At 34.4% G+C, this 266820-nt stretch overlaps 13 protein-coding genes and 3 long non-coding RNA genes across 36 annotated transcripts; 9 read left to right on the top strand and 7 right to left on the bottom strand.

Moving 5' to 3' along the window:
* Positions 1–7307: 7307 nt before the first annotated feature.
* LOC119067573 (ubiquitin conjugation factor E4 A) lies at positions 7308–10983 on the bottom strand. 2 transcript variants are annotated; one of them, XM_037170658.1, is made up of 5 exons: positions 10724–10983; positions 8250–10663; positions 8021–8183; positions 7717–7956; positions 7308–7652 (listed from the first exon to the last, which is right to left on the bottom strand). In XM_037170658.1, exons 1-5 carry the CDS (start codon positions 10770–10772, stop codon positions 7534–7536), a joined length of 2985 nt encoding a protein of 994 aa, XP_037026553.1. In that variant the 5' UTR covers positions 10773–10983; the 3' UTR covers positions 7308–7533. The 2 variants fall into 2 exon arrangements, with proteins under 2 accessions (XP_037026553.1, XP_037026552.1); XM_037170657.1 differs by having other exon boundaries at positions 8250–10983.
* Positions 10984–13062: 2079 nt separating this feature from the next.
* Positions 13063–14467, top strand: LOC119067572 (TIP41-like protein). Its single transcript, XM_037170656.1, has 5 exons — positions 13063–13227; positions 13291–13442; positions 13519–13918; positions 13991–14152; positions 14226–14467. The coding sequence occupies exons 1-5, from the start codon at positions 13216–13218 to the stop codon at positions 14316–14318; spliced, it is 819 nt and encodes a 272-aa protein (XP_037026551.1). The 5' UTR covers positions 13063–13215; the 3' UTR covers positions 14319–14467.
* Positions 14468–17126: 2659 nt separating this feature from the next.
* Positions 17127–19560, bottom strand: LOC119067571 (centromere/kinetochore protein zw10). Its single transcript, XM_037170655.1, has 4 exons — positions 18180–19560; positions 17781–18114; positions 17451–17710; positions 17127–17384 (listed from the first exon to the last, which is right to left on the bottom strand). Exons 1-4 carry the CDS (start codon positions 19461–19463, stop codon positions 17169–17171), a joined length of 2094 nt encoding a protein of 697 aa, XP_037026550.1. The 5' UTR covers positions 19464–19560; the 3' UTR covers positions 17127–17168.
* Positions 19561–19857: 297 nt separating this feature from the next.
* LOC119067570 (delta(3,5)-Delta(2,4)-dienoyl-CoA isomerase, mitochondrial) lies at positions 19858–22082 on the top strand. Its single transcript, XM_037170654.1, has 7 exons — positions 19858–20242; positions 20303–20438; positions 20501–20693; positions 21146–21430; positions 21502–21569; positions 21674–21752; positions 21808–22082. Exons 1-7 carry the CDS (start codon positions 20188–20190, stop codon positions 21904–21906), a joined length of 915 nt encoding a protein of 304 aa, XP_037026549.1. The 5' UTR covers positions 19858–20187; the 3' UTR covers positions 21907–22082.
* A 5300-nt stretch (positions 22083–27382) lies between these two features.
* On the top strand, positions 27383–32808 carry LOC119067569 (PDZ domain-containing protein 8). 2 transcript variants are annotated; one of them, XM_037170651.1, is made up of 9 exons: positions 27383–27773; positions 27875–28072; positions 28146–28338; positions 28410–29652; positions 29719–29847; positions 31391–31694; positions 31767–31927; positions 32158–32365; positions 32432–32808. In XM_037170651.1, exons 1-9 carry the CDS (start codon positions 27615–27617, stop codon positions 32747–32749), a joined length of 2913 nt encoding a protein of 970 aa, XP_037026546.1. In that variant the 5' UTR covers positions 27383–27614; the 3' UTR covers positions 32750–32808. The 2 variants fall into 2 exon arrangements, with proteins under 2 accessions (XP_037026546.1, XP_037026545.1); XM_037170650.1 differs by having other exon boundaries at positions 32134–32365.
* A 1354-nt stretch (positions 32809–34162) lies between these two features.
* LOC119067566 (actin-related protein 10) lies at positions 34163–39814 on the top strand. The gene is made up of 6 exons (XM_037170647.1): positions 34163–34318; positions 34374–34526; positions 34588–34696; positions 34752–35004; positions 39152–39565; positions 39630–39814. Exons 1-6 carry the CDS (start codon positions 34263–34265, stop codon positions 39749–39751), a joined length of 1107 nt encoding a protein of 368 aa, XP_037026542.1. The 5' UTR covers positions 34163–34262; the 3' UTR covers positions 39752–39814.
* A 46-nt stretch (positions 39815–39860) lies between these two features.
* On the bottom strand, positions 39861–40865 carry LOC119067567 (40S ribosomal protein S19a). 2 transcript variants are annotated; one of them, XM_037170648.1, is made up of 3 exons: positions 40755–40865; positions 40416–40486; positions 39861–40349 (listed from the first exon to the last, which is right to left on the bottom strand). In XM_037170648.1, exons 2-3 carry the CDS (start codon positions 40484–40486, stop codon positions 39947–39949), a joined length of 474 nt encoding a protein of 157 aa, XP_037026543.1. In that variant the 5' UTR covers positions 40755–40865; the 3' UTR covers positions 39861–39946. The 2 variants fall into 2 exon arrangements, with proteins under 2 accessions (XP_037026543.1, XP_037026544.1); XM_037170649.1 differs by having other exon boundaries at positions 40692–40797.
* A 1751-nt stretch (positions 40866–42616) lies between these two features.
* On the bottom strand, positions 42617–47006 carry LOC119067565 (tektin-3-like). Its single transcript, XM_037170646.1, has 9 exons — positions 46841–47006; positions 46195–46281; positions 46042–46132; positions 45783–45869; positions 44876–44981; positions 43901–44276; positions 43492–43703; positions 43125–43433; positions 42617–43021 (listed from the first exon to the last, which is right to left on the bottom strand). Exons 1-9 carry the CDS (start codon positions 46910–46912, stop codon positions 42793–42795), a joined length of 1569 nt encoding a protein of 522 aa, XP_037026541.1. The 5' UTR covers positions 46913–47006; the 3' UTR covers positions 42617–42792.
* Positions 47007–55107: 8101 nt separating this feature from the next.
* Positions 55108–68760, top strand: LOC119067564. Its single transcript, XR_005085960.1, has 3 exons — positions 55108–55160; positions 59945–59950; positions 68750–68760. It is a non-coding gene; the product is annotated as an uncharacterized LOC119067564 (long non-coding RNA).
* On the bottom strand, positions 60377–61802 carry LOC119067563. Its single transcript, XR_005085959.1, has 3 exons — positions 61433–61802; positions 60523–60613; positions 60377–60462 (listed from the first exon to the last, which is right to left on the bottom strand). It is a non-coding gene; the product is annotated as an uncharacterized LOC119067563 (long non-coding RNA).
* Positions 68761–84571: 15811 nt separating the features above from the next.
* LOC119067561 (tensin-2) lies at positions 84572–242711 on the top strand. Of its 17 annotated transcripts, none has more exons than XM_037170629.1 (22): positions 84572–85040; positions 125110–126072; positions 183847–183894; positions 193902–194108; positions 194205–194332; positions 202977–203377; positions 204315–204527; positions 204597–204749; positions 215183–215848; positions 215916–215975; positions 218259–219129; positions 234018–234146; positions 234521–234646; positions 235452–235560; positions 235710–235841; positions 237251–237763; positions 238033–238208; positions 239677–239742; positions 240122–240268; positions 240337–240927; positions 240995–241093; positions 241869–242711. In XM_037170629.1, exons 1-22 carry the CDS (start codon positions 84972–84974, stop codon positions 242029–242031), a joined length of 6030 nt encoding a protein of 2009 aa, XP_037026524.1. In that variant the 5' UTR covers positions 84572–84971; the 3' UTR covers positions 242032–242711. The 17 variants fall into 17 exon arrangements, with proteins under 17 accessions (XP_037026524.1, XP_037026527.1, XP_037026523.1 ...); XM_037170628.1 differs by having other exon boundaries at positions 84573–85040; positions 218256–219129; positions 234021–234146; XM_037170627.1 differs by having other exon boundaries at positions 84573–85040; positions 218256–219129.
* On the bottom strand, positions 128958–148127 carry LOC119067562. The gene is made up of 3 exons (XR_005085958.1): positions 148107–148127; positions 146304–146306; positions 128958–129129 (listed from the first exon to the last, which is right to left on the bottom strand). It is a non-coding gene; the product is annotated as an uncharacterized LOC119067562 (long non-coding RNA).
* A 5314-nt stretch (positions 242712–248025) lies between the features above and the next one.
* LOC119067560 (putative uncharacterized protein DDB_G0286901) lies at positions 248026–251288 on the top strand. The gene is made up of 6 exons (XM_037170626.1): positions 248026–248185; positions 249137–249455; positions 249918–250066; positions 250218–250766; positions 250845–251026; positions 251171–251288. The coding sequence occupies exons 2-6, from the start codon at positions 249183–249185 to the stop codon at positions 251269–251271; spliced, it is 1254 nt and encodes a 417-aa protein (XP_037026521.1). The 5' UTR covers positions 248026–248185; positions 249137–249182; the 3' UTR covers positions 251272–251288.
* Positions 251289–254525: 3237 nt separating this feature from the next.
* Positions 254526–255648, top strand: LOC119067559. The gene is made up of 3 exons (XM_037170625.1): positions 254526–254963; positions 255041–255174; positions 255242–255648. The coding sequence occupies exons 1-3, from the start codon at positions 254621–254623 to the stop codon at positions 255362–255364; spliced, it is 600 nt and encodes a 199-aa protein (XP_037026520.1). The 5' UTR covers positions 254526–254620; the 3' UTR covers positions 255365–255648.
* A 4955-nt stretch (positions 255649–260603) lies between these two features.
* On the top strand, positions 260604–262308 carry LOC119067558 (BTB/POZ domain-containing protein 3-like). 2 transcript variants are annotated; one of them, XM_037170624.1, is made up of 2 exons: positions 260604–260690; positions 260759–262308. In XM_037170624.1, exon 2 carries the CDS (start codon positions 260881–260883, stop codon positions 262285–262287), a length of 1407 nt encoding a protein of 468 aa, XP_037026519.1. In that variant the 5' UTR covers positions 260604–260690; positions 260759–260880; the 3' UTR covers positions 262288–262308. The 2 variants fall into 2 exon arrangements, with proteins under 2 accessions (XP_037026519.1, XP_037026518.1); XM_037170623.1 differs by lacking the exon at positions 260604–260690 and having other exon boundaries at positions 260698–262115; positions 262155–262308.
* Positions 262309–263661: 1353 nt separating this feature from the next.
* On the bottom strand, positions 263662–265078 carry LOC119067557. Its single transcript, XM_037170621.1, has 4 exons — positions 264915–265078; positions 264501–264850; positions 264224–264433; positions 263662–263815 (listed from the first exon to the last, which is right to left on the bottom strand). Exons 1-4 carry the CDS (start codon positions 264934–264936, stop codon positions 263714–263716), a joined length of 684 nt encoding a protein of 227 aa, XP_037026516.1. The 5' UTR covers positions 264937–265078; the 3' UTR covers positions 263662–263713.
* Between the last annotated feature and the right edge of the window lie 1742 nt (positions 265079–266820).

Here is a 266820-nt window from a genome sequence, read left to right as displayed (position 1 = left end):
CCCTGATATCTACTATTTCACATGTCCACCAAAAAAACTCTCGTTTTCGCCTCGAATAAACAATATTCACACATAATCGCGACATCTGAACTTTTTATTTGTAAAAACAATCGTACACAAACAAATACAAAAAACTTTCGAAAAAACTAAAAAGCTTTGGGAAAACCCTCGTTTTCGGCCCCGAAACATGGATTGGAAATAGTTATTTGTGTACCTGTTTTGGACTATTGATTTTAGGCAATTTCACGAATTGTAGGCGGAACGAAGTGAGGCTTACAAGCGAAAGTGCCTAAACTCAATCGTCCCAAACAGGTACACATGTAAGTTTTCATGCAGAGAGCCGAAAACCAGAGAAAAGTTGAAAAATTACCCTCATTTTCGGCCCGAAGCATGAAATAACTATTGTGTTTATGTAGGAAATTTCACAATTTCGAACGAAGTGAGTGCAACAAGCGAAAGTGACAAGCAACTAAAATCAATCTTCCAAGACTATTTCGTATGCAAAGGGACGAAATAAATCCAAAAAATTACCTCATTTTCGTCCCCGAAGCATTAACACATTGAAATTAATTACGGCTTGTCAACTTTCGGCACCCTGGACTTTACTTAAATAGTCGAGGAATGCCTCCAAATAAATTTCTAAAAATCCAAAACTGAATTCTAGATTTTTAGAAATTTATTTGGAGGTATTCCAGGACTATTTAAGTAAAGTCCAGGGTGCCGAAAGTTGACAAGCCGCAATTATTTTGAATGTGTTAACACTAGGCCCCACTTCTTGGGTGGGTCAGATCCCTTGACTGTTTTTTTTCTTCTATAATTCCAGTCTTAGTTTTCTAACCATTTTAAAATGAGGTGGTGTTTTTGAGATCACAAAATTAAAGTCACACGAAAAGGGGATGTCTCTTTTATTAAGAAAACATCAGTCATCGCATGCTTCATTTTACTTATATTTATTTAATTTCCTGAAGAAACAAAAAGAGCTATGAGTTGAAGGTCCAGCGAGCGATGTCTTACTCCTAATATGAGTCTTCTATATAGCCTACTAAAAGCGGTGAACAGGTGGCGCATTTCTTGCCTACCTCTTGAAAAAAAAAAAATAACTCATGTGAATTACGGCCCTCGCTTCGCTCTGGCAAAATTCACACTCGTGCAAACACTTTAGGAACGAAAAAATTTCTTTTAAGAACACGATTTCACGCAAAAATTGTCGTATATCGCAGATTACCAATCCAATAAAGTCCAATGTTCGAATTTAACCACATGAATTACGATACTGGTCGAAAACACTTAATATTTTCAAATCTGCGATTTTTGAAGCCTCTGAGAATTACTCGAGTTATCGTGTTATCAAGCAAGCAAGATTGTTCTAGACTTCTAGATTGTTCAACCAGAAATCCAGATTCACTTACTCGTCGAATAATTTTTTTTTTACAATTATAATCCAACATCACTACTCCAATATTATCCATCTACAAACTTAAAATCGGGTAGAAATTACTGAAGTTATCACGATAACAAGGAAAAGCGTCTGAGTATAATTTCTCCCATATCTTGTAACAACGATCACAAAATTATATTCACATGAAAAATCAATGTCTCTTTTATTTAGAAAACAGCAGCCATCACATGCTTCATTTTACTCAAATTTAATTTAATTTTCTGCAGAAAAAAAAGAGCTATGAGTTGCTGGCCCAGCGAGCGATGTTTTACTATTTTACTCTATTACGAGTCTTTTATATTGTCTCCTAAAAAGCGCTATGAGTGTCAAATAACAGAAAACATGCGCCATGAGTGGAAGGTCCAGCGAGGTACGTTTAACAGCTAATATGAGTCTCCTATATAGTCTACTAAAATTGGCGTATTTCCTGCCTACCTCTTGAAAAAATATAACTCGTGTGAATTACGGCCCTCGCTTCGCTCTGGCCGCAAAGTTCACACTCGTTCAAACATTTTAGGAACGAAAAAAATTCGGATTTCACGCACAAATTGTCGTATATCCCAGATTACTAGTCCAATTAAATTCCAATGTTCGAGTTTAACCACATGAATTATGCTACTGGTCGAAATTGATTTTTGAAGCCTCTGAGAATTACTCGAGCTATCGGTTTCTCAAGCAAGCAAGCAAAAACTCTTTTGGGAAGTACTTCTTAATTGTTAGACCAGAAATCCAGAATTTCACAACTCGTCAGATAAGAAATTTTTCTGGAAATCCGTTGCAAAAATGTCGTGGTATAACAAGTTATGTTTACAATTACTCCAAACTCACTACTTCAATATCATTCTCTCTCAATTAAAACAAAAAAATTGAAAATCGGGTAAAAATTACTCAAGTTATCGCGTGGTAACAAGAGAAAGCGTCTGTGTAGAATTTCTCTCATATCGTTGTTCGAACATTATCCATCTGCAAACTCAGCCTCAAGAGTTTCAATCTTCGTCGATTTAGACAAAATCTTTGAAAATCGGATAAGAATTATGGAAGCTATCGCGGTAACAAGTAAAAAATTCTCTTAAGAATTACTCCCATCTCATTACCCCAATATTGCCCATCTACGAACTTAACCTCATGATTTTCATTCTCCGTCGATTAAAACCAAAATTTTGCAAATCGGTAAAGAATTACTTGAGTTATCGAGTCCGCAAGTGTACGGACGTTTTCTGTATTTAACGTTTTTTGCCAATGTAGAACATTTTCAAAATATCAAAGTGAACTTAGCGTTACGGACATTTAAGGGTATTTTCTTTCATAAGACCCTGACTTTCAGTCAAGGGAATAATATCTGTGACCTGTGACGTATACTTATCAACATTACACCTACTAGAAGTGCTTGTGAAAATGTTTATGAATGAATTGTGTGAAAGTACCGGTACTTCCTGTATGCGCATATATATTTTTATTGGGTCTTTAAAATAATCTCTCTTTCAAAGTTTATGGTCTTAACGTAAGATTAACGAATTATAATGACTGTGCGTCCTCTCGTTTTTTTTTTTTTTAGTTTCTCTACATTTTTTTCCCTGCGTACATGCTGTCGAAGAATGTATGCATTTTATTGAAAGCAGTTGACAGAGAAGGTATTGGGTTTTTTAAGATCATAAATTGATAACAATAACAAAGTTATCAAGATTTGCTTGTGTTAATTCTTTTTCTAAAAAAAAATCATTTACAAAGAAGGGAGATAGTCTACCCACTTGAAATTTGTTTTACAATCCATTATAGTTTACCATTTCTTTATGACTCCTTTTTTTGTTGTTGTCGACCAGGCCCTACGAATGTTTTTTCTAGTTACGTATTGCACAATGAATCATGGAAATATAAACGTTTCTCGGAATTCTGCACCTTTTTAATGAACTTACCGTGAAATGGCTTATAGTGCACTTGTCGATCCAATAAGATAATTTATCCGCTAAATATTTGAATAAACTTTGAAATTAGCAGAAATTGCTCTTTGAATCTGTCACTCCATTTGTTAACAGTATCTAGTTATTGTTTGATACAATCGCACATGGCATATCTATGGCAAAAGGATGAAAGTTATCCTTCTCATATTAAATGTTTAAATCCAGCACCTAAGTGTTAGGCCAATATACATATAGAAAAAATCTACTTGCCTCTAAAGTAACACCTGTTCTGAAAGTAACGTTACAAATTAATCGTTATTGTAACGTTACGTCAATATATCAAAAAATGACGATAAAAATAGCGTTATGTCGGATATGTCGGATGCGCTCCGGATTGTATGATTTGGCCAAGGTTATATCAGGACCATACGTCAATCGTCATTTTTTAGTTGGCAAAAAATTTGGTACTTTTTAATGCATTTTATTATGAAATTTGAAATTGTACTAAAATTTTTGTTTGAAAATCACAGTAGAACGTACCAAATTTTTCGGGCCGTAAAAAGTTTATTTGACTTAAATGTTACAATGTGACATACTTACTTCATGAATTAGAATCTATTTTGAGTTGATTTGTGTCGTTTTTGCCGTTGGATACTGGGAATATTATTTTACCGAAAAACCGATTACTTGGTGTGTTTGGGACTAAACCTACATTGCCCGTTTCTCTTCTATATACTCATTGAAGTGAATCATAACTCGCCGATCTATGAAGCAATCGTCTCCTTCTCGTCTTTTCTACCTCTTAACACATTCATTCCTGAACCCAATACCACATTTGTCGTCTTAAGAACGAAAGACGCACAGGAGTTTAGAGGGTCTACGGATTATCTGTGCAAGAAAAGAAATTTCGTCCATTGATCCATTGATCCATCGTTCACTCAGAGTCTCAGCGTCAGTTTTTCACCACATTCAAGACTTCAACCGAGCTAAAACAGAACAATAAATACCACGAAAGAAGGGCCATATTCTAAGTCCAATTACAGGCAAATCCGCGTAAAAACGCAAGAGCAAATTAAACAAAAAACAAAAAATCGTCCGAGTCTCGTTTATCCCTAGAGTACCTAGAGACACCGTTTCGTTCCGTTAAATTCAAAAACTTCGGAGTTCATCTTTACAATTCCCGTGAAATGTAAAGTGAAGACAAACACATTGGGGAACTCATCAGGGACGACAATGTGTGGTAGTTTTTCAATTTACTGTCACTCAAAGGAAAACGCACGATTAGAAAAACACAAGATCAGTAAACGTAACAATAGTCACCAATCGTTTGAGAACCAATACCCAACATTTTATTGAAAAACTATAAAAATTTAAAATATTACAAAGAATAAGGATCTGACCTTGAACATACATTCACTCGTTCACACATCATCCGGCACCTCATCCATTTCACATCACTTTCACCTCAATTCTCACAACAAGAAAACAAAAAACATTCACACTAAGACAAAAGAAAAAGAAACAATGCCACTAGCAGCACAATTAAACAAAAGGTCACTAAAACGCGAAAAAAACAAAAAGCCACTAAATCTCGAAGACCCAAAGACTCCCAGTGCGGAACTTTCGCAATCATGTTCATTTTCTTTGTAAGTATCGTGACCTAAATGGTAAAATCTGAAAATATATCGTGTATAACCCATCTTTCACATGGAATAGGGTATGTGGTGATGCCCATCCTTCACTTAGAACAAAGCGTGTAGCAGTGTTACCCATTCTTTTAAAGGAACAGGTATGTTGTGTTACCCATCCTTCACTTAGAACAAGGTATGTCGTGATGCCAATTCTTAAACAGAACAAGCTGCGTAGTGTCACCCGTCTTTTTCGAAAGACTAAAGTATGTCGCGTTACCCATACTTCTCTTAGAACAAGGTATGTGTGATGCCCATACTTCATTTAGAACAAGGCATGTCGCGAGTGTACTGAGATGACCGAAAATCAACGAAAAGAAAATTCCGCTGGGCAATCGACAGCCTTCACAACGCCCGTCGCGACGACAGCTGATACCTCCAGCAAACGTCTTTAGGTTTAGTCCCAAACACACCTAAACCCCTGTGCGTCTTTCTTAAGACGACAGGTAAAAAAGCCCATTCTCATTGCGAGATGTATCAGATCAGAGCATTGTTTTAACTGTATTTCTATATACAGATGTGGTATTGGGTTCAGGAATGAATGTGTTAAGAGGTAGAAAAGACGATAAGAAGACAATTGCTTCATGGATCGGCAAATTATGATTCACTTCAGGTTATACTCTTTAATGAGTATATAGAAGAGAAACGGGCAAGGTAGGTTTAGTCCCACCGAGATGATTGACAAACAATATTATTTGTCAACATTATCCAAAAATTATGATGAAATGATGCCATATAATGTGTTAAGGAACCTTAAAGAGGACTTCGTCGCACTTTTACTCTGTCCAATATGAAAATACTATTCGTACCACGGACTAATAGTAGGTTACAGTGCAGGCTGCGAAAATGATTCATTACATGGGGGAACAATTTTGAGATACGATCAACTCACAAGTGTGTGCGGGTAGTTACATACCTCGCCTTCGGCTCGGATATGCAAACTCTACCCTTGTCAAAATAACAGTTTTCAAACCGAGGCGCTTAAACACACACGCGTGAGTTGCGAGTTTCAAAATTGTTCCACCATGTAATGAATCATTGCAGCAGGGTGCACTGTATTCTATTTTATTGCTTGCCCATGCGAAAATTGATTCTTACATATCAATTCCTTAACGCAGTAACAAAAACTTAATGCAAATATATCCGTAAACAAAACCAACAAATCAAAATTGTTGGTGTGATAAGTAAAACATTTGCAAACGAATCTAGTATACCGCCGAACCCTCCGAAATTGGCTCACACGTCTACGAAGAAAAAAATCCCGAAAACAACACTAATGTTATGTTGGTATTGTTACAGCATTAATCTCAATACACGTCACAACGGTCACAACAGTCGGCTTGTCACTGAATTGTTTTTCCGTTTCAGGATAATGCATTAATTTTGTTGTTTTCGTTATTTAGAATAAAAATTTTGCAGTGAAGTGAAGTGAATAATGTCTAACATAAGCAAAGTGTTTAGTGTTCTCGAATATAAGTGAAAAATACGCAACTAAAAGTGTTTGCCATGTGTTCATTACAAACATTGAATTTATTGCTGGAGCAAAAAATGGCTGACACTTTCAGTTTTGTGATTTTCTTTTCGAAATAATTCAAATGCTTTTGCGACATTCAACTCACGCCACTGGAAAATTTGTGTTCAAAAACACAAAACATCAATAATTATTTTCTTTTTTTCTGTTGGAAGGCATTAAATATTTCAGATGATGCGTTCTCCTTCATCTGGCTGCACCCCGCGAAAACTCGTTTTACGTGAATGACTGTGCTCCCCGCGAAAATAGAGATTCCTTGACGATAGTGTCACACAAATATCCCTCATGTAATCGACCATTTTCGCTGGGGCCAAATTGATATGTAAGAATCAATTTTCGCTTGGGGCAAGCAATAAAAGTCTTTACTATGCTGGTGCATGTAACAAGGCTATTACATGTATAGGCAATAACCTTTACATCACTCGCATAGTAAAACGTCGTACTACACACGGAAAATAAAGTGATATCTCGTATCACGATGAGTAAAAGTACCTCGGGCTGCCGCCCTCGGATACTTTTTCTCATCTGGATACGAGATATCACTTTACTTCCCTTGCATAGTAATGTACTATTTTAGCATGTGAGAGGAATCGAATAATCCTAGGTACGAAATGTACTATTTTCCATCTTTTTTAGCGAGAATTTCGCATGCATCCCTGCGACTGCAATATATGAAATGATTGATCCATCAGCTTTATCATCAACATCTTTTACTATCATCCAATAATCAAAAAAGTCGTTAAACTGATTGATACTCTTGTGTAATATAACATTTATTGAGACATTTACATTGACATTATTTGCATCTCGAATGATTATGTTGTGTACGTATTATACCATCAGAAAGGAATAGGTAAAGTTGACAGAATTTTTTCAACTAAGAATGTAAATGAATGCGGAAGGAATGTGGTAAATTTGTGATGATTTCAATGTAAAAAAATTAAAACTGAATTCAAATTGGTAACAGGTAAACGAACGTTAATTATTCTCTTTGCTGGTGTTCGCATTATATGCAGCTAGTTTCTCTTTGACCCATGCGTCGATTTGCGCCTTTAGTTCCGTGTTTGGCATCACTTGATCCATTGTCAATGGCGCACCTGTATTCGAAGATCGTTTGAATATATTTATTTGCCTAAACAACAACAACGAAATTCCACTCACGATTAAACATATCCGACTGATCTGAAAGCAAATGTCTTGCAATGGTGGCTCTATCGACAGTAACTTTCGAACTGGGCAAGATGACTGGATCTAGCATAAGGGTAGACATTATTGGATCCAGGAATTCATCTGGTGCGTCGGTTAAGGCTTCTTGATGAGCTTTTTCTTCTTGCTCCAATCGGTGGACATTCAACGCAAAGTCACTTATTTCACCTATCAGCTGCCCGCCACCAATTCGTACTGTTTGTTTGAAAAATTAAAAATTAAATTCGAACAAATGCGAACAGAGTCGGTTGGGTCTCACCTAACACCTGCTCGGCATATTCAAATAGTTTTTGACTGTACGATCGGCCGTCCTGCGAAACCGCTAAACAGAAGGCTCTGCTGTTTTGTAGATTTGTATAGATTCGACAAATTTCCAGGACCGTATTCGCCGGATCAAATTGAAATTCCTTTTTATCTCGAACCTGTGACAAAGGAAACAGAGCGGTGTGTGTGAAAAGGGACTGAATTCACATCCAATCTGATCTTACATTGAAATTTCTATTATTCGGTCCGGTCAAATTCAACAGGAAATAGTTCAACATTGCTGCCACACGATCAACCATTGATGGTGCACAGAAGGTACCGTTAATCTCCGACGTTAACAGTTTCAGGATGTTGATCGTGTCTTTGCCCATAATGTTATCAAATTTCGCAATCATTCCCAGATGCTCCAAGTTTCTCACATTTTGATTTCGCTCAGTCGCCGGCAGTGAATTCCATTCGCCACTGTCTCGGGCGTGCTGTAACGTACGGATTTGCTGTAAATTCGACAGCGATTCGTCGAGTAGATAGATTGCATCGTTTATTAGTAAATTAATGAATCGTAAAAATATTGGCGGATCCACGGCGTCCATATTCTGTTCGGCCTCCAATGCCAACGCCTTAAAGCACTCCTTTTGTTCGTCCATGCTCCACAGATATTCCATTATAATGTACATTGGTCGGCGGTAATTAAATTTTTGTTCGAATGCTACAGACTGCCCGGTAACTTCTATGCCAACGAACACGTTCAATAAATTTCGCACAATTTCCAGACGATGCGGATGACTGGTGAACAACGCCGATTTCCAACTGGTTCGAAACATGCTGACACCTGGTTTCGATTGGGGAATTAAACTTTCGAGAGCTTCGGCCAGTCTAGCTCGTAGGTGAGGATTTCGTACACGGTTTGAATCACCAATGAAAATCAAAATCAATGTGAAAAGCGCATTCTGAGCTTTGAGGTCAGTGTCGATGGCCTGTGATTCAAAGTGTCGAATAAACGTCAAGTAAACCACAATGTTCTCCAGTAGGAATTCGGGAATCGATTTCAGAAACACGGACGGTGGTTTCGTGAGAGGTAAATCAATAGGGTGAGCAGTTTGTGGAGCAAATCCTTTATCGGACGAGACAGAGTCCATGCCCGCGATTTGTGCCAACCAAATTGCAGTGGCTTCGTAAAAATGTAACAGCAACGAATCGTTGAAGGGTTCGATCAAGGTATTCTGCAGACTCAAAAATCGTTTCATTTCGCTCTTGAATTGGTCCACAACCAGCGAGTCCGGTGTGCTACCCGATGCCAGTGCCGCTTGGTATTCATTTTGTAGCCGTGCAACTTGTCGATTCATTTTGAAAAATTTCTCAATACAAATGCGATAACTCAGGTCAATGGCCTTGTGGGTCATGTAAAAACATTCGGTTATGAAATTGTACGTTTCAGATGTGATTCGCTCTTCGTTTTCGGTTGACGGCAGCAGGCATGTCTCCTTGTTTATGTCTATCATGTGTACTGCCTGATCACCAGTTTTGGCTGCACAGTACGTCGGGTCAACTAGTAGAACTTTAAGGTTCGGCCGGAACAGTGGCTGACACAATCTCAACAACACTCCGGTTAGGCCAATCATGAATGAATCGGGTGCGGTGTATGGTTGATTGACAATCGATAGGTTTCCAGCCATCATCGGATTCCAAATTTGACCCCTGGGCGCATTCACATGCAAGCAATTACCGAACCACTGCAACAATTTGTCTCGCACTGCGCTTCCAATCAAAAGAAAACCTTTAAACAGTCGATGCATCGAATCTAAGTGACTGGTCAAAGCCGAGTACAGTGATGAATTCAGGGACTGCGACTGAGCGTCCAGCGGATTGTCATAATATTCGTAACGGTCTAAGTCACCGTTTTTAGGCAAAATTGACAATCGTAGCAATTGCCCCACTAACGATGCCGAAAACAGACAGGACTTTTCCTGTGCTGCTGGCGTTATGTTGTCCAGCAAAAATTCGGCTAATTTCGGATTTGATTTGTCACTAACAAAGTGCATCAATGAAGGAATGATCCACCCTTCCAAAGTAATTAATGTTGCAGCTTGTACACGTCGCTTCATATCAGCAAAAACTGAGTCGAATACCGTTTTTAAGGCTTGATAGCTGTCAGGATCACCGTCGCTCAAGACTTCTTTAACAAGTCCCGATAAGAATTCCCCCACTACCTCGTCATCTTCCTTCGAAAAAATGTGAATGATTTGACTGCTGATGCACTGTCCTCTTATGTCCGGTTGTTTTATCAGTGTGCCCGTATTCAGCAAAATCATCTCTTTGATCTTCGAATATGCGTCCAGTTTGATTGAGTCATTGGGGGTATTGTTCTTGGCATTCCTCGCATAACATTGAAATAGATACACCAGCGCACGACTCTCCACAACGTAATTCGTATTGTCATCAAGCACATCATTCGGTATAACGAAATCCTGTGGCTGGTCCATCATTAAACGATCGAACAGGGCTGCGCTGAGAATGTCTAAACTCCAACAATTCGATCGTTCAGCAAAGTCTTCCATGAAAACCAATTGTACTTTTCGCATTGGATTCGCGTTGACACTGATTTTAAACACATCTTCAACCAAACTGTTTATTTTCTTATCTAAAGGGTTAATTTGCATTTGAGGTGATGATGATGATGATATTTCAGTTTTTTCTTTACTTTCCGTAATCAGAGCTCTGAATGGATTGTTTTCCTCTTCGGACGTCATTGTGCCACCAAAATATTGAAATTGTTAATGTCACTTAATGTTACTGGTAATAACAAACAAACGAGGTCTATTGAGCATTTATCACAAGTCTTTATCAAATATTTTCGATTTGAGTTTTGAAGTTTCTTTAGCAAAATTTTGCATTAAAAACGATAAAATCGCAAACACGTATGTAATGTAAAAAAACATCTGTGACTTATCAGCGCTATGATTAAAAGTACGCATCAAAACACAATAAACAGAGAATGTGACTTTTTTTGTAGGTGTTGCAATAATGCGTGAACGAACAGTGTTGACAGTAAACAATAAACGAATAAGTTCAGAATTGAAGACATTGCAGATACGAAATTATCTCAACCAGGCATGGGCTGTCCATACAAACCGGAGGAAATTTCATAGAAACAAACTCACCATTCAATTAATTTTTTTTTATGAAATCGCTATTTCCTCCTCTCCATACAAATTTTGACATTAGACCATATCTATAGATTATACTTCCATTGATTAGTGCAGTAAAATTCTAGCACTGCTTGAGCATGCAAGCATTTGTTGGTCGTTAGTTCTGTTGAGGAATTCATATGTTGTTTTTTAGTCGTTCTTGCGTCGTTTTCGTAATCTTTTTCGCTTTATTAATTTATCTTTCTTTCTTTTACTTTATTCTTTTATTTTCCTTTTTCGTTGATTGAGGCTCTTGTCGTTTATTAGTTTGTTTTGTTTATTTTTTTTTCCTTGTATTTTTTTATAAGTTGCTGATTTTGAATTATCTGTGAACATTTGTATAAGGAGTGATCCTTTTGTTCCGAATTAATAAACCAAAGTGAATCAAATTGAATTGATTACTCTCCCAGTTTTGCATAGCATAAAAAATTCTTAAAATGTTCTTTTTTTAGAGCAGAAAAAACGTTTTCACAGACCCTATGGTTCCATCTATTTATTCAAAAACGAAAGGTAAAGTTAACTTTACTGCACGGATCCAAAACTTTACCTCAAGTTTTTTAATAAAATGGGCAATGGGGTAAATGATGGAAATGGTCCTTATTGTGTGTTTACCGACCTCGGCGAATTTCACAAAAGAAGTACCATTTCCATCATTTGCCCCATTGGTAAGTAATGCACTATTATCCAATGTGCTAATTCTATTGATTTAACTCGTTTGCTTCATTAGTTTTACTATAAAACGTGAGGTAAATAGCTTAACTTTACGGGGCGAAACTTTATCTTTTTTAGTAAAATGCCTCACTCTTAATAATGGGACGAATGTTGGAACTGGCTTCTTGTATGTTTCACAACCTCGGTTTCGACTCGGATTGGTAACCGTCATATAAGGAGTGCCATTCGAAAGTAATATAATAATCCAGTAAAAGGTAATGAATGGTAGAATCTTAATCTACCATTGGTCGATTACGTAATAATTGGTTTGGAATTATTTTGACTGGTATGGCGTCACACAAACAAGGTAAAAAAACAATATTTAATGTAGCGTTTCGGAGATTTTCCCGAGTAAAATAATTCTACATTATGAATTATTTTACTCGAGAAAATCTCCGAAACGCTACTGCAGCGAGTAAGAGTCTCTTAAATTACAAGAGACGAGAATTTTTAAAAATCTTTTCGACTCGAGCTATTTATCGGATTTTATATACCTCTCAACCCTCTCAACTGTAAAGTGCACTTTACGGTAAAGTAAGCGAACTTTCGCTCGCAAGGTACTAGAACTTGCTACTAGAACTTGGTATCTTGGTTCTCGGAGTAGTTACTAGTAATAATCGACATACCTGGCTTGTACATTCATTGGTAATTAGCATGCGTTAGGAAAAAAAACTATTACACATGAAGCATTTTGTCGGTGCCCTCAGCATGTAATATATTACGTATACGTAATTCGAACGAAATATGAAAAGTCTCGACTTCGTCTCGGATTAACTTTACGCGAAAACTAGACTTTTCAACTTTTTCGTCCTTGTAGTATTAGTATTTTATATAACAAGAGATAAAAAGTAGACTTTTTAGGTACATTTTTTTGATCCGCGGCGAAGCCGTGGTCAATAAACACCCGCAAACGAGGCTTTTCATTTTTTACCGAGTTCTGTCATAAATTTTCCATGCTTTTGAGCTCTAAGTAAATTTTCTTGTTTCCCCTAGCGTTGAAGCTATTTTCGACACTAGTCTTACAACAAAAGATAAGAAGATTTAAAAAAAAAATCATCCGAAGCTAGAATTCGTTGTTGTTCAATGCAGTTCAATGTAAAAGATGCATCATGCGGATAAAGCAAAAAAAAAACTGTCAACATATAAAAGAACGTAACCAAAAATTTGACTGAAGTGACATGGGGGACAGGATTATTATTTAATGGAAATTTTTCGATGGTTGTTTCTATTCGAAATTCATTGAGCGAAATTTCTGTTAGGTTCGACTTATAACTGCTGTGATTGCTTACAAAAAATGGATATTTCTGTGAGTTTCCGAACGAACCCGCCATTGCCGAAGTGATATTTAACGTACTTTATTACCCATTAGAATTCCAAGACTCCGATTCTACCACGAGATTCCGAAACGTTTATGTTCAATGATTGGCACATTTACTACAACAAATCGCACATTCTGAAGAGTATTTGTCCACAGGACGGAAAATGTACACTGGACGACGTAAATTGTTGTGAGCGGTGCAAGTAAGTTGTATAGCTCAAAACCAAAATAGTATCAGACGAAAGTTTGGGCATTTATTGGAATGATTTGTTTTTGCAGATTCGAGTACTCTCTTCAACTTCCACACCTTCCCGACATGGTCTTTCCCAAAAACATTCTGACCGTCACATTCAAAACTGGTATTCGTCTCGAATTTAATGCACTGGATGCACTGAAGTGCGTTGAAAGTTGTAAGAAAGGACCACAAGTTGCATGCGCTGAAGAATGGCAGGAGTCTCGACCTCAAAATTTATTAAGTGAAAAGGTGAAACCATTCGATTGGACTTTTTCGTCGGATTATCAGGGTACCATCGGTGAAGGATTCGTGGTGGAAACTACTGATATGAAATTGGACATTTTCAAGTTGATGAAAAAGGAGGCAATTTTATTCTATCACGATCTCACACTGTTCGAGGACGAATTGCACGATCATGGAATTGCATCTTGTTCCGTTAAGATTGTAAGTGTGTGTTGAAGATGAAGCGGACCGTAAGTGGAATGCTGAGTTTGACGGTTCTGCTTTTCGTTTCAGAGGGTCATGCCATCGGGGTTTTTCATTTTGTTAAGATTCTTTTTGAGGGTGGATGATGTGCTCATACGAATCAATGACACCAGATTCCACTACGAAATCGAAAACAATTACATTTTAAAGGAGTTCACGAGCAAGGAAGCTCCAGTCCAGAAACTCCAGCATGTAAGTCGATGATTTATGGTTACCTTTGTGCATGATGTGGAATTATGTGATTTCTTTGTTCTTATCGATGTAGGTTCCACCAGCCCTATTTGTCACGCCCAGTGAAATCGAGAAACATCTGCCAGTCTTGACCAAAACTACGCAAAAAATAATATTTCCGAAGTGAAGACAAGCGATTAAAATAAACGGTCTCTAGAAGCCTCGTCTCTAGAAAGTCCTTTGTGGAATTTATTTGTTTAAGTTAGCGATAGGTTTTTTTTACGAAATCGTTTCATTATATATCTGTCATCAGCATACACAAATCAAAGAATCGTTTTTTCGACGCTCTAAGTAGAGCCTATGAATTACTTAAAGAATTCGCCAAGAACGGCTGCCAACGACAAGCGGTTTTACCAACGGAGGATAAGTATGGTCGAATGATGGAAGGATTCTTCTGAAAAACGAACTATCGAATACAAGCGGACATCATAAGTAAAATAAGACAAAAGAACCAGAAATGGCAAATAAACAAACAAAGTAAATAAACAAATAAAACAATAACAGTTTGAAGTTAAAGAAACATTCCGAAACTGAGCAAACAGATTAGGGATTTAAAATTCAGTTAAAGCTGGACGAACGTTCTAATCGCCGAGTCAGGTAGCGACACCAATGCCTTCCGAAACTGAACAAACGGTCGAGTGGGATCGAAAAATGTGGCAGCTGCGTTGAAGATCATGCAAGCATAGTTAAATGGAGAGAAGGTAGAATGATGTGTTCGTCCCGATTGCAAGCAAATCAATCCGTTATTCCTCAGAGTCCGTGCATTAAGCGTTATACGTGCGCGCAGATTCGGTGAATATTCCACCTTCGGAGAACTTCCACAAGCAACCAGTGCAGCTCGAGACTATCTGAGGCCTGTTTTGAGGTCTTTCAAGCCATGTGTACCACCCCAGACGAAATGGGTCCGATTTTGATACTTGGATTTTCAAAAGAAATTCTCAGATTGAAAAAAGTCCGGAGCTATAAAAAATTGCTAGTTTGTGTAATGTCAAGGATAGGGTCCCCATTCGTCCTCTTTTTAGAGGACATGTCCTCTTCTCGTTCTTCTTTTTTACAAATATTCTAAGAACATCACTTTTTTGAAGAAGACGTTGTCTTTGTCCTCTTTTTTCAGCTCTTCTTCTTATTTAAGTAAATTTGATGCAGCTCATACCTAAAGAACGAAAAATTTTCGCTGCGCGGATTTAACTAATAATCTTCTCTGTCAGAGAATCTCTGAACGGTAATACAACAAAATTTTCATCACAAACAAAAATTTCGCTCGCTCAATCAAAGTTATTAATTTTACAAGAACAGCGTAGCGTTGTGTGAGATACCAAAGATCACGCAAGGATAAGGTAAAACGAAGTCTGTATTCAGGTAATATGGAGTGGATGTTATCACTGAGAAGGAATCTAAAACAATATCAGGAAGATTTCAATGCATATTGTACGCAGAATTTTTTGTTTTTAGCATGAACTGGTGTAAATTACACAATAGTTGCACAAAGAGCATGTACAGTTGCTGTAATTCCGTGTCAGAAATTCATTTTTGTCCTCTTTTTTGAATGTCAAGGAGTTCTCTTTTTGTCCTCTTTTTTGATGCCGAAATGTCCTCTTTTTCAAAATTGAAAAATGGGAATCCTTGACTCAAGGAGGATGGAAAACTTTGATGTAATACAATGGAGAATGGAGAAATAGCAAATTGAAAAAGTTGTAAAGTCGTCAATCTATATACCGATTTCTCTTCGACATTGCGCTTCCTTCTCAGGCTTGCACTGGCCATACGTGGCTAATCAGAAGTGCTTTTTTGCAATTTTATTCAATTTGATATTTGACTTTTAGAAGTTCCTTTTAGCGCCTTTTTCCCATCAAGCGATTTTCCTATATTTCACAAGAGCGCTTTGCAGCCATAGAGAAACGAACTTTTCTGCTTCAATTCTGCTGTAAATTTGCTGTAAATAATTGTAGGATGAATCAGTTGGGCGTACCCCCATCTCCTACTCTTGATAAATGACGATGAAATTCATTTCATGCAGTTTATTCATACTAAAGTATTCTGTGATTCTAATGACCTATTTTTCCGGTAGAAATTCGCTCGTGGAATAACATTTTACTTTGCAGAAAAACGAGTAGGTACAAAGTTCGTAAAAAACTCACTTTTTTACCAACTTTTTCTTCCTAAAATCAAGTCTTATTAGCATTTGTTACATTTACTCACTTTTCCACTATTTTACTCTAAATTTTCCGTGGAATCCCTGAATATCAAATTCAGTGCTATAGTGCAACGAAGTATACCAGTATACCAGCGGTCATACCAGCGAAGAATTAAAAAAAAATCAAATTGCGAAAAATCAAAAATTTGATTTCTTCACAATGCCAAGAAAAATCGCCAAAGTGCGACAAAATGCCAGAGTGTAAACAAAAACAAAGAAAAATCGTCGAGTCAAAACTGGCGACAAAACGCCAGAGTGTAGAGAAACACCAAGAAAAATCGCGAAAGTGGGAAGAAATTACATGAAAAATCGCCAAAGAGTGAAAGCCAGAAAAATCGCAGAAGTTTAATAAACGCCAAAACGAAAAATGGTTAGTTGTTGGCTTACAGTCCCAGTGAAATAAAAACTCACCGACTCAACGTGCTCCCCATTCTATATCCACGTTACTATACGTACAAATGTACGTTTCGTGTATGCTTAATAACGTGGATAATGTGGACCAAGTGGAGTAATGAACGTTGAATGACTTCTTCAAGAAAAATCGCCAAGGTGTGAAGTATTCCATCCGGGCGATTTGACAGTGGTGATCCTTCAGTGAAGGATCCCTTCACTCAAAATTAATCGTTTTTCTTTCAATTGTTCAATGAAATTGAAATTCATAAATCGTCTTCCTAAATGATCAATGAATCAATGTGGCTCCTTTGTAGGCGCGGAGTCTAATATTTTCTAAAAATGAATCGATTCACTGAAAATATTTATTGCTCTAAATCCGCCAACAAAAGCTTATTTAATTAAAAATAGGGCATTGGCACGTCGGTCTGTATTTTGGAAGAGTGCTCTAATCAAGCTTTTCACCTCCTCCGCTTTGTAGTTCAATGTTAACGGTCCCTTCCCTTCTGACCATTGTTCGGTGATTTGTACCAGTGATGCATTCAATATCATCTTCAGTTGGGTTAATTTTACCCATTTCGGCACCGCAATCATAATGTGCTGATTGTCCTGAAATATTGATCCACACCCGTTACTACTCCCGCATCACAATAAACCTGATCGCAAAAAGCTCACCTGAAAAATTGTCGGCGCTCGATCAATGATTATGTCCAATATGTCGACCAAACCATTCGAAACGGATGATGGTATGTCTTCAATTGCACATATTCGCCGGATGATCTCGATACAAAATTCGTTCAGCAAGTTGGCCAGAGATGAGGTGTACACTTCGTCGGGTAAAATTGTTTGCCAAACGTTTTTCAGCAAATCAAATTGTCTAAGACACTGGCGGATAATCTTCTGCGGCATAACATCGTTCTCGATGGTTAACGGATCTGAAAAATATGTACAGCTATTACCAAGTCCAGGCAAATGGCATACGACGGTCACCCAAAATCGACTCACTGAATTCTCGGAGAAGTTCCATGATTTGTTCCTTCTGGTTGTTTATCTGTCGAACGAAATGATCGGTACCCAATTTCTGGAGCGATCGAACGATATTCCCGGACAATTCAATTTTGTTGGCGTTCTTCGTGGCCCAGTAGGCCAGGTAATTGCAGTTATTGTGAAAGAGAGCTGCTTGTTGCGGAATATTGACCAACAATTTGGCATGATGAGTCGGCACCTCCGTCAGATATCGATCTAAAATCGAAGGTATTGTCAGAAGCAGTCTTTCGACGATATCTTCACTAGCTGTTCGGGATTGATGCAAAACTTTATCCATTAAAGTAACCAGTTCCTGCGAACAGTTGACATTTTTATTAGTAAATACTACTGGCAGGAGCCATTGAAGCTCTAGCTTACCCATGTACTCTTAGAGATCATACAACGTGGGAAGACGCTGGATGTTGCTCCATCGGTCAATTGTGCTGCATTTTCATTATCCGAAATGATCATCATATCGTGAAGATCCTTCTGCATTATTTCGACCGCACTGTCAAGTATATTCCGGCAGAATCGATTCTGGAATAGAACGTCGACCTTCTGTGCGAAATCCGTTAATTCGGTGTCGGTGTCGCGCAGAAATTTGTTGGCAACCAGAAACTCGTTGAACTCTTTGATGTCGTCCACCATTGTGGATGCTTTCATTTCGTTGATGGTATTCGGTATGGAATAGCTGAGGCAACAGTTTCGCAGCAGATCGATGAATTGTTCCTTCACACTGTTTGCAATGATTGTGAATACGCACACTTTCTCGTCGAACGAATTGTTGATGAATCGCAGGCATTCGATGCTCAGCTTTAGATTTTCGAAGACATTCTTGTAATTCGGTCGCAGGTCGTCCGACAGGTCGTTACTGCTGTAGGACAGTTGTAGTTGAACAAAGGCCGTATCGGCGTCGTTGAATTCCATGGAAACTGGTTTGGTGATTATCGGCTTGAATACGTTGTTCAACAAGAAATCGCACATTGTTCGGCTGTTGAATTTGGTGTTGATCAATGCCATCGCAATTTCAGCAAATTTTACTTGATCTTTACTGATCTTTATCGTAACACATTTAGTCTTCTCGAATGACTTCTCTTTCAACTGCACCAATTGATCGAATTCCTGTTTCAGGCTGTACATCAACGACTGATGTTCGATCTGGAACTGAATGTTGATGTTCGCAAAGCAGTCCAATTGTCGCAGTATCTCATCCTTCGGATCGTTGATCAGTTCCCTGATGTCAAAAACGTATCCCATCACTTTCTGGTATTCGTTATGGGCCTTGGCTACGTTGATGCATTGGAAGAGATGGTCAATTTTGAGAATTTTATGCGACGTACTCAGTCCCGCTTTGGCTTCGTCCAAATTTTGGATGTAATCGCCCAATTCGGTTTTGTCCAATGCACCCAGCACGACGACTTTTGATTCATTGCTCAGATTTTGATATAAATGATCGATTTCCTTAATGATTCGTTCGGCCTCATCCAAATATTGACGGTTGCTCGCTACGTTTGGCAGGAAATTTTCGAAATTGTCTTCGATGTAGGTCTTTACCTTATTTTGTAGCGAAGTTATCTCTTCCACCAGATTTGTCGTGCTCTTTTTTAGGCTCAACGATTCATTTTCGTTGACAATATTCAGTACTTCACCGATAAAACTCATGTTTTCGATTTTCTAAAAATTTTCTGATGAGAATTCCGATGTGTGTTTTTTTGAATATTTTGTTCTGTCAAAGAAGTAAACACCAACAAAATATGCCACCACTTACACGCATACTAACATCATTTCTGTGACGACATCTAACATTGAGTTGTGCAACTATTTTTATATTAATGATGCTTCGAAAACCTTCAAAGATAATTGCTATTTTACGTTATAAAACTATGAGTAATTTGATCGGGAGTTGTGGCAAGGATTACTGACACATATCTCCTATCATCTCGAGATATCTATTCCACTTTATTTTCCCTTGTGGCTTAACCTAAAGAGATTGATACCAAACTGCCCCAATTATTTCAGTAATTTTCCAATAGATGGAGCCACTGACATTGTTTATTTATTTTCATCAAAATCATCTGTTGATTAGTGTATGAAGTGACTGATTTCTCTACCCAATTATATCAGTTTTTTGTGAAGTTATACCAATTTGCGTTAGCCATAACAATAATTTAGTCTGTCGATAACTTACTTTGATAAAATTTGATTCACAAATCAATATATTAATTGAGTTGCATAGCACCTTTGTAGATCGAGTCAATAGTCGGCATAGTCACTTGTCTTCTCTTGGTTTTTTGTAATCTTCCCCACCGCTAGACTTTGTACCTTCGAATTGTGCATTTCATCCTATCCAACTCACTTAGCATACAATCAATTTCGCCAGTGGACGATGTTGCTGAACGGTGGAAAATCTATTCTACGTACAATGGCAGCCACAAATGTTTGTAAGTTTACAGAGCTACCCAGTATTCAGCTCACTTAAATGCGAACCCATTTTCATGCAGCGAGAAACATGACGACAGCCGCAAAGAGAGAATACAAATTTGAAACTTTGTCTGTGACCGAAGCTAAGCCGTTTGTTTACCATGTTTCGTTCAATCGACCTGATCGTCTAAACGCATTCAACAGGACTATGTGGTTGTAAGTGGACAGTCGAGTGACTAACAGCGCCCTCAGATTTATACAACAAAATTATATTCAAGTGAACTTGGCAAATGCTTCAACGATTTGAGTTACGATTCCAATTGTCGAGCGATTGTTTTGTCCGCTAATGGTAAACACTTTACTGCCGGCTTAGACTTGATGGATGCCATGAAATTTGGCCAAGAATTAGCTGAATTCGAGGACGTTGCACGAAAGGCCAACTTTTTGGAGCAAAAAATCAAAGCTTATCAGGTAAAAGTATCTCGTTCTCGCTGTCTCCCACTTGTATAGTTCTTGTATTCAAAGCTCGGGAAGGGTCGACCGCGGTCAATGAAATTTCAGGTCAGGTCAGGTTTTTACATTAAGCAACCTGATCTGACCTGAACCTGAATTTTACCAAAACTTTCTGGTCAGGTTTCAGGTTGACCTGATATTTTAGGAGATTTTCATACAAATTTGTCAAAAATTTTAGGTCAGGTCAAAGTTCATTTAATCAGGTTTCAGGAGAATCCAGGTAAAATTCAAGTTGATCCGATCTATTCCGAGCCTTACTTACATTAGGATTGTAATTTTAAAGCTTTGTATCAACATCTGGAAAATACATTTAGACTAAAAGCAGTAAGAGATCCAGTTAGCACGGAAATCTAAAAGTTCTTCCAATAGAAACATGCCAAATGAACTATTCTTACCTATCTCGTTTACAGGACTCAATTTCGTCCTTGGAAAAATGTCAGAAGCCCGTAATAGTAGCGACTCATTCTGCGTGCGTGGGAGCTGGAGTAAACTTAATTGCAGCCGCTGATATTCGTTACTGTACGGACGATGCATGGTTTACGGTCAAAGAGGTGGACATTGGAATGGCGGCCGATGTTGGTGCATTACAACGGCTACCAAAAATCATCAAAAGTCAGAGTCTGTTGCGAGAGCTTTGTTTCACTGGAAGAAAATTTGATAGCAAAGAGGCGTATGAGAATGGCGTTGTTAGTAGGGTAAGATTAGTAGAAATTGATTTCGGTTTATAGTTGCGTTTGAAGACTTAAATGCCTAATTTCATCTTCAGATTTTCAAAACTAAAGACGAAATGATCAACGGAGCAATTCAATTAGGAGAAACAATTGCAAGCAAAAGGTACATTAGTTTCCATGGAAATTGATCTACTGAATTCAGTAGACCAATTTCCTATCAGTCTCACGTGTCACCTAAATTAACAAACATTTAAATTAATATTAAAGCCCGGTAGCTGTGCAAGCAACAAAGCGGAATTTAATCTATTCAATGGATCATACCACTCAGGAAGGATTGGACCATATTGTAAGTACTATTGGAGGACATAGCCAGCCTAAATTGTAATCATTTAAATTTTCAGTGTGAAATCAACAAAATGAATTTGCAAAGCGAGGACTTCGTCAATGCCACGATAGCTGGTGCTACGAAAGGCGATCCACCAATATTTGCAAAATTGTAGTGATAAAATCAGTAAACTGCACGAGGTTGTCCATATAATAATCGATGCAATACGGGGAAATTGTACAATATACAGAAGAGCGTGAGGAGTTATGTAAAACAACATTTGAATCTTTATTATTTAACGGACGGGCAGATCATATTACTGATATTTTCATTAAACAAATTTTATTACGAAAAATTGATATTTTTCTTAAAATAACGACAGTCTCGACATAAAGGAACATTTCCGACGAACGCGGAAGTAGTTCCTCAACTTTTTTTTGTGTATAAATCACACTTCTCGTGTACCTTTAATATGCAACAAAATTTATCAAAAATCACTCCCAGCCAAGAATTTATGATGACATCTAAGGAAGTAGCCTATTACCTTAACAATCCTAAAAGCACAGAAGGGATCAAAACAAAAAATTCGCAGAACTGTGAATCCCTCCAAATTTTAGAACTGGAAAGATGGTAGACCACGGAACCAACGCATTTCCACATCAACAAACCGAAACTTCCTAAAGGGAACCCACGAAAACCTAACGAATTCTTTAAATTCTTTGGATTCTACAAGTGGGAAGATGATGAATCATGTGGGCTGTGGAATTTTCGGAATCAACACACTGTCTCCTCAATACTCAGGTTCAATAACCTCAGAAAGACGTCAGATTACCTGAATTCTAAAACTGGGAAGCTTTTAGATCATGTGCTAAAAATTTGGGGACAAACATCCTCTTATCTCAATAATACCAAAAGTCAAAACGAAACCCAAAAAAACCTAAGAAAATCTCCAAAATCCCAAAGTTTTAGAGCTGGGAAGATGGTCGACCATGACGAATGGAGCAACTTTGGGAACAAAAATAAGACTTTAATAATTCCAGAAGCTGAAAAAAGGCGTGTAGATCGGTTTTTTCTTCAGTCAATACAAAACCTATCTCCTGTTATTCTACGGCCGAGTGGACCGTAACCCTAATTGGGCTCTAGCTCATGATCCAGTGTGCAGATTTTCAAACTGACAGGAAAATACTTCGCTTCGAATTCTAATTCTAATTCTAATTCTTCGAATAATATGTGGAAAATTGCGCACAGATCTGGGAATTACCAATAAATCACGGCCGTCGTTTGTGGATGGCCCTATGGAAATGTTCCACAGACCAAAAATACATGAATTATTTATGGAAGAAGTGATGGAAACGGATACAAGGGTGATTGTGTTACCTTCGAGCCAGGGACACATTCAGTGTGTAAATCCATTTTTCGTCATTTCTTCCGTAGGTACTTAGTCTACTACTACTCAACAAGATCAAAAGAAATTTTGGACAGCATGAAATAACGTCCTATTTAACTTCCCAGTGAAAATTCTTCTGCCACGAAAATTGGTTAATTGCCCTCGGGCTACTCGGGCACTCGGGCTACAAACCCCCCAAATAGTCAAGACAATAAATTTCCGAGCGAATACGTAATTGAGCACAACTTCTCGTTTATATACACATATTTGTCGTCGCTGTCGACACCAATCAGTATATTCGTCCATAAACATGCTTCGACAGGTCAACAACCCTTAAGGTAGTTTATAACAGTCGAAAACAAATTTTGGGGAGTGTCTTGAACCCTCTAATATGCACACATTATAATAAACCTTTTGATGTATCAATGAAAATGATAGAGAAGCAACCAGATAGGGAATATTGCTAAATACTAGGGGTAAGACACGGGTAAATGAGTGAAAAAGAACTATCGTGGAATACGAATCGAGCACTGATCCACATTATTTTGTCTAGAGATGTAAAACTTTATAATAGGCTCCTCTAGGAAAACTGAAATACAGAAGTAATTACCTGGGGTCTAAAAGCCGCTTTCGCGTAAATATCTCCGTCAGCTTGGCTGGCAATTACTTTGTTTCATGATATTGTTAGATATGCAGATTAAATAGAACTAACCTCTAATTCCATCTCCCTCACAGGTAGAAAGAGCGTGTGTGTAAGTAGCAAATTGAGGCTATTTACATGTAGAATGCACTCATTACATTGCGCGGTTGAACCACGGATAATGCTGATGATAACCACGAGTAAATCAGAAATCTGTTTCGACCAAAGCTTTGTTAACTATAACTAGTCTTTTTGTTCTTTCTTTAATTATGCGATAATCGAAGTTTGCTGCCATAATACGAAGAAGTTTGTATAAGCAGGACCGATAAAAAAATTTTGTGGTACACTGTCTTTGGACGATTGATTTAAGCGCAATTCGCGCATTGTAGCGAAGAGTGAGGTCACAAGCAAGTGCCTTAAATCAAGGCCGTCCAAACCACGTGAGCACCAGTGTGAGTTTTCATGCAGAGGGGTCCGAAACACCCTGCGAAATAACTGTCTGAAAAATTACCTCTCATCGTTTCGGTGGCAGAAGCATGAAAAATAACCAATAGACTCTCGTTCAGCCATGTGTTTTAACGATATTTGAGTGAAAGTGATTTAATTTCATTTCGTTTATGCGGATCACCCTTCCCGCCAATTTACCAGATATGTACGGGAAGTAGAATACTGTCAAAAGCAAACACTCAGACTGGTAGTGTCGTGTTGGCCTTCTGAATTGAACAAATACTCAATTAAGTTGAGCAGCCCATAGCCAATTAGTGGCCAATTTGTATCTGCAAGATTGATAGAAAACATGGAAAAGCGCAGCTTTGCAGTATTGTGTAATTTAATTCGTCGTATTAACTCGTAAGGGCTTTATTATTCAACGAAATCTACACCAACTCATCAAAATTACGAACCAAATAATTTAATTCTTCGCGGAGTAGACATATAGTTTTTTACTCCAAAATAAGAGAAGCAACATATCAGGATTTCATGGAGCTGTTTTATCGATTTATGTTAGATTCACACGCTTCAGTGTTTCCTCAATAATGTTTGTTAGAGACCACATTCTATCTGGCTGGGTGCTCCATACTGTATAAGTATTGGATTTATTTTCATATTTTTTTATATTTACCTTTTTCAAAAAAAAGATTTGGTTAAAAAGGAATTTTTTTCGTTATGTAGGTTCAAATGAAGGGTCATTTGCTCCTTAAGCAGCAATCTCACCATTGCAAATTTGTAGGCCCTTAACAATTTTGGACCAAAAATATTATTTTTAGACGACTGAGCATTTCGCACCCCTCTGTAGCGATCCTTTTTGGAAAAAGTAAAGAACCATCGCTTTGGATGTTGAATACTGTGTAGCTTTGATTTTTGAAGGGTAAAAAATAGAAAGCTGTTTGTGTGGTGAGGTTCGGGTGACCGTAGGTCCTGGAAAACTCGATCTTAATTAAGTCTGTAAAAATTTACATAAGGATTCAATTATTATTAAATCGTGATCGAAAATTATACTTTTAGGAACGTTTTCTGCAATATAGCAACTAAGGGTACAAACGTCATATCGAGAAACAAAAACTCATATTAATAAGTACCTATTATTTTAGTATAAATATTATTCAATTTGGCGCTGGCACACTTTCAGCACCTAAACGACTGTTATTGCCTACTTTTAAAAGGTCGAGTGCAATATTATCGTCAAAAATGTAACATTTTTTGTTCCCCAAATGTAGGCTTTAATTATACTACGATAATTTGCACAAAATGTTGAAAGATTGCTACGGGTTAAATTCACATTCTTTCTCATTCCTGTGACAAATATGTTCGGAGACATTTGGCCCCTGTTCTGGTCTCTCTCAAAACAGTGTGGCAACAGCTTCATTCTGTAAATTAAATTCAAACACTTTTGTTGTTATGTTCGTTAACCAAATATGCTGAGATTTATTACGATTTCAGAAATCCATCATAAAAAAATATAACAAAGTAAATTTTTGGTTTCTACTCCTCGTATTAATTTTAGTCAATGTGAACAGATTGTCGCTTCCGCTCCCTTTAATGGTTCGATGTTCACGGACATTAGCTGTATCACGTTATTTTGAAGCAATACTGTTTTACTCATGGAACCATCGCTATGTTTCGAGTGTTTGCAGGACGAGTTCTTTCGTACATACGGTTTCACCTTTCTTCTTTCCCTCCTATTCTCTTTTTTAACGGACCTCCTATTCTTTCTTTCCACGGCTATTAATGAATCTTAATTTTTCGTCTCACAACTACGGTGTATTTACCCGCATTGCGCGTAAGCAAATAATCAAATAAAATGTACATGTCAATAGCGAGGTGAGTGGTAGATTTTCTGTAGGTACACAAATAGCGCTACGTAGTCACTGAGGCCCATACACATAAAATTCGAGGGACTATTTTTTTTGGACAACTATTTTTAACATATTTCCTCAATTTTCCAAATTTCATTATCTGTTTCCACTGACAAATTAAGTAAAAGATGGTTTTACCAAAAATAGGTACAGTCAGAGCCAGTGAAATTTCTGAGCAAGTGTTCTTTTTAAATTGTTACATTAACTCCTACTTATCGTTGGTCTTGTCCCTAATTATCTTCCTTGTAAAAAAAAATAAACAAACAAAATTGGATTAACCGATTCAGGACTTGAATATTCTCTTCATAAATTCACGCGTACGCAATTCTCTCCTTTTCTCCTAAACTGGTTTGTACTACGCTTTAATACGTATGATGAGTATCAAACAGTTCTGATTTGTATTGAAACAGTGCCATTGACCGATTGGCATAATCAACTTTCATATCGTAACGATATGTTCCACAATAAGGTATTCGCTTGTTGTTCGTTGGCCTATGAATTATAATTATGAAGAGGAAAAAACGTGGGAAGTTATATTAGAAAACCCTCCCGTAAAATTCGAAAAGAGAAAAGAGCCATTTCTTATTTGTAATATCCATACGGATCTCCTATAACGGCGTGTCCGAACTCTGCAAGGATCTCCTTTCCAGTATGACACGTCTGGACACTGGCTAGTGATCAGCTGTAGATTAAATCTAGCCTGAATCAAAACATTCATGATATAACTTTTTATATACGCCTTTTTGCTATTGGTGTTCTCCTCTACTGTATAAGATAAAACGAAACAAGAAAAAAAACTTTTTTTAACTTGATGAGTTGAGTTAAGTAAAGTGATATTTTGATTGCCCTTTATGAAGAGAAAAGGTCGAACTATAGATACTTGGAAGAAGGTCAAATTAGCAAGTTTCTTGGTTAAGTAGAGCAGATGATCCGCTAATTGTTCAATAACTGGTGAACAGCCTGAGCATCACATACTGGGAGATCAGAAGCTTTTTTTTTTGCATTGACGAATGCAGTTAAAACCAGTCGAACAAATCTATAGTGCAGTCGTTTATCTATACATTGTGTTGCACATACTTTGCATTCTTTCCGCAACATGACTAAACCAAAAAACTAGACTACGTCGCATCTTCTCTTTCTTATAAATTAGCTTAGAAATAAACTTGTGCCCCATCTACATGACTCACCCCACCATGTAATCAAACTTACGCCTGTACTCCACGTTCCAAATTAATTTGTCCCGGTGACAATCCTCACCTCGTGNCTGTCACCATACCTTCATATACCGGGTTCTATAAACGTTATCTCTGGCTTTCCCTTAAAAAAAATCGAAATTAACATGTGACCAATTAAGTTTTAATAATTTCATTGCCCTTACAACTTATAAATACAATATTGAAATGTCCTTCGACTCACTATCCGAGACGACGATCGTTGGAAAATCTGTGTAAAACTAACATCTGTTCGTGGTTGATAAATACTTTAGTGGGAATACATCAAATATGGATTTTACAAGCATATTTTTGCTCTGCCTAATTTCTTGTGTTATTGGTGCTATTTTAATGTTACTTGTCCAATATTATGCGTTTGTTAAATATTTTGAGATGCCTGAAGCTACCAAAGAACAGAAATCAATTAATGAAAAGTATTTATTGCCTGATGTAAGTAACGAAAATGCTTTTTTCTTTTTTGGGTTCAGTTCAGTGCCTTCGATGTGAATTTTTCTTAATTCTTTTTTTTTTCTTTTACTTATTAATTGCAGGCCCTTATGGCCAATGTTCATTCAGCCGATCCAGATAGCAAAAAGCCAGTCATTGCATTCAATTTAGTGTTTCAATTTCTGTTCCACGAATTACGAAATTCGAGTAGAGTGAGAAAATGGTTTTATCGTAAACTAACTGTTGAGTTAGATGAATTAATTACGAAGACTACAACCGGAAAATTTTTCGACAAATTAACAGTAAGCCTGCCAGAAATTTTGTTTGTTTTTTTAGATGTTTTTTTTATTTTTATTCAATTGACATTCCTATTAGATCAGAGATTTGGATCTAGGCTCCCAATTCCCCGAAATAAAAAATATTCGAGTTCACAACGTGGATCTTCACGATACCGAAGGTCATATCGAAGGATTAGACCTACTACTCGACTTGAATTACAATGGAAATTTTAAGATATCCTTTGACGCTGATATGGTACTGGGCAAAAAGGGCTACCTATCTGTTAAAGGTTCGGTCACATAAAACACACCCGAAACAGAAAACTTTTTATCTCAATAATTGACGTAAAACGTATTTTAGTGAAATCAATGTCAGGTTTGGCAAGACTGCAGTTCACTCGTCAACCGTACACGCATTGGTCACTCTGCTTCCTGGGAGACCCAAAAGTGAATCTAGATATTGAAACCCAATTCCAAGGACGTCAAATGCAATCGAATGTTACTAGTTTGATATCGAATCAGATTCGAAAGGCTATACGACGCAAGCACGTTCTTCCCAACTACAAATTACGTTATAAACCATTTTTCCACTTCGGATTTGAGGATGAACTCGACACGAGTGATATAATCATTGATGGTAATGTTGAAGTAAACATTAGTGAATTATCGCGACTGATTGTACCACCTACGATAAACAGTGTATACTGTACCTTAACACTGGCCTCAATTCCCTGGGTACTAGCTAGACAACATGACGATCAGAATGTCATCGTTTCGTTAGACCTCAAAATACATAAAGCGAAAAACCAACAAATTGGCATAATGTTTAAGCAAACGGAGCATAATGTCCAAGTGGAAGCCATCATCCCAAATACACCAGCTACTAAAGCGAAATTCTGTAAAGGGGATGTACTGGTTTCAATTGAAGGTAAAAAGGTGTCTCACATCAATCACATTGCCAAAATTGTGAAAAGTCTGAACCGAAATGTTTTCACGCTAAGAATTGAGAGGCTAGTCGCGGGTGTGATTCGAAACGATGCAGTTTCGGAGGACTTTGAAGTCTATGAAGATTTTAACGACTTTAATATCAGCTTTTCGAAGACTAACGATTCGGTGCAAATCGGAACAAAAATGCTCCGAAAGAATTCGTTCGATAAGACGGCATCCAGTGCGGATTCTAGTCGGTCGAATACACCAACTAATTCGCCTCGAAAACAGGACGAAAGAAACTTTTTGAAAAAGGCCAGAAGTCTTAGCCGTGGCAACAGTGAGACGAAAGCGGCAAGCGACGACAATTCGAGTTGCAAATCAAGTGCGTCGACAAAGGGTCGCGAAGAAAATGATGGGATCGAATTTTTTCAACAGCATTCGACCATTGATTGCGATAAGAATGGTTTCATTCGAATGAATGATTTAGCGCAATTCAAATTGAATGACAATACAACGTTCTTCAATTTAAACGTTTTCGGACGGTCCAACGAGGAAACAGTATTACTTGGATACTTAAACATCCCTATTCTCAATCTACTAGCCGAATGTAATGACTCAAATCTGGGATATTTTGTTAAGCAATATTCCTTGATGCCTCCAGATGCACATAATCTGTAAGGGTTTCACAACTTAAGTAATGTCGAATATCACTCGTTCAATAATCATTTCATTTTCTGCAGTTCTAATCACTCGTTATCATCTCAATCTGGATTCGACCAAAATTTGTGTTTTGGGGATGTTCTTTTATCATTCACCTGGTCAGGATACAATCAGTCATCAGAGAGTGCCAAAAAAATTAAGTCACCACGGTAATGATGGAATTTTCCTTTTTTTTCAGTGTTAGAGTGTAGATCGCCAAAAAAATCGCCAAGATCTTTTTTGGCAATTCGTCACATTTTAACGTTGCTTCACACTCCGGCAATTTTGACAATTCATCATTTTTGTTCATTTATCACCAAGAAAAATCGCCAAAAAAAAATCGCCAAAAAAAATCGCAAAAAAAAATCGCCGAAAAGTGTAGAAACGCCATTATGACAAATTTTCAATTCTTAATGTTTCTTGGCGTTTCTTCACACTTTGGCGATTTTTCTTGGACAACCAAATCAACCAAAAATGATGAATTGCCAAGAAGAATCGCTAGAGTTTGAAGAAAAGATAACAAAAATCCCCATAGTGTGAAGAAACGCCAAAGTGAAAAATAGTTATTTGTATACCAAGGGTAGAAAATACAAAATTCCAGCAATTGAGTTGGAATTTCATATTTCACCCAGAGGTGAACACAACGTATTAATGCGTGCATGTTGTGTTTTGCTGTTTTTATCCACGAAACGAAAACATCGATTCGCCATACCATTTTTGATTTTCGAAAACATACTCAACAGTGACAGTTCGACTGATAAAAGTTCTATTTTCTCCGCATGGGGAAGTAAGTGCTGGACTTTTCTCACTAGAAATGTCATTTAACCAGTCGTCAAGAAAACGAAATTTTCTCAGGGCCTATTGAGGTGAGAAAATAAGTCAAAACACAACACGCGCATGAAAATATGTTTTTGATTGCTCGAAAAACACTGCAGAGTAAAATAAACCAGGCATCGGATAAAACAACTTACATTATGTCTATGAGTATTTTGTCTTTGAAATACATTTCGGTAAAGGATAGTTTGCTAAGGATCGAAATAAACTTTACACTCGCCAAACCATGAAAACACTCAAAAGTTATCGGAAACCACACTTTTTTAGTTCTCTCTCAGCAGACCTTGCAAACAGGTCTAGGGATTCAGACGATGTTTTGCTTAATGGTGGAGTTTGTTTATGTTATTCGTCAAAGAGAGAAATTTGATACGAAGGCGGAGCGTGGTTTCGTGGTTTCAATCCAAGTGATGTCAATAACTATTTCGTAAGAGGATAGTCCCCATAGGATCGAAAAAAACTGTCACTTTCTGTCACTTTTCTAGGATCGAACATACCTTTGATTTATGCTTGGTAAAAGGATAAATTCCGTAGGAGCGAACATATTGCCCTCGCGTTTACTTTCGTAAAAGGATAGATTCCCTAGATTCGAACAAGACATATTTTGCATTCTTCGTGTCTCTTCACACTCTGTGGATTTTTCTTGAGTTTTTTTTTACATTTTCGCGATTTTTCTGGGCGATTTAACAAATCAGCCAAAAATGATGAATTGCCATGAAAAATCGCCAAAGTGTAAAAAAACGCTTCACTTTTTGGCAAACAACGCTTCACACTTTGGCGATTTTTCTTGTTTTTTTTTGTGATTTGATTGCGGCGATTCTTTACGGGAATTAACTGGAATCGCAGTATACTCATTCTTCATCTGGTTTCTTATTGTTGCAGATCATCCACCGATAAATTAGACGAGGATAAAAATGACGGTGCAACCACATCTAAGCAGCATGATTTCATCCGAACACATTTTCAACGTTCAACGCAATGTGATTTCTGTGGCAAAAAGATTTGGCTTAAAGATGCGGTGCAGTGTCAGAACTGTTCCATGTGCTGCCACAAAAAATGCATAAACAAATGCCAAAATTCCACAATATGCGGTCCCGTTGAAGCGACAGCAAATCTGCAACCGCAGGTCGAATTTAAGGTTACCGATGCAGATGTGAACGACGACGAACTGGAGGAATCGGATGAAGTTAGTTCGAATCATTTTCGTCATTCGTCCATTGTTATTGTGGCGATATTAATTAAATGTAGTTTTTCTTAGCCTCGACCGATTTTAGAGCAACACCGACAGAGTTTCAGTGAAATGATCAGCCAGGGAATAAAACGGGTCAATTCGGCAAATAATCTAGCTATTCCAGGCATAGTGGCCGCTATGAATCAAGGAAGTAAGAGTCTACCACCGAGTCCACAACATACTCCCAGGTAAATAACGTGGTAGTCATGCGTAGTGCGTATGAGTAGCGAAGATGAGTTGCAGAGCCATCATCGTGTGCGGGTTGTAAAGTAAATTATTTTGTGATATTTCTGCCAGAGTTATTATTTGGAATGTCAACCAAAATAGTTTACATTTAATTGGCTTAATAGTTAACCGCTTCTACAAAATATTTTTCCTTCCTTCAAACTGCTAGAAAACAATCTCTTGTTAATCAAAGCACAAACCCATTTGGAGTAGTGGCACAGAAATTAGAACTCTTGCCAGATGACATGGCTGACATAACTAGAGAACATATCAACGGCGTCACCGAACCCTTGATTAGCTTTGGAGGTCCTGATGAATTGATGGGATTAGCTAAATCGTCTAGTAGAACTTTGTATGCTGATCTAGAGCCTACCGACCGACTTGCTAAAATCAATAGTTTGGTAATTCTACATTGTGTACTTATCCATCCAGTTTTCCATCTATTAAAAACCATAACATTTATACAGCTCTCGAAATTGCGTATTGCATTGGATAGCGAAACGACGTCTCATGCCAATCTGACTTCATCACTTCATGATCTTAATAAAATTCCAGAAAAAACTCAACACGTCGAAACCGTTCGGGCCCCGGCCGACTCGCATCTACTATTGCAGACAAAAGGACCATCGGTTGAATCTACGAAACGAACGCCGAAAGAGATACAAGACAGCACCAAGAAAGCTTTTCTTATCGGCCAGTCAGAGGAAAGAGTGCAAGCACTAAGTGTTATTATGTTGTATTTGTGCACCGGCTTGCAGTATGCCCAGGGTGTTGCTAATCAATGAACTATTTGATGATGATTTTTGAAATAAAAAAAAAAGATTTGTTGTTTATTTCCGATTTACTTTGCCCTGCTTCGTGAGCTCGAGCACACATCAAGTTAAATTTTCTTTTAACAAATAACAACATACACCGTCAACGGGCTTTTTGCCTGACTGACTGAATGACAATACAAACGATACAAGACCAACGCACTTCAAGCAAAAGTGCTTCGAGTGACAGCTACCATTTTGTAAGAAAAAAAAACTCCAAATTTTGCTAAAATGTGTTTGGTACACTGTCCCGATTCATTACTCTATTTATAACCCTTAGTACAAGAGGAAAACTAGAGATGTTGATCGTAGATACTGTCTTAGTCGAAAACTAATGAACTAATGAAAACTATTCAACCAGCGATGTTGTGTTTAGGCAACGCATTTCAACGCAAAAGTGCTTTTAATGACAGCTGCCAAATAGAGCACTATTTTCTATGAAATTTTATCCCCACTCTTTTTACAGTGTAAAATTTTGTATGAAGCACTGTCAAGTTTCAGTACCCTATTTAGAGTACCACTTTTGCTTGAAGTGCGTTGGTTTAGAGAATGTTTGACAAAATCATAGTGCTGCGGTTGAAATTTAAACCCACGAACTGGTAACTCAATAATTGAATGAGAAATACTCTGTCAACACACTGCGCTATTGAGTTGTTATCATTTTTATGACATAAACTATAAGTACGTTGAAGATAAATCGGTTGACCAGTTTTATACTTCCTGTGAAAATAGCATCATCGAGGAAATTTTAACTAAAACCAACGCACTTCAAGCAAAAGTGGTACTCAAAATAGGGTACTGAAACTTGACAGTGCTCCTGCTCCATACAAAATTTTACACTGTAAAAAGAGTGGGGATAAAATTTCATACAAAAAGTACTCTATTTGACAGCTGTCATTAATAGCACTTTTGCTTGAAGTGCGTTGCTAAAACGCATGCTGCATTTTGACAGTGTACAGTATCTCAGCGACTAGTCAAATGTTTTTGATCATTTTTTAACCCAAAATTCTGAGCCCTAAATTAAGGCAATCCAACAACCGATTCGAAAGATATACAGTTGGAGGCAGCGAAATTTCGGCATGAATTTTCTTCAGCTGTTTTCAGCTGATCCATACATGCGATCAAAACTGTTTATACGTCTATATACGGTTTTACTACTACACGTAAACAGTTTTGATTGCATGTGTTGATGAGCTGTAAAACAGCTAAAGCATGCTGAAAATTCACTGCCTCAGACTCTAGCCGATTTAATCAAGGCTGTATACTGCCATGGATTTAATAATGCCTTTTAGTTAAACTTCCCTCACTGCGTCTTCGAGAAAATTGCGCTTATTACAAAAGTGAACGTTTATTGCATAAAAAAGGTTTTCCCGTTGACAGATGACGTCAACTTTTTTTTGTTTTTTGTTGATCAAGACATCTCAATTTTGCCATTGATGGTGTATCGTACGAAAATTCAGTAATATTTTCGAGTAAATAGTTTAAAATGCCGGTTTATGAAACAGCCCCTGTAGTGTTGGAAATTGGAACAGCTTACACCAAGTACGCTTTACCGGATTATTTCAGTGTAAATTCAATTCAACTAAATTTCTATTAGGCTAGGCTTTGCTGCCGATTCCTATCCAAGATTCATAATACCAACCGAAACGTATGATGTCGACACTAAAACAACGAAAAAGCTGTTCGATTACACGTCCAAAACAGAACTGTACGAGCGTATGGTCGAGTTTATTCAAAAGTTATTCTTTAAGTATGGGATTTGCTTCGGGATGACGGTTTACAGTTTTCTTATATGACTCAACATTTTACAGATATGTGCTAGTCAGTCCGAAAGAACGAAAAGTGGTCATAGTGGAGAGTGTTTTGTGTCCAACGGATATACGTGAAACATTAGCTAAAGTCCTCTTTCGTCATTTCGAGGTCAGTAACTGTTTGATTTTGTTGATCATTTAAAAAAAAAAAATTCCCTTTGCAGGTATTGTCTGTATTGTTCATACCCACCCATTTGGTTGTTCTGTCAACGCTGGCGGTAGAAACAGCCTTAGTTATTGACATTGGTAACAAAGAGGCAACCGTAATACCAGTTTACTGTGGGGTCCAGGTATTGCACGCATGGCAAGCACAGGCAATTGCCGCAGAAGCAGTCCACGATGACATAAAGAGACAATTGATCGAGAGTGGAATCGACCAGGCACTGCTAACTCCAGAAATTATTGAAGATGTCAAAGGTAAAGATTTTACTGAAATACGGACGTTTGGTCGAAATTATCGTAAAATGTTTTCTCATTTTTCTTCTGCATCGATTCGACCGAAACGTCTTTTTTGAGTATTTCTTCATTAGCTTTGATACTAATAGTATGTTTTACTGTGCTATATTTTGCGTTCATCCCAGCCTATTTTAGCCCAGTGGGCTTTAAACGGAAAAGTTTCAATGTGACAGACGTTGCTCTCTGTATATTCTTTGATGGCTCATCCAGCACTTTCGCTATATCTAAACATTCAGCGTAAAATTGTCAGTAAAATTCGGCAATGGTTCCTTTCGTTCCATGTTTGTGCCTAAAGTATGGTTTCCACTTAACAAAAAGTGTGAGAGCTGTGATAGAGCGAGCTGTCAAGTAAACAACGCAAAAATTGAAAAAATTTAATTTTGTCTCTCACACGGAGTACTTTTTTTGTAAGCGGAAATCAAGCCTTAATGTGCTCAAATTCTTCCCTTGACTGAAACTTTTTTCAATAGATTTTAGAATTTAAAAAAATTGTATTTGATCATGAAGGGACTGAAACCGTGATTTTTGTTTGTTCCATTCGCTCTATTCGACGCACATATAGATGAGTAGTTCACATTGATTCCGATACATTTTCTGAATAAGGTCCTTGGGATTAAACATGGGGAAAGAGGTGTAAAAGTTCACTGAAACGATAGGGTATTTTCTTCAATTGTAGTTGATTGAATGTATCGTTTTATCGAGAAAAAGGACAGATTCTTTCGGGTAACACTTTCAGATCGGATCGTTCGACTTATTAAGTTGATAAGAGGATTTATATAACTTTGTCGCGGGCCTCGGTTACATTCTAGCTCGTGCTGGAAACTTCCATTTTTCCTATATTACCAACGATGTAACAAGGAAAAAATTCTTCATAAAATCCTTCCATCTGACCACTCCAATATTATCCATGTACGAATTCAACCCCAAGAATTCTATTCATCGTCGATAAAAACAAAACAAAATCTGTTAGGAATTGCTTAAGGTATCGTGGTAACAAGGAGCAATGTTTGTGTAGAATAGCTCCCATCTCGTTATTCCAATATTATCTATCTGAGAACTCAATCTCAAGATCTACGTCGATAAACCCTGGCTTTCATTCAAGGGAATAGTCGACTCAAAACAGGAACTGTTAGTTGCTAATTTTCGTAGAACCTTTCGAATATCATCTTTATTAAGATTTTATTTTAAAAAGATCAAGCGATTTAACCCGTCTTAAAACACCTACCTTTCACTAAATGTACTCAAAACTAATTCATAAAATTACTATTAAATCATTCTTTACTTAACAACTTCAAGAAAGAATTCTCCTATCAAGGAGTAATACATTCGCACATTGTTTACTTTGGTATTGTACGTTCCAAATTGTGTAAATGGTTACATGCCAGATGGAGACAGTAGACATTAACAATGAATTTCATATCCATTTTCTGACCTGACATTGCGTCATTGTGCAGTAGCAATGAAAACCTTATCTAACCGATATGTTGTCAAGTTCTTAAGCGAATGATTTAAATGACAAAACGCTGATCGAAAATGATATTTATGTGAATTGTTAGGATTTGGCACGTAAACAGTAAAGTAAATTTTTTACTTCCAATTTTTCTCTCGAGCCAATGACTAATACGAAAACGTAACTACGTCGTGAATCGATTGTTTCGATGTTTTTATGGTTCAATTAATTCTTCATTGGCAGTATCTGTAGTAATTCGTACAACTACTGTTTCCTTGGAACGCCAGATTGACTGGATGGGTCTCAGAAAAGTCTCAGAACACAGATCGATTTCTTTTTTCAAAATCGCTTCAACGAATTTCATTTAAATTAAAATGTTGAAAGTTGCTTCTTGTTTAAAATGCCTGCTTTAATGCTAGATTCAGAATAATGCTAACATGGAGACATTGTTATAAACCATTACACCCAGGATAACATTTATACGATATGAAAAATGCGAAGAGGATATTTATTTTTGGTGATTTGACTGTACAGACATCATTCTCTCTAAAAAGAAATAAGACCATTGGAGTAAGCAGTTTACATTTTTCACTCCCTAAAACTAATAATTTCGGGACCTTTCGGTCAGGGCTTTTGTTTCTCGAAGAGGTACAGCGATATATACCTCGGAATCACTTAATCAAAAGGGAAAAAAATCCGGTCTTCACAAAGTCAGGGCGGTAGTTCTAGTCATTCCCGAAAAAAATGATCGATGGCAATACCGGTGAGTCGATTGTTTGAGCTCGAAAACTTTATGAAGACCGACTTGCCGACAGTGTCAGTCAGTGACACTGCTGAGAAATATTATTCAAATCCACGCTCTAGAATATCCGGTTAACAAAAAATCAGGATGGTATTAAATACGGATGGCCTATAATGTCGATGATGACCTGGACAAAATCAAAGGCCAGAACAACGTTCAAAATTTGATTCTATCAAATCTATATTTTCGTAATCCATGAGAATGTGATAGGTTATTGTGTTGCAATGTACGAAAATCGCTTTTTATGTTTCGGACTGTAAACGAGGCCTTTTTCATGAAACATTTTCTGCGTATTTGTTTTGAACGGTTGATTTTTAACACTTATGATTTTTTCTGTTTTTGTCTATTTCAACTAAGTTTTAAAATGTTGAATTTTTCAGCACTAGCCCAAATTTTACAACCGAGCGGAGCTAGATATTATTTTCGACAAATTTTTCACAGATATTATTTTATGTGGACTACTCCAGACCGGATCCTTTATCCATCCTATACATCCTTAATAAACGTTAACTCCAATATAACGCCCACGCATAGATGAGTCCTACTTCTTTCACAAAATCCAGTGGTTTAAGAAATGCATTTTATTTCCGTCTAGATTTTACCATTACTATTTTCCGACCAGACTTTGTACCATCCGAGGTTTTTCGCTAGTCGGACTTGATTACGCCCGGAGTTTTTTTCACCTGATTTAGTGCACGTTTAAATCATGCTCGTTTTCACCACATAAATTTAAATTGGAATTCATTTTATCTGCTAGCCAGAATTAAGTCTTATTCTACTCACACTAATTCAGTTCAGGAGTTTCAGTTCGTCAGAATGAAAAAATCAGAATGTCAGGTACCGATGTTGTAGCGAAACCCATTCAAGAAAAACTATTACTCAAGTACCAACAAACAATGCGGAATGTTAATGACAAATCTAATTTCATGGGTTTACAGCGAGGGGGAAACAACACGAGCGAATGGTGGAACAGTGTTAGACGAATAACTTTATAATAAAGGCGAATAATGAGCGAATGAAGGCGAATAATGGGGAAATAATAGGCGAATAATTGGCGAATGGCCGAACGGTGAGACGGTGGGACAAGATTCTCCATTGTTGTTTCCCCCTCGGTTTACAGAGATTTTATGTTCTCTATTCGATTAGGATAATTGAGTAGCGGCCCAGCGCTGTTTACTTAGTTTTAGTAAACATGAGGTGTGAAAAGATGGAGTTAATAACAAAGTCAAAGCTCCAACGCTCACGCATCTCTGCGAGTTGTTGACATTAACCAGCTCAGTGGATCCAGACTCAAGTCAAGTCTATTCGATTAGGATCAGGATCATAGATAGATAGATTCATTAGGGTGTTGGGAGGCTTCTTACATTCAGAAGTAGGAACCCAGATCAAAGATCCTTCGTTCCCTACTCCATGACGTTACTACTTCTATTAGGGAAATTTCATATTGGAGTCCCGGATACCCGAAGATGCGAAACCTGAGATTGGTATATATCCGACAATTGTTAAGGAATTCCTCTTCGAAATCAGTATCATGCTAGTAGGTATCTGCAATTGTTCTTACTTTGATCGTTTACGGTAGGTAGATGGTTAAAATAGTTGAACAATGAGTTTGGTCGTCCTAAGCTGAAAGAAGCATTTTAAACTCATCTCCGTTTGTAAATTGCTCTATGTTCTGGTTTAGCCTAATCAATTCTATTTTGTGGTAGACATCTCACACTTTGTCGGCCTCCCATTGTATAAGAGACCGCATTTACTTTATTAGCACCACGGTGACCCTTCTTTGTGATTCAGTTTTCATCTAGAAACATGCCAAGTTCAATCCAACTAATTTGCTTCCATTTCTCTTAAACCTTTAGTTCGAACATGTTTTGTCACAACCTACGAACGAGCACAAAAGTATCGAAACGATGATCCACCCATGCCGTGCCCAGACGTACAATATTCGATAAATGGGAAAAAGGACATAAAAATCAGTGGTAAACTGCGCGAAACAGCATTCGAAGTTATGTTTCCCGAGGACAACGATCATCTCGGATTGCCGTACATCATCCTGGATACGATACTCAAATGTCCACTGGACATACGGCGAGAATTGGCGGAAAATTTGTTTCTTATCGGCGGATCGACAATGGTTATGGGATTGATGGCTCGATTGAAAGTCGAACTGTTGGAGCTGCTCAAATCGGACATGTATAAAAACAAATTGTTTCTCGATTCGGTCAAATTTCATACGGCTCCGGCGAAAGCGAATTTTACTGCTTGGTTAGGAGGTAAATTTTGGATCGTTTGATCGATTGATTTTGAACTTTTGTTGGTAATGGAAACCAATTCCAGGTTCAATTTATGGCGGAACAGATCTGGTCCAATCACGATCACTAACTCGCGAGGCCTACTCAAAAACCGGTCGGGTGCCCGATTGGTCGACGGTAGAGGAGAATCGATTCATCGGTCAATAAACATATGCAAATGTAATGTCAATCGTAAACGATTCCATAATAAAACGATTATTTATTTACCTTTACTCCGCGTGTACCACTTTTGATTGCAGTAAAGAAAACCCTTCGATTAAGACCAAAAATTGTTGGAAATTTTCATTTATTCCCTCGATTTTTGCATTTTTTTTCCACAATTCAAGTTTACACTTTGAATGATCAAGATATGGTGATCACAGCGGCTGCGGCAGCTTTAATGGCAGCTCTTTGATGGGTGACGATCTGATTCGCGATACGATCCAAGTCTCTCTGTCCTTGTGGTGTCAATTTGCGACCACCCTCTGGGCCCTTCTCAATCAATTTGACTGCTTCCAAAGCCTGTAGAGCTTTGCGTGCGGCCCCATCAGCGGATCTACAGAAATGTGACGGATGAACACCGTTACGTTTACGTCCACCGTAAATCTTGGTAATTGATCCAACACCAGCTGGACTGCGGTGATACAAATGGCGTAAAATTGAAGCGCATCGTACGTAGAACCAGTCTGGATCGTCTGGTGAAAGTTCCTTGAATTTGGCGGTTTTGATAATATCCATTTGTTCAGGCACTTTTAGTTTACCGGATCTGAATTGGAAACAGAATTTTAGAAAAATTTGAGGTTAGGTGTCGATGTTGATTACAAACACGTACTTCTTCAAGAAAACCGCTACGGCCTTCACAATTGCGGCTTGATCAACGTCTTTAACTGTAACACCAGGCATCTGAAATAGAGGAACACAAACTTAGCGTCGTTCACGAGACAGTCTCAGTCAAAGAAATAAATAAAACCAATCGCCACATGTAACATGGTAACATCAACAATGTTAAAAGTGACTTTTTTACTAAATTAAATCGACAATTTGCACAAATCAATTATTTCAACGTAAACCGTTTGCGAATGATTTCATTTTAAATTGGAAAACATACATTTTGCTATAACTAATCCAAAAAATTTAAAGAAAATTAAAGAGAATCAAAATTTCGTTCTACCTTGGTTGACAATGAGAACCGGAAAGAGAAATTTTATTTGTCGTGAAGTTGGTTGTGCGTTCGAAATGTCCAATATGGAGACGTGAATGACATAAATATAGTCAGGAGTTGGTTCGGTATAGTGCATATTGAAACAGTGTTGTTAGTGATTTTAATATTTCTTTGAGCGCGAATAGAAACTCAAAAATGTTCACTTAGATGTAAATGTTAGTATTGTGAGTGACAATTGAAGGGGAATCGACGTATTGTTCTCGATCAAAATACGAACAATCATTAAATACCAAATTTATTTGGGACAAACAATGGAAATGACTTTTTGAGTTCCCTGTCAGCCTTAATCAACGTACTTAACACTGTTACCTACATAAGGTTATGAAAGAAGAAAGAACAGGTAAAGACACTAAACTGTTATGATCAGAGCGAGAAAACCGAACTTGCCTTGGGGTACTAAATTAACCAATGGCTTGAATCAACTTTAAGTTTAATTTAAAGTAAAGTGGATTCAAGCCAGGGGTTAATTTGCTTTAAATTAAACACAAAGTTGATTCAAGCCAGTAGTTAGTTTCCTTTAAATAAAGTTGATTGAAACTATGTGTTAATTCATTTTAAATTAAGCTCAAAGTTGATTCAAACCAGGGGTTAATTTGCTTAAAAGTAATTTCAAATTTGATTGTAACCAGTGGTTAATTTGCTTTAAATTAAACTTGATTCAAACCAGTGGTTAATTTGCTTTAAATTAAACTTAAAATTGATTGAGGCCAGTGGTTTGAATGAACTTTGATATTAGTTTAAAGCAAATTAACCTCTGGTCACAATCAAAGAATTTAAGTTTAAGAAAATTAACTTCTGGAGAATCATAAAGCTTAGTGACATATTTCTGGCCAAGACATTCTTTAAATCGATTTTTTACCATGAATCCATGATGGCTTATTTTTGGTCAAATGGAGAAAAATGTAGAACAGAACCAGATCTACATTATTCTCCATTCGGCCAAAAATGAGCCATCATGGCTTCATGGTAAAAAATCGATTTAAAGAATGTCTTGGACAGAAATATGTCACTAAGCTTTATGATTCTTTGAGTTTAATTTAAAGCAAATTAACCTCTGGTTATAACCTCAAATTTGGTTTAAAGCAAATTAACACCTGTTTGAACCAAGGTTCTGAAAGAACTTCTTTCAGAACCTTGGTTTGAACCAACTTTAAGTTTAATTTAAAGGAAATTAACCTCTGGTTACAACCAAATTTGAATTTACTTGATCTACAGGCAATGTCATGGGCAATGTGGGAACTTTCGTGTATGTTCTGGTTTGAAAATAGATGAAAATATGAGATTTAATGTTTTTACTTTTGAGAAGACGGACACTTGATAATGGTCCCGATTCGACCGAACCTTTAGTAGTTGTAAATAAATTAATTCTGGGGAGGTGCGGGAAATGTGTTGAACTATCCATTTGTGTAGGAATATCCTACAACATCCTAAGCAACCTATTTCATTCTATTTCTTAGTTCTGATCGAGTTTGAATGAAATTTGGTGCAATTTGGCCCTTTAATTCCGGATATGGATATAGATATAGAGAAGGAAAGTGAAGTTAGGTGTAGGAAATTGGGAAGGGAAATTTCATAGCAAATTTATTATTTTGGAAAGGTCTTAACGAGTTCTGGGATATTCAGAAATTGGAAACAAGAAAGAAAAGCGCCTCACCGTGTATCAGCCGGTCAATTTTTTTTTTTTTTTACTATTTCTTGGTCTATGCTGATGCACATCTCTTTGTCAATTGGCCTCCAATATGGACAACCTTATTATTCCAACATTCACAAAAACACAAACAATCAAACTTTAAGGATGTTAAGATTTGATACTCGATCAAGATTCGTAAAATTTTATTTATTTCAATTTATGATGGCAAGTGGCAAGCATGTTATTGACTGTGTATACCGAGAATGCTTTATAAAACAACAAAACAAAGCCTAAGGTGAAGACTAAGTTGATCTAGGAACATGATGTTTGTGAGTGTAGTAAGCTGGATCACATTTTTTAATATTTGATCAAACTATCGACGGGAAAAGAACGACGAATTCCCATACATTTTTCCCGATCGATGAAGAGTGCGTTCACTTTCTTTTTAAGATTGGATTCAAGATTGGCCTTCGTTTGTAGCAAATGTTGATGTTGACCTTCAGCGTCCTTTAGTTTGCGATGCAGTACGTTAATGGACTCTTGAATTTCATGAACTTCTTGCACCAGTCGAACATGAGCAAAGTCCCTGCGAGTAAGATTTATAGAAATTTGAGTCAAGATTGAAGATAATGGTAGTAATGGTGATAGCAATGCAGAGTTCTTTTAATTTGAACATAGTAACTACTTACTTGCACTGTTCGAGACCAGCCCGGTGTCCTCTAGCTTCTAAACGTGTTTGGGCTACTTTTAACGGATTCGCTTTGTCTTGAATGGCTTTTCTCAACAAGTCGATATTCCTTTCAATGTCGAAAATCTCCTGCTGTGTCTTATGCAAGTGTAATTGCATATTGTTCTTTGCTTCACACATTTCCGATGACCGTTTGTTTAGTGCATTATTTGTACCGCTCCAACTATTCCAAGTCAATGATGCAACGCTATTGATTAAAGTGTCAGTGTTACTACGAAGTTGGGCCGATTTACCGCGCTCTTCTTGCGATCTGTAAGAAATCAATTTGGAGAATACAAAGTTGATTATTGTCACTATTTTCAATTTACTTGTTGATTCGGAGACTGGTGGCCCTAGACCACGTTTCAATGCTGCTAATTGTCGGATCATATTTTTCAATTCCATCGAAATAGTTAATTGCTCGACTGAAATTGCTCAACTTATGACAAACAGTGTCTATTTCCAATGTCGACTCTTTATAAATAATATCTTCTTGGAGTGCGTGTTGACATGCTCTCAAATCGGATAGTTGTTTATCAATCTAAAACAGTCGTGTTGATGTTTTCAACGATCGAGTGGTACACGTTAACGCAGAATATACAGAAGAGATCATGTAAATGGCCTGAATATGCTTAATGTATTCGGCCATTTACATGGCCTCTGCTGCAATCTACTATTTATCTGTAGCTAAAATAATAAATTTGCTGAAAAAAAAAATGGATGTCAAACATTATTTACCATGTCCAGGCACATTTTCAACTTTTCTTGAGAATTTCGTAAATTATCAACTTCAGTCAAAAGACTTTTCTCGACGTTATCATGAACTTTATTGATTCCTTGTCGACTTTCTCTGTGATACAGACATTCCTGAGCTATGTGCAGAGGCGGATCAAGATCCTGCAGAGCTTTATTCGTCTTTCGACGAGTGTCCGACAACAACGCATACTCGGACAATAGTTTTTCCAATTCGGTATTCAATTCGTTCCGCCAGAATGTTAAATCCGTTAACCGTTCGCCCAGCCTACGGCCGGCATCCCGTTGAGATTGCGAAGTTTTCTCATCTGTTTGCCGCATTAATCTAACGGCATCATTTCGCAAACGTTCGGATTGGTTCCTGTTGCAAATAGGGGGTTTTGTTAAAACGACATTATAAAGTCATGATACAGTCAGAGGCAGTGAATTTTCAGCATTAATTTGCTTCAGCTGTTTTTCAGCTTATCCACACATCCAATCAAAACTGCTTATATTCGTTTATACGGTTGAAGCTGCTACACATACGTGCGTGGTAGTCGTAAAACGCTATAAAGACGTATAAACAGTTTTGATGGGTTGTGTGGATCAGCTGAAAAACAGCTGAACGAAATTAATGCTGAAAATTCACTGCCTCTAACTGTACGAATAACTCTGCCCCACAACGCATACAAAACTGATATGAGTGCAAAAGAAATACAAGATTTTGTAAGACAATTTCGTGCGTTTATTCTCTAAAAATCTTGCATCCCTTCCACAATAAGTTTTTTATGCCTTTTTGAAACGCAAGCAAAAGTGCTATTAACGACAGCTGCCAAAGAGAGTACTGCTTTGTATGAAAAAAGTGTCCTAATTTTTTTACAATGCCAAAATTTGTTCGATACACTGTCCAGTTTCAGTACTCATGTTTGAAGTGCGTTTTCGGGTAGAACTGGCCATAGTTTTACAGTTAAGAATTTTTACCTGTTTATATCGGACTCGGTAAATGTAGCCATATTCGAATTAAACCATTCCGACGGAGTATATCGAGTGTACAGAGCAGCACGAGCAGCACTAGAGTTAGTATTTTCTGTCGAAAGGACAGAAATTTTATACGAAAAAATTTGACTATAACCATAGCACTCTAGCTCCAAGCATGAACACTTAAATATGAGATGTCAAATTTTACGCAAAATTATATGTGGTTCACACAAAGAAAACATGACTCAATACCCTCTCTAGACTGTTATGACGGGGAAATCTTCTTTTGTACGAACTTGCGGGAAGTGTCAATGAAGTAGAACTTCTTTTGTGTAAGCGTTTGAACGTTCTAGCAAGTTCTTTGTTTAAATCAAATTTCAAAGTTCCTTCAAAAAACATTTTCCCAGTGGTAATGTTCTCTAGCAATTATAAACTTCGTTTTGACGTAGTCACAATATAGCCTTATTTGGACAAGTATGACACTGGCACAAGCCATATCTACAACACAAAAAGAAACACAAATTTTAAACTTTATTTTATTTTGGCTCACCAAAATGATGACCCAACACAAAAAAGGTCATCACAAACACAAACTATATACTTTCTCACACCAAAACAGTGACAAAAGACATAATTTATTTTTAAAAGTGTGAAAGTTTCTATGACAGTGTACACTGTACGTTTTTTCCACACTATTTTTCCTAGTTTACCTAGTTTGCTAGAGAGGGTATTGCTTGCTTCTTTACAAAGAAAAGATGCATATGATAACTATGATTACAGCAGACTCCAAATTTTTTCCATGTTAATGGCTGGAGGTGCTATGATATGACACGCTTAAAATTTGTATTATTCTTTATTAAACATCTCCAGCTAATTAACAATGCGAAATGTACTGAAATGGCGAATGTACCTGAGTGATAGGATCGAGCTGCAGCAGTAGGATTTCGTTCGAATCCATTTACCAAGTTTGGAAATATAATTGGTTGATGGGACAGATCTGCAGAATCAAATTAAAGTGATAGCTTTCGTGATAGTGGAATGAGTAGATCGGTCAAAATACAGTATTACTGCTTCAGCAGCAGTGCTGTGGTATGACGAAATCTTTCTACATTTTTTGAGCCTGTGGCTAAGCCTAATTTTTGTATAAATAAAACAAGTTAAAAACTTACTATTTGAAGCTAAGCCAGGATCAAGTAATTCATTTGTAACGCATTGTTCAGGTAAAGGGTTATGAGTTGGCCATGGATGCGGATAGGGAATCTGCAGAATAAAAAGTGTTTTTGTTATTCCGTTTTCGTTGCGACATATATAAGACAACAAACTTCATAAAAACTGCTGGATCGAACTGCTTGAGGCTCGGTAACTTGCTTCCAGTCAAGAGTTGGTTGCGATGTGGTAACGCTTTTCGGCTAGTAAATGGAATTGAAGAAACGATTAATGAATTGCTCTAATCGTTTGACAACAGATGAAATGAAATTGTAGGCTAGGCAAGTGATGTTTAGGTAATTATGTTTCTGTTCTCGTTAGAATTGTGTATTTCTTAACCGCCACTGGTGGTCAGCTAGAGCTACGCGTTTATGAGTCTCGAAACATTTCTAGATGAGGTGCAGTGGAACAACCTATGACGTCATTCATACGGTTTCTTTCGAAGGAAATATAACTCTAAAATTTCATTTGCACCTGACCAATCAAATTAGTTACATAAGATTCCAAGAATTGACGGTATTCGGATTGTTTGCCATAGATATCACCATAAATGTTCCATTTATCTATCAAGCTGTCTTTTACTAAGCGACGATCAAATGCTCGATTTTCAATGAACGATGAGGCGTTCCACTTCATATTCAATTCAAATCTTCTTCTTCGTCTTTTACCAGGAAAAAAAAACTTTAAGCGTTAGGTGTGTATACTATGTATGTGCGGGAGAATTATTTGAAATGTTTTTGAACCTCAATGAGCAAATCTTACGAAAAGCGATACACTTGACTGTTGAAGCACTTTTTTTAAACTTTTTGCCGGAATAAATGGATATGGATACATTTTCAGTAATCCATTTGCTGTTAGAAATTCCCACTATTTTCAGAGGTAGACCACTTTGCCCCGTTAAAGTATGTTCGTCTAATGGAATTTTCATTCCCGTCGCACAAATAAATGGTATATATTGAACAAACATTCCCGTTGCATGGCAGTTCACATTTTTCCGTATATAGGTTAATGATTTGCGTGTTCTATAAAAGGAAGTACTTAAAATGGGAACATTCCGATGAAAGATTGTCTTGTTTTAATGTGGTTTTATGGATTTCAGTTTAACTTGTTGCGATAGGTGCAAAGCGAAACCCCTATTAACCGTAAGCATAATGTGGGAAAGGTTAAGTCAGTGTGATCTGAAGCAGAATTTAATTCATTGATTGGACATCACACTTTATATTACGATATGAACTTGGGTTGTTCAATTGATTCCAACTTCCAACAGTAAATGTATAGTTGAATTTTGGATATCCAGCCAAGCAGACTACATCGTCCGATAATTCTGGAAAAATTCAAACAGCAACGATCCGATCTTGTGCCCAACCAACGCACTTCATGCAAAAGTGGTACTCTAAATAGGGTACTGAAACTTGACAGTGCTCCATACAAAATTTTACACTGTAAAAAGAGTGAGGATAAAATTTCATACAAAAAGTACTCTATTTGACAGCTGTCATAAATAGCACTTTTGCTTGAAGTGCGTTGGCCCAACTTCTGATATGTTGCTTACTGGACACATCTCGATAAAAATCAAACATTTATAAATTAACCCAAATCGACGCACTTCAAGCATGATTGGTACCCTAACCCTAAAAAATGTTGGTACTGTAAAAAATATGAAAGTATACTCTATAGGTATGGTCTAATGTCAAAATTTGTATGAAGGGGAGGAAAGAGCGATTTCCTATAAACAAACTCACCTTTTAATGAAAAGAAAGGTGATTTTTTTAAAATATGAAATTGCTATTTCCCCCAGTTTGTATGGACATATCACACCTGGTTTGTACTTTCATTGACTACAATCACTCATACCTGCAGTGCATAGCGGTCTGTACCACCTTACTGACAAGCCGAAAACGAACGATAGCATCCACAAAGCTCAACGCTTTTGCGAACATTTCGTCAACAATATTTTTTTGGTTATGACTGACGTTTGGATGACGTTTTGACAGATCAAATAACCTTGGCACAGACTTATAGACTGTTATGATCAGAGCTGGAAAACAGAAGACTAGTTAATTATAACTTGCCTTGGGGTATTTCTTTCTCTTTCATCACAATACTCTACTGTCTTACGTTACGAAACTTGACAGCTGCAATGTAAACTTTTCTATATAGTGTTCAAGTAAGAGAGATGGCGAAACGACAACTTATTGTTCCATCTCGGGGTCTGCTGTCAGATTCTTTTGTTATATCGAAAACAGCAGACCCCGAGTTGATTTTCCATCTCGCTCTACTTAAACACCGTATAGATTATTGTCAATGTCGTTTTCGTTTGAGACGTCAAATTCACTGTCCACCTCAAAGCTCGAAAAATTTATTCGAAACTTTTATTTTGTGTAAGGTTAGCTGGATGAAATTATAGTGAAAGTATACAGCCTTGGATGAAATTGACACTTACCAAAGCACCAAGCAGGGTAATAGAAAAAAATAAAGTAGTACTTTAATCGAAGTATGCGAATATTTCCATGCCTTTTTTTCATAATGTCATTGCAAAATTACCATTAAGGCTGCTAATTGTATTATTGGTATCAAAATACTACTCTATTTGACGTGAAAAAACCTCTATTACCCTGCTAGGTGCTTTGCACTTACTTTACATATATTTGTGAAGAAATCATTATTTGAGAACACAGTGTTCTACGAGAGACAACTGACAAGTTTAAATTCGCTAACGCAGGGCCCCTGCAGGGGTATCTGTCGAAGTTGTTGTTTATTTGAGGAATTTGATACAGCAGCAGCAAATTGGTCAAAACTGGTCTATCTCTCAAATGATCTATGATCTATAAAGTGCTATCATTGAGGGAAATGTCAAATATTTTTGAATGGATAATAAATCGAAGTTTAAAGTTCATATTTTCGAAGTAAAATTTGTATATGTTTATCTCTCATTTTGACACTTCAATCAAGACCAGTTAAGTGTAACTGAGCCAAAATCTCAAATGAAGTTTTGAAAGCCGACACAATTAAAACAAGAAACAGAAAATGTGACTGACAGATACGCGTACAATAACACTAAAATGGGTAATTTTGTGTGTGCAGAATCGTAATGAACGATAGTATTTGTCACAACAATCGCCCATATACATTTCCCATCAATAAAGCAAAACAGCGACTGTGATGTGGGATTGGAATTGGGCTCATAACCAGATCTACATTTTTCTCCATTCGGCCAAAAATGAGCCATCATGGCTTCATGCTGAAAAATCGATTTAAAGAATGTCTTGGCCAGAAATATGTCAGTAAGTTTTATGATTCTTTAATTTTCTCGGTGTTCCCAGAGCGTTTCGAAAACACCCTCGAAATGAGATTTCCAATTTTTTTTTTCGCCTAGGTGAACAAATAACTATTGACACCACTGGTTTCACTTTTATCAATATCAAGTTGAACACAATCTACGCGAGCACATTTCAATCGTTAACTAGCAACGAAAACTCAAAGTGAAGTTAGGGGTTTTAATCTTTAACAAAATTTTAGGTCAATTATTAAGCAAGCCTTAGTGGAAAGCTTCCAGCTGCACTGTTTCTATACGAAAATAAAATTTCAGAATTTTCTTCCCCGACTAGGGCCTTACATTCGGTGGTTGATAGTCAACCATTGTAAACTTGCTTGTAGCGTAAACTTTTCAACTTACAACTATTGGTATTGGTACGCTTGATTTAAGATGCTCCTGCTTAAAACTAACACCACGTCCAAATGGAAATGGATCCAATTTCAGCAAATGTGCATCTTCCGATTGCCAGCACATCATTGTAAGTAAAGTAGAAAAGAAAAATTGGCACAACCGAATCTAATTAAACTAATCGCACATTCACTTCAGGCGTTCAAGTTTGCTGAACATAAATCATAAACCGAACTGATGCAATGGTAGAAGATATCTGAAAGAAATACCATGAATGATGAAAAGCATAAGTATTTCCACAAAATTTCAGTGTTTATGGCTTTGCTGAACATTTTGATAAAAATAGATTTCGCATGATATATATTTCGGGTTAAAATTATTTTATTTTTCTGAACAGTTCATATTGAACAAACTTTATGACAAGCATAAAAAGTGATGGTAAAAATGGTAATGTGGCCCAATTCGATTTGTGTTTTCGACAAAGCTTTCAATTGGAATTGTAGTGCAATTCTTGTTACACTGCTGGAATAAGAAAATTGCTTTCGTATAATTGAATCAGCCACAAAATCCTTAACATGAGTAAAAAGTGACGCAATTTTCATCCAAAAAAAGACCGGAATCTTTTTCAGTGACGCATTCTACGCAAAAATTTTAGCAGCAAAAATTTGACCTACGGAAAGAGAATTTTACCAAAGTAAAAAAGAAGTTTTTTGATCGAAATAATTTTTACTTTACTAGTGAGGTAATGTGGCTATTCCCTCACTAGTGAAAACATTTTCCCTCGCTCGTATCATAATATTCTATTATACGAAAATGATATTTGCACACCCCTCCGCAACAATATTTGAATTGCCAATAGTATATTATGCATTAGTACATAAATTCAAACCGTCAATAAAAACATTTTAGACAGAGGTGTACAGATATATCGAGATAAACAGATTTTCCCTAGAGAGATAATGCGAGGTTATCGTTCTAGGCAGATAAAGTATTTTATCGCATACGCGGTGTGATTCCCCGAAAAAATTATTCACCTAGGATATATAAACAAACATTATACTTCTGTAAATTGTCAAAGTGTCATTCGCATATCTTGTTGTCTCGTTTTCGCTTATGTGATAAAATAGTTATTTACGTATCTGTTGTGGACGGTATATTTTAGGCAATTTCGCGAGTTGTAGCCCGAACGAAGTGAGGGCGACAAGCGAAAGTGCCTAAAATAAACCGTCCACAACAGATGCGTATACAACTTTTCATGCCGAGGGCCCAAATTACGAGAAAAATTCCGTAATTTTTGCCCAAGGCATGAAAAAGAATTTTCATGCTTCGGGGCCGAAAATGAGGGCAATTTTTCGAATTTTATCGGGTTTCCGGCCCTCTGCATGAAAACTCACATGTGCACCTGTTTGGGACGGTTGATTTAAGGCACTTTCGCTTGTAAGCCTCACTTCGTTCGGCCTACAATCCGCGAAATTGCCTAAAATCAATCGTCCAAAACAGGTACACAAATGACTAATGCACGTATGACAAGCCGTCTCGGCAAGCCTCGACCGCATTGTCATACGTGCATAATATTTATTAAAACGACACTCACCAAGGTATTGCCAAGGTATTATAAAGAAGATATTCGCACACTGTATGAGAATTTGGTTGATTTGAAGTATCATTATGAGGATGGTTGAAGTTGAAAGCAAAAATATCACATTTAGACCTATAACCACGACAGAGTAAAATTAACCAGGCAGGAGCGCTACTTTGACCTGAATAATGTAGTAGCCCAACATTTTTGCGAATAAAATTTTTCAATTTTTGTCAGTGTTCATTTGAGTTCATTTTCATACAGTATCTAACAAGAAAATTTTCATACAGTGTATTAGGTCCCTTATTTACGTTTCCAAAATGCACTGCTCCTGCCTGGTTTATTTTACTCTGCCGTGCTATAACACTTCTTTGTAGTTTAGACTTCTTTAAGTTGAAGTCGCTGAATAATCAATATTGATCAATGTATAATTGGGCTTCGGCCTGTTCGTTGGAACTATAAATAAATAAATAAATAAATACTATCAATAGATCGAAAGGTTGACAATGAATTGATTTCCGGAGAAGAATATTTGATTTGATCGGAAAATTTTCGGTTATCAATCTGGTTTTGTTGTCCTACCTACTGTGGTTGGTAACAAAGACAATAAAGCAGTGCACATTTACCCATCGACTTTGATCGGATACCAATTTCTATTTCAGTTTCCATAATCGAATTACTACTCTAATGGAATAGAAAACGGTAAAATTGCACCAATTGGACGACAAGTTGAAGAAGTTCATAAGTTGATGGTTAAGACGTATCCGTTTGCAATTGGTGCAACGACAAAGTAGAAATATCTATGTAACTCAAACATCAGTCCAAGAGACTTCATCCTCATACAAACTTAAGAAGGTTTACAAATGTTGTAGGGAAGGATTTCGGTTGGATCCTAACACAAATTGTGTAAGGAAGGACTTTCGTTGGATTTTATTGAATTCATACTTTTATAAATCGTGATATTATATTCATAAAGCGCTTAGTTAAGTTTTCAAATGATTTGGGTAAGGTGTTCGATTCGATCTTACTAAATTCGTCCTTTGACAAAATGCCACAAGGGACTGTCCAAAAACGACGTCCCCTTTCCAGTGCTCCCTAAATGTACCGGCAATCAATCATCAATACATCGAAAAAATACGTTATATAGGTTTGTTCCAAGGTCATTTCGAAATGTCAAATTTCATCCACAGAAGGCAACTTAACCTCAACTTTCAGTTTGACGAAAATTCTAACGAAAAATCTACAAAGAAATTGGTTGACGTTTAGGTTGTGTACATCTCTGTGGATGAAATCATCGTCGTTCGTGTTGTCAAAGTTCGGGTTTACAGTTATTTGAAACAAACCTATTGAGTCCAATGAAAGTATAAAGCAGGCATGGTCTGCTCATACAAACCGGAGGACATAGCGATTTCATATAAACAAGCTCACCTTTCATGAGAGGTGAAACTTTTTATATGAAATCGCTATGTCCTCCGCTCCATACAAAGTCTGACATTCGACCATACCTTGTGTTGCCGTTCATTGATTTAGTCAACTGCATTGTTCTTATCAAAAGTATTGGCACCACTGAAAAGTGAGCATCGTTTAAGGACCTTGATGAAATACTATTTTCTCCATAATTTGCGAATAGCTAAGAAGAGACTATTCGCACATTGTGCGATTAGCCTGTTCATAAGACTTTGGCTATTCGCACGTTGTGTTGTGTATTCACGTTATAAAACGACTATTAGCACAATGGGCGAATAGTCCCTACCTTTTTTATTCTCATTCAAAGGTGAAATGCACCAGAATCAGCGAGTCTTACATTTAAAATTTAATCGTCTTCTCTATGAATATTGTCACGCGTTTGTCGATAATTTATCAATCACTTGTCCACTATAATGTTCTTTGTCTCCTGTCAACATATTTTATAATTTCACGCTATTTCTGGCGGTAATTTCATTCGATAAAGTTATATTACGTGCAAGTTGTGTTATTATTGTACGGTGTCAATCACTTTATTATTGTTTAAAATGTTCAGTTGGACAAGAATAAAAAAAAAACTAGATCGCATGTTGTAATTGTAAATGCTTACGATTCTTAAAAATGTACATCTTTTCTTTTAAATGTATAATTTCTAAATACGATGCGTAAGAGAATATTGTTTTAAAAAAAAGGAAAAGAAAATATTTAATGATCAAAATTATAATTACATATTAAAGCAGATGGTTATAGCTAGGGAATTTATAAATTTAGTCTAGAAAACAGATGGTTTTTAATGTTGTAGTATGCAACATCAATAGAAACATGCATAAGTACTTAATTAAAACTAATAAACTAATCTGTAAAGTACATCAATTTATTTTATTGAAGAATCGGATTCAACGATGAATATTCGAGTGAGTGAAACGTTTGCATAGCTAAATTTGTTCGTGATCATGTTATGTTGATTAACAAAAACGTTATTCCTGCAATTTTGATTTAAACGCATTCAATTAAATTGTTTACACTATTGAACGTTTTTCAGCACAGACACATCGTATACCGACAATTTCACAGCATATTCTCATGTTCCAACAATAACATCCACACACGAAAAAAAGCAATATAAAATTGGTTGTTACCTTGTTGTTTGTGTGTTTTTTTTCTTCTCTTCAGATTCGTCCACTTTGTCGATGAAGATATTTGATAATTTTCCCCTTTAATTTATGATGAATTCAAAGAAACCACGATATTGTTTGGTTTATAACCCAATCGATTAAATTAATGTACAACGCGTTATAATCATCATCAAGTCTTACGTTTTGTTACGTTATAGCATATAATTGAAACCAATTATATGCCCTTTTCAGATCGCTTAAACGTTCACAAAATAAAATAAAAAATGAATAATGAACTTAACTACACATCCACTAGCAATTTACATAAATAATCGGTTTATTTTGAAGATAATTATACCTATCGATTAATGATTGGTCTAATTTAAGACAACGCAACTTTAATTAAAATTTCACTCATTTGAGTAAATATTTTAGCAATTTGCAACACATGACTTGCTTTCGATCTTTCTTTTCTTTCGTTAATTTAACCACATTTTGATGAAAGGCTGACAATTATTTTTATTGCTTTCAAACATATGTTATGAAGTCTTTCACCAAAGTGAAACACCGAAGGTAATGTCAAGGTAGATAATGTGGAGGAAAAAAAGGTGTCATTAGCATCCAACTTATATGCCACTATATCTACCTTGGATAATTCAAACTATTAGCGGATCAGAGAAATTTCAGATCCCGATGTTGCCATAAATTAAGATTGGCTCACCTAGTTTGTGTATATTACGTAGGTGGAAGCACGGGGTTTCAGGGGGTTTCGAACATTTAGTTTTTTCATGTTGCAGATATTGCAGTGTCAAATTCTGTCCAACATGTGACATATTTGCAAGGTATTGGCCTTTTTCACAAAGTATAATCAGCGTAACCTTCGTAAAAGGAATCTTGAATCTGACAAGAGCACGTGTGCCAACGTGTAAAAAACAAATGTTCAAAACCCCCTGCTGAACCGTGGCGATCCTCTTGTCAAACGGACAGTACAAAAACAAATTCCATCATTTATCATTGTACTTCTTGTCACTAATGTTGTTACACCTGCTAAGTTTGTATGGTATCGAATTCACCTACCTTTGTCACTTTGTCACAGTGCACAACATAATGAAACTAAGTTCACCTAAAAGTAGGAATCATTCCTTTGCATTTACATTTGGGACAAAATGTCCGTATACGGTCGATTCAGTCAATATAGTCAGTCCCTTATAATAACCAAAAATAGAGAAACGGGTATGCCACGTTAAGGGCCTTACTTATGTTATTGCTTGTTAATTATTGTTTTGGCTTGCCATGCCTAAATTAATTTTTAATACTCTAAAGAAAGATATGGGTTCAATTTTCAAGCCTTCCGAACCAGAAAAACATCTCATTAGCCCAATATTCCACATTCCCCGGAGTCAGAGCAAGCCTACTACTTCACTCACCTTCGGCTCGAACAGCAACACTTGCTAAAAACAACATAAGCAGGTATACATAATATACCATAGCACTGCCTCTAGCATTAACATAGAAAATATTTGGAAGCTGATTGTATCACAAACGACATTTCACAACGCAGGCGAGAAAATAAAAAAAAGTCATATTTCCCCACCTCAGCTGAAACTTCGGGAGCCTTTGTAGTGAAAAACGTTGATCTCAGGAAAAAGTAGTAAATTTCATTTACTATGCTGGTGCATGTAATAAGGCTATTACATATATAGGCAATAACCTTTACATCACTCGCATAGTAAAACGTCGTACTACACACGGAAAATAAAGTGATATCTCGTATCACGATGAGTAAAAGTACCTCGGGCTGCCGCCCTCGGATACTTTTTCTCATCTGGATACGAGATATCACTTTACTTCCCTTGCATAGTAATGTACTATTTCTCTGTTGAAACAACACACTCGAAATGAAATTTCCTTCTTTTTTCCCCTTGGTGAACAAAAAACAATTATTTCCCTCGGACAGGATGAGTCATGCTTTCTTCGTCCGAATTGAATCACGAAACACATTCAAGCGCACAAATGTATCAAAATTTGGAAGTTTTTCGACGTCTGAAATCTGAGTGTTAATGCTAGAAGCAGTGTGGTGAATATACTATAAATTATGGATGATTTAATAAGACTACATTGTTCCATCGACACCGGGACGTTATATCATCATCATTTCTAATGAAAATCTAATCAATTTTACACCATAATCGTCTCCAGTTCCCATATTCTGGTCTCTTGAAGTAATGGAATCGTCAGTGACATAGATTACCTCCATTTCGAAACGGATAAGATGGTTCGAAGATGTGGATTAAGAGATTAAAATTAACATATTGGTTTAGAATTACATATGCATATGCAGTGTAAGTTGGAAACACTTTATATCTGTGAACAATATCGATGATATTTTTATCCGTGCAATGTGTCTTCTTTCCATTATATAAATTTCTATATTACGACTAAGTTGGTGGCATAGATGAGGATAAAATTTCACACAGATCCACTTTTTTTCTTCTTCCAATATTGCATTATAAGTCTCGGCTTGAAGAGAGTTTGAAGAAAAATTAATTGATTCTCATAAATTATTCATTCCTCTGATAGGAATTCCAAACAATCGATTAAATGTGATGATAATGTGGTTAGACTTAAGACATAAATTTCATGCTTTATATGTTGTGAAAAATGCTCGAAGGGATATTTTACTTACCGATATAAACATCCGATACTTTTGATGTTTTATGTAGGCACTCTGCCACATACATTTATATGTATATGCAAGTGGTCGAATGATCTGATTACATTATGTTTCTCAACGGTTAAAGTATTTAATATTTAAGTAAATATTATATCGATTGGTTCGATTAGTTCAATGACCCATTTTCGTCGATATATTTCTTTTTTTTATTTTTATTTTAACTGAAAACCAATTGAATACTCTTCAATTGTAAACAAATAGATAATATTCGAAAAAAAAAAGAAAACTAATTTTAGATTTATTTTGCATTTTATGTTTACCACTCTTAGCGCACAATATCCGCCGTAGGTAGATAATAATAATAAATTAAATCACGTAATTTCTAACGAAGAACTCGTGTGCTGCTTAATTGGAATCGCGGAAGAAAAGAGTCTCGACATTGAACAGTCTTTTCACTGTAAAAAAATGAAACCCGATTTGTACAATGAAATAATAAACTTGTTGAATGTTTACAAGAGTATCGCGTTTGAATAACGTATTTTCTTATTACTTTTTTTTAATATTAATTAATAACAAACACAGAACAAGTAATACAATTCGTCATTGCATGTCAAATAAATAAGTCACGTCTTTTTTCTACTAAGAATGTCTTACCCTACTCTACACATCCAACATTAGCAATTTTTTCCTTCTAAAATTCAAAAGTTGTCATATTTTATCTAGAAACTGCAAACTTTGACACCAAGTTGCGTCTGGTTAAATGGAGTTTTACCACCTGAATGGTTTGGTATACGGATGGTTTTATGATATGTAGAAATCAGCTGGTTCCAGGCTGTACTGTAAAACGCAAACCGTAGAATTATTCGTCACTCTTGAAACATATTCTTCGATCTTTCTAGCAGAAATTAGAGCCATATGTAGAATGCCTTCACCATAATGTAAAACAGAACAGATCTCACTGTATCATATTTCTCTGTTCAGACAGCCAAGCAGTCCTACCAGCACTATCTTCGTTCAAATTCACATCAGCTTTAGCTGTCGAAGCCTGGATATCGCTGAATAGCTGATCACAACTACCCAGAGTTGACCTAAAATGGGTGCCAGGCCACTTAAACATCAAAGGAAACGAAAAAATCAGACTCCTTAATTAGAACCGGAGCAATAAGCACACCTATTGGTCCAGAACATATGATGGGTAAGCCACTTACTTACTTAGGTGAGCACAACCTGTTATTGGTTTTGGCCTCCAATCCGAGCTATTCCGCGCCAACGCTCTCCAATCGCTCACTCTTAGTGCTTTAAGATCCGACTCAACTGCATCTTTCCATCTCGTTTTTGGTCTTCATGGTTCGCGGGTTCCATCGAGACTTGTATTTAGTAGTTTCAGGGGCACACACGGTTTCTCATCCATTCTTTGTGCATGACGGAGCTAGTCACCTTATGCGATTAATTTTGATGAATTTGACTATATCTAGCTCGTTGGAAATATGTGGTAATTTGCATGAATGACTTAGTGAAATTACAGAAATTTCTCCAGTTACACGAGCCATACATAGTCGTGTTGGGTGTCATTAGAATGGTAATTGCATGTATACTTCAGGGGGAAATAGGGTCTTATTGGGTTTAGATTCATTCACACTGAGATATGTGCAGTTAAAGTTTTCAACCGAAAAAGACTGAAAATGTACACTTTTCTAACAGAAATTTCTTGATGGACACGAATACACCTTTCTGGGCACATATAAAAAAGTCTACTGGAAATTGCGTCCGATTTTGGTCGACTGAGAGAAGCTGGGAATCACTGAAAAAACCTTCCTAGTTGTAGGTTAGCGATGAATTGAATCAAAATAAGATTATTGTGATTAATGTGATTATTCAGGAATGGAGTTGAACACCGAGAAGTGTGAGGTGTTTTTTGTGAATGCATCAGTAGAAGAGGAGGATGAAATGTATAGGGAAATATCGGGTCTTTTACCAGGCATTCTTAAAGTAGATAAAGTTTCTTTTGAGCTGCTTGGAGCTCCTGTTTTCGAAGAAGGTGTCCATGGTATGTTTTCGACTAAAGTTGAAAACGTTGAGCTGTTATCGAATCGTTTACAGCTTTTGGACGTTCATCCTGCTTTATGTGTTTTTAAGAGTTCTCTTTCAGCTCCTAGGTTTAATTATCTACTACGTACTTGTAAGTCGTTCTTAGTACCCGAGGTGTTAAACAAGGTAGATGAGATGTTTCGTACTACGCTTGAAATTGTTACGAACACGAAGCTTGGAGTGGTTCCCTGGAAGCAGGCATCTCTTCCTCTTTCGTTCGGAGGTCTAGGGATTAGGAAATCCTCGGAGTTGGCCTATCCGGCGTATTTGTCGTCTGTCCATCAGTCTTCGAAGTTATCGGATGAGATCCTCAGCAAGTTTGGTTTGAAAGTGCTGAATAGGCATGGGCGATAATGAAAATGATTATCGATAATTATCAATTATCGATAATCGATAATTATCGACTTTTTTTATCGAAAATTATCAAAAAAATATCGACAATCGATAATTATTGATATTTTGGTAATTATCAAGATATCGATAATTCGATATAAAGATATTTCGGTCCGAAAATCCGATATTTATCGATATATTCCGATATATCGGTATATTTTCATGAATTTTCAGATAAATATCAAAATATCGATATTTTGATAATTATCGAATTTCGATATTTTGATAATTATCGATAATTATTAAATTATCGATAACGATATGATTAATCGATTATCGATAATTTCTTTCGATTGATATTATCGATAATTTTGAACGCCTCCCATCCCTAGTGCTGAACGGTGACGTTTTATCAGTTTTGCAAAGTCCTCCTTCTGAATACTCTTTGCTGAGCGAAAAATCTAAGAGTATTCAAAAGGAATGGGACTTGGTGGGTGTGCGAAAGGTTTTTGACGAGTTATTGGCTTCTAGTTCTCCAGTGGACCGTGCTAGGTTACTTGCATCATCAACGAAAGAGTCTTCAAAGTGGTTGCAAGTTATACCTTCAAGTAATCTGGGGTTACTTTTAGACAATAACGCAAAAGCTGTGCAATTGAAAAGGCAGAGAATTTTTTGCTCCAAGAAAAAATTTATAAATTTTTAACCGAACTTGGCTATAAAAGTATAGCCATTCGTTATGGGAAACACTTCTGGTGGACATACGAATGATGAGGAACGTTTTTGCATTTGTATGTTCGACATAGATAATAACTGCGACAATAAGAATGCGAAATGGATTTTCTGCGAAGGCTGCAAATGGTGGTCCCATACTACTTGTGCTCTGATATCAGACGATGAATATAATACAATTATGAGCAATGGTACAGCTTGGTTTTGTGAATCCTATCAGTGTCAAGTAAAGCGAAAGGACCTCAACGATAATCCTACGAAGCTGAACACCACTTCAGAAGTAACTTGTTTAGAATGTGGTTTTATTGCTAAAAACGATCGAGGCTTAAAAATACATCAACGCAAACATGGTCTTAAAAATAAAGAAGAAGCTGAAAATCACAGTATTTACCACGAAAAATTATCACAAAATCATCTCCGTCTCGTTCTTTAGTATTTCCATCTCCTCCGACGAACGAACTCAGTCTACAAGTTAGCGAAGATGATGTGAAACTTTCAATAATGTCATTTGGCAGTGGTTCATCAGCAGGAATGGACGGTTTTTATCCGCAATATTTTAAAGACTTAATTTCAATTTCAGCCGCTGACGCAGGAAAAGAGTCTCTTTCAGTTATAACGGAACTTACCAATTTTATCCTTCGTGGTAAAGTAAATGATGCAATTTGTCAATACGCCTTCGGTGCTTCTCTCTGTGCACTTATGAAGAAAGATGGAGGAATCCGCCCAATCGCAATGGGCCTATCGATCAGACGATTAGTTTCAAAAGTCGCTTGTTTACACGTTAACGAAAAGGCTCACGAATTTCTGTATCCTCTTCAGTTGGGAGTTGGTACCAGGCAAGGTTGTGAAGCTGCGGTACACGCGACTAGAAGCTTTTTATCAATTAACGCTGGCAAGTTTAAGGTCCTTTTAAAGATAGATTTTAGAAATGCTTTTAATTCAATTGAGCGAGATGCTATGTTGAATGAGGTAAAAGAAGTGTTTCCTTCTCTGTATCCTTATCTTTGGCAATGCTACAGAAATTCTTCGCTTTTATTTTTCGGTGAACATACAATATTGTCTCAGATAGGTACTCAGCAAGGAGACCCTTTAGGTCCTCTTTTGTTTTCATTAACCATACACAAGTTAATTAAACGTTTAAAAAGTGAACTGAACGTCTGGTACCTCGATGACGGAACCGTATGCGATGATCCGGAAATAGTATACCACGATCTCGAAACAGTGATCAGTGAAGCGGATAAAATTGGTCTTAAGATAAATCCTTCGAAATGTGAATTGTTCTTCTGTTCAGGCTCAGTTGACGAAGAAATTGTTTCGAAATTCAATGATCTTTGTCCTGGCATTCGCATTGTAACTAAGGAGGATTTGAATCTGCTCGGTGCGCCAATTTTCGAAGAAGGTTTTTTCAAATTTGCGGGAAAAGTATTGAGTAAATTGAGGGTTATGTTTGAACGCTTAAAAATTTTGAATTCACATACGTCATTATACCTTTTACGTAACTGTTTTGCTATTCCGAAATTAACTTATTTAGTGAGAACGTCTCCTGCTTGGAAATTTGCTGATTTCCTTTCAGCTTATGATGGCGAAGTCAAAGAACTTTTGGAAACGATTCTGAATGTTGATTTAGATAACAAACAGTGGACACAAGCTACTTTGCCTATTAACTTTGGTGGTCTCGGAATAAGAAGACTACAGGACATTTCCTTACCGGCTTTCCTCAGCTCTTCATTTGGTGTTAAGGGCCTCGTCTCTCGTATCGTAAATTCTCACGACGAGGCCTTTTCCATTAGATTCGATGAAGCTTTAGAGAAATGGAAAGGTTTCAATGTTCATGTACCTTCTTTGAAGTCCTCACAAAAGGCTTGGGATCTTATCAACATTCAACGAATAATCAAAACGAATTTAAAATTTACCTCTAAGGTTGATTTAGCACGTTTTCAGGCTTTACAATGTAAAGAATCTAACGCCTGGCTACATTCAATTCCTTCTTCGAATATTGGAACTTTCATGGACAATAATTCTCTCAGAATTTGCATTGGGTTGCGTCTAGGATGTAACATATGTTCAGTACATCATTGCATATGCGGATCTCTGGTGTCTCCAAAAGGCTTACACGGCCTCAGCTGCCAGAAAAGCGCCGGAAGATATCAACGTCACGCAGAGCTTAATGATATAATTAGTCGTGCTCTTTTATCATTGCATGTTCCTAACAAATTAGAACCAATAGGTTTATCTAGAAATGACGGTAAAAGACCAGATGGCGTGACGTTAACACCTTGGTTCAAAGGAAAACCCCTCGTTTGGGACGCTACTTGTGTAGACACCTTTGCCGACTCTTATCTATCGAAAACAACTAAAAAGGCTGGAGAACTCGCTAATACTGCAGCATTTAACAAACATAAACATTATTCTAATTTAACTTCTAGTAATAATTATATTCTACTAGCTTTCGCGGTAGAAACCATGGGCCCATGGAGTACAGAATCAAAAAATTTCATAGAAAAAATTGGATCAAAATTACAAGAGATTAGCGGAGATAAAAAATCAAAATCATATCTGATACAAAAAATTTCTATGGCCATACAACGATACAACGCCAGTTGCATAATGGGAACCATCTCCGCAGAAAAGCCTTTGGAAGAAATTTTTTATTTGTAATTTGTTATCTGTACTTTAAAAAGATACAAGGTTTTACAGGTCGGAATGACGGCTAAGCCTGACCACCTTTCCTTGTCAAATAAATCAATAAACACTTCAAAAAAATGAAAAAAAAAAAAAAAATTTCATTTATTAATTTCGTTTTTATAAGAAATATCAGTTTTCTACGTATCTGTTGTGGACGATAGATTTTAGACAATTTTGCTTGTTGTATAAATGTGAAATTGCCTCAGATCAATCGACCAAAACCACGATCACAACATTGTACACTTCGTCCTCGTCAACTTCATGTCTTCATGCTACTGGCACAAAATTCTTATTTAACCAATCTTTACACTCGGAAACACTAATTTTCCCATCCTTGTTAGCGTCCGCCTCTTTCACAAATTTTTCGTAAGAAATATTCCTCAGTTTGGGATCGTGGTATCTAATCGTTTTCATTCCAAACTCAAATTCCTCTTTCGAAACGTACCCATCGTTATTCCGATCAAAGTTTTTCAAATATTCGTTCATCAGTAGACGGGAGTCATGCTGCGCTTCAATATATTTCATCAGTTGAGTCAACTCGAATCGTCCGCCCAATATCTTGTCCGAATATTCAACATACTGTTGATAAGTTTCCATCGGTTTGATGTAGTTAATTGCCTGAAGAAAAGGTATGAGTTCCTTGGAAGTAATAGATTCTTCGTAAGAGGGCATGGTACGGAAAACTTTCCTGAATTGCTCAATTTCTTCTGTGGAATAGCCAGTACTTGAGCTAAACTTCTTGGATATGGTATATAGAAGTTTCCATTGTGATTCAACCGTTGGTGGATTTAATTTTCGAACTACCGTGGCAACGAACGACATTTTTAATGCAATATTTGAATGGAACTGTTGGTTGGAACTGAATATCATTCGTTTTTATTTTACAAGAAATTATTTTTTTGAACATTCAAATAAACTGGTCCATCGAAATTTCAATAAAGAATTCATCTAATGCGATCTAAAACATTTATATAATTTTATACAACCAACCAGTTTCTTTAACAGACGATAACAGACGATGCAATCACTAGTACGAATCCTGAGATAGTTATTTATCTACCTAGTATCTTCGGGATAACAGTCTGCTATTCTGTGGCGAAAAATACGCTATATGTGATTAGATGCTTTGAACAATATGTTCTTATCGACATTTTTGTCGCATACGAATAACGACTTGTTCCCTTGACTTGAAGTCATGGGTCTTACAACGGAAAATACACCGTACGTAACACCACAATAATTTAAAATGTATGGAAATGGGATTAAAAACGTTAAATGTATACTTAGGGAGGTCCAGGGCCTACCAAAAGGCGCATCAGGAGAACACGCAGATGCAGATACACGGGTGACACACACAAAATTTGACAGTTTCATACGTTTTCGTATTAGATGGATTCTTAAATTTAATAAATTTAATAAAAATGACGATCTACGTGACCTCCCCAAGTATACAGCCTTGATCTTGAAATGTAACACTTTTCTGCTCTGTGCTAACATGATAATTTGAGTAAATCTCAATCGATTTTTCTTTATTTTTACTCGATAAAGGATTAAAAACCTCAGGTCAAGTTCGATAATGGTTGGTATGTGTCCATCTGGGAGCAGTTGTCAAAACAAGTATTTTCTACTCTTTGTTAACCAGAATTAGTCCTTCTCAACTGATTTAAAAAAAAAAGTTAGATGAACTATATAATTCCTGACGTTAGGTTCCAAGATGGATTATGAAGTTATGTTTTTGTGGATTTTGATAACATTTAGCTGAAATAATAACTCATGGCCAATAGAAAAACTATTGAGAAGTTCAGACACTCATGGGATCTAACCCACCCAACGGGTGAGACCTAGTTTATTTAGTGGGACAAAAACCTAAAAACCATTCAATACCAAAACTGTCAAGTTTGTGGGTCCAGAAATTATGTAAAATCGGTTGTAAACGAAAATGTGATACTTCCTCAATTTTTTTAAGTGTGAAACAAATACAAAGTTAAAAGTCTCAAGGATATTACAAATTTGGGCGTAGCAAACCTGCCGCTCGCCGATTTTGTGATCATCATCAACTTTTTAATAACTAGGTAGTTTTGGGCGGGTCATGTCCCTTGACTGACAATTTTTTCAATATATTTTTGATCAATTTCATTGTTGAACTTCCGAAGCACCACTGATACAAATGCCTATATTTGATCACAATTTATTTTTACATATGCTGTATTCCTTCAAATAAACCTTCGAACGTAGGATAGAATGATCTTTAAGTTCTCATTTTTCTTATAAATTTGTACCAAGATTTTCAATCAACCGTAAATCGTAAAAAAACTCGTGTGAATTATGCAAACTTCCCACTCGTGTGAGCTATCTATTATTCTGTTTGATTGCCACTTTGTCAAATTTAATCAGAGTAGATGCGAAGTTTTGCGAATGTGGAACGATGAAAAAAGTGAAGAATAGGTACGAACAAAACGCCTTTTTGTTACATTTTGTAAAGGGATGAATTCCCTAGGAACGAACAGACCGCTTTCTCATTACATTTCATAGAAGGCTGAATTCCCTAAGAACGTACAAAACGCCTTCTCGTTACATTTTGTAAAAACATGAGTTCCCTAGGAACGGACAAAACGTCTTCTAATTACATTTCATAGAAGGATGAATTCCCTAGGAACGAACCGCCGTTGCTTTAGATTTCTAAAATCGACAAAGTGTGAAGGAAAGACAAAAAATCGTTTTACCTTAGAGGTGCCAGCGACATGTACCACATTTCTATCGGTATTTTATTATTTTTTATCGGTACTATTTTTATCGGTTAAATTGAATTTTTCTATCTGTCGAATATGTCTCGCTTCGCTCTGGCCACAAACTTCACACTCGCATCGGAGTTGTAAAATATTTTGTTTGATTGTTTGAATTATGAATTTAAAGAAAATATTCAGAAATTAATTGAGAATGCCGACAAAGAATGGTGGTTACCTTTAACGTTTTCATAAAATTTCCATCAAATTTGTTAGTCAACTATCAACTTGTTAGCAGTTCACTAACAAGAGATGTTTACCGGTTAGAGGCTGGTGAAATTTTTCTTCTTACTTGTTTCATGCACATTATCGGAAACAAACTTAAGATGATTTGCTCACACTACCAAACAATAGTTGATTACATTGGATGCTGCGGAGGTAGTTCATTACATGAGGGATCAATTTTGTGATACGAGCCGAACTCACAAGTGTGGTTTTAAGCAACAAGCTTAACCGTTTCCAAAGCGAGTTGCTTAAAACCACACGAGTGAGTTCGCGAGTTCACAAAATTGATTCCGAGTGTAATGGACTACCAAGCAGCATCCAATGTATGCTGTTTTATTGCCTATTCACCCGGAATATTGTTGTTACGAGTACATTTTTCCACGCAAGGACCTGACAGTTCAAAACCAAAAGTGTTCAAGAAGACGCAAGAAGACACTTCTTCATAACATTAATCCCGAAAGCATCACTGGCAACACTACTGTTTTGATAACATGCTGACAAACTACTTCGACTGTTTTGTTTTTGTGAAGTGCTAGATTCATATTTTGCGTAATATTTGTCGATTTTGGTGGTGTTACAATAAATTTTGCTGTGAAGTGAAGTGAATACATGATAATAAAGACAAATGTGTTGATTGTTTTTGAAAATAAGTGAAAAATGCAAAAATTAAAATTGTTTGGCCATATGTGTTCGTCGAAGTTGAAATAATTGAAATTATGGCTATTATCGCGAGTATTGTTTCGATTTCAGTGCTAAAGAATATTTCATGTGATACATTTTTGCTGATAAGTATTGAAATTCTGCTGGTATGTAATGAATTTTCATATGAATATTCCTTCACTTGTGATGTAATGAAAAAGTTCCCACATGTAACGATCGCTTTCCGCTGGTGGGAAATGTACGTGTAACAACAATATTCCGGGTGGATAGGCAATAAAATCAAATTTCATCAAAGTAATCTTTTTCTATTGAGGCTATAATCAACAGTGTAAAATTCTGGGATAGCTTCCAGATCTTTCGTCCCTGATAGCCCATCTTCGAACTTAGCCTCGGTATTTTAATTCCACACTTGTAAAAAAAAGATTCATTTAAATAGGTTAAAAATTACTCAAGTTATCGTGACCTCAACAATTTTTTGTTACCCACATTTAACGTTTTTCATACCATTTCATACATTTTCAATCACAGTGAATTTTTTTGTTACCCAAATATTTCGGTATTTATTTTCTGGTGTAAGACCGTGACTTTCGGTCAAGGGAATAACAAAAAAAACTTGTTGCTTGAGAAGTGTTTACCAGACTCTTAAAATTTTATGGGGCCATCTAATTTGAATACTTGAAATTCCAGATTCACTTACTCGTCGAATAAGAAATTTTTCTGGAAATCCAGCAAAAATTTCGTGGTAACAAGTTGTGTTTACAATTATACTCCAACCTCACTACTCCAATATTATCCATCTACGAACTTAAATACGGGTAAAAATTACATAAGTTATCACGATAAGGAAAATTATGGTCACACGATAAATGAATGTCTCTTTTATTTAGAAAACAGCAGCCATCACATGCTTCATTTTACTCAAATTTAATTTAATTTTCTGCAGAAACAAAAAGAGCTATGAGTTGCTGGCCGCAATGAATGTACAGACCAGGTATGGTCTGTTCATACAAACCGGAGGACATAGCGATTTCATATAGACAAACTCAACTCCCATGAGAGGTGAGTTTGTTTATATGAAATCGCTTATATTAATTTTTTTTAGGTTCGAAGACCTTCGAAGTTCTTCTTTCCCCCACTCCGTTACTGAGTCCACCGACAATTGAATCCACATCATCGGAATCCAGCAGTTACTGAACTACTTTGTCGATGGAGATTTTCTTGGTCGTTCGATAATAAATGTCGCTTCCTACGCTTCCTCCAAAAATTATTTACTGGAATTCAAGGCGATTAAATTCATTTATCCAAATTAGTCTCGCAAACGACTCAAAATTTCAATCCATTCCACCCTTACGCCATGCGTGGTTGCATATTTTCGTAGGTAATCGATGAATTGAAATATTTTTTGCGGATGATTACTCAGTACTCGCCGGTACACGTGTACGATTATTGAATGTACAGTTAATGGGCGTCCTCCTCGGTTGATTCTTTGTTTCTCTTCTTTGACTACATGCCAGAAACTTAAATCAATCCTCTGCGCTGATCTTGTCACAATTTCCTTGGAATGCTTGTACCATGATGTGTCGATATTTTCAACTGTGTCGACTGATTGGTTTTCTAACCCAAAACTTGACGACCTTCCGTTGTCGACGTGTCGGCTAACAACGGATGAACCAAACCGGCTGACGCTACCCTTGATATTAGTATGAACTCCATGATGACCTCTGAATTCTTTTTAACTTCCATGCAAGAAGTTTCCACGTAAAAGAAGCCTTTGATTCACCACGGATGTACGTTGAGTTGCTTGTTGAATCCACCACACGATTATTATGTCTCTCTCGACCAGTCTATAATTGTATGCACCGATGGCTTGTAACGGTTGATGTTTCTGCGGGCCAAAATCGTTTGGAAATTTCCACTTTAGTTCCAATGGCTTTTGCGCCAAATCCGACCAAAATAATAGAAACGAATATTTCGATTAACCGAAACCAGAATTTCTCTTTGTGTGTATCAGACCCGTTATGTCTTGTCGTCTTTATGCAATGAAATAATTCACTTTTACGTGACGGACGATTGAAATTTCAATTTTTAAGCAAATGTTCTCGTAATTCTTGCGATATTTAACCCACGTCGGGTAATTGACTTTATAACTTTACTATAATTTAACATTCATGTCCAAAAATACTAGGGGTCCCCAATATAATGCCGTTGGCATTATGATAAAAGACGAGTCGGTGTAATTGTTTGATCTATTTATTTGAGCCTGTTAATTGATCGAGTGCTGGTGGTAGACTGACTACTTCTCATTACATAATCTGACGACGTTTGATATAATACATATGTTTACGGGTCACTACAGAGAGAAAAAATCAACCTTCCTGGTATTATAATTGATAACTCGCTTACAGAATTTTGAAAATGTCTCCGTTTCTTGGAAGATATGTTTGTAGAAATTGTTTTGGACTATGTGAGCAATTCATTTTCTACTAAACTAGCGTAATTATGTTAATTTCAGTTAATTAGGGTGGCTCGATTTAAAAATATTTAATCTTTTATCCAAAAAGCACATAGTGTTCCATGACCGTCAGAGCCCTGAAAATTTTCTAGAATTGAGTAGTGAGTTATTTACTTGTAAGCAACGCATGAGTGCTACTCTAAATTGACTCCTGAAATAGAGTCAAAGAAATTTTCACATTGTAAAAAATTTAGTAAACAATTTTCATGCAAAGTAGTACATTATTTGGCAGCTGTCACTACGATCACTCATGCTTGCAGTGCGTTGGTTCAAGGGATCTTTCAAACAGTTATAGTGTGGAAACATTTTTTGGTGAGTACAACGCCACGAAATGTCGGTAAAGGTCGAAAGAATATTTTACTATTACGCCAAATTTGGAAAAATCAGTTTCGCAACCTTTTAGGTACTTAAAGGTATTACTGTTACCAATAGCAAACAAACTTTTTTTCGATGCTGTCAAAATACCTCCTTATTCCTTTGCTTGTAGAATCATACACTGTTGACTGATTTCTAATTTTACATGGAGTTAGGTTGCTAGAGGGGGTATTGCTGTTACTGTAACACAAATCGGAAAATCTTTACGAACTTTGACAATAGGTGAATGTTTTTGTTTCTGAAGTAGCTTGTAGTAAAAGTGGTTGAACTCATCTTATCACCGATACTTTACATGCTATTACAGTGTCACTAGGGCCATTTTTCTTTGTAAGTGTTGCCTTAACTCATCCTACTAGCAAGGATGTCACCCTCACCCACCCACTACCAATTTCATTACCAACTGTTCTAACTCCTAAGGTATTTGGTAGAGTACCGAAAGCGGGATTTCAACGACATTGCATTCCCTGCTCGTGATACCATGCGATTATTATTTAACAATATAGAGATTTTAATTACTGGCCTTCAAACTTTCTACGTAATGCCATTCTGAAACTTTATCGTCTTCATGCAATTAAATGTACAATACACCGAAAAATGTATCTTTCATTTAATAGTATTTTCTTCCAAGGCATATACATTATAACTACCATAAGAAATATTCTTTCCACTTATTTTCTAGATGGGCTGGCATTACTTAAATGTAATTTATCTGGCGGCGACAATAATTCCATAAGATTCAATTGAACATAATTTAAAATATTTTCACTTGGCATTCAAATTGCAATATGGTACTGTTCGTATTTATAAAGGTAAAATATTCGAGTCTTCTAGACCATTTTGATAGCTAATACTTGTAATAAAGAGGCGATTCGTTAGTGAACACATTGTGTGTTGAAAAATATAAATTTTACATTTGGTTAGGCATATATATAAATGTGATAGTTTATGTATCTGCGTGCTCTGGACAATAAATTTTATAAAAAGATTTCATTTTGCATTCCTATGCAAAACAAAAACGGACGTACTCGTTAGTATTGTAGTATGGCAAAATGATCTTAAATAATGTTGTCGTCGAATTAATGAAAATACGATTACGAGTGTTAATAAATCAAAATTTAAATTAAAGTGACGATTGTTCTTGTCAAACCTCCGTTACCTATGACTATTATTATGGGTGTGCGAGGGATAAAGGATCGAGACTGACGTAGTCCACAATTTCTATATTTCTAAAGTCGAAAGTGGCTTATTACACACTGAGGGAAAACAAGAAAATTTAGAAAATCCATTACAAAATACTAAGTCTCGTTTTCTTGTGTTTATTGACCTCGGATTCGCCTCGGATCAACAAAGTTCACACGAAAACTCTACTTTTTTACTTACTCATCTAGTGCAAAGTACTTTATTAGGTGTAATTAGGAGATATGTAATTATGACACGAAGCCGCAAATATGGTAAAAATTGAGATATTTTGATCAAGTTGTCCATGAAAAGATTGCCCTATGAAAGGACAGAAGACCGACTTGCCGAAAGCGTCAATCAGTAACAGTACTGAGAAATATTGCTCAAATCCACGTCCTATTTGTGGAAATGTTGTAATCCCTGCAAGGATTATATTCCCAAAATCATAAATTATTAGTAAGATAACGAATTTCTTTGACAAAATGGCAGACAGCCGCCATATTGGATTTTATTGAATGTGAAATATCTTGGTAAAAATGAGAATGAAGTAGTTGGTGTCAACAGGGAAGGGGATGAATGATATTTAGATAATTGATGTCAATGGGGAAGAGGACGGGATTTTTTCCTCACTAACAGATTTTACGGCCAATAACAAGTGGAGTCTGGACCACCGGTTTAACGTGACTTCCGAACCACGACTCAAAGCATGCAAAGCAACTTTGTGGAACGTTTGGCGCTTCATTGATATCTCGTCTAAATGTATACTAGACATGTGCACACAAGCAAATTCATTGTATTTGATTTATGTCATTAGAATCATTCAGTGTGTACATCCTTGTAGCCACCAAACACACTGCAAATACCTAAATTATGAAGCTAGAAAAATTCCATGTGGACCATGTATGACACGGGAATCGAATCCGGATCAGTTATGTGTTGGGTATATTAAATGCATCCCATTTATGGACATATGTGAGCCTTATTTATTAAATATGAATTCGTGATGGTCTGTAAACAATTCGCAATTTAATGAAAGACGGGGATAAGTCTAGATGGAGAGATTTTAAAGATGGCGTACAAGTAGCTCTATTATGTGTACACCAACACCGGTCCCTCCTTATGTTTTTTGTTGCGATTATTGTGTAACTAAAGTTTTACGCGTTGAATCTAGATGTGTTCTCTGAATAAATTAAATGAAAAAGTATATCGAAACCAACGACTTAGTGATATTTATATAATCTCGTCCATTTAAACAATGTTCATTTTATGATCAAAAGAAAAATTTAATTACATTTTGCGCCACGGAGCTCTCACATCTGAAATAAATCTGACAAGGAACAGAATTTCAATTTAAAGCGAAAATAATGTTAAAAGAATCAAATTGAATAAATTTCATTTTATTCCGACCGAATTGAACACACATGTAAGTGAAAAATCAAGCATTACTAATCCTCTACGGTTTGTAAACAGAAAATAAAAACGAAGAATAATATTTTCCATTAAATGTATTCCTCCCGTACAGAGCATATCACGGAGAATTTACCCATATCTACATATGTAAGCATGCACTGCATCTATATATGTATATCTGATCCATCATATTTATGATTCATTAATCATACAATCGATTGTATCCATTTTGTAACCATAATCATTCCAATGTTCACTGAAATTTTCTTGGAAAAAAACCTTTTACATTGCTGCAGCGCAACATGCCTAATCCTTGTTCGCATTATCGAAATGAAAAATCTTAAATTGGGCACTTTATCTTCCATGAGTGCATGAAGTTACATGAGCAACAAACCATTGCATCTAGAAGGCTCACTTCGTGCTGCGGGCTCGAAAATCGTAAATCAAATTATTTTTCTATTAAATTGATTGGTTGTTGTCACATCGAAATGTTTCTTTTATTGATTCAATTACGTTAATAACCTTTTTTGATAAAAAGCATCCGAAGTGTGGTTGTTTATATTATGGTCGCAGTACTTCCCATTTTTTTTAGTCGCCGATATTCTTGTTGGTATCACATTGATATTTTTGTTTATATTTTGTTCAATTAATTTTACATTAATTTATATTTTATGATAAATGGGGGCCAATGTGACAATTATTAATTTATTTATTTATTCCGCTTCGTTCTCATTAACAAGAACAAGACTCTTGACAAATTGTGTAAATGTTTCGAAGCAGAGATCCTAATTTATAGAAAAATTGATAGAAAAATTTAATTTTTAATGGGTAATGTGAATGGGTCGATACAATTGAGGCATTTTATTATACAAAACATTAGAAGGACATTTTTTGAACTCTTTCGCATTACTTTGTCTCCATCAATATTTCCAATAGTTCCCTAAAATTCCACAAAATTCAAGAAAGTTTCCTAGAATTCCCATAATTTCCTAAGGTTCCAGAATGGAAGGAATAAATTGAGATTTGAATATTTGCTGCGAAAATTCATATTTATTTCATTGCCACAGACGATTTTTCGGCTCTACATCGGTTTGAACCTTGGCTACTCGGCTGTAAAAATAAAGCATAATTACCATTTAGTTACAGTTGTTTGTAGTAATATTTAGCTGTATTGACAATCCTATAATCCAATACAATGCCTATTATTTGTTGTTTTATGCAGCTAAATATTGTGGTATACATAGTTTGTCATAACTGTAACTTTAGACTGGAGTTTCACCATTGCTTTGGACAAATTCCATGCGAGTCATTATAAAGAGAACTTCAAATGAAGACTGAGAATTTCAAGATGATATGAGTTGACAGTCCGGGTTCTTAATTCAGAATTTTGATTCTTAAAAATTCTAGAAATGTTCTCAAAATTTTCAAAAATACTTAAAAAATTCATAAAATTCTTATTCTCTTGACTGAAAGTTATGGATCTTACGGATGATTAACACGCACTAAAATATTTGTCACACTTTGTTCATTTCTTCATTACACGATAACATGAGTAATTCTCAACGAATTTCCAAAAACTTTTCTTTAATCGACGAGTTCGAAGAAAGTGTTTCGACGGACGGAAAGTATCGGAGTAATGATCTAGGAGTTATTCTGAAAACAATTTTTTGAGTGATTTCGCGATAGTTGTTCGTAGAAAAAAAATTAAACGAGTGTGAATTTTGCGGTCAGAGCGAAGCGAGGACCGTGATTGTGATTTACCCGAGTTTCATTTTTGTTTAAGACGCGATCCTTTGAACGCCTTTTATAGCAGGTAAGTCGTAGCATCGTGAAAATTTAAGACATATCTCGCTTTGTTTGTTCTGAAAATTTGTTTTAAATAAAATATGAGGAATGAGCAATTTCTGACAGAGCAAGACAGTTTAATGATATTTTTGTAACAATCGCAAACATTGATTGAAAAAACCAGATAGTCAAGAGACCTGACCCACCCAAGAGGTGGGACCTAGTTTTTTCTTGAGAATTTTAAGAAATATAAAAAAAAATTGGTAAAACTAAGAATTGTGAAAATTTTTAGGAATTAAAATTCCGAATAATAAGCCATGTTTACAATGGCAAACTTTCCATTGCAAACACACTTCGTGATTCCTTCTTGTGTGTTAAATGTGACACTAAATATCAAAACAATACTTCTAAGCTGTGCTTACTACATACAGAAAATTTTTACTGATGACAAACATTGATTTGGATAGAAATTCCCACAGATTCTTTAAAGGAAAATATTTAAGAAAAAAAGGTAACATTCGAATTTTATGTATTTTCTTTTATCATTTTATAAATATTTCTTAGACATCGTCTTCTTCGTAAAAATGTATTTAAATTCTTAAAAGAAATATTGTTTCTTTCACAAGAGTTTATTTTAGCGGATATAAAGTCAGTATGCGGCGTATAACCTTTACTGAATCTCAATCAAAATATTCCTAACTGCAGTTTAAACACTCAAAATGAGAAACATTTAAACTAACAAATTCTTCAAGTGTAAATATAAACATATATCGAATGTCTTGCATCTATCTTTGTTGTAATCTATCTCAGCACGAGCATATAAATGCAACCACTTTAAATATATTAAGTACGAAAGACTGTACGGGCAAAACTTAAAGGAAATCGAGAAGTCTTGGAAATTGTTGTAAAGAGATATCTACACACTCAAACTGCGGTTGTTTTTTTTATTTTTACATTTTACCATACGAAGTGATATTTGAAATCTCCGGAATATCTTTAGGTCGTTCAGAAAAGAAAAAAGATACCGGGCTGGTTAGGTGTTAGGTTAGTAGAAATGTTTTTTTTTTTGTTTTCTTCTACAGTTGATGATAGGTGCATCGAATGAGTGTCGAGAATTGAATGAACTTAATAACAACTTAGAATTTGTATTATTTCGGTACGCTCTAACGACATGACACACAGTAATTTTTCTTACAAAATTTTTAAAATTTTAATGTATCGCGTGAACAGCAACAATTTGTTGCAGTTATTGCAAAGTGTTCGATGATTGATATCATCCGTCAAACTTAAACTGTTTCTGTATACATTTTAGCTTTCAATTTTTCATAGAAGGGGAACAAGAAAAATTGAAGAAATCAGCAATGTTAGTTTCATTGCTTAATATGCTTGTTTAAGCTTGTAAAAATAAAGTAGGTATAAGTTTCTTACAAAATAATATGACTCGTATATACTTTAAGGGCGCATCATCAACGACGAGAAACTCGTAAATTTTAGATAAAAAGTTGAAAAGTCCAGTTTTCGTGTGAAGTTTGTTCATCCGAGGCGAAGCCGAGTTTTGTAATGCTTTTGAAACTTAAACGAATTTTCTTGTTTTCCCCAGGTGTCTAGTGTGTAATGAGCCACTTTTATCTCTTTCCTGTCATTCGCTTTAGGAAAATTAATATTGTTTTCTAAAATCTACCGTCCACAATGGATACGTAAATAACTATATCATTTTACGTATGCATGTGTTAGAGTAAGGAATTTTGTGTTTTAATCGATAGAAATTCCTAGTTTAAGGCAAACTGTAAATGAATTTTCCAAACGAGCTCATTCATCTGTCTATGCCCAAGTGCCCCCTATCCAAAGATGCGCTTGTGATTGTTTCTTAAAGACAACTCCCCACAGAAAATAAAAAATGTGTTAGCGTTAGCGTGTTTCTATAATGTAGCATATACTGTAATGTAAATGGCATTCACCCGCTACACCATCGCCTAAAATTTAGACGGTGTACATTACAAGTCGACTTTATAACTAGGTTCCACGTTTTGGGTGGGTCGGTTCCCTTGACTTACTGGTTTTCTCAATCAATTTTTGCTATTGTTACAAACATATCAACTTTAAAACAGTTTTAGTTTTTCATAAACTGCACGTTCTTTTTATTTGATTCAAAACAAATTTATAGAATAAACAAAGAGAACTATAATCTAACGGGACGGGTAAGCTGATATTGATATATATCAACTATACGTCAAGGGTGAACTTGCACGATTTTGTTACTGAAATTTAAAAAAAAGGAGACAGTAAGTTGATGACAGGGTAAGCAAATATTCGTAGCATGGACTTTGTGTCTGTGAGATTGTGAAAAACTGATTTCGAAAATATGAGAATTTCTCACTTCGTGTGCCAGATGTCCCGACACTCTTACATTTTCAAACGATTGTAAGTCCTATTGTCTGCTATAAAAGGAGTTGAAAAGATTTTTTTGCTAATGCCCTTGAACAAAAATGAAACTCGTTTGGATTATGGCCGCAAAGTTTAAAATCGTTTAATTTTTTATACAAAAAAAACTACCACGAAATCACTCACAAAAGCCCTCGGATACTTTTACTCGTCTGGATACGAGATATCAAATTACTTTCCTGGTATAGTAATCTGCTATTATTTTACGAGCGAGGTAAACGATTTTCCCTAGGTAGGTAATGGGGTAACCTATTGAGAGAAACATTTTAGAGTGTTTATCATCCGTGAGACCCATGACTTTCAGTCAAGGGAACAAGAACATACAATTTTTCTACAAGGTTCACTAACTTAATGTCATCAAAGACAAAAAAAAGGTTGAAAAACTTTTTAAGCTTTTGTTGTAATCAGACATTCACGATTCATTAATTTTAATCACTAAAAACTATTGCAGAAATTGCGAAAATAAATATGAAACAAATCTTTCGCTACATAAAGTGTAGTTAAAGGAACGTAGAGCTAAATTACTTTATAACACAGAACAACAAGAAACCTTTTTGCAACAACAAAATAAAAAAATCTTACAAATTATTCTTACTTAGGGAAACTGAGACAAAAACTATACATCAAGTTCATCTTGGACGATTTTAATTGTTTTTATATTGTTTATACTTCTTTTTATAAGAATGAATATCAGTCAAAACCAACTGAACAGGGAAATGTGACGCAGGTCCCTGTGTATTCTTACAAAACAACGGATATCATTTTAGGTGACGCAATTTATCACCTGAACACAAAAATGAGGATTTTCTGCCCTTTGCATGAAACATTACATATGTACCTGTCTTAGACGATTGATTTAAAGCACTTTCGCTTGTAACCCTCGTAAACAAATAACTATTAGTAACGAAGATGAATCTGAAAAACTTGGTAATGAAGGAAACCAAATTTTTAAAACGAGCAAAACTAAAACAAAACACTTTGTGATTTATGTGTCACCCAAACCACAATGATCTTTTATTCTCAGTAACTTTGTTGTTCAAAATTCACAGTAAGGGTACGTTGTATAAATGTGGAACATTAGTTTTAAGTAAAATATCAATTTCGTGTAACTTTATATGTACGACAGATGTTTCGCTCATCATACGTATGTGTAACTGTAATATGTAACACCAATGTGTCCAGAAATTTTATATGTTGATCATTTTGTGATATAAATTGGAACGCGAAGGGCAATGAAAGTCTGATCAAATGCACCCATGGGTCACGAAGCAGCCTATGTGACTGCGGAAGTAAAATTAAATGTAATGATCGGTGTTATGCTTTCTACAACTCAATATCGTTTCATGACAGATCGTGATGGTCTTTCTCTAGCAATAAAAAATACCGACTAAGGGGCATGGATACATGGCTACATGGCGTTTCGGATGGTTTTTTCATTGATATCTTTTTACAAAGATCCTTTTTAAGTGACAACAACCACAACAAATGTGTTGGATTCAGAAAAAAAGATTTGTTTGGATCAGGACCAGTTCTGTGAAAAGTCAACCGTTGTCAAATCGCTATAAACTAGTCTCTTATACATCTTACTCGCTGCTCATGATCAAAACATTGTGGTATAAACTCAAAAGGAGATACATCCGAAGCAGCTAAAGCTGCTTAACCATCCTCCTAGGTTTTCTTTATGGGACAGATAAATTGCTTGTGAAAACTTTTATACAGACTACAGGATATTCTTGTATTACTGACTCAGTGCAAAAACTTCAGTCTGTATAATCTGCTGGAATCAAAGATTGCGTTTGAACATTTATTCAAAATTAATCCTCCTAATCTAGTTTTTGTATAGGACCTTTAATAATTTTACATAATAAGAAATTCATTCTATCATCCCGACGACGATCATCTCGGTAGGTGAATTATTTGTATTAGAATGAGCAATTATACCCTCTCCATAATTTACGCCTCTAACGACTTTTCACATCATGACTCCGCTGAACATTCAAAATAACATGAAAATGGACAAAAAATCACGAAGATTTTAACTCTTTCTTCGAAATAAGTTTTACAATAATAGCCGAAGCGCATCGGTACTACCTTGGATTAGCCTATTTAAATTTTCAATAAATAATGGGAAACGTTTAATTGGTAATCATTTATTTAAGATCCGTTCAAAAGTCGCAAAAGATTTTTAAAGACGTAAATTGAATAAATTCGGTTTAACCGTGAACAACCATCAACTTTATTAATTTGTAAAAGGATCAATTCACTTTTCCCAAAGAAAATGTTTCACTTTAACATTTCTTAAAAGTAAAATAGATAGCGCAAAAAAAAAACAATCACAATCGTCACGTGACAACAATCCCACGACATCGATGTTCAGCAAATTACCGGAAAAAATTGATATTTTTTCCATATGAAAGTTTGCAATGTTCGATAAATCCAAATCAGTTTCCATTTGCATGTGAAGGTTCGAACATGAACTTTTTAAAATTTTAGCGCTCACAAAAAGCGTACCATTTTCGACACCTTTTGATCTAGTACGTTTAGCACTACCATTTTGACGTACATACATCAATCAGAAACATTGTTGATGTTTACAAACCACAAAATGGTTCTTTGATGCAATTGGAATTTTGTAAAAGTTGAATCGAAAATCGAATATTTTAATATAAAATGTTTAGTGTTTGATGATCAAATGTTGTGCAATCGATAGGCCTTATCTTTTCGCAGGTAATTTAATTCGTAAACATGCACTGATCCAAATTTTTATTTTCGAAAAATTGTTTTAGGAAAATGATCCAGCATCAACTACATTAGATTAGATTATTGCGGTCCGAACTTTAGAAAACAGATTCTTTTTCTTTGAATCGATGCGTTATGACGATATTGTCTCCGTAAACACGAAATTCAAGCGACGCAAAGATCTCAACTGTGAAATAAAATTTTGGTGCCACACCTTGAGGCTCTGGAAACATCGAGTGACCTAAAATCTAAAATCGGTCCAATGACCTCGGACATAAAAATTTTGTTCTAGGACCCCCCTCAACTTTCATTTTTGAACATTTGTCCCGAAGAAACCAAATCTCTACGACGCCATCTTGTGGCCGTACCAACATCAAAGTTGGTACCCTGAATTGACACATTTTGCATCTTTTGTCGAAAACGCTTCCGCCGATTTTTTTAATATATACCTCAATCGATAGGTATTTTCAGCGGCTATCAACCATGGAAATTGCACAAAAATTCTATGTACCGTTTTTGAGAAAATTGAGAAAAACCACCCAAAAAACCACTTTTTGGTAATTTGCGGTGGCTCACATGCATGTGGCCGCTCTCAAATGTTTTTATTCGGAAGCGCCGACCTCGAAAACCCTTTAGACACAAATTTCACTACAATCCATTGTATTTACGCGAAATGGCAGCCATTTTTCGTTTCAAAAATTCCGACTTTGAAGCCACCTAGCGGCCAAGCGACGCATAAAATTTTTTTTTGACCTACATTTCCTGAATCAGCATCAAAAGCTCTACCGAAATCAACCGTAAAATCGTTAGGTCCGAGGTACGGCCTCAGTCCTAACCTAGGTCCGAACTCAACTTTTTCCCATCTCGCCACCCCACAAAACACGCCTATCTACTTTTTAGATTTTTAGAAAGTACGATGCCCTGCGGGCATCGTGTAATAGATGCCGGGACAGTCATGTATTAAGGCGCAGCGCTGCGCGCTGCGCTTGCAACAAGTCTATTTATTGAATGCATTTAATGTGGTCTTCCATTTTTCAAAAAGGATTTTTGTAAGAAGATATAAAAAAAACCGAAATACAGTAATTAAAAAACGCTCTAATGTAGGCTTAACAACAAAGCATCCATTCCACTCCTATTAAAAATACGATGCTTTACTGAAAATTTTCATAAACTGCTGACTTTCGTTATAGTTGGTCACACTGCATCAAACGAATCGTTTTTTTTTAAAGTTAACACATTGTGGTCGTTATAGCGGTTTTAGATTTCAACCAAATTGATTTTTGTAAAAACGATTTGATGAGAAACGCCCAAATGTAGGCAACGATTTCAGAGAAGCATTCATTCCTATTAACCAAAAGTTGATAGCACATTACGTGTGCTTCTAAATGTTGGCTTTGGCGAATGGGATGAATGGAAGAGCTGCTCTCCCACTCGTCAAAATTAAATTCTGGAAGCACAAACGAAACGAACAGTGCTTGACGTGACCAGGCAACGTAAATCCATGTTTCATATGAGCAACGCAGCATTTACATTGGCTCTAACACGTAAAATTCAATTAAAAACATCGTACCCTGGAAGCATTTACTATATTTGAACTGAAGTCGCTTGAACATGTGACAAAGTTTTGCACAATACTATTATGTATGTTGTGTATATAATATTAATGTAAGCAAACAGGCAGGCAAGCACACAAACTATCGTTTTCCCAATCCACTCCACACAAATACCCGTGTTAATCTACTATTTCGTATTGTTCAGACAGTTTATAGAAAGTATATAATACGGGAGCGGAGCATAGAATAATAAAAAACAAACAAACAAATCTTTTGTAAATTTATCAGTAAACTACTAAAAGTTAATGACGCACCAAACAAAATAAAAATAAGTCGCGACCGTTATATCAAACGGATCAGACCGTAAAATTATCTACAAATATTTTAAATAAGGGTCGCACCAACTATATGTTGATGATAAATGTGAAAACAGTTTTTTATTCTACATCGAAAAGGTGGACCGATAGAACACAATGAACCGTCTGATTTATATATATTTTTCCATTTTTTTTTGCATTGCATTTCTCGGTACACATAATTTTGAACAATGTCATTTGAGTGTTATTTGGGTTAAATTCTCTACGCAATAAACAAAGAGTTGATCTATTTTTACGAACTGGTGCCTAAGCACACATCAAATAAATTATAACTATTTCAACTAGGATGGAAATGGAGAAGTTTTTTTTTTCTAAATCACATTTATATGACTATAATTAGAGTCACTTTACTTCCAACGAACATCGACCTGTGCCTGTGATTAAAAATGTTACACAATTATTTATATAATTTTATATTCTTATTTCTAGTTACATATGTAGACAAGACCGTTGATGAAAATAAGTTTCCTTAGAATAGAGCATGATTCAGTGTGCAGAGTTGTCTATAATTAGTTTTAAGTAAGGTTGAAATGCAAGTACATAAAGAAGTGTAAAAAAAAGAAAGGAAAACCAATTTAGACAAATTGAGCGTACGCAAAACTGACAGCTTAAGTTGTTCGGTCTTTGTCACTCGAGATTGTGTTAAAACGGATCTTAGTCATAAATTATTATTTTTTTGTGGCATCTACAATAACCTTTCAGTCCAACATTAGACAGATGAATTGTTGTCATTAGATCTAAAAACGACGAACTATCGATTTTCTGGCAATTGATAACTCTTGAAAATCTTTAATTCGCAACAGTTAACAGCTGAGATTAATTTCTAAAAACGTTTATCAATCTGTTCAATTTGTTAAACTGGATTAATTCATGAACACTCGGTGTTCCTCAGATTCAAGCAAGTGCTTACTTCATTTATAGACTCTCAAATCTTATGATTTTAAAATTAATTCGCTGGCCGGGAACATGAGGGGTGTTGAGGGTGCGGCATATTAATCGGAATTTTGAAATCTTTAATCCTTAAAAACTGTAACAGATTCTAAAAAATTCTGAAAATTAATGAATTATGAAAAATTCCTGAATAAAAGTCTAAAATTCTAAAAATCTAGAGAATTTTCGAAAAAAAAATCCGAATAATAACCCCTGCTGGAAATGCTTATCTGACCCTGCCAAAGATTGCAGAAATACGTGTGAAATTACATCTCTTGGAAATGTCTTAATTGTAACACTTCATAGTATGTTACATTTGATGCTGTAAATGTAATTCGTTAGTCTTAATTTCCAATCATGAAAAAAACACTCAGCTTTCTCTCCGTTTACACTCAAACAGTAAAAAAGAGTCGTGGTATAGCTAAGCGGAGGCAAAATGTAGTGGTTTTTTTGTAAGTGGAAATCAAGCCTTACAGTGCGTTAATGGTCAACTTGCGCATTGGGCAGGTAGAAAAACTATTTAAAATTCAATATCATCAATACGATCGGAATAAATAATTAATTCACAATTAATTGGTGACAGTATTCTGTCTTCTGAAATTTGAACTCACCTCGAAGAGATACATTTGTCTATATTTATGGCGTTACTTGTGACTCAATTAGGAGACATAGAAAAAGTCGTCTGTTAACTATTTTTATGAGTCCATTCTTCATTGTAAGTACAGAGAATAGAATACGATATGCACTTCATACAGTTGAATCCAGAATTATTTTTTTTAGTGTTTAGAATACGAGAGCATTTCTATAAAAACCATAAAAACTTCTTATGTAAACCTGGTATGTAAGTAAACAAAAAGTCTGTGGAAAGTATCAGTTTCAATAATAATTATTACTTCTATTCTTGGGTCTCTATTGACGTTAACACTTCAACGGTTCACATTAAAATTTCGAATTTTTTCTCATCCAAGATTTTGTGTGTATTTTTTATTAGAAATTAAACTAACATAATGGCTCTCGCGTGTATCTTTATTAATTAAATTTCTCACGTAAATATTGGATGTTTGGAAAAACGAATATAATGAACTGGAGCTAATTAAACATTGTTAGCGTTTTTCTTAAAGGTCAATTAATTGGAAATTGACACGTGCATGTAAGTTGTTAGTTGTTAGGATAAAATAGTAAGTAGAGACTAGCGCCCTCAATAGAATTATCAGCTACATTTATTTGGTCAATTTGTAAACTTTTCAACTATTTATCCCTGGTTTTTGTTAAACAAAAGAGGAGATCCGCACTTGATTTGCAATTCTCTTTCGGATGGATTCTCGGTGGATTCTCTTTTGTCTGCCATCAAGTGAGATTTGTCTCATTCGATCCGTTAGGAAGTTACTTGTTTCATGATGTTGAAAATGTTCTTTATTTCTGTTTGCTGAATTTGACCCTCATCCAGGATATCGTGGCCAAGGACTCTCCTTCATTGCCCAGTGATATCTGGATATCCTTCCTCGATTTATTAAAAAAAAAAGTTTGTTCAATGATGCTTGGGGCCATTCATTAGGGGTCCTGTGGTATTTTTACAATATTCTAAATCTCTCCATTACTTGAAGTTCTTAAACGCAGCCTTAAACACTTCTCAAACCAGTTTGAAATTCATTATTTTCAACGTGAAACACTTTTGTTCCTCGTGAAACTCTTTTTTGCTTGTGCAATTCCTTTTTTCTTCGATTGCATGCCTTTGCTGCAAATCCATTGAAACTCTTCCGCAATGTTCTTTCTACTTACGACCATAGAATTGACATCTCGACCGAATCTTTTGATATTCATGACCGACTGTTTCATTCATAATTGTTTCTCCAAACAAAGTATAATCTGAAAATAATGCAGTGGTTGTGTGTCATTATGAAGCTTTTATCACAAATAATTCATATTTTTCTTTCATCTACTACTATACTGTTGTATGTCTCTTCTCTACCGAACGTTTTATTTCTTGTTCTCTGTTTATCCCGGCAAATCGTAACAAAAACTCTCTGTTGTTGTTTGGTATAGTAAAAATACAACTTCTTTACACTATAGTGACGACCATTCTGTAATATAAAAACACTTCCTTACTACCGATATACGTAAATGTACGATTCTCTCTCATTCTCTCAATACGTTTAAATAGTTATTTATGTACCAAGTACATATTTATCAGGCGGGATGGATTGCGGATTGGCAATCTGCCATCTATTGTACTAAACCAAAAAAAGACTGTAAAATGTTAAACTGTATTTGCTGTTAAAATGAGAGACAAGTTTCACAATTGTTGTTGTACTTGAGAAAATCTGTTACCCACTCCAAACTTATTTATTTATTTAGCAGCAGTCAAGTTAGGAAATCACCATGGAAATATTCCCAAAGCTATAGGGAGCTGTTTGTAAACAAAACCTCAAATGAAACAGATTGTTGTATGATTCTATTGTATTTATAGACATTTGGCGATAAAATAACTAATGTCAATAGAGCGCAAAGAATGAAGTACTGAAAAATAATGTGCCACACATGCCAAAGAAGGTTTCCTATTTCCTACAGAGAAATGTCCTTCGGAAGCTCAATCTTAAATGTAATAGATTTGTGAATAATTCTTTTAATTTTGTGATAAAATTACTAATGTAACAGAGCTCTATTTTGTTGTAACCCAACTTCAAAGAGAAGTTATTTCACAAGAAATTAGAGGGCAAAGTATAAAGTCCTGAAAAAATGGTGTAACGGTTCTACTGGCCAACCAACATTACCAATAAATATTTAAACTTATAGTAAGTGTCAGCAGCTGCTTTGAAGTGAACTTTTTTGAAAGAATTCCAATATTTTTTGGGGTAAATAATACCATGATGCTGCGCATTCAGGTATTATCGCACATTTAGTACACACAATATTCCCCTGTCATAACGGAGCAAATTAATGATATTTTCTAATGATATTCAATTGACGTACAGAAAGTTGAGGATTCCGTCCCGGTATTGCAAAAAAAAACCTTTTATGCTTCATATCCAAATCCATTTAACAATTTCATTCAATTATCTCTCATTCTATGCTACGGTCTCACATGTGTGATGCAGCACTCTTTTACGATGAACCGTACAATATGCTATGCTATATGTTTTGAGCCATGTACTTCAAAAATGTTTTCACATCAGTTTAGTATGCCGACTACATTTGCACAGAGTGGGTAGAGTTTTTCACGTTTTGGTATTTATGGAGAATTGTTTCGAGTATTTTTTTTGTAATTATTTATGTGTCGCGAAGATGAACTTTTGTATATGGTGAAAATGTAGGCGAGAAATTTATCTATTTTGTTTTTATTAGTTTATAGGCAACGATTACTTGTAAGATTCTGCTGTGGATTTATATGTGAATTTAATTCGATTTTTTTGTTTGCATTTGGCTGAATTCGTGGTGTATTAGATTCTAAGGCGACACGACCAGATATTTTACGTATTTTATAGAATGAAAACAGTTTTGTTTTTGAGGAGAATGAGTGATGTGCTTCATAAAATTTTATTAACCCATAAGGAATCGAAACGGTTTGAATAAAATCGAAACGGATTAACACAAAATGCCTTGGAATTGTCTTTGTTCGAGCAAGGATAAACGACGACCTGAAATCAGTGCACCAATTTTGAATGTAAGTTTTATTGTACGTTTTAGTGATGGTTCAAATATATTCTCGAATCCGATATCAATATGATATTGCGACAAGATTCCTTGTTTGGCTGAAATAAAATGCTTCGACAATTAATCGAGAATGGTGATGGCCTCTTTTAATGGTATTTAACTCTTAAAGAGCCGAATAGTTATTTTCGATTGACAATAAATTTCATTTTTAGTTTCGTTTTTATGGCCATTTAGGATTTAGTTTTTATGTTTCCATCTGTTCATGCCACACAATTTTCATATCAATCTTCGACCTAATGGAATTTAGATGAACCAGCATCTACATTGAATGTATTTTACCTATTTGAATATTTTTTATTTATTTATTTACTTCTTGGTATGTATGTATATACGAAGGATCGTACTCTAGGGAAAATGATGTATCCCGAAATTGATGTGAGCGAGTGTCTATTTGATTATCAAGTTACAAATCGAAACTAAGTGATGTAGAATATTTTGTAAGTTAGTACTGAGGAGACGGATTTTATTCAGAAAAACAACAGCATTTTACCATTTTGATAAAATGTCCGTACAATCTAAAGTTTCCTGTGAAAATCATAAATTGTCTGTTCGAGTGAAACTTGACAACATACAAGGTTTCGTTTTCTTACCCTTAGGCCAGTCGTTTCATTTGTATTCACAGCATACACACCCATTGTTGCCATTACAATATTGCAGACCGGATTGAGTAAAATCAGTTTCGAAGGATTTAAGTTGACATTATACCAAATGATACAGTTGGTTCATAGTAACTAAAATGTAACTATAAACTTTCACAGCCACACTTGAAGACATTTCTTTCAAAGCTTTTACGTTAAGAGAGAGTAGAATAGAAAGATATGCAATATTTCATCGTCAATTTATGTGAATCAAAGTTCAAATGTTCTTACAAAGCAACATTTCAATTGGATCGGTTACCGAAAAAAGTCTTCCACTGTCCACTGAAAATTGATTATAAATCCGAACTACCAGGAAAACAGTTCAATCATTCATCACAACGCAAGCGAGAAAATGGTCATTTTCTCATCTCAGCTGAAACTTCGGCAGCTTTTGTTGCAAAAAACGTTGTGTTGACCTCGAGGTTGTCACCCGAAATTTCCAACTTTTTCTTCGACTATTTCGACGAAATTTTGATGCACAAACTTTGAATGCAGATAATTTCTCCGTGGATACTATATGTATACTAAACTATACTTAACTATCAGCAGCTGCTGGAATAATGAATGGTTCAATTTGTGTTGGAAAAGAGTTAATGGAATATATTTTATCGAATTCATCGCAGCGCTAATATGAAAATTCTCAGTTGTATTTATGTAAATGAGCAATCGCATGCGAAATTTGATTTCTTTGCGTCATTCTTAGTCACCAAAATTGAAAAAGTATTCGAAATTAGTTGGGACATAAACAATATCAAGAGGAATCGAAGCCGATTATTAAATTTGATGGGAGTTTTGTAGATTTTCATAGAAGTCAAATATCTTGAAACAATACCTCACATAACACTCACTTTCATCTTGACACCAAGTCTTTAAGTCTAACCGAGTCATTGAACTTTCGTAATTTTTACTTAAATCCAATATGGCGGCTGTCGGCCATTTTGCTAGCCACTTTATAATCTGTATTACCTTTCAAACGTACAAAAAATTCATGAAAATCTGATCAAATTTACTCGATGTTATTTCCAATGTTATTTGAGCTGTCAAAACGTCATCCATATAGCCACAAATTATTGTTGACGAAATGTTCGCCAATGCGCGTGGACCTTATGGCTCTGTGGAAGCTCTCGTTCGTTTTTGGCCTATCAAAAATCGTTTTTACATTACGATGGAACAGGCTTATAGGCGAAAAAACACTACCTTACTGTATAACCGAATAGCCCTGAATGACGCTCGGCTTTTATGCCAACGTGCTTAAAGCAAAGTTGGTACCCGATTGTAACTCGACGTGTTACAAACGTGGGGGTGTAAACGCAAAGACTCCTTTATATTGTACGAGTCATGTTTCGTTGAACATTTATTTCTTTTCCGACCAATTCGAATAATTAATTGGTCAGAACGAAATCATTGACTTTTGTATCAATTTTCCAAGTTGTGTATAGGTCGTCTAATATTAGTTCAATCGGGTTCAACCTTTATTATACAGTCCTGTCGTCTTACCTTAGCAGTATTTTCATAATATGCTAATGAATATGGAACGTGTAGATTCAGCGACTTTGTGTTAGTAATGCTACAACAAAGAAAATGAGGCCCCTTCGAAACAATGTAGCCAACACTGCCAACGACACAGAAAAGTATTGTATCGAAAGCAGTAAAGTGTGTCGATTGATCGTTTTTCCCTCTTATCAATCATCAATTGCTAATTTGCTTAGCATATAAATTCATTAGCTAGACGATACACGATAACGAAATACAAGCTACAATGCATTTTGGAGGTCGTTCGTTCGCTAACTGAATTGATTATATGGAAATGTGAAACTTTGATTTGAAATGTTTTGGTTTAGGTAGAAAATTTGTTTTTTTTTATAGAGTGAATTACAAGCACCCATTTCTTTTTAGAAATCCATCAGCTCTACTGTACGCGATTGATTATGTTCTAAGTCGATTCTAGTCTTTAAAATTAGTCATTTTTGAGCCACATCGCAGTTGCTGTGTGGAAATATGCATATTTCTGGCCGATGTCCGGTAATGTATGCATTTTCGTAAACACATTCAAATGAAATAAAAACAAAATTGGAGGGACATCTCGCACTCGGTAAAAGCTAATTTTCCATCCGACATGACAAAATACCACTCTCTCCAATAACATCATTCCCTTGACTGAAGGTCAGGGTCTTAAGACAGAAAATCACTTGAAATGTCGCTGAGTTCACTATGATATTTCGAAAATGTTCTACAGTGGTAAAAACGTAGTAAACATCCGTAATCCTTGTTACCACGATAACTCGAGTAATTTTTAACTTATTTTTATTTAATTTTTTATTAACTGAGTATGAGATTCATTGGGTTAAGTAGATGAATAATATTACTGTTCCAATGGGTAATGAGAGATGGAAGTATTTTATGAATAAATTTCTTCTTAACTCGTTGAAAAAAGGGGTTTCCAGAACAAGCTGCAGGCATATTCCGGAATTAAATTCTCTAAAAAACTCTTTAGCATATCTTAGGAACAATATTTTGTCTTTCGTGTGTAGGGTATCTGAACGATCTGAACGTATTTTGCGAAAGAAGTTTTTCTTATCTCTCTTCTCTGTATAACACGATAACTTCAGTAAGCTCCAACGAGTGTGAAGTTTGCGACGAAGCGATTCACACGAGTTTCTTTTTACAATTAGAGAAAATACGCGATCGATCCAGTGCTTTTTAGTTGACAACAAACCTTAGAATCGTACGCGTGAACTTATATACCTCCTAAACATTAGGGATCTCACTCAGAAAGTGTAGAGGAATATATGTAAATAGAGTCGATAATCTTATGTGGGATGACTAGAGCGATAGGAACGAACAAAACTCACAGTTTGCGGTCCCTTCACGATCAAATAACATTTTTTTAAGTTCAAAAATCTTTTTCAGTCAACAAGGGACCTGATCAACCCAAGTGATGGAGCCTGCTAACTTTTCTAACTAATTGAGTTTTTCCGTTAGCAATCAAAAAAATTTCCATTTCAAATCAGCACAACTTTCGATTCGTCCCCAACGTTAATGAAATTATCGTGAGTCTGTTACCTGTTAATTTGAGCCACCTCACCATGAGTAACGTCGTTTGGCTTATTTATATACATATTTGTTTTTAAATGAAGGCATGAATATGCGAATATTGTAGAATTAAAAAAAGAAGAAAATATTCGAATTGGATATTCCGTTAATTTGAAATTATTTTTTTACAATTCAATACCGGGCACGCATTTCGATCTGCAATTATCTACACCTTAATGGCTTTTGTGCTTAGAATCGTGTATATACTAAATATACTAAATATTCGAAGAAAAAAACCAAACATTGTGATTCAATTCAAATGTATTTAACTAATCATGCCACGAATATGTTTTCAAAATAACAATTCGTTACAATCAAACGGATTTTCTAATTTTTAACTGTACGTATACACATCGAACCAATTAAACTATTTGCTAGATATAGAATATTATAGAGAGACATACAAAACTGAATGAAAATAGCTTAATTATGATGTCATTACATCATTTAAAAAAAGAACTTATTGTCATCATCCGAGCCCAACATAAAATAAAATCATCAGAAATTTGTAGTTTTTTTTTTTGAAATTCTGAACACAAAATGGTTATTATTTGAAAAGTCAGTGTTTCGTAATGACATGGCTGGCATAAATTAAAAATAAAAAAAGAATTTTTTAATTGAGAGAGTCAAATCACCTGTATACATGTGAATATACCTCAAATAAAATGATAAAATGGTATACGTTTGAAAATATAATTATGACGAAACGATCATACACAAAACACTTATGGCAATGTTTACGAACGTCCTTTACTTCAAGACAAAATTTGGTTTTTGGTTGGTAATGTTGTTGAATGGTGCTATTGAGATCGCTAGCATCGATATAAATTTATAATAAAATTTGGTAAGTATGATTCGCAGCAATCTTTGTAAGGATAACAATCCTCAGGTAGTAACTGCGGGTGCACCTCATCTTCCAAGAATTTTTTTTTCTTTCACCGTAAAAACAAATCAAATTTTTTGATTTACTAATACAGTTAAGGTCAACCAAATTCATGGCTAAGTTTGCTTCAGCTGATTACATTCTAGCTATTTTGCTAACATGTGCCTAAATGGAAATTTTGCACAATAGATGTGAAAATTGTCAACCCGAGGCATAGCCAAAATCTTATTAATATAACATGTTACAGACGGCTTTCATTTGTTATCGACAACTACAGCAATAATAAACGACAATCTCTGACAAATGACGTCTTATATAGCAAAAATCATGTTTAAAACAAATGAAAATCTTCCATCAAATGAAGTAATAGTTTGAATAGTAACCTGTTAATACCGAGGTTAATACCATTGCCGTCTGTGACAGGGTAAAATATTGGTATTATTAATTAAGAAATATTAATTGAATAAGACAACCCACACTGTTGTCTATTCACTTGTTAAGAAGCGTCGTCTCGTTATGCGAAACAGTCTTCGACGAATTGTTAAAATCGCAGCCCTTTTATTAGAACATTAATGGTCAATTGGCGGACTTAAACACTTGCTTTAATAAATAATGAGTTCTATCAAACACTTTACGTTTTGATCAATAGGTGAAGAAAAAGCATTGGTTTTGATCAATCCAACCACAACTAAAAGAATTGAATATCGAAAATGCATTAAATTCCAATCGCGAATTTGACTGGGAACTAAAAGGGACTGTAAATATATTTTTTAGTATATGTGACTATCGCTAACGTTTTCCCTATTTTAACATTACCAAAAAGGGGTTTTGCCACAAAGTCGTTTATATTTCAGAATTTCATTTCATCCACAATCCCCTGTGCCATGGCACGGGTATAACACTTCACCATGAAAAATGTTCTAAAATCGTAAATAAAACGACGGTTCGGTTTGAACGACATTTGAATAGGACTGGAAAAAAAAATCAAAAATATAATCGGCAACAGTAGTTAGTGCCGCCCGTTCCATATGGACACTTTAGGCAAAATCTAGTGACGCCCGAAAAAAAAACCTGGCGCCAGAAAAAAAGGCTGACGACTGGCACCCTAAACTACAAGAACAAAAATGTGTTTATTTTTCAAAGTGCCCTTGGCGCCCAAAAGGTAAAAGGTGGCCCTGTGTGCCATGGTTTTGTTCAGGCCAATTATACCAAAATATCTAAATATGTTCGAAAGCTTTGACTCTTTCTAACAATGTGTATTTTCGACACAAAAAAATCCATCCACAGTATATGAATAACGATTTGAATGTAATATAAAGCAAATGGAACCCACAATATTATAATGCCCGGTAAATCTGTTAGAATACGGAAACTAAATGAATAGCATTTTGTAGCAATCAAGAGAGAAGAATAAAGCTAGGAAGAAAATGGTGAATTTATATTCGGTCAATTAAGCACACAAATTACACCGATGAATTAGAAAGGCTTTTAATATTGAATTTGAACTGAAACTATTGTTTGAAAGTTGAAAATTTATATTTTATTCCGAACTAAACTGAATAATTCATCAATTTAACAACAATTTATTTATAAAAGCAAAGTGGACACATTGAATTGATTTATTTAATCGGTTTTGTGGAGACAATATAATTGTTAGAATTGTAATTCGCCTAAAAAAACGAAACAAGACAACGTAGATAATAACAATATAAAATGGAATAAGTTAAAGAGCCGGAGAGATTCAATTTACTGTTTCGCTTGAATGAACATCTTGATATCATTTGATATGCAACACTGTGGTACGGTTAGAAAATGTATCCTTTTATGTCGAAAAGATAAAAAATTCCATTACCAATAAAAATAAGACTCTCAACAATCAAATCTAACTTTGACTTGTTGGATGGACTCTTGGGTTTTAATACAGAATATTATATCTGTCGCTCAGAGTATTCTGAATTCGATTTTTATTGACAGTACGTTATAATAGTCGTTACTTTATTGCTACGATACCGTAGGAGATATTGCTAATCTTTAAGATGAAATGAATTTTACATTTAACATTTACGTAATTGGAATATAATACGTGGTCAGTAGCCATTAACTTAATTGAATTGTCATTGACATCGTAAGTTCGTTGAAATTTTAAAATTGTCAAAGCCAATCAAACGGAGCGTTGTGCCTGGTTATTTCACGATAATAACATATCAGAGTGCGTTTAAATCTATTTTTCACGACGCTCATCTGAAACTTCGTGAGCCTTTCTTGTTAAAAACGTTGTGTTGACCTCGGGAAAAAGAAGAAAATTTCATTTTTTCGTGTGACAACATCGTCAAAATGCAATTTACAACTTTTCTTCACTTGGTGAACAAATAACTATTATTATATGCTGTGTGATCTACCTTATTTTCTACCCTCAATAAGCCATGACAAAACTTTTGTATCAAATTGGTATCGTGAAGATAATTACCTGTAGCAGGAGACTTACCATACCACACGTCATACAAACCATTCATTCAGACTCATCGATATTTCATCGTAGGACCATTTTCACGCATTGGTGGTAATCATTCTTTTGACTTTCGTATCATTCAAAAAAGCGTCTTGTCTTGTCTCATCGGATTCCTTGTATGCATTGCGGCCATGCAGGGAGACAGCAGTACGATTTCCCATTTTTCGCCCGTTTTCTCTAATTTCGATCCTTGGATGCCCTGCAATGTATCGCGTGTACCCGTAACATACTTTCGAGTGATTCGCGTTATTTATTATTCACTGATTCACTGATCTTTATTAAATATTTTAATTCGATTGTTCGAATGGCATTTCTAATGAGAAACGTTTAGCGGTAAATCACGTTTCGCACAAAGGAAAAACGTTGTGTTCACTTCTGGAAGAAATATGAAATTCCATCTCGAGCAAAATTCGGGCTCTCGCTTCGCTCTGACCACAAACATTGTTCTTGTTAAAATTTCCTATTTCTCCCCTCTGTAAACAAATAACTATTTCAATTCATTTGTACAGCCATCGATGGTCCTATAATTTTCATGCGTTTCCACATGATAACCATGAGACTCGTATCGAATTTGGAATGAATAGCTAAAATTGAATGGAAATTGTCAGTTCTTCGAATTCTTAAACTGTCTGTTAACTTTTGTTGATACCAGGAACTCCCGTATTTTATTTGAAAGTAATTATTTAAAAAAAAATGTCAGAAGCGCACCCAAGAACTTCACTTATTCGTAATGCGGTCTAAATCATTCGTCTATCCAGACTTTCAATCTAATTGAATTGTTGTCTTGTCTTCGGTTACACAATAAAATAAATTAAATCATTTCCTGGTTGAATTAGCGTAAGTATCAGTAGCGTGACCAATCAGGTCGTCAATATGTTGTCAATTTTTTTTTTGATACCGGCTTTGTGTACTGATTGCCATTAAATGTTTATTTTTCAATCATCTAAACGACCACACCTGGTCATCTTTTATTACATATGTTTCTGATGTTTTGTCTTTAAAATCGGTTCTTTTTGTCAGATGGTCAGTGAACCCCAGCCCTATTATGGAAACAGATTATTTGCACAGTAAAATTAATCCATTTTGGTAGTAATTTCAAGATCAATCAATGGGACTCACTGTTTTCCCAGTTTTATTAGAGCTGTAGAATAAGATGACATTGTTGAATCACCGGAAGTTAAAACCAGAGGTTAATGATAAACGATAAGTGTGGTTGGATGTCAAAGAGAAAAACTTTTGTTGATGTAATGAACACAAATTTACCTCCATGTCCATAATATCCATTTCAACCATTTCGATGATAAATACAAATATTCAAATAAACGAGTTCTTTTTTCTCTTAATTTAATAAATTCATTTAATTTCCAAAGCGAGATATATTTCAATTTGCTACAGTTAAACCTACTTATTGTCTGACATCAAAATGTATGCGCAAATTCAACAGCAACAACAAAAAAGACATTAAGTTTCATATTCTAAATTAAATTAAAGAAGAAAAAAAAAACGATTTTTCTTAAATTTTACACGGATGATTGACATTGGCCATGAAACTGAGCAAATATATTTTTTTATCTCATATTCAAACGCAACATATTGTGTGCGTGTTTGTTCGTACACCGTCGGTACCAAGCATCTTATTATGTGAAAAATATTCATTTGATATTCAAATTAATAAAAAAAAATATTTGCACAAGCTAAAGTTACGATGTTCAGACATATATGATAAAAATATTGTACTCCAGCCGGAACATCGTGTTATTTAAAGAAAAAAAAATGAAATTGTTGAAAGATGCAGCAGAGTTATCTTTCAATTAGTGCAAAATTACTGAAAAGAAAAAAATTACTTCAAATTTTAACTTTATCTAAAAAAAACTATATTTCACGACTTGGGCGAGTCAGGTCCCTTGTCTCAATTTTTTTAAATAGATTTTTTAATTTAAAAAAATACATTTGATTGGAAAGGAACCGCAAAAGTAAGTTTCATTTTCGTTTCATCCTCGCTATTCGTCTCACTTACATAAGATAAGCGACTCCCTTTACATTTACTCCACTCGCTTCGCTCTAGCCGTAAACTTCCCACTCGTTAATGAATTTATCGTGCTATCGAGAAAAGATAAAAAAACATCTTTCGGGAATTACTTTCAAATCGTTCGACGTCACCGAATTTTTCTTTTAAGTCGTTTTAAGTTCACTAAGATGAACTTTTTCGTTGGTCTCCGATGCACGATTGACAAAATATTGTTCCTTTATGTTGAAAAACTTTTTAGCGAATTCTATTCAGAATTGGCTTCAGCCCGTGCTAGAAACTCCTTTTTTTATAATACGTAACGAGGTAACAAGGAAACAAGTCTCAAAATACTCCCGTATCACTACTTTAATATTATCCAAGTACGAACTCAGTCTATCAAGAATTTCATTCTTCGTCAATTTTGCAAATTGGAGAAGCGTTACTCGAGGTACCACGATATAACATGTAAAAAGGATTCTGTGGAGAATTACTCCTTATCTCACTACTCCAATATCCATCTACGAATTCCATTCTTAGTCTAATCTACAAAACATTTTGAAAAATCGGTTGAGAATTACTCAAGTCATCGTGGTAACATGGGTTACGGAGGTTTTTGTATTTAGCGTTTTTGCCAATTGTAGAACATTTCTAAAAAATCATTGTGCGTTACGGACAGTTCAAGTGTTCTTTCATAAGACCCTGACTTTCCGCCAAGGGAATAAATTAGAAAATGGCTTACGTCAACTTATATCCAGTAGCGTATAGACATCTGTTAATACGTTCATGCTAATTTCAAGTAGAACGTAAAAATTCATATTATTTACTCAAGCATTTTAAGTCTTATCAAAATTGTCTATGGATATGTTGAATAACAAGTAATTGAATTTCGAAATAAAATATGTGGAAAACATTCGATTGGGTAACAATATTTAAAGTGAATTTTCATTATTGATAAATCAATTTGGCAACGTTTTGAGTTTTTTTTTTCTGTTTTTTGAAAAATATATGACATCATCATAAATTCATGACATGAAAATGTTTTAGAATTCTTTTTGCTACCAATTCAAATAGCAACGATATAATACATTGTACTGTACATGTAATGATGATGTTTGCTTTAGATTATCGTATGTTTTTAATTTACAACACATTAACTAACTCATTCCCATTTGTATTCGGATAAAATACTTAAATTGTACTGTGTGGATGATGTACCACTAAAATACGATACAATGTTATTTTATAGACTCAGTATTAATGATTATATTTCTCGAAAATAATAAATTACTGCAGGAAATGCCACATTCCATTAAAATTGCAGTCGACTGTATGAAGTACTTTCGTTCATCTCAAGCCGCAGGAATTGTCGTAATTTTCAAGTTTTGCACTCATAATTTTCAACGTGAAACAAAAAAAAATCTGCACAGACAAGAGTTATGTTTCAATAGCTCGTTGTAATTATGTTGCACTTCATAGTTTTTTGTTGAAAATTCTGCTCGTTACTGGTGACGATGTAATCATTTTGTTGCTTTTTGGAAAACGGGTATGAGGTATAGTTTATTGACACGCAAGATTACATGGATTCCCAAAATTTATTATTATAACGTTGATCAGTATCATATCAGAAACAATCACTGTAGCGGTTTTTTGTTTTGGTTCTGCACTAGGACGTGGACCCTAATTAAAATTACTTTTGACTAAAAGCAAAAGTTTCGTTGCATTTATTGTGAATAGACTCAACTCAATTAAAGTTTTTACTTCGTTAGACTTCTACAGTTTTAATTGTTCAACATCGTTCTACATGTTGTCAACGAAAGAAGCTTAGAGAAAGTCGTTTCACTCAGACGTACGTGTGGAATTGAAGAAACGTAAGACAAGCTATGTGGTGGAATACGTGTGAAACAGATAAACCGAAAGAAACAAACTAAACCCACAAAAATTAATAACTCATGATGAGGACCGTTCAACGTCGTATACATCTCGGTTAGTGATAAATGATTTTTTTTTTGGCCCACAATGGATATTTTCACAATCGGTTTGCGAACTCGGGTGACAGTCTGCACCATGGAGTATTTTTAAATTAATGAAAATTCTTACAAAATTCATAAATTTAAATTTTTTTGGAATTTTCGGAACTAAATTCCTAAATTTAGACCCGGAGTGGTACACTTACCCTACAAATTTTAGAATTTACAAGATTATTCTGGAATATTTTGTAAAATGTAAAATATTTCATCCAGCCCTTTATTTATGATCTTCACCGAAAGTGCCCATAACTCTGGCACCATTCGTGAGTTACATTGCCATACCAATTCGCTGTTTCAGGTACATTTTCGATCTGTTTTCACTAGTTCGCTCCTGGATAAAATGTCTAACAATTCCTAACAACTTGCAGAAATTTCTCTTAAAAATTAAAAAAGTTTCTGAAATTTTGAAAATTTTCTAGAATTTCTAAGAAAATTCTTAAAATTAGGCTCTGAAGGAAACGCCAGACGATTGTACTTTGTTAAAACACTATTTTGTACTATGCATGTCAGCCAAACTTTAAACTTATTGAATTTCTTCGGAAAACATGGGACTTTCATGCTATATTGGAGTCCTCTAGACTCACTAATTGTTAGAAAACTATAAAATTCGCTTACGTAAATATTGACTTAAGAATTGACTGACTCTACTAGCACTGTCCAAACTGAGAAGTATTTTTTTCTAAGTGTCATAGCCGGGTGCCGACCAACCTACTCTACTCTGTTCCAATAATTCAACTATTTTCTAAATATTTAGAAAAAATAGGCCATTACTTTCCATCCGCTTCGCTTCTTCTATCTGTAGATTTTTAATTGGTCCGCTACAACACCGATTTCGTCTTTTCCAGCACAGACCACAAAAACACGGCAACGATGCGATGTCTATAATAAATTTTCCTTAAACCACACATGGTCGAAAATCAAAAACACAGAAGTTCAATCGATGTAAACCACACATTAACAGATTGGGAAACATTGATAACGTCCAAATACAAAACTAAAATTAAAAAACATTAATATTTATCATCAGAGGCGAACGGTTTGTGGTTTGTTGTAACATATTTTCTTTCTTTGTTCCCATTCATTGTAAAATAAGACTGCTGGTCTCTTCGTGTAGACTCTACGGAGGATGGTTGTTTTCATTAAAAAGGAAATTTGAAACTAAAGTACTAAATAGTACAGCTCGACGTTTTATTTATAGAAACGTTATGAATGTGATACAGCGACTGGTTCGTAATGAGCACAAAAGCTAGAAAAAAATGCAACAATAAACCGAACAATTTTCTTTTTCTTCAAAAATAAAATAGCACAAAATGGTTATACGGCAAAAAGTTTTGCAAAAATTGGAATTTTTCATTATTTCCAGCAAATGCACTCTTGAAGTCATTGTCTGGATTGTAGTACATATTGAGAAAAAAAAAATGTTAATTTACAAACAGGAAAAAAAATATTATTTCCATTATGCATGGTCACAATGTATATTACAGATTACTTTCCAAAATGTTGTGTTAACTCAATGTACATTTACGTGACCGCATCAAATATTCTCTATTGTTCGAATGCGTCAACGTGCTTATACATCATTATATTCTACAGGAGGATACGTACGTTTAATATAAATTGCCAAATTATAACATCTAAAGTTTATCAGTCAAAAACCCTTACGCTTAGGGATATGTGACGCAAGTCCCTGTCCATACTTCGTAAACAACTAATATTACTTCAGTGCGCAGAAATATTTACAACAAAAATTTGTGTCACAAGGGGAGTTCTAGAGCTGGGAGCATGGTGGACCATCTGGAGTTCTGGAATTATAGGAACAGACCTATTCCCATCTCATTTATCCTAAAAGTCCGGAAGGAAACCAGAACAAAAAGTTAGACTAAAAATTCTAGAATTGTGCAAGAAGGAAATATTTTTTGCCATTTTACTAATTTGATCGCTCAAAACCAAGGACAATTTTGTTCTCCTCAATGAATTCTATAATCTCTGCAGTCTAACCAAAGCTGTAGAACGTACACCTGGGAAGTTATCGAGGTGGAAAGACATTCATTCTATGATATTTCGGACTTTTGGGTACTTGTTCCGCAAACGTGAATTCTCCTCGCTTCAGATGATCCCCTATCCGAATATGCAATTTCGAATACCTACATCTCCTCCTCCTGACTTCCCTAACTTTACAAATTTTTATCTCGGTGAAATGTCCATCGATTTTGACATGTGATATATGCTGTATAATGGTTCTGCAGCCTCTGTAGCTACGACCATTTTTTTTCTTCTTTTTGTAATTGGACTTGCGTCACGCCGCTATGCTAACGCACTGGCATGATAAACCCAATATAACAACAGCTGAACATATTATGTAAGCAGAGAGAGAGGGTCAAGATTCAAAAATTTAAATTATACTTTTCCGGTACGATAGACCATTACCGAAATATTGCACTGGAAATTAAGTTATTTATTGGGTTTAGCTTCGATAATAATAACAGTTTTACGATGAATTTTGGGTGTACGTATACGCGGATATATTTATATAAGTATACAATGCCACCCTGACTATATCTATTGTTGACATGCACAACAACCGAACGGTTGCATGATGATGATGACAAATAAACATTTCGGACATTTGTTTCATTTATCATTTTGCTATCAAACGAAAATTATTAATGTGATTGTGTTACTATAAATGTAGGGTGATGTTATAAACCATGTGGTAAGGGTGCATTAAAGGACATCTCGTCACGGCAATTATTTCATTTGTTAGTTTTCGTATAAAAATCCAATATACACTCAGTACTTAACATTAAATATGCTTAACAAACGTGAATATTTTACGGACAATTTTAATTAGGGTGGCTCTATTTGTACTGTCTTTTAAGGTGTGAGTTCGATGATGACTCAACTAAAATGTATTCCAGCACATTTTCGATTTTCCTTAACTTTTAGGATGAGACAATTTTTTATTTTGACAAAAGCTTGCCATTTCCTTTCATACAGACACACGCAACTTTTTAAGAATATGTAATTAAATCCACACAATCTTACTTGACTTCATAAATCATCAAAAATGCTGAATTATGTCAGACGACAATTTTATTCGAGCGTTATTATATCTTATACATTCCTTTTTCGTCTGGTGTTTTTATATAGATTAATTCTTAGTATTTTTATTGTTTTTTTGTAAGATGTTTATTTTATGCAGTGAAGTTATATTGCTTTTGTATGTCAAAAACTTTGCCGAGAGTAAATTATGCTACATTTTGCGATATAACTTTTATAACTTTTGCCAAAGTGATGTTCAGTAAAAGAAAGCTTCACATCGGTCGTATACATACAGATATTTATTGTGTATGTGACAATATCTTGCTTCGAGCATAATTTAACAAGGGAGGTTATTCTTTACCTAGTGAATTATAAGTGAATCAAAGAATTTTCAGCTCACTAACATGTCAAACACTATCTTTGAATACACGCGAGAAAAGAGAAACACTTCGGTTTTCCATCTACTATACGAACTACCTTACGTAAACAAAAAGCACTTAGAATGATCAACGGGAGACTACATCACTTATATCATTTGATAGCGAAAACGAGGACAAAAGTTATTTGTTTACCTAAAAAAAAATTAATTTCAAAAAAATTTAGAAGCTTTGCGGCCAGAGCGGAGTGAGTGGAAATATTCTATTTTGTCCCAGAGATGAACACAACGTTTTTCATAAGTGTAAGGTATGATGAACCGTTTTTCTCCACAATACAAACCCATCAATTCGCTGCACAATTTTTTAAAACTGAAACCAAGGTGACAGTTCGGGGGAGAAAATTTCTATTTTCTCCCCTGTCAAAACAAAAGGCGAGAAAAATTTTCTCCACCAAACTGTCATCCGACAAGGCGTCAACCAAACGTCATTTTCTCATGGCATTATGTGTAGAAAATAACTGATTCCACGACTGTTTTCTCTGTTCAAAATGCAATGGTCAAGACCTTTTAAATGAATTTGTCCAGAGGTAGGCAGACGGGGTACAAATTCGAGTGTAAATATGACCGTAAAACGGTCTACAGGCTCTAAATGTAATATTTTTTCTTAGTTGTAGATGGTGGTTTAATTCAGACTGTAGCTAGTTATATTTACGGTTTAATTTCCGTAGCCATACCATTGTATTAGTAGCGTAGCATGGCCGACCGAAGTAAATTTTGAAACTTCGACGTTTAACATTAAAATACAGTTCAAAAATACAATTGCTCATCAGGCCATCGCGACAGTGGTACTTGATACAGTGCTCTAAGAACACTTCACCAATTTTCTCACGAACAAAAGTCTAGCGAATCATACTTGAAAGGAAATTACCACTCATCACCAAACTTGCGACTTAAACCGTTATTAAACGTGGTTAGCCCATCACATCAACAACAAATCCGTGCCATCAGATAGACACCATGTCGAACAAATAAGATATTTGACCACTGTTTCGATATGATAGAAAATGACATACGATGAAGTACTAGACTTCTTCTCTTATGCATATATTTCATGTAAAATTCTTACGTGTGAAACGCTTTCAAATTAGAACAGACAATTTCGAGTTTGTTAAAACCACAATCGCACTAGCGAAAGCCTAATTACACCCAGAATAAATCGAAAATGCTTAAAATGCTCGAGTCATGTTTGAATTGAAGTTATATATTTCTGTTCTCCGATCTCCCCGTTATACTTAAAACATTGTCGGTGTCAGTGGGCAATCCCATATGGTTACACAAACAATATATCGACCAACTTTATCTGTATTCAGCTCGATTAGAAGATTCGAGAACCAACCCATGTTAATATCCAGTTCTCAGAAAACCATGTTTTATTACCTCAACAAACGAACATATTTTATCAAATAATCCGAAAAGCCGGTATAATTAAAAAAAAAAAAACTAAAATGTTGGAATTAATATCAACAACCAAACGAAATAATTATTATTTCATTCAACACCATATTTGCACATTAAATGATATCATAAAACGATTAAAAAAATTATTCAACAAATTTAAAACAAATATCGTATCATTCAAAAAACAAAAAACCGAAAAAATAGACAAGAAAAAAAAACCGATGTGTCTACAATCTATCCCACACTTTGATATCCATTTACAGTAGTTAATTTCCAATTATTTGGTACATTTGGTACACGTATACACGAGGTATATTTGACTAAAAAATAACTTGAATTATTATTCTTGTATACGGTCGATTAGAATCAAAATAATTATAGGTTTTTTTCCCTGTAATGTCGTCTCACGTCAAAATGGAAAAAATTTTAAATGGCTAAACAAACAAACGATCAATCAAAACCACTAAACCGTTTATGTGTAGTGTACCTTTAAAAAATTATATTTATTATTTAACGAATGATGCAGGTTTCCCGCATTTTCATCCAAATCATATCGGAAACGTTTTTACTATGCATCGTTTTATTGCTTACATCAGTTCATACACAGTACGTTAATTGTTTATTTGGAATAATAATAAAAAAAAACTAAAGGAAAACCAGATTTAACATAATCTCAGTTTTAAAACATAAAATTGCATTCACCAACGAAAAAAGTTTTCGTTATGTTTATGTTTATTTAGTTTTTTCTCTTCTTTTTCTTGTATGTGTAAAGCAAGACCTAGTTTTAAGTTACAGAAAAGCGTTTCATTCTTAATGTACTCTAAACGATCTAATATGAAACAGCGCGTAAAAATGCCCGCGCTCGGTTGTAATTAAGTAATTGTTTTGATTATCTGTACATGGATGTTTGTGCGTTTTGTGTTTGTGGAAGTTAAGGCATATTGCATAATCATTTTTGTATTCCTTTTCTCTATTCAATGTTATTTTAGATGTGTTTATTGTACACATAAAATGGCCATTGGGGGTTGAGCAAATGTTTTTGGGTAGTTTTTGGTATTTTCATATGGTTAAGTATATTTGCTTAAAGAAAATAATTTTCGGCTTTTTTTTTAAGGGGCAAAGATTTCGTAATGCAATACCTACAGCTACAGGAGAATAGTGAAATTTGACATGTTTTATAGTTTGGAGTTTTTGTAAATGATTACTCAAAAAAAAGTGTTAAACAAATAAAAAACTAGATTTTTGATTTTTTCGTTCTTGTTGCAATTGCGGGCCAAACAAAAATTCTGAAAATAAAAATCTAGATTTTCATTTGTTCAACGAAATTCTTATGGCATCAATTACAAACCACAAGATCTCCTAAATCAGAATCTTTTCTACTTTATAAAAAAACCAAAAATTATTTCAACATCTCCTGAAGAAGTGACTTCAAACGTTTTTCAAAAATGCATGGAAATCGATTTTTTTTTTTTTCAAAACGAGTCCTTTCGAATCGATCGGTTGAGGATTTGTAACATTCTGCAGACAATTTACGCACACATAAAATCTAAACAAAAAACTATTTTAAAAACTATTCGTGGCCACAATGGAAAAATACAATTTTTTTAATAGTCCGGAAAAGGAAAAATGTTTGTGTGGGACAGCTACCATAGCTACGATAACCAGTGGTCAGTAATATTGAAGAGGTACAGCTCTGTACAAAAGTTAACCATATTCTGATCGATGGCTGATCATGGCGTACGTCTGGGTGGTCTCAAAATGTTGCCTGTGGGTAGACCAACATACCACCTACAAATTTTCAACTATGAAAACTGCTCCTCAATTAAAAAAACCTTGGGAAAACTTCTATCCTCCGTTCAAATTGTTGTTTTTATTGAGCAATAAGAAGTTAATTTTTTAATTAACATTTCCTTACTAACATAGAACATTTTGCTTATTACTTTCAACCATTTGTACCCTTTATGTCAACATTTTTCAAAACGAAAAACGATCTCAACATTTCTACAGTTCTATTTCTTATGACACCAAATTATCGAAAATATTTGAAACTCAACTCTCTGATTAACATAAAATCAATTTAAAAAAATTATAATTCAAAATTGGATTACAATAATTATGGGCGATAGATAGTAGGTTGCTTAATTATGGTCGAGCTTCTTTTTTCTTTGGGTTCTTTCACTAACCAATAAATAATATGAAAAGACTCCGGCAAAATTTCATATTTATTGTGTCCAAAATAGTAAAAGAGGAAGTTGGTATGGTAGAACATTATTAATAATAACAAACGGTATAATATTTTCGAAGTGACATCCGCATAAAGAAACTATGAGCAATAAAATCATTGTAAGAATTATGTATTGTATATTTATATGTCTTCTTTCACTGAACCAACATTAAAACAATCAGCCACACCAAAACCCATAGCTGCAAAACAATTCTAAATTTATGAGGTAACGTTACGTTGAGATATAAACGATACACATAATAGTTCTGACTGCATGACCATGTTTGTTCTTTGGAAAATAAAATAAAATCAAATTAATTTACCATCATATCGCAAACAGTTTAACATGACTTTTATTTAAATGTTTGTACAGTACACAGGCACACACTCCATAATATCCATACGGATCAAAAAGAAGAAAAAAAAAAATCCCTCTTAAACTTAAGACAACATTCCAATGGTACAAAATACCATTAAAAAACCATCCATAGAATTGAATGCAACTTTGATTTTTACGAGTGTGAGTTTTCGATGTTTATTTTCTTTTTGAATACTAATGAGAAAAGACAGCTCCAAGAAATTCTATACACTACACGAATTGATTTTTAGACCCGTACGAAGAACTGGGGTCTTAAAGGTTTACGCATACGTTTGTAAAACGTCGAATTTTGTAAGGGGAAACCTATTGTGGTTGTCCATAGATGCCAAATCAGCGGAAAAAAAAATGTCAAAAGACAGGCTAAGTTCGAAGATGAGTGATTTTGGATCGACCCCTCCCGAGATGGGGCCCAATAAGTGCTTTATGGTTCTTCGAAGATATCTCCGGACATTTAAACGTTACACTTGTAAGTGATACGTCAAATAAAAGGTATTTACAATACCGATCGACAAAGTTTATGGAAATCGGATGACCGACTCGTGAGTTAGACCCCTTGTTGTGAACTAGGTATAGGGCGCCAAGCGGTTTTTGCTTGTTAGGGCGCCCAAATATGAACATATTTCGTCTCCTTTCGCTTTATTAGATAGGTATTGAGTGTACCAATCAGGAAATTTATGAAATTAGGTTCACGGTAGCGTGAGCTAGGTCTCTTGGAGTGAGCTCTTATCCGGCTACTCGGCCGTACAGTGAACGTGGAGTAATTTGTCAATATCTCGAGTAAATTTTGACCGAATTTCATGATTTTTTTTTGTTTGAAAGGTATTAATGAATGTAAAGCGTCAGTACTACTTCCGGTCTCCTAACAAAATGGCTGTCGGCGGCCATATTGGATTTTAGTAAAAGTGATATAAAGTGGGAAAAATTGTACTTAGAGAGTTTCTGTTAACATAGAAGTAATTGGTTATGTGTGTGTGGTGTTTCAGGCATTCCATATATGGACATCTATATTTAACTATATTGAGCTATATACAGGCATATTGAGCTATATATAGGCATATTGAGCTATATACAGGCATATTGAGCTATATACAGGCATATTGAGCTATATAGAGGCATATTGAGCTATATACAGGCATATTGAGCTATATACAGGCACATTGAGCTATATACAGGCATATTGAGCTATATACAGGCATATTGAGCTATATACAGGCATATTGACCTATATACAGGCATATTGACCTATATACAGGCATATTGAGCTATATATACAGGCATATTCATCTGTGAAATGTTCATTTCATAGTGAAATATAGGTAAATATAGCGGTATATAGCTGTTTAAATAGGAATTTATGGAAGTTGACTTCGAACAGGGCTGTCTGTATTGCCTCCGGCAATTTATTTTTATATGATAACAAGGCAAAGAGAGGATAATGTAAGTGATTTTAAAGGGCGAATAGCTTTTCAGTAGAGAGGAGAAATGAAGAAATGAAAAAACGAATAGGTGTTTCGTACGGTTCGTCGTTAGCTATGTTTTATTCGTTTTTCTCTATTCAATTCTTCTGCTGTAAAAACGTCGTAAATATGTTTGTTGTTTAATACTCTATGTAGATTTGATTCCGTTTGCCGCAAACACTGGGAAGTTATACATTAATAAATACAATTTATCAAAACCGATTCCGTTGCATGATGTTGTTCCATTGCACATATCACCATTACTATGACGGTGTAAAGAAAGATTTATCAAGTATAATACGTTTGGAAAACACATAATCTAATGGGAAGATTCTTGTGCGTTCATTGAGAAATAGTAAAAAAAGAGAAGAAAAAAAATTATGCCGCACCTTCCATACGATATCTTTTTCAAACCTCCCCGGCTTAGCACACTGGAATATTTTACATATTTATTATTTTTGTACCCGTTCAGACGCAATAAATTCGCAAAACAATTCGAATTTGTTGAGGATTTGGTTTGGTGTTCAAAAACATTCGACAAATAATCTATCGTTTTCCGTGGGGGCAAATTGCTACGTAATGTTCAACTTTCGCATAGGGTAGGCAGTAAAACAGTTTACCCACTCATTTGATAGGACACTCATCTCAATAATTATTTTCTTTATCTGGTAGTTTTTAAGTGCTGAAACTTTTATGACAAAACTACATTCACATCGGGGAAATTACATACTCAGGTCGAATATATCGTCGGATTAGGCTTCTACCATTTCCTTTCTATAACACATTTTATTGGTTGTCCAAAGTATGTTTTAACTGAATTACACTTAATAAAGATGAAATAAATTTTCCAGTATATATACTGGCGCTAGCCTCAAAAATTATCTGATTGGATTCGAATGAAAATATGTAGGTGTCGAGCTGAAGACGTGGAATGCAACTACACAAGCCAAAATAACAACTCAAGCTATTACGTAGCATAATATTATGTTACTCGTTGTTCACCTTGTACCACAAAATAAGGTTCGTGACAGGTCAGGCTATATTATTTCAGGTCGACTCAGACTACGGAGATTTGCAGATCAGGTCAGAGACAGGTCCTGTGTTCAGGTCAACTCATGTTTCAGATTTTGGAGGTCAGATTTCAGATTTGCCTGACCTGTTACGAGCCTTACTTGTTTTGTGCAGAGATAACTTTAACAAGGTAGGATGATGTAAATTTCGATTGAATGAATTGAACATTCGACCTAGTGAGGCCTGAAGTTGGTAAAGTGGCTAATACATTTTCGAATGTTTGTTTTTATTATTATTGAAACTATTCAAACCGCATTTACAAAAATTTATATGAAATTAACGATGAATCGATCGATCCATTAAAGCATCAATTTTTTTTTAATTGAATATTGGGGCCGGTTCTTACGTCTTAATACTTGGGATGAGAAATACATCTCTCAGAAAAGAAAATATTATTACGAAGCAAAACACACGCAATGGAATGTTTGCATCGGAATGGTCGTATTAAAAGAAACGGCTATTCATCTCAGCTATCCCCATTAAATTTAGAGTAACAACACCGTACACTGGGATTGATTGAATGTCTGCATTTAATGGTGTTATTATGTGTGGCATTTTTTGAAAATTGTCTTTTATTCGATATTTAAAAATGGATTGTCAGTGTCGTTCTTTACGTCCTATCAATTTTATGTTGATTGAGTTCGTCTTCATCTTCGTCGGCTTCATTCCGACCGCTTATTATTATTATTATATTCAACGCAGATTACCAACAAATTTTGTGACACATGATGTCAATGGTACGTGTATGGAGATAATAACTGGTCATATATGCATTCAGCCACTAAGTGGAAAATGTCGTTTATGCAGATTATGTGTAAAATGGTTTTTCAGATCATTCTGTCAGTTGTGCAAACCGATTTAATGAAGATATTAGAAAGTAATTGAGCAGTTGAGTTGTACAAATGAAAACAACGGCCCTTTTATCAATAAAAACAAGAATTGGTTCTTGATTGGTTGTTTAATTTTTATTCCCTGCCAGAGGCGGGATCTTTGTACCACTATCACTTATAGCATGGTAGCATTACAATTTTTTCTCACTATGACTAAACATTATTGTCTAATAAAATGAGATACTGAGGAAATCAATTTCTTGAAAAGAAGACATCACGGTGAACCTACTGATTGTGAATCAAAGCTATACTTACCAGTATTATAATTTACTACTTGTCCCATGCTAAAGTTGACCATTACATTGTCCGCCAAAATGATCCATTACGCGTAAACAATTCTACCATCATTTGCATGAGGGACTTCAACAAAACAATTTTTTTGTTTAACTTTCGCATGTGGTAGGATCCATTGAGTGATTCTAAGTAATCAACGCACTTCAAGAAAAACTGCTATTAATTACAGCTGTCAAATAGAGTACTACTTTGTATGAAAAAAGTGTCCGAATTTTTTTACAGTGTCAAAATTTGTTCGATGCACTGTCCAGCTTCAGCCCTCTATTTAGGGTACTATTCATGCTTGAAGTGCGTTGAGGTAATTCATTAATTCGGAAACAATTTTGTGATATTCGCAGAGTTTTTGACCAATTTGCTTTTCGGTAACTGTAAATGTAGGTTTGACAACCTCGTCTTCTGCTCGGACAAACAAACTCTACACTTGTCGAAAAGATACTTACCAAAACTTGTTGCTCAAAAACACACTATTGAGTTTGCGAATATCACAAAATTCTTACCTTATGTAAGGAATTATTTTCGCAGCATCCCATGTTTTACCTACTATTCATTTATGAGATTTAATTTGGTTTTTTGTGCACTAGCGCTATACTCGTCCTCCCTGTTCTCTCAAATTATTGAACAGCCAAATGCACAAATTTAATGAATAGAGTGCAGCTACTAGTGCTGCTTGTTCTTCTGCATCCATTTAAATAAATTAACATATTTGGTGCGGGTAATGTTTCCTTACAAATATTTCGACAGTAAAAATGTTGTTAAAATGGAAATTAAAAATGAATCGTCACTTCATTTGCTCGTTATTTTTTGTTATGAAAAAATAAAAAATTTGAAGTTTATCGCCATTGAAATGAGAATCGAAATATTTTCTTATACTTTCCTGCTACAGAATATTTTATAACCCCTTTGATTTACGACATTCATAATAGCCTTACAGCGTAAGAAAATGCTCGAATATTGTTGCTTGTGAGCGTATGATAAGAAATATCTAAATTCTATCAACATACAATATTGTGTTGGAGAAGATAAAATAAACGAAAAAAAAAATAGAAAACCATTAAACAAAAATTAAATAAGCTAGGGTTCTGTTACAGTCTGATAGATCGAAATAATTTTGTTGAAGTAAGTTTTTTTCAATGTCTCGGGATCGCCTGACATCAACATTTAATTTTTGAAACATAATCTGACATTTGTTCGTTAGATTCTTTTAGTCAAAATTTCTTTTTACGTGGGATATATAGTTGACCCGTTTCGATTCTTTATTTCACCATGGACGGTGACAATTTTTGGTGATAAATAAAATCAAATCTTTGAGAGATATTAGGGAGATTGAAGTTTTCACCTAAGTAGAATATTTCATTGAAATAGATTGACTCTTCATATACTATGTGTGGAAAAGTTACTTACTAGGCCCCAACAATTGGTTGTGTCAGGTCACTTGGCTAAACATTTTACGGTATGTTTTTTTTTTTTTTGTCGATCCGTTCGCTCTATTCGCCTCTCGCCCCACAAACATAAGAATAGCTACTATCTTCACATTTCCAATCCATTTTCTGAATAAGGTCCTTAATGTTTAGGGCTTAAACATGGGGAAAAATAAAGGAGAAAAGGTCACGTATACAATTCTAAGGTTTTTTGCCCACTAAAAATCGCTGAAGCGATATGATCTTTTCTTTTATTATAAAAAATGGTATAAATTACAGCCCTTGCTACGCTGTAGCCAGAAAATTCAGCCTAGTTAATATATTTATTGAAGTTGTCGTCTTATCAAGAAATCGGTTGATGAACTTTGTCAAGGACCTCCGGCACACGATAGACAAAATATTGTTCTTAAATTATGCTAAAAACCTTTCTAGCGAATTCGATTCCAGAATTTCTCTCCAGCTCGTGCTGGAAACCTCTATTTTCTACTATATTACGTACGTAACGAGCAAGCGAGGAAAAAATTGTCCATATAGTACTTCCATCTCACCACTCAAATATTATCCAAGTACTACCCCAACCTCAAGAATTCAATTCTTTGTAGAAAAATGTCTTGTCTGTTCCAATATTATCCTTCTACGAATTTCATTCATAGTTAATTGAAACAAAAATTATGAAAATCGGTTGAGAGTTACTCTAGTTATAGTGGCAACAAGCGTTACGAATGTTTTCATAAACGGACTTTCATTCAAGGGAATAATTTTCAAATTTCAAGAAAATCGAAACAAAATAACGAAAATCCGTCAATTCGTTTTCAATATCTATTTTGAGAATTAATTTCGAAATATTTCATATTCGCAGGTGGAAAATTTTCCAAATATTTTATCGTCGATGCCGGTCGATGCAGCAAAAGTTTCTGTATTTTTATCTTTTCATAAAACAATATAATGTCTACGTTTCGCATTTCGATGCAACGTTTTGTCACACACTGACTTGTTTTGTGTCAAGAACAAATCGACAGATGGAAAACGTTCAGCTTCTTAACAGACTTTATTTTCCGACGACTATTTCATCAGCAGTCCGTTGATTGATATTTTCTTTTAATGTACTCGTTCACACAAAATTATCTTACAGTCAGCGTGAATTCACAAATTTCAGTCTAATTAAAAAAACAAACAAACAAAAGTGAATATATTTATTCTGTCGGTCATCATCAAACACATGGGAAAACTTAATGTAACCTAAACTACGTAGACGACAACGACGACGAATAACAAACAAAAAAAACTCACCAGAAGAAAAACCAAGCCATGAGAAGGAAGTAAAAAATATGATTTCATTAAAGATGTTGAAAAGCCATAAAACATCATTGTCAGATTTGCATATAAATCTCGTTTTACATTTATTTCGGTTCTTGTTTTGTTATTTCTCTGTATATCTGCATGGTTTACCCATTGTGGCTTTCTAAAAGTCTTTGGTTTTATTTATATTTATGTTTCGCGTGCTCTTAGATTACAATGGCACTTCTTGGCGTCTGTGGATTTAAAGAAATCTTACATATTAAAAATAAATGTGTCTGTTTTATGTTTATTTGTTCGCATATTTCGTGAAGTTTAGTGGTTGAAATCAAGAAGAAAATACAATTTTATATTTCCAATATCACAAATGCGAATCAATATTTAGCTGGTTGTTTTTGATGTGAAACGAAAAATAAAATATTGAGTAAAGGTAGACATAAAGACTTCTGAATAAGGTGACATCACTTAATAAAATTTACAACTGAAAAATATTCGAACGAAAATACCGATCGTAACTTCTGAAACGTATATGTTACTAAAGTTAATTAAATTATTTGTTCGCTGATACATTTCCCAATATTAATTGCCAATTTTATTAGTCACATTCCGACAAGATTCGCAACATGATGGTATTGCCTTTTGTGACTTTAATAATGCGGGAACTCAGAACACATTACACATATCACAGCTAGGGTGTCTATAAAATATTTAGAATAATGGTTCAAAGTGTGAACACATGAGATTATTTGCAATGAAAATGGTATTAACATGTAAAGGAAACCTCAACTCAAACTAATTAATTTTTCCTTAACAAAGTAATGTTAGGAACATACAATTCACTATCCTTTTTCCAAATGATTTGATATCAAAAATTCGGATTGAAAGTTCGGAAATTTTGACTTTGATTTCTCAATTAAGTTGTCATGAGTATCATAGATCGCAACGGGTCTTGTGCCTTTTTTCCCACATTCACTCTAATAGTATTTGGAATAAGGGTGTGCGACGGTTCGGGAGTCGGAACGGAAGGGTTACACAAAAAAATACTTGCCTTGCCAGGCGACTTCCATGGTAATGTAAACAGCTAGACATCTATACCACCTTAACCTGGCCTTAAGTACTTACGCAAAATCGATGAAATAAAATTTTCAACTAAATTTCCAACAGAAAATATTGAATTTGGACTTTGTCGAATATGTGTTTTTAGTCAGTCATTGACGTTTGCCGACCATTAAAAATGGTGTTCATTTTTAACTCAAAAATTGTAAAATCGATAAAGAAAATTGTTGCTAAAATGGCTTAAATGCTTGGGAATGATGTAGGCTGTCCGAAAAAGAAATGTTTTTTTAATCATCTCTGTAGTGTTTGTATTGTGAGTACTTATTTGGCCTAAAATTGAGGGAAAAAAGCTCATCCATATCTCACGTCCGGTGTATGTGCTTACGTTTTGTAATTATTCGACATCCACTCAGTCACTTCTATTGTCAACTTCCATTTCATTTAAAGTGAAATTAGACCGCTCCTCTTATCGACTAGGAGAAGAACTGTTGTTATAGACGGTAGTGTTGGTCATTATTTCAAACAAATACCCTCTCTAAATCAGATCACATAAATATGATCTGTTGCACATATATCACCCGCCAGAGATGATTAAACTTATTGTGAACGTCTACTGGTATAGACAGTTCCACCCATCATTCCTCCTCCCACACACTTCTCAATGTCCACCAAAAACATGTTTGCAATAGGAAGTAGAAATAATTCAGTAGGTATTTAACAGCTCAGTCATTTTGATGCAGCACTTTTGAATGAGAAAAGACAAGAGAAAAATTGAAAAGTTAAAATCACACTAAACTGCATGAAATCTGTAATAGAAAACCCGAAGCACACCTTCATTTATCTTTCCTGTAATATCAACAATGCTGTTGCATGCACTTTATTGTTTTGTTTTCGTTTTTTTTTTTTTACTTTGCATTAAAAGCCGAATGAGATCTCAGCAGAGTAAATGGATTTTGTATGCAATTCATTCATCTAAACACACGACTGATCCATAGTTCTTTTTACATAGCAGATGTTTATATTGCAGTTTTAAAACCATTCAAAATGAATAACATTTTATAACAAATTGTTACAAAGCACGTGACCAGATGGTCAATGATGGGATAAGTCAAGTATTTATAATGTACGTACGCGAAGCAATACACATTGGCATTTCAATTTTTTTTCAGAAAAATAGTTTTATTTTAGATTCATGTCGTTCAAAGTAAATGGCGCACATTTTAAAGTCAAACAATAGAAAAGAGCCCATTGATATTAACATTGTTTGGAAATGCTAAGGAACTTCCTGTTGACGTTATGGTCGAGTATATGGATATCTAACTCTTAAAAGACTGTAAATCTTTTTTTTTTCTTTTTATTTACTTTCATTCCTTTGAGTTGGATTGGAAATATCAGGTATACGTATCAGAACAATAAAAATCAGCTGATTTGCAAATTTTATAATTGTGGCAGTTGGTATTAAAAGTCGGTCTTTCCCATCTGGCAAAGTGACGCTTTAAACGTCAAACGAAAAAAGTGTTCGAAGTAGTCATCACAAAATACAGTTTCTTCCAAGGTCAATCCGTCATCCATAGAGCCATAATTGTAAAAATAACAAAGAAAAATAAGTTGTTGTTATGGTCCAACATCGGCTCGTGTTCGGCTTAACCGTTGCTTGGAAGAAACATCACTCCGAACATTTTTTTTTTTTCGTTTGACGTTTGAAACGTCACTTTGACAAAAGACCGACTTCTGATACCAACTTTTACAATTGTAGTTTTCTGTTATTGATAACGACGACAAAGTAATATCTCTGCACTGTTATCTTATGTAAAAAAAAAACTGAAAGTAAAAGTAAAGAAGTAATCGCAATACGCTTACTCAGTCTAATTAAAAGTAAATGTGACCTATAGAAGTAGATTAACTTTAATGACCTTAACTGAGAGTGGCAGTTCGATACTTACGCTGCCTGTGGACAATGTCGTTTCAACCAGTTTTATTTCATCATAAAATGAGTCTTGGTTTGACAATCGACCTCTGGTAGGGTGATAGTAGATTACATAAATAAAGCTATAGGACATCCGTAGACAACTGCAAACTGTGGATCTGGCCCTGGATAATACAATTTTTAAACGACCTATTCAAATCTAACTTACTAGAGGTAGCCGCTTTAAAAATGTATTACCATTTCCATATTCTTGTGTGAAAATGTTAGTATTTTGCGGTCAAAAAAACGGTTAAACCACCGAGAAGGTCGATTTAACTAAAGGTTTTAGACCATCTTTCTAGTAGACTGAACAATGACTTATTTATTCTAGCGAAACGACACCTGTAATAATTTATAGTATGATTTCGAGCATTATTAGCATATTAATGGAGGAAAAAACAACAACTTGTAATAGTTCAAAGTGTTTAAAGAAAAATTTATTTTACTTCGCAGCAACACCATCCAGCCAAACTATATTAGAGAAAATATTATAGCAGAGTTAGAAAATAAATCTTACGTTATTCCGTTACATGCGTAAATCAAACGATGTAATTATAGAGAATTCCGGAGAATATCTTAGGATAATAAATTAAAAAGAATAAAAAGATCGCAAATGTGAAACCATTCTCCAATGTACATATTGTACATACAAAATTATTTACAAAGCAAACAAAAAATTCTTTCAGATTCTTAAATTGAATTTAGCATTTTTTTTTAAAAAGAAACAGGCATATGCTTTCATCATTATGTGTATCAATGAATATTCCACCCATCTACTAAAGTTTGTTCAAAAAACCATGTGTGACCTATAAAAATAATTTTTATGCGATGCTACTCTGGAGAACCAGTGGTGTATTATTTGCTTTGGTACATCTATTATAAGGACTTCCATACAAATACTGTGCGTATAACATACGCACATCATTTTTTCTTCTATTAATATTATTATTAACTCATAGGGGAAAAGGTTTAGATAAGTTTGATTTTCTGTGATTGAACGAGTCGAACTGTGGAGAATGTTACATTTCTTTTTGAAGCAGAATTTGGTTACAGAATTTGGTTCATTTCAAGCATCGGTTGTTTTCAGAATTATTTTAAAAACAAAGAAACAAATCCGAATACAGAAATGTGGCTCGCAAGAGTCAGTTTGATTTGACTAATTTACGTTATTCACTTGACTAAAAGTCAGGGTCTTATGACGGAAAATCACTTGAAATGTCTGTTCGGTTGGGTCCACTATGGTTCTCTGAAAATGTTCTACATTGGTAAATATGTTAGACACAGATACGCTCAATACAGTCGGCGACTCTTAAATATGTCATTTATTTCGTTTCAGCTGGTTAACTCATACAAACGAAAGCAAGTGCAAACGTAAAGGAAGTTTTGGTTGTATGAGTAGACTGAAAAACAACTGAAATGAAATGAGTATCTTACTTATTTCAGAGTCAACAACTGTACCACGCATCCATACAAACTGCACACTCAATGGGGAATAATGATCGAGCGTCTTTTCTATTTCATGGGTTATGAACATACCGTTACTTAAAGCATTATCATCGCTTAATTGTTTATTTTTTAAGTTTTTTATTTGAATTATATTAAACAACGTGAGTGCAATTAGTATGGCGGTTATTTAGTTCCACGAAAGCTCGAGTAATTCTCATTCTCAACCGATGTGGGACCAATAGAGCTAATGGAACTAACAACACTCAAAGTTTGAGGTCTCTTCACAATCAAACATATTTTTAATTTCCAAAATCTAAAAAGTAGTTCCGTTAAGTGACCTAACCCACCCAAGTGGTAGGGCCAAGTATTTTACAACTATGACTGAAAACGAACAAACATAAGTAATTTTGAAATTAAATCGTTGCCACATTTTCGACAATCCTTTACCATTCATTTAGAATTACGTTGATCTAATGCAGTGTTCTGTTTAATGTACAAAAAAATGTCTTTACATTTATTAACAAAATTTTCACATCCTAGAGGTTACTCGTGGTGTTGGCACGGTGGGCTTAAAAAAAATTTTAATAAGAAATTCCGTGCATATTCATTTTGACTGTGCAAAAATATTCGTGGGGTCGAGACAAAACTTTCATTTTCTGGCACAAGACAGCGTTGACAGTAAATTTAAAATATAATGGACAAACAAAAGTCTTCTCCAATCATTTTTGAAATTTGTAAGAAAATGATGAAAACATATTGTTTCACACAAGCGTCTCCTTATTTTTAATCGATGGACAACATGATTCTATGTAAGAAAATCGTTTTTCGCTGTGTCTGTAAAATATATGGTTTGATCAAACTGAACCTGAACTGAACATGCACGAACTTTTTTATTTAATTTTTTTCAAGCTCACCGTGTTGGAACACAGAATTCAAATTTTATAGAAAAAAAACTCTTTTCGATTTTTCCAGTTCGTTACCGTTTGCTGACATTTCATTTAAAATTATTTTCTTTTTCGCTTTAGTATGTTTAATGTTTCCACACACAAAACATTTTAAAAAAAAATCGCTTCACGACAAAAGCTGATCTAACATACTGTATCGGAACGTAGAACGTGCCTGAATCTAAATAATGAATATTATATTTGTAATATTCATTCAGTTTTCAGACATATATTTTTTTAGCAAAAAAAATCATCTTCTTCATAACACGAGAAAGAACACGAGCAGATCATGAATATATACAATTTAAACAGAAAGAAATTTTTCGTAATGAAAGGATTTAACACATTTTGTATTTTATACATTCAAATTAGAAACCTTGACATTGAAATGAATTCGTGAATTGAATCCAAAGCATGGGATTATGAGAAAAAAGGTCTCTTTTTTACAAAAAAAAAAATCGAGAAATGAAAAACCATACGTGTATTTGAAACAAAATTTATACCTGTAAGATTATAATATTGTTTGATCTGGTTGTCTGTGCCTATATAGCCTATACGTATATTTCATTGTATGTGGAATTTACTTTATTTATTTCATTTGAAATATGAGCACCGTAAGGGGTAAACATTTTTTTTTCTCAGTCCTCTTTGTTTATTCACAGTATAATATTTGGTTAGAAATTTATATGAAATTCTTGCGTTATTGATTTATTTTATATTTTCTTCGAAAATAATTAGGGCTGTCCATAATAGATATCTAATTTTCTAGGGGAAGTAAATTTATGAATGCAAACGGATATAATTCTCAAGTATCTACCAATCAGTGAAACATCCGAAGAGAATACTATTCTTTTAAATAAATCCTTACTTTTTCACTAACAAAGAGATTGTTGAAAGATTGTATGCAATGAATTTGCACTTTGTGACAATCTACTTACCATTACTACAACGCTTAAAAAACTTATTGCAAAAGAGATGTACGATCAAAATCTTGCATCTCTTTTGTACTAAGTTCTAGGGTAGATTAGATCTCAGTAATTCTATGTTAATAATCAAACATTGTAAGATGGTAGCCTATCGTTTAATATAAGATGAGATGTATCTAATGGTACTGTAGTACACAAACTACATGAACAAACACCAAACATAGGTGACCTAAATGTGCCGCCGTCTTATCAATCTCTCATTTTTACTGCTCCACTTTGTTCTACAAATTCATAAAATGTCTTTCACATGAGTCACAAAATATAATGTTCGGAACAAAGAGGACTATAGAAATAAGGGATCGATATGACGTCACTTTAAGTTGCTCATGACTGCACATCAATTTTAAAAACAAAAAATAAACTAAATCATTATGCCAAATTTTTATGTTTTTTTTTGCATTTTTATAAAAGAAATGAAAGAGAATGGGAAGTATGCTACACTTCACATAAGTGGTTTGCTTGTGAATTCTGAGATAAAAGAGCGCATACGCTTTGATATCATCATTGTGAGAAATACAATACTGTGCTTGTGCACCAGCAATTGATCAATCACCCAGGCGCATCCCCATCAATGAAAGTAAGAAAATACATCGCAAAGACACCATTCACTCAATACAATGAAAATCTAATGTTATGCTGTGCAGTTAGCAGTATGGTTTAACCATAATGGCTTTTCTAAGATTAGTGTTTTAAGGTCGATGCAAAGACAACAATGTCCACTAGCTACTGTGTACAGACAAAAATAAACTTAATATGGGGTGTATAAGTTATACTTTACAGACGTGTTCGAGCGAGGAGATTGATTCTGGATGGATTGTTTTTCTTCAATTTTCTAAGATTTTCTTCTTTTGATTTGATTTTCTTGAACCCATTAAAGGGTTTTCTAAGACATTGTGGATTTTCCTGAGGATTTCCTGTAAATTTGAGGGTTTTTTTTCGTAAAATTTACATGGATATTCCAAGGATTCTGGATGAATTTTAAAGGTGGTTTTTTTTAATTTTCTTGTTTTTTGATTAGATTTTCTTGAACCTTTTATAGGATTTTCCAAGATTTTGAGGATATTCTATGAATTCGATGATTTCCTTTCGTATAATTTTCAAGGATTCTGGATGGATTTTAAAGGTTTTTTTTCAATATTCAAGGATTTTCGTCTTTAATTTGATTTTTGTGAACCTTTTGAAGGATTTTCTAAGATTTTGTGAATTTTCTTTAGTAAAATTTTCAAGGATTTTCCAAGGATTCTGGATGGATTTTAAGTTTTTTTTTATTTTCAAGGATTTGCGTCTTTTAATTTGATTTTCTTGAACTTTTTAAAAAAATTTCATGATTTTGCGGATTTTCTTGAGGATTTTCTATGAATTTGAGGATTTTGTTTCGTAAAAATTTGAAGGATTTTCCAAGGATTCTGGATGGATTTTAAAGGATTAAAGGTTCAATTGAATTTCAAAATTGGCAAAAACCGTAGTCGATCGTTTTATTATGCTTTTACCTTATTTTTTTCTTTTAATTTGATTCTCTTGAACCTTTTAAAGGATTTTCCATGATTTTGCGGATTTTAGTGAGGATTTTCTTTGAATTTGAGGATTTTCTTTTGTAAAATTATAAAGGATTTTCTATGAGTATTGGCACTTCTTTTTCGAGTCAATGATATGTTATTAAGGTAGACGATTCTCTCTCTTTCAATATATTATGCTTCGTGTATGCATTAAAAAAGTAGAACTCAAAGTCTGCCAAATTTTGACATGCAATTTGAATGTAAAATAGCTATTACTTCCCAGTTAACAGTGCAATAATTGGCCAATTAGCGATTCAGCGTGAAAAATTCAGTTAATTGCAAAAAAAAGAAAATTGGTGTTCGGTTGTGGTTTATTATGATTAACTTACGTCAGCTAGAGCAACAAGTTTAATGTGAAGTAATATTTTCGAGTGTCTAGGAAATAACAAATAACCGAAAATAAATGTGTGAAAAGCTAATTTTGTTTGTGTTGTGCCGTTGAATTTATTAAATATTATATTTTTATCATTGCGTCTTTTCTTTCTTTCGGAGAGAGTGAGTCTATAAATAGGTGGAAAATAAATAATATTTTCGAATATTTGGTTAACATTTAACCAAACATTATGCTGACTTTAATTATTATTATGAAACACCAGTTTTCAAACGATTTATTTAAATACATTTTATAAATAGATGGAATTTTCATTATCCATGAGTGTGATTAATTAAACCGAATTCTTTCTCATGTCTAAACAAATTTACAAGATAAGCATAGTCAAAACTACCGAAATGTCTGAGTACATTGTTTTGTGACAGTTTGTGCCTTTAATATTAGCCCTATACCGTTTGTTAATGTGTTATTGTTAATAGCTAAGCTATAAACACTTTTTTGTGAAACGTCATCGGGGTTATATGTGTGTAATGGAAAAGGAAGATTTTTTTTTTCTTCAAAAACATTTCTTTTGATCGCACACAATACACACAATTTAATGCTTCGAATAGGAAAATCTGTCTTTTTTTTAAATTAATGACATTTGTTTGATGCTTGATTTCTTCAAAATAATAAAAGACTGATTGTCCTGATTGTGGTTTACCCCCCGAACAAATCATAAATCATGCATGCATCCTTGACTTTGCCGGGAAATGTGTACACATTGGGGGTATATTAATTCAACTCAACATACATGGCATGACTTAAAAAGTTATGTGTGTCGATGAGACATAATTTCCTTCGGAGAAGTGGTGCTACCGGCTAAAGGGCGTTTGTAATGGCACAAAGAAATGATATGCTGGTTCTTATTATGTCCATGAGTATGTACGTACAAAGATGTTCAAGATGTTCAATATATGATCAATATATGAAACACCAGCTATTGTTTTAATCGTTTAATTTTTCCTGTTTCAATGTCGATGCACCAGAGCATGCGAAAGCTGGGCCTGGGAATTGAAGAAAGTGTTCACTTTTTTCAATTGCTTGTTTAATTAAGTCAAAGTACATTACATTTCTCCCATTTCGCACGCACGAGTATCTATTCAAAACACAGAAAATGATCGGAGAAATAGTAGATTATTCACCTCTGTCCACATGTTTATTTTGACACTTGGGGAGTTATTGCATGAGCCGAAGGCGAATATTATAACCCCAAGTGTCTATAAGTAAACATTTGGACAGAGGTCAATACGCTATTTTATCTACCGACGGCGAAATAATAGCACTTTTTCACTGCTATTATTTCACCCATATTCTTATTTTAAGGACCGATTTTTCCGTAAAAATTGGGTTTCCCGGAAATCGAGCCCTTGCAAAACAAACCCACAATTTTAAATTTTTGGTGACAAGGCAATTTTGACTCCATGCCCACTCCCACCAATTATTTTCTTAAAAAAACTCTATCTCTACTCCCTCCGTTATAACCGCATCGTTGTACGTCTACAAATCTTCAACGCACCCGTTTGACCAATTATGCCAATGTACGCACCATGCTATAACCAATTTTCCTTTCCGATGTCAATGACCGAAAATCAAGTTAACATCTTTTCATCGATTATGATACCAATGACACGAATGCAATGTTTATGTACAATTGATCAGCCGCACCTCATTTACGTTTATCGAACGAACTACTAGCCACTTATTCGTCACATTTGCCTTATTTAGGGTTTGGAATGATAAAAAGCGATTAACCAATGAAGAAATACGATTTTCTGACTCATAAAAGAAAGAATTATTTTGCTACCTCGTTTTCGAGTAATGCGACTGGTGGTGGGTGGTTGTTCTGTTGTATTGCTTACATCGACGACCGATAAATTAATGAAAAAACTCTTTATTTAAATGATTGTGTTGCTGTTAAATTCGACTCTTTAAAGCTTTTGAGGGGACTTACGCTAATTAATTTCTTTCGACTATTGCTATTCTGTCATCACAGTTACAATCCTCCCAATTTTGCCAAGTTTTATTCGTTCAGCTGTTTGTTGTGACGGGTCTTAGATCTACCTCATCCACTCATATCTGGCTCCATACTTTGAGATTTTTGTGTCGTGTCATGCCGGTTGAATGTTGGATGACTCGAACGGGGTCATTGTGCGACGTTTTCTCGAATTTTCGTTTCTCTTAATCATTAGGATTATTTGATTCGCCTGGTGAATCTCCAGCGGCTCACTCTTTTTAAGTATTGTAGCGTTATCGGATTCTAGTTTGGTTTGCCCTTACATAACATGCACGGGAATGAGTATACAACGTTCGTTTGTTGGGAAGTGTTAATTTCCTCTTCGATGTCGGTGAAGACTTGCGACACTATGCACGTCGGTCGAGATACTTTTCTGGAGAATGGTTCGTAAATTGTCCCTTAATTCCATCTGACACTCCTGGTATGTAGAAGACTCTGTCGAATCCAAGCAAGTTTTTTTTAATTTCAATTGCTGGGGGATGTTGTCATGTCATATTCCTACACCCTTAGGAGTGTATAATTATCTCGATAATTTTATTTTCTTTGTTACCGTTTCTGTAAAATTGTAGCGAAGAATAGTTTTTTTTAATATTTTTATCGGTATGGCAGCCCTGGTATTCATCGCTCAATGTAATCGTCACGCATGACTTAATGTTTGGTTTCGTTTCCAGAACATAAGATACATGTTAAAACTATCAAAACACTTTAACATGCTTACCCAATTTTTGTTAAACCGTCTCTTCAGTGAGTTCGAAACAAAAACCTGTGCGTTTTTATGAACAACGTGGAATAGTGTTTCATAAACACCTGTCCTGTGATTAGGTGTAATTTATGTATTTTTCGAGTCAATTAAAAGGAGTGCTATTGAAAGAAATAGGTTTCTACAAATTTATTTTAATTATAAGTTAGTCTAATGATTAAACATAAATAAATCAATTATACAAAGCAACACCTTAGTTTTAGCAGCTGTAATGTTTTCTCGACAAAACTAGTAGACCTTACATTGTTTATTGCTGTTGAAACAGCCAAAAATATTGAATTATTACCAGTAATAAAAAAATAGTATTTCAGGTTTAACATCAAAAAGAAACATAACTCGGCTGCATCTGTTTTCAGTCTTCATCGAGCCCTTCATTGACTACTCCTACTCTGCTGTATCCACTGTACCAACTCACTACATTATAACCCTATAACGTTGCATCATTTTTCTCTGTAAATCTCAGATTTCATTTCATCCTCATTTTTATGTGCAATGCATGTCCGGATCGCAGTTCGGCATCAAAACAGAAATCCATTTAAAAGAAACTTTTACGAGACAACAGTTGATGACTCTCTGCAAATTCAATATGTTTTCCATTTCAACATTAACGACTTGATAGCAACAAGAAAATGCACGTCTCTATAAAACAAACAGAGTGCTTGCTTCATGTTGGTTATAGAAAGTTTTCCACGAAAAAACCGCCACCATGTTACAGTCTTTGTAATTACCGCGTTTTTAATTCAAATTAATTCATTAACGAGAAACTATCACATAAAAGGTCAAAAAACGCAATTCAAAGCACAAACAGAATCATTTTAGTGAGGGTGATGAATGGATGGATGTATATGCAACACACATTATAATTTATGTACCTCTATTACTATTACCAGTCACATCGAGATGTAATTGCGAAAGAAAATGACTATCGTATCGTCGGATGTATTTTTCTAATTAGTCCGTCTACACTCGTCAACACAAAACGGCTGACGACAGCACCCATACACGATACACGCATTATTTGTTAATTTCATTTATTGATCTTATCATCGAACCAAAAGTCCATTTTTCATCAATGTTCTAGGTCGACAACGTCATGAATTGCGTTAATTTCTGGTTAAAGAAGGGAATTTAAAATAATTAAAAATCGTAAACGAAAAATCTCTAAATGTCTACGTCCGTACGATTATATATATCCGAGCCATAATTACATTTTCTTGCTCTTCTCAATTTGCAAGAAACGCATGGTAATGGTCATGAAAGCCATAAAGTAAACGTATGATGGCCATTAAATGGTAACAACACCATGCTGGTCGGATCGATTATAGTTTAACGCCATCATTTTAATGGGCTAAAACGCGGTTAGCTTAAACTACATTTTCTATAGATTATTATTTCTGACAGTGACTACAATACGAAACAAATTTACAAAATTTATGATCTTGCTCTATAGAACAAAAAAAAAAACATTTTGATGTGTGTCGAGACTGTCGAGTTGTGTGTACACGTTTTTCTATAATTTTAATATAGCCAAAAGGGTTTTTCACTCGGTATATTTTATGTGTGTGGTTTATTCATATGGGTTACAATTTTTATTAATGGTTTTTTTGGATTTTTTTTTCTTTTTTCATTTCGATCGTCTGAATGGTTAAGGCCCCGAGAGGCAGGACTTAACTGCGATTAAGTCTAAATATGGTTTTAGGTAATACTCGCTTCCATAGTTTTTATTTGATTCATATACTCATACTCGTACGGTGCATTACATGTATATATAACCCACCAAAACGATTATATGAATTACATGCCCATAGAAGAAAATTGAAGAAAACATTCTCTATCAAACGTTATCTATAAAAGCTTAATGGATTTAAGCGATTTGAATTTAAAATTTATTGAACAATTTGTTTGTCGCTTTAAGTTAAATATTGAACAGTATGACGATAAATAAAATAATTCTTTTATTTTTTTTGAAGATATATCTCTAACTTGTGTGGAACTTTAATTTTATTTATTTAAAATTTTATTATTCAATCCTGGCAATTCAAACTTAATGTCTACTTCAAGAACGAATATATTACACGTTCGTCCAATGGGTATTACCAATGCGTAGAAGCACCACCGAATACGATGACAATTACTGTTTAAATCATTGACAGGAAAGCTTATTATTTGACCATTTGATGCGTGTTCGTGTCAACGAATTTATTGTAAAATCAACAATGTCAACGTTTAATTTTCTCGAGTCATCTTTGGGTATTCTTACTCATTTAAATAAACACAAAAATAGCAAGTCACCTTGATGGTGTAACATACAATTCTTTCAGATTCGTTTGAATCGCTACATCTTACGCATAATGTTTATTATATTGGTTCATTCACTTTGATTCCGTTTTAAAGATGCACACAGGCTCGTCGATCGATACTGAAAATTATGAAGACACATCTATAGTTATGATAACGTTAAGAAGATTATCCAATTTTTTAGTCTCGCTTCAGGCGCCCCTTTAGTTTTCGTGTTATGGGACATTGGTGCCATAGAGATATGTAGAGATAGAGTAGAGATAAAACCATACGTTAAATAAGTAATAAATCTCATATTTCGGGACCTAATGAGGGATTTTGTAAGAAAACCTCTGTCGTGAGGGTATAGTATGGGGCATTTGCCACAATTCGCATATAGAAGTCAATGTCTACGACTTCGCTCGAGATTACTATCATTTGAAAATATTTCAATATTTTCCTCTCAAAAATATTTTCACTCGTCCAGTCCCTACCAAAAAATGTATTTTTACTCAAAAATTAGTTTTAACATGTCAAACATTTTCACCGTTTCAAAAATGCATCCGCGACGCAAAAGGACAGAAAAAAAATCATGCGTCAAATAACGTATGAAAGCGAAAAGTTTTTAAAGCGGTCTTTTCCTGAATTACAACAATAGAAGCTCTGCCTCCCTTTACTTAGATACCACATATTGGCAACCCACAAAATCTATTGCCGCATATAAATATTGGGATTTCGTTCACACAATGCACACCTTTTGTACATTAAAAGCATACATTGACTCGTGTAACAGGCGAGACGTGGAGGTGCCGTTACCGTCTATGTTTCAATCTTACATAAAATGGAGCGTATTTGCTAACTCTTGTGCGCTCTGGCTGTAAGAATTTCTCCATTCGGTCTATTATTTATGGTTGGTTCTCTTAAATTGCAAAGCAGGAAATTATTGAACCAAAAGGATACACACACTGTTTTGGTTACACTGTCAAATTGATAAACTCGAATATACTGGTCTACTTACTAAAAAAAACTACATCAATTCAATGATGTACCTGCATAATATTAATTTGTCTAATCAATCATCCAAACTACATCATTTTCCATTACCCAGATCATATCTCCATATCATGTTCAAAGCGTACAATCTAAAAACGCATCAATTACACATAATCAATAACCCTGTAATTAATCAGTTAGCTAACCTTTTCACTTGAACTCTCATTAATAAATGGAATTGAGGTACTGCATGGATGGATGGATATGGTATTTGGATTGGATGAGTAGCATAAAGAATTTAAGACGGGTGTGTGCATACATTGTTATAAACGAAAATATTATCCAAAGCTAAGTGCAATCAATCAATCAATCCAACTTAAAATTCAAAAGATCTTTTTCTTTGGTTTTATCAATTGAACGCAGAGAGTGTAATGCACATCGGAAACTTTAATATAGTCGTAACCGTGTGAGTTGTGCATGTACATTTCTCAGGGCATCTAGAGTGTTTCTCTTTTCATTTAATAAAAAATACAAAATCTGCGCCATTCATTCGTTTAATTCTTCTTTTCTCTCGTATACTTTCAGAACGAAGACATACAAAAGCTTCAACTTATTCCACTTAAAAAACCACTCATCACGTCTGAGCATTTACAACAAAAACTTGTTCAACCAGAAAATAATAATTCCACAACGGTTGTCATTGTTGACGTAGTGCCAGATTGTCATGACTTGGATGCGGTGGTACGCATTGACGATAAATGTGTGCAGAAAAAACAATTGAATAAGAAACAAAAAGAAAAGCAGAACAACAAAGCGAAGCCATCGAATTTGAAGAAGCAATTGCCATCATCGACGACAACGAATCCGAATAATGTAGAAAATGATAAAATATCGAAACAATTGACGAATGTTAAATTTACCTTTGAGGTGAACGACACCCACAATGAGAAACGAAAGGAAAGTGATGGTGGGTTGGAGGAGGATAAAATTAGACCGTCGTCGGTACAAAGCGAAACGAAAAAAAGAGAAGAGAAAATTGAGGAAAAACAAGACCAACCGTTAAATGATAAGAGTGGCAATTATGATGAACTTCCTCTTATACGAATTGAAGAATTCGCCGATAACACGGACGATAGCCAACAACTTCCGAAGAAATCTGAACATTTCAGTAAAAGTTCAGAAAGTATACCGTTCATTGATGAGAGCCCACGGCATCAACCACAATCCAATTTATTTGAAACGCGCTACATCACGATCGAACCGCAAAATATCGGATCGCAAAGTAGCAAAAACCCATCAAATAACAATAACATCGGTAAAATCGAATCCATTCACACGTCAGCCGTACAGAAGCGTGAACAATTCGACAAATCTGCACAAATTTTATACCAATCACAAATGCAATTGCCTGTGGCGCATCATTTCGAAATGGTTCAGCGATTAGACGTTAAATTGTGCCAAGTTTGTCATGAATTTCTTTTGGAACCCAAGAGCGTGCGATGTTTGACTTGCGGATTCGTGTGTCACGAGAGCTGTGTTGCCACTAAGGTAAGTGGAATGTTATTGTTTGAATTTATTTAAAAAAAAGAGATTATTTTAGCATTTCTTCTGTATTAAATGAGAAAGCTCACGTTGGTGAAGCTTACAATAATATTTTACTCTCTCGGTGATGTCTTCACTATATAGAATCGTTAAACGGGCGAACAAACCGTTCGTTTTAGTCGCTTTTTTACAAAGTGTTCTAAGTTCAAGCGTTCTCTGATAGATGTCGGTTGTATTTATTCGGTCTGCTACAATGTTGTATAGTTCGTCGGTGGTTATTGCTCTACTCGATTAGATACAGTTCTGGTTCCTCAATTTAACAACTGGCATAGAACAGATGTTTTTCGTTTATCGAGTTACTTTTTTAATAGTTTTTTTTTTCAAGTACTTTTTTGGTGTTTACAGCCGTTCAATGTCACTATTACATATATTCAGCTCAACTTTAACAATAATTTCATTTGTTAAACGAAATGACTTTCCAAACGTTCCGCTCTGTATTAAAAAGAAATAAAAAAAACGTTAAGCCAAACCGACTTTATCAGCTTTCAAATGGTAAGCTTTTAATTCGATATGAACTATGTATGGCTGGTTTGTGTGTATTTATGTGCTTTATGCTTAGGTCATAATATTGTTTTTTGTGTACAATTAACAACATCAACGTGCCGTTGTACTCCACGGTATGTAAGTGCTACAATGATAAATTATGTTTAAATTTTCGAATTACATGCCAACGAAAAAGAAAAGAAAAAAAAACTTTAATTTACTAAACAACCGCGAAGGTCAAACAAATAAAGCCCAATTAAGGTTAATTAATGATGATTTGCGGAATCATTGTTATGAGTTGTTTAAATGTAAATTAATTTACGAAAAAGTGCAATTAATTTATTATAACAGCAAAGACGAAAACAATATTTATGATATCAAGTTCGTTCAAAATGCATTCATTTATACGTTCGATTGAAAAATACCTTGGAATGTTAAATGAGGCTCAGTAACAGTGGCTGGGTATAATTTATTATGAAAATATGTAAAATGCTGTGACTATTAAACGTTTTTCTATTAATTTTATTGATGAGTTGTAACAGCATGACACGCATTTAAATGTATTTTTTATTTCCATAAAACACAGCACCGAATTATTGATGGATTGATACTTTTCACTTGTGGTAAACCTTTTTTTTATTATTTGCGGGACATTACTTTTTCTTTGATTTTCTTTTCTTCATCACGTTGAATGTTGTAGGTAGTTTGAAAATACGAAATTCATTCTGTCTGGTGCGTGACGTTTTGATATTTTATTCTTTTAGTTCGCTGACTGCATAAACACAGAACATATGGACTCAGTTGTGATTGGCGAGGGAAAGAAATGATTGTCGTTGGATGTGATCGTTGCATCCGACCATCATATTTTACATCACTCCTATCTCATTTTTACGACTTTTATACCACACTTTTCGAATCTCATTGAGTACTAAAGTGAAAAAAGTGTGAGTCGAAAAGTGTGGTATGATAGACGTAAAAACAATGATCGTATTCCAAAAAAAAAAATGCATCGGCCAAAACCACTTACACAACATAATCTATCGCTTTTACAGCAGTCATCACTTTTACAACATTAATACTACACCAGTACTACACAATGTTGGATTACTGTGGAAAGTATGGTATCATTGTAAAACTTTTCTAGAAAAAAGCGTGCCGCGCTTTTATGCGCATATGACTTAGTTTTACCGTTTTACCTCTGTATGGTTTTCGTTAGAGGGATTCTTTTGAAAAACAGCCTACCGAAATTGGACGCATTTTCCAGTGGATGGTTTTAGTTATGCCTAGAAAGGTCTTGGTCCATAGAAGCCAAAAAAAAATCTTCGACGCTTGTGTGATTGGTGACTGGTGGGAGGTGATTGAAAACCGAAAACATACTCTTTTCTTATGGAAATTTTCTAGGTACAGTAACATAATAGGTCGTGTCATTAGAAAGGTAACTACATCTACTTTCGTGGCAAATAGGGTCGTATTGGGCCTAAAATTAATCCACTATGAGATATGATGAAAAAATGGGTAAAAATTTGACTGTTTCGGGAAACTTCTAGCAGTTGGAATTTTTTTAAAAATAGGTTTGTAAGACGAATCATATACAAAAGTCGATTGGAAAATGAATCCGATTTCGGTAGACTGTTTTTCAGGAGAATTTCTCCTAGAAATTTTGAGGAACTTATCCCAAGAAGTGCGTTGAGTGAGTCGGCTACGCCTCGATCAGTAAATTTCACACAAGAAGTGTCATTTTAATCATTTGTCCCATTGGTAAATAACTATCAAGGAAAGTGAGCCAATTTAAAACATATCTTTTTAAACTCACTTTCCTTGATAGTTTTATCAAATTTGTCGTCTTCTGAGCACTGTTCCGTTGCTCAATTATAAATTACGAACCAAAAGATTTTCAAAAAAAATTGGTAAATAATTAATCACTCAAAAATGTGAGGAAAAACTAACTTGCCGGTCTCATTTTACGTGCCTTTATGTTCTGATGACCTGTAATAATGACACAAATCATACAAAAATTATTTAATCTTTGTTCAAAATTCGTTCAGTTCGTTCAAATGGTTCGTTTCAATCTATCATATTTTTCCCATGCTGTCAACTTTTAGCCTGATGTTCTACGCTACCGAATTCGATAAGCCACTTGTAAAAGGTGTTTCATGTTGGTGCTTAAAGAGTTCCCATCTCTGAGGTCTCCGATAAAAATCGCTATTCAAACATGCGCCAGGCGACGAATCCATTCAATGCATTTAATTATAGGTCGGTTATGTTCTATTTTGTTGTCAATTTCTTTATTTGATATATAAAAGAAGATAAAAGACAGACCCAACATCCATTCCATTGTAAATATAGTTATTTATGCCACTGAGTGATAAATGACTTTTTATGGATTAGATGTGTAGATTGTCATTCGAAGCCGTAGGCCGAGTGTGAAAATACTCATCGTGCGCCTATAAAAGCACTTATCATCGGGTTATATACAATATTTTTCTCAACGAAAGGCGACGGAAGTTTTACTTTTCGTCACTGAGCTGAAAGAAATAAATTTTATTTTTCGCTTTGCCACTTCGCTGCGATTCCAAAATGATAAATAAAACACTCGAGCAGGCATCCGAAACTGCAGCCGAACACGTTGACAATCGAGAAAACTAAATATTTATTGCTACTTTCTATGTTGACACTTTTCGTGAAATGAAAAAAATTTACAAAATGAATATTTCATCTAAATCCCTTTGCTCACACAACGCTTGTCTGTAACAATAATCCCATGAGCTCGTATAAATTCCTTGTTTTCTTCAAAGCGATTTTTTTTTATCACCTGTTTGTTTACCTTTTTTTCTGTTATATCTATAGTTATATGCACCACAAAAGCGCAGTGTTGCATATGAGTTATTATATAAAATAAAAGTCAAAAATAAATAATAAATTTAGTGTTTTTATCAGATGATGAATGGGGCGTCAACGAGCTCCCATTAATGTTTTTATAGTGGATTTTGGAATGTAGAAAAAATACACGGCTGAAGACTGTATAGTACGGTGTTTGTTGTGCCTGAGAAATTGTCAGAAAGAGGTGCTAAAGTCATGAGATTCATAAGGTATATTACTTATGGCCCATAAGCCGTTTAGTGAATATAGAAATATAACTGTTAAGATGATAAAGGTCGATGTAATCAGTGAACATATATTAGGATGGTATGGCCCTATCATACAACTGTGACAACATAAAATCTATTAGTATCTTAAATGACCGGTGTCACCGCCATTTCTCTAAGAAAAATATCTATCAGGAACGTCATAAATAGCAAGGAATACCAAACGCACTCATTTTCATATTAATTTGACAATAATAATGAATTCGGGATAAATCGACCGATTTTGAAGAATCGGTGGAATCCGCACGTAAGTACATTAATTGATAACTAATAGATGTTGCCGTTTTCATTAAATAGAAACTGTAACGCCACCGGTTATTTTAGATATGGACATTTTCTGCACGGCCATGTTTTTGTTCACTGGATGTATTTGCATCAACGAGTAATATGATTTGATTGAATAGGTTCTTTCTAATGCAAAGTTATTTTTATAAATGTGACGGACCAGAATAACATTTTCTCTTCCGTGTGTATGTGGGAAATAATTTTTTCTTGTTTTTAGTGTAATATTACTAACTGTGTATGCTCTTTCTTCTTCTTCTTCCTCGTTTCTTTCATAAACTTTTTTTTAAATAAAATTCAAATAACATGCATAACTTGAATATTCCACTTTAAACCTATTAAGTCAAGTACTTAATGCCTATACCCACACGTTTGAAAGTATCAAAAACCACTTACTCATATGATGGCATTGTATTAAATTACATATCCAAAATGTGCCTGATTTCTAATCGTCTCTGATGCTGTACCGCACGCCATAAGTTTTTTTTTAGTATAATTGAATTGTACTCAGACGGTTAATACAGTACAACTGTTATTTTGGAAATATGTTTTTTCTATCGATTCTCGGAACGATATATTAGGATTTATTTACAATTGCATCATTACATGTATAGTATACGTATGGACGGTATTGGTATACACTTTTTCGAATTCGAAAAGAACGCCAGAGACTTGACTAAAATATATAATATGAGCCACTGACGGTAATGCAAACTCGCAAAAACACACGGAACCCAAGTTTCGGATGAATTCGAGTGCAGTGCAAGTTCATTTCATGGTATGCATTTACGACTTCATGCTATCAAATTCACTACATTCCATCGATTGTACAGAAATTGTTACCGCAATATGACGCTCCACTTAAATTCACCCTAGGATGATCCGCTGACGATTTGCAGTCCCTATACATAACAAGTTAGATCTAATCTGAGTTCTTCTCGTTGCATACCGCCCATACTTGCAGAACACTGAGAGTGACTTGGTAGCAAATAAAAGAATTTCTATATTCAGGCGGACTAAAAACGTCACATTCTCTCACCAGACAGAGAGGCAAAACGAAATATTACATTATGTCATTAGGACCAAAAAGGTATATTTTTGAACCAGATGATAAAAACACGCTAGGATGCTGCGGGTAACATATGTATTTGTGGCCTTTTTACTATCCATTTCTGAATGTAGGCATCCCGTTAAGGGATATTTAGCCATGAAACACCACTCGGGATACCAAATACTATTTCATATTGATGAGCATATTTCGAACAAAAATTGACATAACTGGAACGAAAAAGTGGGAAGAAAAAGTTGGATCTGGTCATAGAAAGTGATGTTTTTGGTCTGCCTGAATACAAATAATTTTTCTTGTTTTTTCGTTCTCGGAAGTATTTACGACCTGGGTCAAAAACACGCCTTTTTGGCCCTAGTGACATAATATCCTATTATCTTACCATCAGATAATACTGATGAGATGCGGCAAAATGCGGATCAGATTAACCTTTGATTAACGAAACAAAATTCAACATTTTTTATCATTTAAGACAATTATGAGAAAAAAAAAATAGTGGCCATGTGACCTCTTGTTTTATCACGTTAAATGCATCGTCGCCATATCCATTATTTTGTCTTCAAATTGGCGAACAGAATTCTGAAAATTTAACGACATAATTCGCAGTTCATAGTAATTTTCTCATTTAAACAGAAGCATTAGCTTCAATGCGACAATAACAAATTGAGAAGCATAATATCATTTCGAATGAAAATTCAATGTCTGACTAAAATACCAAAACATTCAGTCAACCGTACGTATAGAGTTACGTCTAAAACAGCTAAATAAGAAAAAAAAAGAGAAGAAAAAACATATACGAATTCCATGCAGATTATGCATCTAAATGCATTTTGTGTTTATGTGTTGTAATGCTGGATGTAGTAAAATGTCTATACATACATATACGTATAAATGATCGTACATGTTATGAGTTTTTAGAATTATGTTGACCACACTATTCTCAGAGAACAAAAATTTATGTAGGTAGGTTCCACCTTTTTTTCTTTCTTCATTTTCAATCTGGTCTCATATTCATATACTACACTAACAACATGCATTTTACAAGCCCGATTTATAGTAATTTTCATTTAAGCCATAGTATCGTAACAATTTCGACAATGTTCGGTTCATTTATGGTCTTACATTTTTACTTTTATATTTATGCTCTGTGCGAGCGGAAGAATGAAAAATCGTGAGTGGCTTCTTTCGGATGACTTTTTTGATTCTAGATTTTATTTTGATGGTTCAGTCGCTAGCTGGCATTGCAATCGACATAAGCTTTGATATTAGTTTCGTATTATATATTTAGCCGCGAGCTCTTGGAAAATAAATTTCATCGGTGAGATAAGTGATATCGTCGGTGATTTAATATTTCGTATATAAGATGCGCACGCGGGTTTCTGTTGCAGTACATTTTTACATGACTGTTGTTTGTTTATGTTTTTGAGGTATATGTTTATGTGAATTGTCGAAAGATATTCAGGTTTTTTTTGTTAGTCTTTCGGGGCGTTTCAGTGTTTATATTGTGATTAAACGAAGGAAAAAAAACTAAATTGTTTTGCGGTTTTTTTAATTAAATTTCTACCATATGTGGCGTATTTTAAAGTTTATTTTATACAAAGTACGGTGTTGTTGTGATCGTTGATCTGATTTGCAAATTAGTTTTTCGTGATTTTTTTTGTGCGCTGTTGTGATTATTAATTTTGAAATTATTATTTAAATTGGTTATATATGTTAAGCAGTTCCAGTGAATAATACGCACGTCGTCAGACATTTTACCATTGATTTAATAACATCTTTGGGATTAAAAGGCAACGGATTTGCTTTTATTAATTCTTATTTCTGCACACAATGATCAAAGTTGAAAAGATGAAAATAAAAATAAAAAATTGCCGGATTATTTCTGAAACAGATTGAAATAGAATTGAAATGAATATAAATAGAATCCAACTACGATTCTAATTAAAAGTAACCTTTCCGAACAAAGATACAATTGTGCTAACAAATGCGCGCTCTTTACGTTGTTGTATTAGAGAAACTATTTTTGGCTCACAATACTCAATCTAATAAAACCTTTACCTTATCAAACAATAAGGTTTTTCAATCTAAATTTATTTTCGACATTTTGATCTTTCCTTCAGAAACAAATTGAGTGATATCCATATAGAGAAGCGAGAGGATCACATAATCGGATAAAACAGTCGGATATTTAGTGAAATTCATTTATCTGTGTTTCATTGGGATGAGGTCAGATTTTCAAGATTACGATTGCTATTTTTGCTGCCTATTGAAGAAAAAAAACGACAACTAGAATATTAACATAGAGTCAATGAGACACATAGACACAGTGTGCACGGTGACCATATTTTTGTACGTTACCCCAAGGCCTATTATTGGTAAATTTACTGAGGTAAATTTAGGTAAAAATTGGTGCGGTAAATTCCGGTAAAAATATTAACCAATAATAGGCCCTGCTTTATCCACAATTAATATTAATTGTAACATTGCAACTTATGGCATCATTTCGTTTTATTTTAATCCCACTGTGTGGATTTCTTACACCAAATATGACTTTTTTGACCGCCGAATACATTCGACAATTGACTAAATTATGTTGTGCTGTTGTGCCATAAGTTTTTGAGATAGCTATGTTTGCGTACATTATATTACATGAACCAATTTCACTCTGTACGTTTCTTATGACAAGTTAACATCATTTAAATGGAAAATTATTCACTTTTCAGAACAGGGCTGTAGTTAGAAGAAAAGATGTTGACCAATGACCTTTGGGTGCCAACTACCAACTCATTTCTACAAACATGTACTTACGCCTAAAAATACTTGAAGTACTTGAAGTTAAGAAAGTTGTCAATGAAAAATATAGTCTCAACTGTTATAAACTGTTATAAAACTGTTTTAAAATTTTTTCGAACAGGCTATAACAGTTGAAAAGGTGTTCCTATTGGAAGTTAATAAAGTTTTCAATGAAAAACACTGTGTCAACAGTTATAAACTGTTATAAAATCGTCTTAAACCTTTTCGAACACTTTATAACAGTTGGGAGGGTGCTTATCCCTTTGATATTGAACAAAGTTATCAATAAAAAACACCGTCTGAACTGTTATAAACTGTTATAAAATCGTTTTTCAATTTTTTCGAACAGATTATAATAGTTGATAAGGTATTTCGTTGATAATTTTCATTACTTCCAAGATCCCTCACTCTTTTTACCTCAGAAAATGTATTTTTGAGCATGAATACATTATTATACAAATGATTCGGTACGCAGGAGTCAGAATCCTTTAGCCACGGCCCTGCTTCGAAGTGTGTCTTGCGAAAAAAATACATAAGAGTCCGCGAAGGTGTATCCCAAAATTTTAAAAAGAAATTGGTAATACTTTGTAATTAATTATTTTCACAGTTCTTCGATTTCTTCAAACATCTAGCACTAAACACAACTCAATTTCATTGTTAACAGTATTGCTCGCAAATAACAACAACATCAAATTAAACATCATAAATTGTAGTCAATTATTTACACTTTAAATCAAATAAAAACATATTAATTTTTGTATTATTCATTTTCTTCCATTCTCTTAAGGTTCTTACCTTTTTATATTATTTATTTTTGATTATCACACATTTTATGTTAGGCATATAGAATTAACATTCATTTTAATAAACTTTAGGAAGATAAAAAAAAAGAACCAACACAGCCAATGTGTAATATGACCAACAAAATGCATAGGTGCATATTATGTGCTATATATCTATATCTATAATGTATATGTATAGAAAGAGCGGTCTTTTTATCGGCACACCTTATACACGATGTTTAAGTTGTTGTTTCGTTGTTGTTGTTGTTTTTTTTCCTTTAAATACTATCCTACCTACCTGTATGCATACAATAAAAATGCATGAATTTATTGTAAATAAATAAAATTTTAGGAGAAACCGACTGGCAAGTGTAAAACTAATAATTAGCCCACGCCAATTCATTTTTTGTTTGTTTGCAACCAGGCCGGTTTTATTAGTGGAAATAATGTTGCATTTTAATATTATGATTTAATAATAATGATATGATATGTGCAGTGCCGTTTATAAATTTTTATAGAATTATGCGCTCTTATCGACCATATAATCGAGTCGATGTCTTAATCTGTGTGCATAGACTGTGTCTGCGACGATGGAAATGCACAACGACTGCGTTTTTTTTTTCTTTTTCGTAATGCGGCCGCGCCATATTATATTTTCATTTTATAAATCAATCATATCTCACGGTTTCATTCATAATAAAATTTATTTATTTTTTATTTTCTTATGTATTAACGCTTGAAGTTATACGTCTCCTTCATGTAAATAAATCGTAGTACTGAAATTACGTATCTAGAATTTAATAAAATCTACATGACAGACCAACCGTGCACATCGTAACATGTAAATATTCAATTTACCGTTTGCGAATCCGCAAGATTGTGGACAATAAAATGAGGCAATGCAGAAGTTCATCATAAACTAGTGAAATGGAACTCTCTGCACTTTGATTTGGTTTTCTTTTGTTAAGAATCAATGTACGTGCCAATTCTATTAAAATGTGAGTGACCATGACGAGGACCATGCTACATTTAAGTTCTAAGAAAACAAGAGGGGGAATGGACATTGCATACGATGTACTCTGTTTCATAAATCCGAAAAATAGGCATGAGGGACAAATCAACCGATTTCGTGATTTCTTTTTTGATTGTGTTGAGAACACATGGGACCACCAGATATAGTCCAAAACTGTCGGGGCTCCACCTATTGCCCAAAGTCATTTTTTTATTCTTAAATGCAATTGGTGAAACAGCTCAAGAATTTTAACATGTATCGTGTCCATCAAAAGATAATCGCAGTAGCTTCCAAATGAGCCCCATCTTGCTAAGAATACCTTTCAAACAAGACATCTACACCTTTAACTTCTGCTTCGGTTTCTGTTTGTTTCAAACGGCATAGTAACTCTGATAGCCCAGTACTTTGTACAAAAAAAACCGCGCCATTCCAACCAATTGCATTGGGATGTCCTTACAGAAATAAATCTTGTTGCATAGTCTGCATTGTCACAGTCTGCCTATCGATTTATTGCATCACAGTCAGTGTTCGTGTCATTTAATATTGAAAGTTTTAACGACTCAGAAAATGAGGCAAGGTAAAATAGTTATTATTTGTGTTAGCCATTGAATACCTGCGGTGCGGTGATTTAAAATATCCTACAAAGGCGTCTTAAAAAAATATACTTTGCGACAAATTGGTGTTTGAATTGTGCCTTTAAACATTGAATTCATTGGACAAAACTGAATTTTTCTTTGAAGGTTCGTTGTTGGTGTTTTTTTTTTTGTTCACTCTCTGTCTGCTAAATTTAAAACTCACAAACTCATATTAGTTTGAATTCTTGAATAACTTTCAATCAATATTGACACAAAAATTACGTAAAATCTAAATTACATCTTCAGGTACGTGAAAAGGTGTTTCGGCTTGTGAGTATAACCCGATTTATGTTACGCATATTGTAATCTCAGAAATGTATAAGTTCGGTCATAAAGTGTATGCAATAATAAAACGAGATGTTGTTTGCTTTTCGAATCCTCCTCAATTTACCTGTATGCAAGTTCGATTCCATTCAAAATAATTTTTCGTTTCTAAAAAATTTAAAGAGTTCTTCAAATAGAAACAACAAAAATTTTTGTTCAGGCATATCTCTCCATTCCGAACACAATGGGCTAGATAAAAGGTTTCAACCACTTGATTTTCAGCGAGTTACTAAAAGATACTCATCCACTTCAATGTCAAACAGTTTATGAAAATAATGCTATCCGACCTTCTTATGTGCATATCGAAATGTTATTCCATCGAATATAATAAAGTTGTTCAATACCCACCTTTCAAATTGTATGTTTTTTCTTACTAGCTTATTACTTTTAGTTTAACATATTTGAAGCGCCACACAACCTAAAAAAATTTCTACAATAAAAAAAAGTATTTGTTGCTGGTGATGCCGCCAACACACAAAGTGAACTTTTTTCTATTTCGTTTGGTGTTTTATTGCATATATGCTGCATTGTCTGTTGCATTTTCAAAGATCTTTTTTTTTCTGAGTATGTGTGTTATAAAGAGGATTAGTCTGTTACTACCAATATATTGTATTCCGATTATTTAATTTCAATAAAATTCTGATCATTACATGCAAAACGGCGATCATAACTTATTATAACTGGTCAAACTAATTGTGTAGCCACATGATAAATGAATCTGATATGATAATCGAAAGATTTTAAGCTATGAATATTCTATTCAACTATAATGACCGAGCAAAATATTTCTCATTTCTGTAATAAAAATCCTCTTCAAATTAGTAATTTATTTTTAATAAAATTGTATTAAGTCATGATTGATCATTGAACGAAATTGGTCGTTTAATTGTTGTAAGCGGGAAGGTGTTTGATTCTTTTTTTGGTGTTCAAATTAAAAGAGTACTGTAGTCGCCATTCAACAAGAGATGAACATTATCAAATAAGAGATTACATTAATAAACAATACACATTTTATCAATTCGGTTCACTCACATTTTGTGCCAATTTTACACTTGTTCGAAAGACGTTGTTTAATTTGGATCTCGTGAAAGTTTAGTCATTCTATTTCGAAGAGCTCGTTTAAAAATGGTCAGTGTTATTCGCACATTGTGCCAATAGCCACTTATAATACTTTGGCTATTCGAAGTGAATATTCACACAACAGGCGAATAGTCAAAGCATGAAGCGGCTATTCGAACATTGTACGATTTACGAATAGATTCTTCTTTGCTATTCGCACATTCTAAATAAAATATTATTTTCTCGAGGTCGAACAAAACGTCCATAAACGGCGCCCAATTTTTCAGTGGTGACAGCAGTTTTAAATCTTTTAAATCTCGAGAACAAAACATTTTTTTTCAAGTGAAATGTATGACCGATCTGCCAATTTACCCCTAAATGGGGGTAGAACACGCAGTTGACTCAATACAACGTAAATTTGTCTAGTTATTGATGAATATACTGACAGTGCTGAAAAATTTGATGCCTTTTATGGACAGTTCCTTCTAGTGGCATTTTGACAAAGGCTACTAAATTCAATAGGACCGAACTAGAGTCCTACCTTACACAATTCGTATTGGGATGAATTCAAAAGGATCCAACCAAAAACTTTCCCCACAACATTGTAAAAGGATGATTTCATTCGGATCCAACCATACGCCTTCTAAAGTTTGTATAAGGAATTGCAAACTGACACGTTTCAATACTCAACTAATTATTTTGTGAGGGCTATAAAGAAATAAACTTGTTGTAGCTCTGAATATGATATTTTTGCTTCCAACTATCATCCTCTGCTCATGTAGTATTAACATGAATACAATCCTCTTAATGATACTTAAAATCAACCAATCAACAGAGTGCAATAGTCGCTTTATAATACTTTGGCTATTCGCATATCGTGCCAATCGTCGTTTTATTATATATTTTGCACCTGTTGCCAAGATTGATATTTTGACGTGTAGGACCTTATTGCCCTAGCCGAAGGCGTGGGCCATAATACCTACACGTTAAAATAACAGGCTGGCAATAGGTGCATATCATATTTTATCTGTCGAGAACAGATATATCGAGATAAACAAAAACTCCCTAGAGGGATAAGCTCGAGATTATCGTTCTGGACAGATAAAATACTTTAGCTATTCACACTTTGTGCTGTGAATAGTCACTCTATAAAACTTTTCGGACAATGTTCGAGTAGCCGAAGTACCTATTATGCAATGACTATTCATACAATGTTCAATGAAAATAAAACAATTCTACGCTCGTGCACTTACTCATTTAATGCTTTTCTACTTTTTTCCTTTTCTTGTTTTTGATGTATGATTCCATAAACCACATACTATTATCTAAATTGGCACGGAATGGGATGTTATTTCGAATGCATATTACATCTCTTCTACTAATCAAATGATCATGAAGTGATTGATTACGGTGGGCGGAAACTGAGTCACGTAATCTTTTAATCAAGCTTCAAAACAAGAGCGGCTACACTGATTCGCAAATCCATTACGTTTATTCGTACATATACATAAAATCCAACGCACAGCAAAGTTTAAATACAATATAATTCACTCACGAAAGGCATCAAAGATTATGAGAGCTCTCATAAAATTAGCTAAATTGCAATAATTCTGCGGACGCGATTTATGTATTTTCCAGGCTCAAATACTCATGCATATAATATGAAATGAAAAAAAGCAGCATTCAACTGGCCACAACTCTTTGAATAATCATAAATTGTTTATTATTTAATTGGCATCATTTGTATGTACATTCGACTGTAAAGCGAGGGGACGTAACAAGTCACGTATCATTTTATTGGATGAATTCTATGTAATTATTAGCAACGCCGCGGTTTAAGCATCAGTAACGATTACATTTATTGAACAAAGTATGGTTATTACTTGTAACTACTTTAATTTATGCTATGCAGACACGAGAATCTGTTTTTAATCCAGAGTTGGCAAGAGTCGAATTGAAGTCGAACAGAAAATGAATTTCTTTCACTGTGTAGTGTTAGTACCCGTTCAAATATACCATTAGTTCGTTGCTACACAGTGTTCGCTGCAAGCAGATGAAATTCAATTCATTCCCTCGTTTTATGTTTTTGTGATCGATGATTACATTCTGCTTGGCCTTCATTTGGCTCTGCTGACATCATTGAATTGATAATAATATAAATTTTCACTGATTTTCGCTGATTTAATTCACGTCTATTTCACTGCTCTAAGATCGAGTTTAAAGTCCGTTCAAATAGATGAAATACAACGAAATTTTTATATTTTTTTTTATTATTATTTATTGAAGCATATGCTAAAAATCGAGAGATTATTTGTTTTGGTGTGTGGTAACAGTTTGAGTGCGAACTCACATTATATGCAAATATACAAAATACAAATTTATTTTGAAACTGTGAATAACTTTGAGGAATGCGTAAAATATTTGCTCTGGGTATTATTTATTTAGTTTACATTTCTGAGCTGATATTGGTGTTAAACCATTTGAAGAAATTTACGATTTTATGTTTTCATTGAACTTATATTTTGTTTTGTGCATGTGTTGTAGTTCAAAATTATTTTTACAGGCATCGGCAAAATTGTAATGATTCATTTATCAAATTAAGAAATTTCGTCAGAGTCTATTCTAATTATCTCAATAACTCAATAAAACTTCATCGGTAAATAGCAAAGAGGTACCTAGATTAGATAAAGTAATCGGATATGCAAGCTACAGCCATAGCACTGCTCCTAGCATTAACATAGAAAAGTTTTAGAGACTGATGTATTCTCTCATTAAAAATGTTAACACTCCCGTACGAAAACAAATTTAACGCCCAGAATATCGCTCTTGACAGCAATTCTCTAAGAAATATTTTGCCAAGTTTTTTCATTTTGAATAAAATCCGATATGGCGTCTGGCGTTCATTTTGTTGGAAACAAGAAAATACAACTTCCGCATTACCTTTCAAATAAGAAAAACTTATGTAAGTTGGATTCACTCGAATTCACTCATTCGGATTCACTCGAATCAGTGCTCATTATTCGGAATTTCAATTCTTAAATTCTTCAAAATTCTTAAAAAATTACAAAAATTTGAGAAATTTTGGAGTTTTAAGAATTTTTCCAAAGATTCGTAAAATTTCGTAAAATTCAAATAAGTTCAAAAAAGCTCCTGAAAGTTCCCAAAAATTATTAAAAATTTCAAAAAAATAACAAGAATATTTCAAAATTCCTCAAAAAATCTTAAATTTATGAATTTTAAAGAATTTTAAACAATTTTGAGAATTTAATTCTGATAATTACAGTGAACGACATCTCAAATGTCTCACTGTCATTTTTTTTCAGAGAATGTCATTGTGAATTTGCAATGACACAATAAAATTCTCAGAAAAATTTGACAGTGAGACATTTGAGATGTCGTTCACTGTACCTAAAAATCTTGATAGTCCCAAAATTCTTCAAAAAATCCTAATAAAATTCTTAAGAAGTCACTAATAAATCCAAATAGTAATTTCTGCTTGAGATACACTGGTTTTTTTTTAGTTCGGAACACATTTGAGATTTTTTAAAGTTTAAAAAGTCGTCGATGGTCCCAGTCAATTAAGTGTTTCCAGGTTATGATATTTTGGTGCATAATTTGAAAATCGCTTAGCTAATTCAAATTTTGTGCCAAAATTTCGTATACTGGGAACGATGATGACTTTTAAAACTCTGATAAATCTAAAATTGTGTCTTCTAAAATCGATAAACCTGTAGTAGCAAAAAACACTATCTTCACTACTACGACAGAGTAGAGCGACTCAGGCTCAGTCCCTGAACCCTAACTCTAAATCCCGTCATCCGATGGTGCAGCCGATATAAAAAAAAACCTTGACCAGCTCTCCAAAAAATAAGGCTTCGTGCTGGTCTAAAAAGCCTAGAGGCCCAAAGCTTACATGTACAACGTTCGTGCGTCTTTACGACGCTATATATAATCATTTCAAAATTTACACAGTACAACCTTTTAAAGAAATGAAAAAAAAAAAAACAAAAACAAAGCCAAACACTAATAGTAATCTTATCTTATCACTAAACTAATAAAACGTGGCCAAAGCCACAATACTAAAAGAGAACACATATATGCCCCACTTTGTACTTTATTTCGGAAAATTGGCAAGCCATAGAATTTTTTTTATTAAAATTATATTTATTTTATGGGACTATTATCAGTTGCAAAAAAAAAAAAAAAATTGCTCACACAATTCAGTCACTGGCATACTGCGAAAACCAATAGAACATAATTTATTCGAGCTCTGTGTGTTTTTCTTGTGTCGTTTAGTGGTACCAATTGAAAATCAGGAAAATTAATATTCATTTACAACACCACACATTAAGTTGTTTCTGTTTATACAATAATATTGTTGTGGTTGCATAAAAATAAAAATTATAATCGGTATATATACAAACAGACATAATTTTTTTTTTCGTGTATTCAAACAAGAACGGAAATCCGAAAATAAAATTCCAAATACACAGTGTACATAGGAATCATCTTCACACCGTGTGGAGCATGGAAAATGTTTATGGATTCCATCTGACATGACTGTTTGCGCCTTTTAGTTGTTGTAAATGTGCGTTGAATAATTTAAGTGCGCGATCGACAAGAGAGAATGAAAAAACCTTTTTACCGTGAAAAGCCGCTTTTGTTGTTGTAATTTCATTTAGCTATAGTTTGCGGTGTAACACACAACAATAATTTTTTTTTAAATTGAAAACTATCATGTGTTGTACATTTACATTTTGTTCAAAATAATTTTGAATGTGAAACCGCAGAAAGGTATATTTCACTTCGGTAAAGTTCTATAATAGACTTCCTCTTCTTCCGCATTAATGTATGATGGATCTATTTTATGCGTTGTTATGCTAATCAATTGATTTGCATATTATTTCAACGAAATATAATATGCTGTATATTGCTGGGAAACAGCTGAATAAATATTTTCTTTAATCGAAAGCAATAGAGCGTTCGATGCGAAAATGGGATCTAATAAGCGCAAATGGTTTGGTAAAAGATGTTCTTTTTTTTTGGTTTGTGAAACATGTTCAAATCGAGACACGTTGCAAATATATATTTCAATTTACTTTTCGATTCTGCCTGGCTAACCCGCACGCTGAGTCTTATATTTTACTTCAATTTCGATTATGAAATTACAGTTGTTTTTCTGATATCAAAGCGCAATCAAACCCATTTCAGATTTGAACCCCAACAACAACATCTAGACAGTGACCGATCATGTAAAACAATGAATAGCCAAGAGGCCTAACATTTTAACCTTAACACGTTCATGTTGTATTTTTAGACATCTAGTCTGTACGCTGTTAGCGTATAAGTATATATCCCAGAGGAGATTATCACGACCGACGATTCAACGGTCTTGACAGATTCACTCTATTTCAATTTTATCAGATCATTGTGTTCGGCTGTCAATGGGTTTATCTATTTTTGCGATCGGGCATTGTTGTAGGCCAGAATATGTGGAAAATAAATCTCAGTGAACTTTAGCAAAGTAATTGATAGGTCAAACCGGGTCAAACCTTTAAATCGCAGAAAAAGCATAATAATTTTGCAGGCTTCTATTTGCTTTAATCTTTTCATCAGAGCATATTATTGGTAAATTTATTTACCGAATTATTGAAATTTACCAATATTTACTGAAATTCATAAAAATTTACCGAATATTTACTAAATTTACCGAAACATAAATTTCGGTAAATTAAGTCACGGTGGGGCTGAACGAATTTTAAATAAACATGTCTACTTTCATCTCGGTTCTTTTCATAGCTGAGTTATTGGAAGCGTGTACTATTCAACGGCACATGTTGCTTGCGCAACCGCTGAGCCGTTTCTGAGAACTAGGAATATCGTCGCCCGGCCCCGCGGAAGTTGCTGGAAGAGTGTTTGAAACTGGAATCGGTAGAGGGACAAATTCTAAGATCAAGATCAAGATCAAGATTCTAAGATTAAAAATTATTGCTCTCGGTCACTTGGTCGCAGAGCAACAGAAGCTGAAAGTCGCACATTTATCTTCTTCAAGGTGTAATGACTCCGCGACGAAGCGCACAACCCAGCGATTCTAGACGAGGATAATGTGCTCTTTTGAATGGCAATAACAAAATTTTGAAAGTGGTCTCTTTTGGTACATTTTTAGAAAAGTCACTTTTTTTGCTACCCTCGGTGAATTTTGGTTACTTCCATACCTTGCCGGTTGATAAATTTTAACACGACACACCTTGTTAAAGTTAGCTTGAAGTCTAAGCGTTCCAATGATGCCAAATATACCATGTATGTTTCTCAGCAAGAACTATTTATGATAAAGATTTTGCATTTAGGTCGGGGTTCTAGCTTTAGGGCCATGTAAAACGAAATTTACAAATATTACAAATTAATGTCTTTGAATTATGTCTAATTATCTTAGGTGAGTTATCTGACGTATAACATTTGCTTAAAACATGAACATTTTATACGTAACCTGTTACAGACGGCTGCCATCTGTTATCAACAACGACAGCAAGAATAAACGACAACCTCTGACTTATTAGGTCTTATATAGCGAAAAGAATGTATAAAACAAATGAAGTAAAAGATTTCTGAAATCAATCTATGAAAATCTTCGATCAAATGAAGTAATAGTTTAAATAGTAAAACTGTTCATATGCTTGCCGTCTGTGACAGGTTTCAAGTCGCATGGACTTTAAATAGATCAGAAACAGGGCCTATCATTGATAATGTTGTTTTCCAAAAAAACATAATTTCAGTGAATTTTGGTAAATTCAGTAAATAAATTTACCAATAATAGGCCCTGCTTCTCATCTATTTAAAGTCCATGCTACTTGAAATTTTTAATTAGATTTTTTCGTAATAAACTCAATTTCTGAGTAACTGTTTCAATGAAACATAACATCACTAAAGCGAATATTTTAATGAAATAATAAACCGATCTAATGTTAGTTATTTTTTCGATTGGATTTAGGGACGTGGGACTATCTTACTGGTTGAACAGAATAAATATACAAAAACAACTAGAAATCAATATCTGTTGTTGGTCAGTAAAGGTTTTTTTTTACTTTTTTTCTTGAAGCGAAATCAAAAGCCGATATGATCAATTTGAATATTTTTCTGATTGAATTAATCGATGTTGTAAGCTATATATCAATGAACCAGCACGCACTGTAAATATGTGCCTATCTTTAAAAGAAAAATCGAAAAACATTTTATTGGTGGGATGTCTCAAAAATAGTTTCGTTTATTTATTTCTCATGGTATTTGCTGATCGTTAACTTTTTGGTCTGAATGAAATATCAATCGAACAAAATTACGATAAGCAAAATGGAACTATGTAACCAGTAATTTAATCAATTACCTCGTCACAATTATTTTTCTTCCATTTAGTAATCTACACTGGGCTTGTTGTTTATATGGAAATTAAAAACAGAAAAAGTTAATTATTAAATAGAAACGTGTCGGATATCGCTTGCTCTCCGGCTCTCTGTTTCTTCACAGAATTACCAATTAGTATTCAATCATAATATGCGTTCATCATTGTTGTAACGTTTTCAGAAGAGATTTCGAAACATATATGATTCCAATTGTTTAGCTTACATCAAACAGCAAAACAAAATAATAATAAAAAACTTCACTCACTAACATATCAACAAAAAACTTCTCAATTACTATGCAAAACGTACAGTTTTCCAGACACAAGTTTGATTTTTTTAGTAATGCAACTCAACTTCTGTATGTGTATGGGTTTTCATTCAAATTATTGAGTGAATTCAATTATTTATGTAATATTACGTTTGCACATGAACCTCGTATTCATGTTCGATATTCTTTCGAAGTAAACTTTGCGCGAGACAGAAAGTTGACGACAATGATTTTTAATGCAAATCGAAACTACTTTTGACATTGTTCATTACAGTCAGAGGCAGTGAAATTCCAGCATAAAATTGCTTAAGCTGATCTACACAAACAATCAACACTGTTTGTACCTGTTCATACGGCTGGAGCTGCTACACGCACGCGTGTGGTAGTAGTAAAACCGAATAAAGAAGTATAATCACTTTTGATTGTTTGTGTGGGTCAGCAGAAAAACAGCTGAAGCAAATTCATGCTGAAATTTCACTGCCTCTAACTGTATGACACAAAAACTCTGAAAGATATCAGGTGTTGAAAACAGAATTGTAAGCTTTATGTTGGGTATTGAAGTTTGCGGAAAAGAGCGAAACCAACACACTCCAAGCATGAGTGATCATAGTGGTCACCTGCAGAAAGTACACTATTTTACGTGAAAATGTTTTTACAGTGTTTTACGTTTGTATGATACACTGCTCAGTTTCAGTACTTTATTTAGACTACCACTCATGCTTGAAGTTCGTTGGCGAAACCGTTATGCATACAAGGTAATGTTTGCTTAAGTTAGGCTATAACCAAGGTACATATAGTGAGGAGGTAATGCCATTCAGACTCGCGACCTAGCACATAAGTTCGATGCCAGTGACATCTTTTTTTAAATGGATGACTACGATTTTCTTGTATTTCACAAAAATATTTTTACTTTCCCATAACAGATGTCCCGACCTTCTATTCCATTTTTTGCTTTCAACGAAGGGATGCGATGGCGTTTGTATCGAACTTTCGTGCCACCGCACATCTGATTCGGTTATGTATGGCATTACCTCCTCACTATATTTACCTTGGCTGTAACCACGGGTATAAACACCCTTCTAAAACTGTAAACTTTAGAAATGTCACTTAGATCGCCATTTTATGAGATAAGTCAAGTATTCAACCAGTCGGTGAAATGTATGGGTCTGCATGACCCTCTCAAAGTTCAAATTTGTTTGTATGAGTGGGTCAGTTGAAAAACGGCTGCAACAAAATACGTCACTTGTTTCAAAGTAGCCGACTGTAGCAAAACTATATGAAATATTACAAAAAAAAAATAGAAGAAAAAAAAACTCAATGACGTCGGCATAAAAAGCAGTTCGAAATGACAGCATTTGTTAGGATAGAAGGTGTGTTAAATTTCTTACTTTCTTATCAACTTCCTTTTCACCAATCAAATAAGCAGCACAAGGGTGCCATTTCAGCGGAATAGAATGAACACATGATATCAAAAATCTATAAATATATCCAAATCGATATCTTCATTTCCACTAACCAACCAAAAAAAAAAAAAAGACGAAGAAGAAAACATAAAAATATTCATTCAACCATGATATCATATCATCAATTATTTTATTAATGCGAATCAAATTGAAAAACTATTTATTTTTTTTCAACTCTGGCAGTAAGTTTCGAGCCTTACAGCAGTGATGTTTCATCGTATTAGTTCATTCAATAAAAGTGGAAGTCTTATCTCGAAAACCGCTGTTTATTATACGTTAAGTCTTGTCAATTTTGTCTTATAACAGAAAAAAAAAACAGAATCGTGTGTTAGTGGGCGAGATATAGCAAAAATTTCTCTCTCATTTATTATAACACTCTTTTAAAAAAATACCTACTCACTTTTAAGAAGTGAGAAGTAAGATTGACTGTTTTGTTTTTCACTGGCTCTGCTTACACATATATCTATAGTCGAAATTCGATATTTTCCAACATTTTTGTATACAATAATTATTAATCTAATGAAATTGATTTAAGTCGCAGTGTGAATTGTGGAATTTATTCGTTTATTGAAACTTTAAGTACGGTTATTAAATATAAAGTAATGAGCACTTGAGCAGTGTTTATATTCAATTGAATTGTGCAATAGCAAATAATTTTAATAAAAACAAACACTGTTCTAAGTAGGCAATACCTATGAGAAACCAGCGATTAAAATTATATAATTTGTGATAAAAATAAATATTCAAAGTCGTGTGGATTATAAAAAAAAGAGACTTTAAATGCAGTGATGACACCATCAACGTTCTGTTTTTTCTTAAACGATTTTTTCTACGGCTTGTGCGTGCATACGGTTTAAAAGAAACTGGCTAGGTCGTCTGAACACCAGTTGGTAAAATGTTTATGATAAAAGACAACAAAACAAAAACATAATTTTTGTTATTTATTGGATTATTCACGCATCAATGGAGTTTACATAATGGACTTATCGGTAATTTTTCAATGTTGATTAATTGATGAACAGTGTAATTAAGAAATATTACTGCCGTTTCGTTTGGTTTGGCTCCCCATTCGCATGACTGATAAAAATGAAAAAGAAAAACTTATTGAGGTTTTACAATTAATAAATTGAATTGGTTATATCATAAGTGGAATTTGAATGAGGAACATTATTTTTTAAATTACTATTATGACAAGTGCTTCGATTCTACGTGAAGTGATGACCTGTTGTCGATTAATTTTTTTTTTCTCGCTTATTTGTATTGGTTTATTTACGTTGCTAATTTTTTTTTTTTCAAATATAGAATATCTTTCCGTTCGATAAAACAATTGTAGTGTCTATCAGTTTCCAACACATTCACGACTTTTCGCACACTGCTTCAAGTACAGTTACGCAAGAGTTGGTTGAACAAATGTAGTTTTATCAAGTCGCTAAACAAACCGAACCACTTTCGAAACGAATGTAGCTTCTAGGTCTTAGACGGCTTTTAATTGTTTTTTCTACAATATAGCCTGTGAGCGAAATGAGCGCCTAAAGTGACCTACGCTATGAAAATAATACTATTTTAGAACTGTAATACTTTGTGAATGCGTTTATAATGAACCGGGGTTGAAACTTCTCAGAATCTTTACTACTCTGTACCAGTTCCATAGCACGCATACATCCGAGACATATTCTCGGGTACATAAACAGTACTGATAGATATTGAACTTCTGTGGGTTGCAGAATAGGACCATTAGAGACCAATGAGCTGGGATCCTGTGTCCAACCACTTACCCTAATCCTAATCGTAGGAGCATGCATATTATGCATTGCACAATATTAGTCTAGTCAATTGTGCTTCGTCTTAGAGGCATGCACAATTAATCGAGTCTTAGACGAATACACAATCAATCTGACTCAGTTGGGTATCGTTCAGGTGACCATAAACCATACTCATTGAATGTTTATGTTGTTGAAGGTGACATTTCCACAATTCAATGAAGGAAATAAACTCTGTCTCGCCTATTTCCAAGGAAAGTTTACACCATCCAAGAAATTAGTATTGCAGTGCACCGTATAGTCCTAATGACGTGTGCTACAAAAATCTTCCAAGATCCCTTGCCAGGGCCTCATCTTATCGAAAAACTTGTCCACAACAGTGGCCTGGCACAAGTGTCAGAGTATCAAAGGAAAGCACTAAGTGGGATGACAGCCCGGCAATGTACCGCTTCAGGCCAACACACACTAGCATCTAGTGTCAGTTGGGAATATGATATTTCTATTGTTAAAAACGGTTTTAACCGATTTTAGCTGATTTAAACAATAAAAATATCGTATTCCCGATTACACTAGATGCTAATGTGCGTTTTTCTTTCAGTCGCAACGACTGTCTTCACGAATTCTAAAATCAATACAAATTCGCCTGAGTGCACACTATACTTATTCGATTCGTAGATGCTATTGGCAGGTCATTTCACCTGCAAAGAGTCTTTGTATAAGGAAAAATGCTATTGGTAGGCGCCTGCCAATAGCATGTGTAAAAGAGGAAGTGCCAATAGCCTCCGCAAAAGGGAAAACACTATTCGCAGGAAAGTTCGCCTGCCAGTAGCATTTTGTATAAGGGAGATGATATTGGCAGGCCCCTGCCAATAGCATCTTTAGTAATAATTTGGCTATTGGCAGGCGCTACGTATTCGATTTAAAAATTTAAATTTTTATCCAAAAATCACATTGTTGTAAATATAAAATTTAAAAAGGGATCAGGGAGCTCTGACGGTCATGGAACACTATTTGATTTTTGGATATAAATCAAAATTTTTAAATCTATCCACCCTAATACTTATTGCGATCGACAACTGCAATAGAAACACATCAGAATAATTAAAACTTATAAATACAACTGACACGCAACTAGCACAAATGTCATTCATTTCGATACAAGTGTAGAAAAGCGTGTCAAACAAGTGGTGCCTCAATAGATTGTTGTTTTAAGACGCGGCGACGTTAGTTTCGTAAGATCCGTAACTCTAGTGCCTTCGTAACCTTAATACGTCACAGTACTGTGTTCATATAAGTAGCTAGTAGCTAAAATTCGAAAGAAAATTGAATAGTTTATGTAAATCTCGGCAAACTGCACACTTTTCTCAATTTTTCAAAAAGATATCCCCAAAAATACAATAACATACGCATCAATGTCGTATACATTGTCAGCGTACCATCTCATAAACGCACCCGCTAAGACTTCTTTTTTGTAGAAGCAAATTGCTTTTAAAATCGTACGGCGCATACACAATTTTAAATATTAATTTCGACAAACTGTTGTACACACTTCCAGTTAATTTTCTTTTGAAATAAAAATGCTTTCGCCTTTTCTGTATCTGTACCACCGAATCTCCATCACGATTCCATTTTTCAAAATTATTCAGCCATCAACGCCCGGCACAGTAGTTATTTTGAATTTTATTCGTCATTAACAAATTGCTGAACATGAATCAATATTTGAAGTTTTTTTTTTTTTAATTAAGTAGCAACATGCGTCTCATTGTATTCCAAAAACATTGAATCAATTTTAAAATCTGCGGTCTGCTTTATAGATCGATGATTTTTCAATTTTTATAGCCCCGTTTTCCATTCATATCTTTTTTTTGGAATATTATATGGTTGTTATCATTTACGCATATCTGTATACATAACGTTATTCATGTTATTAATTATACTTTCATATTTCTGAAAGATCTATTAATAAATGAAATATGTTTTTAACGAGACTAGCATTTTAATATAATGTATACCCTTGTTGTTTTGTAATAAAACATATGTCTCATTGATCTTCCAAACTGTTTCGTTTGAATTGCTTCTTCGAATATATATTCCATTACGTTTCTTTCGCAAAGAGTTGGAAAACAAGCAAAAGACTTAATCAAATTGAGGTTTCTTTTTCTTTTCTATTAGAGCCTTATTAATACATCGTGCATATCGCCATCACCATCAACCATTTCTTAGACGAGCATATATTATTTGCGGTATTATATTATGAGGCTTAGATACTTCAACACGATTCTCGCCGTTCAAAAATGTACAAACGAATGGAACACGTTTTTTTTTGTCTCATTTATGATGAGAGAATCAATCTTTCATCGCAAGTCTATTAGCGTTTTGATAAAAATCGGTTTTCAAACCTGAAAAATGTATACCTTTCAATCATGTTATTCTCTTGGTTAGAAAATAAGATTCTTCAGATGCACTTAACCATTACAAAATAGATTCGAGTAGTATTTGAGTAGTTACATTCGGACGACACTTTAAAGCTAAGACAGGACTTCGATCATATTTACAGTAAACATTGTCACTAGTTCGGCTCGCATCACATCTTCTCAACAGCGTTTGCATTTAGAAAAAAAAATCCTAAAAAATTATCAGTTTATTTGTCAACAGGGTCATCAAGTCAATGTCACTTTTTAAGCTAAAATTGTTTTTTTTTTTGTATATTCTCCAATTTGTTCGGTACAATATTGAATTTAGGCGTGTATTATACACAAACGTTAGTTCAGATAAGATTTAATTTTCTTTTTTTTTGGCAGAATAGCACTGCTCATTCACTTATCGCGACTTTGAATTGACTTTTCGACCCTGAATTTCTGACACAAAAACAAATAAAAGAACTGTCGACAAATTTGTTAATTTTATTAACGTTTTTATGATGCTTTAGATAATTAAAGGAGAAGCAAGTAGAATTGATCGATTTTGAAAAGATCTTGATTTTGAAACAGGTATATCAAGTTTGACAGCGAACACTAAACCATTCGCGCCACATTTACAATATTTTATACCGTACATCGTGTTTATAGATGCGCATAGATGAGGTGTTTACTTGTGTGGTCGCCGAGCACTCGAACTATATGACAAACAATAGAACTAGTGCACCGACCACTATTGTACGAATATCTATTGTTCGATTGTTTGTATGTTCGTAAACTTTTTGACACCACTGTATAAGGCAAACATGTTTCCAGTGCTTCCTGTGAAAGCGATCAATGTTATTTGCTTTTTCTCAATAGTTATTCACTGACCCATACGGAAAGTTGGCATTACATGCATGTGATGTGTGCCTCGAAATACTCCAAAATACTCGATGATAGAATAGATGATGTCTGACCCTTGACGCGAACATACTAGATTACTAGTAATGAAGCAGGAATATAGTTCAATTCGATTAATGATCAGATTCTTTTTGTCACAAGATGTCGGTGTTCTCTTATAAATTAGACACAAATAGACGCTCAACGGTCAATAACCATTTACTGAAGCAGGACGCGGCTCAGCAGTATGTCGATGCATTAAACTGTTAATAATCAAAGTATTAGAAAACATTTAAAACAAAACAAAACAAAAATTCCAAGAATGCGAGATGAAGAAAATATTTACGTTCAGAAATGCAATCGGTCCAGTTGTTCTTTCTCAAAATTTTATGGTAAATGAAACCCTTTAAGAAAGTATCGTAGTCTGAATGTGATATCGATAACTATTTGGAATGGCTCAGTGACTAGTAATTCTGGAAAAGTCATAACTTTCAGGAATTCATAGCATTTTATGTTTCGAACATCTGAAAAACCTAGCCTCTCGCTGACACTATTGAAGGAGGAAACTGTTAATGTGTAAACGGTGCACAGATATAGACAGACACCCCTACCGTCACTTAATAATTACAGAAAAACACTATTGAATAGTCTTTAAAATGTGACTTTAATATTAAAGTTGAATGCATGTACTCAATTTCTGCTCTCTTTTTGAACTGTACCTGTACAGTAGAGCTGTGCGGGTCGAGTTTTTTTTTTGAAATCCGACAGTCCTACCCGGGCGGAATCTCATTTATGATTCGATTTCAATTCTTATGATTCTATTTCCATTCTTATGCAACGATCAATGACAACGAATTTATGTTTGAGGCTATCAAAAAGAGCAATCACAACCGTTTATACGTCTTTATACGGTTTTACCACTATCATGCGCGTGCGTGTAGCAGCTTCAACCGTATGAACTAGGAAAACCAGTTTTGATTGTGTGTGTGGATCAGCTGAAAAACAGCTGAAGCAAATTTATGCTGAAAATTGACTGCCTTTGACTGTATCACAAGAAAATACAAAATACCATCAGAAAAAGATTCAAAAAGACTTTGAGAACACAACTGTTCTAGTTAAGTGTTTGCACTGAGCGTCATTCAATGAAAAATTAATTCAACTAAAATTTCCCTCATGCTACGTTTGCTGGTTACTTCTCATTGATCGAAAAATCTAATAAAGTCCAATTCCTTCAATTGAGACCTTGTGCTCCCTTTAAAAACTCGGATGGCCCGACATGTTTGGGCGACCCGCACAGCTCTAGTGTGTACACGTCTTCACAACTATAGCATAAACATAAACCATATATGAATTTCTTCTTTAAATAAACATTGTTTTTGGAGATATTTAATTAAACAAAAAATCATCGTTTTAAGAACATAGTGAACTGAGCAGAAGGAGAAAAAAAACGTTGTATGCGTTTCAAGTCATTTCCGGAGAGTGTAATCTGACACCTCATAAAAATAAGATTCCCTTTAGCACTTTATCGAAATTAACGTGATTAAAAAATTTCAGGTAAATAACGTTTAAATTTGATAGTTATCTTTACCGTCTGTTTTTAGTCTGTAACTGCGTGTAATTTTTGTTTCTCGACTTTTTTTGTAATCTGAGAATGGAAAACAGAAGTGTTACAGGACTTCATTGAACAATGAACATAAACACCATATTGGATTTTGTAATAGTTGAAGGCCAAGTGGCCTTTTTCACCCAAGTGAAAAGGCTTTCCCTCCTACGTAAAGGAAAACGTCATACTATACTCGGGAAATAATCTTATATTTCGTATCACGATGAGTAAAGGTACCTCGGGCCGAAGCCCTTGGACACTTTTACATATCTGGAAACGAGATGTCAAATTCCTTCACTGGTACAGTAATGTATTATTCCTAACTCCAAGCTCCTATTCATAAGTCATATTACGTTAGGTAAAACATTTTGTCTAATGTGTGTCTGAAATGAGGGATTAAGTGCGATATTTCCTCACTCGAAAGAGAAATCAATTTTATTATAAGCTTTCCCGAGGCAAAACACCTTTCGAACAGACGACGTTTAGCCACTACTTGAGTAGGGTTCAAAATTTCTCACATAGCTTTTTGTACCCAACTAAAACAATACTTTAGTCTTTGATTGAGAATTTTCTGGGTCTGTAAGTTTTTCAAATGCGAAACCAAACGAAATGGCAGTAATGAACCGAAAAAATAGCAGCAGAAACTCAATTTCGATTAAAACTTAATTTTACAGCCGAAAATTCGATATACTGATACGAGCTACATACTCTTCCAACAATGGCAAAGAGGAGGCGTGAAAGCAACCTTTCCTGTGGTCTATAATTTTGTAGCTCACCCACAATTACAACAATACGACATCGAAAACGATAAATCGTCACAATTAGCAGATAGTACAACAATACTAAAAAATGGATCGATAGCATCTAAGCAAAACGGCGATGCTATCACAAAGCAAAACGGATCGCTAACACAAAAACTGGAACCGTATGGTAAAAAGTTGAAGAAGCGACGAAGTCGTTCGCTTGATCGAAAACGAAACAAACGGAGTCTGATTATCGACGACTCCGATGAGAGTCTTTACGATGGCGATGACGACATCGATGAACCTGATAATGTTAGATGTAGTTCTGTACCCATTACCAGTAACGTTACTGTTGATGTTCATCGGCCAAATTCAACCATAATTCAAGTTAATTCAGCACCGACGAAAGACGATGTCGATGCATTAAAATCTACTACTCTAGTACCTGAAAACGTAAAGATTGATACAACACTGGATATTAATCATAATGCCTTGCCATTAACCACATTAGACAATGTGGACAGCGATAGCAGTAAAGATATTTCGAACCGGGTGCAAATTAGAAGAAAACCGTTCAATCCGATATCCGATTCATCGAGCTTTGATGAATCTAGTGACCAAGAACCAGGATACGCCACTGTACGGTGTGAATATATGGTAAGTTTTCGTTAAGTAAAAATAAGATATCGTCAAACATTTCTCGAATTGATCCAAAAAAACGCACTAAATTACTGTTGGAAATTCATAAAAAAGTTTTATCGAATAAATTTGGTATCTTCTCTTAATTCTCCTAATTGAATTTTATGCGATTTAATCAGGGGTGTGTCGGTAGGTTAAAGAACATAAAGAACTTCTAACTACCACATTAAGATTAGGGTTTTGATTTTTTACCATTTATCTACCTACCTGAAAATTACAGATTTTTTTTCAACCATTTTATGGAGTCACGAAAGTATAATTTAAAAATGAACAGAAAATGTATATGCAGCAGCATAAAGTTGCTTATCGCGTACGCATGGGTATTTCGTACATTAAATGCTTCTGTATAGAAACTTTAAACTGTACGTTAATAGCTAGCAAGCTAAATTGTAGTACCCCTCGACACTGTTGTCAAAATTTCTCATACAAATTAAGTTAGCACAATGCTACCGCGATTTTATATATGAGAAATAGGATGTTTGATTCGATGCTAGTTCTAAGCAATTTTTTTGTTAGTTTTGGATTTCCAGTCCTAGCTTATACGAAGCTACAACTGCAACCAACAATATCATACCACCTGTGTGTGATAAGTGTTCAGATATAGTAAAATGAATTTTCATCCGTGCGGCGTGAATAACCTCATTTTCTTCACTCAAATGCGGTGAGAAGATGGCGTTTTGTTGACGCTCTCTCTGATGACATTTCAGGTGAGAAAATTTTCATTTTCTCAACTCTTGGTTTTCCAATGAGACAAACAAGACGGAACAAATTTGTTTTTTTTTCTTCGGGGTCTTCGCTCTGCTCGAAAACTTTCGCTTTTGTTGGAATTTCCTAATTTCTCCCCTTGGTAAATAAATAACCAGATTAACTGAACCGAACATAGTGAATATGTTCCATAATATGAGTGAACGACCTGTGGACATGGTTTGTAATGAGCAATGACTTGACACGTGGACATGAAATGCAGTTGCAGTACTTGCTCTAAAATGAGCCATTTCGCTTCTGCTACACTGCAATACAGTTTGGGATTTGTTTCCTTAATTGAGATTTTGCTCTTTTGCCGATCTTCACTCTTCACTAATGAGTGTTGTTGTGTCAATCCGGTACCATTGTCTCATAACAAAGCCTACATTACGTTCAAAAGAATGGAGTGACAACAAACAAACACCTACTTACATACAGTACCGGTGTTCAGCGTTAAATTCTCTACAAACTGCTATCGCGATATTAACTGTTGATGTTGATGTCAATATAATTATTTATATAAAGTCTTTTCGATTTTTAAGAACATTGTTATTATGTTGCTATATACTATAATAATATCGTGTGTCTTGCTACAATAGTTGAATAGTATAGGTACTGTAGAATCGCACGTATAAATAAAAGAAATGTTAGCCTCATTTAGATGGAAGAAAATATTCCCACGCACATTTTATGTAAACACTCTATATGTGACTGAATAATATTTTATATTTTTTAAAGGAAATTGATTGGAAATTCTCTCACATCATATTAATAGTGGTTGGATTGTGTGTGTTAAAATATATATACGAATTATCGATTGGATAATAAATTAAAATACATAATTTTCTCGTCAGTTGAAATAAGATCTTCGAAACAGGATTACATTCGTTTCTAATTTATGGAATTTGAGGGCGTAAGGGAGAGCTAATCGCATTTGACGTTTGGAAAATTTCTTGAAGCCCGGCAACAGTAATTATGTCTTAAATTATGCGAACACTGTTGTGTTATTTGGAAGTTTACTGATGGTGACATTGCCCTCAAAATTCCTTGGACAGAATCATTAAAATGAAATGTAACCAACCATTACCATGGATTTTGTGATAAAAATGCAACTCTATTAGGTGTCGTCTTCCTCCGGCTATTAGATAATATTGATAGATCCTCGAACTATTTTTCGTGTTCTTTTTTTTTTGAAAGTTACTAGGATGATTAAAGAAGTGAGACTTGGGTTGTCATGAGGCTAAGGGGCGATCGAGAAATATTTAGAAAAAAGAATAGACATTCGTGACATGTCTTCCATCACATAGGAGTCTCTTTTTAGATTTCTTACATTCCACACGTACGGGTTAGTGCAGCGGCATGTTGACAGCATGTGGAGAAGGTGAAACTCTATAGGAAGTCAAACTCATAAATACTTGGGATGAATACAATTGTTGTTTTATGAAAAGATTACCGTTTGCATTAGTAGCGCGACGTAAAAACTGTACTTACACTTCGCAACATAAGGGAAGAAATAGATTTAATTAATTTAAGCTTAATTGTAATTGTAAAACCTCGCACGAAGTACTGGGGGCTATATACGATTCATATGTCGTTAAGGAAAAACATTTGAAGTAGATCTTCAGTTAGGGCTGGGCGCTAGGAATGTAAGTTCATTTGTCCTACAGTTGAGGCCGCTACACGGGATCCTTAGTAATTTTTGCTACTTTCTGTTTTATTCTAAAGGTACTGGCTCACTAGTACAATGGAACAGCCTCTTTAGTATTATCAAATTATTTCAACTAGAAATAAAAACCGAGTGCCAGAGAGACAAAACAAAGGTTATCGATTTGAAGGCGATATGTAACTGATGACAGAGTTAATAAATGATCGAAGTTTGGGGCCCGAACCTTTATCGAAATAATGTTTTTCAGCAAAATTTGTATACTGCCGATACTGCCGTATTGTGTCTAGTGTCTATATTAAGTAAAATCTGCAATTATGCGCATCCTATTACATTGAAAATTTCTTGGCGAAACAGTAACTGTTGATTGATTCATAAATAAAAGAAATGCACGTTGGTGTTGAATTAACGCTGTTGGTTCGTCTTAGTCTGAGGTATGTGGTTTTTCTATTTCCAGAGAAGTGGTTTTGATTTCGTTAACGAAATTATCGAAGTGCGTTGTGGATTTCTCTAACCGATTTATAGACATTCTTCAACGTAAAGCGTGTATACGGAACGATGTACATTAAATAATAACTGATTTCTCATATGAAGAGGTTTTTTCTCTCTCCTTGTTCGATATCGATGCACAATATTAACATTACGTATATGGGAACACTACTATATTAACCACCAGCTTCAATCTTCAACGTAACGCATATGTAAGCTCCATCATGTCTATCAGCAATATCGTGAACTCAAAACGCAAAAAGAACAAGAGGATAAAAAAAAACCGTAACAAGAAAATTGTGTATAGCTCATTCTGTGAAATACCATTTTCTTAAATCGGATAAATCGGTCAGTGCTGGTGAAATGATATCTTCCGCATATTTCTCTCTATGTGTTCGCAAATTGGAACTTGTACCGACGACGAAAGTTCAAATGTTATTCGACTCCCATAGCGATTTTATCGTTGTACACCTACGAACGCATATTTAACTAAAGGAAAATGTTTTATTTTGTTGAATCGTTCATTTTGGATGTAGACGTATTTCAAGATTATTTGTTTGGTTCTCCCATCTCTGCTTTTATTTGCTATAAACGTAAATGGATGTAGCAATAATAATGAAGTTCAAACTCTCATTGGTATCGTCCCAAGTCAGATTTTATGTATATTACAATTGTACAACCAACCAATCGCTCGATCAACTTTTGTAAATTAGTGTTCCTGGTAACATTACGAGTAGGCCCATCAAAAGGCTATTAGAAAATGTCGTTTTGTTGACATTTTGTCAAATGACAATTTTGCGAGAGAAAATTTCTATTTTCTCCCTCTAGGGGATAAAGTATGCATTTTCTCGACCAAAACTGTCAGTTTGTTTTCGCTCTTATCGGAATTTCCTATTTTCATCCCTAGGTTAACAAATAACTACTTACATATTGATCACCTCATGATTTTGAAAGTTTTATCAATCGGCAAATATAAGTCCAAATGAAAAACCAATTACTTTACCGGAGACCTGGCATTAAGAAGCTCAGTTTTGTTATGGTTTATTGGCAATAGCTCGAGAACAATACAATTTTTCCTAAACTACATTTTGGTGGTGGATATCAAAATGTCTTCACAACGAGCTATTGCAAGACATATTTCAAAATCGTTTTTTAAAAAACTCGAAATTCTCGACAAAATTCTATTTAAAGTCAGAAATTTGAGAAAGTCTTTGGGATATTATAGTTAGTAGAGACCCTAAATATTCTACTAGAACCATTTTGATAACAACTTACGCCGTAAGTGCGCTATAAATTCAAAATGGAACGTGCCAAGGTCTATCTAACGCAGCGTTAAATCGTCCCATTCTCATATAGTGACGCTTTCACTTAAAATTCTAATTCTGAGGCGCAATTAAGGCGATTATTTTTGAAGTCAGAACAACCATCGCACCCTCACTTCAGAAAACCCGAAAATTAAAAAAAGTCTTGGGCTAACCAACTGATTTTCTATGGAATTTGCTGGTCCAAGATGGGTCCAGAAGCCTGGCTTGACGTTTTCGATACACCCTAATGTACTACCTTCTACCGATCACGATCCAACAATTTACATTTTCTGCGCATTAAACGATGATGAAATTTTGCACTGCTTCGTTTTGATGATCTTTCAATTCCAAGATTGAATAGAAAGAATTTGTGCAGATATTTCATTTACATTTTTTTACTGTAAACAGAAATATTTACGACAAAAAACTGCTTAAGTCACATAACTCGCAAAATAATAATTCCATTGAAGCCGTAAACTCCACCACTGATTCGACCTTAACAAAAATGTATACCACAAGCTATGTTAGTATTATATATTATACATATTGTAACAAATAGAGTGTAATAACATATTCCATTCATACCAGAAATGGACATGAACTTCTTCCAAATTTGGTAGTTCCTGGTTTTCTTTTGAATTGTTGGTATACGGTAAGTCAAACAAGTTCTATTCAATTATAAGTGAAGAAAACTTTTCGGTACATCTGAACTGAATTAGATATTTCAGAATATCGTCTATCACTCGTTTTATTATTTTTGATTTCTTTGTAATTGGGAGAGAAAAAACGATATCTTGAATGAATAATATCAACGGTAGATGGATTTAAGTAGATGAGGCTTGCTGTTTCGCTTCGTTTATTTTCTTCTCGGTTTCGATAATTTTTCTTTAATATTTGAAAAAGAATGATAAGCGTTTTTACCCGGAATGTCAGACGTAATTAAAATGAACATTCAACCACTGTATGTGTGTGTTGCACTGTCGTTTAATTAATGTAGATTCAGGTAACATTGTAGGTTACAAACCTGGGATTTGATTTTCGTGTGATAAGACAAAGAATTTTGCGTGATTGTGGTTCGAAACATTCATTTATATTCGTACTATGAATGATTTTACAAAAATGAAGAAGTTTCCACAATTTCATTGTTGTCTACAAAGGGTTAATAGATAACTTTTTTTTTAAATAATAATTCTAAAAAAACAGCGGTATATGAAGAATCGCACTTATGATCGTAATAGGGCGAGTAAACTCTCTATTAATATTAATTCTTTGTCAATGAGAATCCCATTTTATTCCCATATGATCCATTTAGTCTATGAAAAACACAATATCAAGCGAACTCTTTATTTGAATGAGCAGAAAACCAGATTTACATTCAAAAAGGAACAGTCTAGTGACCTGACCCGCCCTGACCAAGTTGGTTATGTTAATGATAAGAAAGAGTTACGATACAATTTGTATCGTTGATCCATCAATTTTATCAATATTTTTACTTAAATTGTTCATACTACAGACCTAGCACATATTGAACACATTCCTAACAAATAAGATTAATTATTTCATTTTTCTTCTAGGTAAGTCTGACGTACATTAATTCCTATTGTCAACTGAAAGTGGACGCTTGGGTAAGCTTGTTTATTTTAATTTAAAAGGAATGATGCGACGGTTTCCGATTTATAAAACAAAAATTATCGAATTCGTTTCAGCGGTTTTCGATCAGCTGGCTTGCGTGTGCAATTATACTACTCGTACCGTATAAATCACAGACATGTTAATTTACCAGCTGATTGAAGACTGCTGAAAAAGTGTGGACAGTTTTTTATTTAACTGTCATACAATTATTGTTTGTTTTTTTTTTTCTGTTTGATACAAAATTCATTCGTTTTAACATACCATTTAAAATTAAATTAACCGAAGGTCAACACCTATTTTTGTCATCGCTTTCGATAACAGATGATTAGCTGTTTATGAAAGGTTCAATTGCAATTGTATTGAGAAGATAAACAATAAATGTTGCATTCATAACAAAAACGTTCAGCAAAAAGTTGAAATATTATGTAGTTGTACATACCGTTGCCAATCGCCCTCTCCCTCGTGCGATTAACATCGTATAGACTATTCGCCCGCGCGTGCGAATAGCATCTTAAGGACTATTCGCACGCGAGAAACATATATACTATCTAATACTTTGGCTGTTTGCACAATGAATGCACATGCAATTTGTACAAAGATTAATTCAGTTGGATCGAACCAATTATACAATTCGGACTCCGAATTTCGGAGAAGGATGAGTTCAGTGAAATTCGTAGAAAGATGAGTTAATTAGGAGCGAACTAACTACCTTATTTATTCAATTCGTAGAAAGATGAATTTAGTAGGATCGAACCAAAAACACTAAGGAACTGAAGAATGAACACTGAAAAAATATTGGTTTAACTTGCTTATTGAAATTCGCTTGAATTGTCTCTTTTTGACATATTGTGTAAATATAGAAAGTATAATAAAGTGGCTTCCCTTACAAAGTATCTCATATTAAATAAACATTAGGCTTTCAAAATTTAAAAACAAAACATTTCGCGGGCAAATAGTCTGTAACATGCTATTCGCAGGTGCGTGCGAATATTCTATAAGTTGATATTCGCACGCGCGGGCGACTTTGTTTCATTAATGAGTTCACCTCATACATCCAATGACTTTGTTTATAAAATCAATGTACTCACGATCCGTGCAATAAATTAATTAGCGTCTGTGTTTATTTCATTCTTGTTACCGTATAACTAAATCAACAAACTGCAATAAATTATTCATAAAGAAATTTATTCATTTAATCTTAAACTTAGTCCCGTACAGAGTACTGCGGGTATTAATATTAACATGGTTGTTAACAATAATAGATTTTGAAGCAGACGGTAAAACATTTGCAAGATCCGTAGAAAAAACTAATTTTTTGATACCGAAATGAGGAGAGAAAATAAGTAGGTACCTCGAGCTAAACTACCATCGGAGCATCTTATAAACTTAACTTCACAAACCTTGCCTAGCAAATATCGATTGAAAATTTGGATCGTCCAAAAAAAAACCAGCTTCGATTCACTGTCAACAGGCGATTCACTGTTAATTTTTTTATATATGAAATCCAAATTCTCAACGTTTCATTGTCGTTAGCAAATTTAACGTCATTGTCATATGTTGTGTATATTACACTACACTACAATATCAATACAAGGTACATTCAAACGTAGAACTACAAATAAAAATTGAGTAAGCAATTTTATCTTAACACTTTTTCTGTTATTTATGACAGCTATATTTGTTTTACGTTTTGTTATCTTGAAATTAATTACTTTGCACTATCATTGTTATACATTTGGTCTTTCAGTTTGAGCACTCCGCTTGTAATAGTTGAATTTGCATTTCTAGTACCTTCGTTGGGAGAATTTGCTTAAAACTGGAAGTGTAATAAAAAACGAAATGTTTTTTTTTCTTCAAATTTTTAACTCGTGAAACGGACACTTGTCGTACCTATATTGTCCATGAAAAGCTTACAATATTGTAAGCTTTAACAGAGCTTTATAGATTTCTAAACAAAATTTCTTACCATTGCCACCATTTTTATGAAAGTGTATATTGACCAATGAAAGTAGAGAACAGATATGGTCAATCGCCGAATTCGTCTTAAATGCACTCACATTTTATGTCAAAATAATATGAAAATGAGTGCGTTTAAGTACGAAAATCAAATTTTTATGTCCTCCGGGCGGACAATAGATCATACCTGTTTTACACTTTCATTGATGACGTATTAGGTCCAATGAAAATTGAAAATATGTCAAAACCAGACCAAACATGACTTAACTTTACCTCAAATTTTTGAGTAAAATACCTCGGCTACGCCTCGATTGACAAATTTCACACAAGTTTCATCATTCGTCGCTATGCTCTGACCACCAAGCACCAACAACACCATCGAAATGAAAATTCCAACTTTTTTTCTTCTCTCTGTGAACAAATAACTATTTCATATTTGCGGTGTGATCTACTTTCTTTTCTCTCCTCAGACCATTAGAAAATTATGTTTTGTTGACTATTCGTCGAATGACATTTCTAGTTAGCACTTTCTTTTCCACGGGGAGTAAATAGAAGTTTTCTTAAATTCAGATACGTTGTATCCAACTGTATAAATGATTTTTAGGCACACGAAAAAAAAGCATTTATCACTCGGTGATAAAAATAACTATTTCCCACTTGAACTGTCACTTTGTTTATGTTTTCAAAAATGATATGGTGAATCAGCGCATTTCAAGCAAAAGTGCCACTTTTGCTTGAAGTGCGTTGGGAGAATTGATGTTTTTTTTGTTTTGAGGAGAAAACTAAGAAATATCATAATTTTGTGTTCACCTCTGCTGGAAGAAAATGGAAATTCCAACTCGAGCGAAACATCGATCTTGTTGGAGTTTTCAATTTTCTCCCTTCGGTAAACAAATAACTATATTTTTCCGTTGAAACGAAGCGTTTAATTTTCATTCTTTACAATTGGTATGACTCAATTAAAGTCGACGTACACTTTCATTTAAATTGGCCCTGACCTAAATGTTATTTTCAGAGAGTAAATTTTGCAATATTTTCGATGATACGAATAATTAGGTTATATTAACATTGTTAGACACTAAAATAAGCTACTACGTCAAAATTATCTCCAACCATCTGGCTGTTCGCTATTAAAAATAATTTTCTTGTGCGTGTATACAAAGAAAAAACGACAATAATTCAAGATAGTCTTCCGAATACTTTCCAAAATTAAAATGTGAATTAAAGTCTAAAATAAAATTTACGGAAAAAAAACGTTTAAGAATAACTGACTACTTTCCTCTTCTCCTGTTATAAATTCGAATCTTAGAACCGAATGAAAAAATACTTTCTTTTTTTGCGTCTCAACAATAATTATAAAATTGAAGTGAAAATTAATTCTATTTTCGTACTCATTTTGTTTTTCGTAATGGTGCTCTTGTATTTTATTTGCGGTGTGTATATACAACATTATGACGGGCAATAAAAAATTAAATTTGCAAGAATTCGTCTATGATATTTTAAAATTAATGGAAATAAAAATCATTCGTTTTTGCATTTCAAGCGCTTTTATGCGAATTGGTTTCGCTGTTAATGAAAGAAATTTACTTGCAATATTCTTGCATTTCATTCATTTCCACAAAATTATATATAAAAATATCGAGTAGAGAGAAGTTATTTCCGTTTGCCATTTCTTATATTTGTTGCATTTTCATTTTAAGAAAATATAAATTCGTTTCGATGTTCTATGTTCGTTGCGTTTTTTTGTACGGTTAAAAATAATGTAACGATGTACATGACGTAGGAAAGGATGTGATCGAAATATACATCATTTTTATACAATTTCTGCAACTTTGTTCAGATTCCTCATAGTGAGGAGTGTTCAGAGAAATATAGAATCATTTTCCATAATTGTTTCTAGTTTAAAGGTTTTATGAATGAATCGAACTCAGCCGGTTTCCTATTCTAATTGTACGTAATTGCAATTTACAATTTCGATTAATCGGGATATCAGCGATAATTTTAAATTTACTAATGAGTGGTTTTACATTTCACTTTTCCGTTACTTTGCTATGGCAAGAGATCGAAGATCGAAACACTACCCCGGGTAAATTTTTTTTAATTGGTGTTCTCAGAAGCGGGTTAGGATTTTCAACGCTCTGGGATATGACAGCCCAGCTCCAATTTTGCTTAAAAGTTACTTGATACTAAAAGAAAATACGTCTTGAAGTTCACTATTATCGGTTTTGCGAAATTTTCATACAATTTACAATTTTACGAATTTGGTTTCAATCGATGGGGAATAAAATTCCTGAGGGTCAAGTTTGTAGAATGGCAATGTCGACCTAATGATCTGTTTTTTACGACTCGAAAACTTGAGCAATCCTGAACCGATTTTGGAAATTTTAGTTTTAATTTTAGAAGTAACATTTTGTTATGGTCACGTTCGTAGATAATACCGAGCTCATGATCTCGGAGTTGTTTCAAGAAAAAATCCCATTTTCCTGATAGGACAATAACTGGGATAGTTCTTCAAAATTTTCAAAATATTTGTTTCATTGAACAAACCAGTCTGCTTCAAAGGTGAACAAAATCGATCTATTGTTTTGGGAGCTATTCACAAAATGGGCCACTAAGTACTGATATTTCAGCACTAGATAACCAAAACTTATCAATTTACAATCTTTAGACTGCTACTATTTTGCCATTACTCCTTAGTTAGTAATACTTTATAGGAATTTTTATAAATCTCTTAACTTTGCGGTAGATTCGTACGGCTATTGAATGCTTTCATTAAAATAATAAAATGTTACATCCAATCTTCACATTCACCTAGGATTCTTTCTCCATCTTAATCCGAGCTACTTTTCACAGCTTGAAATCACAAATGCGACTTTTACTTATTGCAGACGGCAAGCATATGACCAGTATTATTATCGAGGCCAATTACTTCCACCGGTCAAAGTATTTTTAATCGGTTGATTTAAAATCTTGTACTTCAATTTTTTTAACATGTATTTTACAACATAAAGGACGATATTACCCAGAGATTGTCATTATTTTTCTCGTCGTTATCGATAACAGATGAATAGCCGTATGTGACAGATTTATAATCTACTGTGACTTCAGCCAGCTGGCCATTGGTTTTTCAATAAATTAAAAACATTATAGAGAAGGCGGTGACAATTTTTAAATTTCTCGCTTTGGGTACCATATACATAATGTGAAACATAGCTAACGCCGACCCGTACGAAACACCTATTCGTATCAAAAGCCTTTAATGTGAAACTCTTCATTTCTCTTACTTCATTTTCTTCTCTGCTGAAAAACTATTCTCCCTTTAAAATCACTTACATTATCCACTCTTTGCCTTGTTATCATATACAACTAAATTGCCGGAGGCAATATAGACAGCCCCGTACGAAGACAAATTTCATAAATTCCTATTTAAACAGCTATATACCGCTATATTTAACTATATTTCACTATAAATAAACATTTCACAGATAAATATATGCTATTATATAGCTCTATATGCCTGTATATAGCTCAATATAGCTGTATATAGGTATATATAGATGTCCATATATGTAATCCCTGAAACCCCTCACACTTAACACATTATTTCCATGTTAACAGAAACTCTCTAAGCATCATTTTTCCCACTTTATATCACTTTTAATAAAATCCAATATGGCCGCCGGCAGCCATTTTGTTAGGAGACCGGAAATAGTACCGACGCTTTACATTCGTTAATACCTTTCAAACAAAAAAAAATTCATGAAATTCGGTCAAAATTTACTCGAGATATTGACAAAATACTCCACGTTCACTGTACGGCCGAGTAGCCAGATAAGAGCTCACTCCAAGAGACCTAGCTCACGCTCCGGAGAACATAATTTCATAAACTTTTTTTTCCCTGTACGGTCAATACCTATCTAATAAAGCTAAAACGAACGAAATATGTTCAAATGTGGCCGACCTACACAAGCAAAAACTGCTTGCCGCCCTGTGCCTGTTCCACACCAAGGGGTCTAACTCACGACTCGGTCATCCGATTTCCGCAAAAAAAATTTTTGTCGATCGGTATTGTAAATACCTTTTATTTGACGTATCACTTACAAGTTTAACGTTTAAATGTCCGGAGATATCTTCGAAAAACCGTAAAGCACTTATTGGGCCACAGCTCGGGAGGGGTCGATCCAAAATCACTCATCTTCGAACTTAGCCTGTCTTTTGACATTACCAAACGGGAAAAAAAAGAATTTTCAAAATCGGATGCGTTTTACTCAAGTTATCGTGCAGACAGACAGACGGACAGACGGACATTATTTTTTTTCGCGGATTTGGCATCTCTAGACAACCACAATAGGTTTCCCCTTACTCAGGGAGTCCAATTCGACGTGTTACAAACGTATGCGTAAACCTATAAGACCCCAGTACTTCGTACGGGTCTAAAAATGGCATTCATTTGATATTTTCGTCTATTTGCTCCAAAATTTTCCCAGCACCCTGTGCAAACGGCAAAGTCCCGAAATGGACTTAGGTTAATCCGCCCCTGGGTATTCTGATCTCTAAATACAGTCCTCCGTTTCAAATGCATAATGAACCTGTATTATTTTAAGGGAAAGATGTGCCTCTCAATATTGCCAATGATATTGCCTGCAATCCAATTCAAAAAAAAAAATTGTACGACAATAAATCAAAGTGTATCTTGTGAGTCGCGCATAATTTATCTCTGTTTTTTTAAACGTTTTTCCATTATTTTTTCCTGTTCACAAGAATATCATTAAACGTTGACTAATTGCCCTCTGCTACAACAATTGCTATACATATTCAAAATACAAATTGTTTTAAATAAAGCCACATTCGAATGGAATTTTAGTTGTTTATGATACAAATTTCCAATCTGCACGTGTTATGAAAAAAAAAACGATGTAAGCTACTTGTGGAAAAAAAGAAGAAATAAAAAAAATTGTTAAGTGTAATAAACAATAAAAAGCAACTTTATTGATCGATTAAAAAGCTTTAAAACAACGTCTGAAGTGATGCTGTACCTTCAAGAGGAGAAATAATAAATGGTTTTACGTTAATAATCATAAAAATAATTTCGGATTTTTTTGATCTTTTCCCTCAAATTTGAATAGTGTGTTTCAGTAAATAAAAAGTGAAACAAAATGGAGTTATAAAGATAATTCCTGGTTTCTTTATATGTTTGGTTGAATTTTGAAACATTTCGGCTAAATTGATATTGCATCTCGAGATAAGTTCGGTCGTATAATTATACGCATTTCGTAGTAAGTCCTCTCGATCAGGCAATGTGTGGGAATTAAACAACATTTCATTTGTACCCGATGGCAACGATATAGTTTGAACGATGTTAATCGAAATGATATAGTCATTATAATACAGTTTAACTGGTGTGTGCTTAACTATGTCGACAGAGTGGAGCGACGACGAAAAATCGATTAATGGATTCATATCGGCATTTTATACATTCAAGACTTTTTAACGATTTAATTTAAATATCATAATTAATGGCATAAATGTAAGGAGTCAGAAACCTCAACATTATGTGTCTAGTACTCGGTACCGAGGACAAACCAATGTGAATGTTACGGCCAATGTAAATTATTATACCGTCAGCCCTATAAAATTTCTAAAAATTCTAATGCAATAACTTTTTCAATATTTCCCAGTGCTTTCTAACTTGTGCAGCCTAGTTCCAACCGGAAATTCGGAAGTCTTTGGACCAAATATTTAGTTTTGCCAAAGCAGAAGTACTAGTGCCAATTAACAATAGATTTCAAATTGACACCAGCTTGTTTTCTTGAGTTATAGTCCAAATAATCTGCAGGGCAGTAGCTGATTAGCTGTAGCAGCCTAGTTTTAAGTTGAGGATTTGTGTCATGTAAGACGTTAGGTCCAAACTTTTATAACTAAATAAACGGCGGAAAAACGGAGAGGATGACTTCAAATTTTCAATTTTGAGTGAATGAGTGGATGAACAAAAGAACCGCTCTCCTAATCACATTTCAGCACCCCTACGACTTCATTACTTAGGCTTTCTATCGGGTCAGGTCAACCATAAAAATTCGGGTCAAGTCATATTAGATGTTGACCTGAATCTGTGACCTGATTACTTTTTATGCTAACTCGGATCGTTTTTGACTACGCTTGAAACGGAGCAGGTTAGATGAAGCAAATCAAACTCAATTATTTTGTCAGATCAACCTGAAAAATAGAAGTCCACGTTAACATTTTGGTCATCAGGTCAACCTACTCAATGACCTGAAAATTAGGTTATCAGGTCCGATCAGGTTAAACCATTGAAGTAAAGCCGTTGAAGTAAGTAACCTATTTCTGTACTTAAATCCATTTTCCAAACATTCTGTAAATTTTTAGTTCAGGGAATAACTGCGACTACCAATTTGAACTCTCGCTAGCTCTAATTCCTAGGGAGAAAATAGATACGACTCACGATCATTTCGAAAGAAGTTATATCTTCCTTAAAATATTACTTCTAAAATTGGACACTAAATTTCAACATTTATATTTAGTGTGCTGCAGTTGAGTTAATGTGTTATGGTTTAAGAAAATATTGTCATTGCCGAGCAATTTATTCAAAACTGACAAATATATGGAAACATGGCATAGTACTACGTTGAATATGATTTATATGATCGCATAAATCGTATTTTTTGTGATGTATCAGTGATATAAATTCTGACGTCAAAAAGAGAATATTTATGTTCAAAGAATATCAGAAAGGTTCATAAATTATCAGCGTAGTTCATATTTTTTTAGTGCAAACTTCTGTCCGATATTTGTTTACAGTTTCTGAGAAATACTTCTTTGAAAGTCCGAAATTTCCTTTCATTTTTGACAGTTGTTTTGCGGCCTCAACAAATCGATAGTTTTCTGTTTACTGTAGGGAGAAAATAGGAAATTGCAACAAGAGCCAGAGCGAAGCGAGTGAAGCGAATTGCTCTAGTTTAAAATTTCTTTTAGGTCCAGAGGTGAAAACACCGCTTTAATGTGTGCTCGGTGCGAAAAAACGGTTTTTTCCACGAAATGTCAAAATCAATTCGATATGATAATTTAACAAAAACAGAAACAAAGTGACATTTCAGGCGTGAAAATTTCCATTTTCTCCCCCACGGAGGCAACATTTTTTGGATTTAATTATACCAATTTTAGCCGATTGCATTAAGTGGCTTATCCATCCATTACCATAATTGGGTAGCAACTTGTTTAGGGATCGAAACATGAATGTCGTCATTCAGTTAAGATGGTAGTAAACGTGTCGATTCTAACTAATTTGGGTTATTTTGATCCTATTTGCCTGACGTGGGAGAGGAGGGATGACAAAAATTCAATAAAATAGCATGACTACGTCATGTGAAATTCCGTCCTCCTCATTTCGAACGTTTTCTGTCCTATTCCTTCTTACAAAGAAATAAAATTTTGCATTCTTATTTACAACGGAATAGCATATAAGATCTGTTCCATATCGCATACACAAGAATAGTATCAATAAATTTTACAATTTTTTAGTCACTCGTAGTTTGATTATTCATTTCTTGGCTGTTGAAGGTCGAATTATCGATTTTTCGACAGAGAGAGCCACGATATGACACATTTTTTATTTAATTTGAATATGCCAAGAACTGGTTCTAAATAACGACAAAAACCGCAACACATCTTTTATATCATTTGGTCGCGAACTGTGCAATTTGGACATTATAAATATTCAAAAAAAATTCCAGTTTCTGTTCCGTTTTTGCACTCCGGGTACATTCATTTACAATCTTTTTATGGAAATCTGAAATATTTCAAGGCTGAATTGATAAGGATTAATAAATCGTCGTTCTTTTAAGTATAGAGAGGACGATGACAATATAATACACAGATATTATTCACCGCTGCGCTCCTCTTATGAGCGTAAAGTAATAACGTGTGATAAATCACTTCGTATATGTATTTCAAAAATGAGAGAAAAAACAAATCTCGAGAAATATTATAAAGTAGTTCTAAAGCTGACTTCGTTCACAATATTTTTAACCTTAACATATATCTCCTTGATCGCTAATTAATTGCAAATCATTATTTACATATATTGCTTTTCAGAGACCTGGCAAAGAATATAACTAACGTAAAATTACAGGTGTATTGACGTGTTTCAGAATTTATTTAATCTTTTTTTCCCCTGAAAAGAAAATAATAAAAAAAAGAAAAACATTTTAAATGAATTATGCAATAAATAAGTGAGGCATATAATTAACGTTTTGTTATAATGAGACATGGTAATTATGTCAGCAAATTGATGGTTAAATAATAAACGACTAAGTGAAAACGTTAATCTGATCTTGTTTACTTAAACAAATTGGTTAACGAAGAATTTTAAATTATTTAAATTTTGTGAAATAACAACCAGCATTTATAAGAACATCATCGCAGTAATTAGTTAAATAAGTTTTAATGCAATGAATTCAATAGATCGGATAGCAATTTGGCAAATCTGTTAGTTTTGATCTTTAATTTCTTAATGTTGATACAGTTAGAGACAGTGATATTTCATGATGAATTTGCATCAGCTGGTCGGTCGGTACATACATGCGCGCGTGTAAAAACAGTTTTGTTTGTATGGGTGGACCAGCTGAAAAGCAGCTGAAGCGAATTCATGCTGAAATATCATTGCCTCTAGGCAGATTCTTCATACTTTGTAACATGAAACTTGTACTTGTTCCCCTGGCCAACTCCTGAAGAGAGATTAAGCTGAACTCTAAGATGCCAATTTTTATAGGGTTTGTTATTACAATGTTAGTTTTACCATCCAATCAATTTGGTTTTTACTATTTAAAAAAACTAATTAACATGTTGTTGTTTTCCCTACGTAAAATGGCTTATTACACACCTAGGGACAACAAGAAAATTTGTTTAAGTCTCGGTTTAAGTTTAAAAAGCGTGTAAAATTCATTACGAAACTCTGATAAAAAGTTGAAAAGTCACTTTTTATGTGAATGTTAACCTCGACTTCGTCTCGGATCAACTTCATGCGAAACTTTTTAAGTTTTTATCCCTTGTCATGTAAATAACTATTTTAATATGACTTATGTCGTCATGCAGTGACTTTTTTTTGAATCACTACAGTTTGTTTATTTTCAGTATCATAAATTGCCGAATAGTATTTTGTGCACCGTGTTGTCTAAAGTCGATTTTTGTAGCACTAAAGTAAACACAAGTATGTAAAGAATCGTTTCCACCATACAGTTGATTGTTTGAATAATTAAGTTGTCTACCGCCGTCAAATGAAACCAATGTAGAACAATTACATGAAATTTAATTTTCGGTCTAGACCGAAACATTCACATTTCAACACTATCTGCGACCACTAATTCTGTCGTATTTCGATACATTGTTGCAGAAAAATGTTTTCATTCATATGAAGAGAGTGTTCTCATACTAAATTTAAACAAATCGTCATCTGTTTTATTTTTTCTTAACAAGTACTTTAATCCAACAATTTTTCTTCGTCTGATGATCTAATTTTGTAGTTTCTATTTTTATAAGTTAATAATTAATATGATTAATTTATTAACATTCGCTTCAAAAAGTTTGCAGCTAATTTGAATATATACAATTTTAGTGTTGTTTTACTTTCAGTTTTACTAAAATAAAATGGGTGACTCTAGTGGGAAATTAGATTTTTTTTTAAATTGCCAACTAAATTTTTGAATATTTTATTTAGGTATGTGCACGATAAAATAAACTTTCTGCAACTGCGCTGCAAAAACTGAACTTTTGCATGCGTGATTTGGGTCGAAGGGTCTTTTTTTCTCTGGTTTTCTATGTTTTACTTGTCACCACTAGTTGTGAAATGGATTTTCATATATGCTTTTCGTCACTAGTGGTGAAATAGATTTACTTTTCACCACTCCTTCTGAATATCTGAACCATTAAACGTAAATGAAAATGCTGCCCTGACCAAATTTCGAACCAGCGTCACCAAAACGCAATGCTTATCGAGCAACACCTCTAACCATTCGGCTATTGAAATATTATAACCGCAGTGAACCAATTTTTGAAGCGTACATAAATGCAGTCTACTCGATCGTTCATTTTTGATTCCACGTTGCGAAAGTGGTAGTTTTTGTCACACGATGTGGTTATCAAACTCGCTTCGCTCTTTTCAAAACATCGCATCTAGTGACAAAAACTACAACTTTTCGCAACTAGTTGTATAAATAACTATCATGCGATTCTGTGACGGAATTGAACGGTTTCTTGCCTCTTTGTAATATCGTATTGAGGAAGATTGTTACACGGATATTCGAGTGTGGCTTTAGACTGCGAAATGGTTATTTATGACATCGGGTGCAAAGTACTTTATTAGGCAATAGTTGTGTAATCATAACGCAAAGCAGATCTAAAGTTTGCAAATTTTGCACATTATGATGCTGAGTTGCATAAAAGGTTTTTTTTTCGCATTCTGAAACTATCAGTGATATCTCATATTTATACCTAAGAATTATTTAGTAGCGATGTGTGAGGTCCGTCGAAACCTTCGACAAACTTCATTCACATTGGCCACTCCGCCACTGTTCACATCCTGAGAAACTACAATGCAAATGTCAACAATAACAATAATCATTACCATTTGTCAAGTCTCAAAAATAATCCAATATAAGGAGACTAGTCATAGATACATGGGCGTGAACGTTAAGCAAATCACGTGACACATTTTTATATAGAAAATACAATTACTTTTTTCTCATGATTCGCTTAACATGTCCATGCATAAAGCTAAGACTAGTCACTTTATATTGTAAATATTTTTGCCACGGTCTTTTATGATGTGACAAATTTTGCCAACAATAGCCAACAACTAGCAATACAATTTCATGCGATTCATGTTGCATAAATAACTATTTCAAGAAGTAACGAAACTAACGAACTTGGTTTGGCTGACAATAGAATTTGTTTGCATAAAATTTTGTTTTTAATTTAAAAAGAAAAATGAATTTACTCGTCTCACATTATTTGAGTGCATTTTTGAGTGTTTTTTTTACATCAAAAAGAACAAAATTTGCTGCATGTATTAACGAAATATACTTTGCCAAATACTGCAATGTCAACAAGGTAGTTTAGTTCATGAAACTGTTTTAAGCGAAATATTTTACAGTATAAATAATCATTGACGCTATATAAGCGAACATCCATATATATATATATATATATATATATATATATATATGTAACACGTATAACATACATAACTCTTTTTTTTATAAAACACCAAGCCAATATATATTCTATTCCGGTGTATTAAAAGATGTCAACACAAATAAAGAATATATAGCAATAAAAGAAAACCGCAAATCACATGCACGCATGGAATAACATGCAAGTTTTGAACAACTTTTCTATTCCGAATAAACCAACATTACGCGACTAAAATCGAACTCTCCTTCTTACGTATAAAATTGACTATAACAAAATATCTTTTCGTACATTTCAACTAAACCGAAAAAGTACCTCCACATTCGACTTGACTGATATATACCATACACCACCAATATAGAGCTATGCGCGTCTCTGACAAGACCCCGCGAATCTGTTCGCGATCGCGAGAATTTATAATCCACACACAATGTAAAAACTGTGTTTTTGTGCTTTTTTCTACATGACGTTCCTCACTGGTGTGTCTATCTAACGAATATTGCGAGTGTATGTTATTCTTTTTGGCTCTATCTCATACCTTAGTTTTAGTCGCTTTTATACCGCTCAAGTGACCGGACTTACGATAATAACGCATTTTCCCATCATAAAAAAAATATTTTGTTTTTTTTTGTTTTTAGATAAACCAATTTTCGCGTATAATTTTTTGTATTTATTTTTATATACGAAAAGGAATATATAGATGATATAAATTTCGTGCGCTTGTTTTGCTTCGCTTTTCTTTATATTTCTTGTTTCGTTGACGAATCTAATCTTGATGTTGTGATTACAATTTTCGGTTTATGAAATGTGTGGATTGTGCGACGTGCGGTGTACTATAATGCTTTATCGGTTGCAAGTAATTTTATAGTGTACCTTGATTTGATATAAGTTTTTTTTTTTAATTAAGTACGTCAACAATTAGATAAATTTTTAAACATTTATTTTTTGAGTTTAGTGAAGGTGTGAAATACAACGATTCTTTTCCTTCTCTCGAATGAAGTGGTCATATAGATAAAACGAATATTGTTGCGCATTTCCAAAATAAAAGAAAAAAATGAATTCTTATTTTTGAAACAAAGACACTTTTTGTTCGTTAAATATCACGAACAAATGTTTGTTTGCATTCGTCATACATTGCGAAAAATATTTTGCAAATTCATCAACGGCCGATAATTTATTCGTTTGAATTATTTGTGTAATTGTGAAGTGATCAGCCTAAGAATATTTCGTTAAAAATGCATTTTATTGACGTTTCTATGATGTCAACAACCATTTAAAATTGTTTTCCATTGCAAAATTCATCTATTAGTCTCAACATTTTTCTGTGATTGAGTAACGAAACGAGAATGAATAAACTCCATCAACTACCTTAGTTCATAATGTATTTTGTATATTTTTCGTATTAACCTTCGAATTTCAATTAAGCATATCTTTCCAAACTTAATCAAATAAACACCGATCGGTTCGGTTTTTTTTTTTCTTCTTGTTAATTTCCATCTGTTGTACACCACAACCTATCCTATATACTACATCACATCATATGTATGTACACATGTACCGAAAAAAAAAAATTCAAAAATAAACAAAAAAAAAATTCTCATTTTAATTTTTTTTTTAAACTTCGTTTTCATAACATAAACATTTTCGAAAATGATATTAGAAATAAAATAATGTTTTGTGTTATTCTTAATCATGAATCAAGAAAATGGGAAAAACTAAGAGATTCGAAAAAAACAAAATATAATTAAGTTATTTAAGTATACGGCAGTTGTGTTTACATGGAGCTTCTTCGCTGCCTCTAAACAACTATCATCAATTTTCGGTTCAAATACATTATACCGACGTTTCCGAAACTAATTTCTACCAAATTTTCTTTTCAAAGCGCTACGACCGTGGACGCACGTGTACCTTCCAGATACGTTAAATTCTTAACCATTTATAATCTAATAATAACATTAGATTATTAATATTTGATTTGTAATTATACTCGTACACTGACTACCAATTTAACGATTAAATAGGGGTTGTCGGATATAATATGTGTCGCTATACAGGCAGGGTTCGTTCATTCTAATGCCAAATGTCGGTCACTTCTCGATAACTATTTTAAGAGAAAATCAAATATCAGAGTCATTTCATCACCGTGTCTGTGTGTTATATTATTCAATTTTCTCTGTATGTCCTAACTAACATTTTATGGATGCGTTTTATTTTCACAAACATTTTCACTCTGTTTAAATATACATTTTCCTATATTACACATTTTTTTTAGTCTGGTCTGGTTTGCCTATATCTCCATCCCATCCAGCTATGCGTCCGTTTGTTTATGTAAACAAAATAGACATGTTACTATGGGCAATGGTCTGAACATGTAATTAATTAGGTTGTAATTAATATAAAAAATTCCGATTTCAATGAGGATAGTGAGATGGAGAAAAAAAAAGTTTATGGCACATCGTAAAAATGTCTTTAAAAACGCATTTTCGAGATTAGAGATTTTTTTTTTCAAGATGGCTTTTACGTATACAGAATTTTTGTGTTCTCGTTTCGTTACTTGAGACAATAAAAGTGTTTCATAGCTGTATTGATTAAGCCGTCCGCACGGAAATTAACGATTTATGTTGTATTCAGACAGGATATGCCTTTTGTTTATTTGTGAAGCATACAAAACAATACAACGACTGATGAAAATTAGTAATTACCCATCTATCCATCAACCAATTAAGTTCATTATTTTCTTGAAGAGCTTGTGAATTGGAACGCAGATTATCGTCCAATTTTTTTAAAAGTAATAATAACATTATCCCATCGACGAGAAATGCTGTGTTCGGTAATAACACGTTTAAAGGTAGCGTCGAACGAATATGTTTGACTTAGAATATCCATTGATTAGTGATCATTTTGAGAACAGCGATAAATTCACATACCGGTTTGTCAAATTGCAAGCTAATTCAGCGAGTATTAATCTTTAAAGAATTCAATTCTATTTCAAATATATGGACAAGAGCCAATCGGAATCGGCAGCCCATGATCCCATGAGGATGACTATCATTCAGGGCTTATTATTCGGAATTTGAGTTCTTAAAAATTTTGACATATTCTTACAAATTCTGAAATATATTGAATTTGAGAACTTTAGGAATTTTCAACAATTACAGTTTGTTTTCCTTCCGAAATACAATTTTTGATTTAAAAGAGTTTTAAAAGTCATCGAAGTTCACAGTCAATTAAGTGATTCTCACTGAGAATTTGAATTTGTTGGGGGTTTTAAAATTTTGTGTCAAAATATCATTACCTGGAAACACTTTATTGACTAGAAACATCGACGACTTTTAAAGCTCTAAAAAACCTCAAATATGTTACAAACTAAAAAAACCTCTGTAATTCGAAACATTCCTTAAATTTCCCAAAATACCTTAAATTTGTGAATTTTAGAAGGTTTTAATCTTAAAACTTTCTAAAAATTCTTACAAATCCTTAAAGGCTTTTAAAAAATTCGAAAATTCTTAACAATTCCCGAAAAAAAAAATCAGAATTATAAGCCGTGCTAGCTCCTTACGTACCAAAAATCCCCCTTGAGAAAATCGAAAAATAACACACAAAAAATTGAATGTTAAGTTTCGAGGATGTGCATTATAAACGCAATTTTTGACATATACATTTAGGTTACATACACAAAACTGAAAAGAATTCGAAGTTTTCACACTTGTCGAACCTTATTAAATTTTAATAAATTGAACAAAGAGAGGAAAAAAGTCGTTGTACAAAATTGAAATTGTTTTTAGTCATCCATATTTCCAATAATATTTTAAAAATCTATATAACGTCGTCGTGTTGTACATAGCATAACAGCCATGGTGTGTTATTTGAAGCAGTGCAAAGTGAATAAAATATAAACGGGGAAAAAATAAAAAATAAGTTTCTACAAAATTAATTATATATTGGATACATAAACCACATCAAACAGCAGTAAATTTAACACCGTCATCAAAAATGATTCGTATAAATTCGCAATCATTTAGTTTAGCAAGTACATTGAAAAAGGTAAAAAATTCGAAGAAGTTTTTGTTTTGTTTATTTTTTCTTTACATTTTTATCGAATAACAATTAAATATGTTTCCGGTGCGCCCTAACGAAATATCAAAATACCGAATAAATGTATTGATGACATCATCATGACGATCTATTCAAAGAAAAATATAAAGAAAATAATCCGATACCGTCATCATCATAACCACAAAGAACTGTAGCGTCAATTCGGTGAACAATTTAGTAACGCCCCGAATGTGTAAGGAAAGTGTTTCTCGTAATATAAAATGATTAATTAATTAATTAAAAATTAATTGAAATTGAAAGCGTCAATCGATTCTAATTGTTAAAATAGTTACTGAGTTGGCATTAATGTTGAGCAAGTTGTACAATAAATTAGAGTTTTTTTTAAACTTAGATGGTTCTTTGTGCAGTTAAAGATTAACGAGATTGCACTTCCCTACTACATTATAATCGGCATTCAAATATGCTCATTTTTAATTGTTTTATTTTGAATCGTTGCCATTACTGTTCCATTATCATTAGATAACAAATTTTTTCAATGATATTGCTTGTAAGAAAGAGCGAGGGTTGTCGCACTTCAATGTTGTTTATTACATCCCTTACGATTTACAGAAAACAAAATTAGTTGAGAAATTCTACTTAGATACCCGGCAAATAGGTTTGGTGCAGTCTATTTAGTTCATTTAGTCCAAGAAGTGCGTACCACCTGAGCGAGATTGCTATGGACCGATGACACTCGAATTATGCCAAATGATCAGCTTATCAAAGAGTTTTTTTCCGATGCTTTGCGTAAGGTTTGTTGAACCGAGACGAGGTCGAGGTCAATGAACACGCGAAAACGTGACTTTTCATTTTTCGCCCGAGTTTTGTTGAATATTTTACTTGCTGAGGGTGCCGGAAAAAGTGCTTGATTGATGAAAAACTTGGCTTTCGGTTCGAAAGCATTTAGAGAATTTCATTTTAAGAAAAACACTGATTCCACACCCGCAACCTGCAGCTTAACACTAAAATATAGAATCTGGATTTTAATTATTTTCATGTTTTAGACGAAATTTATGTGGAAATTTATATGAAATTTCAATCCATTTCAACTCCAAAATCAGAAAATATGTCGGTATCCACTTTACCACGAGTGTAACGTTGATTATTTCAAGCGTACCGTTAAAGAATAGGTATGCCAATACACATAATGATCAAATAATGGCAAGAAAGTTTATTATTTGAACCGCTAAATATTAACTAACTCGGCAATAAAATATGCTAAAACTTACATATTCCAGCCATATGAACAAAACAACGCTACGAACGGCTTTCGATATTTATTTAAACACGTTGTTTATCAAAAAAGCCGGTTTGTTTTGTCCGAGGAGCCTTTCAAATTCGCGATTTTTCTACTAATTAACGAAATTTACATAATACACCAATAATTCTATGTTTTGTGTGAGTGTGTTGCTTTCTGTTGTTCGTGCGGAATTTATAAATATTTAATTTTTGTGGAACTAGCTTGACCGGTGAATAATCTTTTTATATTTAAATGATTTCATCGGGATAAAGGGAACCAGAACAAAGACGAAGTTTTTAATTACAGCTTGTTGATTAAAATGATTTTCATTTCAATTTTTTTTTGGGTTGTTTTGTTTGCTGAAAGGTTAAAAAGATTACCGAAATTTATTTAATTTTTCTCCATGTTATTGTGAATTAACTTCATAACTGAATTTTAAATATGTCTTTAATCGATTGTTTGAATTTGCATCTGCTCATCCCAAAACGATATTCAAATGTGACCAATACACAAGGATCTAAATGTTTGAAAAAACGTTTCGAGTTCTTAAGAAAATAAAAACAAAATTTTATTTATTATGTTAAATGCTAAGAGCACACATCCAACCATTTTATACTTTCATAAGAAAATCAAACAAAAAAATGTCATGACATCAACCATCTAATAATAGTAAAATTAAAATATTCTTTTTTTTTTCGAATAGATTTAGTTGTATTGTAGATTGTATCACACAAAACTATATGTGCGTCCTATATGCATGCATATAGTTAGCTTTTTTATCATCTCTTTTGCCTATATTTTTTATTACTTGTGTGCCAATATTTGCATAATTTTATTATACAATCCCAATGGCTACAAAATATTGCTAGGAGCTTATGTCTAGTTACAAGTATTTGGATACAAATTTTAAAATGCCAAAAGCTCAGTCTTTGAGGTTCTTTACTCATTGTGGGGAATTTGACCTACCTTAAAATTCAATGTCAATTTCTAATGACATATTATTGAAGATGGAAAAAGTAGCTCTGTAACATTAATTAGTATTTCAATCGGCCCAATATTTGATACGCAATGATTGTTTGGAAAACAGTTTCCTTCGTATATCTTTTTTCCAAACTCCTATCTGTTCTACGCGATTCTGGGCCGATTGAAGTACTAAATACTGTTCAGGAGTCCTGAGGTCCGTCAAGTAAAAGTTTAATTTTTGTTCTGTTTACAGTCTAAAGAGAAATATAGAAAACTGATACCGCTCCTGTACGAAGTTCCATTCGAATAAAACAAAATTTACCGAAAATCACTTAAGCTGAGAAAAAAAAACATTAAAGGCAGAGAGCTCTGAAGCCGTAACTCACGAGCCACTGTCCCGACAAAGCAATAGTCTTGATAGCTCACAGTACTTTGTACGGGGCTAAAAATTTGCTGATGGCGTCATTTCTAGTAACATTAAACAAATTCATGTACTTAATTAACTGAATCGTTTTTTTTTTTAAATATATATGTCGGCATTCACTAAACTTAATAGTCTTTGGTGTAGCTTAAAGCTAAAAATCCTTGTAATCGTAATAAAGTTGTATTATTTGTAGTCTGAATAGATTTACTATTCGCAAGGTGGAATTAATATTTCCAGCGCCAGGTGCTACACATCTTCTTCGCCATTTTTTTCACATTCAGATTTGATTTTTGTGAAGCTAAATTATTATAGCATAAACATAGACTTTGCCGAAAACTTCAAAAATGTATTTTCCATAGGAGAAGACTTTCTGAGATTAATAATTAAAAGATTATTATTTTACCTTATTGTTAATCTGGTTCTGACTTATTTCAAAAGTACTATTGGCAGGGTTAAAAAATATCTTTCCATTTTTTCCCAACATTTTCCCAATTTTTGTAAAAAAAAATTTTTGTGAAAAAAGGTAAAAATTCCAGGAAAATTGCAAAAATTTAGGAAAATATTGTAAAAAATGGGGAAAGGTTTTCCTAAAAACAGTCCCAGACTATTCGTATACGTGTTGAGATATTATTTTTTGCAGAAAATGTCGAGAAGATCTATTCTTTACAAGGTTGAGCAAATAGTGTGAAGAAACTAAATACGTAGCTGAAAACTGATATCACAATATTTTGGCTATTATTTTCCTGTCTCTTATATCCTCAATCGGTGAAAACGTCAATGTACTGACAATTATTTGTTTTTTATATTTTAACTTTAAGTCATCAGAAAAAAAGTTAATAAAAAATTATTAAGACCTTCAGCATCTTATTAATAAAATAGACAAAATGTTTACATTAAGTATACATTTCGCTTTGGGTGTCTACTTATTTATTCTAGTAACGTTTGGTCGGAACAAACTGATCGTTGTTTAAAACGTGATGACTAATTGGTGCAATAGACAATTGTCCATTTTCAAAATATTTTTTTTTAACATTTCAAGTTAATATTACTTGTGTTGTCTTTTCGGTACAGACTAGATACTCAAATTGTCTATTGCTTTTGAATACTTGATTGTTTATGACATTCTGTTAATGTAATGTTATCGAAAAGTCATGAATACTTCATGAAATTTGGACGCTACTTTCTTTGGAATCACTAAAAAAAATCACACATTTTATAGAATCTCTAAGATATTTGCAATATATTACAGATGTGAAGAGATCAAAAAGAATCGACTCACAATAACCTTTCCATAAACACTGCATTTGAAAGTTTTTCTTTTACTCTCAGAAAAGTATGGCATTAAGTAAATGGCAGTGTTTCTTTTGCTTGTTTTTCTTCTTCAAAAAACTATTGAAATATTGAAATTATTAAACGTAAATTAAAGGATGAATCGATGATAATTGTGCACTTTAATGAAATTAGTTGCTACATTGAGACTCTTACTCTCACTCCACTGGAATATTGCACACCGAAAGAAAATAATTTGATTGATTATTTACAGCAAATAATTTACTTGAAAATTGCCGTTTATTAAGCACATAGATTGGTATTCTTAATAATACACGACCACCCAATAAATAGCAGCTGGCAATCACTCATGTATGGATATAAGATACAGAAATGTGTGTTTCTCCATCTATTTAACTACAGATAAAATGCAAAATGTGTTCAATTTGCTTGCTTAAACTGCTTAAATTGAATTATTGAATAATTATTTAATCAATGCAAAGCATGTGATTGAAATGTTACAAAAAAAATGGAGTGATTTCATGTTTATAAATTAAAAACATTGAGGTCATAATTTAAAACAGAGATATCTAATCAATAATGACTGAGTGACCTAAAGCGTATGGAATGCACATACTTAATACTCTCTTCATTCAATAACAGCAACGATTATTACCTCAACGTTTGACGAGAAATTTTAAGCTTTTACAGCTAAAAACAAAGCACCGAACCAAGCACTAGAAAATATTTTCTTTTTCCCTTCTCTCCATTATAAAATTGCGACGCAGTAGCATTATACTAACTTTACAAACGTAATTTATATCAGAAATTTCTCTTCAAAATTCTGTTCTCGAGCTTGGCTAAGTGCTATGATGAAAACTTTTGAATGGGACCTGCACCGACATCGTTTATTTCTTTTATTTTCTATAAACTAGAACCAGGAAAACATTACCAGGCAGGATTCGACTGAGTGTTAAGTCGATCAAGTCAATTAAATTTGAAATATTGACACCTTACTCCTACACATACAATATTCCTTGGAAATTCTTTCATACAGTAGTAATCTGCTTTCAAGTTTCCGTTGTTATGTGCACTCATTAGTTATTCAGCGAGATGTGGACAGGGCTTATTATTCGTAATTTCAATTCTTAAATACTTAAAAATTCTCAAAATTTATTAAAAATTCAGAAAATTCCTAAATTTGAGAATTTAAAGATTCTTTGCCGATCTAAATCTTACGAAATTTCGCGAACACACTTTTTCCAAAAAAGTGTTTTCTCGACGTAATTTTAAGAATTTAAATCTTAAAATTCTTTAATAATTGTTCTAAAAACTTCTTAAAGGTTCTGAGATATTACCGAAAATTTCCGATTAATAAGCCCTGGCTGTGGTTCGAACGAAGTGCCGGTTATAAGCGAAAGTTCCACACATAAACCGTCCCAAACAGTTACGTTTGCAACGCTTCATGCCGTTCCGTCGCATGAACAACCCTTTTTTATTTCAACTTTGATAGTGCTAAAATGGTTACACACAGCTAATCACTTTCTTTTTATAGCATAGTTTAATTTCAATGAAATTGTACATCGATTCCATGCGATCGTTATTTTGATTTAATGTTCCCCGATTCCCTGACACTCCCTTGTGATAATCTTATACGTACGTATACGTTATACTCATTCGCGAATATTTTCCTATTGAAGGAATATATAGGTGGCAATTAAAGTGAAAGTAGTTCACGAATGGTCAAAACGGGGTTAAACCATTGTATTACGGGTAAATGCTCAGGGATTTAGCAACTTATTGGCACCGTTTGGTCGTCGAAAGGTGTGCTAGGGAACATTAACGTAATTACATTTCAGTTTTATTTTTATTACATTTTTCAGCTTCCGTTTAAGAATTAAGGCTAATTTCCTGGGTTTTTTTTTCAGAAAAATTACGATGCAAAAACGCAACAGTCCATTCCAAAATCACAATCGGTAAGTCAAATTAATTTGTTTAACCTTTTAAAACACGGCCAATGTTTCTTTTAAATTTATTTTTTTAATCGTAGACTAGTTAGAAGGCAATAACCATAATGTCAGTCGACATCTTTCAAATTAAATTAAAATCTAATTAATTGGTTCACACTGCTATTTCAATTTCGATTTTCAAAGAAATAAAAAATGGCAATATATACTGACCTAGATATATGGTGTTAATGAGTCCCTTGTGATTCAAATAGGCGTTAATATACGTCTTCTTCCAGTAACCGAAACACCACATCAAGAAGCTAAAATAATTCACATCGCACAGTCGTCCTACTTAACACTTTTCATCTTACACTTCCTAATAATAAAAAGTTTTTTTTTTGATGCTGACTCGTATCTCCTCTTTAGATTATCGGCTACACAAATTAATTTTTATTTGTTAACAGCCGATTTGTGCCATGCATTTTTATAGCATTTTCTCGGAATTCTTAAATTGAATTGAACATAACTTCTTCTTCGTTTTTTTCGTCTTCCGACCTTAAACTTTAAACTGAAATAACCTTGAATGTAGAATATCGTTGAAATGTTTTCTTATTATTTTGCGTTTAGGTTTTGTTTCTCTGTTTGATTATTGTGTGTTGTTTGCTTAATTTTTAGATGTGATAAAACGTTGTTAACGTCCCAGACAACATACGTATTCATATAAGAAAAAAAGGCGAAATATAATAAAACACAAAAATTAAAATTTTTAGAAACACTTCTGGCACATGTGACAACTATAAATTATCAATTTTTCGTTTTTGTCATTTAAAGTGAGATAATAAAATTGTAAAATAATTTATTGGACAGATGAATGTCTGGGAAAACAAAATCTTTAATTTGTTTGAGTCTCGCTTTGAGTATCTTCCTAAAATTCGTCATTTTTAGCGTGTGCACTATATGAATGAATTGCCCTTATTGATTACTAGGGAGATTTTACAAATTTTATTTCGACTTATAAGTCAATGTGAAACTTAAACATAACATCCGAACGAATAGTGCACGCAATAATTGTTTTGGATGTATACACAGGGACTTGCGTCACTTTTTACTCTTTAAAGGGTTTTTGACTGATGTTCACCTGTCACATATTCATCTCTTATCGATAACAACGACAAAAATATTGACAAGCTCTGGATAATTCGGATCTTCTTCGGAGATTCGGAAATTCGGAATAATTTATTCAAAGCGAAAAAAAGACTGTTCGCATACGGCGCAGTCAGTAAAAAAACGATCTTTTCAAATATCAAATATTACAATAAATAAAAATCATCTGCTCTATTACTTCCTAAAGTTCCTAGAATGCATTGCCTCTTTGTATAGCAATAGAAATTTTCTGCAACAGATAATCTTTGGAACGTGGCTCCCCTGATGCTCTCTTCATTAATGATCCCAACTTATCAGTAAATTTCTTTGTTTCTGGTCCCATGCAACCTAATGATTCAAAGGCAAGGGGGTAAATAAATAGTTTTCTTTAAGATGCATATAGTGATTATGCTTAAATCTCTCCGCTTTATCTGCAATAGACCCTGCTTTCTTAGAGGATTCACCTATGTATGAAAGAGCCAAAGTATCACGTATTGTTACATTCCATTAAAGTGATTTTCCATGACTCCACGAACTATTGTCATACCATCAGGTCTGTTACCGTCGTCTCTAGAAATACCAGGTGGTTGCAAAATATTGGGAAATCCTGCAAAGGAAAATGCATGACCAAAAACATTATTGACAGAATCGTGCTTAGCAATAATCCCTATCTTTAATTTGCACGATAAATCATGCAAACCGTCCTTCTTAACCACAGTACCACAATTACACTTGTACTCTTCACACAACTGGGATCCTAAACGAAGACCAACAGCAATGCTCGCAGCATTGTTATCTAATAGTAAACCTAGTTGACTCGATGGGACATGCTGCAGCCACTTTGAAGATTCTTTGGTAGATGACGCAAGTAGTCTAGCACGAGTAACAGGTTCACTAGAATCTAACATCTCGCTAAAACTGCTCCTAATCACCGGTAGGTCCCAGTTTCGTTGCACCTTTCTCATTTCATCATTATCTGGAATAAAATCGTTAGGAATGCTATCTACTATGCTAGTAATTACATCATCAATCATCCGTAGATTAAATCTACTCAAAATTTCATTCGACAAATCAGATGATGAATACACAGATAGGCAGGCACTGCCAAGTCTTCAACCTTCCGAATCCCCAACCCACCAAAAACTAAAGGCAGAGAAGCTTGATCCCAAGCAAAATCCGTCAACCTAACGTTCGTAATCGTCTCAAGCGTAGAACGGAAAATATCATCAACACTTTCACTGTCATTGCTATTCAAATGAGAAATTGATGAATATCGGTTAGGACGCTACTTTCACTGTACGGCCGAGTAGCCCGACTTTTTCCGGATCTAGCTCTCTGTTAAAAAAGTCAATTGGTTCCGCCGGATTCAATAACTTGTTGACAGAATAATAAACTGTTTGTTTAACTTTCAAGCTAATTTATTCTAATAGCTTAGTCACAGACCAGACCTCAACTTTCGTTTAGTACCTTCATTTTGCGTTACAGAGCAGTGAAAAAGAATTATCGAAATCGGCTGTGTTTCAAGTTAGATTGGCACAGACGAACTTATTTTCTCTCGTGCTCATTTGACATCTCTGAACAACCACAAAAGGTTTCCTCTTCCTCATTCGAATTCAGTACATTACGTCTTCATACGGGTTTTACATTATATTATTGGCATTTGAGGGGAACATCAAGGATAACATAAGCGAAAACAAAAAGAAACCGATGTCGGGGAAGAGTTCATTCTCCGGTCAGTTTTAATAATGTTCGCTTATGATTCTTAGGACAATTATATTGAGGAGATATCATCGCGGGTGGGCAATTTATAAATCAACTTTCTACATTCTCCATTCGGGAAATTACGTAGAATTTTCTAGTTTTACACAGACTTAAGTCAAAGTCAATGTCTTTAACATAACAATGTATTCTATCAATCAATAATTTTTTATAACGATATTTATAAACCTATTAATATTGACAAATAAATCTGAACAAAAGATCAATGACTTCTCCTGCAAACTTATAGAGTGCAAAAAAAAGTAAAACTGATTTCGTGCTGTGAAGTATTGAATTTAAAAAAAAACTGTAATACCGCAAGCATGTTGGTTCAATCAAATTCTATAAATTAATAAACACCTCTTTAATAGCATAGCGAGCGAAACATTATTAAGACGATTTATCAAAATCACAGCTAAATGAAAGAACAAAAAAAAAACTTCGGATAATAAAAGATGTAGACACAACTATTTAATTGAACTTCTCCGGCGCCCGATTTTTGTGTCGGTCACGAACAATTTTCTTTCTAGGATCCTATTTCATTTGAGAGCTATAAGAGTTATGATTAATTTCTCAGCTGTTTGATTTGAGTGACCTAAGGCTCTTGAGTTCTTCATTAAGATTTTTAATCTTTTAAGAGTCAGATTGGATTACGAATGGTTTTAAATCGGAACGACAGGGATATACTACACTCTTTTAATGTTCATACACTCACTGGAATTAAAAGCAAAAAATTCAAGGCATGTCCTTGTAAAAATAATTTTAAATTCAGGAGAAGTATCGGCAGTGGCTTCGGCGTGACCGACCTACGTAGTGCTGTAGATTTTTTTTAATTTTGTGATTGTGATCATTAACTTTTTAGTGTTAACACCATTAGTTTCAATCAGCTTTTTCTTTCAAGAGTTATTCTAGAAATAACGATCTCTAAGGAGTCGAAGTTTTTCCAACAACATCCATACATACATTTCATTTTGACCATACAAGTAGGTCGAAGTTTTGGCGAATTACCCTTAAGTGGCTCTTGAGTTTAAGCAACATCAGGATTGTTTAACAAGAACAAAGACAACAGATAATTTTACCCGAATCAATGTGTAAATTCGTTGTTGTTTGTATGTAATAAATTGAAATTGATATTGCTATAAAGCGAGACTGTCACAGAAACGTTTCAATCTACATCAATTAAAGGCTGTAGTTCATCCTGTACGATCCAACAAATTTTTAGAATTTTCGCCTTAGAATCCTCATAGCGAACAGAGCCTATTTTTGCGAAAATATTTTCTCTTGAATCTTTGTGAAATTTTTCAATAATCAGCTCTGATAGCAAATGAGGTCGTCTTTCATTATTATCTAGAAATAAACGTCTAACCAATAATTCAAATTCACTACTGAGTCAGAAAGCTTAGCCCGATCCATCAATCAATGAAATTAGAGTGAAAACCATAATGCGGTGGTGTATTGTAAAATTATTAATTTTTTTTGATGTTGACGGCAGTGAGCATCTATTTTGAAACAATCATAACAGAATCTCAAATGAACAACCATTAACTACAATAACAACTCAAATTTCCATCTAGCACTGGCCGAAATAGGTGATCAATAAATAGCAATCCAACAACGACTTCTTTCAAACAAAGCCAAAGCATTCCAAAGTAATTAACATCAACATTAAATCCATTATGATTTCATGTTCTCATGATATTACTATGTTTTTTTCTGACTCATTTCTTGGACAAACCTTTTTGCATAATTTACGATATTCCAAACGTCTAACCAATGCTATTAAGGTTATAATGTATCTGTGAGCGTATTAATGCCGCCGAGTAAAGTTGCTTATTATTTTTTTTCTTATTATTTACAACAACATTTTTATCATTTTATACCATCAAGTAATATTCTGAAACGAAGCATAAGCCTGGCGATATATGCAAATACTTAAGTAATGTTTTTATGAAATTAAATAACAATTTAATATTTTGCAAAAAAAAAAACCGAAACGCAAATTTACCACTTATTGTGAGCGTACCCGCGATGCGGATTTATATTGACATACCAATCACGTTTCTAAAATGATGTCAAAAATAATATTTATCTTTCAAATTAACAACTTCCCGAACGATCACGCATTACGATATTGTGTGTTCGAGAAGATAAACGTATTGGAAGTAATGGCACAAAACACGGTTAAATGGTAAAATAATTGTACAAAAAATTCTTTTTTGTATTTAAAATAGGAAAAAATACTTCAAATCGCTGATTGAATAATAATTTTTAAATAAATAATGGGTGCAAACATAAAATTGTTTTTGAAAGAATTGCCGTGGTAGCAAACAATTATGCTCGCAAGTATCTAATGCTTTTCAGTTGACATGATCGAGAAAATGTCTGCTAAAAAATCATCAATCTCTTTTAGAGATTTATTCAACGATGATGGTGATAATGTAGATAAAAAGGTTTTTTTTTGCTCGGGATATCTCTTGCAGATATTCAGCGACCTATAAATAACAATCTTTCTCTGGTGCCACAGAACTTTTGTGATTAAACATCCTAGTAAATGTCCGTAAATGTCGTTGTACTCTTCCTATTTAAAAGGTTATTGTAATCAGCAGACGTAATAATATGATTAAATAATGTCAAATTCACGAGTCTCTTACTTCATTTGATTCAAGCGTTTTCATAGATTGTTACAAAATCTCTTACTTCATTTATTTCAATTTTAATAGCAGTTTCGACCATATGAGCCAGAGTCTATCGCTTATTTTTGTACCTAGTGTCGATAACAGATGACATAAATATCTGCGAAATGTTAGCAACTCATAAGCAGGAATAGAATTTTACAGAACTGGCGATAAAAAGTAGAGTTCTCGTGTGAGCTCTGTTGATCCGTGGCGAAACCGATGGGAATAAACACAAAAAATCGAAAATTTTCATTTTTATCTCGAGTTATGTAATGGATTTGTCTAGTGATTCTGCGAAAGTAACTCATTACATGAGATAACAATTTTATAATAAAGGCAGGTGTGTTTTTGAGCAACAAGCAACAAACCAGATATTGAACTCTCGATATCAATAAATTATCTACGTAAATCTCGTGATGCGTCAGCTGCCTATAAACTTTATTTGGAAATTTGTTGTTTTGACTAGCAGAAAGTCTGTATATCCGAGCCGAAGGCAGGATACAACTACACTTGTCGATACAACAGTCGCCGAAGCAAATTCCTCAAAAACGCACGACTGAGTTTGCGAGTATAGAGGTGGTTCCGAATGAAGCAGCATCCAATGTTTACAACCCTCCCCATGTAAAAGTTGATTTCTACGTAGGAAAATGAAAAAAAAAAAGAATCGTAAACAGTGCACATGTAACGCATCAATTTCGCAGGGGTCAAATTGCTAAGTAATGGTCAACTTTCGCATGGGGCAGCTAATAAAAATATAATCGTTTATATCCTTTCATCATACGCATTTCTTGACAATTTTCAGATGAACATTGATGATAAGTAGAAAATTAAAAGTTTTAAATTTATCTAATGAGTTGCTTAGAAATATCTGTTCCAGAACCGAAATTTGTACGCTACCTTTTCTGAATGTGATACATTATTTGAACACAATCAAATCAAAATCATTTCTTATGCCATGAACGATCTGTGATGCTGTCGGGTATGATGACAGAATGTGAATAAATATATACTCTGCGGCGTAAAAATTAGTGCGAGCATTAGGGGCCATAAATTAAATGTTATTTTAATTGACAAATTCTTTCAATGATTTAATTTTACTTCATGCATACAAATTTATTCCTATCTACGTATAAATTTTGAATTTGAACGGAATGAACAAAATAAAAAAAAAAGAGAAAAATTGTGACACATATCTTCGGAGTCGATAAAGTAATTTGAAATTCAAAAAATTTTCGGTTATGCTAATACGCTAAACGTATGGGATTTTATTATTTATTGGGTTCTGAAATTGCTGAGTTAAACTAGTTGGTTTTGTATACCAGAAATCAATATTTAAATCAGATTAATTTTGAATTAAATTATGATGATATTGAACAGCCTTTGGTAGCGGGTCGTTTTTTTTTCAATCTTGTTCTGTGTATACCGTGCATACGTAAGTTTGGCGTTGAGATTTTTTTGGGTTTATCAAACGCTATTCGACCCAATAAAATTTAATTAAAAACTGATAACATTTTCTTTGCTAATATTAAAAGATTGATGACAATTAATTGGGTATTTTAGACTTTAGTTCAACTGTCGACACTATAACAGTAGAACCATAAGCTTTTTTTTAAATTAATCATTTGATAAAAATCTGTAAACATAATTAACTTTCGGAAAATTCGAATGAGAGCACGCTGCCAGCGTTCTGTTTGTTTGGAGTGAGACAAAGACACACAACACACTTTGTTCCTTATTCAACGTTTTTTTTTTTAAGTTATAAAGATTGTGTGTAACGATTGCGGACATATTTTAATCATATGTGCGACACAATCGAACTGAATTTATGTTTTGGTTAATGGGTGCGATGTAAACAACATTGGTTTATAAACCACACATTATACACATAACACATAACGAAATGGTATCATAGTTTTAATATTAGAACAATGTTTTCTTTTGCAACACACAGTAGCATAAATTTGGTTAGTTTCATGATCATCGTTCTCTCGGTGGTAATATATGCGTTGATATAGATCATTTTTAAAATTGAAAATTACAAATCTAATTTTAAATTCGAATTGTAGTTATTTTCGACACAAATACGAGTTGACTGCTGTAATGTTTTGTTGATCTAAAAAGAAGCCAGATGATGCGTTTAAAAATATAACTGAAAATAATGCTGTTTTAACATAACACGTGCATGTTGTTTAGAAACAATAGTCTCTGTGCTAAAATGATATGAATTTTATGAATTCGTTACGATAGTCCTGGAACAAAAATTCAATTTGGTTGAACAACTAACGGGTTTATTTTACACTTGATTTTGTTTATCAATTGTTCATTGTTGTATTTGCATTATATTCGCAAAGAAATAATATTTTTAAATACTTCAGACAGTATCAGACTGACAATACTTAGAATACTGGCGATTCCTGAAAGACCTTCTATATTTTATAGAAGGCCTTTTTCGAATCGTACGGGCCTTTTCACGATTTTCTTGAAGGACCTTTTGGTAGCAAGTGCGGCACAAGCTTCAGATATGTAAAGGCGTCATTACGGTTCGATGACTGGACTGAATATCATTGATAAATCGCTTCTGTATGTGAAATATAGTGTGTCTTTGCTTGAAATATGTTGTTTTGGCCCTTTCCTTCGGCCCCTTTGGCTCTGGCTGCAAACTTTTTATTAGTCAAAACAACAAATTTCCAAACAAACGTAGTACTACAAACAGCTAACAAATCCACGCGATTTATCGTAAATATTTTTTTATCACATACGCGCGGTGTTCGGATGTCAAAATTACTTACCTAGAAGTTTAATTCAAAAATTACACTTCAGGTCTATGTTGTTGTCTCGTTTTCGCTTATGTGATAAAATAGAGTACACACTTGTCACTATCAGTCTCGGCAAGCCTCGACTTCTTCGTGACAAGTGTGTAATATATATTAATGGGTTGATAGTTCAAGTGAATAATCAGTTTATCGGGATATCCGTGCAGGATTTTCAAACACAATAAAGTTTTGTCTTTTTTGCAAGCTTTTCTCATATGTATGTTAACTTAGGAAAGTTTTTTCATACTTTCATTAGCCACACACGATTCTTGAAGGTTAGCGATGAATTGAAATTTAATTTCGACTATGATTCGCTAGACTTTTTCGTGGCCAAATTGGTATAGTGTTCTTTCGAGTGCTGTACCAAGTATTGGCGTCGCCATGGCCTGATGGGAAACGGGATTTTTTTAACTGCATGTTAATGCAAAACGTCGAAAGACGTATAATAGCATGATAATGGTTTTCCGTTTCAATACCTGCCTCCATTCCGCAAAATGACGTCGGACAATACATTTTATTAGTATTTTAATGATACTGGGTCTTAAATCGAGTCGAGGGAATCTGATTTTTTCTTATTGTAGGGTTGTATTTGCCCACGCTTGCACATTGTATCAGCTCTCACTAAAAATCTAGCTGCTTGATTCTCACATTGTAAAAACAAATATTACTCTTTTTTGAGTGTATCAACGCACTTCTGGCATGAATATAAATAGAGTTCTGAAACTGGACAGTATATCAAACAATTTTTGATACTAAATAGTACTCTATTTGGCAGCTGTCACTCGAAGCACTTTTGAAGTGCGTTGTGTGTCTGCTGATTTGCGTACACCACATGCACCTTGTGTACTAAATTAAGAGACTTAGAATCGAACAGTGTCTGCTTTCATTACACTGTATTCATACACTTCTAACATAACAAAATTTGCAATCGAACACTGTACGATGTTAGTCCTCATAATTTAGCAAACACGATCTATGCGCTTGCTAGTGAGCTGCTATGGTGTATGTGATATTTTTGTCGATTAAATTCTTTCGATGAAATAGAGTCCCATCAGCTTAGTACCAATGTATATAAGAAATAGTATCCAAGTATTAAATGTTCGGGCAATTATGTAATATAATACGCTGACTGGCAGATTTATAAGTTTCGTTGAGTCCATCGAGATTGTAGTTCATTCATATAATAATATGCAAGTGAAACAAAACGGATCGTGATTAACATTCGAGACAAGCCAAGTAGGATCACTTGTTGTATTTTAATCATAATATTTGATCAGATTTTTTTATTTCGAACAAAAAATATATAAAACAAATTACTCTTCATCTTTTTGATGAACAAGTTGTAATAAACGTACAATAAAAAGCAGCGGCTTCATTCACAAGATGATAGACACTTTAGACAGTTTTCTTTTCATCCCATTTTCAATTTGTAATGTGTAACATGTGCCTCCTTTTATGTAAAATTATTTATTCTGTTCAAGTACAATACAGAATACCTTTGTTCAGTGACCAATATATGATGGCTCATGAATTATTAAAATGTGTACAAGATTTAAGATTTTACATGTGATGGCTGTGCATTTAATTAAAATATCAAAAAAAAAACATTTTTTTATAATTCGTTTTCTTTGGTTTATCGTTTCAGTTTCCTTTACCTTCACAATATCAAAAATCATCGGATAACTTAGGACTTAATTATGTAACAGAACGAATATTGGGATCGGTGCTACCGAGACGAGACGTATCCGATATGCATCAACATCGACCGCACAGTGAAGGACCGGTAGACGTACAGCTGCAGGATAAATACGAAAAAGAGTTGATTCTGATGCTGGAACAGAAACATGGCAAAGTATGCAGATATATGAGTAACAACAAAAAATGTGTGGAAAATCGAAAATAATTTCGTTTTCTGTTTTTTTTTTCTCTCTTTCGTTTCCAACCATAGAATTACAAGATGTTTGATTTGGAATCATGCATATCAACGATAACATTGGAAAAATTGTGCGAATTATGTAAACATATTGATTCCTGGCTGGGTAGTGGACGTGAGAAAGTTGTTGTGCTGCAAGATCGGTAAGTTCAATCAAACTTGTCAGGTGCATTATTTTGCATAGATTGTATTTATCGATGGCTTTTTTTGTGTTGCGTCTAAGCAATAATTACGCGATATTATTATTGAAACATTAATGTCGCTAAAATTAACTCGTATTTCGTTGTAGATATCATGTACATAATTACGTTATTATTACGCTGTCATTTATCAGTAACATTTCATGCTATAAACTCGACGGCTTTACGCAAATTATTATTTAATAATAAATCTCAATTATCTTTTCCGGCTGGGAGACTGCAACAAAGATTGATTCGATAATAAACGTATTTGTATGTTAAATGCCAAAACGATTCGGTACATTATCGCAAAAGAATTATATTTACAAACACAAATTAAGTTCTATGGTTTTCTCATTTCAAAAATTGTCTGCCTCAAACTTATTTTTTTTTTTTTTTTAATATTCTCTCGAAGTGAATGTTGATTTGACATTAAAAAACATTAAGATTAATCAATTAGATGCAGATGATGAGAAGGCATGTATAAAATGTGGTCGGAGTAATTTATTATCATGAGTGGGAGTTGATTGATTGATTGACGCAATATTTTCTTCGGTTTAGGCGTAATTCTGTGAACCATTTCATAAATTTATAAGGAAATAAGGATGTCTTTGATGAAAACGTATGATATAAAAAGCAATTCAGTCGCTCTGCAGAGTCTTTTGTTTCAAGATTAAGGACATAAAACAGCCCATATATGATTTTTCAAAAGTGTGCAGTTATGTCTACTACTCATAGTCTAAACAAGATATCGTTTCCCTACACTGTTGATGGAGTATTGCTGGAAAGAGTCTCAATAAAGAAGGATCTTGGAGTTATTATGGACGACAAGTTGTCGTTTAGTGAGCATATTGATCATTTGGTTCGTAAATCATACAAGACACTTGGGTTCATATTCCGTTGTGGAAGGTACTTTACTAGCCAGTCTAGTCTTCAGCTACTATTCTCATCACTCGTCAGAAGCCGGCTTGAATACTGCTCATCGGTCTGGAGTCCTTGTTATCATGAGGCTATGCAGCAGATTGAAAGAGTTCAGAAGAAGTTCACAAGAATGTTCTATTTCAAGTTTGGTATTGCACACCCGAGGCCTCCGTATGATGAACGTCTAATGCATCTAAAACTTCAATCGTTGGAAACGCGTCGCCTGGTCGGGGATGAAATTATGCTTCACAAGATGATTCATAATCGTGTTAACTCTGTGCTTTCTCAGCGTCTCTCATTTCGGCATCCAGTTAGGACCACGAGGCAGATGGATGTGTTTTATCCTCCGAGGATGGTCACAAACTATCAATCGAATTCACCGTTACATAGGATGCAAAGGAATCATGATACGTTCTTCAGAGATCTCGACATTGTCAACAATTCATCAGTGGCGTTTGCTAGATCAGTGAAGAAATATTTTGTCTGGTGATCTTATTTGTTTGATTGATTTATAACTTAATTTATGCTTGATCTTGATGGTTTCTTTTATTTGACTTTTTTCTTTCTTTTCATTTTCTTAGTTTTGTTTTTATCTTATATAATGTTTTACGGATCTTGTCTTATCTAGTTATTTGTTTTTTGTGATCAGACTGAATTGTTATTGGGCTTCGGCCTGTTATTTGGTCTATAAACGGAATAAATAAATAAATAAATAAATAAATGATCTCGAACCCAGGCCGCATTGAAGCTATGAAGTTTAGAGTTAGTTCGTAAAGTGTAGAATCTGCTGAACTTGGCCCTCTAGCTCCAAGTTTGATTTCGTAAATTTTCCTCAAATTTTGCACAGTAAATATCAGTAACCGATGACCGAATTCCTTACTCCGTTCACTGTCGACTTCTGTTTTATTTCATACTTGATTTTCGGCTACCTATCAGTTCTCAGTGACATGGTATGCACCCGTGTGTAAATAGCCTAAATCCACTATTTGCACACAATTTTTAGGTCACTTTATAAAAGTAGGTTCAAGTTACTTCTGGCGAAACCCCCAATTATTAGGCTAGTTTGTATAAGGAAGATTAAAGTTACTTCTGTCGAATAATCCATTTGTTAGTCGAGTTTGTACAAGGAAGATTTAAGTTGCTTCTGATGAAACACCCAATTGTTAGAGAGGACGATTTCACTTTCTTCTGACTTGAATGAAACACCCACTTGTATGACTAGTTGTACAAGGGCTAACTGTTGTAAGGCTGTATGGGTGATAATATCGTTTGACTATTTGCACCCGGATGCAATTCATCCCGGTGAAAATGAAAAGAGTGTATTCGAGGCTATTTCACAGACTATTTGCACTCAGGTGGAAATAGTCACATCATATAAACATACCGCTTAAATATGTTACGTTCCGTTTCCACCATTATATTCATTTTGGGTTTTTCAATTGTCTTTGTAATACGTGGGTAGTTTGGTGCACATGAGTATCCATATTGTTTGATTTACTTAGAAATTAAAACAAAACCGACTCAACCCGTGAGATTTTATCTCAAATTAACGAACCTAACCAATAGATGAAGATCGTACAATTTCTGGTAGATATTTCTACAAGTTTACTTTCCCTCATTTTAATTCAAGACCCATGATGGAGGAAGGAAACGTATTTCAAAGTAGTTTGTTTTTATCATCACAGAGAAAAAATGGTAATATTTATTTGTTTATCAATTTTTATCTTCCACATCATACTGTACTACTCCTACAATTTCATTAAGCGAAGGTGTCAAAATATAATAAATATCAAAGAAAAAGGTTTATCGAACTCAACATGGTAGATATACAATAAACATTCATCAGAACATTCATGAACATTAAACCGCATCGAAAATAAACATAAAAATGGAAGTTTATTTGGAAGTAAATGTCACGACAGAATTTTTATGTGTTAAAATGTAAATTATTTCGTTGGTACACACACATTATTTCCCATCAACCACTATGTGGAAAAAAATTTCTTTGAATATTTGTGCCTTTCTCACAATTAAACCATTAACCGTCGTTAACTACCTCTCAACCTAAAAACAAATGTTAACAACCGTAATAAGCGAACCTTTGTACATTGTACAATTGTACATCGGTTAAAACTGTAACGCCAAAAAGTTCCTAAAAAAATATTCAAATTGTCTTGTGTCTCACAAGTTGCTCGAAAGAAAAGTCGTGTAAATTTAACTGGTTCACCCTATGAACTTCAATGGCTTCCCAATAAACTGAGACTGAACATGGCAATACTAATACCATTCCCTTCCATTAAATCGACTTCCATTCGACTAAAAAACTTTATCACACTTAGCAAATATGACTATTGCAGAGCCCAGTATTCCAACAATTATTTCTATATTTCGAAAAAAAAACATTAGAATTTTTAGAACTTGACGATTTTCATGTGTCAACACATATAAGTCTAAAAATATAGTACAGGTGGTTTCATAGAGTTCCCCCTAAACAAGATTAATGGAAACCACTTAGCTGAAGTGATAAAATGTAGATTTATTCATGAAATTTTATGCTCGATGTAAAATACAAACCCCCTGTTAAAAACACAATTCAACTTCCAAACTATTAGTGAGATGTTTCGTTCACATGTCTCTGTCTACACTTTTTTTTAAAGTATATATTCACATAAGCAATTTTTGAGACAGACGAGGGGGATGTCCGTAGTTTTATTTGTGTATGAATGTAGTTCATGAGACTAGATACAAGATTCTCGTATGGGAGAAGAAGGAGTTGAGTGTAAAATATGTTTTAACAAAACGAAAAGAAATTCTTGATGTTTATCAATCAAAATCAATGTTACAAAAAAATTGAAAGCTGAAAATCGTTCTTATTCGTACATTTGCTCGCAGTTCGCTCCAAATTTGATTGTCTGGGTTCGTTGTATTCTAGCGTACACCAGTGTATGCTCATTTTTAATCTATATATATACAACAGCATGACATGCACGACTAGCGAATTCGATGGATCGATGGATTTGCTTATTTTTGGGGGTCGTTCATAAAGTATGTCACGCTAAAATCGTCATTTTTCAGCATCCCTCCAGAAACCGAAAAATGTGTGAAAACGTAAAAAAAATTGTTCGAACTGTCACGCCAGGCTATATCCCATATCCCAACGTCGGAACGTGACGAAGAGATTTTTATCGAAGTAGTTTGGGGAATTTTGATAAACAACTGAGCTGTGTGAAAAGAGAAATTTTTCATGCATGATTTGGGTGACGTATAAAGGGACTTTTTTAACTGGTTCACTGAAGGTTTTACATCTTGTCACTAGTTACCAAAAGAAGTTACTTTTTGTCACTAGTTACAAAAAGTAACAGATGGTTGCAGAACAGAAACCAATAAACTGATTGTTTGATAACTTCACACCTAGTGACAAAAAAAAACCATTTCGCAACTTGTTGCATAAATAACTATTGACTCTTTGAATCAAATATCAAAAAGAAAAGCTGGTCCTCATTTCGGACTCGATTTTTGACAAATATTTTGCGCACAACAACCGCCATTATTCAATTTAATTCTATTCGGATCAGTTTCACATATGTAGAAAACAGACCAGCAGAAAGATACTAATCTGTTAACTCTTTACATTTGATACACGTATTAATTAAACGAGAACGCATTTTTATATCAGCTCGCTTCTAGCTATAACATACATCATCATTCGTTGCAATTAAAGCAGTTATTTATAATTTATTGCAACGATTATTCTGCTTTCAGCTAAACAATTCATTTTAAAATGAACTTGACCCTGGTATATTTATCTATATGCAAGTTTTTTTTGTTTTGTGTGTTCGCTATGCGTGTTGATTCGAATGACTGTTAATGGTTGCGATATGTGGATAACGAAACTTATATCTTCATATTCGAATTATGTAATTTATTTAATTGTTTTACTACTGTGCCTTGCGGTGTAAAAATTAATTAAAGAAAAGAGTTTTACAAAAAAAAATGTTGCAGATTTTGAAGGACTTGTTGTAGATTTTCTGCGCTATATCCAATGTCTAAATAAGCCCTGAAGTCCCCCTCCAATTCCCCGTACTTTTGTAAGTTCACCAATAGAAGTGTATACTAGATTTCTCAGTTGATGAAGAAGGTACAGAATCAAAAATTAATACCAAATACAGAGCTGAACCGAATTTTCGTATTTTTACTCAATGCGCTCGACTGAAAGTAAAACGAAAATGCTAATTCAAATTCTCAATAAATCTTCGGATCACCTTCCAACTCATCAGGATGTTTCAAACGAAAATCGTTCTTTCCGAAACGGATCAACCGTTTCCCAATGTAATCTTTATGTGCTAGCTAGCATTAGAAAGGCGATTGGTTCAATGAGCTCAATGAAAACATCAGCTCGTAAATTGCAGAGGTATTTCCTGATATAGAATGAACGCTGCACACTCTGCTAAATCATATTCTTGCTTTCCAGCTTAACTCTCGTCTCGAAAAAAAAACCGAGCACTCTTCGACTGTGACTGGATGTTTGTTGCAAAACGATTTTACCGATCCGGCTCGGATGTGATAGTAAAGTGATATCGTTGGAACGCAAATGATCGACTCTGATTAGACATTTTTAAACGTCAGCTCGTGAAGCACATTACATGATCTTGAATGAGCCCAGCCTTTTTCAAGAAATTCTTTTTCTCATATTTTTAGAGTTTCGTTGCTTCTTAAGTGTTTCTTCAATTTCTTCAACAAATTCTAGATTTTTTCAGTCCAATGTTTGTCTCATATATCGATTCTCTCCGGCAAGGCTTGTTTTTAAGAAATGAAAAAACAATCTTCGTGAAAATGAATCTCAAAATGTTTACTAAAACCGATGGAGTGTTAATTCTTTTATTAATAAAAATACTGAATTTAAATCAGAGTTTTTTTAAACTCAAACTCGACTTTTATGCCGAAAACGTTTTTCGCTGTGAGGCCCTCCTAGACCTTTCCCCCGATTAAAAATGTTTACTTTAGGCATTGGGCCTTACTACCGCAACGTCAAGATAATGCATAAAAATCTGCAGACAAAGGGACTCATTTAATTGAAACAATCGAAAAACGTTACATTTTTTCACTCTTTTAAAAGCAAGTCTAACAAATATTAACAAAAAAAAAATCGCATGGAATATCGTCCATTATTCAAGACTTGAAAGAGCTCTCTTTTTCATCTAATAATTTAATCTACATGACTGAACAATTCTTTAATTTTACTTTTTCAAGAACTTTTTTTCCTTCGTTGTTCGATTTCTATAATATTTCCAATATTTAACAGCTCAACTGTCGCATCGTTTTTCTTATACTTTTTCTTCCACGGTTATTTTCAGCATGCCTTTGTTAAATTCTTTCAAGTGACTGGTCGCACATATTGCTCTAAATGTTGCATTTTCATTGAGAATATTTTTGTTAGTTTGAACCAATCGCAATGAATGTATATCATCGTCTTCATCGCAAAGAAAACTCATTCCAATATGCACACACCACACACTGTTTAATTGTATGAGATAATTGTTGGTTGTTTCGTTTTTACTAATTATTTGTTTTCCAGTTCTAAGCGTTATTTACTTCGACTGAGTCAGCAATCTGCAATGCTCCCATATAGGCAAACGAATTATGTATAGGGAGTGTTTTCATTCTGAATGTTTCTTTTGCTGCACTCTTTCGCCTTTCATGTCTTTTTATAAACCGACGACTCATCTGCCAGCGTTAGGTTTCAGAGTTTGTTTCGATCGAAAGGAATTATAAATAACAACACTGGAAATTCAAATTGAATTAATAATATAGGATTGGTTTGTTTATTTCGAGTATGCCATTTGTGGCTTACGCTCACGGAAATGATTATGACTAATTAACAATCGAAAACCGTGTAGTAGATCTTCTTCCATCAAAAATCGACAGAAATTTGTTTGATCGATATTGGTTCGCCCAAATTTCATTCCAGAAATTAAATATTTTCCATCGATATCATTGTCAGTATTGGTATTACCGAATATTTTAACTTATCCAAATTTATCGCTAAGTCATTACAGATTCATTCACTAAAATTTCAGTATAGTGAATCCCAACCAAAGGGACGCAATTTTCTTCAGCAAATCCACTAATACAACCTCACCGTCTTATACGGTTTTACCAAGCAAACATATCAATATTGAACTGACATAAGGCAGTTTCGTTCTAGGTTGTATGAGTGGACCAGCTAAAATACAGCTGAATTAAATTTGGTTTGGGGTTAACCAGAGAAATGATAACAGATGTCGATGCGCCGGCCCAGCAACGCCATCTCATCTGTTATCATTTCTCTGGGGTTAACTTTTTTACTCTTGACAATGAAATTTTAAGAAAGTTACTATTTACGGCTGAAACGAAAGCATCCAATGATCCTTGTGCCGAATCATCTTGCGCATACAGCATAACCGGTACAGAAAATTGATAATTCTATACTCTGCACAAACAACACGAAAAATATATCAGACAAAGTACACTTCCAATTCGAACACTGTTTCTCTTTACGAACACTCATCACTCCGTCACTCATCTCAATTAAAACTATACCGCGATAGGAAACAAACAGAAGTTAAAGAATTTTAACAGTTAGTTGCCGTTCGGTCTTGATCTTATATGCATATATTGCAGAGCATATTCAAGTTTTGTTGGTTGAAACCAGAAAAAATTGTGAATGCGTCGGTTGTGATCATTCGTTTAATTTAGTGATTATGTCCATTTCGTTTCGATAATTTTTCAAACCATAAATTGGACAGAATTTATCTTTTATCTAACACAAATATCGGGTTTTTCCGAATTCAATTGTGTTGTTGGTAAAAGGAAGTGTGCCGCATAATATGCGTTATAGTTGTTGTTGGTGATATACGATCTTATTCACTGTGTTCATCTTTGTTCCATTATCTAAATTTTGTTATTTGGTTCTGTGTCAATGACTCTATCGGAAAAATCAACGAGTTTGTAGTGAAAAAGATCTCAGATCTATTTTGTTGTGGCTGCAACATTAGTTTAAGTGCAACTGTTAAGTTGTACAAATCTTATCGCAAGAAGAGTTGGTGCATTCATTCCGATATTTTGTTATAATGCATCGTCAAGTGCAAAATAGAGCGAATCTTTCACGATTTTTACTGAAGTTAATTGTTTTATTATCAATGAATGTGTGACCTGCTATTCGACTATATTTATATTGTTACCATCAGACGCAATATACGGAGAATCTTTTTTTTGAATATGATACCGAAACAATCGCAGACAAAGTGAGTTTTGATCAATTTATTGAAATGGTCGGGGTGTTTGTGTTTATATAATTCGACCAACAAATAAATTAATTTGAATTTCATAGAAGGCGATAAAACTGTTAAAGAAATGAGCGTTTGAATAAAAGAAAGTATTTATGTTGAGGCTTGAGACGACAATTTTGACACCATTGACATTGATGTATTTATCGAAGATTATCGGCCATAACATGAACCGGCAATACATTTCGACGCGTCTCTTACTAGCGATGAATAGCATTTGATTTGATACATTCGCGATTCCAATTTCACTGGAAAAACAAGTTTAAAATGGGAAGCCTTATACGCCAATTCAATAACTCATGCAGATTCTCCAAGCGCATTTCGTTTCACTTCTAAAAACATTTCTTTTTATCTTTTTACAGAGGTGACAAACAACGGTTAGGTGCCGCGATCGCCGCATATTTGAAATATCTCGACATATGTGCATCCAACTATCCGAAACGGAATGGCATATCAAATGAGGACATACGGGCTCAAAATACAATCGCTCGAAATTGGCTAGATTTGGATATGTTTTCAATGCGAAAATTTCTGGAAGATGTTATCGGTCCGTTGCGCGTTCCATCTCACTGCCGTTATTTGAATTACTTTTCCGGACTATTGTCCGGTAAGATTAAGATGAATTCGTCGCCGTTATATTTGAAGTACGTATCCATTGAATCGCCACCATCATGGATGAACTATGATTCCATTTCGACGCAAAGTTCGGAATGGCGCAGTTTTATTAAAGTTTACGAAGGATTAAATTGTGTCTATACATCAGGTACGTTATTATTTGGAGTACTGTACATACAATATTACATTGACATACGGACAACTATTTGTAGAGATCGTTTTAAATGTCTGAACTGAACATTCCTGACTGGTTTTGACCAGCACCAAATTCAATCATTGTTGACCTGATCTGAATTTACCTGAAACCTGACAAGTCTACCTGAAAATTTCAGGACAACTTGTCCAGACACTTCCTTAAACCCGTTCGACCTATTCCGAGACTCAATTTAAAATTGAAACTTTCAATCAGTCCAAAAAAAAACAGTTTTTAATTTCTTTAGTTACTGCGTTACACCCCACTCCATCCTCGGACATCTTCACCACCTGAGTCATAAATACATCTTTTTTGCCCTAGTGGTATAATATATTATTTTGTGTCTGGTTGGAGTTCGGCTGGAACGTCTAAAAGACGAAGTCAGGCTCAGGACAGTCAGTGCAACAAACGTTTAAAAACGTTCAACAAACGAACCATAGCTTATTGAGTCAAATTCTTCCGTTAATATGTTCCGAATTAGCCCTTTTTTCTCTTAGACAAAATGAACCGTGTGAGGCGTACTGAAACACACAAAACATTCGTCGTTCACTAACTCATCGCTGTAAAGCCGACACATCGAATTGATTTTTTTTTGTCGGAATGAAAGGGAGGCTTCTTTTGTACAACTATCAATGTGGTGTAGAACACATAAGTAGATAAAGTTTAAAGTCTGGTTTAACTCAGTTCAGCACAAGATGCATTTAGAGTTAACGAAAAGAAAAGTTTTCTTTTGAAAGACGTCCTTTTCAACATTTTCCATTAAATTAAATTAAAGAACTTTACACTCAAGGCTTTCCTTTCCCAACACGACATCATTTAAATTGACACAATCAACGAACCAACGCATACATAGAGGGAAGCTAATTTATTTTTCTCTTTCTCATCATTACAGATATTCATGTAATTCCAATATCAACCCGACAATTCGTTTACGAAGTGGGACAATTACGATTACGTGGTGATGTTATCATACGGTGCTATCAACTATTAGAGCATGCTTATCTGGAAAAACGCGAACTTATGTTTTCCACGCAATTTCACACTTGTGCCGTTACCGATAAAACTTTATCGTTTAGCCGTAGCGAATTAGACTATGCTTGTGATGGTAAATTAGATTTGTGGCCATATTCGTTCGAACAGGGTATTCTCATTTTCTTTTATTTTTCATCTTTAGATCCACGCTTTCCATCGGATCACCGAGTAACGTTAAGTTTTAGCGACAGTTCACCCGGCGATAATCGAGGATATAATCTGAAAAGTCCATTGGTCACAATCGAACCCATGAATGCTATAGCCAAATACGACAGTTTGGAAAATTTTAATGACGGTAAGTTTATGTCGACAGTCGACTTAGGTGCAGATATCATTAGTTCTTTCAATTAATTTAAAGTCATATGCAAGAGCTCTGGCTAGCGGGTTAAATAATAAGAATGGACCAGCATGAAAAGTGTACCCAATAACTACGCTGCAACACTTTTCTTTTAAGAAAGCCCCGTTTGAACTAAATACAGCTAAAAAACAAGAAAATCGAATGAAATTTAATCGATGGGTAACGAAAAGCTACTCTCACTGTAGGGATGGCTGGGGAATATTTTTCCCGTGTGATTTTTTGTGATCCCTTGATATTGTCAAATCTGTTACTCCTGGCCGCATATCGTTTAAGGTTTGATTTCTCATTGTTCTCGTTAAAAATTTGGCCTGAGGCGCAATCGTTAAATGTATCGTTCAGGAGTAATCGTCCGAGTATTTTTAAAGCAATATCAAAAAGTTTACCTGTCCTTATGAACTTACATATTGAGGCATGCTACACATGCTTTTATAATGCATGATTTGTCGATTTATCAGCCAGTAAAATCGAAATTTTTTGACGAAACATTATGGTCGGGAAAACTAACTGACTAACTGTGTCCGAATGGAAACCTCGATCTCCAACATGCTATGGTCATTTTAAAGGAACATTATTCAGCTATAAACTCAAGTCATCAGTAGTCACGTAAGTCAGAGAAATTATTTGGCGATACGTGCAGTCTCCTTCTACTACACCTAAAATCAAAATCGCTCTTGAGACATGGAAGAAGCTTGTTTTAAAAACGTTTCTTCTGAATGTAACCAGGAGTCAGGCTTTCAAAGTTATTAAAATAAAATTTAAAATTCGGCCCACTGTATATCCGAATCGTCCATTTCATTTCATTCGTCTCTTTATCTTTTTTCTCGTAAAATGTTTTCTTTTCGAAAAGAAATTTTCCAAATTAAAAAATGTAGAAATCTGTTAAAACATTGACCCACTCAAGAATTGATATATATTTGAATGAAATAGGAGAATAGTATAAAGTCAGATGTTTCGTGAATCACATCCAATCTTTTACACATCGTGTACTGTAAAATTACAAGAGATGTTTTTCATAATCGCCGTTATTTATGCTATTCGAATAAACGTCCAACACAAAGATTCTGTCGATTTTTTGTTGAATGTAGCTTGGTGCTTTATGTGTTTCAACGAAGAAATCGCTTTTCGTAAAATATTGAAATCAATCGAATGAATAATTATGACTTAGAGCTTTTAAGGCGTAAAATCAAAGCTTTACACCCATTGTCACCGATGTTGAGTGTCGACACCTTAGATTTGTTTTATTTACTGTTCGCAAATATGTTATGCAGTCGATTGTTAATAAGATGCTGTCCATAACGTCCACTGTTTTTGTAGAGTTTTTTTTTAGAACCACTCACCCCATCTTAACTTAATTACACAGATCTATTCAACTAATTTTTCACTGTTGAGGATAGGTTCTTTTTGAACAGAGGCAAGTGAATCAAATCGTCGGTGTATCAACTGAGGACATTTTGATGTTTTTATATTAAGCGACTCGGTAACAGTCACCAGACCCTCGTATTGAGAACATTGAAACCGTCTGAAATCTGTTAATTTGTCGGTTTAGTCCGCAAAACTATTTAGCATTTTGTAAAACGATTTCTTTTACATCTCCGTTGACTGAGGTCCCTTGGCATTAAAGAGAATTTTTTTTCTTTCGAATTTCAAACGGCTATGTATGATACAACCTTGGACATTTACGAATTTATTGTGGCGCCATTTATTTTCATATTTTTAGTGTATTTTTTTGTACTGATGAAATACTTAATGTTATTTTGAAAATAATTTAAAAAATTTGTAGTTTTGTCGCATATACCCTACCATGTACAAAAGAAAATAGTTTCCACTTTACCGTATGCCTTGCACACAATTTTTTCTCTCCACATTTTTTTATAGCAAGTACAACTGCTACTTTCGCAAGATTAATATCTAACGAGTCTGTACGTATACATACGGTTATTCTAATTCATGCGGCGAACTATTCACGTTGATGACTTATTGTTAACAATTTTTACGTAGGTGTATCAATTTTGAATGAGTCTCGTCGCTAAAAGAGACAAACGTTTTTCGGCACGGAATTCTTGTATTTTCTTTTCGGTTTTTTCGTAGCTTCATTTTTTTTTTCGAAGACGTATACGTGTTTACCGTGGATAATAAACAAATCAAGATGATACAAATGTATTTCGTGATCTTTTAAACGATTTTCATCGAAATATACTAGCGGCTTCGTCTCTTCTATCCATTTTGCTTTTTATTGTTTGTATTTTTTTGTATCATCTTGAGTACGATGCAAACATTTTGCCAGAACGAAATTAGATTTTGGGTTCGGAATACAATGGCTTACTGTAAACCGTTTTATTCGTATGAAAATGGACTTCAAGGGGATAAATCCCTGATGATTCGTTGTTTTAGTAGTCCTAAATAAAAACCAGTTTTGAATTTGATAGAATGTCCTATCCTCAACCCCGTTGATGGTCATTGATGGTCCATTACATAACAAGGGATAAAAAGATGAAATGTCTCGTTTTCGTATGTTCATTGATCTCGGTATCGTCTCGGATCAACAAAGTTCACTCGAGAACTCTACTTTCCATCTTTTTATCCCTTGGTATATAAGATACTACTACTAGGGTTGTAATGGATTTCTCATTTTGTAGGTCATGTGTAACCTTGTGTACAAAACTGGTGATGAAAAGTTGAGTTTACGTGTGAAGTTTGTTGATCCAAGGCGATTACGATGTCAATAATCACGCGTAAATGTGACATTTCATCCCTAGTTGTAAATAACTATTTTGAAGCTTGTAGACGTTCTGAGAATTTCGATGAATGAACCTGGTTCCGTAGTAAAATAATCAATTCATTCAATCAAATAATGTCACGTCATATGTGGCGTGACAAATTTTACTATATCATCGCATTCTGCCCCACTCAAATGCAGTTAATTGATAATTTCCATTCAATTATCCACACCATTCCCAGCTCGACTTCAAAATCTACATTCATTCAAATGTAGTAAATAGATGTGTAGACATGAAAAAGAAAGATTGTTTTTCTACGTTGAAAAACATATGTCCAGTCCGAAAAGAGATTTCAATGCGTTAATAACACTATTTTTTTCCCTGAACCGAACTGAACGTTGTGGCATCCCACAAACAAGTTATATCATTTTTTAATTGTATCGAATGAAAGGTTTTTATTTTGTGCAAGTTGCATACATTTATTTCATGTGATTTTTCAACGTGGGTTTGTTTTGAAAAATGTCAAACCGATAGTATGTACAAGGTGATGTGCAATTCGCGTATATGGACACACGAGACACGAGAACGGTGCAATAGATAGTTTTTTTTTTTTAATTTCGTTGTACATGTGCATTAAATCAGAGAATTTTTACTGGTTTCCGTTTGCAAGTTGCAAGCATATAATGATCAGTTTTCGCAGCGATTAAATTGCAAAACCATTTTGTAAAAATTAAGTGAATCAAAGCAAAGGCTTCTGTTTGACCGAATGGATTTAAACTCTTTTTTTTCTGCAAACAACGTCATCTGCGAACAGAAAAAGTGTTACCTAATAATTCGCCACCATAGACCAAGCATACGCGAGAAGAAAGAAAGAAAAAGTAGTTTGAGAAAATATCTGTAGACTTACGGATAAATATGACCGTGTAACCGTGGAAAATTATTGTGTTCGTCTTAGTCGCTGTATACGATTAAGTGTGGAAATTGTGATGTGTTTGATGGCTTGACGATATTTTTAGACAGAAAAATTTGTGGAAATATTTTGATTTCTTTTAATAGCCCGTGTGTAATGATATAACATGTACAGTTTGTGTTGTATGGCATGGTTAACTATATATCGTCGAGCATTGCTAAAGTGTTGAAAAACAGATACTCTGTAGGAACTCGGATATTGCGGATATAGAGATTTATAATAAAAAAATCAGCCGCAAAGTCATAAAAATAGTGGGATATATGCTGAGGTAGCTAACATATTTGATGTGTTTTTTTTAATGAACAAACAATATTTTTGGTATAAATAAATTAAACATTTTAAAAGTTGAATGATATCAGAAACATAACCAATATTTTTAATTAATTTTTTTTTTGCTCGAATAAAAACAATTTTCTATAAATATACTATCGAAGAATCTATTCAATCACAGAACTTCAAATCAAACATAAATATTTGTTTTCATTTTTTTTTATGAATTTAAGATAATTTGCTTAACGTTGACGATGGATTGACGTAATTCTATTTTCGATCAAAAGAAAACCTTAAAATATATTTTGAAAGTGGAACCAATTTTTTTCTTGGAACGCTCATGTTTTATATTAAATTGTACATTGTGGTTGACTTTTGCGACAATTTTAGTAATTAAAAAATAAGAAGAAGAAAGACCTAGCAAAAGGTGATGGCATTGGTAAATATGATTGATGAAATTGAATTTTTTTCGAAAAACTTTTTTTTCTTTTTCAACGTCCTAAAAATTGGTTGTCAGTTGACATCTATTTCACTTAATCTCTTTTATGATGGAAATGTATAAAAGCACTACTCACAATAAGAAAAATCTGTTACTGAACTTCCGGAGGAATGTCGATTTCGTTTTTCTATCTGACACTAACAATATTTTAGAATCGACGAAATCAAAACGAAATCAAAGCTTCAATCGAAGTTTACAAGAAAACGCAGGATAACGCACACAAACACATAGAATCACATTCATTTTTTTAACGTGAGTAATGAATATAACAATTGTTACAGTGATGTTCCCCAAGACCGAAATTTACACTTGACGTATGCGAATTTTCTGTTTTTTCTGTGTGGTAAGACTAACATTATGCATCAGCTAGGTGAAAGAGTTTGGGTTTTTCTTTGCATCGATTGTGATCGTTAGCTGAAGGCGCGGATCATAATCCACAATCACCAACTCGTCAAAATAAACATTTGGCAAAGCACCTAACAGGGTAATAGATGTTTTTACACGTCAAATAGAGTAGTATTTTGATACCAATAATACCATTAGCAGCCACCATTAAAGCTACTAATGGTATCAAAATACTACTCTATTTGACGTGTAAAAACCTCTATTACCCTGCTAGGTGCTTTGCATTTGGACACAGATACATAATATTTATTACCGTCCAGTCATTAACTGGCTCTTAGTAAAACCATTAGGGCTAGTATACAGTTCTTTAGAACTTTCAAAATCCAAAATGCATGAAAATACATGAAAAATAAGCGTTAGGTTCACATCAAGCATGATAAATATTTGACAGATGGCTCATACATTTTCTGTCAACATTTTCGAAGCATTTTTCAGTGATATTTTTCACGAACTGTGTGTTCATCTTTACCATCAACAATATATTGATATACTGGCTCACTTGATTCTTTACTTTTTATTCTTACTTCTTACTAAATGGTAAATGGTACTAGTTTCCTAAACGCTAATGCGAAAACCTCTTCCAGTGAAAATAGTCCATTATGATTATTGTACGGATTGCTATAATATATTCTAAATCTGTAATATAACACACTATATTATCCAAGACTCATCTCTTCTTTCTGTCATCATTGTCGACATGGTGTTTGTAAACTCTTAACACAATTATCAACTATGATTGATTATATCGTAAACATTTTTTATGTCATTTGGGACCGTTTATAAAGTAATTATTTAATGCTAGAGGGGCTTTTTTTTCTTTAAGACCAATTATAATGCGGCAGAGTAATCCTGAAAATGGGTAACCATAATAAAAGATGATTTTGTCGAAAATGAAATGTCACCTCTCAGCACAACAAAAAATTGCGTTAACATATTGTAATGACGATAGTATCTCTCATTAAAATTGCTTGTGCAGCAACGTTTATGAAGTCAAATTTAATAAATTCCTATATAAAGAGCTACATTTAGCTGTAAATAAATGCAAATTATACAGCTAAATATAGCTCGATGTAGATATATCTCAATGCTGCGTTATCTATATAACAGTGTTATAATATAACACATAACCAATGAATACACTTTTGACAGAATCCAATATGGTGGCAGGCGTCCATTTTGTTAGGATACTAAAAAAATACCGCCGCTTTATGGTCGTCCTCACATTTTTTTCAAATAAAAATAAAGACAAAATCATGATAGATAGAAGCCTAAAAACACTACCTTCACTGTATGGCCTTATATCGCCTTTTATCAAGCTCGATCCATCATCCAATTTTGACAAATAAAAATTACTCTATGGTATGGTCAGTAGTTTTCATTATCTACGAATTGGCTACTAAAATATGTGAAAAAAAAACCTTAACCAGATTATCACTGATCATTGATCAGCTCTCTAACACAGTACTTACGGTCGGAACCCTATCTCTAGATTGGCTCGCCAGATTTTGCTCGTCTTCGAACTCAGCCTTCATCGTCCTAGGCTAGCTTTTGTAACTCAAAAAATATAAATTTATTGAATTAAGTTCGACATTATGAGCTTCTTCTCAAGTTTACTAAACCCACGATTTTAGTCCATTCAACCTATATGCTCCATATTTCATGTGCTGAGTCCTTTGTATTTATTAACTTTAAAAGCGCGTTATCTCTAGTTATGATACCATTCAGTGCCGCCTTTTCCATATGGGCAAAATGGGCAAATGCCCGTGGCGCCCAAAGTAGGGTAAAAGAAAATGGCGCTCGAAATCCTTTAAAAATATTTTACTTTAACAAATGACGCCTATTTTTCCAATTGCCCGATGGCGACGTGGTGCGTATTTGAACTGTTACTATAACATTTGTAGGGTCTATTCCTTTTAATTAGCTCAATAATATTCTTCATAATAAGCCTTCGGCACAGCTAAAAACCTCAAACCTAGGCAAAATAAAAATCTTCAAACGTGATGTACTATTTTGTATCATAAAGCCATGTATCAGACAGTATGATCTATCTACATTTTTGTACATTTGCACAGAAATTAGCCATCATGGCTTCATTTAAAAAAAAAAGATTTCTCGTCCAAAAATACCACACTAAGTTTTGGGTATTTAATCCTGGTTTGGGTCTAAAAAAATTACTAGATTGAAGATGAGCTTTCATAATTATAATTTTCCAACATTGAATATTTTTGCCGGGTTCATTTTGAAAACTTTTCAATGAAAAGTTGCTTGAAAAACGAAAATGTTTCTTCTACGTTAATCTTGTCTGGTTTCCACTTATAAATGTTCGTCGTGAAGGATTTCTATTGGTTAAAATTCGTCTCTCTCGATTATTAAAAAAAAATCCTTCACTGAGCTCTCTTACGACGAAATTCTTTAAGTGGCAATCAAGCCTTAAGCTCTATTTGAGCTTGCAGCTTATTTATTATTTTGAAAGAAAAAAATAATAAAATATTGGACGTTCGACCTTAAATTCTGTAACTCAGTGAATTTCAATTGTATTCAACTAAATTATCACGTTCAATGTTTTGATGACCGGCTCACAAAATAATCATTAATTTCTAATTTGCAATGGGTTTCACCTAGCACAATGTTTCGATACAAAAAAAGAACTTTACCTTTAAGTATATTTCTATTAAAAAAAAACATTCAAATCATATCAAGCAAATACCGACAGATATTTTCTCATTCCCATAATATTCGAATTTCAAATAATGCTTCGTAATATTATGTAAAATCATTTCATCGTTTTACTTTTTTTTTGGTATTCAAATGGTTTGCCAAAAAAGGAAGAAATCTGAAAATATAAATTGCTTTTTTATTAATGGTCTTTTTGAGTGATTGAGTATAAAAACGTAAGTAGAAAAAAATATTTTTTAAACTCTGTTTGGTGTCAATGTGCGTATACCCGTTCCAATAGCATCTGGTTTAATAAGAAATAATTATTTTGCCCAAAATTTATTGTGAAATAATAAAACGTAAAAACCACTACGCTTGTTTTGTTTAAACGATTAAGTTATTAGACTCAATATCATTTTACATTTTACCTACCTGAAATCAAATCAAGCTGAACCAATTTTTAAATGGATCTTAGAGAAAATTAAAAAATATTTTTTGAATAGAATAAGAAAATCAGCTCATCGGTATCATTAGGTAATTTTTGCGGATGTTAAAGTCACCGAGAAAGACAATCTTCAAACCATGTCGTGCTAGTTTAAAGTCGTGAGTAATTCATACGTATATACATTTACGTTACGAATTAAAAAAAAAATCGAGAACAATATGATTGTAATATCGATAGATTGTAAATGTTGCTATTGTTGTTTTGAATTTCTTTAAATGAACTCAACTATTAACATATGGAACTTTTAGTGGTACACAATTTAAAGATATGCTATTATCCAAGGTGATTAAAGTCAAGGTTTTAGCTTTTTTTTCGTTGTTCCTTTGTCGAATAATTTACATTGATTATTTTCAATTGTTAAGCTACATTTCTAATGTAAACCACAATCGATGAGCTTAAAATTGTGTTTTGAATGAGGAATCGAAACTTTAAAATTGAAAAACGTTTAACAAGATAAATCGTCTATCAGTTTTGCAATATAGATTTGTAGTTATTCTATTAAAGGTCAATCAAAAACCCTTAGAGTGTAAAAAATGGCATAAGTCGATCTGCATTCACTTACAATAGATCTTAAGGGATTTCATACATGTAACTGTTTACGAATACTTAAAGCTCCGAACAGTACGAGAATCTTCGCTCGAAAAGTTAAGGTTAACACACATTAGCATCTAGTGTCATCGGGAATACGATATTTCCATTGTTTAAATCAGCTAAAATCGGTTAAAACCGGTTTTAACAATAGAAATATTGACATATAACAACTGTCGAGTTACGAATTCTTAAATTGACTAGAATTGGCGCCCTGTGTGACGACTCTCGTATTTTCGAAACTTTTAATATTCGTAACTTGACAGTTGCGTGTATAAAAACCCATAAGAACTATCAAGTTACGAACGGCATGAGAATTGAGGTTCATGGCCGCGATTCTCATAAATTCGTAACTCTAAAAATTCGTATCTTGACAGTTACCTGTATAAAATCCCATAAGAACTGTCAAGTTAAGAATTCCTAAAGTTACGAAAACATGAGAATCGCTCAGAGCGCGTTTCAAAATGAATTAAGGTAAACAATCTTGATTCCCCAACTACAATGTGACAGATTATGACGTTGTGACACACTTTTCCGCATCCGTGTCGAAATGGGTCGTATCGAAAGATTTTTGTGTCTCAATTTTATTTTTATCTTTTCAATTAAATTTCGGCGGCTGTCTATTATAGTTGTCAATTGCCACAGCCCTGCTACAAGCATGAACACTGAATTGACAAGTGTCAAATTTGGAGGCTTTAGTGATAGGATCTACCGCTTAGGATTGTTTGTATTGTATGTTTTAACTTATACAACGAAAAGAAGTCATCTATTTGTGTAACAGAAACGCAGTGCCTACTGTGATTTCATCAGCCTCCGAATATTTTCTATGTTCGTGCTAGTAGCAGTGCTGTGCAATTGCAAAAAGCATCTCGTTGCACAAACTGACTTTTGTAGCACACGTTCTAAATTTCCACACTTGATCTTCGATCGTACAACAGCAAACTACCTCATTACTTAATATTATTCCGGTTGGTATTAAATGAACATAAGACGTAAAAGCGTCGAATCATAATTCTTGAAGCCATATTTACTTTTTCGTAATTAAAATCTTTTCTGAGTGTACAATCATTTCTCCTTATCCTCGATGGCTTTGCAAAAAAGCCAAAAAAAACCTTTTTCCGAAGTAACTGTTTTTCAGCTACTCTATAGACTATAACTATAAATTCATTTTTATTGGAATAGTTTACAAGTTACACAGCCATCATCTTAATAATAAATTTCTTCGTAATCATTTGAATTAATTAATGCGGTTGAATTAAACCAGTCAGTGGTGATTAATTGTTCGTATTATGATTTTAAAACGAATAGCAAGTTGACATTAATACATACGCTATATTACGCTGTACACAGCGACTGTATGTGAAATTAATTCAAATGATCGCTCTTAATATGGAATATTATGGTTTGTTGTATTAATTCGGCTTTCCATTGCATAAGCTTTAAGCATTGGAGATATAATAAGCCAATTTTTATCTGGAAACTCTGTCTGTGCAGTTTTGAAATACCGAAGAATAGGTTGTTACTCTCAGTATTTAATTTTAATCTTTTTTACTTCATATTAACAAAAAAAAAGACTTCTTTTTATGGTATCGACAACGGTACAGCATAATCTCAACAAATTACCAATGCTCACCAATAAAACAATTTTATTTTTAAATACAGAGCTTATGATGCTAAATGTAATTGAATGACTCTATAGTTTTGTTCACAACGAATTAAATTACTCTACAAGCGTATCTAAAGAAAAACATTTTTTTTCAGCATCTTCGCCACATACACACGGACCATTAGACGGTTCCTTATATGCAACGATACTAAAGAGTCCAAAAACGCCTGAACGATCTTCGTCTACGATACCACAATTCCCAACTGGCAACAACAACAACAATAACATTCAATCGACAAAACAGGGAGCCACTCAAAATCTGATATCTCCTCCGCCAGAGTTTAGCAACCATAAAAAAATTGAAATTACGGAAAGACACTCACCGTATTCGACAGTAAATACTAATTCAGTGCACAATATCGGTACACAAATACGTAGCAGTAGCAGTCAAAGTAATCGATACACACCGACGCCAACAATCAATTACGAAGAAATTCGTGTGCCATCGAGAAGTTCATCACGAGAAATTGTGCTTCGCAATTCGTATAGTCATCAATCCACACCACGACCGAGTAGTTCACAATCTCAATATCTAGATCAACGGTCATCCGTTTCCCGTGCTTCCAATTATACACCGAATCCGAGTAGCTATCCACCCACTTCGCACCAGGTCAAAGCAATTGAATCTTATCATTACACAACTGTTGACAACAATAATAGTGGAAATAATGCCGGAAATTACCAAGATGGTCGTGAATCTGTCCGAAGTCCGTTGACTTTGTCTATGGACTCGGGTATATCAAGCAGTGGAATTGTAAATCGTACGTACATTCGAGTAGTCTTTTACCGAGTTCCGTATCAATAACGGTGCTCTCTTTCTTTTTACAGGACGTGTTCAAGGTTCCAGTGTTTCTCCATCTAGTTTTCCCAGTCAAACTAGTCCTCAAGGTATGTCTTATTCTAATAAGTGCCCTAAGGAATCACAAACGCAATCACAATTGACAAATAAACAAAATTGGGTAAACGCCCGTATAAAGTTCCTGCCTTTTCGTCTAGAACTAAATTAAGCAAAAACCACTTTCATCATACTCTTATAGCCCAAAGAACCTCGCAAATCCTTTAAATCACTCCGAATTGTAGAAATACGAACATAGTAGACCATGGAGGGGCTGGAATTTTGGGACAAACACGCTGCCAATTCAATAATTCCAAAAGTCCAGAAAAACCCTCACAGATCCTTCGAATTCCTTAAATTCTGAAACCGAGGAGATGGTGGACCAAGTGGGGTGTTATAGTTTTGAGAACCAGCTTATCTCAATAATACTAAGAGTCCAGAAGGGAACACAAAAAATCCTTAGAAATCCTTCAAAATCCTGGTTGTACAGTCAAAAAATTATTACTGAGGAATGTAAAAGAGAACGCAACAGTTCGCCAAGTTTACCTTTGTGCGTTTTTGAAAAATGTAAAACCGCAATGATCACCACAACACAACTGTGAAAGCTTTCATTAAAGAAATAGAATCGTTTGTGTCAGTTCGACCAGCTATAAGAAAAAAGTGCAGTTTACCGTTTGCATACAGCACAGTCCTAATTTTTTCCGCAATTTTTCACGATTTGTTGTTATTTTATGGTCATTTCTATGGCTCGAATAATCAAGAAAAATCAACCAAACCGAAGAATCGCATTACCCATTCGGATCAACTAAACCTCACAGTTTACAACTTTTATCTCATCCTATGTAAATTCTTCGATTGCACAATGACCTCACCACCCCGAAGACAATGAAACAAAAGTACATTTCGTTCTGCTATCGATGTAGAAATAAATGTAAAATATTAACTGCACCCATAGGACAAGTTAACCAATGAACGACATAATTTTTCAGCTAATTCAAACAAGAATGTCAACTTGATTTGAAGCAGAACGGCATTGTATTTTATATTATATGCTGCCTAGACTCGGTACTCGGTAGAAATTACAAGTAGCAATATCGTAAAAATATAGCCAACCAACTCTTAGATGAGAGTTTACCCAATTTAACTATTACTCTCTAGCGATCAATATACAGACGACATTATATTTTGAGAACCTGTGCCCACCAAATATGGACTACTCTGAATATTTTGATTGCATACCAATGAGTTGATTATTGATTGGTTAAAGTGTATAATAGCTAGGCACAGAGTCAGTAACAAGCGTAACAAGCTAATACCTACATTCTGAAAATAAGAGAAATTGTAGATAAATAAATTGTTTGTTTGTTGGTTATCGGTTCTTCTCTTATAGCATCTTATCCGTTCGTATAGGATTGCTTGCATAATTTAGTAACGTAAAACGTTCCATGTGAACATTGAATTATGCGTGAAAATGTTTTTTTTATTTTAAATTCGGAATTCTTTTCGGTTATTTTTTTATGCTTTAAAAGAGATCTACCATGTCTCGTATTCAAAACGCAGCATCTTCGAATATTCGTCTTCATATATCACGTTCTACCGCGACAAATTATCTAGAATGGTTCATCTAAATTTGTTTTAAGGCAGTAGCCGCGTATTCGTTTACAAGATTATTCGAGTAACGAGTCCAAGCATATATTTTGTTGAAACCGTTTTGTCGCCGACAGAATTCAATGCATCGTGGAATTATTTATTAAAATATTGTTTTAATGGATCGACTGCTCTCCTTCGATTGAAATGGAGGATAAAAATTGCTGGTGTTCTTGTCTTTATAATTAAATCAATTAGGCCAAACTTTCATCAGCCATGTTGAAACCTTCTCTGGTACATTAATTCAGTATTCATTCAAAACAACGTTTTGCTCGAAGATACTAAAAGGTACCTCTTGAGATTGAGTAGATTTAACAGACTTCTTAAAACAAATACTTTTATCCTTTTCCTACTTGAATTTCATAGCTTCTCACAGTCAAAAAAAAACGTCTAAAATATTTAATTGAATTTTATGCAATTCTGTGACGGAATTGAACTGTTTCTTCCCTTTTAATATCGCGATGAGGAAGATCACTACACGAAAAAAGAGTGTAACTTTAGAGTGCAAAAAAAAACGATGTCTTATCAACCTCGGCTTCGCCTCGGCTAACTATGTCTAGTGCCATAATATACTTTTATACGATTCTTGTTGCATAAATGACTATCACAAAGCTCGTACGAATACACCCTTTCACATAGTTGAATTCGGCACTCAAAAAATTACCTAAAAATTGAATTCCTTCCAGAAGATCGTCAACGCGAATTGGATGACATCCTAAGTGATATGCTATTGACAGTTCAAGATATCCCAGATATTGTCAAATGTAAACAGCATAACACATTAACCAAAAAACCTCAACAAAACAACAACCAAATCATATTAACCCAACATCAGCAACGATCATCATCAACAACGAGCACAAATACAAATCAAGCGAAAGATCGCGAACGTGATTTTTACGATACATCTAGTACAACAACAACAATTACACCACCACCAAGTGAGAGTGGACGCGATACACCAATAATCGTCCATACAAACAGCAGCAATAGCAGCACGTTACAACATCAACGAGACAAGAGAGAATCAACACATATGCAACAGCAACATCGCGGCACCGGCGAACAAATAATGGATTTGCAAAATCAGTCGTTTTCTTATCCGCAACAAGTGCGCACCGATATAGTGTACGTAACATCGGAAGACGAAGAAATACCATATCACGCCCGTGAAGATTCGCGACCATTTACTTACGGAAATCCAACTGGCGTTCAATTGAGTCCAAACGGTACCGGTATGTTGAAAATGCAATCGGGTTTGTCGAGTCCGTCGTTGGTGCGGAAAACGTTAGGCAGTAGTACGACACCACGGGGTGATACACATAAAAAGACTGGTGTTCGTAATGATTTTGAGGAAATGCTATTGCAACGACGCGAAAAAGTTTTAAATGAAAAGTATTCGATCGGTGATAAGACACCGAACGGTAGTGCTGGACAATATGGTGAAACAAAGTGGTCGAATATCAGTGCGCCTAACAATAATGGATATCATTATCACGAACCACTGAAACGATCGAATACCATGGATGGAGGTTTCGGCAGAAGTTACAGCACAGATGAGTGAGTACTTTTTCTCCATTTGTTTTCTTCTTCTTTTAAACATAACAGCCTCATTTACTTAAAATGGAAAAATTGATATTGTCTGTCCACTCTATAAACTCACATTCGTCACGAATTATGGTTCCACAACTGTACTCCTACATACCAATCATTTATAGACTTGAAACATTGTGTAATATTATTTATATGAATTCAATTCGTATTCGAAATAATCTTAAACGTACAGACACAGCAAAGACTGATTTGTTGTTTACAGTAAAAAATAAACAAACGAATTTCCACCTACGATAAGAAAATTAAATTTAAATTGGTTGCGTTAACAATCAACCGCGGTCTTCTCTCTCAAAAATTTTCTCGTAACTTAGCAGGGCTATGCAGGGAAATTGGATTGTTTTGCTCATGTTATTTACTGCGTCGATCATTGTTCTTCTAAATTTTGTTATGAAGAAATTCTCTTCCATTCATTGAAAAAAAAAAAAACTTTAAAGACACTTACAGCCTTGGACTTCAGGCTAAATATATCACGGCCACAATACCATTTCAAATATATCCGATGATCGGTTTTTTAAGTATGGTCTTGAGATTCTCTGATACACTGCATAGAAGATTAAGGCACACATTTCCTATCGAACTTTTTGCCAAAGAATTTTTGTTTTGTTTTAAATCACAAATTTAAATTTATAATTTTCCAAATTATCAGTTTCGAATTTTTATGGGCGCACACAAGTTTACCGCACAGCTTAGAGTTATTTCGTCTTTGATATAAGGTTTATCGTTTTTTATTTATTTACCTGCTTTTGTTAAACAACATTAGATCACGAGTATTGATAGTCATACGAAAATATTAATATGGGTTAATCCCTAGGCTAAAATTAGAGGTTAGCTGATTTGAGAAAAGGGGAAAAAATGTTTTACAGATAAATCCGAGATGTGTAAATGTAGTGAAAACAAAGCGATGGGCTTATCATTTTCAATGGAATGTATATGAATCAATCGTTTGTACAGCAACGACAATGACCAAGACCCCAAAATATACTGATGATAAGAAAACATTTTGTCGCTGTTAAGTAATCACACCAATGGAATTACCGTAAATGAAACAATTTCAAAGTATCGTAAAGATAATGGGAGATTGAATTTTGACAAGTTATTTTCAGTCGACGTAAAACAACATTCTAAGCAAAAAAAATATTGTTTTACCACCTGCCCTGTGCGAAAGTTGATCAATACTTTGTAATATGTGCCCTACGAAAATGATCCATTACATGAGCAATATTTTCGGTTTAATTTTTATTTTTCATTTTTCTATGCGGAAATCAACTTTTGCAGGTTGCTACGTACTTCATTACTTCGGAAACGACTTTGTGTTACTCGCAAAATGATTCGTGGGTTTTCGACCAACTTGCCTCGGCAACTGGTTTTCGACAAGTGTAGTCGTATGCCTCGCCTTTGGCTCTGTTATACACTTGTCGAAAAGACAGTTACCGAAGCTTGTTGCTCAAAAACACATGTGTGAGGATGCTTTTAAAACACAATTGTTACGTTATGTCATGAATTACTTTCACAGCATTCAATATAACATACTGTTTCTGCATGCCCTGATTTTAAATATAAGTTCGTCTAAACGTGGAGCCGCTTATCAGAACATAACGGAATGGCGATTTAATATATTTTAAGAAAAATTTGTATCAAAAAAGTCGATACCCACCCAAACAATTCTTGCAACAGAACACCTCACACATAATTAAATTTACCGTGGCTGCAAACGGCCTCAGGTACTTTTTGGGCGGCTGACAAGATTGATGTAAACAAAATTAATTTGAGGAAAAAATCATTTTTGAAGAATTGCTGAATTTGTGAAACTTCAATTCCATATTGTGATGATTTAAAAGGTATAAGAAGAACTCTAAATGGGAGACTTATTTTTTGATTGAGAAATTGAAGAGTTTCTACATACCTTACTACCTTCTACTCTGCCCTCGACTGTCTGGACTAAATTTTCAATTGATTTCGTTAAGCGTTCTGAACATTTTTGTTTTGTAATTATAGGCCACAAACATACACTTCTTAATCATAATAACATGTTAAGCAAAATGGAAAATTTGTGTATTCTAACTTTTAGATTAGGTGGCAATGGGTTGGGCCATATTTTAAAGTAATTTTTTCAAAAAAAAAACCATTGTATTTCAGTAGAGTAACCGACATAAATTTAAGCAAATATGTTGACGTGAATGAAGGGATAACGTTGAAAATGTTGTAATGTGGGTGAATGCTGACAAATCATTTGAATATTAATTCGTACGTTGGGCAAAACATATTCATGTTTCTTTCATATCTTTTATGGAATTTGACTATACAAATAGGAACATACCATAAATTGACATATTACTATTCCTATTCAATCGGTGTAGTAATACAGCAACATGTTTGTTTACTTCTAATGTATCAAGCCAACCGATATGTTATCAATGCCATAAACATGATACTGGCAATTTAAACCGATAATTAATTTTAATGAATGACTAAATCGACAAAAAGAAAACAGAAAAGAAGAAAACCACAATCGTTTACTATGGTATATTGCAGCATTAAGATTCGTTATTTTTACACATCTTTGACAATGTGCCAAATTTTGTCACGCTTCTAATCTTTATTTATTCTTTGTTACGTAAAGACTGGGTGATTCGTTTCGAATCTGGACCGTTGAATTATTCAATGTTCTAGCACTTATTGAACAAGAAGTTGATGTAAATCAAAAAGCCCCTCGAACTTGTTTCAGTCTCATAATTTCTCTTAAAAATTTAGAGATCGCTGATAGACGATTTTACAGATTTTGAAAATTTACCATCAGCGAACCGCCGAGTTATGTGGGAGGACAACCAAAACTTTCGGAAATGGAAAGAGCCGGAAAAACTGTGGAACAAATCGGTTATTAGCGGAGAAAAAATTTTGATAGCGGAGAATTGCCGAGGCTATAAAGTTCCAATTCAAAAAAATATGCCTTTAGGGATTTTTAAATTTTCACTGGCTGTTGGAAATTTGAAAAATTTCACCTACGACACTGGCTAAAAATTTTGGACAAGAAATTGATGTGCTCGAACTTGTTTCAGTTTCATAACTTCTCATTTTAAGAATTCTTAAATTTTCACTAACTGCTAGCACATTAAAAAAAAAAAAACGTCGGTCCATATTCAAACGAATCACCCAGTAGATATTTATTAAGGATCCAACCATATAACATAAATATACCTGCACTAAAACTACACATAAACATGACTAATAACCATGATCAATGAGGGCTTTACAAATTAAAAACCGAGCGAGGGAACTTGTGTTCATTGTACTAGCAAACGAGGTGTACAGCTAGTAGAGCACTGTCTCAAAGAAATTGGACGCAAATCAAAAACTATATAGTTTTGTTGAAGTATTTCTTTACTTTTATCATCACTGCCAGACGTTTATTAGACAAAAACGAAACAATTTTTTTTGTAAATAAAATTAGTGATGTGGATTAATTTTGTGTCGTTTGATGATCCATACAACTATAAGATGTATAAATCTGATACGGACTTAAGGTAATGTGCACAAACGGATCGTATGACGAATAACACGCCAAAGTGGAAACGATAATTCTCGTTGACATTTCAAAAAAGCTAAACAAAATGTGACATATCTACACAAATTTGTTGTTTATGTTTACACTTTTCTATTGTTCTTATGATATTTCGACGAGTACCTTATTAAGGACGTGGGAACGGTCATTAAAATAAAAACAAATCTTTAGGTCCTTTAAAGATCTAATATCCTTAAATGATCAATAAAAATAATTCTTTTTTCATTGCTCTTTTTGGTGTCAAAGTTGAAAAGTCGTGTGTTGGAACGAATGTTTTCAGTCATTTACGTACGTGTATTGTCATCAAATTTTTATGGAAATTATAAACCCTACAATTTTGTATTACAGTGCAAGAAAATGAAGAAAAGACATTTTTAACGATCACAATTGATGTTCTTCATTCCAAATGCAACACAAATACATTCGTAAATGTCGTATGATAATGCATGTGGATTGTGGAATGAATGAAGAGAATTGGATTGTAACTGTGACTTCTTATGTTTCTACGCCTGTAAAATTCCACCTACCGGATGTTAGTTTTCGTTACACTATACGACCAATAATATCGAACATCATTGAACACAACTTTACTTGCATCATATTAAATAATTATTATTATTAATATGAAGTTCGAAATAATAATGAAAAAAAAAACTTGAAATACTTTTTGCACAGTAATAATTCTGAATTTTTAACAATCATTTTCAGCCCACCTTCCTTTACAAAATTATGATCAATTTCGAGTTTTCAAGTTCACGTTATTTTGCGGATCATTAAGCAAATAAAATCAAGATATTTTATATATTCTACTTATTCTTTCGTAGTCGTTTCGTACAAAATGAAATTTACTTTGGCTTGGCAATGGTACGATGTTGTGGATATGTAATTTGTTCTGTATACAATTTTACGAAATACACAACATCAGTAAAGCTACTTTTAATATAGATTTTGGTTTAAAAATAACGAATTTTTCAAGTTTAAACAACAGTTTTTGTAAGGAAAAATACCAATTGAAACTGATTGCATACGTTAGTTTAACTAAGCTTGAAATTCGTTTAAAATTATTATGTCTTTGATCGCCTTTTTTACATTTTGATGATTTAAAATACCGAATTACGTCAAACGTTACACAATTTTGATTGAACACTTGTCGATAGTAACATCAACAAAGCATCTCAAAAGTATTTACACTGCACTGAAGCTGTACATATAGGGATTCTTTCAGTGGAATCATTCTTATGTGCCTTGAAGGTTACAAGGACTACTTTCAAAGACTCAACAAGAATATTTAAGAAAAATCAGAAATGGTCTCGCGACCCAACTTAAAAATCTTCAAACCCACCGTGCCACTTATTGTTTTTAAACATTCAACAACAACTAGATTTGACATTTGCTTACTTCGACGCGCATGACTTCCACCAACGCACTTCAAGAACAGACCAGATTTTAAATAAGGGGCCAAAATACTCACACGTGTTACAGACGTTCCATACAAAATAAGACGTCAAACGACAGTTAATAAAATCTGTACCCTTGCCTATTCTCGGAATGCGTCGCTTTCACCAAATCTAGTACTTCAAAGTAGATAATATTTTTGTGGATCGAAGTAACATCAGACCATATATGTAACCAGAAAAAAGTCTCCACCAAAAGTGACTGTATCGGATACGCTTCAAAAAAAAAAAAAAACTTACGTGAATAAGCTTTCGATTTCAATTAATTTTTTATCCAAAATTCTACCACTTTTCCGCCTCACAAGCTACATTAGATTCGGATTAAATTCTGGCCTATTGAATTAAAATTCCATCCTATTAAGTAAGTGGATTACAAATTACTCTTCTTGAAGCTCCGTATAATCGAATTTGAGATCAAATTCGGGAATTTTGGAATTCGGTTAGTTTATTTAATTTTGATTGATTGAATGATTGATGGAAAAAGGTAAAGAAAAAAGCGGTATCTATCACCGATATCAGCTACATGCTACACATACATAATAAACTCTTTTTTTTTCAAATAATAAAATTATTGAAATTATTCCGTTGAAAATTAATGTATAATAAATTCTGACAGGCTTTTATCTGCGCGTTAAATTTATCGCTATCATTTTCGGAAGTACAAAAACAAATCTATCAATTACTCAATATCCAAGCTATATTATGCTATACATTCCATTCAAGAATATTTTAATACAAAGGCCACAACCTCAACATCACGTTAATTAAATGATTGCGTAATAATTTTAGCTCTGACAAGAGGTAATTCTGTAATTGAATCATTCAAGCTAAGCCCACGGGAAAATTTATTGTAATTTTCATTTCGTTTTTTCAAGAACTAATGACCATCATAACGTTCGTTTCTCGCTGCCGTATTAGTTTTTCTCAATTAAATTCAGTGTCGAATCTTTTACAGTCAACAAAAATACGTTAGAGTTTTGATAAGCTGGGTCGATCATTCTCTAGCCCACTAATGTTGATCTTGAGGTACTAGATTTAACTTGGGGAATTTACTTAAAATGAAGATAAACGGTATTTTTGTTTTATGGCAGTCTTTCATTGTGGATCTAATTAACTTACATTTCATCCACCAAGACATAAAAATTTTCCTTGAAGAATACCCCAAAAGAGACCCCATTCTATGATATGAGTGTTTTTTCCTCTAAGGTTCTCTCTCACCAAGTTATTGAACTTTTATGCCACGCTCATCAATTAATCAAGTAATTTAAGACTCAATATTCGCACTCAGTCTTACTCATCCGAAAAGTGCCAACGAAAATTGTAACGTATATCTCTTCAATCTTTTTAATGAAGCATACATATTATAAATGCCCACATCTCCGTTTCCTAAATTTGTTTAAATACTCCACTGTGATGGATCTAACGATACAGAGTTGTGTGTTTGATTTGAATTCAGAAAACTATTTTATACAAAGTATACAAATTCAATAATTTGTTTTTTTTTCTTCTCCTAACTGAAAACCAAAACGTCAACCCACTTCTTCCGCACAAATTATAAACGTAATTGATGTTATATGTATCTCAATAAAAAAAACGGAGAATTAACTCATTAAATAGAAATGGATTTGTCTATATTAGTCTCAATATCAGTGCTTGTTATTTAATCCATCGTTATTGATTGGTTATGCTTTGAACAGACAAGTTACGTATAATTTTTGCATATGTGCAAAATTATATGTCGAACGTTTTGTTTTTATGCCATATAAAACACTGCGGATGGGGTTTATTATTACACACGTTATAAATATCGAGATAAACATTTACGGGATCTTGTAAGATTTTAATTTCAGCTGTTGTCGAAGCAACGGTCTACTGTGGGTATAATATGATATTTTGGCGGAGACAATTTTCAGTTAATTTTTTATTAGAAAATCGATCAGTGTAAATTTTTGGCGACGTCGGTCGGACAGAATTATCTCAGATTGGTATAAGTTTAAATTGATGTAGGAAGGACCAGTTTTTTTTCGAAATTAATAACATTAAAATTTATGATTAATCTCTTAAACTAATTGGTTCTTTGATTACCGTACAGTTGGTATGACTTTAGTTGGACATACTGGATTTTTACAAAATTTAGATTCAGTAAGACAAAACAACGATGTCGGTCGTTTGACTTAAATAATGGTTTCCTTTCAGCATTACATAAATAATGAAAATAATTATACGTTGCCGTTCAAAGATAAATTGTCGCTTTGTCGGGGTTAGTTTTCGCACGCATTTTTTTTTAAATGATCTGCTGGTGAAGTGGGAAAGACGCGAATTACTGTCCACCTATTAAAACTAACTGGAATACCAACTATAATCAACCAAATAAATATAAAACGCAGCATTTACAAGAGACACGGGAAATAAATATGAATGCAACGAATCGTTGGAAAATATGTTCGGTCGAAAGATGCATGCAATTAAAGTAAATGAGAAGTATAAATTTAACTCATTGCCAAGGTCGAGGTTGATAAATATTATAATGTAATGCCATCGAAATCGTACAACATGTTACGATCTCACACACGCGATCTCCTTCTATACTTTTGAGTATAAGATGCATTTGTTATGGACGAAATTTTGTTCAAGATTTGTATGGGGCAACAATGTTCATAAATTATTGTACGAATTTTTCATCATTAAATTCGTTGATTTTATGTTTTCAACATTTTTTTTTATGGGATGTTTTCGATATTCTTTTTTATCTAACTTTACATTGGTAAAAGGCATAAAAATTTTAACTTATAAAAGTAAATGGAACTGCTCCGTGGAACATTCGACAAAATGAGAATTTTATATTACTTTGTTGAGTTACACAGTGTGTAAGATCGTCATGACTACATTTATGCGACCTAAACTGAAAATATTATTAATCCTTCCGTGTTGTTAACAATTTTCTCTTAAGTATTTTACTGAAAAACGTGAGGTAAAGTTAGCATTGCTGCAGGGGTGACAAACTTTACTTCGGCTACGCCTCGATCGGTAAATTTCACACAAGAATAGTCATTTTCACCGTTTGTCCCTTTGACACGTAAGGATAGAGTCGCTACAAGAATGCTAACTCCACAGTTTGGTTACAATTTGTTAGGAAAGAAAATTTTTACGAATCATCAAATACTTTTGTACATTATACACTGAATTGTGCCTAATAGTATACACTCATGAGTAGCCAATGCTAGTCAAAATCTGATTGGTAAACAGCCAAGAAATATTCAATTGAACTGAAAATCAAGGTTAAAAGAATGTTTACGTAATTTTATGCTTACATGTTTGGATTTTGTGATGTTTCGTTTAGAAAAATACATATGATGATGAAGATGTAAAAAGTTTTTTTTTCGGTTCCATCTGTTATTGTGTGTATACACTGTACGTACAGTGTGTTCACAATTTTATGTTTCGGTACATAAGAGCTTTTTCTCATGTAAATTTTAAAATTAATAATTAAAATTCTATACGTTGATTGCCAATCTGTTGCTTTTATCAACATTATATTCCGTGTGGTTTCATTTAAAACACATTTTATTTTCATCAAACATAACACTTGCTACTCGCTTTGTTGAGTTACTGTTTATTTTGTATTGGTAAGCAATTTATGTAGTGTGTCCACTGCCCACCACTGCATTCATTTTGTAGAAAAATGCTGAACTGCACTAAAAACGTATTTCTTTTCAATTTGAGCGATAAGTACCTAACACTATAAAATCAATTGCCCACGCATCGTTCAAATATAGTGATTTTGTTGAAAGTAATCGAATAATCTAAGTGTTCGCATGATTCTGGTATTATAATGTTACCCTTTTTACTGTCGTTCAGATTCTTATAATTTTAAAAGCATATGAGCGATCTGAGAATCTGTTATTGCTTTTTTAATACCTATTCAGCGGATGTACTAAATGTGTCATCAAAAATGTTGCTGAGAGATGTGGGCAGGATTCAGAGAAATAGTTATTTGTGTATCTGTTTTGGACGATTGTTTTTAGGCAATTTCGCTTGTTGTACATGCGAAAGTGCCTAAAATCAATCGTCCAAAACAGATACTCAAAAAATTTTTCATGTAAGGGGTCGAAAACCCGAGAAAAATCTCGAAACTCCCTCATTTTCGGCCCCGACACATGAAAAAAATATTTTTTATGCGAATTATAGGAACTGTTACGTTTTCCTCATTGCATCCCACACTTATACGAACTTTTTCATCTCATTTGTGTCAACTTGTGTTCGTAATGTGACTTTTCGGTGCACCTGAATAAGAAATATGTTACTCGGGCCAAAAAGGTGTATTTTTGACCCAGGTGGTTAAAATGACAGAAAATGTAGCGTATCGTGCCGTTTCTAAAAGATCTAGAAGAAATGCAGGATGGACAAGTCAAAATAGAACGTTTAAATGACATCTTTGGATCAAATATTTACGAGAACCTTACATGAATTTGAGGATATTAAATGAATCGTTTAAAAGTTATGAATGCTTAGGAATATAAATTCCGATGTATTAGGACATGCTCCCATTACTGAGACATTACTTAGATGTATATGCGATCCGAAAGTTATACCATACCAATCAATTTATAAGTTTCACCACACAGCACCTTTTAACGGAACAATATTTTTTTTAATGCGAACAACCGGACAACAGGTACAGGTATTTATATCCAAATTGATTTTCTATCGGAATTTGTTCAATCTAACCTTACAATACCAAAAACGATGCGATCCCATCATGGCAATGCAATGTGTATAGGTACGGCAAACAACGTTTTGTTAGAATATGAAGTGTATTTTGTAGCCGCAATGTTACACACACGAAAAAGACGAGGAGAAAAAGCAATTTCTTTCGATATTGTTGTGTTCTCAATCACAACTCCGGCAGCCCGATATATAATGATATTGAGTCAGTCATAATGAAAACAAAACACGACGACATTGTGGAGAAGAAAAAAAAAAATGAAGAAAAATTCAGATAAAAATCCACAAACAGTTACGAGAGGTGCGCACTGGCTTCTTCATGTGACAAAACTCAATCCGAACGATGCGTTACAGTATTTGTTTTATAAATTGGAATTTTATTGAACAGAACTGGTTAGACCACATTGATATCGATCGAATTATCGGTTCGGGATACCATGTCACACAATCGGAATGGGTTGATCAGAAACAAAACAAAAAAGACTAATGATCATTGGTGGACGTTGGAACTGACGAAGATACGTTCACTGATGAGAAGGTCAAACTCTAAGAACTCATTCTACTTATATCGTTCTGGTACAAAAGCCAATCGAACGTAGTGGTGTTATTCACAAAAATGGCAAGTTATGCGAGAAGTGTACATTAGGGTGGTCCAAATTTGTATGAAAAATGAAAATTATTCGAGCCACCCTAAGTACATCCATGAAAATATTCAACGGCAAGGTCCGGATAACAACATCTGCATATTGTAAGATGTATTCGAACTGCAAATACTGAGTTAGTCATTTGATACGAATTTAAAGATGTTCATTTTTTAGTGTCACACTCATCCGAACCAACAAAAAAATGAATCTGCAAAACAAATATTGTCTGAGCTTATTAGTCATAATCAGTTTTGTTCTAAAATAAGTTTTATGCTCTGACTCAAAATTGCAATTTGTTTTTAAACCATACTTCGATAGGGACCCGAGGTGATGAATCGAAAAGCCGATAAAAATGAAATAAATATGCAACTGAAATGACCACGGAACAAGTTTCCTTATTTATCCAATAAAATAAAAAAAAAAATAAAAAAATAAAAAAAGATATTTAACATGGACTGAGCAATACTACGAATGATAATGTTTAATCAAAATTGCCTTTTTGTGCGCGCAGCGATATTTATTACTATTATTATACATCTTGAACAAATGTGCACGTATCAAGTTGAATCAGGTCGAGGACTTATTTTTTACCTACATTTGTATACGGATTCGTAACTTTGGTAGTCAATGGTATTGTGGTTTAGATGAGAGTGTTTTTTTCACTAGAAATCCTCAATGACCCCAATAGGTTTACTTCAATCAATATTTTATTAGTTTTCTGTGGGAATGTTTATTAATTATGTCACGCAAGGTTGGTTCACGATGCTTGTAAATGTCGATTTTCCATTATTTTCGAAAAGCATCTTTTCGGTATAAATAGTTAAAATTGCAAAGATTATGCATTACATACAGTAAGTTTTTCCCATGGCGCGACACATGACGCATTTTCATTCAAAATATCATTCAATAGAGTTGTTTGTATTCCTGACAATTCCACTTCCACATACACATTTTGTAAACAAAAATCTCACATACTGTGAGGTGAACGTATAAACTCGAAAATCAATGATTTATATACGCATGTGATTCAATATTATAACCGAAAATTGACATTATTTAGCATTTGCCACGAAATTTTGTTAGACAAAATTTGGTAGATGAATTCTTCTCCACGGAATGGTTAATAAAAAAATTGTTCCACAATCTATTGATAGCAATATCAGACATTATTTTGTCAAATCATAACATATGGCAAATTTAACCTAGAAATAATAAAACATTTATGTCCCCATCATCATCACCATCGCCGTATCGACAGTGTTGTTGTATTGTACGTTGAAACGAAAACAAATTTTGAGTTAAGTCTTTATTATTTGAGACTCAAGATTTGTATTTCGATTGTATTAACGTTCGTTACATGCCGAAACATACAATAACCTGTGCGAGATATCATCACAGAAAACGACTTTTTTTATATTAAGATGGATCAGACACAATTGCCCCCTGTTTAATTAACAACCATGCCGATTTCAGTTTATCTGACGCAAAAACATGTCGTTGGTCATTTTGGTGAGAGGTGAACGTTAATTTTTTTTTTGTGTGAACTGAACAGTTCCGGTGAATCTAAATACACCTGTCTGGCTGACCGTCCTTCAACCGAAACTTATGAAATCCTGAAAAGTACTATTTGGGTGAATCATGTTGTAAAGAAAACATGACAAAGTGAGCGTGGTTGTGGTACACACTGTGGAAAAACTGCAAACTAAAGGATTGTTATAGTGTACCAGTAAGTTTCTCTAAAAATGAAACGAACTATGAACTGCTAGACTAATAGTAACTGTTGTAAAAAAAGTTATTTCTCGCCAGTTATTCTACCAAAATGGGTTCGACTTATCTCACATTACGTTCAGTGCATTTGTAACAATGTGAGCCGCAATAAGCGCCGCAATAAGCACCATAAATATGTCATCTCTCAACATCTCAGTCTACCCAAATTTGCATAAAACAGCAGCTTTTTCTTGGAGCTAGGACTGGGACCTTATAAAGAACCTTCTACATAAATTTGATGTTAAATGTTGGAAAATATTATGAAAATGGATTTTAGTACAGAAACGCGTTCATCCAACACACTTCAAGCAGAAGTGCTTCGATTGACAGGTGCCAAATAGAGTACAATTTTGAACAAAAAAGTTTTCGAATTATTTTTTTTACAACCAACGCACTTCAACCAAGATTTTTACTCTAAATAGAGTACTTAAACTGGTCAGTGTATCAAGCCAATTTTGAACTTGAAATGTTGTCATCGCAATCACAAATACTTTTTTCCCAACTCTGCAAAACCATTTCCGGCGCTTCATTAGCTCATAATAAACCGTAAATTTTGATTAAGTAACTTACATCGGCTGCTATTTTTGGTAGCCTGTAAAATTATGTGCAGAAAGATACATTTCGAGTAATAAATTAAATATTTGCGGCTGTGTTGGTTGGTTTAAGTTTAATAAATTACTGAGGATGGTATGGTTTATATACGAAATAAATACGCAATTAAGAAGAATATTTATCTTTCATCGTCCAAAATGGTAGCATGGCTGGAATATATATGTGTATACGTAGCCCAGTGCTAATATTAAATTAATTAATTAATTTTCGCGTTAAACAATTCTTTGCAGCGATTGAGTGTAATACATAACTTGAATCGATTTCCAATGCGCGGCTCAGTTAAATTGAATTTGAAAAATAATCGTCTGTGTGTATAAGATGCAATCGAATTTCTTCCGAAGACAAATATTTACATAACTCCTTCAATATTTTATTTATTCAATAAATGTTTTCTTTTGTTTGGAAAATTTGTTATAACTCGCAAATATAATAAGTGAATGTGAGAAATAAATATTTTCCGAATGTACGCTAAGGTATTTACATTTCACATAGTTGGACAAGCTGTGCTCTTTATTCCGATCAATTGCAATCAATAATTTACTTTTACAAACACAATTCAGTTTTCAGTTTTTCAGTCATAATTAAGAGGAAAATTGTTTAATTTTCGTGGTTTGATTGTTTTCGTAAATGTTACATGGTCACGAATGTATATTATATTACTCACCGCCATTGTGTGTTTGCGATGTTTGTTCAAGTTTTCTTTTCTTTTTTGGAAATGTTTCAATTTCAACGGCACACTACATAGGGTGCTCTTGAAAACTTAATAAATAAATTAATAATTGATGATTGACATCCATACGGACATAAAAATTTCTTAGAGAAAGTCAATTCTGAAGATTAAAAATGTAGCTGAAAATTCTATAAAAATGATAACACTGTAACGACAGTGATTTCATCCCTATCGGTATTTAAGTTTCAAAAAATGTCTAATTCGCAACGTAATGGAAAAGGGTGAAATCCTAGAAGGAGAAACTTTTCTCTATCTTGAGGAATACGGATAAATATCGACATACCCCAATCGGCGCTATTTTTTCGAATTCTGATTTAGAAATCCCTGGATAGTTCTTGGTCCAAGCCTCCAAAACCGGCCTCAGATATTTTCTTTCAACCATGTGTGGTCGGTGGGTTGTGAAAAATCCCGTTTTTTAATTATTGTAGCATTTTTACAAGAAGAGTTAGGCATGGATGACTTTGGTTTCATTGGAAAACTTGGGTCCAATTGAAAAATTCAAGTTAAGGATCTGCGTCAAAAAGTTTATCATTTGGAAAAATGGATTTTGGTCCATGAAAACTCGGTGAAACTTTAGCAAAGGCTGTGATGCCACTAATGAACTTTGATTTATTTTGATTGTGGAGCGTAAAGAGTTTACTTGACTTAAATCTTAAATGCGATACAGTCAGAGGCAGTCAAATTTCAGTATGAATTTTCTTCAGCTGTTTTTCAGCTGATCCAATCGTATAATCAGAACTGTCTATACTTGTTTATATGGTTGAAGCGGCTACACGCACGCTCGTGGTAGTGGTAAAGCCGCATAGAGACGTATAAACAGTTTTGATTGTTTGTGTGGATCAGTTGAAAAACAGCTGAAGCAAATTTATACTGAAATTTCACTGACTCTAACTGTAAGACATGGAATCTATTTTGAGGTGATTTTTATCGTTTTTGGTGGCAACTTTCAATTACTCTACCTTCACAAAGGTAAAAACGAATGACAAAAGTCATTACAAAATAGGTTTTATTTCATATCGTATTATTACCGGTACTGGTAAATGGTATTCACAACAATGAAACCATTGAATAAAAACGATTCTAATAACACTACCGATCATAATTGTTGTATGTATGGTGAAAGTATAGGCGAGACTGGGTAACATGCTAGTTCTAATTGCCATTGTTAATCTTTGAATATCATTACCTGACTCTGAACTTCTCAAAGCTACTAATTCTGGATACCGGATCTCAAAGTTCTGATACTATTTCTCCTAATGAGACGGAACACAAGAATTTCAGTATTTTTTTTCTCCAACGAATTTTCGCTGGGTACATATGTTTATCGTTTATTTTCTTTCAAGCAGAACATCTGGTCAGACATGGTTACAATTGCAACAACAGAAACTTCGAGCTAAAAAAGAACAACAAAATAATGGCGCTGAATATTTCGCACGAAAAATTCATACAGAAAATCGAAATCGACCATTAAGGTACGTTCAACAAAGCAGTACAAATTGATGTGCTACGAATTAAAATTAATTACCAAAAAAAAAATTAGTTTTTTAAATGCACGATCGTTTTTTCTATTGCACTTGAACGTAAACACATTTATTCTTTACAAACAAGAAATTTTTTTATTTTGATTTTAAAATGAAAATGGCATGCAGTTTTTGTTCGTTGCAATTAGTTTTTTCTCTTCGAATGAATGGGTCTGTCGAATGTTACATTTTTCCTTTGTCCATATTTCACTTATGTTGTTTTTTATCAATAAGTAGACGACAGATGTTCCGCAGAAAACGTTGAGCGGCTCGCTATCTAATCTCCAATTTCGACCAAAACTAATCAAAATACTGATAATTTTCAGATCCAGATCAAGTGCAGCTCATAGATACGATGGTTACGCAAGTGATACGGCTGCATTTGATGTTGATGCTTTTATCGACGAAGTTGATTACAGACGACCTTTACATGTTCAGACGCCGCACAATCGGTAAGATTTATTTTTGGGCAAGAGCCAATTTTGACTACAGGGGAAATGTGAAAATACTTCTAAAACGTCATAAAGGGGGAGTGCGTACTTCTAAAACGTCATAAAGGGGGAGTGCGAAAGTCAATTGTAATGCTATTTGCACTAGTGAACGAATAGTCACTATGAGACTATTCGCACTCGTGTGCCACCAGTTAATTGTGAGACTATTCGCACACGAGTGCTACCTTTTACAACATGTAACATAAGGAGCTTATTCTCTATTTTGTAATATGGAGCATAAGGAACCTATGCTACCTTTTGTAACAGGTTCCTTTTTTTAACAAATGGTACATGAGGAGGTTATGCTTTATTTTACAGCATGGAATATAAGGAACATGCTCCCTTTTATAACATGGATATTGTTTACAAAGAGCAGCTTTCAAACTCATGCCTTTTTAACATTTTTTCGTACAGTCAGAGAAATATAGATTTCAGGATTATATAAGACATCATCGTTTTTCTGTATTCTCTCATTTCGCATGTTATTTCAAATGGCAATTGAGAGAATTAGATAAACGATAATATCTCTAAAAATCCCGAAATCTATATTTCTCCGACTGGAATTACAACGGAAATAGGTGAAGAAGAAAAAAATCGTGTGCGAATAGTCTTACAATTGACTATTCGCATTCGTGTGCGAATAGCAACCGCTCTGAAAAAAGAGTTGCAAATTGAGTAGTTTGTTCTTCGTCAGCTGGAAATCTTTTGAAGTAGTAGATTTTAATTTGAAGAAAAGACAAATTGACCATAAGTCTTGTTTCGTTAGATCATCGGACCGGAATTATCATACAATAACGACCACAACAACGACCAAGGAACGACCATTTGTATCAGTGAAACGAGCTCATGAACAGGCCAAATTGAATACAATAGGCGTAAGTATCCACCATTAATCTATTTCGCACATGATTGTAGTCGAGATAGTAGTTAAAGTTTCTCTTGATTTGCACGTTTTTTTAAATTAATTTGTTTTTTTCTCTGAAGTTTATCATTTATGTAATTTTGTTGTAAAAATGTTATATAGTCATCATCTGTCAGTCCACTATCTGTTTTGAATGCATCACCACTCGGTCATATATCACAAGCACAATCACCAAATGGTCTTTTATCGTTTGCCGATAGTAACACTTCTCCACGTAACGGACATGTTCGATTGGTAATTTTATTTTTATTATTTTTTATTTAATTTTTTTTTTAAATATCATCACTGTACTGTTTTGCCATGAACACTTTTAGAAAATATGATTTTCTATCACAAAAAATAACAAAACGAAAGGAGTGGTAAACCAAACGAAAATGGTCGGAAGTTCTTTGATAACGACATTTATCTCAACCAGCGTTTCTTAACAAAGTCTAATTAACAGGCAGACACATTTTTCTGGAAAATACCTCATCATAAACAGAGATTAAACTTGGATTTAATAGTAATCTTTTTTCCGACTTGTGTAGAATTAGGAAGAGGCGAATCGAATGTCACCTTATTGCGAAATAATGTTTACGCAACATGTGACGAAAAGTAGAACTTTCCATTGCGCAAAACGTCGTATACAACTCGTTGATAAATGCTTTTTATAGGCATACGATGTGTATTGTCACACTCGGCCTGCGGCATCAGTGACAGTCTACACATCTAGTGCCTAAAAAGCATTTATCCCTCGGTTATATAAATAACTATTAGCGTATGGATATAAACTCTAAAATAAAAGCACCATCCCTTCACCCACGCGTCTGCTCTAACGCATAAAAACTTTTTTACTAAAGAAATGCAAGATTTTGAGAGAGTAAACGTAGAAAATGCTCTCACAAAATTGTGCATCTCTTTTGCTCTACGTTTTTTATGCGTAGATAGTAGGGCAGCCGTGGTATGTATGCGAAAGGGCGGTTGAATGATTTTCTACAGTTTATCGAAGTTTCTTCAATTTTTCGCGATCGTCAGTGACGATTCATCACGAATTTAGTTATCACAAATTTTCATTCAAAAGCGATTTTCCCGGCTTTTCCTATTTTTCACGAAATTTCTCTAATTTCTTTACTGAAATTTTGACTAGTATTGCGTCCTACCTCACTGCCCTATACGGGCAAAAAAAACTACCTGCAAAAGAGATGCAAGATTTCGAGAGAGTAAACGCATGAAATTCTCTCACAAAATCGTGCGTAGTAGGGCAGCTCAGTAAACAAATGTAACATTTTAGTTCAACATACTTTATCTGTTTAGTTAAAAATGTGTTATCAAAGAAAATCTTGACCAAAACTTTACTTTCGAAGGTTTGTTCATTCCTTTCGCATTCACACACGATTGGCATGTGGCTGTTTAATCAATCACACATTTTACATTAGAAACAACAAAAACATTCTGAATTTATTGATTTACTCTCGATTTTAATTGATTTATTTTGACTCATTTTATGTAACTAACGAAATATTCTTTTAACTCATTTAATTTTCATGTTGGCACCAAAAATTACTTTTTGTTAATACTTTTTTGTTGTCACAAAAATCTAAATCACTCAACCAAACTCATATCGAAAACAAACAAACAAAACCAATTCTTCGGACGTATGTTAGGAGTCCGAAATTCTAACAAATGGCAACGACAAACCACCATCCGCTTCAGTGATAAATACATCGACAACAGTAACTGACAATGAAAATGCATGCGGTCAGTTAGCATTAGATCGATTACTCAAATCATTGGCAATCGAAAATAATAAAATCGAAGAACAATTGGATCATTTGAACAACGGTAATGGTCGAGATAGTTATCGCAACGGCAATTCCAATAGTCCCACTGAAATATTTAAATTTCCACCGCCGATAAGGGATAAAAATCATAATAAAATCGAAAAGAACGATAGTTTAAATGATGTTATTGCGAATTTAACCGACTTTACGCGACATGAAACGATGAGACAAAGTCTGACAAATGGAAACCGTAGTCCTAGTATAGTTAACAATAATCGACAGTATTTAGAACCGACAAATAATGTCATTAAGCGCTTAGCATCTGAGTCGGAAAATAGTTCATCAATTTCACCCAGTCTATCTGAAAGAAGTAATGGTGTTTCATGGAGTGATCAGGTATGAATTCAATAACCCCATTTTAACCACCTCATTATTTTCATTATACAAACTTTATTCCAATTATTGCATTTTAAAATCATTTTTGTTGCATGGATCATGTTTACTATTAAATTACTAAACGTTCACATCGTTAACTATTAATTTAATTTAAAATAAACAAAATTAACTTCAAATCCCCACTCAAATTCAAATTATCAGAAATTCAGACACCAATTTCTTTTTATTCAAATTGCAAATTTGTTTTGTTTATTCGAATGGATTATTAGGTACGCGAGGAGTCATTTTCATCGTATCGATCTGAAACAGAACCAGATACATCGATTGCAGGCTCACCCCGACCGGAAACTCCTGCTTTTCCTGTAACGCCCCGTACGCCGTACGGATTTAATTTAAATGGAAATTCTAGTCCAGCTCTTCCACCTAAGAGTCCAACATCAATGCGGTAAGTTTGATCGAAACATTTTCCATAAAATTCGGTTTCGCTAGCGATGTTGATACATTGTTTAGTATACTGTATGTAGTAGTAGTAGTAGTAGTAGTATATTCTATGAGTTACAACATTAGAGTGTTGGCTCTAAGTGTTCGCTCTCATTTTAAGTCTATTCTCTATTCTCGCGACGCGAAGAGTTTTTACAACGTTTTTAACAGTGGAAATTTAATGTTATTGTTCATTTTACCGTTGAATTCAGCGTTAGCGGCCGTTTAGCTAACGTTCTCTATAATATCTAAAGACCACGCAAAAGTAACGTATAATCTGTTACGGACGGCTGTCATCTGTTATCGACAACGACAGCAATAATAAAGGACAAGCTCTGACTTATAAGGTCTTATATACCAAAAAGTATGTTCAAAACAAATGAAGTAAAAGATTTCTGAAATTAATCTAAGAAAATCGTCGATCAAATGAAGTAATAGATCAGAAATGCAAAATTGTTAATATGACAAGCAAAATTGCAGTGCATGACAGCAAGTACAAAAGTTATAGCGATCATCACATCGTGAGCTCATGAGCTCATTCGAAATAAAGAGTGTTAACGGAGAGCGAAGATCAATTAAGCTTAACTGGGCCTTGAGGTAAAATGGCAAAATTTTATGAATGGAAAATAAATCGAAATTCAAAGTTCGAATTTTTGAAGTATGAATTTTGCATGTGAATCTTCTTTTATTTTGACCTTGTCCTCGAGGCCAGTTAAGTTTAACTGAGCCAAAATCTCTCTAAAATACCCTTAAGGGCACAGAGTCGCTCATTTTAGCATCTCTCAACCTTAAAACGCATTACGAGTATGATTTAGATCTTCTTTCTTTGTTTCTCTTCGTTTTGTAAAATGGAAAATGTAGCCGCAAACAAAAACATGCAATTTGACACCAGTGGGTAAAGCCCGACTGCGATCACTCTACCAGATGCGAAAAGCATTTGTTAGACGAATTTTATATTTGAGATCTCGAAGAAGTAGCCCTAATGTATATCTCGGCCGACGCACATCGTTGAAAATCCAAATTGGTGGCAGATGATGATGATGATGAAGAATTTAATGCAAAATTAAGTTCAATTTCATGTTTTGGTGTTAGCACCTTTATTTTGACCCCAGTTTGCATCATCTACGATGTGACGGCCCAGATTACGCAACGGCTTTTACTTCTATGTCTCAAAAATACAAGATGTCTAATAAATGATGCCCCATAGTTAGGTCCCTTGTAGAGGTCAAAACTGAAAGCTGAAGAACAAATGTTTTTCGTATTGGGTAATGTAACAGTCTGCAATAGCTTTGGAACCGTGTCCTTATGAGGAATCAACGTGTCGTGGAACCCCGGTCTATATCATTTTAAACAAATATTTGATTTATCCTCCGAAGTAAACATCTGTTAACAAAAACCATTTCTTTTATTTATATGATTCTAACGATTTTTAGACGACTTAATAACTCAACCTGGTCTTTACGATCTGGAAAATCATCGACATCGACTTATGACTTGAGGTTAGATATTGTTAGAAGTGAATGTAGAGTAAACTTTTTGTTTTTGTTTTGAATGAACCGCAACCAGTCACAAATCAAAAAATAAAATTGAATAGATTCCTATATTCACAACACCACTGTAGTGAATTTATTCGGTATGATGTTCATTAATCGAACATTTTTTTAAAATCAAAATTGCACTTCGCACAAAATCATACACCAACCAATCGTGAATTTGTTTTAGACTTAAACATGAAATTGTCGACAAACAAAATTATGTTTCATTGAAATTGTTGGAAAAACACTAATGCTGCCAGTGTTGTAATCAATGGCTGTGCTAACCATAGATAAATTCAATTAATTTTTTTTTGTAAATTATTTTTTGTTGGAAAATTTTCAGCAAGGACCTGTATTCGTCAAACCAAAATAGCCAGCTACACCAACTTGCTAATCAAAACGATCCCATGTCATGTTATACATCAAGACGAAATTCGACAACTTCGAACGCAAACAGTGAACCACAAGAAGTGGCACCACATTTGGTCAAGTATGCTCAGAGCTCAAACGGCACACCAATGAACTTCAACTGATCCTCAACATATTTCACCCTTTCAGGTTCGTTCGTGATTCATCGAAGTACTGGTACAAGCCGAACATAAGTCGCGAGGAAGCAGTGGCTTTACTACGAAATGCAGCACCCGGAACATTCATCGTTCGTGATTCAACAACATTCGCCAAAGCTTACGGTTTAGTCGTTAAAGTGGCCTATCCACCACCAGGCATTCAATCAAAAGGACCGCCAGGCGACGAATTGGTTCGACACTTTTTGGTCGAGCCAACAACACGTGGTGTTCGATTGAAGGGGTGCTCGAACGAACCGGTTTTCACATCGCTATCCGCTTTAGTTTATCAACATTCAATCACACCGTTGGCATTGCCATGCCGTTTGATTATTCCCGATAGAGATATGCAATCGGTTGAATTCCATTCGCCCGCTCAGCAACAATTGATCACCCAAGGAGCGGCCTGCAATGTTTTGTACTTGTTTACATGCGAAACAGAGTCGTTGACCGGACCGGAAGCTGTCCGAAAAGCGATAACATTTTTGTACTCGCGGAAACCATTGCCCAAACCGACCGAAGTGCACTTTAAGGTATCACATCAGGGTATCACACTTACCGATCAGACGAGGCAGCTATTTTTCAGGTTTGTGCCGATTCGACTTATTTATTGTGGAAACGAATTTGAAATCTTTTCTCCGTTCGATTTTTAGAAAACATTATCCTGCAGCTAATATTTCACATTGTGGCCTTGACCCAGAAGATCGAAGGTGGAGCGTACGGGCTACGGGTGATGTTCCAGTTAGCAACAAGTAAGTGAAGAATTTTGTGAAAAAACCGTTCGTCCTTTACCCGAGAATGTCTGCCCATTGTGCTTTCCACTTTTGTTGTTGAAATTACTCTTACGGTCCGATCAGCCATTTGCTTCCTATAATGAAAGAAAGCCAGCTCTATTTCTGATTTCTCGTCAGTAATCCCTAACTGCCTCGTTTTGAGATTCATCAGCACTGGACATGTACACGTAAAATGTCTCGCCGTCTCTGGCTCTAGACCAAACCCTCGACAGGCTGGGTCGTTGACGACTCCCATCTTGATGAGGTGTAGCTGAGATTCGTGTGTCCCGTCAGAATACCGATCAGCGTGCGAAGTTTGGCTCGCCATGGACAAAGAAGGAACTTGGTGTTCTTTCTATTGTAACCCACCAAAAATTCCTTCGATTGCCTGCAGCTAGTCAGAGCGTCCCATCTGGATTCTTTCCGTTTCCCTCTTCACCAGAGCCTTAATCAAACCTATGTACCTGCCAACAGCTGGTTCGGCTCCAATGAATTGTATACTACTACCTTCTCTGGCTTGTTCATCTACTTCCTCAGAGTGGATGAGTTTCAAAAGTACATGAAATTACGTTTCTAATGACACATCACACGAGCCTTTATGTTTCGCGCACCTGGAGAAATTGCCATACGAAAACTGCGGACCAAATAACAGAAATTTTATTACAAGATCACAATTTTCAATTTAGCCTTGCATCGCTATTCTGTTGATAAATCAATAACAAACCAACAAAAAACTTTTTTCCTTGCATTACAGAAGCATATTTGCATTCGTTGCTCGACGATCAACATCATCCACAGACAATCAATGTCACGTATTTTGTGAATTGGAACCATCGCAGCCAGCAACAGCCATCACATCATTTACCAACAAAATCATACCAACTGCCAGTCAAATGAATGTGTCGAAGAACATTTAATTTAGCTGAATCGATACTTGTTTTTGAGAAAGCATTATGATGATCGCGTGGCAGTCTGTTGACATACTATCCGAAACTGCAAGAAGTTAAATCAAAATTATTTAAAAAAAAATAAAATAAAATAAAAATGAAAACTCGTGTGTGTAAATGTGTTGTAATCCGTTCAACGTAATAATTTCTTTTTTAGTTTCATTTTAGTTTGCACCACTATGTGAGTTAACAGTTTTGTTTTTGTGTATTTCTTTCGTGAGTGATGAAACAATTTAATGAAGAAAAAAAATTAAGCAAAAAAAATATTAATCAAATTTAAAAAAAAAAAAGAAATTGTAGAATACTAATGAGCAAATTGAGCAATATACAATTTTACCATAAAACATTTTTATCAAGACGAAGAAAAAAGCAAGCAAATAATTAAAATATTGAAGAGAAAACCACATAAATAATTGAATGACAAACTGTAAACTGAATAATTTATTTTTTAATTACTTTTTTTAACCAACCAAATAAGTGTCATAAAAACACCAATTCTTAGATCTGATCTTTTGTTGACATTAATAACAATTATAACAAAACTATCGTTTCTATAAACTTCAAACTCTTAACCGCCAACAATAAAATGGAGTGCTAACGAAGAGCTATTTCGGATCAGTTATAAACGTAACTGACCTTGACGAAAACGTCGAAATGAGAGAAGAAAACACTCATACAAATGTGCTTCGAAAATTCCAACTTTAAATTTCGATTTATTTTCATTCATAAATTTTTTACATTTTAACTGATCCTCGCTCTCCGTTAACAGTCTATACCAGTGGAGAATATTTACTACATACATTGGAACAACCAACGTCAATGTGCTTCGTTTTGGTTGACTTCGTTCCGAAGTACTTTTTTCCATTCAATTTAATTAATCATAAAACTTCCACGCGCAATGTCAATCAAATGAAGCGCATAATCGACAGTAATTCGGCACAATGATACTAAACCCTGCTGTACGCACAATTCATAAAATTTAATTACGATAGTCTTTGAGCCTCAACGGAGCCACTATTCTGTGTGAATGCTATTCCGATTTCCAATGATTCGGGTTTTCGTGAAAAGTGTCACCGATCTATATAAAAATATTAGAAAATCTGAACGAACAACGATGTCAGTTGAGAGTAAAAAACGAGTCCATCGACAGTTGTCCTTAAATTACTGAGATTAGCAAATTCATGCAATTCATTAAAGCTTTACCTTCATATCATTCTAAAGATTGCGCCGACCAAAAATGGCATGTCAATGACATCACAAGCAAATTAGATTATGAACAAAAGTCTACAGTGCCAGCGCTTATTCTTAGTATTTTTTAGGGAATGTTTATGAATTTTTTAAGAATTTATAGGACATTTTAGAAATTATCAAGAATTTTTAGTAATTTTTAAAATTTGTTAGGAATTTATAAGAATTTTTAAGAATATTTAGCGATCTTTTTGAAATATTTTTGGACCTTTTAAGAATTTTTTGGAATTTTTGATTTTTTAAAAAGAAGTTTTCAGGAATTTTTGAAAATTACTGAAATTCTTAAATTTAAAAACTTCAAGAATTTCTGAGATTTGTTCAGATTTTTAGAACTTTTAAGATTTTAGGAATTGAAAATCCGAATAATATTCCCTGTATAGTGGCAGTTGATTCATCAATGGCAAACGCCTAAATTAAAAGAGTTATTTGAATTATGGTACTACTAAAACGAAATCAGCACAAAACAATTTAAATTTAAAATAAAAAAAATCCTCAAAACTAATCAACCAAAAAAAAGTCGAAAATCTATGAAGAAAATAGATACAGTTTTGGAAACAAAGTTTAAAAGATCGTATCTAAATCAATGTAATTGAAAAAGAACGAATTTGTAGGATAAAACACGGAACAATTTTTTGCGATGGTGATTTTGTGTCAAAAAAAAATAAAATTCGGAATCAAGAATGCAAAGGATTGCTCATGGGATAGACTCATACTAAAATATTTGAATGAGACTCCTAAGTTGCAAAGGAAGTGAGAAAAACAGAAAACCTTCAAGACTCATCAATATGCTCGCCATGTAAAACAATAACAACAACGACGACAAAAAGTTTTGCTCTCGTTTTACTGTGGCGGGTATATTCATCAATATAGTTGCGAGAACAAAATAAAATCTTTTTTTAACTTTTCATTTTCCTTCCAAAAACGTAAAATTTGTTTCGAAAATCATCTTGTTATCCTCCGGTTACATTTCCTGGTGTTACCTCTCATTCTATCATTTAATTAAGTCGTCTTACGAATCAAATTCATCTCATTCGTAGTGTCACTCTAACCGACGACTGATGACTGACTGATGAATGACCAAATTTTAGTTTTTGTTTTTTTTAATTTTTGGGCGACCACAAAATGGTGTAAGTGGATTCAAAAGACCAACTGAATCGCTTACAGTATTATTAACTGGCTGGATTATTATAATCCACTGGCGGACGTAATACTATAAACGCCTCCCCATATCCCATATCCCGGGTATCCCGTTATACATGGGTTCAATCAATTGTAGCGGCTTAAATACTACAAAAAAAAAACGCAACTAAAAATTGCAAAGTAATATTGGATGTGTACTCCTCACAATATAATCTCTGGTCTTGTTCAATGATTTGTTTTATATTTTTGTTTGTATGTAATTTTTGTTCGAAAATAAATTATAAAATACAAGCGCTTTGAATGTAGATTGCTTTTTGACCATGTTGCATGACATGGATATAAAAATTTTAAAAAAGAAAAAGAAAAACGAACGAATTTTTGATTATGGAATAAAAAAATCCAATCAGCGACAGTCGTAACTTTGTCATCGTCAATATTTTCGTAATCAAATCTAAATTGAAAATGAAATGAAAACTTTTTGTTTTCCACTTTCATTTTCGAGAATATTTTACAACAAAAAAAATTACTAATCCTTTATGTGCCTATATCATGCGCATATAACTCCCCTAAGAAACATTCATCTTCACGTCTGTGTAGAGATCCGCCCGGATGACTCAATATTCTTTCTATTTTGTTACTTTCAAAAAAAATTTAATTTATTTAAATCAAAACAAAAAATAATAAGAGAAAAACAATTCGCTTAAAAAATGAAATGAAATTTGTGCTTAGTTTTTTGGTGTAAGAAATTTTCGGCAAATCCTCTTTTTAATGAAAAAGATTGAAAGAAAAAAAAGCAAAATTATTTTAAATAATTTATACAAAAATGATCACACACTAGTCCAAAATTAAGATTAGAAAGTCAGCAAATTTGAATTACAAAGGAAAATTTAAAATTAATTACTTAATTACGAAATTAAGGTGAAAAAAAACAACAAAAAACAAACAAACAAACGATATTAAAATAAAAACTCTTAGTTTCACTTATCATAGTCTCTGACAGAGATTTCACTAGGAAGGACAATGGTCACCAAATTCTGATCGTCAAGTCAACACACAATATCGTAAACTGATGTGAAATTGTAATGAAAAAAAGAATCAAATTAAATCCAATTTGGTAACGCTGTCCTTCCTCGTAGATTCTCGTATTTAATTGCCATAAAATTAACTCTGTTTTACTTGTCCTTCTTCAGTTCTAAATTATTGAAAATATTTTTTAATTTTGTTTTAACATCCAATACATCCAAACCAACAACAACAACAAAAAATCTTTATTTTTTAAGTTTAAAATTTTAATTTTACTTTTAAATTAACTGTAAATTATGTAAATCATTTTACTTAATTGCCGTGCAAAATAATTTTTAGATTTTTTCACATCAAGATGACGTTCCTTTTGTCATTATTGTGTGGAACATTGTAGACACACCATAATAATAATTGCGAATTTTCCAGCGAGCAAAGAGTGCCAGAAGCAACTCTTGTTCAATGGAGTAAAAAAATGTAAAATTCAGAAAACGGAAACGAACACCTTTTCTGTTAAATTTATTATTTAAAATGCGGCAACAATTTATAACCCAGTTTCATAATGTAAACTAATAATTGTAATAAAATGAAAAATAAAACAAAAATAAAAAATTCTATTTTATAAAAAAAAATTGAGACAAAAGAAACACGAAAAATTATCGATAGTTAAACATCAAACCACGAAAAGAATTTACTTCATAAAGTGATTATTACTAAGGAATGTGAATTATTACCGATAGGTGCAGGGCCTACTTTTGTTAAATCGATTTTCTACATTTTGCTATAATTTTCCAACATTTGCTAAGATTTTCAAAAATTTTCCGAAATCTGCCAAATTTGCTAATGGCATATTCTAGCAAATTTGAGCAAATATTGGAATTTTTTTGACAAATTTCGGAAAATTTTAGCAAATTTAGGAAATCAATTTTCCAAAAATAGGCCCTGGATAGTTTGTGCGAAGCTAAATTTGCAAGGTTTGGAATGCTCTCCTACTTTTTCAGAAGAAAGGTTGGAAGATTGGCAAAATTGGGTTGATTCTTCTCCTCTTTGAGGGTTTGAGGGTTTTCAGCTTAGAAAAATGCTCAAATTTTAAGAATATGGAGCCATAGTTAAGTGAAGAATGTGTTCAACGTGAATGCATCGAGCAGTGCACCTAAAGTTCAAATTCTGTAATCTTGGAGAGATGATTTAAATAGCAAAGTTAATGGAATATAACTCTAAAAAGTGATGATGTGAGACCACATTTCTGTAAATTAATGCGCATTTAAGTAAATTGCCACATCAGAATGTCTTTTCTTACTTAAGGTTTACAAATTTATTTCAATTAAAATTTTTTTTTTATGATTCTGGCAGCCACATTTAAATTTTTTGCGCTACTTGCGCTACTTGATTTAGTAGGGAAAAACTCACACTATCAAATATTATGTATTCATGTCTGGACCAAAAATTCTGCGTAATTCATTCGTAATCTCCTGTCTAGGTTTTTCAAACATACATATCTTAGAGCCCTTGGCGTGAACTAAGTACTGGTACGCACATATCAATTTTGCTTAACCACTTTGACCTGTGACCGTCGCTAGTTCTCGAGGTCGAAACAGCTTTTATTTTTTTGCCACTTTTCGTGATGTGCTGGAAAGGGAAGAGCTATAGCTACGTTTGTCGTTCCAAAGGATGTTTCCTTGAAATGTGAAAAGGAGTCTTGTTTTGGTTTTCTGTGTACATAAATTCGGATCTTGCAATTTGCGCCCCTGAGCTTTTCGTCTTAGGTTAAGCAAAATTGGTATGTACGTACGTGTACAGCAAAGAACGGATTTTGACCATTTTTGTTACTCGAAAATGAGTTATGTTCGTTCGTCGCAGTTTCTTAACTATGCCACTTGTATCAATATGTAAAAGCAGTTTTGGTTCCATACGTAGACCAGCTGAAAAACAGCTGGAGAAAATTCCCACTCAAAATTTCACTGCGACGATTAAGATTAATCTTTGATAAATCCGAAAAATCTGACAAATGATGTTATATCACTACTCATGGAAGCTGTTATTATTCTTAAAATGAGTCCTCTCACAACATTTTTAGAATTTACAACATGTAATAGTTATGTTCCTAACACATGCTAAAAGGATTTTTTTTAGCGACTGAGAGGTTTGAGGGGATTGAATTAGCATGTCTTGAATTAGTCTTTTAACATCAGTTAGGAACAACGTTTTTCCTGAACGTCATTGGTATTTTAACACTAGTTAGGAAAAATCAATGACATAACTCGGGCCTGAGTTATCCGAATAACAATGAAAAGTCTCACTTTCGTTTGTTTATTGACCTCTCGGCTACTTCTAATATACAAAATTCACACGAAATTTCCTCTTTTTTTCCTAGTCATGTGAATTACTATTAAAGTTCGAACTTTTGAAGTAAAGAAGTGAAAAAGTGGAACAAAAAACAAAAAATTCGAACGAAAAAGCGCTGTAAAATTTTTAACCTCGTTTTCATTTTTCCAACTAAAATAAATAGTTCACAGATTCACAGATGGCGTCTCGGTCTGCCGTCACACGCCCGGGTTCTTTTGACAGATTCGATAAAATTTACATTCGGCAACACTACGTACGACATACGACACATCTTCATTACATTTTTTTTATTGTGCTGAAAGTGTAGTTTAAAAGTGTAAATTATTCCCGTGTAATTGCAGTAATTGAAATTAATCCAGTGTATTTCGGGGTAAGAACAAAAGTGTATTACAAGTAAGGCGAAAGTTTAATTTAATTGATGAGGAAAGTGTTTGACGCACAAAGTGATTTTTTTTTGTGTCAGTCGCCATTTTTACTGTCCATAGTTTCCCAGATCGGTTTTTTGTTTTTCTCTTGTGGTGGGTTATCATAACAAATAAATCATTTTGGATTCGATTATTATTTATTGCGTTCTCTTCAATTCCATTCATTTACAAAGACTTCGTCGTCCGTTCCCATTTCGTTCAGATTTTTGTAAAAATTATTTCGCGAAATGATCTCATATTACAAACAAAACGAAACAAATCTAAAAATAAGTTCTGGGTTTCGATTTAGTTCCTATGACGAATATGTGTTATAAATCAGGCCTTGAGTTCAATAAAATGCCAGCAGTCAAAAAGTCGTTCGCAATTTTTCGGCTTTCGAGTCCAAAATCGGGGTCAAGACGATTTTGTTGATGATATCAACATTAATTCACCTATTTCACTTGAAGCGTTTCACAAAAGAAATCGTTCTGTAGGCGTAGTGCATTTCTGTTTCTAAATAAAAATTTCGTAATTTTTCGTTTATGCTGTCACCAACGCACTTCAAGCATGAGTGGTACTCTAAATAGGGTACTGAAACTGGACAACTGTAAAACACTGTCGCCCACGAACCAGATTGAAGTGCGTTGGTGTCAAAGATGTGAAATCTACAATTGTAATTGTTAGTGTTTCTGAATGGAAAGTTGCTTGTATTTGACGCTGATGTGAGTTTATTGTCTGCCGGTTTATTAACGCACAACGCGGAAAGAGCGGAAAGAGGGAGAAAAAATACTAGTTTCGATGGGAGATTATGTCAAAATTTGTATGTAAAAGTCCAGTTAGCTAAGAACAAACCAGTTAATTTATCTGAGCTCGATACAAATGTCTTTGTTTTAACATAAAATTTAATTCGATTTCAGAACTGTGAAACAGCAAGCAGAGATTATTGTGTTTTCGTGTTGATACATGCACACTCTACAACACACACTACAAACGCGACACATCAACAACATGCAGTCGGTCAACAAAATTCATTCAACAAGAATATCACTAAACGACCGTTTTACCATCATTCAAACGGTTCAACCAAATGCAGCTGCAGCATCACCTCGGCGACGTCGCTCACAGAGTGCTAACTCCAGAATCCGATCGTCACCGAAATCATCGCTACAAAATCGCAGATTATTGGAACAATTGGATCAGAAGCATATGATGCGTACAGCATTGCGATTGAAAAAAGTAATTTTCGTTCCAAGAACAAAACACAAACAAACCGAAAATATAAGCAACCACTCCTGACGGTCCAACAAAATAATTGATTCACGAATGTGAAATTTTGCCTGCAAAAAAAAGTGGCACGGAAAATCGAGTAGACAAAAATCGAGTAATATTGGTCATGCGAATGTTAAGCCGATGTGGAGAATGTTTTATTCACCCGGAGAAGGGAACATTGAGCGTTGGATGGTTGAAAGAAAATAATTTTAACATTTACCTGAGCCACAACTAAAGATCATTAAAAGCAAAATTGATTGAAAGATTACCAGAGAGCGTAGCCAGCAACATTCGAGACGATACGAATTTTGCATGAACACAATTCGCTCTTTTATCTGAAAAAAATATTTTGTTGATGTCGGAAGGATAATTGATTTTCGTTGCTACGATCGTGAACATGTCTTCTTACATACTTCCCTGTTTTTACAGAAGAGTTTAAGGTCCAATTTACCGCTACGTCAACGGTTGAACACCCAAATGAAGAATCGGATTATGAAGCGGGGACTAACAGCAACGACCTTAAGTGTTGGACCAGGAGGTCGTTTGAAGCGAGCAAACAGCTTGAGAAATATTGGAACGTAAGAGCATACCAAAGAAACTTTGGATTTTATTCAATTTCTAATCAATTAAACCACCAAACACTGAAATCAAAATAACAACTCGCTGAACCGACCCCCAAAAAACCTGACTTCTAATTTCCGAATATTTTATTTTGCTGCAACCATACAGAATGCAAGCCGATTTAGTTGGAGGCGGAAATTTGAGACGATCAAATTCCGCATTAAATCTTGCCGGACGACTGGGAGTCCGAGGCCAAGCGGGCGGACCGAATACCCGTCGTCGTTTGATACGAAATAATGTTGCTACCCAACGTTCACGTTCACGATCACGATCACGAACCCGTCCAAATCTTATCAGATCGAATTCCCAGACGAATTTACGTCGCAGCAATTCAAAACAGTCGCTGGCTACACAGAAACGTAGCAATTCGCAGGTGCGCGGACGCAGTGCTTCTCGACAACGACCACGTTTACAGCGATCGAACAGCCGAAAAAATTTGAATACTGGCCTACGAAATCGCGGCAATGTCGCTGGCGCTAATCGACGAGTTGGTATTAACGGACGCCTGGGCGTTAAGCAAACACAATTGCTAGCCCGCAATGTACAACGTGGTCGTATAATAAAGCGACGGAATTCGACTGCCAATGGAAAGAATGGGAATATCGGGACAGTGGGCAGGAATGGAGCCAGACAACGTGTGGCGCGATCAAGAACTAGGTAAATTTCAACTCAATATTTGATTGGCTCAAATTTCATCGCTAAAATTTATGCGACTAATCCCCGTTCACTTTATAGGGTAGCACAGTCAAATCCGCGTAATCGGTCTGCATCGCGAGGAAGAACTGGACGGCAACCGAACAACAACAACTTTGCACCAAACAATCAACAGAATAATCGATCCAGGCAGAATGGACGTGGACGAGGTGGTGGCAGATCACGCAGCCGTGGAAGACCAGGACGACCAAACGCTGGTGCAGGTAAATATTTTAGCATTTTGTCATAAAAATGTGATTTGATATGACAACACCTCATTGTTTGACCGAACAATAACAATTATTTCACCTTTCCCCATCCCCCACTTGCGCCTCTATTTGTTTTCTTTTACAATAAAATTTGTACAGCCACCAAGCAACCGGTTAAAACGAAAGAAGAGTTGGACAAGGAACTGGATCAGTACATGGTGAACACGAAAAGCAATGAGATTGACATTTTTATGGGATAGACAGTGCAACAAACAAACAAACAAAAAAGAAAGAGAGAAATAGATCGGCCAAACACTTCAGATGTGACGTGGCGGGAGACTTAGATTAGAGATGTATAAACTGACTGGATTATTAACATTAAAATTACACTTTATCCACAAATTCGCTATACTAAAAGTAGAATTTGACTATCTCAAGTTTGAATTGTTAATTAAAACTATTTCTAAATACAAAAACCAAAAATCTTTTTAGTAATTCGACGTTCGATTCCCATCTTTATAAGAGAAAGTGGAGAAAGAAATTCGGACTGTTCGATATCGATAGTCTTTTGTTCTTGAATCATTGAGAGATTTCACAACAAGCCCTCCGGTTCCATCACTCGTTCAGTGCGAATGTAATGAAAACAGTTCAGTTTAGTTGAAGGCAGAAGCGACAGAGTGTAGTCACTGTGGCACTAAGGAATTACTCTTCACAGCAAAAGGGAAATCCATAGTGACTTTGGGAACAAAGAATGGAAAAATGACACACAGAAATCCAGAAATATATCTCCATTGAATGTAGAAATAACTCCACTTCCGACCTAAATGGTAAGTGAGGTTCTTCTAATAAGACATGTTAAATCCGAAACCGACCTTGTCTGTAACAAAACGAATCTGTAGTTGAGCTGGGTAGGCATTGGCTACTAGCCAATCGTAAAATCACATTTCCTATCTGGCTAACCTTTTAGATACCTCATTTAAGGACGATCGTATCACAATTATAATCATTGAATCTACTACTTCTTTATTCGACTCAACGCCTTTTATTTCACTAAGGTTGTACCAAATGCATTGTCGTTTTTGTTGATAGCCTTAACAATGACTAGCTTCACACCTTCCGTTTGAGATTTGAATATTAGCCACACGTTAACCGTTCACGGTCAACTAATAAATTTTTTAAATAAAGTCCTTCTTAAGTGTCCATTCCACTCAACAAAAAGGAGAAGTACTCCGTGAGAGAGCCGTGAGAGAGGAAGCTGTCAAATAAACAAAGAAAAAATTTAAAAAATTCAATTTTGTCTCTTACACGGAGTACTTTTTTGGTAAGAGGAAAATAAGCATTAGACACATTTCTAATGCTCACTTCTAACCATACCTAGAAATGGGAATAACAATCACACCGTTTAAAATAGTGACAATTTTTGTGCTAGCACATAATTTTTGAAGTTGGCTCAGTTTTTTCGTTACCAAAGGAAATAAACATACTGAACGTCACGCAAGCAACATAACAAGTCTTATATTCACCCGAAACTTGGTTTCCGTAAAATTTGTGATCCGCTGAGCATTTGCATTACCTTCAGTACATTTATATACTTTGCGATTTGCTGCACTGCACATTTCAATTTCAACAACTTTAAGGTTTCTACTCAAATCCAAGCTGAGGAATTTAAATGAAAGAATTAAAAACCTGGACTACAGTCACAATACCGAAGAGTAAAATGACTAATGTGTCTATTGTTCAATTTTGTTATCAATTGATCATTCTACAGAATTATTTGAGGGAAATTCTGTCAGCGTAAAAGACTTGATTAATTTCTGTAGTGATAAAACAATCGAAAATTTGCTTTTTTGCAACAATATATTCTCATAAGAGCGACTCAAACTCCCTTTTTCATGTGGCTTTTCTGATACTTTCTTGGCAGAGGCGCCGACTACGGTCTTGCCGCGAGGCTCGGGCAACACTATGACCAAATTAGTCGAGGCTGAGCAACACTATGACTCGACGACACAATAAATATCATTTTTACATCAAAAATGATTTAAACTGTAGAAGAAAACGAGCATGTAAGTCAAAAATTCTCGCTGCGTGGCATTTCACTTTAAGAACAATTCCAACGTTAGCTTCACTACTTTCTCGGAATTCTACATAATTTAAAAGAAATCCTTCGGTTCCACACGATAACTCGACTAACATCTTTTTATCGCTGTTCTAGTTTTGTAAGAGTATGTTACAACATTAGGAAAGTAAGTGAGTCATTACATGACAAATTTGAATGTGTGTGTGAGTATATGTATTCAAGTGTGAATGTTTATGAAACAAGAGCGTTAGCAAAGTTTTTGAGGGACCGTATTGAAACGAACTTTATCTTCATCCGAATTTACACTGGCAGAACAATTAAGAAAAAAATCGCTCGCTACGCTCGCAATTATCTTTTATTCTTTACAAAGCTTATGGTTCTTATAAAGAAGTTTCGCCCAATGTTCAAAAGTGCCCAAGACACGGCTGTTTATCGATAATTAAATTTTACAAAAGCATCAATTAATAAAACATCAATTTTCGATCATACAAAAAACGGCTTTTTTGGGCAACACTATACGAAAAAAGAAGTCGGCGCCTCTGTTTCTTGGTAGATTCTTAACACCGTTTGAGATAGTGACAATTTTTGTGATAGCACAAATTAGTCACCTCGAAAATTCGTTTTACTCAACCATAGGGAATTCATCCGTTTACTAAATGCATTTTACACCATAGAAATGCAATGCTGCAAACATAACTAAAATTGAGTGTACGCTGTTACTACACCTTCTGATATCTCTTGTTGATTTAATTTTATCGGTCACAAAGCGTATAAAACGTTAAAGGTGGCAGAATTAGAATTGATATCTATTGTTTGCGTTCAATATCACTTCATTCAGCTAATCTTTTCCATTTGTTTTGTGTTATAGTTGCAAAATAGAGTACTACTTTGTATGAGAAAATGTTCCAGTTTCTTTACTGTGCCAAAATTGGTTCAACACACTGTCCATGTCCAATCTTAGTACTCTATTTAGAGTACCACTCATGTCTTAGGTGCGTTGGTGAAATCGATGAAATTGGATGAACCTTCTGGTTGGCTAAATCTTTGTCAAGGCGTATTATTGGGAATTTTATTTACTGAAATTACTGAAAGTTGCCGAAGTTCACCGGAATCTATCAAAAATTTACTGACATTTTTGGAAATTTCTGTAGTTTTTGGTAGATTTAGACAATTTTCAATAAATAAATTCCCAATAATCGCACCTGATATTCGTCCACGATGTACTGACGGAATTCTGCTTATACTTCCAATTAAGCAGACTTCAGTGTTTTCCTCGTCATGACTCATTATCCTTCAGTTAAATATTCGACTTCTGTAAGTAACGCTCTAAATACGACGCGTCTTTCTTTTATACCTTATCGAAAAAAAATCCTTATCAAAAAAATGCGAATTTAAAGTGCATGACTAAGCCGCTATCGAAAGACGAAAATTGCAACACATACGTATTAATCAGCGGTTCGAGTAGCGAACGAATCGAAAACTACCGACTAGCACTTGTCGTATACGCAGTTAAACAAAAATATTCAACGAAAATGGTTCAAAAAATAAAGGTTTCGATCCTCTTTCTTACGGTCTTGTTTGGAATGGGGGCGAACGGATTCGGTTGGTTCGACTATTCTTCATCATCTGAAACCGACAGTGCTTACCATCTGGATAACGATCTGGAATTATACGATGATGACTCTGATGATCGTATATCGTTCGACGATTTTAAAAGACTTTTCAATGTACAAACAAGCCCGGACGACGAGAAATGGAACGAAATCGATAATCTGGAACTGATTGACTACACTCAAGACGATCAGTTTGTTGAAATGGTACAACATTCTGAGGTGCATGGAGTAATGATGTATACGCTTGGGAAACGTGTTAGAGGTAGGTTTCATGTTCAACCAACTCTGTATCCTCCTTCAATTCTCTGATCAACCTATTTCCTTTATATACATGACAAGGTGATAAGTTAGTTGCATCCAGTGCGAAAAATCAGACCTGGGCACAATATCAAGACATCAAATCAAACATGACTTATCCGGCCAATGGTGTTGTTGGAAGGAACTTGACCTACGTTGAGATACAAGTCAACCAGGTATGAAGTCAATGATTTGTTCGAAAGCGCAACCTTGCGATGATTATGATTAACAAATATTTTCTAGACCTCAAACTTGGGCCAAGCGTATGTGGTGCGAGGTGGTGTTAATCAGCGCTTTATTACAATCATTGTTGAGGCCTACCGTACAATGTACTTCAATTTTAAGACATCGTTTTATGGACTATAGTCCGTCGTTGTATGATTTATATTTTTATACCTTGAAATGATATTTTGTAATTATGGCAATAGATCTTAGTTGCACCAACAGTCGAGGGTGAGGGATAACTTACTGAAACGTTTGAAGTAATTTCGATTACTAGAAATCAGTGCGGCATTTGCTTCTATCTCAAGTATGAGAAATGCATGACGATGATCGTTAAGTTTAACTAAAATTGAAAAAATGTACGATTCGATTTTGTTGTGAAATAAAAATCCAAAACCTGAAGAAAAAAAATATACGCTCAAACTAACCACATCCGCAGTGCCTATAGTCGACGTACAGTGATTGTTATTGCCCGATGAAATTTATGTGCTTTTGCTGTCGTGAGAGAAACAATTTCTTGTTACTGTTTGATGGTATACGGCTGTGATGGTTAACGGTTTATGTTACGGCTAAGGATAGGTAACTGTTTAGATAGATAGATAGATCTATCTAGGTAACTGTTTACTGCATGCATTAAAATATGAAATAAAATTTACCAACTTTTCTGTTCGTTTACAAACAACAATTTACTAAAATGGAAATCCATTTTAGGAACATTACCACATTCAAAGGATTTAAATGAAATACATTATTTATAAACTAATTTTGTTAAAGAACGTATAAATCAAATTTGAAATAAAATAAACTCTTCACATCGAAATCCATTTTCGCTCAAAATTATTTCCTTAAGAGTTTCACCTTCTGTTCTAATAGGTACTTTTGGCAATTTGAAAGTGATTTATTTCAAAGAATGTGTTTAATCTTAAGAGTGATATCGCCAAATCTTCAGGTGATTGTGGAACAAGCGGTCTCCGATTTTAATGACTGATAGCTCGTTGGATTCGTCTTTCAATTCTAAGAACTATGTATCTTTCACTTTTTCTAAAAAAAAAATGTTTTCTGTGAAAAGAGAAGACATGTCAGAGGGTCCCGAAAACAGTTTTTCGACAATAACACAAGAAAAGATTATTTCAAATTGTTGTAATGTTGTACGAATGTCGGCCTTGGAAAGACCTACAGGTAGAGTATACGCACCGCTTGGTGCGAGTACATCCACAAGAGTTATGACTAAAAATGTAGTGAATGTTCGGTGAGTCCGCCTTCTCTGCAGCTTCGATGTTCCACGAAACTGAGTATGGGGTGTTGTAGCTGGCCTCACCCACTATCGGTTCACATAAAAATGAACCCAGTACTTTTGTGCTGCAAGCCCACAGAAGTGTTGGGAAAAAAGTTGGTACCAAAATGCAGATTTTTTCCTTCTTTCCGGGGGCTCTACAGCTGGAACAGCATCTGGAACGGCACAATGGCAGTCATTTTTTATCGTCAACTATTCCTTTACGTTATCAATACAGAAACGCGTCGCCATGCCACGAATATATCAGATCGAGTGTTAGTAATATCAAAAGAAAAATTATTAAATTTTTCTCGGAGGATTTTAGTCAAATAAAGTGTTAGCGGATAGCAAATGACCTCAGGACTCCGGAACAGTAATTAGTTTTTCAATCGGACCAATATTTGCTACGTGATAGGAGTTTGGAAAAACGATAGGATCAAGTGGGAGCGAACGGTCGAAGGTCGATAATTTTTTCTTGAGTTATTGTCGAAAAACTGTTTTCGGTACCCTCTGACATGTCTTCACTTTTGAACGCTTTTCACAGAAAACAATTTTTTTAGAAAAAGTGAAAGATACGTGTTTCTTAGAATTGAATAACGAATCCAACGAGCTACCACTCATTAAAATCGGAGACCGCTTGTTCCCAAAGTTAAAAAAATCACCTGAAGATTTGACGATATCAATCTTAACCTGAAAGAAGTTTCATTTCGGCCTGGCCAAAGGTGCAATCAGGGGATGCCGTCATAACGGGCAGTTCGAAACAATTGTACATAGGGTTTTTTTGCAGCCACCTTCGTTTTAGACTGTAGTTCGATGATGCAGCGATGTAATTGATTTATGAGGAGAGGTAATTTAACAGTTAAAATGCTTGGTAGTGTAAACAGTAACATTAGAATAATCAACGCACTTCAAGCAAAGGCTCTTTTAATGTTGTATGAACAAAATTTCCAAGTTTTTTTTACAGTGTTAAAATTATTCGATACACTATCCAGTTTCAGTACTCTATTTAGAGTACCACTCATGCTTGAAGTGTGTTGAAGAATGCAAACAGAAAAATATTTTACGTGCTTCTGGTCGGTAAACGCAATTTTTTGAGTACATTTTTCGCATTTACCGACCAGAAGCACGTAAAGCACTGTACGTACGAGGTACCCACTCGGCAAAATAAAAATATGGAACCTCGGACGTAATGTACTATTACTGTTTGCTCCATGGGAAAGTTGACCATTACATAGCAATTTGCCCACTGCGAAAATGATCCATTACATGTGGACTATTTTCATTTCTTTTTTAAATTTCGCATTGGGCTGGTAGTAAGCCGAAATACATTGGATGCTGTTACTTCATTGCTCCGGAAATATCTTTGTCACTGATAGAAAAGTTAACGCGCTGGACGTGTACTGTACGTAGTGGACGTGTAAATTGGCTGGCAGACAGCTATTTTTGGATCGAACTTCGGGAACGTTTAGTACACGTGCACTGCGTCAGTAAACGTCCAGTACGTTTGCTCTGGTATCCGAAATAAAATGAAATTTTGATGTACATTATTTCGTCAAATTTCGTTCTTTTTAATTTTAATTTTTTTATTTTTCGTGTTTTTATTCATTTATATCGTATCGTAACTTTTTCTTAGATAAAAATTTTCTCCATGTTTGGTGCTGGGTTTGAACTGGGGACCTCTTGATCTCAAAGCGGCGCTTCAACCAATGTTGCAATTAAGACATACTACATTGATAGTTGTATTGTGAAGCGTTGGTAGAAGTAGGTAAACGTGGAGCACGTTTGCACACAAAGTACTTATACATGTTTACTTACATGACACACATATGAAACTTTGAAAATATTTTTTTTATTCTAATTAGAACTATGGTATATGACAGGGCCTACTTTTTAGAAACTTTTAGAGAAAATCGAGAAATTCAAGAAACTTTGAGAAATTCAAGAAACTTCGGGAAATTCAAGAAATTTCGAGAAATATTTCTTGAATTTCTCAAAGTTTCTTGAATTTCTCGAATTAGAGGAATTTCAAGAAATTCAAGAAAATTCAAGAAATTCGAGAAACTTCGAGAAATTCAAGAAATTTCAAGAAACTAATTTCTCGAGTTTCTTGAAATTTCTCGAATTTCTCGAATTCGAGAAATTTTAAGAAATTCGAGAAAATTCGAGAAATTTTAAGAATTCCAGGAAATTAGTTTCTAAAAAGTAGGCCCTGGTATATGACAATGACCTAATATCGAGAATCGTAATCGTAATTCCTTCTTCTTCTTTTTGCGTAATATTTCGATATTTCAACAGTATGAGATTGGAACTCAGGGAATAAAACGTTTTGAAATTTAAATGACTGAATTTAATATTTCTGTTTTTAAGTGAATCCTAAAATCCTGATACAGATACATTCATCTCATGTACGTAAAGGACTTGACATAGTTGCTATTAATATAAAATGCACAGTGTACGAATGTTAACGCACAACAAGTACGATCTTTTGACATCATACTTACCATGCGTATACAAACATCCTAAACGTGTGCTTTTCTCAAACGTGTTGGGCGTGTGAGATAATTTTGCGATGAAGTTACACATACCAAAATTTTACACATGTCCTACGTCGACTACACGCGTGAGATGTATGGCACACATATCGTACGTAAACTTACATACGACAGGTTTGCCATACATACCCGACGCATACTATGCATAACAGAAGTATATCATACATATTCGAAGTACACCGCCAAAATCTTTTTTATCAGTGATTACTATAAAACTCACTTGTGTGTAAAAATTACCGAAGCTTGTTGCTCAACAGTACACTTTCGAGTTTACAGCTGAATTTTTGTTATGAAGATATTTCTGACAGCAGCTTTGTCCAACTGTTTTCTTGTGGTTATGTTGGATTTTCATACAATCCTTCAGAAATATCAATTTAAAAAAGTTCAGCTGTACTTTTATCACAAAATTGTTACCTAATGTAATGAGAATTCCAAGCGCCTTAAAACGAAGTCAAAGAAATTCAGGAACAATGCGGTTCGGACATATTATGTTAAAGGCATGTAGGAGAATTTTTTGTTCCCTGTTTTAACTAGAAAATCGACTAACGAACGATAACGTTGTTGTTTCTTTGCACAATACTAGGTACATTCAAAAATTGTACCCTCCAATTGCAAAAGCCTTCATTTCCCCATTTTTCCTGTAGATGGGGAGGTTGCTAGGAATCTCGCGCCGCGTCATTCACAATAATTCACATTTTGACACATTTTGTATAAGGAAGATGTCACTTTGTGAGTTATTGTGAATGACGCGGCGCGAGATTCCCTAACACCGATGGGGAATCGTGGTGATGTTGAAAAAAATAAAAATGGTTCGGTTATACGATTAGGTATTTTTTGTTCTACATCTATACAAAGTCTGATTTAAAATAAAACCGCCACTCCTCTGTATAAATTGACTTTGGAATTTGTCTATATATATTAGGGTGGGTCGAATTTAACATTTTATTTTACTTTAAAACTCCTGACGTCTGGTTGGAAAGTCCAGACAATTTTTTATGGAAGACATTCTTTCTAAGTTCAGACATACGACACACGTCTTTATATGTCATGATTTGTCGATTTTATGCGCATGAAAGTCAACATTTTTTTTGTCGAAAAGTCATGGTCTTACTGACTTACTTGCTTATACTGTTCGAATGGAGACCTCGACCTCCATCACGCTGATGCCATTGTAAAGCTACATTGTTCAGCTATTAATTTCAGTCAGTGGTTCCACCTCTAGCATTTCAGAGAAATCATTCAGCAATACGTGCAACCTGACTAATGTTGCTTCTATATTAGGAACTTTACCACCTTCGAAGAACTTAAATGAATTATATTATCTGTAAATCTGTATATTTGAAAAGATCCACGTTCTTAAAGGTTGGAATGACGGCTTAGCCTGACTTTTTTTTCTTGGCATGTAAATAAAGTACTTGACTCTACACAGAAAATCAAATATACTCTTGAAGCATTGAAACAAATTTTTCTTCCTTAAAAGATTCTCTGGACCATTCTGAATGCAACCAGAGGTGTTTAAAAATAAAATTCGATCCACCCTTATATACATGTCAAAACTACAAAATCAATATCGAGTGGTGTTTATACAATCAGTCAGTTTAAAATATAGAACTCGAAACAAAACAACATTTTAGCTGGTTTTCAAGTAAATTCAATTTGTTTTTGTGACAATTAAAATATTATTTTGATCTCGAAAAATGTTTGGAAAAATAGAAAACGCTGTTACTTGTTCATCAAAATCTGACGACAAGGGACTAAAGCCCATCGAGACGAAAAATGAAAGCTGGGAAAATGTTCGGCATCCCCGTAACAATACAGCTCATACTGCGAACCGAATGGGAACCTTAATGCATTCAACAAGAAGCGAAACTGGCGACATTACATTTATTATTGGATCAACAGAAATTAAAGCACACAAAGCTGTGTTGGCTGCATTTAGTCCAAAGTACATGGCACAATTTTACACTAACTTCAGTGTAGAAAATCCAATCGAAGTAAAGGATGTGTCCGCTGCTGCATTTAAGGAATTTCTTCAGTTTTTCTATTTGGACACCGTCAATTTGACGCACAAAAACATCACTGATGTCTTAACGCTGACCGCAGAATCAGTCGAAGGATTTTTTGATGAATGCGTCAGTTTTCTTAGTGACACATTAACTGTTGACAATGTGTGCCAGTGTTATCATTTGGCTGTAAAGTATAACAACGACGACTTAATTAAGAAGTGTGAACGTAAAATCAGTTCCGATTCGTCCAAGGTATTCCTATCAGACACATTCCTCAGCTGTACAGCTGGTGATCTGTTCAACATTTTGCAATTGGACTCATTGAACTGCAAAGAAACTGACGTGTTCGATGCGTGTATTCTATGGGCCGTTAACTGCGGTGCTATGAACGGATTGGATTCGGAAAATGTGGAAGAATTACGCAAAATTCTTACCGACGAAAATCTTCCCGGTCAATTGCTCCATCAAATTCGATTCGGTGCGATGACCATCAAGGAGTTTATGAATTATTACAAAAACTACAAACAATTGTTTACGGAGGACGAAAGAGACGAGATCCTTTACATGATTGGAAAGGTGAACAATTTCGAACCGAAACGATTCAACGACGAATCTAGACTCGTTCCCTACAAAGAATGGTGCGAAGAAGACAGCATTGTGTGCTATCGTACTTCACGTGCAAATGAAAAGGAAAGTTTTCGTTTTGGCATAAACGAAACAGTGTTCTCCACCGATCGACTCTTTCTACTCGGAGGTTTCAGTTGTGGCAGTCTGCTCGAGAAGAAAAGTAATGTCACGGAAAATGATCAACAGCCGGATGAAAAGTGCGTCACAACCAGTGTGTCATTGATTCGAAAGCGCGCAATTGGTGACAAAGTTGGGAAAACGTTGTTCAACACAACGGAAAAACTCACCTTCAAGGCCAAAGAGGAAGCGTTTGTCATACTTCATCGTCCCGTCATGATCAAACCAACGTTTTTTTATGAAATTCAATTAGACTTCAAAGAAGGATTCAGTGTTAGAGACTACGAATTTAATACTGAAGTAATCCTGCGCCCAAAAACATCGCAATTTAAGACTGAAGTCATCCTGCGCCCAAATACATCGCACTCATTCAGTGGCTTCGGTGCACCGGTTAACGGATTTATTATGAAAGATGAAGAACGAACGGTGGTTAAGTTTTGCAAAACGAATGGTCTTGTTACTAGCTTAAAGCTGAATATTTGCGTTAAATAAAACGATTTTTGAGGAAGAACACCAAACATTCGCAGAAAAATTTCATTTAACATAATCCATTGGCTTCAATTCGCTCACAAAATTTTCGAACATCCAGTCCGAATCTCGTTTTCGAAGTGTTGTTTGCTCCTAGAGTCAAGAATGTAGAAGCACATACTGATTTTAGATGTCTAGCCCTTCCATACAAGGACCTTTCGACCTTTTTCGGGTATGTATCGCAGCGTCTTTCTAAGCTCTACAAATATGCACACTTACAAGTAAACCGTCTATTTATTGGCGAAATAATTCAACTTTGAGTTCACAAATAAATTTTTTTCAACATACGATACAGCTGACTTTCACAACTCCACTGCCAAAAATAAATAGACAACCAGAGAAAGTTGTTCCACAAAATGGTCAGTGGAGACTAACGATTCTACAGAGCCATCAATCATTCGGATCGGATGCTGCTTGAATCTCGGTTCTTTGAAACCTTGTCAAATTCATTCTTAAACATAAAAGTCCGAACCTCAGCAAGTTAGAAAATTTCAAAGTGAGAGCACGGACTCAGGCCGTAAAAAAAACTCGGTAGGTCCACACAGCTCTAGTGTGTGCAACATTCTTTAAATTTTTTTCGACTCGCTCGAATATTAAGGATGTGAAAGGATTACCCCTTACGAAAGTCGTTTTATTTTGAGGAATTCTTTTGAAAAACATCCGACCGAAAAAGACTGAAAGCATTCACTTTTCTCACAGAAATTTCTCGATGTACATATAACGTATATGGTCGTATGGGGTGATACATAACGTACATTAGGAAGGTGATTTTATTTCGTTTAAGGGAAAATAGGATCTTATGCGGTATTAAAAGCATCTCCGACGAAATATGATAAGTTGAAATGTTTACATGCTCATTTTTTATCGTCGATTCTTCCAAACCCCCATAAGACCTGAAACAACATAAAATCACCTTTCTAATGACAAACCACACGACCCTGTACGGCTCGTGTAACTGGAGAAGTTTCTGCAATATCTGTAAGGTTTTTGATCACCTCACACTGGCCAGGCAAGCTTCAAAGAATTTTTTTGAAATGGGTTTGGTTTCTAGGGTCGAATACTTTTCTTGGCACATATAAGAAATTCCACAAGAAAATGCGTCAGCTGTTTTTCAAAATCCCACTTTCCAAAAAGTCTTGTGTCAGTAGTTAACATAATTCACTCCGAATCGTGTCGAATTCGATTTTAACTCGATTAAGTTTAAATGATTCGAAAACAGCTCATCCATTAATGAAAACCTTCAAGTGTGTAATGTAATGGGGAGGACTTTTGACTGCATGAGGACATTTACTGTGAGAAGTCCGATTAGGGCCGTAAAGGTGAATTTAAACACGTAACTGCCATTCACGTAATCGATGTATTGTTATTATATTTTATAAAAAGAAAAAAATCACGAAGCCTTCTTGAAGGGGTTGGGTCTCGCCTTAAACGTCGTTGCTTGTCGTACCTGTTGTCTGGTCACATTATCCTGCTCTCTTTTCCGTTCTTCTTCCTATTGTAAAAAGAAAAGTAAAAATGTTGAATGGAATCGGTGCTCTCTCTCTCTCTCTGTCTCTCTCTCTGTGTGTGTCTCTCTCTCTCTATCTCTCCCATACGGTAACCAATGAAGTATTGTTACATTACGTAAGATAGACAATGTTTGACCCTTCAATTTTCTATTAGCGCTCGAAGCTAGAAGGGCCGAGTTAAGATCCAGTGTCATCGTAAGACAGGGAATTTGAATTTTTCTTGAAAGACCCTGTCGCATACGCGAATGATATGGACGTTGTAAGTTTTTTACTGATGTAAGCCAAGCGATTGTTAACATCGCTTCCCTTTTCGAAAAAACCCGAGTGACTGTCTGACCGGGACACGACCTTCCAATTGTCGTTCTTCTTTGAATGGATTTCAGTTCGCTTACCTTTTCTCTCTTTTCTGCCAATTGACGCTGATAATTTGCATCGTACTCCTTCCGTTCCATCAATCTCTTTTCCATTCCCAATTTGAACGGCACGACCTTCAATTCCGGATGAGGTTCCAGTTTCGGTTTGAATGGTTCCTCTGTTAGTACCTTTGTGGATCGAGCTACTATCGGCGGTCGTTCGGCCATTTTTGCATCATACTCCTTCATCTAACGATTTCGTTTTTTTTTTAACAATAAACTTCCAATCTTGGAACAGTTTCATTCGTTGAATTACCTTCTGTTGTTGCTTCTCCTTCATGGCAAGACCTCTTCTCAAAACTTCCGGAGTCTCAGGACTGATACATGTTTCTGCGCATTCTTTAGCTGTCGTCAACGCTTTCGAGTGAATGGCCTTAAAATTCGGCATCGGTCTCGCCTTGTGTCGTCTGAGTCGTTCCTCCTCCTCTTTAATTTTTTTCAATTGTAACTCCTTTCGCTGCTTATAGTATTCGGCCATGGCATACACCCTGTCGGATGAAGTGGTTTTCGAAATTGCATGTGGATGGGTTCTTATCGCCAGGCTGGTCGTCAAAGTCGAGCTAGTTGAGTTTGGTTGATTTCTATTGTTCTCCTGGTTTTCAAGTCCTACGAAGAATAAATTGCAAGATTTGGAAATATTTGCGCGGATGTATGGCAAAAAGCGAATTACCATTAAACTGTTGCCTGTCCATTTCGATTTATCAATATTTATCACCAAAAATTACTGCAGAGCCAACAAACTGAATTACAAACACAATAAACTGGACGGTTAGCTGTGGAAAATTTAAAGTGAAGTTTTTGTTCGTTTATTTCGGTTTATTTGAACGTCATATGTTTCTTTCGGTAACATTTTCGTCGACTTTTAACGAAGAGCTTTGTTACCGCTTTCACTCGTACCTAGATGTCGCATGAAAACGTATGGTTCATCTCGCACGCATTTCAAATATGAGAACAAAATCTTAGCTTACTTTCATTGGAAAACCAACTTTATAAAACCTTTCTGTCTCGATTTGTGATCAGCCAGTCCCAGGCGACTCGAATTTCAGTATTTTTACTTTTGAAATAATTTTTTGACTTGCATCAGCACATAAAAGCAATTAGTGCATAACATCGTAAATACAGAAATAAAGGTTAAATGTTTCTTTTAAGTTCAGTAGATTCGGTATTCGGTAGCGTCATCCCAAACGAAGAAGTATAAATTTGAAAATTTTTACACACTTTTTCATGCTAGGGTGTGGCGATTTCAACTGAGAAATTTGTAGATCATGCTTTCCCTCCACTCATTGTGACGGGGCGGTCTAAAAATAGGTCATGAAAATCGTTTTTTATCAATGGCTCTAACAGAATAAATGTCAGAGACTCAAATTATGTACGTGCGTTGGGGGGCTTCATGCATGGTACATCACGGCACGGTACAATAAACCAGGCAGTAGTACTTGATTTGACTAGCGACCTAAATTATCTAGTAGCCTTATATTTTGCGAATAGAGTGTTCCGCCTTATTAGATCGACTGTTACCTGAAACTTATCGACATGTAGATTCGACTAAGGTGGATTCAGTGGAACTATGGTACAGAGAATTTGGTGAATTGCCAGAGTAGTCACTGCGTATTTATCAAAGTGTATGGGAATCGTATGAAATCGATCAAAAGCTTGCTTGGATTAACAACTCACTGAACAAAAACGTAGACAAAGCACGATTTCTGGCAAATTCTTCGCAAGAATCTGGAGCATTTTTGCACGCTCTACCATCACCTCCTCTGGGGACACTTTTAAGTGATGATGAGTATCGAATATCTGTTGGCCTACGGCTTGGTGCCGCGATTTTCCAGATTCATAAGTGTGTGTGTGGAACTAAAACCTCCAGGCCGGAGGGTAAGAAACCGGATGGATTAAGCCTCGTTAATGGGCAAGAGGTAAATCCCTTTTATGGGATTTTACTTGTGCACACACTTTCGCACCGTCATACTTTAACAAAACGGCACGTCAATTGGGTTGGGCAGCTAAACAAGCAGAAACTCGGAAATTCAATCACTATGCGAACTTAAGAGACCAATTTGTATTTGTTCCAGTGGCAACGGAGACATCTGGTGTATTTGGCAAATTGGCTTTGGACTTGTTTAAGAAAATTGGGTCTAAGATATCTGAAAAAACACCCGAAAAGCGAGCGACAAGCTATTTCATTCAAAGAATAAGTTTGGCGATACAACGCGGTAATGTAGCCTCTATTTTGGGAACATTACCACCGTCAAAAAACTTAATTAACCGAAATGCACGGAAAATTTTCTCATATTGATTTTGAACCAAAATGCACTGAAAATTTTCTCATATTGGTTTTGGACCAAAATGCACTGAAAATTTTCTCATGTTGGTTTTGGACCAAAATGCACTGAAAATTTTCTCATATTAATTTTGCCACTTTTCAAAAACCACCTGTCTGGTTTATTTTACTCTGCCGTGATTGTACATCAGTACCCGACATGACAATTCTATCTGACATGACATTTTTCCGACCCTTGGAAAAAACCTATCTTTACACCTACTCGACCAACTTTGATAATCTTCGAACTTAGCCA

This window comes from Bradysia coprophila, assembly GCF_014529535.1.
Source record: "Bradysia coprophila strain Holo2 chromosome X unlocalized genomic scaffold, BU_Bcop_v1 contig_12, whole genome shotgun sequence".
Classification (NCBI taxonomy): Eukaryota; Metazoa; Arthropoda; class Insecta; order Diptera; family Sciaridae; genus Bradysia; species Bradysia coprophila.
Note: the sequence above shows the minus strand (reverse complement) of the source record. Positions and strands in the feature narration are given on the sequence as shown.

Coding starts and splice junctions, on each gene's coding strand:
- LOC119067572 (XM_037170656.1), top strand. Junction 13,919..13,990: donor CATCTTGTTCCGTTAAGATT/GTAAGTGTGTGT, acceptor TTTTCGTTTCAG/AGGGTCATGCCATCGGGGTT. Junction 14,153..14,225: donor CAGTCCAGAAACTCCAGCAT/GTAAGTCGATGA, acceptor TTATCGATGTAG/GTTCCACCAGCCCTATTTGT.
- LOC119067559 (XM_037170625.1), top strand. CDS start 254,621: ATGGTTCAAAAAATAAAGGTTTCGATCCTCTTTCTTACGGTCTTGTTT. Junction 254,964..255,040: donor GCTTGGGAAACGTGTTAGAG/GTAGGTTTCATG, acceptor ATACATGACAAG/GTGATAAGTTAGTTGCATCC. Junction 255,175..255,241: donor TTGAGATACAAGTCAACCAG/GTATGAAGTCAA, acceptor AATATTTTCTAG/ACCTCAAACTTGGGCCAAGC.
- LOC119067566 (XM_037170647.1), top strand. CDS start 34,263: ATGCCGGTTTATGAAACAGCCCCTGTAGTGTTGGAAATTGGAACAGCT. Junction 34,527..34,587: donor ATTCAAAAGTTATTCTTTAA/GTATGGGATTTG, acceptor AACATTTTACAG/ATATGTGCTAGTCAGTCCGA. Junction 34,697..34,751: donor TCCTCTTTCGTCATTTCGAG/GTCAGTAACTGT, acceptor TTCCCTTTGCAG/GTATTGTCTGTATTGTTCAT.
- LOC119067573 (XM_037170657.1), bottom strand. CDS start 10,772: ATGACGTCCGAAGAGGAAAACAATCCATTCAGAGCTCTGATTACGGAA. Junction 7,957..8,020: donor ATATGCCGAGCAGGTGTTAG/GTGAGACCCAAC, acceptor TCAAACAAACAG/TACGAATTGGTGGCGGGCAG. Junction 7,653..7,716: donor TCAGTCGGATATGTTTAATC/GTGAGTGGAATT, acceptor CTTCGAATACAG/GTGCGCCATTGACAATGGAT.
- LOC119067557 (XM_037170621.1), bottom strand. CDS start 264,936: ATGGACAGGCAACAGTTTAATG. Junction 264,851..264,914: donor GGACAGGCAACAGTTTAATG/GTAATTCGCTTT, acceptor TATTCTTCGTAG/GACTTGAAAACCAGGAGAAC. Junction 263,816..264,223: donor TGGCAGAAAAGAGAGAAAAG/GTAAGCGAACTG, acceptor TTTTTACAATAG/GAAGAAGAACGGAAAAGAGA.
- LOC119067567 (XM_037170648.1), bottom strand. CDS start 40,486: ATGCCTGGTGTTACAGTTAAAGACGTTGATCAAGCCGCAATTGTGAAG. Junction 40,350..40,415: donor GTAGCGGTTTTCTTGAAGAA/GTACGTGTTTGT, acceptor TTTCCAATTCAG/ATCCGGTAAACTAAAAGTGC.
- LOC119067565 (XM_037170646.1), bottom strand. CDS start 46,912: ATGTATCCATATCCATTTATTCCGGCAAAAAGTTTAAAAAAAGTGCTT. Junction 45,870..46,041: donor TCCTGGCTTAGCTTCAAATA/GTAAGTTTTTAA, acceptor TTGATTCTGCAG/ATCTGTCCCATCAACCAATT. Junction 43,704..43,900: donor TGAAAATGTGCCTGGACATG/GTAAATAATGTT, acceptor CGACTGTTTTAG/ATTGATAAACAACTATCCGA.
- LOC119067561 (XM_037170627.1), top strand. CDS start 84,972: ATGCCTTGGAATTGTCTTTGTTCGAGCAAGGATAAACGACGACCTGAA. Junction 85,041..125,109: donor TCAGTGCACCAATTTTGAAT/GTAAGTTTTATT, acceptor GTATACTTTCAG/AACGAAGACATACAAAAGCT. Junction 215,849..215,915: donor AAGCAGTGGAATTGTAAATC/GTACGTACATTC, acceptor TTCTTTTTACAG/GACGTGTTCAAGGTTCCAGT.
- LOC119067569 (XM_037170650.1), top strand. CDS start 27,615: ATGGATTTTACAAGCATATTTTTGCTCTGCCTAATTTCTTGTGTTATT. Junction 29,848..31,390: donor AAAAAAATTAAGTCACCACG/GTAATGATGGAA, acceptor TTATTGTTGCAG/ATCATCCACCGATAAATTAG. Junction 31,695..31,766: donor AACTGGAGGAATCGGATGAA/GTTAGTTCGAAT, acceptor AGTTTTTCTTAG/CCTCGACCGATTTTAGAGCA.
- LOC119067558 (XM_037170623.1), top strand. CDS start 260,743: ATGTTTGGAAAAATAGAAAACGCTGTTACTTGTTCATCAAAATCTGAC. Junction 262,116..262,154: donor GTAATCCTGCGCCCAAAAAC/ATCGCAATTTAA, acceptor GCGCCCAAATAC/ATCGCACTCATTCAGTGGCT.
- LOC119067560 (XM_037170626.1), top strand. CDS start 249,183: ATGCACACTCTACAACACACACTACAAACGCGACACATCAACAACATG. Junction 250,067..250,217: donor AGCTTGAGAAATATTGGAAC/GTAAGAGCATAC, acceptor GCAACCATACAG/AATGCAAGCCGATTTAGTTG. Junction 250,767..250,844: donor GTGGCGCGATCAAGAACTAG/GTAAATTTCAAC, acceptor TTCACTTTATAG/GGTAGCACAGTCAAATCCGC.
- LOC119067570 (XM_037170654.1), top strand. CDS start 20,188: ATGTTGCTGAACGGTGGAAAATCTATTCTACGTACAATGGCAGCCACA. Junction 20,243..20,302: donor AATGGCAGCCACAAATGTTT/GTAAGTTTACAG, acceptor ATTTTCATGCAG/CGAGAAACATGACGACAGCC. Junction 20,439..20,500: donor TTCAACAGGACTATGTGGTT/GTAAGTGGACAG, acceptor ATTATATTCAAG/TGAACTTGGCAAATGCTTCA.
- LOC119067571 (XM_037170655.1), bottom strand. CDS start 19,463: ATGAGTTTTATCGGTGAAGTACTGAATATTGTCAACGAAAATGAATCG. Junction 18,115..18,179: donor TGATCTCTAAGAGTACATGG/GTAAGCTAGAGC, acceptor AACTGTTCGCAG/GAACTGGTTACTTTAATGGA. Junction 17,385..17,450: donor GAGCGCCGACAATTTTTCAG/GTGAGCTTTTTG, acceptor TCAATATTTCAG/GACAATCAGCACATTATGAT.